Raw genomic sequence first — 288,358 nt, forward strand, 5'->3', positions numbered from 1 at the left:
CTGATGCGAGATCATCTGGTAGGTCATTCCACAAACGAATCGCTCGTGGAAGGGCCGAAAGGTTGAAAGCGTCGGTATCACCGTACATGCGTGATAAGCTAAAGTTGTTATTTAGTTGGCGTGAAGTTCGATGAGCTAGATTAAGGTGAACAGATGGCATCATGCTGGTGTGGATGAGTTTGTGGAAAAGTGATAAAAGGGAAATGTCACGACGAATTTTTAGTGGCTCGAGTGCAAGGCCTTCTTTAATCTGTGTTATGCTAGATGGGTAGCTGTAATTACGCGTAATGAATCGACTGGCTCTGTTCTGGATAGATTCTAACTTGTTAATTAGGAATTTTTGGTGCGGTGACCAAATGGAGGGGGCGAACTCGAGTTGCGGACGGATTAAAGCAAGATACGCGAGTTTACGTACATCGGAAGGAGAATTGTATAAATTACGGCGTAGAAAACCTAATGATTTTGATGCGTTGGCACGGATAGAAGTGATATGTGTGGACCAGGAACCTTTGTTTCTCAGCATTGAAAGTAGATATTAAGGGAAATTACTGATGCATTATAAACTGCAAAGTTCAATCAACCACTTTATATGGATTTCATAGATTATGAAAGCGCACTTGATTTTGCAGAGATGCCGGCATTATGAAGTTATAGAGTAATGAAGGAGTACAGGAGGCATACGTGAACATCTTGTGAAATATCTACAAATATCCCACCGGATACCTTAATTCTTCACAAGAGTGGGAAAATACCTATCAAGAAAGGGATACGGCAAGGAAAAACAATCTATTAAATGTTATTCACTGCATACTTAGAAAAAGTATTCAAGCTATTAGATTGGGGTATTTCAACAACCACTGATTTGCAGATGACATTGTGCTCTTCAACAACACTGCGATCAAATTGCAACAAATGATTGAAGACTTGAACGGAGAAAGTGTAAGAATAGGGATATGATCATTATGCAGGAGACAAAGGTAATATTCAGTAGCCTGGCAAGGGAACATGAATTCATGATCTACAGCAAGCCTCTACATGTGGTCTGTACAGGAGCATGTTTATATCGGTCAATTACTCACAGGGAACACTGATCATGAGAATAAAATTTACAGAAGAATAAAAATGTGTTAGACTGCATACGACAGGCATTACCAATCGCTGCCTGGGAGCTTGCCACTGCAAGGGAAAAAAAGTCGATAATAATTGCACTATACCGCTGCTAACATATGGGGCAGAAACTAGGAGGTTGACAAAGAATGACGAGAACAAGCCAAGGACCACACAAAGAGCAATGAAACGAAAAATGTTAGGCATAACGTTTGGGGACAGGGAGAGAGCGGTGCAGACTAGAGAGCGAACGGGGATACCCGATATTTTAGTTGACAATAAAAGAAAAAAAATAGAGCTGGGCAGGTCACGTAATGCGTAGGATAAGCAACCGGTGAACCATTATGGCTACAGAATGGGTGACAAAACAAGGGAAGCGCAGTCGAGGACGGCCAAAAATTAGGTGGGGTGATGAAATTAGGAAATTTGCAGGTGCAAATTAGAATCAACAAGCGCAAGATAGAGGAATTTGGAGATCGCTGGGAGAGGCCTTCATCCCATGGACATAAAAATAGGCTGATGATTCTTCTACGGCTGATGATGAATCTAAGCATAAGATGCAACATCGAGGCATCAGGTTCATTTTGCGATAGAGAATTCACTTTCTTGAAAACGGAGAGTCGTGTTTCATAAGTAGTTTCCTAATCAATATAGAGCTTTACTATGACTTTTCAAATTTTTTGGCCATCCTTTATGTCGAAACGCCGTTCGTCGGTCATGTTTTCGGAATGATGGCTCCATTTTAACGCTACAAAGATAGATGCAGCGTGTGTGTGCGTGTGGTATTTGGACTGTTTGATGGAGCTGTTATCACTTTGAAAATCCAGTGTGTAGCCAGACGTTGTGATTCTGACCACGCATTTGACATGCGTTGGTTAGATACAAGGCGTGAAGCATGGTTGCCCGGGACAGCACCACGTACACGAGCTTCAAATGGTACTTGTGGTCGTACTCGTACACAGCGTCCTAGCATGTGATCCCCTGATATTTATGAATCGTGGTTGGGTTTGCCTGCACGAGCGGAAACTGCGCCCTATGGCAGAAAACATGAGTGGCAATCACTCTGCTGGTAACGGTCCGCTGTCGGATGAGTACCCAATTCAGGTGACGCGAGTATATTGCTCGGGCGATTGTGCTGCGCCTTGGCCTGCGCCGACGATGCCAACGGCCAGCGACAGAAGCTGCAGCCAATCATACAGCTGAGTTGCTACCGTCGCGCTCTATGTACTCGAGCGTGCCCATGCTGCCGATAGAGCGTGAGCTCTCTTGGTGAAGACCCTACAGGAGACAAAACTTGAAAGAGAAAGTAAATCAGCGTAAAGTAGAAACTTTTAACAATTAGTCAACATATTCACTTGACAGAAACTATTAACGCCAGCGATGCTGCTTGCGGGTGGAGTATTCTTCCTCGTTTAGCTCCAGCAGCCGCTTGCTGCAATGGCCAGTTCGTGGTGGTACGACGGTTGCTTTCAAACCCTCTTACGTTCCCTCGGCAGATGAGGTCGTTGCTTTAACTATTCGACCATGGACTCCTTAATGACAAAGTTGACGGGTAAACGATTTGAGAAATACGTAGAGAGACAAATACGGCAGAACTCATCTCACAAAGACAATCGATGGTAATGTAATTAGCATTGGAGCTTACCAAGGTCGCCCGTTATCAAGAATGGCGGCATGACGGCGACTCTATGATGCCGATGCAGTTGCCACAATGGAATGACGAAGAAGAAATGACATTCATGAAACGACAAAGGCGATCTGATGACGGCGGTCAGACGGCAATCAGATGACGATTATAAATTGATGATGACAGTATAACGACGACTGCTTGACGGCGAAGACGGTATGACAAGGAATGCACGACAGTGACTGATGATGAAGCGATGACAATGATGGCATGACAACGACCGCATTATCCCAATTGAATGACTACCACCACGGTAGAATGAGCAAGAAGGGATGACGGCGATGGATCGATGACAGCGCTAAGACGACGACGGCACGACGATAACAAAATAATGTTTCTGGACTGATGACGATGGTAGAACTGCGTCATAACGACGGGATGTTCCACAAAACAGTCCACGTAGCCCAACTCGCCACCGTTCACACAGAACGTTGAAGGCGTGCTCGCAGAATGAGATGATCACACTGGCGCGTACGCCGAACGCATTCTAATTCGACAATGCAGTGGGACTTTCGGGTAGTTTAGCCTCTTGATCGCGCAGAACAGTGGCGGTGGCATTGCACATTTTCAAAAATGACAGGCAATGTGCACCTTTCCAAACTGTCCACATTCTAAACGATCTGTTCTTTGTGAGGAGGCTCGGGCAGTGGTACTGGAACGTCTGGAAGGAACAAAGCAGACCCACCTGCGAGTTCATACAGATGGGTCGGTCAGCGGAGATGCAATAGTTGCAGTGGCGTACCAAATATTTCTCGAGTGCGGGGGGGGGGGGGGGGCAAACCGCAAACCACCTGCTCCCCGCCTCTCTGTCTCTTCCTATATATATATATATATATATATATATATATATTATAATTGTGAATTACTATAACATTATGTGATAGAGCCCGGAAAAGGCATCTGTTCTTTTTATATGGCCTATTCATCAATCCCACATGGTGTACCATGAGGGCCCGAGAAATTATTTTAATCTGAATTTATTTCTTGGAACTATACAAAATTTCAAGATGATGCAGGCACTAAGACAATGATTGCTTCACAGAGGTCCCTGATCCTGCACTGTAGCAGCAGCGCGGCGCGCAATAATAAAAAGGCACATTTGCTACAAACAATTTTACTAATTAGACAAAGAATTCTACTTGGTGTTGAAGTATTCAGCAGGAATGTATCGCTAGTTAACGTAGTAGTATTGTTGAGGTCATACGCAACAAAATACAATAGACATAAATTACTTGCAATATTGCAAAAAAAGAGACAGCAGATGTGTGCGACCGTGGATAATTACTACCCCATTTGCAGCGAAGTTGTTTCTTTCAAGCAGTTGCAATAAAAGTTTCAGTTTCCTGTAATTATATCGCATGCTTGAAAACGTTGCTCGTACATGACTGTTCCGTTTGAAACTATGCCCACGTGTAATGTTTTGGAGCTCTTCGTGTTGGGATAAATTTTTAAAAAGCCAGTAATTCATCAACACAGATGTTTCTTCGCCAGAACATTTACCACAGTGTGCCAGGGTAGCGGTCTCAATTATGTCCCGCTTGTTAGACACGCTCATAACGCTTTAAAGCACTTGCATAGGGAATTTAGTGATTACTTATCTATCTTAAGCTTTACCTACACATCACTCATTACCTGGTCCTTGCAGTTACCAAAGATAAAGAAGCTGCTTTTTTTTAGTTCAGTGAGAACACCAGACGAGCCTAATATATTACACAAGAAAAAGAAGAGAGTTCAAGAATGATTCGTAACTCTTCTGAATTAGCAACTAACGTTAGAACTTCGCGACACATTGCACTTAAAATGCTGCTAATTCCTTCAAAGTATAAAATTTCTGAAACGCAGAGTTTTCCTGGGACATTGGGAAATCTGGGTGAAGATTTGCCGTGGTTGAACGCGGTTAAACCAAGTTAAACCACACTGCTCAGCGCGGTCAGCAACTACCGCATCTGCAATGGCACCAGAATACAACACAGTGACGCTGCTCGGCGCGGCAGCAGCAGCGAGCGAATTCACCTTCATGCTGCGTCTCGCTTCAACGCGAACTAAGCGTCGAAAGCACAGCGCATACGAAGGTACCAGCACTTGGCGCACTTTGTACACATCGCAGATCGCTTTCAAGGGATACGGGCGCCCAAGCGGTGTACGCAGCCGCCGCCGGTAGTGGTAGTCCCAGTTTGACCTTTGCTGAGCTTGAAGGTCAGATTTCCGGAACCGGGCGTTTTCTGGGTTTGTACCTGGAGTAGTAGAGCCATCGCTCCAATAACCGTAGTGTGATATTTTCAAATGCTTGTTTGCGAGGTTTCAAAACTGTGTTTGATCCACACGCATTACCATCGTACACAAACTTGGCGTATTGTTTCCCTTATGTTCGCAAAAGTAGACCTCAGTTGTAATTATGCCAGTGCAGCAGTATAAGTTTAACACCGCTCCTAAAACACACTAATAATGCTATAGACCACTTGCATACGTAATTTACTCTAAAAGGCGCATTTAACCTACTCATTTCAAACATCCCCTACACATTACCCATACCATGCCCTTAGCTTTCCCCAGATATAAACAATATGCTTTGTTTAGCTCACCGAGGACACCGGAGAAACCAATTACAAATCTCATATGATGCACAAGAAGCACATGGAAAAATAAAGGTTATTAATTATCTGCAGTAATTTCTTTAAAGCAGGAACGTGAATGTTTAGCAACGCATCTCACTCGAAATTCAACATAATCTGACAAAATGTTAAGTTCTTATAACGTGCAGTTGTTTTATGAATCTGGAAAGCATTTACATTTGTGGCAGTATGGCACCCTGGAATGCTTGAATGAGTAGCTTTCGACAAACGTTCTAATGAACCAACCCAGAATAAACATTTATCGTTCTTCACTCAGAACATCGCTTCATACTTCGAAGAAATATAAGCAATGTTCCTCGCATAGTTTGCCGAGGATACCGGGAAAAAACACCTAAATGCCGTGCATAACGCACAAAAATTGCGAGATGATCGAAGAAAACGAGCGCTCGCCAACCGAAAAACAAAAAGAAAAACGAGAATGTTCTCGGCGTTTTTGCACCCAATACGGGTGCCTTGTTCACAATGAACGAGGTACATGACGGTCTTTATTATATATATGCCGAATGACGTAATGCGTTTGCGTATAGCTCAGGGGGAGTCTCCGTGTACGGTCAATTGTGTGTGCCGTTGATAGTTGTAAAATGAATCAAGGAACAAGCTGGATGGTAAGTTATTCTCCTTTTCGATGACGAAAGTCGATATCCAATCAATACCGTGTCCTGTTTTTTCGTGATGCTCTGGCAGTGCGTTTCACACAGTCTGCCACTTCGTCACATTATTGTGGCGCTGTTGTAGCCTTCCTTCCAAGTTCCCAGTTTCGCCTATATATTTCGCATTCCGCTTTTATATGCTCCACTGCTGTCGCACGAAAACTTGAGCTGAAGACTTCCTCGACAATGGCTATCCCGACGAGCTCATAATGACGGAAAAAAAGGCGTGCTGCTAACCCTCCTGCCAGAGCAAGGACAACAAGGAAGTAGGCTTCACTTCCTTAGGCACGATGGGTGAGCGAGTCATTTCAAGGATTTTCAAAGGTTAAGAAGTGCGAATCTGCCTCATATCTACAAGCAAATAACGCAGCAACTCGTCATAGTCAAAGGCCATCTTAAAAAGAAATTACCCTGGCATCGTTCTACAAAAATTCGTGCCAAGACTGCCAGGCGTGCTGTAAGGCGGAACTGGGAACTAAAAACAAGCCCACAACAGCACCGCAAGGATGTAGCCGAAGGGTACACGGTGTCAAGCGCACTGGCGGAGTATCGCGAAAAAACACAGTATTTATTTGCAATTGGCTTCCGTCACCGAAAAAAAGAAATCAAATTTTAAACTGACGACTTTCAAAAGTGGGGGGGGGGGGGGGGGCAGACGGCATCGTTTGCCCCCCCCCCTCCCCCCCCCGGTGGATACGCCTATGAATCGTCGTGCTGCTGTATTTTTAATTTTTGGATTCCGTCTCTTAGCTGCAACTGGACTGGCCTGTTAGACAGCCTAGTTTCATCGATGGTCGCAGATGGAACCGCTATAAATACTGTATTGGGGCAACTGGAGAGATGTCACCCCAAAATGTGGTGATTCTCGCCAACTGAAAGTGTGCATTTCTTTATCATTTCTGACGGCATTTCTGTCGTCAAATGAATTACGTAGACAAACTCTAGAGCTTCTCATAAGGCTCATTCACAAGATATTTACAGCCAAATTTTAGAGAGTACCTTCATGTGTCGGCCTTTCTGGAAACTATAATGTTGATTCTATCTCAAGTGCAGTGCTATCCAGCCCCCAAAAGCGAATGTACCTGAAAATTCACAACCAGCAAAGCTAGTGGCGCTGTCGCCAGTGAAGATTTAGTCGTAGAAAGCACTCTGCCGGCTCTACTTACCTGAGTGACTGAATAACGGGGCTGCGTGTACGGCGAGTAGTGTTGCAAAGAAAGAAACGCAGTATGCCGATGACCTGCGTCGCGGTGGGATTCACCAAAATACAAAAAAAGGCTTAAGTTTTTATAGGATTCCTGCTTATGAAAAACACCGCAAGAAATGGAGCAACGCGGTGAAACGTCAAGGCTCCGTTTCCATACCGCATCTTTGGTTATGCACAAAACATTTCGTCACATGGTGTTCTATATTACAACTGGTAGTTTGGTTTACACTGTAAACGAAAATACTCCCACATGAGAGTTTTAACAAGGTGATGTGCCCTATATACTCCCATACTTGAATATTTACTCCGATGTATGGGAGCAATACAGCGGCATTCCCTCGTTTCACTCCGCTCGCTACATGCCGGAGGATATAGGCGACATTGCGTCATTTTACTCCGCCTTCAAAATCTTGTTCTCTGTGCAAACTCCGCACAGGGGGTCTTAAATAAACACCCCCGCCAGAACAGGTTGGTCCCGTGGTGCTTCCCGTAAGCCTGTGCGTCTCGCCAGCGACCAGCCGCGTTCGGCGGAGTCGGCGGTGCTCATGGGTGACGGTTTGTTTGCATTTGTGAAGTGACGTTCCGTGCCAGCGTTTCGCCGATTTTCTTTCCTATATTTCCTTCGAGAAAGTGTTACAGGCATGCCTGAAACTCACTGTATCTCATCTTCATGTATGTTAGCTGAGATTACTTTGCTGGCTACGATGCATACAACGGCAACGTTTTCAAGTGTGGGAAAAGGCTTAGGTGAGACAACGAAGCTGCCTGCTGACTCGTGATGTCGGCTCAAGTTTCTGGCTGTGCTCTCGTGTTGCGTGACCGGGACTTGTGTTATTTAGTGCGTGAAATACGACTTTTATTTCTTTTTGAGTATATGCTGACCACGTCCGGTGTATGTTTGAAAGTTCCGCGTAGCAATGACATCACCAGCCACTGTTGGAGCGACAACGTTTGTGATAGCCGCACATGAATGCCACATTCCGACTTGGTTGTGGTGCTGTGTTGCCTGTAAGACCGTAGTGCAAGCAACTCTTTTTATGAATGTGTGTACGGATATCCTCGCCCAAGAAATACGGTAGGACGTAAGTACGTACTGTGAATAAAGCTTCTTACTGAGCGATGGGAACCGAATTGTCATCGCGTAGTTCAGTTTTCACCGCGTCGTTGCTTAGGATATTGCATTAACCTTGTAGGCATAAATGATATATGTTTTCAATATTATAGTACCCAGTGTTTTCCCCCTATATTTTTCAACATTATTTTTTGTGCTTTGTAATCCGTTTAGTATACACGTATTAGTACTGCCTGCCGACTGCCCAGCCTGCACACAAGCAATGTTGCTTATGCGGGCTGGATCTGTAACTAGGATGTGAATGGATGTAATAAATATATTATTATTATTATTATTATTATTATTATTATTATTATTATTATTATTATTATTATTATTATTATTATTATTATTATATCATGCTCCATCCAAGATACTGATTTAGGAGCATACCTGCTGGCTCCGAGCGTGAGGATTCGTTTGCCAGATCGGCGATATAACTCCGTTTCACAACCGCGAGACATTGCTTGGACGCTGAGCGAGTAGTGCGGTCAAAAAAAATCAATTACTACGCAATTTTCGGTATTACGTGGGCTGCTACGGGTCATGCTCACGCCTAATAAATTGTTGTCACGCCACCATGCCTTCGCACGAAGCTAGTTTTTTCATGAAGCACGCGCACTTAAATTTTTCTTCCTTACTGTAACGAACGCACTCTGTCATGGCCGCGAACGCCGGCAGTGTGCGAAGTCGCTTCAGCGCTCACAGAAGGGTATGCTAATCTTGAAAAATTATGCCATTTACGTTGTTTTCTCACTATTCTGAATTAATAGTTTCGTGTTGATTCAGGTTTCACGTTCCTTTCAAAGAGGCAGGTCTGAAGGTGAAGGTGCAGGTGAACGCAGCATGAAGGTGAATTGAAGGTGAATGCTCGACGCCATGCTACCACACGAACCTGACGACATTGACACGGATGCCGATGCGTTTACGCAACGTGCAGAAGAAGCCAGGCAGCTCGAACGCGTGCGAATACACCAGCAGCAAGCATACGATGCAGGTCGCTATAATGCCCATCATAGGCCTGTAACTTATGAAACCGATGAAAGAGTATGGGTCTGGACGCCTATACGAAAACGGGGACTATCCGAGAAGCTTCTGAGGCGATATTTCGGACCCTATAAAGTGCTGCGTCGGCTAAGTGACGTCACTTACGAGGTCGTTTCAGATAGCCCTCACTGCACAAGGCGCTGCCAACACCGTTCTGAACTTGTGCACGTAGTGCGCATGAAGCCCTACGTCATCGAGTGACTGTACGAGCGACTTTCATTTTCACCAAGCGAACTTTATTGTCTAGCATCGAGGCGATGCTCTTTTGGAGAGAGAGAGCAAATGACGCGTACTCTATCTGTAGACGTTTAAACGACGATGACATTATCTGCATTAACTGAGTCTGAGTAGTAGGACAGGGTATTCGAAGACGAAGAAGATGTCTTTGTGCTGGTGATTCTGAAGCTGCTCCGCCGTCTTGTTCAACGTGTGGTCTCTTGTTCGCGTTGACCCGTGACAATATATATATATATATATATATATATATATATATATATATATATAAAGAGAGAGAGGGGGAGGAGGTGGTTTGCGGTTTGCCCCTCCCTACTCGAGAAATAGTTGGTACGCCACTGCACGCAAAGTGCCTCGAGCAGCCAGTCGCGCGGCAATATTGCGTGCATTCGCGAGCTTGTTTCCCGCTCAGTCATCTTCCGCTATCAAAACACGTGCGCATTCCGGGCCACTCATTTGATAAAATCACCGCAACAATTCTTCAATCTGGTTTTCATTCCCACCACAAAAGAGAGCTTCGAGAATCCTATTTAATTCATAAATTTAAAGCGGTTACTTGTGGAATCAATGAAAGTGCTGGTAAACTTTCCTTTCTACCCGTTTATTTTGGTAACACCTTGCAAGTTTCGTGGCCCCTTATTTTTTCACATATACTTATATTCCAATCACGTTTGGTCTCGTTGATGTCAAAAGGTGTGCACCTGCAATTTTAGTAGTTATTCATGCCTACTTTTCTGTTCGTATTTCGACATTGGATTGTGCGGCTGAAACGTGTGTATAAAGTCGTGTTACAGCAGTCTTTCTTTTTTTTTCACTACGTTCTCTTGTTCTTTGAACTATATATATACATATACAGTTCGCAACGGCTACACAACACATATTTATTGGCATGTTTATGAAGTGATCAGCATATTTGCATAGCATTCATTCGAAATTCTCTTGCTGTTAATTACTTAACGTTGTCATGTAATCTTTCATTTATATTATATTTTACTTTTTTTCCCACAATCATAGACTTTGCATTAAAAATGCCTGCCTGCAAACACAAAGAATACCACGTGTGCAAAGAATGCAATGGATTTCAGTTCGTTCAACTCAGAGGTTAGTGGAGCTCACAGTGCAGGAGTCCTACGGCCAGGTGAGGGTATAATGACCGTCTTTGTGGTCAAATACTGTCCTGACAGCAGCGACCCCTCGCATGCTTTTTGTTAATTTAGTTTTCAAAATGCCATTGTATGGACGCGCAACTTTGTACCCCTTTATAGCCCCACTCTATATGCCCGTCGTTTTCGATGACCTTGAGATTAGTCATTGTACGTGGTGACATTCATAACAACATTAAACCTGTGCGCGCCTATGGTCATGCTGCTACCCAAGTTTTACGATCGAGCTTGTGTTCAAGGCTTTGTTGTAGTCACTATTTTTTTATTTTTTAATAATGCCACTCTGTGTACGCGCAAGTTTCCATTCACGTGCTTGTATTCCTTTCTTTACTTTGTATTTTGTATTTTTATTTTTTTTTGTAAGAGTCAAACTCTTACGGAGTAAATGTACAAATGGAGCTCTGCGTGCTTGCAATTCCACTCGTGATGAAGGCAGGAGCCCGGCCAAAACGTCAGTAAAGTCCCGTTTTATGCTTTTCCTACGTGCTTCTATTTTTGTAACTGTATATATATATATACAGCGTTGGAAGCAAAATTTTACGTCGGAACAGCAAAATTTACCGTGGTTGCATGCGGTTAAACCCAGTTTGTCGAGGAATTGTATGGTTTTGCTTGCGTTGGGAAATGTCACAGACGCTGCTCGGTGCCGTCAGCAACTATCGCATCTACAATTGCACCACGAGACTATATATGTGTATAATATAAATCAGCTGTACTTTTGGTAAGCCCTAGCAGCTTTATTTCATCTTTGTGGAGCGTAATGGAGACGAAGCAACTATCGCATTGTGACCTCGCATATCATACACTGTGCATCTGTACGTAGACAAGCAGATTACAATTATCCAGATGGGCACAATTTAACATCACACGGGGCGTGCATTACATTCGAGATCTCTTCTGGTAGTTCATTGAAGCATGTCGCAAACTGAAGTCGGATCCGTGAGACTTAAGAGGCAGCGCTCTGTTGTTTCTGGCACGCAACCGTGAAACGAGGTAAGCGAAATTTCCAACATGAACATCCGGCGAAACGTCATGCAGAACTGAGTCTGCAAGAGCAATAAACGGCATGACGAAAAAAAAGAGGCAAAGGCTGTACCTTGTGTATTGGTACATTCTTCGCCTGACAGTGATGAGAATCTTACTGGCCATGGCTGAAGTGCCGTATGACGATGAATCAGCGCGGGACACAGCAAGGCTCGGTCTGCCTTCTAAGGCAGACCGATGGTAAAAAGGTAAAATCTATCTATTACTATCTACGGTAAAAAAAACTATCGATAGAGCTATCGATAGTGATTTTGACAGTATATCGACGCCTATCGATAGTATGAGATGAACCGCGCGAACTCATTGCAGCATAGACTTGGTTCCCCGAGCGCGTGTTATATGGTGGTAGTGGTGGCAACTATGACAGTACTCTCTATTATCGCAGTCTACTCGTCACCGAGCTCTGCAGATGTACCCTACGTATCGTTGCTGGATAAGAGAGAGAGAGAGAGAAATAGAAGAGAGGAAAGGCAGGGAGGTTAACCCGACGCACGTCCGGTTTGCTACCCTACACTGGGGAAAGGGGGTATAGGGATGAAAAGAGAGAGAAAGAAATAGAGAGAGCACAGTTTCGCGCACAAAGAAACTTCGCACGAAGTCTACAGACGGTCGCCAAGACCTGTCGACTTGAGATACTGCAACAAGGCTTTCGTGGCTTTCTGTGCCATCGACGCATACGGCCATGGTCCAAGGATCTTCATTTCAGAAAATGGTCGAGAGTCCAGCCGGTTCAATGCTGTCCGGAGAGCTTCACGCTCGACGTCGAACTGGGGACAGAGACATATGAGACATGTTCAATTGTATCTGTAGTTCCACAAGAGTCGCACATGGGCGTATCTCCAATTCCAATGCGGAATGAGTAGGCCTCTGTAAATGCCACCCCGAGCCAGAGGCGGCACAAGACTGTCGCCTCAGAGCGGGAAATGTTTGATGGCACTTGTAGCTTCGAGGATGGGTCAATTTTGTGGAGATGGCACTTCGGGAGGTTAAGAGAATACCAATATTTGTATGTCGTAGCTTTAGCCACGATATGAAGTTTTCCTGCAGCGTCGGTCCTGGATAAGGGGATTGGGACTGGTCGGCCTTCCAGATGAGCAGACCGGGCGGCTTCGTCGGCGAGGTCATTACCAGCAATGCTGGTATGTCCCGGTAGCCACTGAAATATAATTTCATGCCCTTTAGCGATAGCTTGATGGTGGTCTTCTCTTATCTCATATGCCAGCTGCTCATGAGATGATTGATGTGTGGCGTTTAATGGCGCAAGGGCCAGCTATGGCCAAAGAGCGCCATGACAAATGGTAATGAATTCTTTATGTATTATGAACGAAGTGAATAAATTGAGTTATAAGTGTAAAAGTAATGTGGCTGTAAAGAGGCCTAAGAACGGGTCGCTGTAAACTGCGTAAAATATAATGACAATGATTCATGATAAAGTAAAAGGTGCATGAAAGTTTCACTACGATAAAGCCTCCACAGGGCTCTTGAACTAGAGAGCTCGGAGGTATGTTCTATACAGGCTAATGTCACTGCAGCTACAGCCTCGAAGGCGAGGCTCTGCTACACATGACCCGGCCAAATAATTTCTAGGACATTAACTTCATCTAAAAAGCTAAAAACTGTTTTCAAGTTAAAAAGCGGTTCGTTGCTTAGAAAGAATACTGGATGAAGTGGAATATGCTGGAGATATGCAAAACGAAAGTACTTTTTACGCTCCCTTTCTATTTCCCTGCACTGAATAAGGACATGGAGAACTGTAAGCCTGTCGCCACACCTTCGACATGACGGAGGATCACTTCCAGTCAGTAGGTAAGAGTGGGTGCCGAAGGTCTGACCTATTCTTAATCGACAAAGGAGCACTTCTTTGTATCGTGCTGTTTTCTCCGATATCCAGTGCCCTAATTTAGGTTTGATTAAGTGCAGTTTATTGGATAACTGGGTATCCCACTGTTTCTGCCAGTTCTTCTTCAGCTTATGCCGCAAGTATGGTTTAATGTCTGTGGTTGGGATGGGTATGCTTATATCAGTGTCGCTAAAAGCTACTCAGGTAGCGCTCTCGTCAGCATCTTCGTTACCTTTTATGCCACTGTGTCCAGGTACCCAGCATAGGATGATGACTTGTTTCCCTATATAAGCTGAGCATAGCAATGCAAAGAGTTCGTTAAAGACAGTGTTTTTATGTTTTCGTAAGCTCATTAGGGCTCGGACTACGCTCAATGAGTCCGTGAATACAATAGCCCTAGTGAGATTCGTTTGCATTATGTGTTTTACTGCAGAAAGGATCGCGTATGCTTCGGCCGTAAAAATACTGGTATATGGATTAAGTGTACCGGATAGTGAAAACGATGGTCCTAGAGCTGCGTAAGCAACACCAGCAGGAGACTTCGAAGCGTCTGTATAAAATTCAGCACAGGAGTACTTCTCCTGAAGCTCAAGGAGATGTGAATGTATATGTGCCTCAGGTGCTCGTTTTGATATTCCTACGAAAGAGATGTCACATTCGATAGTCTGCCACTCCCAAGGCGGTGGAAGCCGAGTTGGGGCCATTAGGACATTCTCTAGAAGGGGGACGTCTGTTTCTTCTGATAGTGCTTCTAGCCGGAGAGACAGAGGAGGCCTAGTGTTTGGGCGGTTACGGAACAGCCTGGCCGTCGACAAATCACGAATAGGTGAATGGCATGGATGATGTACATCTGATTTCACCTTCAGGGCGTATGAAAGACTTAAATAGGTCCTTTGGTGATGTAGAGACCATTCGTTGGATTCAACGTACAGGCTTTCCACAGGACTAGTCCTGAACGCACCTGTAGCAAGACGGATACCCAAGTGGTGGACGGAATCTAGCATCTTCAGAGCACTAGGCGAAGCAGAGTTATAGACAATGGCTCCATAATCAAGTCGTGGGCGTATGAGACTTTTGTACAAGTTCAAGAGGCACTTTCTGTCACTTCCCCAAGATGTGCGGGACAAGAGCTTGAGCAGATTCATTGTCTTCAGGCACATTGCTTTCAGATATTTCAAATGTGGGACAAAAGTTAATTTTGAGTCTAAAATGAGGCCTAAAAATTTATGTTCATGGCTAACGGATAGCCGTTCTCCATTGAGCTCAATAACGGGATCCGGTATTACACCTCTCTTCTTCGAGAAGAGGATGCACGTGCTTTTTTGGGGGTTTAGTTTAAAACCGTTTTTGTCCGCCCACTTAGTCAATTTATTCAAACCAAGCTGTACTTGTCGCTCACATATACTAAGATTACACGATTTGTAACCTATTTGGATGTCATCCACATATACAGAATAAAACATTGTCCGTGGTATGATAGTATGGAGCGAGTTCATTTTTACAACAAATAGAGTACAGCTTAGCACTCCACCCTGTGGTACGCCAGTCTCCTGAGTAAATTGACGAGACAGGACATTACCAATCCGAACACGGAATGTGCGGTTAGAGAGATAACTTTGAATTACGTTCAGCAAGTTTCCTCGGACGCCCATTCCCGCCAGATCACGAAGTATTCCGAAACGCCAAGTGGTATCATATGCTTTCTCCATATCTAAAAATACCGATAAGAAAAACTGCTTGTGCACAAAGGCGTCACGGATATTTGTTTCGATGCGGACAAGGTGATCAGTTGTGGATCTATGTTCCCTGAAGCCGCACTGCAAGGGATCTAGTGTTTTGTTGCTTTCAAGAAAATGGATCAGGCGCCGGTTAGTCATTTTCTCAAAAAGTTTGCATAGGCAACTTGTTAGAGCTATGGGCCTATAACTGCTGACCGAAGTCGGGTCCTTGCCCTCTTTGAGAATAGGAATTATTATTGCCTCCTTCCAGGCGGACGGAATATAGCTGGCAGCGAATATGGCGTTGAATAGTGATAGGAGTGTTTTGTGTGCTTTGGGGTGTAAGTGTTTGATCATCTCGTAAACTATTCGATCGTTTCCAGGGGCCGATTTATTACAGCAATTTAGTGCAGCCTGGAATTTCGCCATGTTAAAGGGACGGTTGTAAGACTCATTTCTTTTTTCTTTGCGATCCAGAGGCAGCCGCTCCGCTTGTTGCTGGTATCTCAGGAATGTATCTGAGTAATGGGATGAACTAGAAATGTACTCAAAATGTTCCCCTAGAGAATCAGCTTGGTCCTCAAGAGTGTCTCCTTGTGTATTCACTAATGGTAGAGGATGAGTGTCACGACCTTTTATCTTATTTACCCTGTTCCAGGCTTTTCGTTCATCTGTATAAGAATTTATGCTAGAGATGTATCTCTGCCAGCTTTCCCTTTTGGCACGGCGGCGAGTTCTTCGACCTTCCGACTTTATTTTCTTGAACCTTATCAAATTCTCGGTAAAACTCCAGGCCTTATTTTGATTTCTGCGAGCTTCCTTGCACTCCTCATTCCACCAGGGAACACGTCGTTTGGAGGGCGATCCATTCGATTCAGGGATACATAGTGATGCCGCATCAACAATAAACGCAGTCAAATATGCCACTGCGTCATCGATAGGAAGTATAGAGATGTCTTCCCAGTTCATACGCGTGAGTTCTTTATAGCGCTTCCAGTCGGCTGACTCGAGTTTCCAATGGGGGACACGTGGAGAGCAGTCATCAGCTTTTGTTAATTTTATGACAATCGGAAAATGGTCGCTCCCATATGGATTCTTAATAACGTTCCACTCTAGATACGGCAAGAGTGTACTAGAAGTCATGCTTAAATCGATTGATGATAATGTTTTGTTTGCCACGCTATAAAATGTTGGCTCTTTTTTATTTAGTAAGCATGCATCTGTAGAGAGGAGGAAGTTTTCTACTAAGCGCCCTCTAGCATCACAGCGACAATCTCCCCAAAGGGTGTTGTGCGCATTAAAATCGCCCACGACAATATAAGGCTCGGGCAGTTCATAGATAAAAGTGTGAAATTCTGTTTTTGACAGGTGGTAGTTCGGGGGATGTATAAAGAGGCAGTTGTGACCATCTTATTAAAGAGTACTGTATGGACAGCAACTGCCTCTAGAGGCGTTTTAAGCTGTATTTGCCGGCAAGCAACACCTTTATCTACTACTATGGCCACACCGCCCGACGAGGCAAGGGCGTCGTTGCGGTCTTTTCGGTAAATGGCATACTGCCGGAGAAAGTTCGTGTGTGAAGGATTGAGATGTGTTTCTTGGACACACAGCACCCTTGGATTGTACTTATGTAGGAGTTCCTTAATGTCATCTAGATTGTGGAGTAAACCCCTAGCATTCCACTGTAGAATCTGTGTATCCATTTTATGTGTGTTTTGTGCTGTGTGTCTAAGAAAGATACATTAGGCTAGCTCACGAGGCCTTTCCAGGCCCCATGATGGGGGTTTTGCCTTTCTTCGCGACGCGCTCGAGGGAGCTGCGCCGTTCTTTGGGCGTCTGAGACGCCGGTGGTTTGCTTGTATCCATCACCTCGTCTGAGGCGGTGGATAGTGCCCGCTGAGCGGACACGTTCGCGGGAGTTTCGGGCCTATCTGCACGGGCAGTGGCCCTGGGTCCGGCAGACCCGCGGGTCTGCTGGCCCTCCTTGGCAGGGGGCGGAGCAGCACTGGCTGCTCCAGCCGGGGGCGTAACCGCTGTCACACTCCGTGTGACTTGGGCAGCCGCCGAATGATGTGACGTTGCCCCCCGGCGCGCCACATCGGTGTAGGACGGACTAGACTGATTGTGCATAGAGAAGCGTTTGCGTGCCTCTTGGAAGGATAGATTAAACTTGATTTTGAGTTCAATGATTTGTTTTTCATTTTTCCAAGAGGGGCATGAACAAGAGTAAGCGGGGTGATCTCCGTCACAGTTAGCACAGTGGGTGGTGAAAGTACAGGTGTCAGATAAGTGCTCATTGGATGCACATTTTGCACAAGTTGTGCGCCCTCGGCAGGTTTGCGAACCATGCCCGAAACGCTGACACTTGAAGCATCGGCGCGGATTCGGGATGTATGGCCTTACACGGAGTTTGCAGTATCCAGTTTCGATTGAGTCTGGTAGGTTACTTGTTCCAAAGGTAATGATTATGTGTTTTGTTGGGATTTGCTTATCGTCGCGCCTGATGGTTATTCTTTGAACTTTTACTACATTCTGGTCTTGCCACCCCTCAAGTAGCTCACTCTCACTAAGATCGAGTAGGTCATCTTCAGAGACGACACCGAGGACAGTGTTCAAGGATCTGTGTGGGCCTACTGATACAGGAATATCTCCAAATGCCACAAGCTTCGAGAGTTTGTCATACTGTGGTTTGTCACGGACTTCGAGAAGAACGTCGCCGCTTCCCATCTTTGTTACTTTATAGCCTGGGCCAATTGCTTCGGTGAGAGATTTTGCTACAAGAAATGGCGAGATCATTCGGACTGTCCTAGTTTCATGTTGGCTGTGTACAACGTGGTACTTCGGAAAAGACTGTTGCGGTTTCATAAAAAAATTGAAAGTTTCATCGGTGCGCCCCCTTTTCAGGGAGCGATCAAGTAGCGGGGGAAAAGTGGTTGCCATGTAAAAATGAAAAATTCGGCGGCGATGGTAGCCACCCACCGCCGAGCCCAACAAGGGGACGCTACAAGGTTGGAATACCTGTAGACGCCAGCCATGCATCGCCGCTATAACCTAATATAAATACCCAAGGTTGGATAGCTACACCAGTTTAACCCTTGCCGCCCAGAAATTCGGAAGTCAGGAGAAGTGACTAGAAGACAGGAAAGATGGAAAAGTGAAAGAGAAAGACAAAAGACTGAAGAGGGGGACAGGAAAAGGCGACTGCCGATTTCCTCCAGGTGGGTCAGTCTGGAGGTGCCGTCTATGTGAAGCAGAGGCCGAAGAGGTGTGTTGCCTCCGCCGGGGGGCCTTAAAGGTCCGAACACCCAGCATCGGCTCAACCCCCAGGATCCCCCTTTCCCCAGACACGGCTAAGCCGCGCACGGCTACACGCGGGAGGGTCCCACCCTCATGTGTTCGGGTCCGTGGTGTCGCAACACACCAAACGCCTGCTTACGCAGACGCCCCTGCGGGGAGCTGCTCATGAGTCCTGTGATAAATGGCAAAATGCAGACTCTGAAGTACTGCCTTAGAATCACAAAATATGACCCATTTCTGAGGTGTCTCTTGCAGAAGGTATTGTACAGCAGCACGCAGGACAGCAAGCTCTGCCGCTGTTGATGTTGTCACGTGTGACAGTTTGAACTTGAGTGTGGTTTTCGTAGCCGGAATGACAACGGCACCTGAAGAACTGGTAGATGAGGCGGAACCATCGGTGTTGCTGGATAAAGTGTTAGTGGCGCAAATGACCTTGTGCTGGCAACAGCGACCCGAGACGCACCGTTTGGCGCGCCTGCTTCTGAGCTGAATTCGAGTTTAATTATTCCTTCAGCACGTATGCTTGCTTGGATTCAAGGCCAGTGCTTGAACTCAATCGAAGCTGCATATACAGGGTGTTTCAGAGAACACTCTGCCCATTTGTTCCGCAGCACAACCCTACAGCACTCTAAACAAGTCTGCTCCCGAATGTACATACATTCGGGAGCAGACGGACCGCCATGGGAGCGGCCCAGACACCACTTTATTTCCGTGCTCACGTTGGTTTCGACGGGAATTCAGGGCGCAGGCTCCTTTCCCAAGCGTATCACCCCTGAAGGAAGCCGAACGCCAGGCCGGGGTACGCTTGTACCCTTTTGAACCAGTGGGTGCTCGGCGGCGGTGGGAATCGAACCCACAGCCTCCTGCAGCCGAGGCGGGCGTTCTACCACTAGGCCACGGCTGCGGTCATACATACATACATACATACATACATACATACATACATACACACATACACATACATACATACATACATACATACATACATTCATACGTATGTGCATACATACACACACACACACATACATACATACATACATGCAAGGACTACCGATGGTACTATCGATAGTAACACCGACTGCACTATTGATGGTAACACTATCGAAAGTTTCAAAAAATCTATCGATACTATCGATAGTCAATTTACCGATAGATTGGCATCACTATCACTAGGCCACCTTGAGCGCTCAGTCACAACAGCTCTCGCCATATAAACCATCGATTCATTCCGCGCCTTGTCGTCCCTGATCGCCTGCATCTACCCGTGCCAATTGTCAGCACGCGGCGGCCCCAGCATCAAACCTGTACTCAGCCCGTGAGCCTCCTCCTCATATCAAAGGCAGCTGCGCGACCACTGTTTCGAAGGAATTCACTAGGCCAAACGCAAGCGTTTCCGGCTATTCTACGGCCCACCGCTCTCCTTTTTTGGACGTTCTCGCAAGGTATCCGTTTTCCGTTCGTGAGCACCGGCTCCAGTGGGCGCAAATTTCACTCTCGCAAACACGGCGACGTCACAAGCAAAACCTTCGCGATGCCTTCAGCGACCACCTCAACCCTGATGCTGTTGCTATTCGAGATTTCGCCGCAAGCAGCAGCACGCGAGCCTTCCGATGTTCTGTGCTCGCACCTTCCGCAGATGCATGGCCTACCGAAGTTTTGCAGGGGCAGCTCTGCCATCTGATTTCTTAACCTCGAGAATCACTTCTACGCCAACAACGTGAGTGATCAACACTTTCGCTATCTCCACGCGAGTTGCGAGCGACCAGACGGTCTTCTTTCGGAGCTCCGACTTCTACCAGGCGCGGGCATCTACGAGAACCTGCGGCAAGTCATGATTTCGCACTACGGCATCACTTTCGCTGAACCTCGCTCACAACCTACGCGGCCGGTACTTAATCGTACATCTATCTCGTATTGCGTGACCCCGATACTACCAACGGCGGCAGCACCTGCTTTCCTAGCCCCTCCGACTAAAGCCCTGCCAAATTGCGCAACAAATGATCACACTGACAACGCCATCTTGAGACCAAGGTATTTTGCACCTAATGGGCCATGCACCTTTTACACGTATTTTAAACGCACATCGCACGAGGAGGGGGGCCCTGTAGCAGCGCGACTATCACCTCCAGAGCCGGTGAAGAAGAAGACGGATCACGGACATGTAGCGAGAGAGGAAGAACACGCTAGTGCACTCGGAACTGAGCGGCCGCGGCTTCTGCCGCTCGCGAGATGCCGCGGCACCATGGACGACCAGTTTAAATAAACCATGGCCACGGTGGCTACCTCTTCGCGCCACCTCCCACAATTTAGTTGATGTTTGCTAGAGCATTATTCTTGCTATCTACGAAACTGAAAGTTAGAGAATATCATGAAAGGCTTACAGACTGACACCTTCTATATGCTCCTGGCAAAAGAAAAAAACTCTGAAACATTTGACTTGACCTTGCGCCAGAGCTACGATGAGCTCTGCCGAGCTGTTCCGTCGGACGACATGCTTTCGACCCTAAGCGACAGTTTCAGTGCTGCTGCCGTCAAATCCACGTTCCTCGACCAATCAAACAAATAGTTCGAGAGGACGTTGCGTGCCAACTATCACTTCTGCCTTTCACCCAAGCGATGAAGTCGTCTTTGCCTCCCAAACGCCGACGACAGGCACGCACTGCCGCGCGCTCATCAGCCACCTTCGACGCCTGTACCGCTCTTGTATGTTGTCATCGTCGTCAGGCAAAGACCTCCACTGGCTGTTGCGCACAACAGAAGCGGCTTCCGTGCGTTGCCTCCTGCAGCTGCAAATTACACGCACAGCGGCGTATTCTGCGCACCTTCACAGCCTATACGCTCGGCTCAGTACTATATAGCCCATCCTGGGCCCTCGTTCTCAATACCTGGCGTAACCAACACAACCGGCCCATCTGCTTCGCGTGGGGCTTAGTTGGCCACGCGCCACAGCTCTGCCACTGATGGGCTTGGTACCCTCCCAACTCTGCTAGACCACAAGGCAACGCTTCTTATCCTCATCCCGCTATGCTCTACCAGTTCCGCATTTCACTTACTAGACTCCTGTTCCCTGAAGCTTCAACAACTCGTCGGTCACCATCTGGTGACCGACGAGCGATCATTGAGTTGGCACGGGAGGAGCATTTGGAGCACCATGGCTCATGCAGCGCACCTTTCCAATTCGCAGGTGTGTAAAAACGTTCTTGCTGCTGCTGCTGTGTCAATGCACAGCGTATTCAGCGCATGACACTTCGCAACAACTGCTACTATCAAGCAAGGCCAGAGTCTACCCGGAGACCGGCAACTAACTCCACATCGACTCACTACAACTACTGCGCCCAGCCTTCTGTGCACCATCATCGTAAACTGTGTCGTCAGATCGCAATGGCAACTTAAGCGGCAGTCCGAGCGTCAGCCCATTTATTTGGTACGGGAGCAGCATTTGGAGCACCATGGCTCATACAGCGCACCTTTCCACTTCCCAGGTGTGTAAAAACGTTCCGCTTTATGCTAGGAAAAGTGACGACCCATTTTTGCTATTGCTCCCGTGGCAACAAGTGCTCTGTGAAATTGTCGGCGATTGTCTCTCTATGGCATTGCAGTTATCGCGTTCAGGTGACGTGCAAACTAATCCGAGTCCTACTACCCGTACTGCACAATCATAACTTGAGCTGCAGAATTTGCCCTCCAATCCTTCTGAGCACTTGCAAGTTCTTTTTCGGCTCTTATAATACCTCCAGGCTCGATCTGTACAATCTGCTAAGGGTCAGGACAAGTTGGTTAACGACGTTGAGGCTATTAAGTTTGGTCAAAGGATCATCGAGACCAAAAGCGAATGCATCCAAAGCAGATTAGACAACCTTGAAGAAAAATTAAATGTTTTAGATCATCTCGATGAGAAATAACTGGCTTTCAGGCGTTGTCAGAAGCTCAAACAACTTGGCTTGACTCTTTATTACTGCGCTTTGACGAACTTGAGGACAGATGGCGACGCAATAACCTCATTTCTTACGGCATCCGTGACTCTCGAGAATCATGGGAAGACTCCGAATCATGCACGAGAGGCACTAAGCGACGTAATTCACAGCCTGCCTGACACAGCAATCGAACGCGCTCATCGCAATGCTAACTACACGCCCAGTAAGTGTCGCCCAATCGTAGTTAAATTGACCAGCACGCAAACAAAAGTCAAAGTACATTGTGCGCGCGCAAAGCTGAAATAAAAGGATAATTGTATTTCGGAAGATTTTTCGCGTGCCACCCACCATGTCACCAGAAAACTAATTGAGTACACTAAAAGCTAGGTCCAACCATGCTTTCTCCAGTTAACGTACACAAAACTAATAATGAATAAAAAACTGTTTGTCTATAATCCGAAAACAGACACCATCAACGAGCATATGCCGTATGAACCACGATATAGCGGCCAGCATGTAAATTCCGAGCACGTGTCCAGTTAGGAAAACGTGAGGGGAAGTGGACAAGAATCATGCGTCGTATCTGTGTTCTTTACTAATATTCGAAGCATCATAAATAAGCGTGCTCCCTTAGCATCTGCCTTAGATACTTGTAATGCCGACATTTTTGTGCTTACTCAAACGTGGCTACATTCACATATCCAAGATAACAAAATTTTTCAAACTGCGCGCCATATTTCACTGTGTCGTTGTGACCGAACAATGCGTCAGGGAGGCGGCGTGCCCTTAGCCATTTTTAGAAATTTCCCATCTCAGTGTATTCACGTCAATACTGACCTGGAAACGGTTTGGGCCACCATTGAATTATACTCCAGAAGATAATCCCCACCCCCGCTTATTCATCTAATTTCGTAAATGAGGTGCATGATATCATCAACATTGTGACATCTTGTCATCCTACATTACCTTTATTTCTGCTTGGCGATTTTAATCTACTGAATATAATATGGACCACTGAACCTACAAATTACACCATTTTTCGCTTTTAGCCAATAAGTTCTTAGACATGTGGTCTGTCTTTTCACTTTCGCAACTTGACACTCAACCCACGCCAACTGCCCAATCCGTTGCAAAGACACTCGACCTTGTATTCACATCGCGGCCTGACCTAGTTTCCGACATCCCGTATTTACCCGGCTTGTGCGACCATTCGGTACTTTGGTTTGACATAAATATCTTGCGACCAAAAACCGGTTAAAAAGTAAAATATTTTCGAAACTACGCGAAAGGAAATTTTGAAGCCATCGACGCTGAATTATCTGCTTTTCTAGACGTGTTTTTAAATAACTTCGACAACCGTAGCGTTCAGACCAACTGGAATATGTTTGCTGCAAAATTGCTGAAGTAACACACATTACATCCCATTGCGCACCCTCGCATGCAATCAAAACGGCCCATGGTATAACATCTGTCTCAAGCGCCTGTCTAATAAAAAAAGACGTCTGCACAAATCAGTCAAACGTTCATCTAGCATAACCCGGTGGACCGAATACATACTGGCGGCCGATGAGTATGTAGCCGCACTTAAACAAGCGAAGGATCAATGCTTAAAACCGACACCAAAAAATTCTGGCACGTCATTAAACCCAAGGCTGATGGCATCATAACCTTGATTGACAGCATTGGCAATATTATTCCAACTACCGAATGTGCGTCCGTACCTAATGATGTTTTTATGCGCAACTTTTCATCAACCACAGACACTGCTCTTCGTCCACGCACTACCACGATTACCAAGAAATGTTTCCCATAATCATTGAACCAGCAGGCGTTGTATCAATTATCTCATCTTTAAAACTATCTTTGGCTCCAGGACACGATTTAATCAACGCTAAATTTTTCAAAAGCACCAGCTGTTACTCTTCCATTTTTCTAGCAATGATATTCCAATAGTCTCTAGACAAGTGTTCTTTGACTGCTGAATGGAAGGTCGGGAAAGTGCACCCACTCCATGAGTCAGGTGACAAGCATTCTCCATATAACTACCACCCTATCTCCCTCACTTTCATTCCATGTAGGATGCTGGAACATATACTTGCCTCTAATCTTGGTAGCTTTTTTGAAGCTAATTCATTTTTTTCACCGTCTCAATATGGCTTCCGCAAGACATATTCATGTGAAACACAACCAGTTTTAATTATGCATAAGCTAAACGTCATCCTTTACTTCTCCTCAACTGCACACTGTATACTTTTGGACTTTTCGAAAGCGTTTGACAAAGTATGCCTTAAACTTGTAATATTTAAGCTACATCGAATTAACATTGATTCCATGCTGCTTACATGGCTTGAGTGCTTTCTTTCTTACCGTTTTGTTTGTCTTTGCTAATCACTCAAGCTCGCAGTCAAGCAGAGTACAGTCCGGCGTACCTCAAGGGTCGGCACTTAGTCCTCTTTTTTTCCTAATTTACGTAAATAATCTACCCGGTTGTTTCCTCTAACATTCTGTTATTCGCAGATGTTTGTGTAATCTTCCGGGAAATAATATGCGACACTGACATATCTTCTCTTCAATCCGACCTTAACACTCTTTCCACTTGGTGCCAATCATGGTCAATGGAATTAAATATCCAAAAATATAAACTTATGCCTGTGTCCAGAACATCTAACCAGCTTCCTTCTTACTACGTTAATAATCTCCCTTTAGACCCTGTTTCTTCCTACACAAATGCCTTGGTATCCATATTGCTAGCAACCTCTCGTGGTTCATGCACGCTTGTTACGTAATTAAAAACGCTAACCACATGATGGGATACCTAAAACGCAGTAGTAGTAGTAGTAGAAAACTTTATTTGATGTTTTGTAACAAAGTCCCAGAGGGTGGAGCCCTCAATCCCGGGCCCCATTTGCTGCTGCTATCCGGCTGGCCCGGTCGATCAGGTATCGCTGGTCGTCGAAGGCTGTGCTGGAAAGAGCGGCTTCCCACTGGGATGGGGAGGGGTTGGGTATTCTAGGTAAGCCGGGTGGTTTGGAGCATTCCCACGTAGAATGGTAGAGGTTTGGGTGACCACCACAGAAAGGGCATTTGTCGGGGTACTGGCTAGGGTAAAAAGTGTGGCGGAGAGCAACGCTGGGGAACGTATTGGTTTGGAGCTGGCGCCAGCGGCTGCATCGGCACGGTTTAGCTTCACGTGTGGTGGAGGGAATGTTCTACGGGTAGTCTGTAGTGTTGTAGTATATGCGTGTATGTAAGTGGTATCGTTTCCACTTTGTCTGGGTTGGACTGGTCTTCCACTGGTGCCTGGAGGGTTAGGCCTCGGGCTGTCGCATGAACGCGCTCATTGCCAGGGAGAGAGGCATGCCCAGGTGTCCAGACTGGGTGAACTAGTGGAATATTTTGCTTCTTGTGTAGAATTTTATGAGCGATCAGTGAAATCCGTCCTTGTGCGTAGTTTCGACATGGTTGCTGGGAATCTGTAAGAATATGTATGATCTTATCTGGGGGTTGAGCGCTGATGGCGAGGGCTATGGCACATTCTTCCGCTTCCGTGCAGTTGTCAGTGCGTATTGTGGCTGATAATACTGCTTCGCCCCTCCAGTCGGCCACCGCTACCACTTTGGCTGTAATGTCGGGGTAGCACGCGGCGTCTGTATAGAAGGTGTCGAGGTCGTTGCCGTATGCTCGGTGCAGTGCCATTGCACGTGCACTGCGCCTGCCTTTATAGTGTTCGGGGTGCATATTCCGAGGTATGGGGCCACTGTAATGTTTTCTTTGATGTTTGGGGCGATTGACAGGGGCTCTAGTGGGGCAAACTCTGACACTTTGATGGTGGGTAACGTAATTGTCTGAGTACGTGCCTTCCTGTGGATGTACGTTTCAGTCGTTCGATCTGACCGACTTTCTGGGCTTCGATTAATTCGGCCATGGTGTTATGCAAACCAAGCTGTAACAGTCTGGCTGGTAAGATGTAGATAGGAAGACCTGTCGCTGTTTTCACCGCTGTTCGTATGAGTGTGTCTAGCTGGTTTGTTTGGTTTTGGGTGAGTCAGTGGTAAGGCGCGTGATATAGGTAATGCGGCTTATGATTAAATCGTGTATGATGCACATGACGTCGGATTCCTTTAGGCCATGGCTGCGGTTCGTGACTCGCCGGATCAAGTGCGCTATCTCATTAATCTGTTTCTTCAGTAGCGTCAGGGAATATGTCGCTTTCGCATTGGCTTGAACGTGGAGTCCTAGTAAGCGTAAGTTAACCTTATTTACAGGTTTACCCTCGATAGTCACCGTGATGTCAGGCGGTAGGTGATGTTTCCTTTGGAGTTTTTTTAGTATAAGCAGTTCTGGCTTTTGAGCTGCACACAGTCCCCCTGCTCGCGCATATTTCTGGGTGACATCGGCTGCTTCTTGTAGTGCGTCCTGTATTTCACCATCTCAGCCACTGGTGGCCCAGATGGTGATATCATCAGCATAAAGCGCATGCCTATAATTCCCGGTATGGCATCTAATAGTGCAGGTAGTCTGCTCATAGCTATGTGAAATAGCACGGGGGAAAGCACTGACTCTTGTGGCGTGCCTTTTCCCGCAAGAGGGATGGAGTCTGAACCTATATTTTCTATACCTATAGTCGCAGTGCGATCTTTAAGAAACGCCCGGACATAATTGTATAGTCGTCGGCCACACTTCTTTCACTAAGGCACCGTCTTCCCTAAAATAATGCCATAAAAGTCACTAGTCCGCTCAAAGCTTGAGTATGCCGCAGCAGTTTGGGATCCCTTTCAGAAAAACCTATTTCACTCATTAGAAATGGTACAAAATAACTGCGCTCGTTTCTTTTTTCTAATTATAACCGAACTGCCGCCACTTCTCTAATGAAATTAAACCTTGGCTTGCCATCTTTAGCCTCCCACCGTAAAGGCCTTAGACGTTTAGTTTTTCATAAGATATTTCATCACCCTTCCCTTCGCGATGAACTGATCTCCCCTCCTCAATACATTTCATCAAGGTTAGACCACAATAACGAAGTCGGAATTTCATTATGCCATACTGATGTCATGTCTCATTCATTCCTTCCCCGTACATCTTCTGAGTGGAATCGCTTCCCCCTCTCAACCGCTACTGTTGTTGAACACCAGCACTTCATGGCAGTATTGGATAACATTGTATTTCATTGTACAGGAGCATTTCATTCATGCTTTTGTACTTCCAATTGTATTATTGTATTGTAATAATGTAACACTGTATCACTGCACTGCATTCATCGTATCACATTTGATTAGCCAGCACTACAAGAACACTTAGGTAACAATGTATAACTGAGAGCCATCTATTTCTGTACACTAACCACTTTTCTGCACTGTACTTTTTTTCTGTATTTGAAGCCGCTCCTCGGGACCTAAAATAAAGTTCATTGCCTGCCTGCCTGCCTGCCTGCCTGATGTAACCACTCCCCTCTTTAATGTCCCTGGCCCTGAGAGTACAAGAAATAAATCTCTCCTTCAACGTTCACTGTCCCACATTATCGCTCACCCTTCAGCCGTGTAGGAGGAAAACTAAAAGGCGCAGTTCCGGAGGCAAGAACTGCGATTTCATTGAACCGCTCACGGCCTTGTTTGCACCTTCCATGTCGCTATATAAAACAGTTTATACTAGATTAAGTTCGTTGTTCTTCCCCGCCGCTCTTATGCCGTCATTCTAGGCTGGGGATTCCTCTCGTCTCATCACGCAGTTATCGGCTGTGCCCGTGCAGAACATGTGCTGTCTCCGTGCTGCGGCAGTCATTCTGCAGATTTGCCTGCATCTTCTGCTCGGGGGTTCGTCGCCACCGATACGAAATCTCACTTTTCTCTTCCGCCCTTTCGCCCGTTTCCTATGCTGCATTCGACAATTCCACAGTTCTCTTCACGCCGTCTAAACTCCCTGCACGCCGTCTTCCCTTCTTGCTTCCTTTTGTCCTTCTTCACATTCGTCATGTTTGCAGCACACTTTCCGTTTAGAATATGTGTTCGTGCCATCAAATTTACACCATTGAGAGTGCCTTGGTTCTGCTCAGGAACTTGACACGAGTTCTGTCTACAATGTGCCTGACGACTCCGCTCCTGTTCAGGTGGACGCAATCACGCCATGCCTCTTCCTGTTGCTGCTTCTGAACCAGTATGTGACAGAATGTTTGTTCGGTGTATTGATGGCAACTTCACTTCGAGTCAGCGAGCGCAGATCGCCGACCTTCTTAACCGATATCGTGCTTCTTTTGACCTCCAACAAGAGTGTTTAGGACGTAAGTTCACAGTCATATATCCCATCGACAACGGCAGCTATAGCGCCGCTGCGCCAGCGTCCGTACTTTGTGTCCGCGACGGACAGCCGCGTCATCGAAGACCACGTAGGAGACATATTTCAACGCGCTGTGATACAGCCTTCCTACAGTCCCTGGGCATCTTTATTAATGCTATTCAAAAAGAAAGATGACAAAATTCTTTTTATGCGGTATATCGACGGTTAAAGACGAAGGATGTTTGTATCGACGATGCACTGGACTACCTCTAAGGCGCTGAATCCTTTCCGTTCTTAGACTTATGATCTGGTTATTACAGCGAAGCTTTATATGACTTGTTTCCACCGGATCATGGTCCGTAGACTAAAATTCCGAAGATGTAGTGCAATACCGGGCCGACCCGCGGGGGAGACGAAACAGGCTTCAAGCAGTCTGTCGACTTGCAAAACAAGTGTAACATGTTGGGTCCAAATGCAACCTGTATCAAATATTAAGATGATATGAACAGATACTACACATTGACTCGCGTCGGCCATGTCTACGTTGGCACCATGCACGTGTTGGCGTCGCCATCCCGCGTATTCATGCCAGTGGATACCAATCTGAGTGTCTTTTGTCTCCTGACGTCATGCTCTACGTTGGCTGCTTTCCTCAGTTCTGCTCTGACTGTGAAATGGGCAGGCTGTGTGTTGTACGGTCTGAAGAACAGCGTGTGCACCAAGAACGACGACGTGAACAGAAAAGAAAATGGCTGCGGTGGCGGCGGCGGAAGGAGACCACAGACAATGAACGGGCCGCGAACGCCAAGCGTAAGCGCGCTGCCCGCCAGGACCAGGAGACGAAAAGAAATGCGAACCGTTCACGTGGCCCCAATCCTCCAAACTTGGAACTTTTCATCGGATCAACGGTCAATCACCATATACACAGCTTCGCTGGTCAACCACCTTCACGGAGTGGAATCGCACTCATTTTTTTTTGTCGAGCCCCGATGCCTAAGCCATATCGTCCTAAAACGACATGCGTCACGCGAGAGCGCATATATGAATTTACTGTCAGGTCCTTGGCCTGTGTAATGTGTCTGCCACATCTGAAATAAGTGATAACATCCTCTCTGGCGTCAAATGGCAGGCGTGCCTTTTTTATCTCGATGAAATTATCGTCTTTGCCCAGGCCTCTCTTTCTCACCTGCTCTGACTCGAACGCGTCCTCACTTACCTCGGCGACCCAGGACTCCAGCCCAAGTTAAAGAAGTGGCGCTTCACGGCCCAGCAGCTAGTAATGAGAGAAAATTAATAAAAGAAATGAAATCCTTCGTCATGTTGTTTCTTAAGATGGTGTGCTCCCAGATTCGACCAAATTCCAAGCCGTCGCCGAGTTCCCAAGTTCCAAGCGCACTAACAAAATGCACACGAATGCCACTAGCGTCGGGATTGTCGCTTTTCTTACGCAAACAAAGGCTGCTTTCGATAAGCACGTCGTTGCTTTTGCCAGCTGCGCACTCAGGAAAGCGGATGCCAACTATCGCGTTACAGAAAAAGTATGCCTGGCTATCATTTGGCCAATAACCAAAGTCCGTCCTTACCTCTGCGACCGCCCATTTTACGTCATAACTGACTACCATGCCGCTCTGCAGGTTATCTTCCTTGAAATATCCTTCAGGGTTTCTCGCTAGATGGGCACTACGCCTCGCAGAGTAGAATATTCGAATCATGTACCACTCTGGCCGTAAACGTTCGGACGCGGATGTCCTGTCTCGCTCTCTTGCGTCAGGCCAGCCTAATTTAATGACTGGGCACGGCGGAGCGGGAATGAACATGTGGTCTTATAGGCCATTCTTCTGCCTTGTGCAGGTGCTTGTTTTGGGACTTGCCCGACCGGCGAAGCAGGACGAGAGCTTCACTGGACTGACCGATCATCAGATTCTTCAAAACACTACCACGCACCGCAATCTACAGCTGTGTCAACGACGTCGCAGTTCTCGGTGTCTCACCTTCCTGTGGTCATATCTTCACTGACTCATGGCGTTCCAACAGCGCCGTCGTCCCTTCACGTGACTTCACCGCATCGGGCTATACAGCAATAGCTTGAGGCATTCAACTACAGTGGGCACGGCGGATCGGGAATAAGCATGTGTTCTAATGGGCCATTCTTCTGCCTTCTGCAGGTTAGGGCGTACTACAGCTTCTTAAAGAGCGATTGTCGTTCTCTTTTGGTCTTGCCGTGCCCACAGCACTGTGTCTCAATGGCTTATCATGTGTACTGTATGTGCTTGCGTCTCTTGTGCGGAGACATTGAGTTAAATACCGGCCCTGACACAGATGACTCTAGACTCTAGTACTCGTTAATTGCGGGGAAAGATACTTTTGGATCAGAATAAGTTAGCCGAGGATGTAGCAGCGCTCCGCAGTCAACAAATAAACATGGAAAAACGTGTTGTGGGCTGTGATGCTTGTTTCTCAAAAGTATAACCGCACGCGTGGACAGCCTTGAACGCACGGTAAAATCCTTGGAGGCCAAGACTACTGATTCGCAGGACAGGAGTAGACGTTCAAATTTAGTGGTCTTCAGTGTATCAGAGGATAAAGACGATACAGAGTCGCTGCTGCGCCGCACAGCTTTAACTGACATTTTCCCACTAGGCTTGAAATCACATGCAAGTCAGTTGGTAGAATTCATCGCCTTGGTAGGCTTGATAAATCACGACCAGTTATCTTGTACTTTCAACGTTACGAAGAAAAACAGCAAATTATGAAGAATGCTTACAAATTGAAGAGTACCAGTACATTTGTACAAAATGACTACACGCGAAACGCGCTCAGGAAGCGTAAACTTCTGTGGGAGAGTACTTCAGAAGAAAGACAGCAAAAAAGGAAAGTCGCTTTAATCCACGAGGAACATCGTATAGATGACAGCCTCTTTATTTCGACTGACACGGAAAACTCTAGAGTAAAAATTGGAAAGTACAACAACCCTAAGAAAGACTGACTTCACACCCTCGGTAATAAAGAACTATGTATTATAAATATCAATGCCCGTAGCATTGTCAACAAATCTGATCAACTCGAGGCTCTTATTATGGGCTTCAGTCCGCATATAGTTACGTTAACAGAAACCTGGCTAGACAGTGGAATCAATGATGAAGACGTATTCCAGCCTTGTTCTCGTGTTTTTCGTTGCGATAGATCAACGAGAGGAGGCGGGGTGGCTGTGCTGGTAAAGAAAAAGATCCCAACCCCTCTTTTGCGCCAGGCTGACGATATAGAAACTATTAGCATGAAGGTTTTCTGGCTGGGGACAATATTTCCTGTTATTTGCCGTTTACCGAGCGCCCGGCTCACCATCAGAATTTCTGAGTGATTTGCGTACGCGCATCACGTCATATATTTTAATTAGGTGACTAATAGGAGACTCGTAGGATACTAATAGGAGACTTTAATCTTCCAGGAGTTAACTGGAAACATGTTTCTTTTAGTACAGAACTTGCTCCCCATGTCAGCTATATGCGTGATATAATCCTATGGCACAATTTACAAGAAGTTGTTAAATTTACCCATGCGCGTGCATGATTCTTCGTCATCGGTACTTGATCTTGTGTTTACGAGTAAAACAATTGAAACGTTTTCAGTGTCGGTTGAACGCGGCATATTTGATAATGAAATGGTGTGCTTTTCATGTTGTTTGGAAAAATGCAATCCGAGTAAAACAAAAAGTGTTTTAGTGAAGGGCTTTTCGCGTGCCAAGGATGAAACTATTTTAGATTATCTAGATGCTCACCTCAGCAGCTTTCAAGAAAGCAATGTTACAGAACTTTGTGAACTGTTCAAGGAACTTTGCACATACTGTATTCAAAATTTTGTACCAAGCAAAACAAAGAAAACGGAGAAAGTTAATTCTTGCGTGACGCGAGCAGTCACTCACTTGAAAAGAAAAATAAAACGCTGGAGGTGAAAGAACGCCCGTTGAATAAAAATACAAAACACGCAAGCTACTTTCAGCTCCTCTATTGCATGGGCATGCCAAATGCAGGTACTTTAATCATATCTTGCCCAATTTTAATCTCGTAGCGCCGCAAACATTTTGGGCATCCCTCAGTAAAAAAAAAAAGAAACCAGTGGAACAAATAGTGGATGGTGGCTTTGTTACCGTCAAAAAGCAAAGTATTGCGGAGCATTTCAACGCATACTTCGACAGTGTCTAACAAATGACCCTGCGCTTCCTGCTTCTGCAATGACCGGTGCAAACTCGGAGCTTGTATCTGTACCGGGCGTAGTTTCCATGCTCCTTAACTTGAAAACCAAACCTACCCCTGTTCCCGACAACATACCGAACGTTTATTTGCATGGATACGCAGAAATGATGTCCCTGTTTCTTGTTATTATTTTTCGAGCATCATTATCCACAGCATGCGTTCCTACTGACTGACAAATTGCACGTGTAGTGCCAGTGCCGAAGAAGGGTGACCTAACGCTTATAAGTAACTATCACCCAATATTGCTAACGTCATCCCGTACAAAAATGTCTGTAGATTTACCATTGACGTATTGTTGGGTAATTTTTTAATCAACGGACCTTCAACAAAATTTCAAAACTCATTGAGCTCGCTCAACAGTTGCACAATGACATTACCATTGATAGGTTCTCAATGAATAATTTATTGGGTAATTTGTGTTGATTTTCGTAGTTTTTTTGTTGTGTAGCAGTTGAGTCCAGCATGTGCATGTCATGTTGTTTGGACAAATGCAATCCGAGTAAAACAAAAACTGTTTTAGTGAAGAACTTTTCGCGTGCCAAGGATGAAGTTATTTTAGATTATCTAGATGCTCACCGCAGCAGCTTTCAAGGAAGCAATGTTACAGAACTTTGGGACCTGTTCAAGAAACTTTGCACATGCTGTATTCAAAATTTTGTACCAAGCAAAACAAAGAAAGCGGTGAATATTAATTCTTGAGTGACGGGAGAAGTCATTCACTTGAAAAGAAAAATGAAACGTTGGAGGCGAAAGAACGCTCATAGAACAAAAATACAAAACACGCAAGCTACGTTGAGCTCGTCTATTGGGCATGCTAAATGGAGGTACTTTAATCATATGTTGCTAATTTTATTCGCATAGCGCCACAAACATTTTGGGCATTCCTCAGTAAAAAAAAGAAGCCAGTGGAACAAATAGTGGATGGTGGCTTTGTTACCGCCGAAAAGCAAAGTATTGCGGAATATTTCAACGCATACTTCCACAGTGTCTTTACCAATACAAATGACCCTGCGCTTCCTACTTCTGCAATGACCGGTGCAAACTCGGAGCTTTTATCTGTACCGGGCGTACTTTCCATGCTCCTTAACTTGAAAACCAAACCTACCCCTGTTCCCGACAACATACCGAACGTTTATTTGCGTGGATACGCAAAAATGATGTCCCTGTTTCTTGTTATTATTTTTCGTGCATCATTATCCACAGGAAACCTTCCTACTGACTGGCAAACTGCACGTGTAGTGCCATTGGCCAAGAAGGGTGACTTAACATTGATAAGTAACTATCACCCAATATCGCTAACATCATCGCGTGCTGTAAGATGCTAGAACACATCATAGCTAACTTCATTACTAAATTTTTACATGATAACAATGTTCTTTCACCTTCGCAGCATGGTTTTCGAAAAGGGTTTTCCGCTCTCACGCTATTAATATCGATTATCCATCTTTTTGCGAATATTTTATAGGAATCCGGCCAGGTAGATATAATATTTTTAGGCTTCAGGAAAGCATTTGACCTTGTTCCGCACTCGAAATTGATTGAAAATCTTCGATTACTTAATTACTTTCCTTGTTTCGTTATTATTTGGGCTTCAACGTACCTCACGAACCTAAAACAGTTTGTAAGTATTGACACTTACCATTCCCATTAACTCCCAGTTACCTCAGGTGTCCCTCAGGGTCGCATTCTAGGGCCTTTATTGTTTTTATATATAATATCATTACCAGCCGAATCACTGAACACGTTCAAATAAAGTTATTCGCTGATGATTGTGTGCTGCTTGGCCGCGGCGATGTGATAATCCTGAACAATAACCTTCAACAACTTCTTTCTTGGTGCAGTCACTGGAATATAGAACTAAATGCTAACAAGTCAGTGTACATGAACATAACAAAAGATAGATAGTCTATTTTTTCCTTAGGCACTATCGTCTGAACTGCTAACCAAGGTGAGGTTAGCGGTTAGCGGGGACAAATATCTTGGCGTCACAAAGCAATAAGCGTAAACTGGAACACTCACATTACTAATGTATGGTACTCGGCCTTTCGTAAACTTTGTCTAAAACAAACGCCCACCGAAACTAAACTTTTATCCTACACATCACTAATAAGACCAAAACTTGAGTATGCATGTCTAGTATGGTACCCTTACACGAAAACTAACATTGATGCATTAAAAAAATTCAGTGTAAAGCAATCCGGTTTATTTTCTTAAAGTACCGCATGACTGATTCCCCGACAGCACTATTAAAACAACATGGTATCGAAACACTGGAAATGAGAAGAAAAATGTTGCAGTTAAAATTTCTTTCTCTCCTAAAAAGAACCTACTTTTCCTCACTCCCGAGCTTTAGGTAACGCGAATGGTGGCACGCCGAACACGGCCTCATCACGCTGACTCTTTAACTCCCTATAATGCCAAAACTAACGTCTTTAAATATTAGAATATTATTTTTTTCCACGCACCATTACGGATTGGAACAATTTACCTCAGTGGCTACAAATCAGTATTGATTCTATTCGCCATCTGAATTATTGAAATCATTGCTCTCTTTTGAATTGATTGCCTAAGTTGATTTCTGCGTTATTGTTCTTTTACTTCGCTTAAACTACATTTATGACTTATTTCTACATATTGTTACGAAGTGCGAAGAAATGTTTTTATTTACAGGAGACTGACGATGATGGTAGTACTGCAGTCCGGCCTCGAAAGCTCTTAGTTCTCTTCGTCTTTCCTTCTTTCTGTCGTACCTGCCTTTCGTATCTCCGTTACATTCCCCCGCAAGCACGCGAAGCCCGTGGGGTGAGTCAGGATAAACAAGCAGGGTAGAAGGGCTTCAGGTGAGCAGTGTGAGTCAGCTGCTTTCTGCTCGATCGCCGACCATTGCACTTGAGGCGAACTACTACGTAGTGAGTTCGCTCAGGCGGTCCACAACGAGAAACGGCACAATCCACGCTTGCGTTGCGGTGTCCAAAAAAGGACCAAGTCATCTTTTTCGAACGATACTTGCACGTGACAGTCGCAGTATCGCTCTTTCGAACGACATTACGAAGCCAGAGTACGAAGACGAGCTATTCGACGGGCTTCATCGGCGAGACACAAGGTCTTCGATGCAGAATCGTCATTGGGCAGAACGAAGGATACGACAGTGTCCAGAGGGCTTCGAGGTAACCTTGCATACAGGAGATACAATGGCCTATAGTTCATGCTTTCGTGTTTCGCCGTGTTGTATGCGTAAAGGCTGTTTCACATGGCGCGATTGGGGCGGAAAAAAATTGTTCTGCCGCGCACGTCACAGAGCGATTTACGCTGAAAGCTTTCACATGCGTCTGTGACAGCGCGATTTCCGTCGCAGCGACGCCGAAGGTGGCCCCCTGCAAACGAAGCATCTAAGCCTGCATCGCTAAATAAAAACAACGTAGAGACTACCCATATATTAAAAATTTCTTATTATTATTTGAAAATACAATGAGTAAACTATTTTTTAATGTTTAAAAGCGTTGAGACTTTACGATCGCTTGGTGCAATTGCGGCGAGTGAAGCGCTGCACAACACCGCAAGAATGAGCGTGCGGCTAGAGAGGCGTCGGTGGGGTGGTTTCGTTTAGTACTCCGTTGTTGCGGTAATATATCGAATCCACAACTCTTCTCCTGGAGAAGTATATGCTTCTGCAGAAGAAGCCACCATTGAGTGTGCAAGCACGTGGCACAATTTTTAGCGATAAAGATGTTCGCGACCGTGACGATAAAGTGGGTACGTGCCGTATGTTGAAGGCGGCGTCTGCTCCTGACCTGGATAGCACACAGCTTCTCTTCTTAAACGAATTGTGTGAGCTCGAGAAAACAAAAATTGTTCATGAAGCTCGACCTTGAGCCACAGGCGCTGATGGGTACGCTCTTTTAAAACATAATTGAAGCTGGTGCGCGACATTGCTCCGCTGAGCTTCCAACACGTGGTAAAACAGGAAAGCACCTATTTCGACAGCGCTTGCTGTTACGTCACGTCGCTCCGCCCACATCGCGCCGATCGTTGCGACTCAGCGACGGAACTACCAACATGTTGGAATCCGGTGGCGGAGAGCCTGCGACGTCGCGGCGGTCGCTGAGCGACGGAATTCGCTATGTCACTGTTTGAAAATCGCGCCATGTGAAACAGCCTTAAGTAATGAAAAGCAGCACGTGGTCCCAGTTCTTATGATTGGAGGAGACGTACATGGCAAGCATGTTGGTCAGCGTTCTGTTTGTCCTTTCAACGAGGCCATTGGTCTGTCGATGATACGGCGTGTAATGACGGAACTATGAAGTACACAAACGAAGAAACTCTGGAACGGCATCAGCAGTCAACTTGAGATCACAATCGCTGATGATGACACGTGGTGGGCCATGACGAAGGGCCACGGAACGCAGCAGGAAGACCGCCACGCAAGCAGTTGTGGAAGAGGTTATGGCTGCAGTTTCTGCATACCGTGTAAGATGGTGCACGCAGACAATTATATAACGGTTCCTACTTTTAGATAATAGGAATGGATCCAAAAGGTGAATGCCTACTTGTTCGAACCGCGTACTGGGCGGTGTTAACGGCCGAAGGGGCCCCGGGGTTGCGGTGGTCGATTGCTTGTGACGTTGGCACGTTTCACAACTAGCGACATAGCGCTTGGTTGTTTCGTACATTTTTGGCCAGTAAAAACGCTCCTAAGTGCGGTGTAGCGTTCGAACGAAGCCTAAATAGCCGGATGCCGCATCGTCATAAATGGCGCGTAGAACGTCGGAGCAGAGACTCTCGGGGACAACAAGCAGAAAACGCGCTCCATGCCAGGAGTAATTAGTGTTGTCGAACAACTTATCACGGACTGTAAAGCAACCGCTGCCTTGAGAAGTATGGGCGGCGACAAATAGCGGATCGAGGGTAAGATCATTCCGTTGTTCTCGCTGAAAGTATGCCGCATCAGGGAACGTGCGAGTAACAGCAGCGAGACAGTAGTCAAATTTCTCAACATCGCAGTCAGTGGTCGCAAGAGGAATCCGAGAGAGGCCGTCTGCGTCAACGTGACAACGGCCACTCTTGTACGACACCACGAAGTCTTATTCATGAAGGCGCAGCGCCCAACGTGCGAGGCGACCAGAGCGATCACGAAAACCGACCAGCCAGCATAAAGAATGATGGTCGATGATAATCTTGAATGGTCGGCCGTAAAAATAACAGCGAAACTTCTGTATGGCGAGAACAGCTGCCAGGCATTCCTGTTCCGTAACCACATAATTGCGTTCAGATTTTCTCAGGTAACGGCTGGCATATGCGACATGGTCTGCGCCATTGTGACGTTGTACAAGCACTGCTCCTATCCTGATTCCACTAGCATCAGTGTGAACTTCAGTCGGGCAAGATGGATTGACGTGACGCAAGAGGGGTGCTCACTTTAATATAAACTTCAGTTGAGAGAATGATGCGTCACACTCTGGTGTCCAATTGAAGGCCGCGTCTGTCGCGAAATACTTCTCAACGGGTAAACGATGTCGGCAAATCGGGAGAAAAAACGACGAAAATACGAACTTAGGCCAAGAATGAGCAAAGTTCTCGTGCTGACTGCGGTGGCTTGAAACAGCTGATCGCTTCAATCTGACGAGGATCGGCTATGACGCCATCCTTGTCGACTAAGTGTCCCAGGACCAGTGTTTGACGTTCGCCAAACCGACATTTTTTTAGTTTCGGACCAGTCCAGCTCTTTCGATGCAGTCGAGAACAAGGCTGACGCGTTCGTTATGTTCTTCAAACGTGCGGCCAAAGATTACAACATCATCGAGGCAACAAATGCATATCTCCCACTTGAAACCACGTAGTACTGTGTCCATGAATCTTTCGAAGGCCGCAGGAGCATTGCAAAGACCGAAAGGCATAACATTAAGTTCGAATAGGCCGTAAGGTGTCACGAAAGCGGTCTTTTCCTTCTCGTCAGGGTCCATTAGTATTTGCCAATACCCCAATCGCTAATCTAGTGTTGAGAAATAAGATGCAGCGTGTAAGCAATCAATGACGTCATCAATTCGCGGTAACGGATACACATCCTTCTTCGTCACTGCGTTCAGACGTCTGAATGCATGCAAAATCTCCAGGAGCCAACTATACGACTCTTGAATGACACCTTTGTTCATCATCTTGAATAAACCTGATTTAGTTGTTTCTTCAAATTTTTCTTCGTATTTATGATTGTGGGGGTTCATGGAAGAGGTTTCTATGGTCGTTTGTTTCCTGACAGCTCGGTTTACCACTGAATACTTGCACTCCGTGTTGCGTAAAAGGTCATACATTGATTTACTGTCCATGCTATTTCCGCCTCCATTTCACCGATCACTTCATATTTAATGGCCAGGCCACAACGTACTAAAGTGTGTTCGTAAAATGTATACTTACCTTTGCTGCAAAACATTCTATTATAAACTTTACAGTGAAGCTTTACCGGTAAAAACATGACTACAGAAGGAGGGTATCTTTGTGTCTTCTGTTAATTGTCGTTTTTGTGATGTGCCAGAGACAATTGAACATTTTTATTGGCTGCACAGACGCCATTATATTTTGGGATACCCTCCAATGGACTCTAAAGAAAGAATTTGAAATCTGCAAAAAAAAAAGAAAATATCCCAAGGAAAATAAGGAAACATCTCTCAATACCCCCAATCCTCAGAAACATGTACCCGGGGTTTCACGAAGATAGAAGAATTGCAAGAGCGAGAGCTCTCCACAAAAAATTCAGTAGTGCCAGGGACGAGGTCTATGTGGACACGGCGGAGTACACAAATAGACAGAGTATGTCGATAGTTGCTACGAGTCTAGAGGGAGACACCAGAGGAGGCTGCCTTAGCACTGGCAATAGCCTCCACGGAGGCCTACATCATTGTCAGCGACTCCAAGACCGCCGTCAAGAACTATGCTAAAGGAAGAATCTCACCGGAAGCGTTAAGAATTTTAGCTAACTTTCATGAAGATCGAGATGTTCACGAAATAGCGCACAACGTTGCTCGACAACGGACGGGCCTAGCAGGTGACACGCAAATACTGAGAACGGAGAGAGATCACCAAGAGATCACTTTACCGAGATCACCAAACACTATAAAATGGGAAGGGCCCGTTTCCCCCGGCACACTCCCCGCTAAGAAGACGGCAAGCGACGGCATGGCGCTTGTTACAAACAGAAACATATCCGAACCCGGTGGCCTACCACCGTTACTATCCAGAACTTTACACCGATAGATGCAGATTCTGTCAAGAAAGGGCGCACTCACAACACATGGTTTGGGCTTGGCCTGGGGCACCCGCACAGAATAAAACACAGAAGACCAGAGAGCACTGGGAGACCGCGCTGCTCAGCCTTGCACCGGAAGATCAACTTAAGGCGATCCAGCAGGCCGAACATGCCGCCACAGGCCAAGAGGCCGTCATCTAGGTACAGAGGCCTACGTCTCACAAATCTGCTGTACTAAAATAAAGTTTATCCCTCCTCCTCCTCAACCTCCATACAGCGCGATACCTGCTACCGCCCTCTGATGACAATGTGCCTTTCGACATGCGTTTTCTCATTGGAATGCACTGCTTCTGGAAGGCGCGAATGATTAACCGCAAAGCCGAACCGGTTATACCTACAAGGGTAAATTTCATCCAGATGGTACCACCCTTTTAAAGAGAAACAGTGCCTCTTCTGTTTTTCGGTGTGACTCATTGTGCCCACCATTCTATGACTATGCACAATTGGTGTTTTATTGGATTACAGGTTAATATGATAAATACCATGAAAGAAAAAAAAACGACAGTGACTGAATCGGTTAGCGTGGTGGTCTCGTAACCCGGATGTCGGTGATTCCAATCAGCAGCCCGACGAGCGATTTTTATTGTCGCGAGGCTTGCGTTTTTTCACAGATACACCTTCTCTTATACAAATCGCCTCCCCTCCTCGCGCCCAGCGCGGCCCCTCATTGGTCGCCTCCTCCCCTAGCACGCCTCTCCTCCTGTGCTGGTCACGTGACATGCGTGACGCCGCCGGACAGACGGCGAAGGTTCGACTGAGAACAGCTTCGCTGTTAAAATTAGGTTGTACCCCATAATAAATACATCAACCCGGAACCAATATCCATGTCAATAGATTGCAGAGTTTAGGCCCCCTAATGAAAGACTCCAAGTGCAGCACTACACAAATTGAAATTGCTGTCCATAATTTGCCTTTCGGACGAAACTGTCGCTTTTATATCTTAGTGATGGCTACGTGAATATCTACTATACTTCGAAGTGCTTATTCGTTAAATCTACAAAGCTGATACGGAGTCAACCAAGGCAATGTGATTATTTTTGAGGATAGCGTCTCTAGCATGTTTAGACAAACTGATTTCATCAGACAATGTATTCTAGTGATGATGGTGTTCGCGTTGGCGAAGTAAAACGACCGGAAGACTCTCAGTTCGTCCGGCCTCTGCAGTGCTTTTATTCTTACTTTCTCCTTGCAGATGATGATTCCTGTCACCTGGTGCAGCTTATAAGCGGAAGGCTTACTAAAACGTTACAAAAGAATATCCGAGGACACCAAAGCTCTTCTTGATTTGTGAATGCGAGATCTTTAATGTTCATTTGAGCGCCACTGAGCGGTCGTTCGGGTTATAAACTCCTCGCGGGCAAGCGAGCATGTTGAGACGCTTGGCCGACGCCTAGATAGCACAGGGCCGGTGCAATTCGATCCGTGACGTCGAGTTACCTTGCCCCACTGCCATAGAATCTAATGCGACGTTCCTGACTAAGCCGCGCTGATTTTGACGTCACTGCTTTCGTCACGCCAGGCTTAACAATGGAAATTTTGATCCAAAAAGCATAATGTTATAAAGCAGACTGCACAGGCCTGCTATGTAGGAGGCGCTGGTTTAGCCCAGTGGGTGCGACACTCGGCTTCTGAGCGTGGGAGTGCAGTTTCGATACTCATTACCGCCGGCGTTTTTCCTCTCGAACTTATTCTGTATTTATACATTAATTTCTTTATAGCAAGAACCAAAGCGAATTTCGCGCAACACCTGGCGCGCCAGCAGGTGTACCCTTTCGCCCGCTCCGCACCTTCAAGGCAAGCACGTAACGTGGTGTCTCAGCCAATGGGAATTTAGATGCCGTTTCCCTCCAACAGATGCCGCCTTTTTTGCTCAACGGGCCATGTCATGCTATCGCATAAAAAAACAGCTTCTCACCACAGGGACCGTAGTATATAAATTTGCGGTGGATGAAGAAGCCACTGGACAAAATAGGCTAGGAATGTGTCAGGGAGGCTTTGGAATGAGTACCTACACCCACTCCATCACTGATTTTAATTAAAATGTTCATCTCTTGTTTTAGAGCATGGTGTTAGTTTTTACAGCGATAGCTTTCTTTGTAAAGGCAAAGGCAGTGCTACAATACGAAGGCAATGCGAAGGCAGAAGTCAGCTTCGTTGTCGACATGGATGCGTCAACACTGGCCGAATTTTCGAGCGTTTTTAGATGCTGTGGTGCTTTAGGGAAACCTCCTATCTCACATTCTTCTCTCCCTGTGGCGACTTTAGGAGAGGGCTCTGACATCGCTACTGGTGTGCTGGTTAACGGCTGTGTTCTCTACGGAAATGCGCAATGAAACGAACGCTACTGAATGTCATCAGTACAACAAATATTGGCTTCAAGCGAGACATATGTTTCACTAAGCGATGACCGTTCCGGAAGTGTTGAGCAATACGTTTATAATGACAATCGTCATGAATGGTACCGGCGCAATTTCCCACAATTTCGCGTTATCCCCTACGTGTAACGATAACTTCCCCGAAGGTGTAGCTTGACACAGGTTTCTGTCTGGGCCATGTGCGAGGACACACTTCCCAAAAGTGGCAGTAGTATCTGCATTGCCACTGCGTAGAACGCCATTGAACTCGCACCGGCTTTTATTTCACAATAAGTGCTGTTCATTAGTGAGTGTCACCCATATAAGGAAAACTAGTGCCGCACATAAATTGGAGCACAAAAATAAACCGCTCTATTTTCGAGGGCTATTATTGACCTATTTCTTACAAAATGTGAGTCTATGTTGAAGCATTTCCAATATTCATTCTACTATCCTGGTGGCCCCTTCGTCATCCAACCACAGAGTTGCCTAAAGACAACGATTTGTAGATGTTGCGGTGTCAGAGAACGCAGAGACTACACAGAAAAGTAGCTAGCCTGTGTTAACTGCACAGACTAGAGCAAGCATTTACTGCCGAGTCCGCCACAGAAATACACAAGGGTAGTGCTAGGGCATCTAGTAATGAACTGCTCCTCTAGCACAATTATGTACACTGCGGTCCGTTTTTCGGCGCAATTGTTTGTAGGTCCCTTTTACTGCGTAAGCTGTTATGGGCTCATTCCAATATGCGTTTCTGTTGGCGATGGTGTCTGCCGTCGCCGCCGTCGGTGTCCGTCGCAGCTACCACGACGAATAACAAAAAAAAAAAGAATACGCGCTTGGCGCCGGTATCGAACCTGGGCGCGCTGCGTGGGAGACAGCTACTCTACCATTGATCCACGTCAGCGCTTGCTAGCTTGCAGCGCAAACTGCCGCGATACACGCGGCCTAGCGCGTGAGGCGGCACGCGCCGCGTAGCGTAGATACATGTACACTTTGCACTGCAGTTGCGTATTATTGAACGCCATGTCACCGTTGAATAGGTAGCAGTACAAGCTAGATACAGAAGGTTTCCTAAAGAAAAAGAAGGTTAAGGTGATGTACGACAAAAATGCTAGAACCAAAATTGTTTACAGTATAGGTGATTAAATCATGCAGTCTAGGTGTCTATTTGTCATTGCCCTTTTTATAGAGAATGTCAATAGGCCATCATCATCATCATCGTCATCAGCAGCAGCAGCAGCTGATGCCTCGTATCGTGCCACTCACCACGCGATGTAAGATGCACGCCGCGTAGCGTCGATACATGCACACTTGGCATTGTAGTTGCCTATTTTTACACCAGATGGCACGATATGTAGCAGTTCCATAGGTAGCGCCGTAAATAGAGAAGTATTGAGGGAGAAAAATAAGATTGAGGAGATGCATACAAAAATTCTAGAATGAACAACATGTATTGCACGCCTGATTAAATCAAACTGGCTTGACTGACTGTCAATGCCCCGTTTCAACGGGGATGCCAATAAATCATCACCAACAACATCGTATCGTGTCACTTGTGCATGATGATGACGATGATTTATTGGCATCCCCTTTGAAATGGGGCGGCGACTAATAGTCACCTAGCCTGCTTGATTTAATCAGGTATACTATATATTTTCTTTAACATTTTTGTATACCTCTCAGTGTTTTTCTTTTTCAGAAATTTACCTTGTACCGCTGCCTATGAATTTAAGAGATCAGGTCGTATCCATCTTTTCCCTGCTTTTTTTCCACCAGTACTTTAATCGTCTCTTGCTGATCTCTACGGCTGATCTGTTTAGGTTTGCTTCCACTTTAAACCCAAGTGCTTCTGGGAGTTGGACGTTACCTACGGTTCTCGCTGGGTAGATTCCGTCGCATTCCATCAGGATGTGCTGAGTGGTTTCTGGATCTTTACTGCAGCATACACATGTCTCATCTAGTTCCGAATATTTGTTCCGATATGTTTTCGTCCTTGGGCAACCGGCTCGAGCCTCAAATAGCAAGGCACTGCAGGGATGTGACATGTGCGCCGCGTAGTGTCGATACCTGTGTTTACTCTTCGGTACACGTTATGGCGCCTCCTCGCAAGCTAGGAACTGCTGCTAAAGAGACAAGTCGTAGAGCTACGCTTTTCAGAGTGCAGACAGCAGTGCAGAGGGCAGCACAAGCCACAGCTCGCTGTCGACGCCGGGCGAACAGTTCTGTTCGTTCTCCGACGCAGAGAGGCTTCGCCGCGAAGACATTCTAGTGCGTGCTGCCGAAAATGAAGCTCCGATGGAGCCACTCCTCCAGCTTACGCTGTGACTGCTTCGTGCACCACGTAGATCCTGGGTTGAAAAATTGACCATCCGGCGTTATGGCACCAAAATTCATGGTGCCACAATTGATGGTCGCGCCCACGACCATTGTAGGGAGTCGAACCGACGACCTTTGGTTGGATCAAAATTCAATGGCACCAAAATTGATGGGGCCACCACTGATGGTTACATCATTACGACGTTTGGTGTTAATTAAGGTGAAGTTAATTATATATAATTCAGCCACACGAATCCGCAACCTTTGGTGGGAGTCGAACACTCGACCTTTGGTGGCAGTTAGAACCATTGGTGTTAATTAGGGCGATAATAATTAAGGCATAGGTAATTGAGATATAGTTCAATAAGGCACTGGAACCCACGACCTTTGTCGGGAGAAAACTAGTAATAGCATAGCCTCCTATATATTCTATTCCTGCCGGATTATCGGCGATCCCATTGATAGCGGCCGTCGTCGGAACTATGGCCGTGGCGCCACTTACGTAGGGTTGTCGCGTGCGAGCTTTTTACGTTTTTGGTGCTCATAGGGGACAAAAAATACGTGAAAGTAAATAAAAATTGTGTAAATACTTATATATCTCAGTGTTGTAATAATATAGCAATATAAAGCGGTCGTCGTCAAAACTTGGGATGGGGGCGCCACTTACGTAGGGGTCTAAGGTGCGCTTTTTGAAAGTTTTTGAAAGTAAACTTCGCATTTTCGACGATATCGCTGCAAGAGAAAAACCTAGGGAAAGCAGCGAAACATTCATAGCGACGTTTCCAATTCTGCGGCTTCCAAAAAAGAAATCGTCTGCTACCACCTCAACCGCCGATTTAAACCTTTATTATGACAAGAATGTGAACAACTTTCGTCGTCTGCTACTGCTATCGTGCGGCAGTTGCGACATCCCCGTGACGAGGTTTGCCGCTCCCTTCAGTATGCTGACTCTTACCCTACGTAGGTGGCGCCGCCATGGACGACGGCCTTTTCGCGCTCATCCGGCAGGCATAGATTATATAGGAGGCTATGGTAATAGGAAATAAAGCATTCGAATGAGAATGTAAGGGATTTATGGAAGGTCTCGTGACCGCGCAGGTTTTCGCCTTCATTATGTTTAGCGTATGATAAAGTGACTGTCAACTTTGTCGCGTTCTTACACGTCTCCTGAAAGGGGATTCCTGTTGAGGGACCTTCATGGACTGATGATTTCACCGTGAAATACTTTAAAAAAGAAGCAAAGGCAAAGAAGTGATCAGTTATGAGCATCATATCAGAGCATGACAAAATATGCTTGTACTTCTTCAGTAATTCTTAAACTTCCAATCGCACTTTTTTATAACAATCTAGCTGGTCGGTAGTGCGACCTTTTTTGTGACACAATGCTCAATCTGCCAAGTGGGACGACAAGCGAATTAGTTTATGGCAAGCCAGATACGTTATATGGTGGTGGTATAAGAGGACACGAATCATTCCAGAGAATGCTGCGCCAACAGTAAGTGTTGGCAATTCAGTCAGGATTTTTCGCACAGTTGACACGCCGTATTTTTTGAGTGCCTTCCGCTTCATGTACACTCAACCATGCTGTAAACCAATATTTTGGATACAGGCAGTCAAAATGAACATGTTACCCCAGTGAAAATTCTCGTATGAACAACCATGTTTATTAAGTGCCTTTGCGCATAATGTGAGATTATATGCCTGGTAGCAAGAGATTCCAATGATGCCTCATATGCCTTCACATACGCTTCTTCGCTCCGATGTCATCGCTGATCTGGCGAAGCTGGTTGATGTTAAGTTGCCTGACCTCTTTCATTGACATCGATATCCCGCACTCTCGCTCGATTGTTTGCTTCACCTCGACGGCCATAAGGGAGTCCATGCCCATCTCCCCGAAAGCAATATCCGTGTTCAGAGTTGACGCATTTTTCCCACCTGCAATGTCAGTGGAAAAAGGGGGTTGCTTACGCCATGGAATACAGGTTCTAGCTACCGCTATTCCGAAAATTTGGCGAATACTCCTGTTTTGTGTCTGTAACGTTTCGGAACAATGAAATTGTTTTGCTATCGCAACATTTGTTGGACCGGCGCTCTATATCTAGCACTGCCGGCGAACCTATCGGAAATTACAGTTTGTGCGTATTGTAGCCTACCGTATTGCTACTTTTAGTATCGATGCTCGTTTTGGAACGCGCTTATGCGGCATTCTGTCTTCTCCCTAGTGCATCATACGGTTGTCACTGTGGACGTACGTTGATATTTCTATAGCAAGGTGTTAAACGATGGCCAATACAACATGATTTAGTATCTATAGAAAACAACAATGCAAGCCGGCCCATAGCGATGATACTAACAGCACCTTTGTTAGATGCAGAGGCGTACCAATTATTTCTCGAGTGGGGGGGCGAACCGCAGATCTCTCTCTGTCTCTCCATATATATATATTCTACAAATGATGATGATGATATTTGGTGTTTTGTGGCGCAAGGGCCAAATGTGGCCAAAGAGCTACAAGACAAAGAATGGTATGTGTGCCATGTTCAGTGAGTTTCGATGATAGGATGCTATGTGGCTGTAAAGGGGCCTAAGAACATATCGCGGTATATGAGCGTAGAACATACATCGAATATAATTATGACAGTGACGTGTGGAGTGATCTGGGGGTCGTGAATGTATGAGAAGTGATCATGGTGCTAAAATTTAAGGCTATAAAAGTAGCACGACGCCTACCGAAGGCCTTTGTGGTCAAAGACTACGAGGCACGTGCTTTCTTTAATAAAATACTGCAGCAGCGGCCTCTCCAGCGAGGCCGTGCTACAAGTCACCTGGATATATAACACGAAAGTTCTGTATATCTTTTAAAAACGCGATGATGGATTGGTATTTAAAAATAGGTTCGTTGCCCAATAACATACAAGGATGTAATGGGAGATTTTGCCGTGATGGTAATGGAAAATGTCTTTTCCTCTGAGGCTCCAGTTCAGGGCACTGCAAAAGGACATGAAGTACACTGAGTGGCTCGCCACATTCATCACAGACAGGGGGATCGCTACCGGACAATAAGTATGCGTGTGTACTGTATGTGTGTCCTATCCTGAGTCTGCAAAGTGTAACCTGTGTGCGGCGTGTCTTTGATTCTGGTGGCCACTGAGCGAGATGAGGCTTGATAGTGTGTAATTTATTGCCCGTTTCTCTGTCCCACAGACGTTGCCAGTAGGCCCTGACCTTTTTCTTAATAAAGGGTTTTAGGTCCATTACAGGGACGGCTATGGGTGAAGTGGCAGCGTCTGTATGAATTGATGTGGCTAGCTTGTCGGCCAACTCATTCCCTTCGATCTCGCGGTGCCCTGGCACCCAGCAGAGCACAATTTGGTGCTTGGATTCATACGCGGTGCAAATGATGGAATAAAGAGTTGTAATTACGGGGTTTCTGTGCCTACTTGAAGTGTTTAAACATTTCAACACGCTCAAAGAGTCAGTGTAAATGACTGCCTTGCGTATGTCTAGCTGTTTGATGTGTTTAACCGCCACCAGGATGGCGTAGGCCTCCGCTGTAAAGATGGTTGTGTTTGGGTGCAGAACTCCCGCAGTAGAAAAGGACGGACCGACCGCCGCGTAAGACACGCCGGCGTGTGACTTTGAAGCGTCAGTAAAATATTCTGGACAAGAGTATTTGTGCTGCAATTCGAGGAAGTGCATACGAATATGTGCGACCGGCGCATGCTTTGTGACCTCAATGAAGGACAGATCACAGTCAATCAGCTGCCACTGCCATGGCGGCAGCTCCACAGGAGGGGGCATGACATCGTGCTCATGGAGCGACACATCCATTTCTTCGGCAAGACTTCTTACTCGCAGTGCGTAGGGCATTCTCACGGAAGGGCGGTTCAGAAAGGTTTGGGCACTGGACAGATCATTTATACTTGTGTAGGCAGGGTGCGAATTGTTTGAGTTCACTTTTAGGAAATATACAAAGGATAAGTAAGTTCTCTGTAGATGTAGCGACCATTCATTTGATTCGGCATAAAGGCTTTCTACGGGGCTTGTTCTGAACGCACCCGTAGAGAGGAGGATACCCAGATGGTGGACAGGGTCTAACATCTTCAAGGCGCTCGGCGTCGCAGAGTGATATATGATGGAACCGTAGTCTATACGTGATCGAATGAGGCTCTTATATAGATTCAATAGACATCTTTTGTCACTACCCCACGTAGTGCGAGACAACACTTTCAGGATGCTCATTGTCTTCAGGCACTTGTTTCTTAAATACTTTAGATGTGGGATAAACGTTAACTTCGCGTCCAGAATTAGGCCTAGGAATTTGTGTTCAGTTTTTACAGGTAGACCCTCACCCTGTATCTCGATGGTGGGATCAGGGTGCAGACCTCTCTTCCTGGAGAAGAGGACGCATGTGGACTTTTGTGGTTTAAGCCGAAAACCATTCTCGTCTGCCCACTTATACAGTTTGTTCAGTCCAAGCTGAACCTGCCGCTCACAGATTGCAAGGTTACATGACGTGAAGCCTATCTGTACATCGTCGACATATACTGAATAAAATAGGTTGCGTGGGATGTACAGACGCAGAGAGTTCATTTTTATGATAAAAAGGGTGCAACTAAGCACACCACCCTGTGGTACTCCAGTTTCCTGCACATATGGTCTTGATAGGGCATTACCCACACGAACACGGAATCTGCGGTTGGACAGATAACTTTCAATGATATTCAGCATAATGCCACGTATTCCAAAGTGTGCGAGGTCTCTTAGTATTCCGAATCGCCACGTGGTGTCGTATGCTTTTTCCATATCAAGGAAAACAGACAGGAAGAATTGCTTGTGGACAAAAGCCTCACGAATCTGAGCTTCTAGGCGTATCAGATGGTCAGTGGTGGATCGGCCGTCGCGGAATCCACACTGGTATGGGTCAAGCAGCTTGTTTGATTCTAGGAAATGTATCAGACGGCGGTTTATCATCTTCTCAAAGACTTTGCAGATGCAGCTTGTTAGAGCTATGGGCCGATAACTCGATACGGACGATGGATCCTTGCCCTGCTTCAGGATAGGGATTACTATGGCCTCTTTCCAGGCAGAGGGGATCTCGCCGGAGGTGCATATAGAGTTGTACAGGCAGAGAAGGGTTTTCTTTGTTTCAGAGGACAGGTTTTTCAACATTTCGTAGAGTATGCGGTCAGAGCCTGGGGCAGATTGTTTGCAACAGGTGAGTGATGCTTGCAGCTCTGCTAGGGAGAAAGGTAGGTTATATGGCTCGTTCCCAGTGCTCTTTCGGTCTAGTTTTTGTTTTTCTATTGCTGCTTTGTATTTTGTGAATGCTGGAGAATAGTGTGCTGAACTGGACACATGTTCAAAATGTGCACCCAAATGGTTCGCCTGGTCCTCCAGGCTATCTCCCTGCGTATGTACCAGGGGAGGCGGATGTGTTTGTCGTCCTCTTACTCTATTGACCCTGTTCCAAACCTTGGCCTCATCCGTGTATGAATTTATGCTTGATAAGAATGTTTGCCAGCTGTCTCTCCTGGCTTGTCTGCGCGTTCTCCTACCTTGGGATTTGATTTTCTTGAAATTGACGAGGTTTTCAGCAGTAGGAGAATCGCGAAGCTGCCTCCATGCTTTGTTCTGCTGCCTACGTGCGTTCCGGCATTGTTCATTCCACCACGGAACACGGCGTTTGCTAGAAAGTCCACTTGTTTGGGGAATACACTTAAGAGCTGCATCAATTATGAAATTAGTAAGATATTCGACGGCACCGTCAATTCCGAGCAATGAAATGTCAGCCCACGAGAGCGTACTGGTAAGTGTATGGAATTTCTTCCAGTCCGCTGCATCGACCTTCCACTGGGGGGCGTGTGGTGGAGATTCGTATTGTCTTTGTGTTCTCAGCAGTATTGGGAAATGGTCGCTCCCATAAGGGTTTTTTATAACTTCCCACTCAAGTTCAGGTAGTATGGATGGAGAAGCTATGCTCATATCTATGGAGGAAAAGGTTTTATTTGCGAGAGAATAATATGTGGCTGCTTTTTTATTTAGCAGACATGCACCGGATGAGAAAAGAAAGTCCTCAATTAGACGGCCTCGTGCATCAATGCGAGAGTCGCCCCACAGACCGCTGTGCGCATTGAAATCGCCAAGAACAAGATAAGGTTCTGGCAATTCGTCTATAAATGACTGAAATTCATGTTTGTGTAGTTGGTAATGTGGGGGTATGTAAAGCGAGCAAATGGTGATGAGTCTGTTTAAGAGAACAAGTCGAACTGCCACTGCTTCGAGGGGCGTTTGTAGCCGCAAACGTTGACATGCTATGCTTTTGTGGATTACGATGGCAACACCGCCTGATGATGCGAGGGCATCATCACGATCTTTACGAAACGTAACATACTGTCGGAGAAAGTTTGTATGTGTCGATTTTAAGTGAGTTTCCTGTACATACAGCACTTTTGGGTTGTGTTCGTGGAGAAGTTCTTGGACATCGTCGAGGTTTCTAAGAAGACCTCTGACGTTCCATTGTATGATTTGTGTATCCATAATGAAAGTAAATTGGTGCTGTGTGTACTAGAAAAGGAAATATTGCTTTAGATTACAGAGCCCTTTCCGGGCCCTGTAACGCGGGATTTGTCTTTTCTGAAGCGGTCGAGGGAGCCTCGCCACTCCTTAGGCGCTTGGTGCGCCGTCGGGATGGGTGTAGTGTCCATTGCCTCATGTGGGGCGCCGGACACGCGCTCTTGCGAGCGAGAAATTTCGCGAGAAAGTCTCGCCGCGAAGGACGAGACCTTTGCGCCCACCAGCCCGGAGGTTGATGGGGCTGTCTTTGGGCCTGAGCTGCGCCGGCTGTTGCCAGCGGCAGCAGGGGCCGGAGAGGGTGAGGCAGCCTTGACTGCATCCACCGTGGGTGCTGCTGGCGGTCCTGCCGGTTCGCTACGCGAAGAGCAGGATGCCGCTGTGGACTGTTGTGGTGCCGGTAACCCAAGGGTAACCGGGCTTGTTTGCTGGTTGGGTGGGGTAGGCTTAGCGCCTTCCACCCAGGGGGCAGGGGCCACAAGCGGCAGCTCGCTGTGTGCGGGCTGGGCAGGTGGCAGTGGCCGCTGCGACGCTGCCCCCCGACGCGCCGCATCAGCATAAGATGTGTTGTGGAAAAGTGAGCACCTCTTACGGGCTTCCTTGAAAGAAATATTTTCTTTTACTTTTAGGGTGATTATGTCCTTTTCTTTTTTCCAGTTTGGACAGGAACGTGAGTAGGATGCGTGGTCACCACTGCAGTTCACACAGTGAGGAGTGCCAGTACAGTTGTCGGAGGAGTGGCCCTGTACTCCACACCTTGCACAAGTTATTTGACCACGACAGCTCTGTGAGCCATGGCCAAATCTTTGGCATTGGAAGCACCGTCTAGGGTTAGGGACATATGGTCGAACAGTTAACTTAATGTATCCTGTTTCGATGGTTTCAGGCAGAACGCTAGATCCAAATGTGAGGACAAGATGTTTGGTGGGGATTTCTTTGTTGTCCCGTCTGATGATGATACGTTTTACATTGGTGACATTTTATCTTTCCACCCTTCCAGGAGTTCTGCTTCTGATAATTCTAGGAGGTCTGCTTCTGATACGACTCCACGTGAGCTATTCATTGATCGGTGTGGTGATACAGAAATTGGTATGTTGCCGAAAGTCACAAGGTTGCCGAGTTTCTCGTACTGTTGTTTCTGAGGGACCTCAAGAAGAAGGTCTCCGCTAGCCATTTTGATCACTTTGTAACCTGAGCCTAAAGCTTCCGTCAAAGATTTCGCAACTATGAATGGAGAAATGGATCTGGCCGGTTTTGAAGCATTTTCGCTGTGTACAACATGGTATTTCGGATAGATTTCTTTTGGTCGGTTGAAATACAGGCTAAGTTCATCGGTGCGTCCCCTCTTTAGAGGGTGACGATCAAGTAGGCGGGGAAATGCTGGTGTTCCCATAACGGTTTGTTTTATTTCGGCGGCAATGGCGGCCACCCACCACGGAGCCCAACTAGGGGACGCTGCAGTGCTTAACGCGTAAGGCTGCAGGCGCCAACCGTACATTGTCACTATAACCTAATATATTATACCCAAGGGAGGGCACATACACAAGGTTAACCCAAGCCGCCTATGAATATTAGGAAGTGACAGAAGAGAAGAGACGATAGGATAGTTAAAGAAAGAAGACAGGAAAGCAAAAGGTTAGAGAGGGGGATAGGAAAAGCCGACCACCGATTTCCCCCGGGTGGGTCAGTCCGGGGGTGCCGTCTACGTGAAGCCGAGGCCAAAGGGGTGTGTTGCCTCCGCCAAGGGGCCATAAAGGTCCAAGCACTCAGCATTGGCTCAACCCCCAGGATCCTCTTTTCCCCGGACACGGCTAAGCCGCGCACGATTAGACGCGGGAGGGTCCAACCCTCGTGTGCTCGGGTACGTGGTGTCGCAACACACCAAACGCCTGCTGACGCAGACGCCCCTGCGGGGGTATATTCTACAAAGGCTTGCAATGAACCTACAAAGAAAAAAAAAACATTTATCGTTCGTCGCTCGGAATATTGTTTCGTACTTCGAATAAATATTAACACCGTGTCCAGCATAGTTTACTGAGGATACCGGGATTAACAACTAAATGCCGTGTATAAGGCATAAAAACTGGGGGAAAGCGAGTATTCAGTAGCGGTTTTTCGAGTATGTAAGCAACCACCTCAGTTCAAAATTTCGGAACACATCACAATAAGGTGGTCTTCATTTCTTCAAAATATAAAATATCTGCTGTTCTTGCTTCTGCAGGGAAACAAGTAGTAGGGTAGCCCTTATTCAAAAACCGCCTGAAAATGACATCGATAAAAACAGAAGTGATACAGGCCTTTAGAAAAAAATCAGTTAATTGTTCTATTGGCACGGAAATGGCTCTGCACGTTCGACCGGGGTCACTTTCAGGAACATACCACCTCGCAGACCCTCATGTAATTTCCCGTTCTGGGACCTTTGAGGTATCATAAAATCCTAATCTGTTAAAATAATAATTTAGCGCATTAGGATTTTATATGCAAGTTCATTTATTAATGATACCTCAAAGGTCCCAGAACGGGACATTACATGAGGGTCTGCGAGGTGGTATGTTCGTGAAAGTGACCTCGTTCGAACGTGCAGAGCTATTTCAGTGTCATTTTCGTTCTAAACCAGAATATGCTAGTGTTATCTATGACAACCACCAGGTTAATATGATTAATTCCCTTGAATGGTGCATTGTTTCTGACTACTCCTATAATACAAGTGTCTCAGCCTGAAAATCCCGGTTGTGTCTTCTCTCGATCACCTCCCGCCGCAAAAGTGCTCGTATTTTTTTAATTTTTAGGTTCTTTCATTCGCTGCCCACAGATAACCAAATCATGATTCTCCCACCATACGCATCCCAATGCTGTGTATCTGCCACGCGCCCACTTCACCACGTATCAGCGTGCTTTTTTTCTGCACACAGCCCGAGAATGGAATACCCTTCCTTCTGACATCGCCCTCATCACCGACATGTCCCGTTTCAAAACTGATATTGAAGGCCATCTTTCAAGTCACGCCACCTAACCCGTCTCGTAATTTTTCTACGTGCCCACCCCTCATGTTGTGTCCCGTTCTGAGACTTTGAGGTATCATAAATAAATAAATAAATAAATAAATAAATAAATAAATAAATAAATAAATAAATAAATAAACGATAAGTCGTGATTACACAAAGAAATTCGACAGTTACACCTGTAAGTGGTTTGATTAGATTTTTGATGGTGATAAGATATATATTTATACTGCAACGCTACGTAGACTTTTTTGGGACGGAGATTCAATGGTTCCAGCATTTGATAATCCAATCATTTCATGCAGTAAGTTACACCCATCATTGGGAAATACTTTATCCGGACCTCTCCCCTCGCCCGAAGGTGAAATATATCAAGCCCATTGTTTTGTTTTTTCAAGTATAGTTAGGCGGTAATTTGTAACTGCGGGAACTGTCCAGCGCCAGGACTTCTGCGCAATGCAAGCGTGTATGGCGAATCTCGCGCGTCGCCCGCTACAGCGCGTCACGAGGAGGCACATTACTCGCTACCCAAACCGGGGATACGTAGTAAAGAAAAGCATTATTGACGTGGTGACTCTATTAAGCAATAACATTTAGCTTCAGCTGTAGTTTTGTTGGACTTGCCAGTGTGTAGCCGAAAGTGCCCACTTTCAAAAGTGGGGGAAGGGGGCAAATGGCAAGCTTTGCCCCCCCCCCCCCACTTTTGACAGTGGGGGGGGGGGGGCAAGTGCCCCCCCTGCCCCTCCCCGGTAGATACGCCTATGGTCAGATGGAATGACGCCGCTACTATAATTCGGCCTTTTATTTTGCACGTCGTTGCAGGGTCTGTGTCTACTGACCCTCATCGATAGTTCTAGAACTACATTGGAAACGCTTGATAGAAAAGAGACTATTAGGCTTTGCTCAAGATCTCTCCCGTCACGAATGGCAATCTGATATATGCGACGCATCGAGAATGACCCGAACAGCCTTAATTACAGTCGGAAGCACAAGAACGCCGACAAGTAAAGCGAAAAAATGCAATCTGGATACATGTGCAATACGGCGCCCTGGCATTATTAGGCTTAGTTCAATTTTTATGCCCTACCTTAAAATTTTTCCGGGAATCAAAGCACATATTTGTGAACTCTTTTTTTTTTGTCCACTTTGTGCTTGTGTGCTACAGCTTATCTTTCTGCTGATTGCGACATTACGACATCCATCTGCTATTGCTGCGTTATTAGCTGGCGGAAACACGACTGAATTCTGTGTGGCTGCCTAGATATAGTAATAATCCAAGCGTACAGCAAGTTGCCTTACCGATGATGTGCAAGACAGAATCGACGATGTCGTGCTTTTTGTTTCCAATCTCTTCGCAGAACTTATCAGCCTTTACGCAGCTGCAAACCACGGGATGGCTCTGGTTTAAAAATTGGTCCATTGCAGTCATGCACGAAGTGATTCGCTGTGGCACCGTGCCATTGCACGATCGCGTCATCACCCATCATCTCGCGGAACACGCCGACATCAGCGATGGCGCCCCATTGGATGGCCAGACCTGCAGCGTCAGAATGGTTTAAACTTATAGCTAGGATAAACAATAAATGGCACATTTGAAAAATATATCTTGTGATATAAATAATGACACAAAGGTACAAGTAGGACAAATCACTTAATATGTTCAATCGCCCTGGAGCAATAAAATAAATGGAGGAAGTGGGTAAAATTTACATTCACCATATGGTTTTATTTGAAACGGAGTATTATGTATAGCCACCCCAGATTCAGTTCATCCTCACATAAAGACTTCATTACTAGGATAAATCAAGTTCAGTAAAGATACCGCTTTCCCAAAAGAAGTAGAGGATAGCGATTACCTGTTCATGCGGGAAGGACCCAGCTACTGCATGTTCTTTTCCTATTCTTCTTCTGCTTCGTCCACAATAAGACTTGTAAGATTACCCTGATGTGCCGCCACAAGAAAGCATTGTTCGAGACCTCAGATCCGCACGGGTAGCAACAATTATGTCACTTAGTATTCTTAGAACGTTCTCTACACCTGTGTCGTCTCATGGACAAAACATCGGAGCCGCCACCAAGCTAAAACGCAGGAGCCTTGACGAAGGATATCACAGCGGCTTCTCAAAAGTTTGTTTATTCGTGATACCCACAACCGGTCGTGTTCCTCCACTGCAGTATCGCATGCTCTTGACTCTGAATTGCACACACAGTGGTCATTTCTCGTGACTGAACGTCGTATGTGAGCCCCGTACAAACTTCCAATGGGGAAAGCCTCCAAGAAAGATAACATGGGTAGCCCATGGGGTAGCTCAACATAAAAAAGACACCAAGGGCAACATAGGGGAAATAACTTGTACTTACCAACTGAAATACATGAATGATAAATTATTGGAAATGAAAATGGATGAAAAAAATTACTCCATCTCCCGCTAAAGGAACCATGTGTGGATGCGCAGCAGCGGCGAGATGGTTAGCTTGAGCGGGAGATGGTTTCGCGGCAGCGGCCCGAGCGCTCATCTCGGCGCTGCACAGGAGAGAGAATGAGGTGCGCGCGCTCCGTCATTTTCATACCACGGAACTACCGTGGCGCCCCAGCGGAGTATGCAGCTGTCGCACCACCTGTCGTGCGCGCCGCTCCGGATTCCTAGAGGAGATAAAGGGGGGGGGAGCGTACGAGAGGAGAGAGAGGGGAAGGGGACGCGCATGCGCTGTGGGGTGTGGCAAGCGGGCGCCGCTCCGTACAGTAGATGATTCCTAGAGGAGAGAAAGGGGAGTGTAGGATAGGAGAGAGAGGGGGAGGGGACGCGCATGCGCTGTGGGGGTGTGGGACGCCGCGGAACGCAGGACGGACAAATCCCCCGCCATAAGATGCTTCGCATCTAAAACAACTGGCCGCCGTTGGGGCACGATCCCACGTCTTCGCATTACGCGTGCGATGCTATTACCATTGACCTACCACGGCGCCGTTTCCCCATCCACTTTATGGGGTATTTATGTTTTACTACTAGAATTAACCCTGCGAGTGTTAGCCAGCACCACCACTCACAAACATTGGGGGCGGATGTGGAACATCCTTTTCTGCAGTAGGCGTTACGAGTCCGTGATCCCTTTGGGTAAAGGCAAATGGTAAATAAACCCACATATGCTACCTGAAGGCATCCATGTTGCCGAATTCGAGACCCCTGCTATGTAACAAACAAGAAGGAACGGAACCGCGGGGCCCGATTTTATTAATCATCTAGCTCGCGCTCCCCGGTAGCCAGACCTGCCTTTCAATTAGCCTCTTGCAACGTAACGCCCAAGCCAGCTTGAAGACCAACGCCGCCATTTTAAGTGTTCGAGGTGCTGTGGTTCTGTTAATCCTGAAACTTCGCAGCCGGACGCTACCAACAGCTTTCACCTTGACCAATCCTGGCCCATCGCACGCTGCTCCTGTACCAACCACAATCCTCTGTGCTGGTATGCCTCGACAACGCGACCCACCTATATTTAGCGGCACCGTCGACCAGGACGTAGAGGATTGAATCGTGGAGTACGAACGAGTGAGCTTTTGTAACAAATGGGATGACCACGCCGAGATCACGAACGTTCACTTTTACATCACTAATGTTGCCGTCCTCTGGTACAAAATCCATGAAAACAAAATCACGAACTAATCTTCACGGCAGCCGTCAAGGAGGTCTTCGGTCGTCGGCTTAGCGCGGAAGAGCGCTTGCGCAGTCTAGTCCAGCGCAGGGACTTTTACAAGCTACAACGAAGATGTTCTCTTCATTTGCAAGCGCGTCGACCCATCTCTCACCTAAGGGGAAAAAATAACGCCCATCATGAAAGGAGTCGGTGAAGATGCATTTCAGACGCTTGTTGCTAGGAACCCCCAGACGGTCACCGATGTGATACAAATCTGCCAGACTTGCAACTAGCTCCGAAAGCAGCGTGCCTCGACGCGCCGTGCTGCTCAAGATACAACAGACCTTTCCAACCTTGCTTCGACGGCGCTACTGATCACACCGTTTCACTGCTGCACTTAAAGCAGTTCATCCGCGGGAAACTTGCACGTCTACTTTCCCTTATCGCCCACTCACCTGAGCCAGTGACATCATCTTAGGAACCACATCTTCGTCACGTCATTAAGACGCAAGTCACCCAGGTACTACCAGCTGCCTCATCGCTGTTGCCTGTCACCACACCACTAACTTATGCTGCCGTTCTTGCCAGACCTCAGGCCCCATCTCTTTCTCGCGCCTACGGGGCCACCGGGTCCTTCTACACGTCGCCACCACACTCACGCACGGTGCCCCATCCTTCTTCGCCCACCGGACCGTCTATTGTTAGTCCGTGGCGTACTTTTGATAACCGATCCATATGCTTCGCATGTAGTCTTGCGGGACATATAGCCCACGACTGTCGCCGTCGCAACTTCTGCTCTCAAGGCGGTGTGGCTTCCCCAACCCATCAAGCTGCTCAGCATTCGCAACGAGTGTCTTCTCCTGTCGCCGACTCGTTTTCTACATGCCACCCCTTTGACTCACGCTAGTTGTACTCTCCCCGTTGCCGATATATCTCCCCGATGCTTCGCCGACCTAGACACGCACGACAGGAAAACTGACAGCCGCAGTTCCCGTAGCAAGAAATGCACCGTCGTCGAAATCTCTAAGACCTCATTTTTGATCTATTAGTAGATGGTGTCGCCGTATGTGCACTTGTCGACACGAGAGCTGTCGTTCGTGCAATTAGCGAAAAACTGTGCCGCGATCTGAGAAAAGTCACCACCCCGCTTACCGATGTTTCCCTGCGCACGGCGACCTCGCATCACATCAAGCCTACCGCTTGGTGAACCGCCCGTGCAATTATTCAAAATGTTGTGCATGCCGTTAAGTTTGTCGTCCATCCCCGATCATCCTACGACGTAATCCTAGGATGGGATTTTCTTTCCACACATCGAGCTCTCGTGAACTGCACTCGTGCCGAACTCACACTGTCGACACCGTGCCTGACCTCGACGACCGCACTCCGCCTAAAGTGTTTGCCGCGGCTGACGTCCACATCGTCTCTTTGTCCGCCATTCTGGTGTCTGTGTTTTCGCCTGTCGTCACTGACTCACCCGTTTTGTTTTCGCCATTTTCAGCTTCTGCTCGTCGCCGAAACTTCCTCCTCCCGTTCGCGGTCATCAACTTCTGCAATGGTTCGGCGGCAATCTACGTGTGCAATGCATCTGCATGTCCGTCTCTCCAGATACGCGGCGCATGTCTGGGGAACTTCGACACTTTTGACTACAGGCTGCAATGCTTGGAGGTAAGGGAACAGTACTTATTTGTGCCATCGCTCCTGCCGGTGACACCGATGATCTTGTCGACATATTCTTCAATGCCGTTAATTCCGATCTCACACCTGCGCAGCACAAGGAGCTCGTGCAACTCCTGCAGCATTTTGGAGCCTCCTTCGACCAAAACCAGCCTTCCCTAGGTCGAACGTCAGCAGTTGTTCATCGCATCCATGCCGGTCAAAAGCACCATTGCGCCAGCGCCCATACCATGTGTCGAGTGCAGGACGCCGTGTCATCGATCAACAGGTAGACGATATGTTGAAACGTGGAATACTCCAGTCCTCCAGCAGTCCCTGGACCCCTACAGTTGGGCTGGTGAATAAAAAGAACGGATCCATCAGGTTCTGCGCGGATTACCGACGTTTTAATCGAATAACGCCCATGGATGTCTACCCTGTACCACGCATCGACAATGCCCTGGACTGCCTTCAGGGAGCAGATTTTTTTCTTTATTAGATCTGCGCTCGGGATACTGGAAGGTACCAATGACGGAAGCCGATCGCGAAAGATCGGTTTTTGTGACGCCGGACGGCCTCTATGAGTCATGCCTTTCGGCCTCTACAACGCGCACGCTATTTTCGAGCGCATGATGTACACCATCCTGCGAGGTCTCAAGTGAAATATTTGCCTTTGTTACTTAGACGACATTGTGGTCTTTTCCACCGATTTTGCGTCCAATCTAACCCGCCTCGAGCAAGCATTCGCGTGCCTCTCAGCCACAGGACTGCAACTGAACTTGAATAAATGCCACTTCGCCACTCGAAAGCTTACGATTCTAGGCATGTTGTTTCGAAGGACGGTATTCTCCCCGACCCTGCCTAACTTACAGTCGTTTCAGCGTTTTGCAGAACAAGTGCCATGAAAGAGCTTCGCAGCTTTATTGGCCTATGTTCTTATTTCCGACGCTTTATCCGCAATTTCGATATATGATCATCGCCCCTTTGATCAAGCTCCTCGCTGGCAGTAATAAGCTTTCGGCATGGTCTCCTGCTTGCTACGACACTTTCAATGAATTGCGCCGTCTCCTTACGTCGCGTCCTATACTGCGACACTTCGACCCCTCTGCACCCACTGAGATCCGCATAGACGCCAGCGGTGTCAGCTTAGGCGCCATTATTTCTCAATGGAACAATGGGTTTGAAGAGTATGTCGTTGCCTTTGCAAGCCGAACTGTTAACAAAGCTGGAGGCAACTATTCTGTCACTGAAAAAGAATGCCTTGTCATTATTGGGGCAAAAGAAAAATTTTGTCCTTACGTGTACGGGCGCCCATTTGGCGTAGTGACCGACCACCATGCCCTGTGATGGTTGTCGTCACGGAAAGATCCAAGTGATCGCCGCGCCCGATGGGCATTACGCCTCCAAGAATACGACATTCCGCGTCGTGTATCACTCTAGTTGGAAAGATTCGGACGCAGACGCCCTCTCCCGTTCGCCACTGTCGCCCGACCCTGTCTGCTTCACAAATACCTGCGATACCGCTGCTCTCCGCCGGCTCTGACATGCCATCTGCCGTGGGTTGCAAGGACCCGTAGGTTGCATCCATTCGAGACTTTCTGTCTGTTCGGACTCCTGGTCCAACTTATCGGACGCTCCATTGGCAAGCTGAGCACTTCACCACTCGGGAAGATGTGCTGTACCGCTGGAATTGTACCACCGGCGGCCGTAAGTGACTCATCATTATTCTGCGCAACCTGCGCTCCGAAATCTTCTCCCCTTTCAACGACAACCCACAATGTGGCCAGCAAGTTTCCTGAAGACGTATTCTCGTATTCGGTACTACTGGCGTGGCATATACCGTTTTGATGGACAGTTTGTTCGGTCATGTTCCACGTGCTGCAGCGATGCAAGGCTCCTTCTCAATACGCCGCTGCCACCTTATTACCTATGCCATGCCCCGCCCGACCGTTTGACCACGCCGGCATCGACATCTCCTTTCCCCTTCCAAGCGCATCATACGGTAGCCGTTGGATTAACGCTGCAGTCCATCACCTCACACTGTGTGCCGAAACTTCAGCTCCTCCGTCGTCTACAGCAAAAGACGTCGCCACTTTCATTCTCCACAATCTCGTCCTTCGTCATAGAGCTCCTCGTGATTTGCTGAGTGACCATGGCCGTGTGTTCCTCTCCGACGTCATCGGTAGCATTTCTTCGTGAATGTCGCGTCGTTCACGGCACCACGAGCGCCTATCATCCACACACGGGATGACAGAACGTTTTAACTGCACCCTAGGCGACGTGCGCGCTATGTACGTCTCGTCAGACCACAACAAATGGGACCAAGTGCTAACTTTTGTTACGTTCGCTTACAAACCCGTCATTCAAATCACCACTGTATTATCGCCTTTCTTTGCCCTTCACGGACGCGAACCTTCTTGCAACCGACCCGACGCATCAGAATCCACAGCTCTAATTCAAGCAGCTACATACGCTGAAGAATGCCACCAACTTGAACGTTCATTCACATCATAAGACCAGTGGCGCCAGAAGCAACACCACGATGCATCCGCTACAACTACGTGCTATGCCCCTGGCTCGCTAGTCTGACTGTGTGTCCTGTCCACTACTCCCGGCCTTTCAAGGAAGCTGGTCTCTAAGAACCATGGTCCATATCATGTGCTTAACCAAACATCTCCGGTGAACTACCTCATCGAGCCGTTAGAACCGTCTTCTGACCATTATCGTCGAGGCCAAGAAGTTGTCCACCTGTCCTGACTCAAGCAGTGCTACGATACCCCTGTGTTTTCTTGCCCCTAGGTCGCCAGTATGGCTCCTTATTCTGTCGGGAGTAACTGTACTGAAGCCGAATGACAGGCGCTTCGATGCCTGGGAAAAGAAGACGGCGATGATTGGTGCTTGCTGTTGACGCTATAGCTCGCGCTCGCCGGTAGACAGACCGGCCTTTCAAATAGCTTTCTGCCACGCAATGCCCAGGCCTGCTTGAACACCAACGCCCCCATTTTAATATTGTGACGTCAGAGTAAGGACGGACATTTAGTGAGCCCGAGAGACGACACGGCAAAGAAGGGCGGCGTCCAAAACCGGCATGAACAGCCTTCGGCACAGTCCATGCTGATGATGCGCACGCGCGATGAAGATGAAGGGCACACGCGTGATGATAATAATGTACAGATGATGGAGAAGTGCACTATATATATATATATATATATATATATATATATATATATATATATATATATATATATGCGTACGTACGGTAGCCAATGTGATACTTACCAGGAAGTCCGCGGGCAGACCGGCGTTCGCAGATGCGTTCCATTGCGGAGTTGGCATAGCCGTAGTTAGTTTGCCCAACATTACCGTGACCCGAGGAAAGGGATGAAAAGACAACGAAATGGTCTAGCTCCGGGCACAGTTGACGAGAGAGCTCATCCATGTTCTGAGTGCCATTAATCTTGATTTTGAAAACGGTCTCAAAGTTTTCGGCTGTCTGGCTCTCGAGAAGTCCATCGCGAAGCACCTGCAATTAGACAAAACCAATATTGAAGCTGGTAGGGACAAAACAGGAAACTGCCTTTTAATATCGCTTCCTATCAACGAATTTTTCTTTTCTTTAGCCATTACAAAGCGAGAATGACAGCACGGTTAGGATAGAATAACGTCTACTCGCAGGTGCAGATGCTGTATGAGGGCGTATATAACATTTTGTTTTTGTGTCTTTTAATACTAATAGAAACATTTCAAAATGCACATGGCTGCATATGGAGAACATGACAAAAGTGGGGCTATGCATCTTAGTTGCATTCTGGAATTAGATTTCCCATTTTACGACGTAGTTATTATTGAGAATAAATCGGCGAAGCCACTGAAAATTATATGGCAAAAGTGCAATACTCGTAACATCGCCGCTTATGTCCAAGGAATCAAAAGTTGTAGCATGTGAGAGCCCAGTGTGGATGAGGAGGTTAACGTGAGTGAAATATCTGAAATATCGAAGCGACGTATCATATAGCGGCACGTAATGTGGTGAGCAAAATACGTAGAACCGACCAGATGGAAAGCAGGTATAGATACTGTCTTAACCCTTTCCCTGCAAAGCTTTGTTTCGACTGTTACGTAGCCAGCGCCGGGTCTTATTTGCTTATTTGTATTTTTCACATGCCGGACCAGTAGATATTTGATCTTATAGTACGTACAAGGCTGTATTTGTCGCCGTTTTCTCGCATTTAGGTATTTGTGAGTACTCCATGAATTCTTTGCTCTGTCACAGTCGAGACGGACAGACATGCCATGCACTGCCCTTCCAATACTCAGTCCTGGCCGGTTTTTTTTTTTTTTTTGATAGGGAAACATTTTATGCTACACTGAAACTGGTTCTGGATAGTCTCTTTCTTCCCATTCATAATTCATCAAGGATTCATAAATATCTCGGCTTGTCAAAGTGCGGATAGATCTTACACCCTTGTTCACCATGGCTGCCCTGCAGTGAGAGAGCGACAGTGCACTGAAACATTCGCTCCACCTGCAGCAAGAAATTTACCTACAAGGTATTTGTGGGTATAGAAGACATCTTCACCGATGCCACAACCGGCACACATTGTTAGTTTTGTCACTAGCTGCTTCTGGATAAGCAGGGAGTGCGCTGAAAACACAATCGAGTATAGTCAGGAGTGGCAGTGAAAGGGTTAATGCGATTAGCATTCTTTGTCTACTTCAGGCAGTTTCGAGACAGTCTTTCAGTCACTGGGTAGGCGTGAGAGGACGGACGGATGAACGGATGGTCGGTAGGTGACTGACTGAGCGACTGACTGACTGACAGTCTGTTTGTCCTCTTAGTCTACCCAGTGTCCGAAGTTGTCTACTAGCTGCGGGCCACTATGTATGTGCCCATCGTCGTTATACCGTCGGGGTCGTTCCCGCTTCTCATTTAATTGTTACTTTAAATTCGAGTATACTCATTTGAAAACAAGACGAGTATACTCGGAAGTGGCAGTCGAAGGGTTAATGCGTTTTGCATTATTTGCCTACTTCAGGCACTTTAGAGTCAGTCAGTCAGTCCAGCGCTATAGAGGAGGCATTGGTCAGTCAGTCACTGACTCCTTCTGCGACGCTTCTTGTTTGAGACACTTACTACAGCAACGTTGAAGATACCTCCCACGGGTCCCATAGTTGTAGCTTCCAGGATAACTTTTCGTGCTCCATCTTCTGTAGACGCGTCTGCCTTACTCACAAGGACATTGACTCCAGACTGTTCCCACCTATGCAGACAAATACGCTGATATCCTGTGCACACTCCGGATCGCGTGGTAAGCACCAACTTTCGACATCCGCGGTTCACCATCCACTCGGCAAGTTCCAAGCCAAAGCCGCCCAATCCTCCGACAATTATATATGACTTGTGCATGTAGAACCAGGTGCGGGCCGTGACTTCGACAGTAAGTGGAGATGGTGGCAACCTCTTCCGAGGAGTTTCCTCTTCACGGATCTGCGAAGATTCCATAGTGAGTTATATTAAAGCAAAGATATTAGTAATATTCTGAAATATTGATTGCGGGGAGCGCCACTAAACCTCAGTAAATTGAGAGAACGAAAGAAAACGGGCTGCACTACTAACTATACTTGAATAGTAAATGTTTCACGGCTTATACATGCCACAATAGCCACCCTACAATGCTCGCCTGCGCCACATACTTAGACATAACTACTGGTGCAAATAATGCGAGAGAAAGTACAAATAAAGAAAACCGTTCTCTTATCCCGAGCAGCGTGATTTTCCTAACAAGAAGGTAATTGCATATGACACACAAAAAATATAAGGCTGGCTCACAGAACAATAACACATATTAAATTTATCCTGAAAGCCTTCACTGCCAGGGGTTTACAGAGGCGCTGTGCTTGTAGGTAAGCTGTGTGTCCTTGATGACGCAGGACACGGGGCGCCAGAGCTGTTTCTCCGGCTTCTGTTCCTGTCCTCGTCCTAAGTTGCGTTGTCCGCCAATGATCTTGAGTGACCGTTCAATGCAAATAGCGACACTTTTACCGATATCATTTTGATAACAGCTAAAGACCTATTTGGGCATGCGAACGTGGGTGAAAAAGTTTCTTGCTTTTCATTGAAATAAAACATTCACTTGTGAATACAGTTATCATGATATTTCCTTCCTTGGCTTTCATTTGTAACGTGCTCTTGGTTTAAAAAATTGTCACTTGATGATGCTGTAACCCAACAGACCTCAAAGCATGCCTCTAACGACGGTACACCTATAGGAGTCCCCAGTCAGAGATGTGTTAACTAAAACATGAATATAGCAGGTCTTTCGTTCACAACACGAAGGAAAGCCACTGCTGAAAACTAGTCAAACAACCGAGGTTCATTATTTGATTATTGAAAAGCTTTGGTGGCACTCAAGTTAAGGTACTACGTGGCAGATTACATCCAGATAATTGTGATTTAGCTTTATGCCCAATAATTAGGTTCCCTTACAATATGAAATTAAAATCACAATAACATACTTATGCTGAGAAATTTGATATGAGAGAAAAGCTTTAGTGGGATACGGATAAAACTATCTGTACCAACATGTAACCGCAAATGTCCCGTGTTCTATATATAGTAGCCCATGTGAATCGCGTAACTGTAAAATAAAATAGGAAATGACTTGACACCAGTATTTCATATGGCCACCGAGCTAATACTCAAGACTTACAGTTATGATAATGTTGCGCAAGTTAAGCGATACGGTGTTTCTGAGTGATGAACGCAACAGTTATCTCGTGGTTTCACTGTGTAAATTGCTGTACACATCTTCGCCTACATTTTGGCGATTACTACAACTAAACATGAACTCCGCAGACGAGGGCCTTCGCCTAAGTCGTCACACAGTCAGCGCACTGGCGTTTTGGAAAGGCAAAAATGACAGCGAAACTCTACGTCGGTGATGTGGGTGAACGGGTCCAGACAGTCATATTGACGCTTACTGCCGCTTAATGCGATGACACAGGCTGCTGCTGCCGCGGCCATGTTCACGAGTTCAACTCGAGGGGGGTTTCGCGATGTACGACTTTGGCACGAATTCGCCTGTCAATCAAAACCATAGGTCACGCTCCGCGCGAGGCATGTAACTCTTGTGCGTGCCCACCACGGCTGGAACACGCCCAACTTATTTTTCGGCAACACTGACGTGGTGCGGAACTGAGAGGCATTAACAATCTTGACCGGCGAAATAAAACACGCACTGTCATCGGTAATGTACTGAGCACCACTATCAAAAAAAAGCGTCGACTTTCGCTGGCTAATGCATATATCTTCTTGGGCTGTGATGGCCCCACAACACGGTTAATTGCTTGCATTGTGGCGACGTAGCGCACAGCAAATAATTGTCGGCACGTCACCGTAGCTGCTTGCAAGGCGTCGATGCGCCGTGGTGGACGACGATCCTGAGCCGTGCGTAGTGTTTTCCAACGACAACGTATCGCAGCTGTAACTTGAGATTGCTGCTCTGTCACCAGTGATGTATCGGCGCCGCAGTGTCGCGAACACGATCAGCGGTCAGCGCAAACACACCCAGTGCTATGGCATTTCTTCATCCCAAGCACGGCACACAAAACATCTGAAACAACTTCCTGCGTTCGAAGTCTAATTTCCTAACTGCACATAAGAGCCCTCACCCACCAAAATGTGATTGCTGCGCTGTCGTTACGATATCCATCTGCAATCGCTGTTGGCTCAGCAGCAGAGGCAATCGGCAAGCACATTGGAGTGAACAACCCACTTAAATTCTGCGTACATGCGCACGGAGGCAAGTTCACTGGGCAAGCGGTGATAAGCGAGGAATTGTGTCACTGGTCAGCACGCTCTTTTTCGCAATGCATCGCGGAGACTTCTCGCACGCAGATAAAAGGGCGCATTTTCACTATGCGGCGTCACTACGGAGCCTAGAATACCGCACAGTAATTTTGCAGCGCCAGCCGTTGCTCCCGTCTCTATGGCTAGAGTGTCGTTTCAGTTGGTAAAGCGGCGGCCTTAAAAAGCGGCGGCCTCAGTGAAAGCACCTGCGGTGTACAGCCGTGCCGCAGCTCTGCGATGCCTTTCCCTAATAGACAAGGAATGGACAGATCATGGTCGTGACTGACTTTATGCGTCATTCTCGCATCGACTTTATCGAGAATGGTATTGCAGCGCCTCTAGCGACTGCTCACCGCATGAACTCCCTCGTGCGTGCGACCCTCTAGAATGTATCCGCTTGTAAGCTTTCGCCTCAGTGTCGCCTCTCGCGGCATAAAAGTGCAAAATTTAATAATTCACTCGATGTTCGTTTGTCATCACAAATTTATAGCATTCAAAACGACAAACCGATACCTTAAGAAATAAAATGTGTGTTATTTTATGTGTTATGTTTCAAAGTATTCTATTGAGGGAAAGTGTAGGTGCAAGAATGCACTGCATTTGCCCTGTTCGCATTCGACGAAGGATATAAGGATAAACCCCGAAAGAGGAGGCACGCCCTTGAAGTGCCCGAGAAAGACGTGGCAAGCGGCTCACGGCAAGTGTGCAGATAGACAGCGGGACAGTGATGGTATTGCTAAATTGCGATATCAATACGCTGCGCTGGCGCGTTTTGTTGCGCAGTCCGCTGTGCTTGAAGCGCGGAAGCACTGTGCCGCGCGTGGCGCCCTCATGTTGTCATACGCGGCTTTATCTCGACATTTCTGTTTGCCTGCTGTTATTGCACATTTCTTGCTATCTCCATTCACTGACTGCCATCGAACAAATTCGGGTAAAACTCGTGCGAACGGGAAACTCGGCGCATCCTGCATAGCACCCCAGGTTTCGAAATCATTACACTTGAATTCAAGCCTCGACTTTATGAAGGCGCTCACGGGTTCTCGTCATTACGAAGCGGTGCAGCTACAACAAGCAAAGCTGTACTCGAATCAATCAAAGGAAGTTGCCGCAGTTAATGCTCTTCGGTCAAACTGCGAAGAGCCCGCAGAGCACGTGATACGGTCAGTCAAACAGCAAGGCAAGACATCATTAAAGCTACCCTCGCAATACAAGCTGCTGCACACAAAAAATCCGCCTTCTTTCCTCCCTATGGAACTGGATGTACAGAGAAGCTCGTGCAGACAATGGACAAGTACCACGACCCAACTTAAGCTAGACGAGGTTAGACAAGCACCACCACCGTACAAGCGACGTACGTTACGCGTGCACGCACGTATGCGAAAGTGCAGCATACGTCGTTCTTCTAGACCATACTTTACTGAACTGAATTAATGTTTCAAAGTAAATTGCGTGAGAAAATACGTAACTTACACGCAAGCTGAGGATAGGATCATAGAGCTTCTCACTTAACACCTAGAGGGTAGACTGGCGCCACCGTCTGTGCGAGTTTCTTAAAGGGCGCCGTGCCCTCATGGGTATGACGGGATATGTGTCGGCGAGGCTTGTGTTGGCTGGTGTTGAACGAGGCTTCGTCTAAAACGTGGATATGGCTACACAAATAATGCGATCTTAAAGTAAAATTTACATAGAAGGTTTTCATAATCTCATATTACATCTCTCAATAAAGTTTACTCACCTACAATGCAGAATCAAGCGAAGAAAAAGAACAGACGACACGTTGTTCCAAAGCGAGCGATAATCTTGTCGTCTGCCCTTCAACTTTAGCGGCCAGCTGATATTTTTTACGTTTCATATAATTTTACATCCAATAGTAAGTCCTCAAAATTAAACAAAAGTTATGTCTGTGTAATAATGAAGCTAAAGCAGTTTTCTTACGTGCTGCTTTAGCAGGAACTGAATCATTGTGACAAACAAAACGGTGCTAGCCAGGCGCGTCTTCAAGGCGTTCTGGCTCTCCAAGAACGATGCCAATCCAAAGTCACAATATACCGGAATTCCCAGTGGATACCACACCGCATCTAGCACCAGTTTTCCCTCTAGGTAATACAGTGAGAAACTCTACGGATAGGATAGCTTCTGATTGCTGTTCGAAATACGATAAAATAAAATCTGTTACGTGGAAACTGAAAAACACAGCCTTTTTCCAGCTGCCGTTCAAGCTCTGTCTGAGTGGCCAGGGCCGCTGGGTGGCGGTATGGTTAGCACAGCATACACCTCATTCTTGTAGGCCCGCCGCCTAGTGCAAGTGCGTTATTTAAGTAATTGAATTTCTCAAAGTAAAATGCGTCCGAAGATTTGTAAGGTACGACTTCCACACAACCTGCACACATGATATAAGCGGATTGTGATTCGAATATACGAGAAAACATAATTCTGTTGCGAGGCAACTCAAACACAAACCCATTTGCCAGCTGCCATTCTTTAGGTGAGCACGCCAGGAAAAATCCCGATTAACTAGAGGCTAACAGCATTGCTATAAAAAGAAAACCTGCGGCTGGTATGGACTGAATCGCCACAGTAGAGTTCACTGTCCTGTCAAAGAGGCGTCCAGCAAATGCTGCGAGAAGAAAGATCGTTTCTCCGCAGTCTGCAGAGCAATTCCAACGATAGAGAGCGTCGAAGAGCAGCTAGGATTTCTTGCTACTGCAAGGTCATTCGACACTCAAGTTAGAAGTATCCTTGAAGGTCGAATAAAGCGTTAAGTTCAAGGCAGACATCCGGGCTGACGAGACCGTTTTCCCAGAGCCCATATTCCGAGCGATCGTTCAGAACATTTGCTTAAGGTCGACACAGTGCCGTCTGTACGTTACTGACGGACGACCACTGAAGATACTCAGAGTAGCCCGAATGAACTTTTCATGGCACTGTCGTCAAAACCTCGAGAATATCTACGTCCTGCTGAGGTTACGCACAAGTCTTCTCGGCAAACCAGCGTCAACCACCTTGGCCTGTTCCTCAACCTGGCTTGACTGACTGACAAAGTCAACGTTGAACACGACTTCCCCGACGTGTTGCAGTCTCGGAAAGCTTCAGAGCGAGTGCAATATAAACTTGCGGCCGGACACGACTTCATTTGCTCTGATATCACCTCGCTTTGTTCCACTGCCTCTCTTCGACAGGACAAAGGTGAAACTAGAGTACAAGGAGAACATTGGTGTCATCACGCAAGCCACAGAGCCAACGAAGTGGTGTGCGCCGATCGTAGTCTTTCCATAGCCCTCGGGAGGACTCAGGGTATGCGTCGACTTCAAGGAACTCAAAAAAATTCGTCCTTCGAGAGTGACACCTCTTCCCAGCAGTAGAATACACACTAAGCATGCTACAAAACGCATCTTGGTTCTTGAAGATAGACGAGAACTCAGGATTTCCGCAAATCCCGCTTTCTGAACGAAGCGATATTCTAACCACCTTCATCAAGCCGCTTGGTCGGTTCTGCTTCAACCCGCCAGCATTCGTAACCAGCTACGCGTCAGAACACTTCCAGATTTATGCCTGACATCTTACAGGGTATCGATGGAATAACCTGCCATATAGACAACATCCTCATCTGCGGCTTCACCAGACAACAGCATGACCAACAGCTTCGAGCTACTATCGAACGCGTCAGAATGGGACGGTGACACTCAACTTAGACAAGTGCAAGTTTGTAGTGCCCAGAATAGCGACTTCAGGTCACATATTAGACAACAACAAATTATATTCTGACGAAAGGAAGCTAGAAGCAATCAAGTTGATGCTGAGACCAAACTCAAATACAGGGCTCCAGCGTCTCATCGGTAATGCCATCTGCTTCGGTCGGTTTGTGCCAAACATGGCCAAACACCTGCACCCCTAACAAGTATGTTATGTATAAAACAAGATTTTATCTGCGATGAACAAGCCTATGCCGACGAAAAAACTTCAACGGCGATTACGATATTCCAAAATGCGAAATTTGAGGAAGTTTCGTTGCCACCTGATTGCGCCGATCCGACGCACTATCACACAAGAAGCAGCAGATACGTAATCCATCCGGCCAATCAATTCAATCCTAAAGTAGTAGGACTACCGACTCTTTCCGAAGAATTGAGGATATACGACCTACGCCGTCTTTTTCCACGGCGGACCTGCTAACTCTCACAACAACTTGAAGTGCATAACGCTCACGCGCCACTGGCTTTGCACTCGTAACACAGTCTGTCCAACAGTTCGCCCGAATACCATGATTTTGTCCAGAAAATGGTACAGCAGGCACCTAATATTATCATACAGCTAGTCTCGCTTGTCTTACCTTCACATCATTACAGTGCTGATATCCTGGGACGGAATTCACTAAACTGCACTGTTCGTACGCAATTTCTTAGCCAAAAACTCCTTACACTAAGATAAGGGTGCAACCTAAATGGCAGCGCATTTAACTTATGGCGTCGTATGAGACCGAGGAGGAAAGAAAGCTCGGGTAACGACAAGAAATGAAAGAAGTGCGGTGAACCGATAGCATGATCGCACAACATGCATATGTAGTCGAGGCTATATCCTTACGGCAAATCACTGCACAAGACTATTCGACAGCTTCCTTTTCCGGGAGTCTGCTACAGCGCCGACAAGCTCAACCGCGCTCGCCCGTTCACCGCAGCACCGTCAAAAAAATTGTCGTAAAAGCGTTACGCATTCTGCTCACATTTCTATGTCGCCGCCATACACAACTGGCTACGTGCGCAGCAAGACAAACTCAACGCCCTTATTCGAAAGGTTGTGAAACGAGCCCTCGGCCTCCCTATCACCAGTTCCAGATATAAACTTCTCAAACTCGGCATGCACAACACGCGAGAAGAGATCGCCGAGGCTCAGGATCGAACGCAGATGATCTCACGACCACCAAGGCGGTTTCGAAGCCAGATTCTGCGCGAGCTCGGCTTTTTCTCCTCGATGACCAGGGATCCCCCAGATTTGACGTCGGTCCCCCGCGAGATCCGAGACCACATCACGATAGCTCCCACTCAGCGAAATATGCATCCCGACCTAAACAGAGGCAGGCGCCTTGCGCGAGCGACCGCCCTTCTCAGGCGCATAGACATGAAAACGCACGATGTCTCGTTCGTGGACGCCGCTGCCTATCGCAACAACCGAGCCTTCACCGCAGTCGCGGTCTCATCCTCGCGGCGGATCCTAAACTCCGCCACGATCCTCACTCGAGAGCCCGAAGTAGCGGAGCAAGTAGCCATAGCCATAGCTGTGCTCGAGAGCAAACGGCCAGTCATCTACAGCGACTCCAGACCGGCCATCAAAGATTTCGAACGTGGCGTCGTCTCGGACCAGGCGTTACGCATCCTCCGCAGCACGGATCAGAGTACCCTCAAGCACCACACCGTCATCTGGTTCCCCGCCCATCTCGGCCGGGTGCCGGGTGCCCTGCCAAACCTCAGCGAGATCGCCTACGACGCAGCGCTTGCGCTTACTGACCGCGCCGTCCCAGGATAACCCCACCTCACCGAGATAGAGACCAACCGGGATGCACCCATTACCTGCAACGAAATCCCAAAACACTTCTACCTTGGAAATCGCCTCTTTCCGCCCCTACACCCCAAACAGACCGCAGGCGCTAACCCTACGCTTATTACAAACAGACACGTACCCAATCCCCACCAAATTCCACGTTCTCCATCCTGACGCGTACCCCAGCGACATGTGCCCCTCGTGCGGATACATGGCGACACTCGCCCACATGCTCTGGGAGTGTAGAAACACTCCTCCCGACTCTACCTCGGACAAGTGGGAGAAGTCCCTCAGAAGCTCGCTTCTTGCCGACCAGCAATGGGCCGTCCAGCAGGCCCACGAAGCGGCCACCATGTCGGTCCCTACGTGGGAGACGCCCGCTACGCCCTAAGGGCGTGCTGCAGGACCTAATTAAAGTTTTTCCAGTTCAGTCCAGTCTGCGAGAGACAGGACTGCTGGACACACGGCGACATATTTGGCGCAGAAAGAGAACCTCAGTCGGAGAAGTCGGCGGCCAGGTCTGCCAGGCTACCACCACCACCACCACGATGTTAGATAGCTACTAAATGTGCTTATTTCGATACTAATTAAGGAATTAAAGAACAAAAGTTCCTTAATGCATAGTTAGTATGGCCTCAAGGCAAAGGGCCCACCACCTGTACGTTCTTCGGTATGGTACGTGATCGCACTGCACACTGTTGCAGGCGCGGTTCTATGGCGCGCATAAGCTCATTGTCCGCTCCCTCGCCAGCCCGTACCGTCTAAGGGGCTGCTACCGGGCCATAATATGGTATTTATAAATGAGCACCTATGCCCGACGCTCAAGAGACTTCTAGGCCAAACTGTTGCACGTAAGAAAGAGGCAAAATGGAAATACGCCTGGACCAAAGGCGGAAAAATCTTTGCGCGTAAAACTGACACATCGCGAGTACGGCGCATCACTTGCGTCAGTGACATTGACAAAATAGCATAAACACTTTCCTGCGGCTTTGTTTCGCGCATCCAAGTTGAAATCGGCAGATATGGCGGGGAAATTCCTAACTCCGGTAGATGTATGCACGTTACACAAAACAATGAAGTCTAGCTTAACTTTTATTCATCTAAACGCACAGTCGGCGCGGAACAAAGAAGACCACTTGCATAATTTATTTTCACGTTTTAGCTTCACATATGATGTGGTTATGATTCTGAAACCTGGCACCAAAATGATTATGAAGTACTTAAGGTTGCTAGTTACACCACACATTTCTTAAACCGAGCAGTGAAAAAAGGGGGCGGTGTATTACTCATGGCCAAGAATTCGTTGAAACTGAATATCGTTGCTGACTACTCTGAAATGACTGACGATTTTGACATCCTAACGGTATCAAACGGTGACAATGTTTTCTCTGTTTTATATCGTCCCCCAAATGGTAATACAGCGGCATTCCTTGCATTCCCGGATAAATTTATTAGCTGGGCAAACGAAACTGGATCAAAGCTAGTTATAGGTGGTGATATGAATATAAACTTACTACAGGCGTCACCGACACAGCGTGATTTCCTAATGGTGCTCGAGTCAAATGCTTGCACTAACGCTATTAATGAGCCCACTCGTGTCCAAAACAACACTGCGACGTTACTCGACCTCTTCGTCACAAACAACCCCACATCCAGTTTGCTTTCGGGCATAATTGGCGTACTCATCAGTGATCACCTCCCAATCTTTCTTATCATTGACCAACATAAACCATGTCGCTTATCCGATAAAGAAGAACCAATCTCATTTCAAGATATCAATCCGATTTCACTAGAACAATTTCGAAGCGATGTACTGAACATAGACTGGTCGGATATATACAATGAGATTGATCCTGGTTTAGCCTATAACTCCTTTTTACATCTGTTTCAATCCACTGACATCAAACATTCCCGAATAAAACTGATAACACGCAACAGAAAAGTATACGAAAACCATGGATTACAAAGAGCCTTCTATCCCAAATAAAACAAAAAGATAGACTGTATGGAAAATTTTTGCAAACGAGAGACGCAAATGACTTCATAAATTTTAAATCTTTTAGAAACAAATTGACGCATACGCTCAGAGAGGCTAAAAAGAATTATATGCACAATGTATTTAATCCACAGATAATGAAACGTAACGACATCGCCTGGCAAAGCCTAATTGGCGTGCTAGGGAGAGTAAACCGTAATGCGCAACAGTCTCATGAAATAAATTTAAATGGCACACCAATATTAGGTTCTTCATTACCGAATTCGTTTAATGATTACTTCACTTCTCCTATAAACAGCCCTCATCATCCTGCTAGCTTAGACCATCTTAGATCTAATAATCCTGTCAGTGCATTTCTAACACCTACCAGTGCTCAGGAGATGTATAACGCATTCATAACTTTTCGGAACAGTAGAAGCACTGATGTTGATGGCTTGCAAATTCGCCCTGCTAAATATGCCATAGATATTATCTCCCCGGTATTAGAGCATGTCTTTAACCTCGCATTTTTAAATGTTACATTTCCAAAAGCCTGCAAGTAGCGAAAGTTACTGTTATTTTTAAAGGCGGTGATAAGAATCTATTATCCAATTACAGACCTATATCGATCTTACCGGTCTTTTCTAAATGTATTGAAAAATTGATTAACGTTAGAATGCTTTCGTTTTGTGAAAAACATCACATCCTTACCGACGATCAATTTGGCTTCACGAAAGGACGTTCAACGGAACAGGCACTCTTAACCCAAAAAGAATTTATACTTAACGCATTTGAACAAAAGTTATTAACACTAGGGGTGTTCATAGACTTTTCCAAGGCCTTCGATCTTATTAACTATGAAACACTAATAGGAAAACTCGAAACCTATGGCTTTAAAGGTGTCTTTTTAAGTAGAATAAAGAGCTATCTGGGAGTAGAGCACTGCACGGGCTCGGGCTTACCCGAAAGCCCGGGCCGGGCCGGGTAGAACAGTTTTTTCACGGGCTCGGGCCGAGCTCGGGCACGGCGTGTGCTTTCTGACCCGGGTACCGGGCCGGGCTCGGTTTTTTTTTTACGCGGGCCCGGGCCGCGCTCGGGATTTCTGGTGGTGTGCATGTAACGTGCAGCGAGTTATTCTCGGGCGTCTCAACTCTGAAAAAAATGTGGTTGATCCCTCTTATATAGGAAGTCGGTATAGAACACGAAAGTGAAACGTGTCTTCACAGAAGTAGTGTAATGTTTATTGCACATTGATATATAATGTATATTGGTGTTTTGTGGCTAAAGCGCCCTTAGGCGTTGATGCACCCACGCTGACGCCTGGTGGCACGTCTCCTCCATCACGACTACCAACGTCGATGACCATGAGCAACCGTCGTGCATATGGAAGCTGCACTACGCTGCACACGCTAGCACAACGCGAAAGACGAAGCACGTAACTGACACACTAATACAACGCGCAAGACAAAGCACGTAACTGAATCGTCACCGAGTCAAATCAGCGCGTACAGCGCGTCGTAATTGCAGCCTCCGCGATCAACTTCAGAAACATTTTCAGAGCTAATTGCGGAGGCCACGCTCCGCTGTGTTGAGTACGGTGAACGCCACCTAGGTGGCGTTGGTAGTGCTTCTTGAAGCCAGCGTCCCTTCGAATGCTGGCATCGAGGCGTCGTAGTGCTGAGACCACCGAAGCGTTCACTGTCGGTGCGCGTTAGTGTCATAATGCAGTACTTCTCTTTTCTGCTCGTAGGCGGCGGAAACATTATTTTTCGGTCTCGGGCCGGGTTCGGGTCGGTTTCGAGTCGGGCTCGGGCCTAAGGTAAAGGGGTGGCGGGCCGGGCCGGACGGGTAACGTAAATTATTTCCGGGCCCGGGCCAGGCCCGGGTCTCGCCTTAAAAGTTTTGATCGGGCGGGCCGCCCGAGCCCGAGCTCGTGCAGCCCGTGCTGCACGGGCTGCAGCACGGGCTGCACGTGTAGTGCTCTAATCTGGAGTACCGATGTCAAGTGGTTCTAATAGGAAATCATACATCACATCTTAAATTAGTAACAAGTGGTGTGCCTCAGGGGAGCATTCTTGGTCCGCTATTATTTAATATTTATATTAACGACATAACAAACATTACTTCAGCGACTAAATATATTATTTATGCTGACGATACCGCCTTATTATTTAGGTCTGTTTGCTGTAGTAAACTGGTGACTTGCGCAAATTCAGCATTAAATAAGCTTATTACATGGTGTCAAGTAAACTCATTAACCATTAACACAAACAAAACGAAAGCCATTGTATTTCAACCTAAAAATTCTAGGGCTAATATTACTGAGCGTACATTTATTGGAAAATCAACTGTGGATGTAACCTCTTCAGTTAAATGCCTTGGCGTCATTTTTGATGAACACTTAAACTGGAATAAACATGTCGATTTGCTCAGCGGTAAACTTGCAGGTGTAGTGGGTGCCCTTGCAAAGGTACGCTCTTTTCTGCCGACTTCCGTCAAATTATTAGTGTGTAACTCTCTCTTTTTTTCACACCTTAAATACTGTCACCTTGTCTGGGGAAACACAACAGGGTCAAACATTACTAACTTTCTCTAGTACAGAAAAAAAGCTGTGCGTGCTATTAGCAACTCGGCTTATGACGCACACACTGAGCCCCTTTTTAAGAAACAGTTTGTCCTGCAAACTTGCTATTCAATGAACTGCTCTTGCAATGGTACCTCACAGAAAGAAAGCAAGGGAGTCACTTTATTGAGCACCTATCTAGCTTACGCAAGAACATTAAAAAATACAACACTCGTCATAATGCGACCTGGTTCATACCTCCGCACACGCAAAAATTATGGAACACAGCTACTCTCCCACTCATTACCGTCCTTGTTAAATTCACTTGGTTTCGGATTACTTACTTCATTACTTACAACTCTGCAACAACGATGATTTTCCCTGTATTACATTGCTTGAACCACACTTTTTTAATTGTGTATATTTAGACTTCTCTCCTGCCACTGTACAATGCTATCTAACAATGTCTGATTGCTGTTGCTAATTATAATTATTGTTTTTTTCTTTGCATTTACACAATTTTGAAAGGGGCGCAGACCCCTGTCAAGCCGAATTGATTTTGGCTTTTTGTCTGTGCCGCCTACATCATGTATTGGATGTGAAATAAATTTGATTTGATTTGATTTGATTTGATCGATGACGCTGGCCAAGCGATGACGAAAAGCGCGCTCCCTTCGTATAGGATCGCTGTCGAGGGCACGGAGAGCTATTAAAGTTGCCCTAAAAAAGAAATGCAGAAAGAAGCCGTGCGTATTAATACTACCAAATTACGTCAGAAAAATTCACTACGTAACATCCACACCTGCAAGCTTCCCTGCCTATCAACACTTTTACATCGTATCAGCGTTCATCGCTTCTTCTTAGCTTCTCCTCAGCTGATAAAACACGATGATGCCTAGCTCCAGGTCAAGAGTTTGTTCTTGTCAGTTCTGGCGACCGCATTCCGACAGAGGCGAAATGCAAAAAGGGGCGTACAAATCAATTTTGGAGACCGGTAATGAGTCATAGGTTCGCGATGTCAGGGCCTTTAACTACACTGTCTGCGCTAGCCCAAGTGGCCCCTCATAGAAGTCAGGCTAACCAGTCAACATCACCACGATGCTCAGCGCCAACGTTGCCATAAATTTACCAGCCTCATAAGAGGGCACGCTCAAGTGCACGTCAGAATACTGCACAGCACCGTAATCGAAGCACGTAGTGGTTCCACATTCTAGCTGGTTTCGGATCAAATCGGTTCAACTCGTCGATCTTGCGACACTAACGCAGTTTGTTCAGAGCAGTCACTGCACATATAGTACGATGCCAAAGTGCTATGGTATGTGCCGCTTGGGCGGTATCTAAGCGGCGCCCGACGGCCTTCTGTAAACATGCGAACGCGGCTTCGCAGTACGAAGCGAAATACGGCTCAAGAGCAACAGTCCGAGAAAATTTCGCACGAATTTTGTATGTTCTAAAACGTCATCAGCATACTTTTATGTCCTCTGCAGGGAAAAGGCCTCTCCCAGCGATCTCTAATTACCACAGACCTGCACTAGCTTATTTCAAGTTATGACTGCAAATTTCCTGTTTTTTGTTACCACACCTAATTTTCCGCTGTCCTCGACTGCGCTTCATTTCCCCTAGTACCCACTCTGTACTTCTAATAGACCACCGATTATCTGCCCTATAAATTAAGCGGCCTGCCGAGCTCCGATTTCCCCCTTAATTTCAAGTAACACTACCGCCGTTTGCTCTCTGATCCACAGCGCTCTCTTCCGATCTCTTAGCGTTATATAGGCATAACATTTTCGGTTTCATCGCTTCTTTGAGCGGTCCTTAAGTTATTCTCACGCTTCATTGTTAACCTCAATGTTTCTGCCCCATATGATAGTATACTGTAAGAATGGAACGATTGTACGCTTTTCTTTTCAAAGACACCGGTGAGGTCCCGGTCACGATTTGGTAATGCCGGCCATATGCACTCCAACCCATTTTCATTCTAATGTAAATTTCCGTCTCATGATCAGGGTTCACTATGAGTAATTGACCAATATAATCTTACTCATTACATACTCTCTAGACTGACTGCCGATCATGGATTCTTGTTCGCTTGGCAGGTTATTCAACATTACCTTTGTTAACCTACTCTTACACGTGTTCGGTTAAGGTCCTCAATCAATTGTTGCAATGTGTCCTCAGCGTTGCTGTACAGGACAGTGTCATCAGCAAGCTGAAGGTTGTTGACATATTCGCCGTTGATTATTGTGCTGGATCCTCCCTAGTCTAATAGCTTGAATACTTCTAAGCATTCAATTAATATAACTGGAGCATATTGTGTCTCCTTGCCTGACCAATTTCTCGATGAGTATTTTTCCACTTCTCTTGCGGCTAATTAGAACACGTGAAGTTACAACTATTACTGAGGCAGAGTCGAAGCCTTAGAAGTGGTGGATACGTGTGTTGTGTGATGGCAAATATGGAAGTTACGCATAAATGAAATAATTATTGAGATATCAGCAGTATGCCGCAAGCACCCCGTCCTTTATGTAAAGTTCGTTCAGTCCTTCAGTACGAACTCTACGATATGCACTTACACCGCTAATTACATAGAAATGTCGTAGCTTTGTCCAAACGCAATGAATTGTGTGATCGAACTGTGCGCCGACGGGAGAGCTCAGAGGGCAGCATAATTCGAGCGACGTCAATGCTGATCTTGCTGGTACGGCGCATTTCAGTGACAGCGCTAAGCGTCACATTGTTCACTTCACAATACCGGGCCACTGTGACCGGCTTTAACGCGCTGTCATGTTGACCTGACTACTGCGCAGCAGGTGCGAAGCATCGTAAGACTGTTGCTGGCTGGCCGAACATTCTTGCGCTGGATTCACAAACGCCTATGAAGGGTTTCTTAGGTAAGAGTAAATGAGAGGAGGAAACTATAGAAAGAACATCGCACAAAGCGACTGAAAGACGTGAGTTACGTCATTTCAACCAGGACAGATGTTAGTCTGGGGTTTGGAGTAAGCATCTCCGGCCAATCATAGGAAGGTGATGGCTGTCGTCTGCTGTCGCATTAAAAAAAATTTTTGCTGTCTGCTTTTACCGTTGGCGGTTGCCTGTACTGGCTTTATGTATGCAAAACAAAAACATAGCGGTGCCTTTATGAGCGCTATGCTGCGTTTGTTTTTACCAATAACGACGTGTCTCCAGTTATACGCCTCAGTGGTTAGAAAAATAAATGTGCATGTGTGCGGGTGCGCGCGTGTGTGTGTTTCTGTGTGTGTTTGGACGCATGCGACGAATATTCGCTTCGTTCGTGAGATGCATTTTATTTCACATCACCACAATGGTGGTACGTCATTTTATGCGCCATTTATTTTTTAATATTTCATCGTAGTGACTTCCCGCGTCATATCATAGACAGAATTGCCATCCGTCGTACGCATACGTTGGTTCACACCGTAGGCCACATAATGAGCAACACCGTGGGCACAGACGCTACGTCGCTTCAACTTTGCGCTGAATTAAAACTATGAGCTATATTATAGGCATAGAACAGATGACAACGAATTGTGCAGCAGTACCAAGTTTTGATAACTAAAAGCGTTTAGGCGTTTTTTCATTGTTTCATCTCGGATAGAGAATTATAGCCTCAAAGCATTGGAAAAAATAATTATCCGCAGCTCTATGACCAAGAGAAAGCTCAAACTAGCAAAAAATACGATAGAATTGGGCTCTAAACACATCAGTGACCAACTTGACTGTTGTCAGAGACGGACACTGCACTTACGTTTGCTAACACCCAATAGAGTGTCATGACGAGTATGAAAATTAAGGCTACTGCGCGCATACAGAAACACAGCCTATCAGACGTTAGGCAGAAGTTCGCCGCACAGCATTAGTGATATTGCCTTCCACAGCAGGGCACGCTCAATACATTTATGCACTGAAACAGCTCAATGCACTTGGAGAGGACAAATCAGAGTGCGCCACAAAGATGTAAGCACGTGCCATACTCGGCTATCAGTTGTGGCTTCTGTACACTCAGGCGAAACAGCGCGTTTCAACGCTTACCTGCATCAGCTCGAGCGGCGAAGATAGACATAATGATGTTCGTAAGAGTGCTACACCCCTATCGTAGAGATCTCTTCTTAAATCGTCGTCTGCGACGGTTGTTTAGGTTTTGTGAATCGACTTACGCTTACTATTGGCGGAAGTACTGCAGTTCGCCCCTGTGCTACCCCTACATAGATGCATTTTTTCGACTACAGCGCTTGTCATTGCAGCGGCGGGCATCGCAAGCTTGCTGATCTTACGAACAGTGTTAACTTTGTGAATACGTTGTTCCGTGGGATTTTTATTACGCCAATATTTGTTGGTAAGTTCGCTTAGTGAATTCCGCGCCTGATGAGCAATAACGCTGCTTTTTAAGACACCGTTTCTGAACCATCTTCCTTGAATCCTGTCTTTGAATTCCATGGTGGGAATAGCATAGACAACTAAACACTTCTTAAACACCATTTTTCCCATTTACAGAGACGCTACGACAGCACACGTGTCCGATGCACCTTAAACGTCGCCTATAAAACTGCTCACCTCGAGTACAATTTTGCCTATGTGTTTCCCAGAAGCCATAAACCGGAATGCCTCTTCGGCTTGTTCCTTCGGGTACTGGATGACATCAAGCGGTTGCACGGCGCCCGAGGCAATGCCGCTGCGCAGTAGTTCCGCTACGCAGCGCCATTCTGCTACGGCGAAAGCGTCGTCTCTGAGTAGAAGCTCCAACAAGATTCCGTGGAACGTCACGCCTTTCAAAAACACAGACATTCCTAATGGGGAGTCCTTGGACAAATCAAACTTGCCGATCTCGAGGAAGCGGCCGTTGATCGCCAGGCAGCGCACACTGGCTTGGAGTTTTTCCTCAGCCAAGGAGTTGATGACAAGATCTACACCTGGTGAGGAGAAGCAGAGTGTGCTTGTGGCCGATGAATTCAAACGCATAATTTAACGTGACGATGACAACTACACTAAACTAGGATAATAGTACTTCATATTATTTTTTGTGTCATAAGTGACCAATACAAAGTGCAATACAGTCTAATTATTTCTGTATATTCTATCATATATGGACTGTCTAGCAATGTCCTGACTGCTTCATGTTGTGCCTTATTGCTGTATTTGCCGCTGCTCTTCTGAATTCACAATGTATGGCGGTGTCAATTCGTGAACTAGCCAATGCAACCTGTACGCAACAATCTATTTCTCAGGTGCCAAACACCGAGGGGAAATAAGTGCCAGGTATCTACAAGTAGAGAATGAAGTAGAGGGCATGCCTTTTCACTTAACATCAGCCATAAGGCAGAGAGACGACACAGTCGCACGGCGCGACGATAAAAATATAAGTCCTAGAACACCGTCAAATGAGCGTGCTTCACTTGAAAATTGGCCGGATCTTAGCGCTGACATTATGACGCTGGCATTATAAAAAATAAAACCAGAATTCCGCGATTCCTTTGGCTCGAAACTCCTTTAGTACGACGCAGCAGGGTGTCAAAGCGGACGCCGTCATCTTCGCAAGTGCAGCGTCTTTGTGGTGCACAGATCTCCCTCCTCGTTCGATGCAGTATTACTGCTTGTTAGAGCTTAAGAAATACGCACAGACGCGACCACTTTTATTGTAAGGAGGCAGAACCGGTGCAGATGACCGAGCTCCAAAGTTGTTTAAGCGCAGTGGTTGGGCGTCCAACTGCCTACTGCACATTGCAAGAATTCAAATCCTAGTCACACTAGTCAGCAATATTTTGTCTCCGCCCTACGGTGACGAATCAAGGATGAAAAAGAGGCCCGACGAAACACATTGATCTCAGCGTGACCTACCTCTTCCCGCTGCGCTGGCCTTGCTTATTAATTTGTTATTAGGAGTGGAGTTTCTCGCTGGATTCTGCCTATCGCATTGCTTCATTTATATAGATTGCCATGAGATACGGGCTCCTTTATCCTAAATGAGCCCGTTTCAAAATTGTTTCTAAGCACACCGACTTTTGCAACATGGGTTCGCTGCACACCACACTACAAAGTAAACAACGGACGAAAGAGAATAATTTAAAAAAATCGTCACGCAACGATTTTATTACACCGAATGAAGTCCTCCTAGATATCATCGCAATGAAGTCACCCCTTACCTTTTCCTTTAGTTTCTCGTAGAACGTGCTCTTCGAAGGAGATATCACGTGAGTTAGCGACGTTCCTATAGTCGAGCTGCGGAAAGCGACGCATGAGAAATCGCCGCTTTTCCTCAGAACCTAAGTAATAGAAGCCAGAAGAAACAGTGATTGTACTGCGGCAAATCTTACGCAGAGAAATATTCTGTAAAATTCAGCATGGGGGCTATTCTGTAAGAGTCCACCTAGTGGACTGTGCACTTCGGCGGTCGCCATTGGATGGGGCTTCTCGAGCGCGAAGGTGCCAGCCAGTCTCCTTCGCGCTCGTGAAGCGGCAGCCAATGGTGACAGCCGAAATGGACAGTCCACTAGGTGGACTCTTACAGAATACCCCCCCCCCCCAGGACGAAATAATATACTTATAAATGTTTGATTGCGCTATCACCGATTCGATAACGACGAGAGTGTGGCGTTCCAGCGCTTCACTTTTTGATGCTTAAAGGGACACTAAAGCAAACCAATAAATCAACTTACACTGATAAAATGATTCTTCGAAAACCCTGCTGTAGTTAATTGCACTGCAATAGGTTAATTATTAAAGAGAAAATGAAGCTCAATGTAATCTTTCTTTAATTTCGCGCGTAAGCCCCAACGTCAGCACTTCAGTGTGACATCAAGACTTCTAAGGTAATCTTTCGTATTTGGGCCACGTTGGCTGAATAAAAGTTCTCGAAACTTGCCATAATAGGTCTTGGGCTCCTTCAGAACACAATGTAGTCAATTTTGCTGCTAAAGAATTAACTGGGACCTAGAAGACGCTGTCAAAATTCATGACGTCACGGTGAGCTTGTGTGGGAACTGCAAGGTGGCTTCGCCACTCGCCTCTGTGTTTTTCGTTTGTTTCTGGCTTACCAAGCGCCGTCTCGCGGAAATAGTGGTGTGTAACAGTACTGACACAGAAGAAATCATTTTTCCATTTAGTGTCCCTTTAAGCTCTAGCCGCGTTAGAATGTATTAAATGTTGTTGGAGCACTGCCAGCTCATTACGGGAACTGTGGACAATGGTATCATCGTGAAGCAAAGGGACACCAGATGACGAGAGAAAGACGAGTGATCGTATATCCGCTGTTTCTTTACTCCGCGCTACCGTTTTCTGCAGTAAACCCGATGCGACAAATAGCCCATTCCGCTACCCTTCTACATTTACGGGTTCATTATACCAGATGTTATACTGAGCGTCAAATACGGTCGGTAACGATAGAGAAGCGGTAGGGGTTGTGCTGAATTAAGATGCGTGAAACTTCTTCATTTGCCAGGACCTTTGCATATCAGAGGTGCTGTTTGATAAAAATTGGCATAACAGAACAAAGCGTGCGCCGTAATATTTCCGAAGAATTTTTGTTCCTAAAATTCTGGTCAGTACTCTCTAATTCCTAGAACCTTATAGCTTATAGCGGCACAATTCTACTCGGAACTTTCTCTGTACAACATATGTTGCACCAGACAGGAAGATGTTCTATTTCGTTTATGTATAGCCAGTTCTGGTGATGTCTCCCGAGCAACGCGCGAGCGACAATTACTTCCCGTAAAGGTCGAGCTAATATTCGCAGCTGCACCTCAAGTTAGGAAGCAGTCGTCCTAAACATACATTGAAGCAGGTGATTTATTATGCTTTGATGAGGACAGTGAAGTATTTCGCACCGTCACTAACACGGCTAGTGTATGCGGTATAAGTGGAGACGTGTCACATCGCAGACAAGCTCAAGCATTGCTAGATGACATGGTATTTTTCATTACGCCGTCTCAAACCGACACCTCCCTAAATTAGAAAATTTGCCCAAACTTACCAACAGTAGTGAAGACGGTGCATCCCATGGAGAGCGCAATGGAGATGCTAGCTTGACCAACACCTCCGCTGCCCGAATGAACGAGAAGCGACTGTCCCGGTTGCATGTTCCCACGCACCAGGAGGGCGTAGTATGCAGTAGAGTATGCCACCGGAACGGTGGCGGCCTCCTTGAGGCTCCATGTTTCGGGCACCTCCAACAGGAAAGCAGGGTTCACGGCCACGACAGTTCCGATGCCTCGGGCGGGCACCAAGCCCATGACGCGACGTCCTTGCGGGTCACGGCCCGAGAACTCCATACCCAGGGGACAGTCAAAGCTGGCGAGCGCACCTACAGAATGACGAAGGTGAACGCGTTATAAAGCGCGTGTGTTCACATGAAGCCACCATACGGTTTCGAGCGAATTTAGGAGGCACTGGAATTCGTCCAGTTACCGCGGCAATGACAGAATGAGCGAACCTCGAATTGACGCTTCTTACCTCCATCATCTCATATTCTTTCAATGTATTCTTCTGCAAGTGTTTTGACCAATCTGTTTAAATGCACAGCTCGTAGGTGTTCCTTGGTTAGTGTTACATGTAGACAGAAGAAGTCACATGTAGACCGAAGAAGTCTGCCACATGCAGACAAGAAACGGCCGAGACCCGAGCTCACAGCGAACACCAATGCAAGTGATTTATTGCTCCATCCCCGAACTCCCCAGCCCTGCTCTCCACTCCGCCATCTGCTCGCAGCAGTAGGTGGCGGTAGTAGCAGGTGGCGCTACAGCTAGTGCAGCACAACACTATCACTTGTCACACTCCTCTCCCTTTAGTTCTTGTCATGGAGAATGCAGGTTCACAGGGCCGTCTTGTCCGGGCACTTCTTCTCAGTGCACCCGGGCTTCCTCCCGATGGAACGACTGGTGCTGGCAGCTCAGTTCTGTTGTGGTGCTGACTTGGTGGCTGTTCTGACTCAGTAGCAGCTCCTACAGGCTCCACAGGCGCGGTTGTTTGTTGCTCAGCTGGCTGATCTCGAGGCACAGTGTTTGTAGGTGGTGGCGGCTGTGCGAGGTTGGGACGAATGTGGTCCCCATGTCTGTGCCATACAGTTTCATCTTGTAATACAACCTCAGCTGATGCGCAGCTCGTAGGACTGCTAACAGAAGCAGGTACCCAGGTGGACCTGATCGGAAATTCCTGGCGAACACTGGGGCACCCGGGTCCATTATTGGCGCAATGCGGCAACCCTTGTCCGCATGCAGTTTTTGCCTTATCTGCTTCAATTGAACAGACGATCGAAGACTTGGGTGCATGACATCCAAGGGCATCTTGATTCTTCTTCCCATGAGCAACTCGCACGGCGCACAGCCTGTTGCATCATGAGGCGTTGAGCGGTAGTGGAAGAGCACCCTGGCCATTTGTGTCCTGAATTCACCCGGTGTGCTTTTCTTCAGTTTATCTTTGATGGTCTGTACTACGCGCCCTGCAGACCCGTTAGAAGGAGGCTAATATGGAGGCACCATCATGCAACGGATGCCATTCCTGTTCAAGAAATCAGCATACTGGCTGCTGGTGAATGCTGGCCCATTATCGGAAACAATGATGTCTGGCAGACCATGTTGAGAAAAGACTGTCCTGAACACAGAGATTGTGGCCTCTGCAGATGGTGACGGAACAGGGTGAACTTCTACCCACTTGGAAAAAGCATCCACCATCACGAGGAAGTAGTGTCCCCTAATGGACCTGCAAAATCAACATGGATCCTGGAACAGGGTTTGTCAGGAAATGGCCATGGCATAACTAGTATCCGCTGTGCAGACTTCTGGTACGCTTGGCAAACAGGGCAGCTCCGAACCTGGTTCGTCAGGTCATTGTAGATACCAGGCCACCACACATGGGACCTAGCAATCATCTTTGATTTCTCAATTCCAGGGTGACCAGCGTGCAAACGCTTAAGTACTGGGATTGCAGGGACTTATGAACGAGGACACGGGCTCCCCACAAGAGGCATCCTTCATGCAGACTAAGTTCATTGGTCCTCGTAGCAAAGGGCCCCAGTCTCCACCTTTCGGAATATGACTCCCGTTCAGCACAGCCTCAGCCACTTCTGACAGTATGGGATCCCTTGCCGTGGCGCTTCTAACGACAGCAGGTGACAGGACATCAGGGTACGCTTGTTCTAACATGAAGACATTGGCAGGCGTACAGTCGTAAACCTCAGTTGCAGGAAGAGGTAGCCGGCTGAGTCCATCAGCATGGCCTAGACGAGCTTGAATTGATAACTTGTTAGTGTAAGTGCCCACCTGAGGACTCTCGGTGATGCCTCGCTTCGCACACCTCGACTTGAACCAAAAAGTCCTAACAATGGCTGGTGGTCTGTTACAGCAGTGAACGGCCTTCCCCACAGGTATTGATGAAATTTGCAGACACCAAAAACCAAAGCAAGACCTTCCTTGTCAGTCTGACTATAGTTCCGCTCAGCGACAAGCATAGTACGTGAAGCAAAAGCTAGAGGTATTTCGGTTCCATCTGCTTCGGTCTGTGCCAAGACCGCATCCACACCATACGGTGACGCATCGCAAGTGAGCACAAGTGGTTTCTCAGGACAGTAGTGGGCCAGAACAGGTGCATTTGACAAGAGCCGTTTACTTGTGATGAATGCTTTCTGTTGCTCTTTTCCCCAGCTTCACTTTCCACTTCAAGAAGCAGCTGATGCAAGGGATGCAGTCTTGTTGAGATGTTTGGCAAAAACCGTCTGTAGAAATTAAGCAGGCCAAGATAGCTTTGAAGCTCCTTCACATTCTGTGGCTCTGTTGATGATGGCCTCTACCTTCTTGGGGTCGGGCTTTAGACCTTGCTTGCGTATAATGTGGCTCAGGTATTCCACTTCGAAAGCGAGGAACGCACACTTCTCCAGCTTCAACCTGAGGCCCACTTCCCGAAGTTTCTGTATACCAATCGTCAGATTCTGCAAATGGTCCTTGTCTTCGATGCCTGTAGTAACAATGTCATCAAAGTACACAGCTCTTTTCGGAACACCAGGAAGCAGGTTTTCCATCTCTCGCTGAAAGATAGCAGGTGCAGCAGAAACGCCAAATGGTAAGCGTGTATACTGGAAGAGACCCATGGGTGTGTTGATGGTCACATATTCACGGCTTTCTGCATCCAGAGGTACCTGCTGGTAGGCGTCTCACAGATCTAGTTTTGTAAACTTCTGACCTCCCGACATGGCTGCCCACAGCTCTTCAGCACGCTAAAGCACTTGATTAATTATTTCTTTCCTGTCGCCAGCGATAGGCTCCTCTCTTTGACGGCGATTATCCCAGAGGCCTATCGCTTTGCTACCACAGTTGATTTAGTATGTGACTCTTCGACCTAGGCAGACGCACGTTGCTAGTTCGTGCGCAAACTTCCACACTAACCGCGGAGCTTCGAATAATGGGTATTGCTATATCCAATAACTTGGCAAGAACATATCCCAAAAGCCTGGCCGTGTCATTCAGGTTCGCCGAGGGTGAAGGTGTAACAAGGGCACTATATCCTACGGATTGAAGAAAGAAACCGCCTTAGATCTTACTAGACGCAGATTGTGGCATAAAAGCTAACGGCAAGCGTAATTCTATCCTTAATACGTTTTCCCATTCATCTTCTCCCTGACCCCGTCCAAAAAAAAAGTTTAAGCTTCATTTAGCAACGAAATACTTGTGCCCTAAACATAAAATTATTTATGCTAATTGTACTACAATTTCCTGATATCAAATTTACGTAACTGCAGACGCAAGCATCGAGCGGTGACCCGCAGCATTGAGCAGCCAAATTAAACATTCTTCTCATCAAAAAAAGGACATTTTAGCTTGCTTGGGTAGCAAAGAAATTACTGCAAAACCCATCACACAATAACAGTCGACGGTGTGTTAGCTTTAAAACAAAAGTAACCAAGTGTTACACGTTTGTAAAACGTGAAGGCGAAAGCCAATCTGTTTAAATACGCCGCTCGTAGGAGTTCCTTGGTTAGAGCTATCGCTTCAATGTTACGCACAAAATTACATTCTTTGTAACCTTTTATTCTTACTAGCAGAACAGTCTCACCGTGGTGTGATGGTGCTGCTGTAAATTGCACTGTTTATCTTCTGCTACGACCAATAAAAATGCGATGAAAAGCTTCTAACCTTACAAATGTTTCATCTAACAGCGTTTGCGTAATGTATGATATTGTTTCGCAGAGAGAGATTGTACGATGCTTAGCCTAGTCCTTTCTTGGCTGAATCGCAAGGCAGATTTGGACGGTAATAATTTTGCCTAGAGTTTGGGAGGTGCCAAATGTTTTTTTTTTCTTAACGAATGACTTACAGGTTGAGCTGTGGAAGAAACTACGACGAATGCGCAAGCAGTGGCACGAGGGGCAGTATGAGAACGCTGGCATGATCAGCGGCATCGGAGGCAGCTGTGGAAGAAGACGACGATGATGAACACGCGAGCAGAGGCACGAGCGTGCCTCTGTGACCACGTGACGTGTGCAATCAGGAACGCACTACAGACACCTTTAGTAAGCCACAACCGTGGAGCAGCCTGGCTTCAGGGTAGCGTGCTCGTCTCGCACTGCGAAGGCCCGGATTCAATTCCCGCCCAGAGCGACATATACAAAGCTTCCTTTCAAAAGCAACTAAATTACTTTGTTTAAAGGAACCTCCCTGAGAAATGTGACGTCAGTGCGAGCATTTTTAGACGTGTTTGTACTCTGCGGCGTCGGCCATTTTTTCGCCATGGCACAGTTTCGCCAATGGTCACTGCAAGGTCACAGCCAAGGGCACCGCCAACATAGACATCTAAGGCTTTCGCCTTAATAACGCGAAGCCTGTGCACGGCCTCCTTAAGGCATGGCGCACCGCCGCGTGCGAATGCTGAGAAATGTGTCATGTGTCAGCCGAGCTCCTCTCTGGCGGTTCCTTCTGGACAACCTGCGTCCTCTAGTGGCCCTGCCTAGAAGAGTCAGCGCGTGCACTCGCAGACCTGAAGCGTTTCGCGCTGGTGTCCTGCGAAAGCTAAGAATTATTCCCACACTTGCCGCCCACTCAGTAGCACATACCCAGTGCATTCATGGCGCAGCTCGGTAAAGCGCTCAGGTGAAAGGCCTTGTTTGAAAAGCGGCACATAACCAGTACATTTGTGCCACAGCTAATGTGTTCGGTTTCTGTCCTTGAGAAACCCTTGGGACGTTGGTTCGATTCCGCGCAGCATCGACAAATTTACGGGATATTTTTTTTGTTATTGTAGAGCGGCAGATTCCTAGTGTCCTACGTAGTTGCCCAAGTTGGCGTCAAATATGTTCATTGAAAAGAGGCGCGCACCTTCTGGCACATACGCAGTCACCCAAGTCGGTGTGAAAGTTTTTGAAGAGAGGCACGTATGTACACATCAATTCCCACATAATCAGCGACCCAACAACAGCGCTTCAACAATGCCGACCGATGTGCTACCCATTCGACCGCGGACTATCCAGTGACAAAGATTATTATTATTATTATTATTATTATTATTATTATTATTATTATTATTACTATTCTGCATAGGTGGAAAAACTTTTAGACTCGAGCAAATATGCATAGCTATATATACGTAGCCCACAAAAAAATGTCGCAGTTTCACCTGAAAGGCGAAGCATCAATTGCGATATCAAATTTGTAGAGAGCTATACGGAGTAATGATATTAGCTTTATCAGCTGTATAAACTTGGACATGCAGCAGCACCGGCAACACGCAGAACTGTTGTCGACGCCGTCGGCGTTTTGCCCGCGTTCGCTCAAAATGCGTGCGGCGTTGGTGACTGTTGCCGGAGCCTCTGATATAAATAGGCACTTGGTGCCGCAGCTAAACGTCGCCTCCCCCCCCCCCTCCCCCACGGCCTCTCGAGCGTCGGAAGAAGGCGCGTTTGCTCTACATATATGGTGATTGTAAAGGAGGAAAAGACGCCTACTTCTGCAGCCCTTAAGCGAGCACGGCGCAGAACACGCGTTTGTTCTCCGCCGTGCGTTCACTCCCCGTGAAAGCGCGTGCCCCTCGCGCCCTTTCACTCGCACATACAGCGTTCGGCGCGCGATTGGCGCTGAGCCGTGCTCCCTCAAGGGCTGCAGAAGATAGCGCCAACCTTTCCCTTTCCCTCAAGAACCACTTACCACCGCGGCGACGATTTCATCTCCAAATGACGTCATACGGAACCTCACGGCGACGGCGACGACGACGGCGACGCCGACGGCAGAAACCTGCTTTTGAGTGTCCATATAATTGCTATCGCAATAAAATAACTTCAGTACCCTAAGAATGCTAACGTATAATAGCTCTCTTGATATGTTTTATTGCGTGACCATTTTTAGTCTACTTCACGCACTTTCCACTGGCCTAGCCATGTGGGTATGCATCTATGTATGTATGTATGTATGTATGTATGTATGTATGTATGTATGTATGTATGTATGTATGTATGTATGTATTTATGTATGTATGTATGTATGTATGCACTTATGTGTGTATTTGTGTCTAACCGCTTTCACGCTTACCTACCTGGGTCACTGGCTAGTCTATGGTCGAATGGGAAGCGCATCGTTCTGGTGCGCTGAGCAAACAGGGATTGAAACAAACCGTCGGATCAACTTGGGACACTGATAGTGAAGCAATGTGTATACATGTACCACTCTTCAACGAACCTCTTCCCGCCGATATAAGTCACTGCAGATGCGGTACTGGGTAGGTACCGCTGTTCTATGAAACTCTGTGACGCCAAATTCACTGGGTATGCGCCGTTGCTCTGTTCTAGTCTTAAATGAAGCCTCTTTGATGCCAACTTGAGTCATTTCGTACGTGGCAGAAGGTGTGTGCCGCTCTTCAATGTCGTTTACATGGCCAAATGGTTCGCCAACGATATATTGCCGCGATTGTTTTATACGCAGAGCAAATCATTCTCCGCGGCAGCTCCGAGTAGCCAATGCTAGAATGATCGTTGGCCAGCCATCTTTGATTCTGTTCGTAATGGGGCAGTCTGGGGCTATTAACAAAAAAACATTGTTCAGGATAATAATGCAGCTCTAGTGCGCACACGTCATTTTGAGGTGGTGAGTTTTTGCGGTTTTGTAACGTCCCATGACAGACAGGTGAAGTATACATACCCCGAAAATTGTTTTACCAATCGTGGAGCACTAGAGGTAGAAATGTGATAGAAACAGAATAGGTGGACGCTTGTGATGATGTGAATAGTGGCCTGCGGCGGTGACAAGACCAAGTGCCTGAAATAGCAGCTTGGAATGATGATTGTGTTGCGGAAACAAGAAGATGATGATAATGTAAGAAGACCACGTCCCACGGACAAAGAGCGCGCAGAGCGTGAGAGTGAGCGGAAGTCTAGAACGGCAGCTCGCAGAACAGGCGGTTCAAGGCTCGGATACTGGGGACCGGGTGTCCTGCTACAGTGCGGACCTGGGTGGAGATCCCGCTCGTGGCTGGGCTCCCCTGCATACCAGCGGCCTGCTGTTATAGCGGCAGCGACATGGTGCAGTGCATCAATCAATGCAGTGCAAAATCCTGCTGGGAACCGGGGCGCCTGAGCTACTTGCTTGCTGACCGAGCAGATAACTGGCGACCGGGTGTCCTTCTACCGTGCGAACCTGGTCTTAGATCCCGCTCGTGGCTCTGCTCTCCTGCGCACCAGCGGCCTGCTATCATAGCGGCCTGGTGCAGTGCTTCCTGCGGGGCACCGGGGGGCCCTGAGCTGCCTCCCTTACAAAAATGAGTTTAGACTGTCTGTAGAATGTCTAAAGACTTCTTGTAGACAACTTTGCCTTTCTATAGATTTGTTCTTTTGTTGATAAATAACCTATAGACTGTCTATAGACAAAAGTTGATAAGATTTTATTTCTTTTTATCTAATCACATGCCATAGACAGACTATAGAAAAAATTCGATACGATGTTTGTTTCTTCTTCTCTACTTCTTCTCTATAGACTATCTATACAAAAAAGTCGATAGAATCTCTATTTATTCTTGTTCATTCATGGTCTATAGACAAAAGTTAAGATTTTATTTCTTTTTGTCTACTTCCATTCTATAGTCAGTCTACAGAAAGAAGTCGATAAGTTGATTGTTTATTTTTGTCTACTTCCACTCTATAGCATATCTATAACAAAAGTCGATACAGTCTCTATTTATTCTTGTCCATTCATTGTCCATAGACTGTCTATAGACAAAAGTTCGTAAGATTTTTATTTCTTTTTGTCTTCTCCCATTCTACAGTCGGTCTAGAAAAAAGTCGATAAGATGTTTGTTTATTTTTCTCTACTTCCTCTCTATAGACAACCTATAGAAAAAAAGTCGATACGATCTCTATTATTCTTGTCCATTCATTGTCTATAGACTGTCTATAGACAAAAGTTATAAGATGTTTATTTCTTTTTGTCTACTTTTATTTTATTGTCGGTCTACAGAAATAAGTCGATAAGTTGTTCGTTTCTTATTGTGATCTTCCGCTCTATAGACTACGTATAGACCAAAGTCGATACCGTGTCTATTTATTCTTGTTCATTCTGTGTCTAAGGACAGTCTATAGGCGGCAGTCCATAAGGTGATTATTTTTGTATACGCCCGGTTTATAGATTTTCTATAGAAGAAAGTTGATAAGGTGTCTACTTCTTTTATCTATTCCCCGTCTATAAATTTAGTCTTCACAAAAGTCGTTAAATCGTGTTTTTTTTCTATATTAGCTGTCTATACGCCGTTTATATGCAAAAGTTTTTCTGTTTGCTATTGCTTTAGCCGAGTGCCAGTTTATAGAATGTCTACAGAGAAAAGCAATAAAGGTCACCATGACATCTCTGTCATTGAATTACGCAGTCCTTAATTATTATTTTACGAGATAATTAGGTGTTTAAGAGTCTGATCGCCGAGTTTCACCCAGTATTGCACTGGTTTTTAACATGTAACCTCTGGGCCCGGCACCCTAGTTAGTCGGGAATGCATCCCCGCCAATAATTTTCCACGGAGGCGGAATATATACTTCTATGTGATTGAAATTATTTTTAATGGTTTCCAATATCCCCCCCCCCCCGATGAAGGCTATAGGGTGGGACATCACCAAAGATCATGTTAACTCGAGCGAACAGACCGTATACCGATTGCGGTAAGCTGTGAGATGAACTAAAGGACAGCCGATATTGTCAAAGTCTTATTGCTTCAGGTTTACTTGCCGTCTAAAGAAAAAAGTCGTTAAACTTGGCCCAACCCGTGTACGCTGCAACCAAGCGGAGGTACAGGCGGATAATACGGAGCTTCGTTTGATATAAGCCACTGGGATTGTGTATACTGCTGACATTTCTATAAAGCCTTTTTGTAGAGTTTATCATAGACATGGTGTATATACTTCCGCATTTGTTCACCACATTATATGACCTCCGTAGTCTATCTCGGCAATCCCAAGACAGTCTTTACAGTTGTTTTTCATAGCGTTACTTTTGCGGCAGTAAAATAAAGAAAGCAAAACGCCGATCCAATCATGTAAATAGAGGTTATGAATGCCAGTTTTAGCGAGAGGCGGATTACAAACGGGCATCATGCTAACAGCACAGAGACTTGTAATGTGTATAGCTGACAATGCATAATTTGCTAGTGTGCGATGAACCGATGTCGCGTTTGCGGTATGCGCCTTATGTGTCGTCTGATTCTCAGATACTCTTTGTGTTCTTCCCATATCTAGGCTGCATCACTAACATCCGGTGGTTTTCCGCAGACTGATATACCGCGCTATAAATTCATTAAAGCTTCTCGTTCACTTACAATGTGCGCCAGATAATCTGAGCCCACCCAGTCCTTTCCAGGCGCTATATGCCTGTGCTGCCGAGCATATGCGTACATCATTAGTGTATTGATTGCTTTGACATATCACCGGAACAGACAAATGTGCCCTAACATGTGCGCAGGTATCCCATTTGGCGGTACGTTGGAAGCTATGCTACAAATGCACTGCATTACTCATCGTCGTTGGCCATAATGTTAGCGCCTGACGTGCGTGCTAATGGTTTTTACAAACACTGCGTTCATCCAAGTGTGCGCTCCTGCTCCATGCGGTAGCCCACAGCGTTTGTAATACAGCGCGCCAAGGCATTTCCTTCTTCCATGGAAAGAACTGAAAAATGGAAGCTAAAGCAACCGGTTTCGCGCGCATGGAACGCAGAGAGACAGAGAGCGACAATAAAAAAAAAAAAGGGGGGGCAAAGGCGCTCGGATTTCTCGGAGCACGCATGCCGTCGTCGGCCTGGCGCCTGCGCATGCGCAGCGGCAGCAACGGCGGCGCCATCTTTCCGCGTCGATTTGAATTCTCAACGGCTGCGCCAGGCAAGTCAACGCTTGTTGCTGCTGGTGAGCTGCCTGCACCTTGCAATGGTGTCTGTGTATTCGTCTCGACTTTGTGGCATCACACGTTAACTACACTGAACGGTAAGTTTTAGCGAAGATGTTTTCCGTCACTAGCTCATGACTAGGTGAGCATATTTCCTAGCGCGAACGGCTGCATGTAGGCGACCCGGGCGTAGTGCCGATTTGTCGTTTGGTTTGTAAACGAGCTCGGGCTCTCGATTCTACTATAGGGAATGTTTAACGGCAAGCGATCGCTCGCGCTTGTTCATTTTACCGTCCTTGTCAATGTGCGTGAAAAAGGAAATACACCATGTTTAACATGGATACTGAGCAGAAATAAGCACGGATTGTGTGTGTTAAGCGGCGTACTGTGGGCAGGTCTCATTTTGTGGCACTCGATCGGCGGCCATAGACGCTGCGCTGCCTAATAAAACTCATCTGAAGCGCTTTATGTATATACCTAAAAATTGTGCTAGAGTGACGAATTGTATAAAAGAGACGTACAGTTGAATAAATGATAGGGTACTCAGATGAAAGGCCGTGTTTGCGGGGCATGCATCAGCAGCGTGTGCTGCCGTTTTCATAAGTCAAAAGTAGGAGTACTTATGGGGCTCCTGGCAACCAGTATAAATACATATAACCGCAAATGCTTTCTGAGCCCGAAACTCGCGATAAGCTCAACTAATCGGAGCTTCGCAACCTAACCGAAAGAATCGGAGAACAATAAATTAGTGGCTCGGGGAAGCACCCTTTACACGTTTGAAATTGAAGCAATTGGGTTTGAGGAGAGTTTGAAGATTTTTTGTGCTGTGCTCGTGTTGCCATGAATTACGAACTTGGCCAAGCCCTTGTCAGCTTTATTAAACAAGTGCTTCAATTCAGCTGAATCTGATAGTGCATTTCATGTGACTGACGTGTTATTCGTTATAATTAAATTATGTGCTGGCAGTAATTTGGCAAGCATTAAACCACAATAATTTTATTGCCCCTAAACTGCGGGTGTCATAGACTGCCAGGGAATTTCCATGAAAACAGCCAGGGAAAGCTTGGAAAAACATCAGGGAAATTGAAAATTTCAACATAGGTATGGTGTTTTGTTATTTCCATTCAATGTGTCCTGAGATTCGCTGTCTTAAGCATAATTTTGAAGCATTTCACCTCCCCGCCCTCCCAAAAAAATATTACAAATTGGTACCATTTTCTGAAAAAGAAATGAAAGTGAAGCATGCTGACATGGCATTTCTTACTCAATCTTTTTGCATTACCTAAGTGTCCTGAACCCCAAAACTCTAGAGAAAATACTTAGGTTATAGAGCGCCTTCAATTATTTACTGTGATAGCATTCATTGTAATGACAATTTCAGTTTTGTTTCCCAGAGGATGCATATGTGTCGTGCCACAACACAGAAAGTGCTCACGGGGTATTTCTTGTGCTCATGTGGTATACCTAACTTGCAACCGTGTCAGCATTCCAGAAAGATATGATTATCTATAGGAAACTAAGTGACCATATCGACACAATCAATCCATCTGCCTTGTATTTAAGTTATGGCCAATGATGTATCAGTTAAGAGTACGAGAAAGACATTTAAATGTGTATTAAGGAAAATAAATTACAATCTTTGGCATGATACGTTCAATACTCCAGTCACTCTTCTGAGCATATCATTCCGCGCGGGTATATTTAATTACCAGCCAAAAATGTAAGCAGTCCAACTGGGTAGCCTAGTTTCAGTAATTAATATTATATATTTTTATTTTTTTATTTATTTTATTTCATACTGCAGACCAAGAATTGGTCCAAGCAGGACAGGTACAAGCGGTAGGATAAACGTACAAACACAAAAGATAACATAGGAAAATATTACGCAATATGGAAACATCACATCAATTAATAGTACGTATCACCAATTAACAGTACGTAACATGGAAAAAAATAACGCAAATGGAAATGCCAATTAACAGTACGTATCAAGGCTCTAAGTAGCAGAAAATTGGCTAAGATCAGTTAGACGGTTCCATTCTAACACAGTACGCGGGAAAAAGGAAAACTTAAACGCGTTAGTTTTAGCAAAGTACGGGGTTAAAGAATGAGCTTGGTGATGTCGTGTGTGTCTAGTGGACAGAGGAGATAAATATGCATGTGGGTCAAGGGCTAACTTATGATTAAGAAGTAGGTAAAGAAAGTTGAGGCGGTTCTTTTTTCGTCGTTGTTCAAGTTTTTCAATGTTGTTAGCAGCCATGAGTTCAGACGGTGAGTCTGTACTTTTAAATTTAGAATAAACAAACCTAACTGCCTTTCTTTGTACAGCTTCAAGTTTTTTAATGTTAGATTTAGTGAAGGGGTCCCATACAACACAAGAGTATTCTAGTTTAGGTCTTATATAGGTAAAGTAACCGAGAAGTTTAATGTTAGAAGGAGAATTTCTAAGCTTATGCTTTAGAAAACATAACTTACGAAAGGCGGCAGAACATATGTTATCTATGTGTAGGTTCCAAGATAGGTCATTAGTTATTGTTAAGCCGAGATATTTGTAGCTGGTTACCTGTTGCAGTGATGATGAGCCAAGGTTATACGTAAAGTCAAGAGGTGTTTTTGTACGAGTTACACAAAGATAAACAGTTTTTTGTACGTTTAGAGCCATACCATGTTCATTACACCAGTTTAATATGTTATTAAGACTAAAATTCAAATTGTGTTGATCATTAGTACAAGTAACTTGACGAAAAAGCACACAATCATCCGCGAACAGTCTGATTTGAGTTCCTGGTAGTACTACGTTAACAATGTCATTTACATAAAGTAAAAACAACAATGGCCCCAGAACACTGCCCTGGGGCACGCCTGATGTTACAGGAAGAAAGCTCGAATTGTTCCCATCTACTGAAACAAACTGGGCACGTTCCGTCAAGTAGTCTTCAATCCATGCTATAAATATATCTGGCAGATTAATGTCCTTAAGTTTCGTAATTAGTTTGTGATGAATAACTTTGTCAAATGCTTTACTGAAATCGAGGAATATGACGTCCATTTGACCATTCTTATCCAGAGCTTTTGCAAATGAATGAACCACTGTGACTAACTGAGTTACGGTTGAATAACCCTTTCTGAAGCCATGCTGAAAGTTAGTTAGTATAGAGTTTTGTTCGAGGAATTCCGCAATGCGTTTAGATATTACATGTTCAAGCATTTTAGAAATTGGTGATGTTAATGAGATAGGACGGTAATTTTCTAAGAGTAAATGGTTGCCTTTCTTAAAGATGGGAACAACACGAGCCCTCTTCCAATCACTAGGTAGTTTTGCAGTTAACAGTGAACATCGAAACAGCACAATGACAAAGTGAGCAATAATTTCTGCATAGCGGCGAAGAAATACATTAGGTATGTTGTCTGGACCACAATATGATTTTGTGTTCAAGTTCAAAATCATTGAAACGACACCAGAGTATGATATGAATTCAACGTCAGTGCGTTGAAACACTCTTGGATGAGACGTAGTGAGACTTGTCTTAGCAAAGACACTATGAAAGAAGGTGTTAAAATGCTCTGCTATGACTTTCAGATCTGTAACTGTTTTTCCGTTAATTAAGATCTGTGATACCTGCCTCTTGCCGTCGCTTAGGAAGTTCCAGAACTTAGTAGGGTCATTTTTTAGAAAGTTTGGTAGGGTTGTTTTGAAGTAAAAAGCCTTTGATTCGCGTAAAGTGCGTGCCAAATTTATTTTAAGCTCATGAATAACAGCGGATCGTGGGTTACTCTTTTTCAGTCGTTTCAATTTGCGTTTTAGATGGATAATTGGTCGTGTAATCCAGGGTGTGTTTTTAGCAATCTTTTTACATTTTGTCGGTACGAAAGTGTTTATGCAGTGATGGCACATTTCAGTAAATCGGCTCCATAGCGCATCAACATCACCGTCATGCTCAATAAAATCAGTGTAACAACTTTCCATGTATTCCACAATAGAGGCATCGTTAGATCTTGAATAATCCTTGAAGCTTCGTACGGTTGCACGTTTGGGAGTGGCACAGTTGATTAGAGGAATAGTAACACTTACAAGATGATGATCGGACAGGCCTTTTTCAATTAAAACAGTATATTCATAAAAATCACGGCTTAGAAACACTAGGTCCAATATTGCACGAGACGAACCTTGTTCACGAGTAGGCTGTTTGACCACTTGAACTAGGTCATGAGTAAGCATGATGTCAAACATGGAGTTAGCATTTTTGTTCGATTTGCGGCTTGCCCGAACGAGTTCCCAATCAACATTTGGTAAGTTAAAATCACCTATAAGAAATAGTTTTTTATTCTGAAATTGTATCATGTGTTCTTGCAATTTTAGCAAATATTCAGGCGCAGCGTCTGGTGGCCTGTAGCATGCATATAGCACAAAGCAGTGATCCCAACAAGTTATTTTAATGCACAAACACTCAAGCTCAGTGACATCTGCTAAAACAATCGCTTGTATTGACGGCTTGATAAGAATAGCAACACCTCCACCCTTACTTGTCCGGTCCTTACGAAAGACACTGTAACTCGGCGGAAAAACTAAATCATCACTTATTTCATTTCGTAACCACGTTTCAGTGATTACTGTAATGTGTGGGTCGTATTCGAGTAGTGTAGCCTCAATAGAATCCTTTTTATTTAGAATGCTTCCTGCGTTTATATTTAAGATTCTTAAGTTCTTATCCGTACGTTTCGTTGCATTGTGGGTATTACGAGTAACTTTATGAGATGGATGTACATGTTTAGAGGAAGTGGAAGGGTTTATATTATCTCCCTGGTATCTAAACTTTTGCTTTGATTCTGCGCGTGGCGTCTGGTTATCGGGCGGTTCGTGCCCGTATTGCCGTACAGAGGTACAGAGGTTCGTGCCCGTATTGCCGTATATAGAGGTCATTTGGGTTAATTAGGTACATTAATGTGTCATATGGCCCTGTCATAAAATGTAACATACTGTTGCTGGCGCCAGCAGCAATTTTAACAGTTTAATTGTTCATCATACGGTAGAGTGAAACATTATGCGATGGTACTGTTTTGTATTGACAAGCAGCCATTAGGCATAGTTAAACCGTATTAAGGATTGACTTAAGTCGTTTGAGCGAATATATTATGCTGCTTAATGAACGTACAAAGAATACACATTTGTTATTTGTGCCTCACATTGTTGTATCTACATAATTGCAGCATGCACCTGCAGCACCTTCGGAACGGCTGACACGAAGGTCAAGGCCAGCCTGGCAACCATGCTTGCCAAGGGGAAGCAGCTGTAAATATGTAAATATTCTCATTTGATGATATCATAAGACACGCATTTTAATAAATTAATGTAATATATCGTTCAACAAAAACAGTTATTTCAATATCGGTGCACTTGTTTTCTTTTTTGTACTGCATGAGTCTGCACTAGTGGAATTGCTTCAGATAGCTGTTTCTGGAACATATGAGAGTACAGCCGGTTCAGGATCATTGTTAATGTATTAACATGAATGCATAAATGCAGATGGGAAGCAACAGGTTCTCATGCATAATATACGTTCAAAATTTTGTTGCCGCCATTTGTAAACAAAAATTTTAAATAACTTGTAGATGGTAGATTTCATTCAAACGAATGCATTGCATGCCACTAAACTTTCTTCAATGTGCAATTACACAAATGCTCAGGCAGCTTTACATAATGATTCACGGCTGCATACATTTTAGATTTTTGACTGCTTCCATCTACATGCATGCATTTCTATGTACAGTTCCCTATGTATGTTCCCATATGCATACTGGATAGAATAAATTTTTATGCACATTTCCAATAAACTGCTTATTAGCAAACCCCAGCATTGCCTGCCGAAACATAGTTGGGAAAATGTGGTGTATTATCTAGTATATATGGTGTCCCAGTAATTTTAGCCAAGCTGGTCAATGAAAATGAAAGGTTACAAAACAACACGATGCAAGATATATGATCATAAAAAGACCTACAGGTCAGACCTCTGAATTCAAGGCCGAATGCATGCCATAGGTGTTAAAATCGGATCTTATTGCACCGTCTTTCCTTAATATTTTTCATTGAACAGCTTCACTAAATTTAAGTTAGCTGGGACACCCTGTAAAATTGTAAGGCTGAAGTCTATAGATTAGCTATTGACTGATCTACAGGAACTCTCTGCAGGCAGACTGTACCACATTCTACAAAAAGTGTAAGGCCATAAGTCCATAGACAGAATATAGCCTGGTCTATAGGAATAGTTTATAGTCTATAGACATTTCATAGACTTATGTCTACAAAAGTAAAACTATATAAGTCTATAGACTTGTGTCTATTGACACTCTGCAGACATTTGTCCACAAAAGTGAATTTTCATTGATCTATAGACCGTCTATAGTCAGTCTATAGAATCAGAAATTTTTAGACAAGTCTACAAAAAGTGTATGGCCGTAAGTCTATAGACTAGTCTGTAGGAATAGTCTATATATAGTCGATAGACATTTTATACACTTACGTATACAAAATAGAACTTAATAAACCTATAGAATTTGGTCTATAGACATTCTACAGACATTTGTCTACAAAAGTGAAATTTTATTGATCTATAGACAGTGTATAGTAAGTCTATAGACTCAGACATTTTGTAGACTAGTCTACAATTAGTGTATGGCCAAAAGTCCATAGACTGTCTGTAGACTAGTCTAAAGAAACGTCTAGATAGCAACACAGCAATGTCATACGAAGTAAGGTGAGCGGCTTTGGTAGCAACAACACGCAGAACTGTTGTCGACGCCATCGGCGTTTTGCCCGCGTTAGCTCAAAATGCGTGCGGCGTTGGTGACTGTTGCTGGAGCCTCTGATATAAATAGGCACTTGGTGCCGCAGCTAAACGTCGCCTCCCTTCCCTCCCCCTCCCCCACGGCCTCTCGCGCGTCCGAAGAAGGCGCGTTTGCTCTACATATATGGTGATTGTAAAGGAGAAAAGAGATGCCTACTTCTGCAGCCCTTAAGCGAGCACGGCGCAGAACGCGCGTTTGTTCTCCGCCGTGCGTTCACTCCCCGTGAAAGACGCGCCCCTCGCGCCCTTTCACTCGCACATACAGCGTTCGGCGCGCGGCGACGATTTCATCTCCAAATGACGTCATACGGAACCTCACGGCGACGGCGACGGCGACGGCGACGGCGACGCCGACGGCAGAAATCTGCTTTTGAGTGTCCATATAATTGCTATCGCAATAAAAGTCTGTTGACTTCATAGACAAATGTCTATACACTTTATATAGACTTTCTACAAAAATTTTTGGAAGGGCTGTCTGCCGAACGAGCCCGACGTTCCTGCGGCCGAGGCATTACAGGCCAGGCATTACTGGCCAGTTACAGAAGTGACCTGGTGCTCAACCGGCGTGCTGTTTTCCCCTGCTTCCACGCCGCAACAAGGTGCGGCGTGGTGATGACGGCGTAGGACGTGGCCGTCGCAACACCACACCAGCTGAGCTGGTGCCAGACTACGCAGCGACGCAGCCACAACGACCACCGTCACGGGCACCATACCGACGACGCACATCGGCGAGTCGTGTTGCATTAGTACTAGGTACATCGCTATAGACGGGCAGGCGTCTTCAGAACTCGTATTATAGTCCGCGTGCATGTAAAACATTCTGTACCGTTTTAACCTGTCTGTATATAGTCTGTGCTGCATGTAAAAAGTATTCTGTCTGCCGTGTCATTATTAAAAGGATACTGGGCGCAAAAGAAACACGAAGTCGTTTCCATCACAACGTTATTGCACCCCTTATCTCTAAATATAAGGAGTAGATCTAGGCAATGTGCGCACTTACCAGGCACTGCATCAGGTGAGAGTCTCCCAGTCGCGAGCATGACGTCACGAAAATTGAGAGGAGCGTAGTAGACGGTGCACAACACCTCGTCGGCGGAGCCGGAGGCCGAAGTGTAGCCTAGTGGAGAGACGTACCACTGCAGGCTTGACAAATCACCACGTGCCTGAATGCTGAGGTAGGCAAACTCTGTGGTAGTCTTCTTGGCACAGTCTAGGTGACAAGCAGTAAGAAGCGTAAACAATTATTTTATATGCACCCACGCATTTGCCTTCGCGGCATCTTCATAAAAGACAGCGAAGCCCTCTATGCTAAACTTGAATATTTCATAAATATATTTTATATGTAGCAGTCACACTGACTTTCTTCTTTTGGGCTGTAGCTGCGTTGGCAAGCGTATATTTTCAGTTTCGGGCGAAAGCTAAAACACTGCACCAGGGGGAGGTGCATACGTTGGTTTCGCATCACCTTTTCATCACACACCTTGTCAAACAGCCGCAGACTCACGCCAACAGCGAGTCGTTTGCAGCTTTATAGAACTCATTTCTGTATGTCACGCCTCCATCACATCAGTAAATACCTTCATCTCTTCCTTACGCACAGTGAAGTACCTGAGCATTGAAACTACTTCAATTACATTTTGAGATTTCGTGCAGCTTCCCGTTTATAGTAAGTCCTCACTGATTGCCTCTTGAAGCCTCAATAACAAAAAAGCTCTGTGCGAGACTTTTTACATGATGCTAGGGCTTCGTCGCAGCAGCATCTGTAAGCGAACGCGAAGGATCCGCCTTAGTTTACGACCCCGCCCACTTCCACTCTTGAGCTAAGGCATCGCAGCTTTACTGATTCCACCTTGACAGCAGCTATTTTCCATTCACGCCAGCGTCACCGTGAGCGAATACCTGCGTGTTCTTTCCACCAGCCTGAATTCTTAACTGCTGCACCGTGAGTAACATCAGTGCAACGACATGAGAGGAGATGCATGCGCGCTATTAGCTGCCGTACCTTGTGCAACTGTTGCTTAATTAAGACGAGCTTAATGCTCACGCTCGCTTGAGCATTCGTGAGCGTTTTCATCCCATAATCGTTATCACGCGAAAACCTGACTGCTAGTTCTCTCAACCAGAGTGATAGCCTCACATCAGCGTCAACACACGAAATCACGTCCGTGTCACATACTTACCGAGGTACCGAAACAGCAACCCTGTTTGGTGTATCATAACAGCATAGTGCTGTAATTGTGATTGAAAAGTACTCGCGGCTTTCACAGAAAAGATTACGGTAGAAAGGATCTCACAATAACTGTCGACGGTAATGCGATGATCATTCAAGCAATGCAGCTACATACCGTATTCCTGAAGTCACGCTTATTTGACATATATAGTGGTCATTCTGAGACTTTGTTGCCTCGGCTCTATGGCGACAAGCTCCGATATCGTCCCACTTTGCTGTGACACTGGCTTGCCATTGTCGCTCATGAACATGGCGGCATGATGACGACAGTATGACGCCAACGCAGTGACGTCGATGGAATGAGAAAGGTGGTTTAATGAAGACGGCATAACAGACAATCAAATATCGAATCCTAAATAATGACGATAGTGTAGCAACGACACAGTGGCGATGACGATACGATGAGTTTATGAGCACAGTGGCGTGACAGAGGTGGTATGACGACAACCAGATAAAGCTGGAATGGCGACAATTGCACGACCATGACAACTTGACTACAATGGTATGACAACGGCGGCATGATAGTGATTGTCTAACGACGATGCAATGCCGACGAGGGCATGAAAACGGCGGCATAATCATGATGGAATGGTGAAAGCATGATTACCATACAATCACGAAAAAGGAGTGAGAATTGACCACCGAAGGCGGTATGACATCGACAGCGTGACGGCAAGGGGATGACGACGAATGTTTCACGGCGATGGCTGACGGCGAAGGTGTGAGGAGAGTCGAATGACGAGGTTGTAAAACGGGAAATGAAACGACCATAATGGCATCACGATGGAGATACTATAACGAATGAACGGAGCCATTATGACGACGAGGGCGTGACATTGCTTGCATGATGAAAGTCGTCTGACAATGCTATAATGACGATGATGCAACGACCACGACGGCATCGCGACCACAAGTGGCCCAATTTATTAGAAAACTACGGCCACTGGGCCGAGGTAGTAGACGGGACGACGACGGCATGACTACAGTCATATTACTAAGTTGGAATTACGAAGATGAAAAAACCACGACGCGTCACGAGCCCCCCCACCCCCCGAGGTAGACAAGGGTAGACAACTCCGGTTGCTGAGTCGGTCTACGGTGCTATATAGATAGACAGACAGACAGACAGACAGATAGATAGATAGATAGATAGATAGATAGATAGATAGATAGATAGATAGATAGATTCAAGTCGGCTGAAGTAAGGAAAGACTGCTAATCGCAATAATGAATTGCGTGGCGGGTTGCCTGCCATCTGCGATGAGACACCGATGCATCATATAATGGCAATGGGTCGGTCACGTTTACTGCTTTGCCTAGTAAATTTGTAAATGTCTCCGAGAAATAATTTGCGTTGTGGGTTCCTTTAGAGACAGTAAAATTATCGTTTACAAAGGATTACTGTTGGGCGAATTGATGGGAAGATAGGCAATTATAGAGGGTTTTTGCAGGAAAAATTACAGCCTAAATTTGTTGACAACTTGGTTTCTCTTCTTTTATTGTCCTATAAGTACTGCTGACACTTTGTGTCTCAAGGTAGTAGCAAACATTCACTATCACTTCTGAGGCTCATATTTTCTCGTTACTATCCTTCCTTGCACTTTTTCGACAATATACGAGCTCTTTTCGTTTCGTTGTAGTCACCTCAACCGACTGATGTGCTAAAATGCTGACGACCAGCCCGCCTATCGCTTTAGTGTGTGGAGCTTAAAACGAATCATTGCCTCAGGGCCAACTTCGATTTGTTTATTCAAGTAAATTCATGTCTATACTCTGTCCCTGTTCTGTTTTTATGTCAGCTTTCCAGCTTTGTGACACCCCTGCAATGATTTAAATTTCCGACTGACTCACATGGCCTCCTGGACTGCGGAGCCCTGTATGTGTCTGGCGTGACACCATGTGAGAGAACGGGTCTTCTACTGGTCACAGACTACCCCAAATGGATCGAAAGCGCAGTTTGTTCTTGGGACAGTTAAACTAGGATATTGAAGTCATATCCAGCGCTTATGCATAAAAAAGATATCACTTACTAGATGAAAACACTAAAGGCGGAAACAACCGCGAGAAAAAAAATTGGGGCGAGACAATTAAGACAGCTTAGGTGTGGGAACGGGAAAGCATTTTACTACCTTTGGTGAAATGTGCTTTTCGTTCCTTGTCCGCCCAAGCTTTCGCCTGCGTTCTAACTGTGCCTCGGTAAAGCCAGATCAAAACGCGCCAAGCAACTCAACGCGCTTGCTTGATGACAAATAAAATTCATACCTCGAAGGAGCGTACGACGGCGTTCAACTGGACATTAGGCTTTATATTTTACACATTCATTTTATACACATATGATGTGGCGCCACCTTCTCCCCATTGGCTGCGGCGTCACGTGTCCAATGACGCATGCACTAGGCCACACCTTTAGTCACTCAGATGGCTGCGACGTGCCATGTGCGATGACGCACGCACTAGGCACACCTTTAGTCACCCAAAGCAGTGGAGCCACCGTGCCATTGGGAAAGCATGCTCGTCTTGCACCCCAAAGCCCGGGTTTCTCAGTGACATACCTTACTTTTGTTTTTCAGTGACATACCTTACTTTGCGCAGAGGAACCTCCCTGGAAAATTTGACGCCAGACCGAGCATTTTTTCACGTGTATTGATCTCTGCGGCGTCGGCCAGTTTTGATACCATCATTCCGTCACGCCACAGACTCTAATAGATGGGGCATATGGGGCATGTAATGCTTTCACATTAAAAACTGAGTGTGTAGCTACGTAAGTTTTACGGCATTAAATGTGTCGCTGTACACGATCAGAGCGGAAAACCCGTAATTACGTCTATAAGCTTTCATTTCATCGCCGTTGGATTGTAGTTATACAGCCGTGTGGCCATTTTGTGCCTTCGAATAATTTCATGTTCAAATGATAATCGTATATACTTCAAAGTTCTAGAAGTTACACAACGTTTTAGCACCTAAAGTGGCACGAAAAAATTGTTAACGTAAAAAAAAAAACTCAAGACAAGCGATTCTTTTCGATCCTTTCGTGTGATTGTGATGTTAATTCAATCAAGAAGTATGTCTAGTGCACTAGCCAGAACGTTTACTGTGGCTTTTGTGTTTTCATATACTAAAGGTACGTTCACTATTACTACAAAAATGTTAGCTACAGACACTTACGTAGCAGTGTGTCGCTGTATCTAAAGGATCCCCATTGTCCGTCGCGGTAGACGTTCATGACCAGGTCTTTCTCTAAGATATCAAGATGGGCTGGGTTGTCGAGGGCAAATTCAGCATATTTTGATTCGCTCAAGCTTGCATCAAATAGGCACCTGGAAAAAGATTGACACCATAATAATTAGCCACGAGCTCCCCCTGTACGTTTCATGGATAATACTGCTCGTCATCGCAGTGTACACAACATGATTTGATACTCCTTTTTGACGTTCATATCGTGCGCGGAAACAAGGGTTTTGACGCAGACGCTAACATTGCAATGTGTTTCTTTGTTGCAGTCCTGGCCTTTTTTGCCATGCTTGCCGCTGATTCGCCGTCAAGCCTAAAAGCGCCCAGTACGTTTTATTGCGATAGCAATTATATGGACACTCAAAAGCAGATTTCTGCCGTCGGCGTCGCCGTCGCCGTTGCCGTCGCCGTCACCGTCGCCGTCGCCGTCGCCATGGCCGTGAGGTTCCGTATGACGTCATTTGGAGATGAAATCGTCGCCGCGCGCCGAACGCTGTATGTGCGAGTGAAAGGGCGCGAGGGCCGCGTCTTTCACGGGGAGTGAACGCACGGCGGAGAACAAACGCGCGTTCTGCGCCGTGCTCGCTTAAGGGCTGCAGAAGTAGGCGTCTCTTTTCTCCTTTACAATCACCATATATGTAGAGCAAACGTGCCTTCTTCAGACGACCGAGAGGCCGTGGGGGAGGGGGAGGGAAGGGAGGCGACGTTTAGCTGCGGCAACAGTCACCAAATGCAAGGAGGAAGATCTCCTCTTCCCCGGCCGACACCACCTTTCTGCACTTCGAGGCGTCGTGGAGTTCCTTGACTCGTCAGGGCTCTCCGCACGCCTCTAAGGACATTTCTACAAGCGGGAAGGCCTCACGGCCTCCCACCCCACCCCGGGCCTGACCGGCCTGGCACAACACCCCTGCAGACTCTGCAGCACACCAAGGCCTTCCATCTCGGCCTGATACGTGCCGCCTATGCCTGCCGGTTTTGCTTCGCCCAGCCATGGCGACTCCACTCTATCCCTTCTTTCGCTCCCACTTACCCCTCCCCGTTGGCGCTGAGCCGTGCTCCCTCAAGGGCTGCAGAAGATAGCGCCAACCTTTCCCTTTCCCTCAAGAACCACTTATCATCATCAACAGTCACCAACGCCGCACGCATTTTGAGCTAACGCGGGCAAAACGCCGATGGCGTCGACAACAGTTCTGCGTATTGCCGATGCTGCTGCATGTCCAAGTTTATACAGCTGATAAAGCTAATATCATTACTCCGTATAGCTCTCTACAAGTTTGCTATCGCAATTGATGCTTCGCCTTTCAGGTGAAACTGCGACAACTTTTTTACTTCCACGGTGCGCCGTCTGTAGACTGTCGGGTGCACGTGTGGCTGTCGCGTCAATGCTTTTGGCATTTTGCAGTATACTTGTTTTTAACAGCGGAGCTATTTAACCCGGGCGTGAGCTGTTCCGCGAGCCGCAAAACCTCGCCGAGCTATGACGTCACTGCGTTGCCTAGCAACCCCATACCAGCTGTGCGATGGCTTCGCAAGACTCTGCGCCTAGACACTGCGCGCAGCGCGTCTGCTCCGCCTGCCATAAACGTGCCGTGTAGCGGGTGTCAAGGCGGGGTTGCTAGTGTGTGGGCGGTAGTAGCTGCCATGGGGAGACCGAGTAAGAACAGCACTACCGAGGAAGAGGCCACTTCCCGGGAATCACGCCGCTTGGCCAAGCAAGAATACAATCGCCGGTGTCGAGCTGATCTTGCACAGAGAGCCGAGGAAGCCTTAGCCAAGCGACGGCGCCGGGTCGAAGCTCGCCTCGCTTCTCCTAGCTCCGGAAACGCTCCTCCGCCACCGCGCCAGCGATGGCGTCACTGCGCGTTGCATAGTGCAGCTTGCAACACCGACACCGCGTTCCACCGCGTCGCAATGCCGACACCGCGTTCCAGCAGATCCGCTCCGTCAACGCGATCGCCTAGTTACGGTGGCTAGAAGGGGGAGGTGGGAGCAACGCAGCTGTCGGAGAGCGCGGCGCGTGTTGCAGTGATTCATGATGCCGAGTGGTGGCACGCGCGTCGACACTAAGATGCCTCCGCTATAGTTTGGCTGCTGCCGGAGCTAGCGAGTGCGCTCGGTTTGCATGCTTCTGTTCAGTTCTTTTAGCTCCACGGCTCATTTCTGTTTGCATTCACGCTGTGCAGTTGTACCTCCTTGTGGTGACAATACTTTTACACGTTACCATGCCGTAAGAAGCCATGGCAAGTCGCATGAAGCGACAGACGCACTGTTTTGCGCCGGGTGCACAACCGGCTATGTTTCTGCTAGAAAAGCAGAAGAAAAAAAAACATCCATTTTCTCGGTGCCTGATGACCATGAGGCACTTAAGGCGTGGCAGCGGCCCGGGCCCCGTGCATATAAGGCCTTAAAGAGGACTTGGAAGATTTGCGAGCTGCACTTCGAACCCCAGTTGAATCATCTACACTGTGTCCCAACTATCATGCAACAACATTTAAAAATATCCTAATGCCCCGTAGCTGGACAGAACCAAGGCTATGTTGTTTGCCGTCGCTTGTAGACACTCCAATTATTTTTGCATTGCGCTTAATTACATAATTGGTCTTAATTAATCAACTTCTCGAATATTACAATTAGATTAAAAGTGTCAATGTCAAAATTGTAGAACTTAATAAACTACCGATACAACTTTCTTTTGCTCAATACGTGCTACATAAAAGTGTTTTTCTGAGCATGAAAGAAGCCAGCGAATACACGCAAAGTGCCTCGAGCGGCCAGTCGCGCGGCAATTTTGCGTGTATTCGCGGGCTTCTTTCACGCTTGGAAAAACACTTATGTAGCACGTATTGAGCTACAGAAAGCTGTATCGGTAGTTTTTCAAGTTGCTCTACAATTTTCCCATTGACACTTTTCATATAATTATAACATTTAAGAAGTTGATTAATTAATGAAGACTAATTATGTAATTAGGCGGAATGCAAAAATAACCTGAGTATCTACAAGCGATGGCAAACAACATTGTATTGTTTCTGTACAGCTACGGGGCATTTGCATATTTTTAAATCTTGTTGCATCATAGTTGGGACACCCTGTATAATGGATCATATAATCAAGTGCTGTATGTCGTCCTTTTAAGTATTCTTCATGGCCCCGCCATTCTAGTTCATCAGCGACTAAAATAAGTTTGTTTACTTAACTCCTATGTGGAATGATTTCTAAAGCATCATATATTGGTATTAACCAATTTGACGAGCAGGATGCAGTGCGTCGCAGTAATATGACCTAAGGAGCTCGATCTTCACTGCGAGCCTAGAAATTGGTGCAGCTTTTTTTACCCAGACCAATAGCATAATGTAATCTTCTTCGCATTAGCTGAAATCATTTTTTATTTTTTCACTCCCGACGATTCGGGAAAGCACGTAGAACGCGTGCGACCGAGACCAGCGAAAAATATTTTTGACAGCCGTGACGTGCCCGAATCTACGTAATGCACTTTTAACACTTAACGGTTCATCAGAGAATAGCTGCTATTCATTTATTGTCTCCTCTACTAAGAAGGCACGATATGCATTAGCTTAACGCTAGTTATGTCAAATATGCGCCCGCTAATTGCGAACAAAAACGCCCGCTTCGAAACCCGCGGCACCAACCGCCGTGCCTCCGCGCCCGAGGAGCGATCTTGCTGTCGACTGCAGCGCCGCCACTGCTGTCATGATTGCCTGCAACACTCCGCCGCCGCCGCCGTTGCTCTCACCTCCCCCTTCTAGTCACCGTAGCCTAGTAATCACTTACGCAGCTTCGCCCAGCCATGTTATTGCTTCGCGCCGCAATTCTTGATTTGCTTAGTCATGACAACACTTTATGAATCTTGGCTATGACGTCAAACTGATTATAAAGTTCATGTCGCCATGACGGCGACACACTTAACTCTCGTAGACTTCACACTGAATAAATCTAACATGGCACGGCCGAAGAAGTACAACACTCCCGAAGAAGCCGCTCAGCTGGAAGCTCGTCGTACCGCCAGCCGAGAACTAATGCGGTGATTGCGTACTAATCCGGAGTATCACGCCGAAGCCGCTGGTGTTAAACACGCCAAGGCTAGTAAAACCTGGAAAAAGCTAGGTCGATCACCAGCTCCGCTGTTTACTCCAGTCTTGCACCGCTAGTGCAAGCTGCCCACTTTTTTTGATACTAGGAACGCTTTGAGTTCCAGAATAGATGCTGCTTTAGCAGAGCGCACTTGTAGGAGCAGTGTATACTTGGAATAGTGATATTGCACTTTAAGCGAACGCTCGCGTGTGTTCAGCAGACCCACGGAAAATTTACGTTCCCAACAAATGGTTCCTTTCCGCGAATCGTGTCATACCATAAGACACCTTGTTTATATAGACCATTTACCGCGAGCAGTCTCCGCACCGTGCACCAGGGGCCACCAGCCGCGCGCCACCTTTGAACGCCTTGTGAGTCTGGAGCAACAGGCATCAGCCGCCACCGGCCATCCAGCAACGTTCCGCCGAGAGGACGGAGATCACTTGTACAATTTATTTGTAATGTGGAAGAGCAGAAGGAAGACGTGCTCTTTCGTGAAGTGCAAAAACTGCGTCAGATATTTGAAGGTGCGGGGTGAGACTATGTGTGAGCATCACCTGCCTACGCTGCAGAAAGGGTTCCCGCGTATACGACCGTTCGTCATGTACACCTTTCTTCACGGCGAGGACGCCAGGCTCCACTGCTAGCGCTAAATAGCTAATTGCTGACAATGACTTCCACGCTAACACCGCCAGCAGTGACAACACAGCGTTACCGCCACCACTCGCACAAAATATCACGGTATGTTAACTTCGATAAGCATGCAACTCAGCTCCAACGTCCCCCCATGCAAGCGCGACTGACTTACTCGAGCACCTTCACTTTCCACACCAACGAAGTAAAACACGCACTAATTGGTGGTCACCTTGAGTTTCCTTTCTGCACCCCGAGTCAGACAGCAGGCGAGCGATCGCTTAGCCATTTGAAACATTATTGTCATGTCTACGCGAATACATTTTTTTTCTGCGCTGTAAGTAATCTAAAACCTTTGCAAGGTGAAGTTAACTGTACTGGCAACAATATTTACGCGTTTGGAACCAACCACCGTTGTTGGATCACGTCGCAAAGGGGCATATCATGCGCTCGCATACACGCACGTTACCAAACCAAGTGGTTGCACATACAGTTAACAACGACAGCAGGCGCACGGCCGTAATAGCTTTAGGAATCTGCTGCTGTGAAGACTACAATATAACGGGAAGAGCAAACATCAGCCTGCTACAATCATCGCCTTCAGACTGTAGGCTCGCACAAAATAGGATTGCAACGCAGACGGTACAAATAAATGGAAGGTTTACTTAGACTGCCGTCTGCATCGTTCAATGCAGTTCTGTATCGCCTACCCACTTACTGAGTGTGGTGGTGGCCGAAATAGCACCAGCCTGTGCCATGCGTCCGGCCGTCGCGGTCTTTGTAAATAAGCCAGCAAATGCGGATCAGAAGGTGCTCAATGACGGGCGTTGTAACGTGATCAAATATGAAGGCGCCCTTGGGTATCGTGCTGCAAAAGGTGTATGAGTCAACACTTGCTCGCACTAGAGTGGCCTTTCGGTTAATGATCTGTTGCTCTTGTCCAGGTGAATTGACAACTTCAAATAGCCATTAGCTAGCTGCTTCTAGTGCTTATCAGCTAGTTTATTTTCGCTCTGATTGTCGTTCTGCACAATATGAAGTGACTTGGTTAAAGTAGTTACTATTTTCTCACTGGCCATTGCAGTGGCGGTAACGACTAATCGATGTGTTATGGTGCATCCTTTATGAGGCACCTTTCACAGCAAGGCATACAGTTTCATTATTGTAAACTACGGCGCGACAGAAACAATATCAGTGAATCAAGTTTCTATGTGTTATTTCATTCACGCAGCAAGTTGTGCTCACACTCGTGGACAAACTGACAATTCATACAATCGACTCAAGAAATAAATTTTGTTTCCTACTTTGTTCCACCAGAATTACATTTTTTTTCGCTTTTAATACATATAATACAAAAACAAAGCTGTAGCCGCCTCTTTCTGAGGCATACCTGATGTGTTTTCCACCGGTTTCGAGACGGACACAGTTCGTTAGGCCCACGACACCACTGATTCCGTGGTCTTCCCCTAGAAGCCATAGATTGTGTCCGGCGGGCTTGCACTCGAACTCCAAGGCTTGCGAAGACAGCGGCTGGACCCAGTCGTACTTATTATTGCTGACTCTGATAACCTGCATGTTTGCTACTTCAGCCATGGTCTTTTTTCTTAGCAGCAGCAATGTAGCAACGTTATTTGACTTGAGTCCCACCACACAAAACCCATGGCGGCTGAACAATGATTGCACCATTTCGGTCGTGTACGCAGTCAGCTGAACTTTTCCACATGACGACAGCAAGCGCTCCGCCTCAGTAATGGTAGTACGCGTGAGGAGAAGGACAAATTCTTGATTTTTACACTGCATTGAGAGCTTCTCCGCCAGTGTTTCGAGTCTGTACAAGCCCCAAGTGGGCAGACAGCTCACAATCAAGTTACCTTCGGGCAGTCCGTTATTTGCATCAGATAAGGGATCCCATATGACTATCCTGGTTCCTTCGGGAGCTTGCTTCGGTCTCACAAAGTCGGAAGACTGGTAAGCAACAGTATAGTCGATATTCAGCAATGAATTGCTAATGGGCAGTAGGGATGACACACGAGGAGCCAAGAGGCAGTGGCCTTCTCCAACCACAATCTCGACAATGTGGATCTCTTTTACGCCGGTATTCTCAACCACCACATCAAGAAGGTGCCTGAGAGGGTTCTCTTCAAGAAGGTTAGTGATAAGGATGTCACGTTCCAGCTGCCCCTGGTATGTAGCCACGGCAGATTGGATAACAAAGTCAAGTGACTTGGTTGAAGTAGTAACCTCTTTCTGAATGGCGGCGAGAGCGTGTAATAACCCGTGGTTTTCGGCGGTCTCCATGAGGTAGCGGTGCTGCGTTTGCTGAAGAACCTCATTACTGTTTCTGGTTGTGCTGGTGATTTTAAGGTCGCTGCTGCTGCCATTTATTAAGCACTGAGCAATGTAATTGCAGTCGTCAACATATTCTTGAATGCAAGCTTCCCTTTTCTGGCTATCAGCCTCGTTGTCCATATACGGCACAAATGTGTGCGCATTCAGGAGAGGCGCTTGCTCTTCGATGCGTTGAGGAGCAACATTAGACTTGAGTCCTAGCACAGCAATTCCTCCAGAACGAAAAATATTGTAGAAGGGGTCGTAGAGAACATCAAGACCTGGAGACAAGAAAGAAAGGGATGCGGAAAGCACAAATGCAAATGCTGCCTTTTGGGGCAGTGTCACTGGGAGAAGCATACACTCAGTAAAATATCTCGCTAAAGCCCAAAACAACGTCTCCAGCAGGGTGCTAAGCGAGGAGATCCCGAAATTATCACGGCGGAGCCGACCCATCATTCGGAATCGATTTCAGCATAAACTCGCTTGAAGTAAGCTGCTGTGCTTTACAAATATTCTCTATAGGTCTGTCGCAAGCGGAGCCTAACGATGGCTCTTTGGGGACGTTATTTCTTGGCTTGACTAAAGAATTTATACAGAAAAGTAATTTTGGGATGGCCGAAATGTCTCTAAAATGACCACGGTATGTACGCTTTTTATTCGCCTCTCAAGAATTCTTGAGATATTGTATTGTCGAAGTCGAAATAGCTTTTGGATGTCGTTAAGAGGTGAGTAGATTATCAAGATGAGAAAGCAAGTGCGGCGAGACAGTAAGTTGGCAGCCAATCCCAAGACTCTCGCCCATTTTTGCGTAGTTTCATCTAGCGGATGATCCATTGGAATGTTATGAGCCACCGGCGAGAGTGCTGATAGATCTGTCAAACTGTCATTTTGACTTTCTCGACTTTTTTTGCTTATCAAGAAATTTCGATGGAGATAGGAAGTTCTTTGGTGCAAGGGATTTTCACACTCAGTACAAACAGCTCCTAATGAACTTACTATGTAAATTTATTTCACAATACATGTATACACAAGTCTAACGAATAATTCGATTGCCTATCCGAACACTCACCGCCATCTTTGACTTCCTTAGCGACTTCAGAATGAATGTTAGGGTCAATGCGGCACGACTGGATCTTCATGGGCAGCCTGCAATTTCGCTTTGCATTGTGAAGAAGGGTTATCTGGAGCATAGTGTCAAGGAATGTTACCCAGTTGCCATGCCACTGAAGCTTTCCGTGTGGTTCTGAAACAGGTCAACGAAAGAGACAAAAGTGTCCAAAAAGCCTGTGCCCAGCAGCGGTGCACTCGATTAGCCATAACAACGATATAGCTGCGGTACACACGATTACTGATCTTGTCTTGCCCGTCTTTTGTCAGGTATGTTACGGCTTTTTTCAAGTCATTTAATTTTGAGGACTGAGAAGAAAAACCACAACTAGTTGCATGTCACTTCAATCGCAAGGAAAGGTAATTCAATAACGCAAAGAGACATCTTGCATTTGTATAAAGCGAGCATTGATTATAAAATAAGCAGAAGAAATGCTTAGGTTTCTAGGGCATTGTATTGGAGTTATGAGTTATCTCCCGTTAAATCCACACGGAGGTAGCCAGCTATGAAATAAACATTTATATGTTACGCAAATTAAATAAAACATGTGGTTATCTTTCATTATTGGGACCATTGTAAGTTTCACTCTGTAATTTCAATGTTCTTGCACACAAATAAGATCACGGGTCCTAAGGAAGCGGCGATAATTTAGGGATTGGGCGGTGGTGCAGCGGTGAGCTCATGCGGGAGAGTGCTTTCATTCGGCTTAACAATTCTGTTGAATAAATGGCAAGCGATTTTCCAAATGGTGACCTATACTTCAGCGGGAAGTAATTCCTCATTGTGGGATATCGAATTAAACAGGACAGCGATGATTCAAGCAGAAGGAGCATTAACTGCTCAGCTTGACCTATACTTCTACCGTCACTATGTTAGCGTATTCATTGTATATATCGCCTCCTTTTTATAGATACTCTGACGGAACGTGTACCTTAAAAAGTCGTTCTCATTTATATCATAGAGTATTCTATACGCTGTAACCTTCGTTTTCAATAACTTTATAAATTGTTTTCACTTTACAATTGTCGCCAGTAGCCTGCACCTCTCTCGGGAAACTTGTTGCAGTTACGTACTGGCATTCAAGGTAGGCCTTTTTCTTCTGTAGAATGCTTAGACGGAATGTTGGAAACAGCTGCCAAGCAATTACACGCGTTGACATTGGTAACATCTCGTCACAACCTTGTTATTTATGGTCATTTTTAGCTTGATTCGAATTTATGTTTAGAGGCTTCATCTATCATACTACCATTTCAATAAATAACGTTTAAGCTTGGTCGCTCTGAAATAAGGACAATTAACACAAGCTTGCTTCTTTCGCACGATATATGCGCCCTTATTGTATGGGCCCGAACTAGCAAATTGCTCAGGGCCCAGATGCTTTTGTCACCCATTTTTGTACGCATCGCTCGCAAAATAAATTGAATTGAATTGAAAAAAAAACCTCACACAAGGGGAATATCTTTCCTATGCGCAACATTTTTTCAGACTTGATTGCAATGCAGAAGCTGTAGGCAGATATCGAAAGAGGACTCAAAATGTACTACACTGCTCTGGAGCATGTTCCTAATGAAAGAGGAGGTGTTAGCCAGAGAAGACCATTACTAGGCACAAAAATTTCATTAACATACCTAAAGTACAAGTTTAAAAGGTAAGCATTAAGGACGGAGAGCAATTTATTAGATTATAAAGATAGTAAAGTAACGGCGTATAACGGCACAAACTCTGAAAAAAGGTGTGCAAAGATAAAAAGAGGAAGAAAAAACACAGTCGAGCAGTACATTCTATGCACAGGCACTGTGCGATCCTTCAAAACCATTCAAACATATTTCATGAGGCTGCTATCCACCGACTTGACCTGAGGGAGCCTTCGGCTCCCCCTGGCCAGTTTCTCAGGACCAATAAAAGTTCTTGTCACTGTCACTGCTATACGCCTTTAAATCAAACAGAAATATTTTATTCAGAACAGATGAACGAAATAAGCCTGTGCTTGAATGACGCCAAAGCGAATACATTTTCCACCGAAGGGAATGCCGCTTAAGTATTCAATGGCGAAAAAGTTTCTGTGCGGGAAAAAGGTGCATCTGGTGACAAATACCACCACGCGAATTGTGGCACTATAAAGAGTGATCCAGACAAGATGCTATCTCTGGCATTTCTGAATATTCCATTAGGCTCATGTATTTCGCTTGACCCTGCCTAATAACCAATGAGACAAAGCTGTTTCAGTGTGTAATAAGCCCACGCTAGTTATGAAGCAGTGAACCACTGAGGAGATGGTAAGAGCAGTCACAGTATTCGCATAAACACTTCAGTCATAGAATATAATCGCTTGAGAAGGGTATCAGAGCTGCAATAGTGTATCCCGGCGTGACTCATCTGAAAGCGGTTCAAGCCGGTAAGATGATCCTTTGAGGATACTGCTGTGGGTCCTCATAAATAAAACAAAGTGATTAAATGTTGATTTCAGTCAGTCACTAGGCATGTTTTCATGAAAAGCGTCGGATTCCTAGCTCTAAGCGCAGGCATTAATGAAAAGTACTTGGCTCGAACATTACGCGAAAGGATCAAGTATTCTTGAGCCGTATAAAGTTTGCTGCATGCTTGCTCGTCTCTGACACACCTTAATAGGGCAGTGTCAGAAAATGTACCCCCCCCCCCCCCAACGCTATGAGACTACGCCTCCGGGAGAAGTTGCCGTCTGTGTGCCCGACTTGGTAGGTACAATATGCCTAATTTCGCGGAGTCGTTGCCTTGAAGTTGCTGATATTACTGCGTGGCCTATTAACCCATTGTATAACCAACTAACCTGCTTTTCGCGGATATGGACAGACGGAGAGATGAAGCGGGCATGCACCACCTTCGCGTCGCGGATAGCGGCTCCGGTCTAGAGTGAGGCCGAGCATTTGCTGTTTCATTGCGTTGTAAGTATGCCTCGATGTAAGTACAGAGAAGTCCTGGTATCTCTGGTGGCAAACTAAGGCCCGTTATCTACAGTAGCACCGAGCGGCCGGAAGAGAGGTCACCGTCTTCGCACGAAATGAAGAGCGGAGCTGATGAACTTCTTTTTCCTTACTATCTCTAAATAAACGCGGCAGGTCAAGTAAATCGCTAAATATGTGGTGCCCTTGAAAAGTTGTCGCAGTTTCACCTGAAAGGCGAAGCATCAATTGCGATAGCAAATTGGTAGAGAGCTATACGGAGTAATGATATTAGCTTTATCAGCTGTATAAACTTGGACATGCAGCAGCACCGGCAACACGCAGAACTGTTGTCGACGCCGTCGGCGTTTTGCCCGCGTTCGCTCAAAATGCGTGCGGCGTTGGTGACTGTTGCCGGAGCCTCTGATATCTAGTAGTAGCGATTTTATTGAAGAAGAAAAATGACGCTTATTTCTGCTGCCCAATAGGGAGCACGGCGCAGCGTCAGGGGAAGGGGAAAAAGGAGATAAAGATGTTGAAAGGAAGGGAAGAGAAGGAGAAGCAGCAAGAGTCTCATCCGATCATGGAGGAGGCTGGTGATGATGAAGTGAGGCTGCTGTAGCCCACGTATCCAGGAAGACGCAGGTTGGCTGTAGCAGCGTACACCTCCTGCAGAACAAGCACATCGTACTGGCTCCGCAATTGGTGCATGGAGAGGTCTGCCTGCCGCCGCCGCAACGAGTTTGCGTTCCACTGGATCACGCTCGGGCGGCGGCGGCAATGTCCTGCTGCAGGCGGGAGGGGACTAGCCATGTCGACTACTAGGTGGGGGCACGCCACCTGCCTTGAGGCAGATAGAACGCAGCTGTTGGTTGTCTGTAGGCAGCAGGTCGGCGATCGCCCTGAGGAGGAGTCGCAGGTTCTTGTTCTCCTCATCGCTGGTGGACTGAGGAGCCTCCTTCGGGGACGGCCCTAGCTTGATGCTGCCCCACTTCTTTGCGCCTGCCTGTGGTACACGCTGCTGCAAGCGGGGTTGGGGGTGGTTTGTAGAGGTCGTGGCCTCCTTGTCAGGAGCATCGAGTGCTGCAGCGTAGGTTTTGCCTCCTGTCGGTGTAACACGTGGCGGTCCAGAAGCAGCTGCTGCTGAGCTGGTGGTGGGGGTAGCCCGTAGGACCGCCTGGGCCTCGCGATGTGACATGTGTGTGGGAGCTGACGCCTTTATCGTGGCCAGGCGCCGTTCTCTCTGCCATAGCGGGCAGTTAGGCGAGTCGGCTGGATGTGGTCCTCCACAATGCAGGCATCTGACCCGGCTCGAACAGCACGATTGCGTCTGGTGTGGGCCTCCGCACCGCAGGCACCGTACCGGTCTCTGGCAGGTTGCTGTGGCGTGCCCGTAGCACCCGCAATGCTGCAGAGGGCGAGGCTGGGAGGGCCGCACCTCGAAGGGCATGCTGAAGAGGTAGATCCTTGCGGGGGGGGGGGGGGTTAGGGGCAGCAAAACGCAGCACCAGGGTGGTGCCCTGTCGCTTAGCCGCGACCACCCGTACCTTCGACGATACGGCAGCCAGCAGGTCCTCATCGGCGTAGTTGCCATGTACGCCTTGCACCACGCCGCTGCTCTGGGTGCGGTCGGCCGGAAGGCGCGCGGTCACGGGCATCCCGGCGATCTCTGACGTGGCCAGCAGGTGCTCCGTCCATTCCGGCGATGCCGCGTCCGCAGCCACAATGTTCTTCGTGTTCACGCGTGCCTCCTTTACTCCAGGCAGCGCGGAGAGCGCCTGCGCGATGGCGAGGCGGGAGGTACGGGGAAAGGCGGCACCGTTGTGTGCTGGACGAAAGAGCACTGTGCAGGCTGTCAGTGGCGAGGTGGGCACAGAAGTTGTGGGAACCCCGGCAGTAGCAACGGGATCCACGGCAGGAGGTGCAGTAGGCGCAGGTGAACTGCAGGGAGCCGTAGGTCGTGCGGCAGGAGGGACGGCAGGCTCGGTCCCGGGAGAAGGAACGCTGATCCCGGCTAAGCCCGGTGGCAACGCAGAACACTGGCGGCGTTTCTGCGCCTTTGACAGAACCTGCTGAAACTCGCCCTCGGTGGTAATGCCACTAGCCGGGGTGAAGTGGCGATCGTCTTCACCTGAGACACGTGGCGGCAATTTAGTCGTCGATGCAATGTGTGGCGCAGTCCCGACTGCTTGCAGCTTGCGCGAGGCACCCTCATCATCACTACCGAGCTCGCTGGGATGCGAACGCTTACGTGTAGTAGTGGTGTCCATATCTTCGAGGTTTGCGTCTATCGGCAGTGGGACGTACTGCGGTTCGACGGGAGACGCGCCCGGCAACCCCGTAACAGCGACGAAATCCCCTGCAAGCAGTACATCCGAAGAGCTCGTGGGGGTTGTCGGGGGCGCAACGGCTGTATCGAGGGTGCCGGTCGATGGTGTCTGCCGAGCCGCCGCAGTGGCCAGGGAGGCAGCAGCGGCGGTAGCGGAGCAGGAGGATCCCGAAGTAGGCAGGTTTCCGGCGATCTTGTGCAGCTGCTTGGCCGGTTCGTTCGTCAAAAGAGGCGGCGTCGCGAACATCCCCGTTTCGGAGGTGGTCGTTGAGTAGGCAGTAGATGTCGGCCGTTCGCTAATGGCCCGGCAGAGGCGTTGCGCCTGCTCGTGGTGCAACCGCACTGCCTCAGCGCTGGCGATGAGCTGCCACAGAGATCGTGGGCAGGCGACGCTCACCGCGCGTTTGCGCGACGAGCTGCGTACGAGGGAACGCCGCGGGTGGTCGGTCGGCTGCGCCGGTGAAGCTGGGGACGCCCCTGCCATCTTAGCCGCGAAAAACTGCTGCGCTATACAAGCGCGCAGATGGCAAGAACTAAGTCCAGCTCGTGGATAGCAAAAGGCGAAGAGGAAATCGGCGGAGGCGACGTCGTTGACCGGGCGAGCAGGCAGCGAGTACGACGGTCAGGCGAACGGGCTCGGCGAAGTCCACTCACAGTTGAAAGAACGCATCAGCAGTAGAAAGAGGGGAGCGTTGCATGAGACGCCACAGCGTCTCCCGCAGACGCGAAAGCTCCGAAAGACACGCCCGATCTCCTCCAAGGCTCGAGCGAAACTCATCCTCTGATATCTATAGGCACATGGTGCCGCAGCTAAACGTCGCCTCCCTTCCCTCCCCCTCTCCCCCCCTCCCCCACGGCCTCTCGCGCATCGGAAGAAGGCGCGTTTGCTCTACATATATGGTGATTGTAAAGGAGGAAAGAGACGCCTACTTCTGCAGCCCTTAAGGGAGCACGGCGCAGAACGCGCGTTTGTTCTCCGCCGTGCGTTCACTCCCCGTGAAAGCGCGCCGCGCCCTTCACTCGCACATACAGTGGTCGGCGCGCGGCGACGATTTCATCTCCATTGACGTCATACGGAACCTCACGGCGACGGCGACGGCAGAAATCTGCTTTTGAGTGTCCATATAATTGCTATCGCAATAAAACGTGGTCTGTGTCGCCGTTCTCAGCACAGTGACGTGAAGTGAAGCAACGTTCAGTACCCAGAGGGTTTAATTTGCGAGATGCCTAATGTACGTCGGAGAAGCCTAATGTACGTAGCCATTTTTATGTTCCAACTTGGTATAAGTGGCCAAAAACTAGCGTAAAGAAATGTTCGCACCGTGAGTTGAGCAATAGCTGCTCCTGTCAGGCTGTTCTCTTTCCGAAGCAAAAGTCTGAGTGAGTAATTTTATTCTGGCTCTATGTTCAGTTCGCACATACGCGGTGTCACAGTTCAAGCGTTGTTTCTCTACCCGCAACTTGTTTGAACCGCAGGTGTTCCTATCATTGAGCCACATGTATACATCTAAGAGCTGCAACCTAGCTTGCTCTGCCAGCTTATGCGTGAAATCAAGCCCTTTATTTGCACACGTAAATATATTTACGACGTATTCTCGAGTAACTATCGTGACGCCTGTTTATGCAAACAAAGTAATGGTGAACACACTTCAAAGAGTTGCAATCACCCGTTGCTTCTGTCACTTCTATGTTTCCTTCGCTGCTCTTAGATCTGTTTCTAGCTGTCGGGCATCCTGCAGTTGCTAAGGAGATCAAAGCAACGTCAATGTGGTTTTTGTCTCTCTCAGTGAGACAAAAAAATCTAGCTGGAAGTGCCATACAGGCTGTATGAAAGAAAGCAACGTCGTTGTCTGCGGTTTTCTTTGTCTTGCTTTTTAACACATGCGTGTTCGTTCGTTTTTCAGGCAAGCTAGTGATTTCTTCATGCTGTAGTCAAACATTATATCAGGAAGAAATGCGAGAAAGAAACTGTGAAGTTAGGGCTGTGTGTCGTCTGACTTCATTAGTTCTTTTGATCTTTAGTCTAACATGCTTGGCGCGTAAACACAAAGTATGTATAGTTAGTTTGTTGCCCAAAAATTGTCAGCCACACATTATGGCTGACAGATTTAAGGCTGACACATTTAGAGCTGCAATGCTCACTTTGCATGCTAGCCTTGATAATGCCCTGGAAGAGACCGCTGTATTCGTAACCTCGCAGTCGGAACTCCTTGTATATGTCGTCGGTGTCCAGGTCGTGGGCCACGTCACTGCTTTGAGTAGTCGGCGCCTGCGTGTCAGCCATGAACTCGTTCTTACTGGCCATGCGAATGCGACCACTGGCCGCCAACGTTCCAGCTTCAGAGATCTCGAACTCTCCCGATGCGCGCATAATGTTGACCAGGAACTTCACGCTACCTAAAAAAAATATGTCAGAAATTAGAGAACTTCACTAAATATATTACGTATGGGGTCGTGTCCAGTTAGGCGAAATTTTGTTTTTGTTTTTTTTGTTTACCTCTTTTTTTTCAATGTCGTGCCACTCCAGGAGCGGTAAGAAAACGAACTTTCTGACATAGCTCCAGTTCCATATAGTCCCATAATAAACAGTACGGCTGCGTGCGCTCGACTTCTAATAACGAGCAAAAAGTATTCTATAAAAATTATTAGAACGATAGAGGAAAATATCCTATACACGACTACTTTAACCCCTTTTACAGCGAAATTGTATATGACTCAGATCCTGGAATTTATTCGTCTGCATCGACAGAACAGTCCACGGAAAACTATTCCACGAATTGAAGCGAAAAGTGCCTTTCTTCATTACGAATTACGCATGCAAGACAAGCCCCAGTATTCGTTACAATAAAAAACGCACACAAGTGTCGCGTTCGAACAATGTGACGCACGTAGCGTTCGTTGCATGCGTTTCGCGATCAAGATGACGGTTACGTAAGCTGCAGTTGCCGGGAAGCGGTAACTGAAGCATACGAAGCAGGCAGTGACGCCACTACACTTTCATATGTAAAAGAAGAAACCGCCCAGCAACTGATTTTATTTCTGTTGTTATCGCTCTATGGGAACGCCACGCATAGTTAGGATTCCCAAACAGCAGCGTGAACCCTATGAGCGGTGACGGCAACAGCAACGTCAATATGCACAACGGCGTCGTGTTCAGGCTAGGCATGACGCAGCGGTTCGTGCCAAAGCAAGCCACGCACGGTAAGGACACCTTTTACACTGCGCCGTTTAGTTAGGTACAGTTAATTTGTTTGTCTTGCTTACATTCATTTCACGCAGTGCATTGCTCATTCGTTAAAGGCTAGGTTACTTTGGTCTATCGGATCAGGTGATACCACAGCTTCGCTGGCCAACCAACTTCACTGCGTGGATTGGAGCCAAATTTTTTCCCTTTCCAAGCATTACTTTCTCCCCTGGTTATCAATTTTTGCGTCGTCGGAAAGTCTTCGCCCGTGTTATACGAGCATACTTATCGCAAAAACTTCACAGCCTTTTTTTTTTTGTTTTGAAAGCACGAATGCACACTAACTTACCGATTTTCGGCAGAATCACGGCTCGGTGGAAGGTCACATCTTCTATGACCACTGGAACCTCCTCAAACGACTTGCCACTGCGTTTCGTGAAGGACTTCCAAGCCATCACTATGTACCCAGAGGCTGGATAAATAGCACGCCCTTGAATTCTATGTCCAGCCAAGTAGCCATCTCGTGCATGGTTTCCCACTTCAACTTCCACAACGTCCTCGGACAGCTGCGCATTAGACACGCCACAACTTCAGTTGTTCCTAACGATAGCAAGACGTTAGATTAGTGTCAACAATTGTGCTGCTTTTCAACGTGATTTTTAAATACTCTGTGTTTCAATGTCGTAGTGAAAACACTAGGCTGTTTTATGGCCAGACTGCCAGTGTAACCGTTTGAGTGTTAAGTTCTATTTGCAAGCTATAGGGTTGTTAATGAAAAAGAAGAATGCAAAGCACTCTGTACGCACCTAGTTCATGTGCTAGTCACACAGGACACCTACCGCAACACAAGCTTTTTGTTGGGGGTAGTCTATTTACTAGGTGATTTCCTCCATTCTGGTAAATTTGCTTATTGCTTGAACATTACGGCACCTCTTGCCGATTATATTTACATACGCTGGTACATATCTACGACATATTTATTATCTACGACAATATTGTGGTATTTATTCAGCTGTATGAATATACAAAGATGACATGACACAATTTCAATATTAGGCTAACAAGCGCATTTTGCACTTCTGCTAAGTGTCCTAGTAAACAATTGAGGCTTTAATCGTGTTCTGTTTCAGTGAACCCTTCTACCTCTCCATGGCGCACAGAACGTAGGCGCAAACTAAGAGCGCGGTACAGGAGGAGAACTTCATTTGGTGCAACATGCCGTGAAACATGCCTTAAAAGTAACCTTAATGCATTTTTTTTAACACGAAGGTGTTTTATGCCGGGGTCCACCAAGACTTCACTGACGTATTTCCGTCACGGAAATACGTCATACGGAAATACGGAATGACGTTCTTGCAATGTACACGAACATAATACAAAGAAAGAAACCAGAAGAAAAAGTTCCACAAACATGCAAAATTTGGAAATCGAACCCACGACCTCTCGGTCCGCGACGATAGATCGCCGAGCGTTTAACCCATTGCGCCACAAACGCATTTGCAGAGAGCTACACAGACGCGCCTTATATATCTAACACTCCTCCGTGTACCCGCGCTCTTGCTCGGGGCGGTGCCGCCGCCTACGAGCAGAAAAGAGAAGTACTGCATTATGACACTAACGCGCACCGACACTGAACGCTTCGGTGGTCTCAGCACTACGACGCCTCGATGCCAGCATTCGAAGGGACGCTGGCACCAAGAAGCACTACCAACGCCACCTAGGTGGCGTTCACCGTACTCAGCACAGCGGAGCGTGGCCTCCGCAATTAGCTCTGAAAATGTTTCTGAAGTTGATCGCGGAGACTGCAATTACGACGCGCTGTACGCGCTGATTTGACTCGGTGACGATTCAGTTACGTGCTTTGTCTTGCGCGTTGTATTAGTGTGTCAGTTACGTGCTTCGTCTTTCGCGTTGTGCTAGCGTGTGCAGCGTAGTGCAGCTTCCATATGCACGACGGTTGCTCATGGTCATCGACGTTGGTAGTCGTGATGGAGGAGACGTGCCACCAGGCGTCAGCGTGGGTGCATCAACGCCTAAGGGCGCTTTAGCCACAAAACACCAATAGACATTATATATCAATGTGCAATAAACATTACACTACTTCTGTGAAGACACGTTTCACTTTCGTGTTCTATACCGATTCCTATATAAGAGGGATCAACCACATTTTTTCTTTTTGTACAGCTGTTCACTGAAACGAGCTGTCGAATATGCCATCATTTACAAACGCCGTAGCATTTGAAAGCACTTGTAGGTATTGGTGAATTGGAGAGCTTATAATCAGCGAAATGGGGTTTTCGTTCCACTTCAGCAAACAAGCTCAAGTCCGTTCAATCCGACAAACTTCAAAATATTGAAGCGCAAACAGGCACACACACAGAAAACGGAGATAGTGTTTTCTTTGTCTCGGCACACTTCAACACTATGAATATACGAGTACACCAAACTAGTAAACTCTCAACCATTAAAAAAAATATTAACAGCCACAGCTACACATGATGCGAGGAGCCAGTTGCGCTTGATGACGTCAGCAGCTGTGAATGCCCGAGTCTTACCACTCTACCAAGGCTGCTAACATGTCTACCAGAAAAAAAAAACTAGAGCGATAGCTCTACTACTCCAGGTAGAAACCCAGAAGACGCCTGGTTCCGTAAATCTGACCTTCAAGCTCAGCAGAAGCCAAATTGAGATTTTACCTGCCTAACGCGTTTTCGAGACGCGCGCACCTCGGGGCGACAGTGAACAATTAATAAAATAATTAAAAAAGGTCATAGGGCCTTTATATACTGATATAAGACGGCTTATATTACCCTTGAAGAAATGTCTTCCCAGCGATGTATTTGTGTTTAAAAGTGAAGCCGAGTTTAAGGGGATCGGTGTAAGCTTGCCCTTTGTAAGCTGGCTTTCCCACATTTTCTGTAGGGTTGCTCGTATTCGAGTTTTACTTTTTTTTATTCGGGGGGCAAAATCCGGGGGCCATTTTTGAAGCTGATAATCGGGGAGCAATCGGGTTTTAAATGCAACCGGGTTTTAAAAATAACACTCAAGTATCACTGAAGCGGGTTCGGACACGGGTATTAAGTGAAGGAAACACTAAAGGATGATGGTAGAAGTCATAGTCATGAGCATGACTCCGCAGAAATGACAATGACTCAGCGAAAAATGGTTAACAGTCAAAAACCACTGGAATGGGTGCGGATTTAAATGACAGGCCGTGACATAAATGTCATGACATGCGTGTCATGTAGGTCATGAAACAGCCGCCTACATCTTGGTGCTCTCATGGTCGTTTCGTTAACTTTGTAGGCTCCCTGCACACTGCTTCGCATAACATCGATTCCCACAGAGCATCGGATATGCCGGCTTTTCTTGCGGAACCATTCCAATTTCGGGACTTTTCGGGTTAAATTTACATTGGTTTTAGTGTTTCCTTCACTTAGTGCCAACGTCTGAGTCTATTTCAGTAGTACTTGAGTGTTAATCTTTTATCGGCGAAGCTGTTTAAGCCAGCCGTAATTTGTGGGTCGTGGTGCGTATCAAGAAAATATGAAGTGTAGTGGGGAAGAGAGTCCGCAGCCATTGAGAGAGGAGGACGAAGTCCAGCAGCCTGGAGAGCGCGAGACAGCGACCGACGCTCTTGAGACAAGGCTGTTGCGTAGCCCTAACTGCTGTATAAATAAACCCCCTCACAGTTTGGTGGAAAGGTGCCGGGTATCGATCCCAGTCTCCCAACCTGGAACTACGAAGCCGTACCTTACCTCCAGCGTCAGCGATGGCGGAAGAAACCACCACGCAAGGCTCCTCTCAGACTCAAGCCACCGTCTGTCCCGGCGTGCTGCCTCAGCGTCACCCACCGATATTCAGCGGGACTGATGATCAAGATGTCGAGGACTGGCTGACAACTTATCAGAGGGTAAGCGCAGTCAACAAATGGGACGATGCGACTAGGCTGACCAATGTAATCTTTTACTTGACCGGCGTCGCCAGTCTCTGGTTCCGGAACCACGAAGCGGAGATTAATAACTGGGCCTCGTTCAAAACAAAGTTTTCGGAAATCTTCGGCCGCCCCGCGGTACGCAAACTCCGCGCAGAACAGCGACTTCGTGAACGTGCTCAACAACCCGGTGAGAACTTCACCAGCTATATTGAAGACGTCGTCGACTTGTGTAAGCGTTTAAACCCGTCGATGCACGAGTCGGACAAGATCAAGCAAATCCTCAAAGGAATAGCTGATGACGCATTTCAAATGCTATTGGCAAAAGACCCACAAACCGTCGCCGATGTCGTCAGCTTGTGCCAGAGTTTCGACGAATTGCGCAAGCAACGCGCCCAAACTCGCCGCCCTCTGGAACAGAACGACTCGATCGCGGCGTTGACTTTGGGCGACCAGAATGCACTGTTGCTTCAGATCAAGCAGTTTGTACGTGAGGAGGTCGCCCGACAGCTTTCCATTTATCGAGCACGCCCGAGCCCGCCCAGGCTCAACATCTGGCCCCAGTCATACGCCAAGTTATACAAGGAGAAGTCACTGACGCTTTGCCTTTCGCTCGTCCGCCACCTCCGGAGCCTGCGCCCTTGTCGTATGCGCAAGTCGTCGCTGCCGGGCCGCCTCGTCAACCGACCTATTCTTCCGCGTCGGCACCCGTTCGGCCCCCACCAGTTCCGTTCAGCCGACCAGTCCCCACAAATCCATGGCGCACTGCGGACAATCGCCCTATCTGTTATTCTTGCGGCTATGCAGGACATGTCGCACGCTTCTGTCGCCGTCGCCCTCCTGTTCCAATAGATGTCATGCGACCGTCTGCTTACGATCCTGGGCGCTTTGACGGCACAGCGCGGCTACAACAATCCTCTTCGCCCGAGCGCATGCCCTCAGCTACCCGCCGATCTCCATCCCCCCGACGTCGCTCTCTGTCACCTATGCGCCGTCGACCCTGCCCTTCTGACGCGGAAAACTAAACGTCGTAGTTCCCGAGGCACGAACTGCGTCGTCGTCGAAAAGTTCAAGTCCTCGAATTTCTCCAGCGAACCTCATTGACGTTATTGTGGATGGCTTTCGTACCCTTGCGCTTGTGGACACTGGTGCTGCCGTTTCAGTGATTGATGTAAAACTTTGCCACTTGCTTCGGAAGGTTACGACGACGTCAAGGGGATTATCCCTCCGTACCGCCAGCGCACACCATATTCAGCCGTTAGCCGCCTGCACAGCCCGCGTCATAATTCAAGATGTTGTTTATCCCATTGAGTTTCTTGTGCTACCAGCCTGTTCGCATGATGTCATCCTCGGTTGGGATTTTCTTTCTCGCCATCATGCTGTTATTGACTGTGCTCGTGCCGAGGTGGCGTTCTCACCGTTGTGTTCCGCGTCGTCTGCACCTACAATGAAAAAGTTGTTTGTCGCCGAGGATACGACCATACCACCCAGTAGTGCAGTCCTTGTCCCCGTGTCCTGTGCCACTGTTCGTGAGTCTACAGTTCTCTTTACACCCTCCGAGACCATTCAACACCGCAGGAATCTCACGTTGCCTTTTGCCGTTCTCGACATGACCTACGGCGCCACATCCTTATTTGTTATGAATCCGTTGCCGGTTCCCTCAACCTTACTCCGTGGAGAGTGTATCGGCACAATTCAGGCGTTCGACGTATCGTCCATCTTCTGCCTTGACGACATGGACAACTTGCAGCTTAGTGCCCTGACACCTGCTGCTAGTACGCCTGATCGAGCACCTTTAAGTATGTTCGGCTCCGCCATCGACGATGAACTTGCAGAGGTACACCGCGAGAAACTTCTTGCACTCCTCCACCAGTTTCGAGGCTCGTTTGATTGCCAGAAGACGTCATTAGGCCGCACGCATACTGTTCTCCATCCGATTGACACCGGCTCACAAGCGCCTCTGCGCCAGCGCCCTTACCGCGTATCCCCTGCTGAGCGTCATGTGATCGCCGAACAAGTTGACGACATGCTTAAGCGTGGCATCATTCAGCCGTCCTGCAGCCCCTGGTCGTCGCCTGTTGTTCTTGTCAAGAAAAAAGACGGCTCAATCCGCTTCTGCGTCGACTACCGCCGATTGAACAAAGTTACTCGAAAAGATGTGTATCCCCTGCCACGCATCGATGATGCCCTGGACTGCTTGTAGGGAGCCGAATTCTTTTCATCACTAGACTTACGGTCCGGTTACTGGCAGGTCCCTATGGCACCATCCGTTCGCCCGAAAACTGCCTTCGTAACTCCCGATGGGCTGTACGAATTCAATGTTATGCCCTTCGGCCTATGTAATGCCCCAGCCACATTCGAAAGGATGATGGACAGTGTCTTGCGTGGGTTGAAATGGAGGACGTGCCTGTGCTACCTGGATGACGTCGTCGTTTTCTCCCCTGATTTCGACAGTCATCTCCGTCGGCTTCACGAGGTACTGAGCTGTTTGACGCGCGCAGGCCTTCAGCTTACCATCAAGAAGTGCCAATTCGGCGCTCGCAAACTCACCATCCTTGGCCACGTAGTCTCTAAGGACGGCGTCCTTCCCGATCCGCAGAAACTTCGTGCTGTTGCTGAATTCCCGAAGCCTACCACCGTGAAAGCGCTTCGCAGCTTCCTTGGTCTATGCTCCTACTTTCGCCGCTTTGTGCAGAACTTCGCTTCTATAATAGCACCACTGACGAAGCTGCTCAGCGGCGATAGCTGTCTGTCTGGTTGGTCGCCGGCGTGTGATGAGGCTTTCGCAACACTACGTCGTCTCTTGACTTCACCGCCCATCCTACGTCACTTCGACCCTACCGCTCCGACCGAGGTACACACGGATGCTAGTGCGATCGGCCTTGGCGCTGTCCTCGCCCAACGTAAGCCGGGTTTCTCTGAGTACGTTGTTGCCTATGCGAGTCGTGCCCTTACCAAGGCAGAGTCCAAGTACTCGGTTACCGAGAAGGAATGTTTGGCAATTGTTTGGGCGTTGCAGAAATTCCGCCCATACTTGTATGGCCATTCGTTTGATGTCGTCACCGATCATCATTCGCTCTGTTGGCTGGCTTCACTGAAGGATCCGTCAGGTCGACTTGGACGCTGGGCGCTTCGTCTACAAGAATTCGATATTCGCGTCATTTACCGCTCAGGACGCAAGCACGCCGACGCTGACGCACTTTCCCGCTCGCCCCTGCCTTGTGCCGTCGTGCCTCTTTCCCTTTCCGCGACTTCCTGTGCTAACATCGATATCACATACATGCCTTCAGAACAGCGCAAGGATCCCTGGATCGCCTCACTGATCGACGTTCTCTCTATGCCTTCTACGACACCAGCCCCACAGCTCTCTCGTGCCCTTCGTCGCCAAGTACCTCATTATGCGCTCCGGGACGCCATGTTGTACCGCCGCAACTACCAGCCCGATGGTCGAAAGTGGCTTCTTGTTATACCTCGCCATTTGCGCTCCGACCTGTGCACGCACTTTCACGCAGACCCACAAAACGCGCATGCTGGCGTTTTGAAAACGTATGATAGACTGCGCCAGCGATTCTACTGGCGTGGAGTGTACACATACGTCCGCAAGTACATTCGTTCCTGCATTGAGTGTCAACGCCGGAAAACAACTTGTCACACGCCTGGCCCATTACAACCTTTGCCGTGTCCCGCTCGCCCGTTTGATAGGATCGGCATCGACCTGTACGGACCCCTTCCTTCCACCCCTGCGGGCAATCGGTGGATTATTGTGGCCGTCGACCATCTCACTCGATATGCCGAAACCGCCGCTCTTCCAACAGCTTCAGCTCGTGATGTTGCCTTATTCATGTTGCGCAGCTTCGTTCTTCGCCACGGTGCGCCACGCGAGCTGCTTAGCGACCGAGGGCGTGTGTTTCTTTCTCAAGTCGTCCAAGAGCTTCTTAGTGAGTGCAATATCATTCATCGCATCACTACAAGTTATCATCCGCAGACTAATGGCTTGACGGAACGCTTTAACCGAACACTCGGTGATATGCTCTCCATGTACATAGCCTCCGACCATTCTAATTGGGACTTGGTGCTTCCGTTTGTGACATATGCCTACAACACAGCCACGCAAGCCACCACTGGATTTTCACCTTTCTTTTTACTATACGGACGTGAGCCATCTTCCACACTGGATACTATACTTCCATACCGCCCGGATGCATCCGAATACCGCCCACCCTCAGAACTTGCTCAATGCGCCGAAGAGTGCCGCCAACTCGCACGCTCATTTACATCAGTGACACAAGGTCTTCAAAAAGAGCGCCTTGACTCGGCTGAACCTACCCCTACCTTCCCTGTTGGCTCGTTCGTGTGGCTTTCAATTCCATGCCCCACCCCTGGTCTCTCCCGCAAGTTTGCAGCGAAATATCACGGTCCCTACCGGATCGTTGAACGCACATCGCCGGTGAACTACGTCGTCGAGCCTGTGACACCTCCCACCGACAGACGCTGCCGCGGTCGTGAAACAGTCCACGTGAGCCGCTTAAAGCCCTACTACGACCCTCTGGTGCTTGCCTCACCTTGAGTCGCCAGGATGGCTCCTCTTCGCCGCCGGGGCCAATGTAGTGGGGAAGAGAGTCCGCAGCCATTGAGAGAGGAGGACGAAGTCCAGCAGCCCGGAGAGCGCGAGACAGCGACCGACGCTCTTGAGACAAGGCTGTTGCGTAGCCCTAACTGCTGTATAAATAAACCCCCTCACAGAAGAAATAAAAGATAATAAACTTCTTCTTGCCGAGGCGCTTTTCGAGCCCGCGTACCCGCGGTCCCAAGGCGAGCGTCGTAACCACTAGGCTATAAAGCCACGCTTGCAGAACATGCAAGCGTGGCTGCGAACCATGTGATTGCATTCGAGCGTCATCTTCTTCATCCCCAGCTGCAGCGTTCGCATGCTCGTGCTCTGCGAGGTGAAGAGGTTTTGCGCGCTATGAGAGCGAGAGAGAGAGAGAGATACAGATAGAAACCCAGTCACAGAGCGCGTCTGCTGGAACACGTTGTCGGCATTGCAACGCGGTGTCGGTGTTGCAAGCACCGCTATGCGACGCGCAGTGACGGCCGTAAGTGCGAGACGCGCGACAACAAATTATCATCATCATGAGTAATAATATGAAAAGTTCGCGCGCACTTCTGGAAAATGCTGGGCTACGATAGCCCAGCTTCGCTGTTTCAAGCGTTTCGCGGCCGAGTGCATGGTTAAGCATTCTTTTTTCGCTTAGTCTTTGCCATTTTTGCTGAGTCATGCTCATGACTATGACATCTACCATCATCCTGTAGCGTTTCCTTCACTTAGTACCCACGTTCGAACCCATTCACTAGTTTTTGAGTCTTTTTTTTTTCGCTGAGTCATTGTCATTTTTCCTGAGTCATGCTCATGACTATAACATCCACCATCATCCTTTAGTGTTTCCTTCACTTAGCACCCACGTCTGAGCCCATTTCAGTGGTACTTGAGCATTCAGCCTTTTTCGCTGGGTCATTGTTTTGACCTACATGACACTTATGTCATGACCTATCATTAATGTTCATCATGCACTCTTCTCATACTGTGCCAATTTTGGTACACACCAAGTCAATGAAACTACCATGAGACGTAGGCGGCTAGATAGATAGAGAGGTAGATAGATAAATGGATAGATACATAGCACTGTCAAAGTGGCAAATGTTCACCAAGAAATGCTTCGCACTTAAAATGCGATGAGAACGGGGCCCGATAACGCAACCACGTTATTGTGACTCCTCAGTGACAGAAGGCGTGTATTTCTGTCCCAAGTCATTGACCCGTCCTTGCCGAGCCCCGCGTCATCCAACGCACATCTGCCATGAACCATCCCCGAACCAATGAATTAACCGAGCGCCTCAGTGGAACTCTTCGCAACAAGCTCACTACATAAGTGGTGTCCCAGCACTCCCACAGGGACCTGTTTATTTATTTTGTAACACGTGCTCACAATACCGCGAAGCATGGGAACGCTGCTGCTTAACCTTCTTTTCGTTGCATACACGACAAGTCTAGTGGCCGCTGGATGAAGTAGTGTCATGCCAGCCCAATGTCTTCCAATGGCGGACCATGACATAAGTCACTAAGTAGGCTGAAGAATTCCGCCAAATTGCCATACTTTCACGAAAGAAGGTCATGCTCACCATTAAAATCGACACGACAATGACCTAATCACAATCACATTCCGTATCGGCTCCCTCGTTTTGTTGTAGGATGCACCTCACGTTCTCGATCTTCCGTCTAAGCTTTTGCTTCAGTATCACGGACACTACAACATCGTCGCCCGTACATTTCCCGTAAGCTGCGTGGTCGAAGCCCTGCCGCCGTCTGAGGACCCGCTGCATGGCGGTCGCGGGAACGCGCATAACAGGCGTTTGAAACCGCTTATGATCCCGTTGTTCTGTCGTCAACGTGATTTGAATGGATGGCTACTCTTCTCTCACTTAGGTTCTCTCAATATTCACTCAGAGAGCCCAAGCGTCGGTGTTGCTGATTGGCTCCTGAGGTGAGTATGATGAAGACACAAATCTCAGTGTTGCTGCCTTCCTCGAGCTTGCGCTAGGCTCGTGCAGGTCAGCACTGGCGCCGCCACTTGTAGTATTAGACAGCGCTGCTGTATCAACAAAATCAAAATGGAATCATACTGCGAGAAGGTAATGTGCGAATAATTTACATGCGGCGCGGAAATATACTTACATGGTCTCTAAGAGCTGCATTTTGACCATCGCCATACCTGTCCTGTAAGAATTCAGTGTCTTTTCATCTAATTGTCATGGGCGAAAACGTGTTAGCAGTTCCTGAGTAACGGTACTAACAATAAAACACTTGATACAAGAGTAAAATCAGGGCATTTGGCGCGTTACCGGCCTCTTGGCGCAGATATGATTCAGTATATGAAGGGAGATGATGTTTCACCTGAGCAAATGCGGCGAAATCATTCCACTTGGTGACGGTCCATGTTTCAGAGTGGTCCCAGCTAACGAGGTGCCCGATGCTCGGAGTTCCACGTGGTACGGGCAGCGGTACAGGCGGGTAGAGTGGTGACAAATCGAATTGCACGCCTAGCAAGTGTAACTGTCCCAAGGAATTCAGGAAGTACGTGTGATTGTCACCCTTGCGCTGCATCAAGCCGAGGCAGCGAGCGTCAGGGCCAATGGCACGTCGCAAGATAGCCTGCACGTAATTGAGAATGGGGAATGTAACGTGGGTGGATGAAAAATATACGACAATTTGCAGATGCTAAGCAGGGAGTCGCGCAGTTGTATATACCACACTTCACTGTACTTTTTAATGTATCGTCAAGCTCAAATACTGCTACAGGCAAAGGATAAGAGAGAGCGATGTGATGCACAGCTGTGTTTGTTGAACTTCATTCCATGTACAATCCCGCGGAACTTTTAGATTCTTAATAAAACTTGTTGTTGGGCTAGTTGGTACATGCTTCGTACAGCGAAAAGACGCAACACACCAAGGCAAAGACAGGCGAAAGGAAACAGCTCTTTCCTTTCGCCTGTCTTTTCCTTGTTGTGTTGCGTCTTTTCGTTGTATGGACTTTTAGATGTTTATTATAGTGCCCTGAATGAAACCACGACCAACAGGAAACGTTGCTAACATGCGTTTTATTACAGCAACCCAGCTGCCTTAAAGATCACTGGTGGTTTTCAACCACCCTGATCTACGCACAACCGCCACTACAGCCCTTGTTCCAGTACTTCGTCGCAAGAAACGCGCTTGGTTCATTTGCTTGCAGTGCAAAAATGGCTATATACAATTAAACAAAGCACACAGGAAATGCGCTAACTAATATTGACGCGTACTCTATCTAGACGTTTAAACGACGATGGCAGTATGTGCTTTAACTGACTCCGAGTAGTAGGACAGGCTAATTCGAAGACGAAGAAGATGTCTTTGTGCTGGTGATTCTCAAGCTGTCCCGCCGTCTTGTTCAAAGTGTTGCCTCTTGTTCGCGTTGACTCGTGACAATATTTTGAAGATAACACAAGGTATCAAAATGTTACTCTGTCCACGTATGAAATTATTGTACTTTCAAGCAAATCAATCGCGAACTGTAGAAAGAAAATTTAGCGAACTCACAACGAACTATCGAAACGATTCTTGCTATGGAACAGCTGCACATTCGCTAGTGCCTACAAATGTTTTGTTGCTTCCTTACTGCATATGTGCGCTCAAAGGGAAATGTGTTGCTATATGACCAACAATCGATCGACGGATGTGATGAAGGCGATTTTTCAAGCTGCCGTGGAGTCGCACCTGTTCAGTAATGCAATACCCTGCCTTTGCAGTGTTAATTTTTGCACACGAAATTATGCATGAGACACGGTGATCGGTAACGCTGGAGCCTAACAATTTTCGGTCCTTCACACGACAATGACGCTCACCCGGTGCTGGCTTGCCATCCACTGACACGCTGCACAAACTTTTTCAAGTCTTTCATGCGGGCAGGAAATGAACCCCACACGAATTCTCAGCTGATCAGCTGATCGGCGGTCGATCGTAGAAAAAGACCTAGCAAAAGGGTCTAGGAGATCGATGCTGACCCGAAATAATGGTTCAGAATGGACACCCATAGGGTGTAGGCGTCCAGCAGGTAATACAGCAGGTCATTTGGGGCGCTGACAGAGTGCACAGGCAGCAACGTAGCGGCGCACGGAGCAGTACAAGCCGGGCCAGTAAAAGCGGCGTCGTACGCGGGCGTAGGTACGGGAGACACCGAGGTGGCCGGTGCTGGGCGCGTCATGTAGCTGCTCAAGAACTCCCCAAGTTTAGGGTAGCCAACCGGGCACGTCCTTGGTTAACCTCCCTACCTTTCCCTCTTCGTTTCTCTCTCTTTCTGTCCGAAGATGTCGAGGTAAAACGAGCAAAAGTTCCGGGCTTTCAGGGGGAAAATTGCGTAGGTACAGAAGGCCGTCGCGGAGTACGAATGCACTGATAGCGGGTTCGGGATGCACTAAACCTAACCGATCGACGAGGAGACGTAGCGAGTCATCACGGCATTGTTCATTACGAAAGTCACGCAAGTCTGAAATGGCTAAGACGCAAGCATTCATTTCGTGGGCATCATGGTCTGGACTGCCGACCGGGTGACGGGAGCGACAGTCGACGGGCTTCTGTAAACAGCCTGATTTGTACAGAACAGTAAAAGCGTATTCATGTAGCCGCAGCGCCCACCAACCCAGTCGTTCAGTCGGGGTTTTCAGCGATGATAGCCAGCAGAGGGCATGGTGATCAGTTATAACGAAAAATGGGGGTCAAATATGTAAAGGTGTAACTTGGCCACTGCCCAAACCAACGCCAGGCCACTCGCCTTCCGTGATAAAAAAACTTCCGCTCTGTTGTCGAGAGAAGGCGACTTGCTTGTGCAATTACGTGCTGGGCGTTGTTCCGCAGTAGAACTAGATTAGCTGTTATTCCATGGCCGCTGGTGTCTGCGTGAATTTCAGTAGCCGCGCATGGGTCGTAGTGAACCAGCAAAGGTGGAGCCGTTAGCAAGCCGACGAGTACGGCGAAGGTTTCGGCTTGCGCAGGACCCCATGAGAAGTAAACATATTTTTTGAGTAGGTTAGTGAGCGGGCGAGCGGTGTCGGCAAGGTTCTTGATGAAGCGATGAAAATAGAAGCATAGTGCAACAAAACTTCTGACATCTGCTGTGGAAGACGGTAAGGGAAACTTTGGGCAAGCGGGAATCTTGTCAGGGTCGGCTTGAATTCCTGCGGCACTGACAAGGTGGCCGAGAACAGTAATTTGGCGACGTTCAAAGTGGCACTTAGACGAGTTGAGTTGCAGGCCGACATGTCGGAGAACTGCTAGAATGGCCGATAGGCGCGTAAGGTGACTCGCAAATGTGGGCGAAAAAACTATCACGTCATCTAAACAACATAGACAAGTAGACCATTTATAGCCGCGAAGTAGAGCGTCTATCATGCGCTCGAAGGTTGCCGGGGCATTACAAAGGTCGAGTGGCATAACCTTGAATTTATAAAGCCCATCCTGTGTTACGAAAGCGGTCTTTTTGCGGTTCATGTCACCTACAGAGATTTGCCAATGCCCAGAACGAAGGTATATGACGTGAAGTACTTGGCTCCATGTAGACAGCCCAAGACATCATCAATACGTGGCAGCGGGTAGACGTCTTAGCACGTGAGATTATTCAGATGTCAGTAATGGACGCAAAAGTGCCAGTTGCCATCCTTCTTCTTAACAAGGACAACTAGGGAAGCCCACAGACAAGACGAATGTTCGATGACGCCTTTAGTCAGCATTAGGTTCATGGACGTCGTGTTGTATAACTCGACGTTCTGCATGTGAAACGCGGTACGCACGTCGGGGTATGGGATTGGCGTCTCCGGTATAGGTACGGTGAGTGACCACTGATGTCTGGCCTAACGGACGACCATCAAAATAAAAATTTCGCGATAAGCCCCCGGCTGCGTAGGTAGACGTCAGTTGCGATCATCTTGCTTAGTTCGTCTGGTGCAGCTTTGGACTGATCGAACTTGCCTGCAGATGATGGTGGACCTTCTGCGTCTAATACGGAGATCTCGCAATCACCGATAGGCGAGATATCGGCCAGCGAGATGCCTCTCGGGATAACCTGCGCGCAGTAGTTAAAGTTGAGGAGAGGGAGTGTGGTCCGATTGGCAGCAACAGTGAGTAGGGTGTGCAGAATGGCGACGTTCCCTTCAAGCATTAGGTGAGGTCGTGGACACTACACATAGACGCAGCCAGGAACAGGCGGAAATGAGGTCACAGAAACGAACTTGGTGGCTTGCGGTGGCAGGCGGATGTCATCGAGGGAACATAAGCGCGGTTGGGTTCTTTGTGGGATGTCACAGCTCTGGGTCAGTTGAAGCTGAATCACGCTGGACGCGCAGTCAAAGAGGGTGCAATGAGATGCTAACAAGTCCAATCCTAGTCAAATGTCGTGATGGCACTGTTCTAAAACTGCAAACAATAAATTGGTAAGGTGCCTTGCGATGCTGGCGCGAGCAGTGCACATTCCGAGCACGGTGGGTGTTCCTCCATCGGCAACGTGGAGTGTTCGGGATGCGGCAACTGTGAGGACTTTGTTCAGACGGCGGCGCAATGTGGCACTCACCAAAGAAAGTTGCGCACCAGTGTCGATCAACGCCGGAATGTTTACGCCGTCGACTGTAACACCAATTAGGTTTTGTCGGGTCGGTAAAGTGAGTAGTTGATTTTTAGGTCGAGTTGTCAGTGCAGCATCGCCTCCGGGAGCTGCAGCATTGGGACGGTTAGGATCGTCACGTTGCAAGGCGTATGACGCGAGGAAGATGGAGGAGACGGTGCGTGATTATGAAACACACGACAAATATATTGGACGGAATATAGACACGAAAGAACAGCTTCAACTAGATCCGCACATGCATGATAGTTCAAAAGCAGGAAAAAACTATGCCGTCTCATGAGGTTGCTGTTGAAGTCTGGAGGATGGTGAGACTTTTTGAGCTGGAACACTCGCAGGTAGAGTTATGACTGACGTGGCAAAGTAGAAGCAGCAGCACGGAGCAGGAAACGGTGGGCGGCCCACAGCTCGGTAGACGGCAGCAGGCCACTCCTAGGTATCATGCCGGGCAATTCGACCCGAGGGATTTTCTGTCCCGAAGATGGATGCCTGGCCAAGCGAGCCTCCCGCGTAGATGTGGGTTTCGTAGGCTTGTGGGCCTAGTCGTGCCGGCGTTCGAATGATTCCTGTGCGCGAGCCCCTTTAGTTCCGCTGCCCGCGCCTCGCTTGTCTTTTCCTCCTCTTGTTGAGGTCAGCCGCACTGTCCTCTGCTCTTGTTTCTCTCATTTTGTGAGTAATTCTTCACAAGCGGTTAGTTTCCGGGGAAGAGTGTCGGAGGTTCATTAGGAACGGCAGGCGACGAGCTGGTGGCGAACGGGACTTCTGACGGCGGAATGACTGTTCGGAATTGCTCCATGCAACAGTATCGTCGGCGTTAGGCGGTTGCTGGTAAAGTGGAGGCTCGAACGGCGTGGGATCAGTCCGGAATGGTAATAACCATAGGTCAGTAATGGAAGTGAGGATCTGACTCGGTTTCGGCAACGGTGGGCAATGTGACCGATTCGACGGCATGCAAAGCAGATCGGTTGATCATCTGCAGTTCGCCACTCGGCCGTGTTTCGATAGCCTAGAGGGATCCGCAGGCTAGGCGAAGAATAAGGTTCATCAGAGAATCATGAGGGTGCAATAGAACAGACAGAATGAACTCCGAGATTTTGGGAGTTCTTCACGGACTATTGCGTGGACAAGTGGTACCGCCGGCAAGCTGTTGGGATCACTGAGGCGTTGAAAAAGTGTGGCAGATGACATTGCTTCAATTTTGAGCCGAACAATTCGTGTCACATCTTCCGAAGTCGATGGTCGCTACATTCTGCTGTACTCGCATGAGGAAGTCGCTGCTGTGTTCGGCAAGCGGCGGGGCTTTGCCTGCTCAAAGTGTTCGCACTCCTTGATAATATCACCGACTGTCGCATAATTCTTAAACATTAGCAGATTGAAAGCATGGTCAGCGATGCCCTTGAAAACATGCCCAACCTTGTCGACTCGCACATGTCACTATGTGCCTTGTGGCAGAGAGCAAGTACGTCCTGGGTATAAGCGACGTGGGATTCCGTGGGAGTTTGCGCACGAGTCGCTAGGTCTTTCTTAGCGGCGTTCTTCCTTCCGAGTGGACCCCAAACAAGTCCTTCGGCTTCTGTTTACACGTTTCCCTGTCCCTAAGCTCCACTTCGTGGTTTTCAAACCACACCCTCGCTGTACCTTGCACGTAGAACGTCAAGTTCAGCAACATTATGGTCGCATCTGAACTGTTATGGGTACCCACACGCTCATAAATGGTGATCCAATCTTCCACGTCGACGTTATCGGTTCCGCAGAGCGTACCTGGATCTTTCGGATACGCCAGGCCAATGGTTGGAGTTGTCGCCGCTGGCGCAGGTCCCGCCTCCTCCGTCATGACGTGGCGACGACCGCTGCGGAGCTCCATGGTCTCTTGGGAATACTCAGCACCTCCACCAAAACGCCACGGGGCAGAAATAGTCAAGCGAAGGTGTATTTACACGTATTTACAAATTGCAGCAACGCTGGATATACAAGATGGCTGTCCGAACCAGCCGCGCGCTATCCTTGCCAAATCGTCTTCTTTGTTCATGCACACCCCATGCCCCACTGCTCTGTAACAGTATTTATTTTTAAAAAACATCATAATCCTGACAGCGTAATGAGCACATAAACAAAAGAGAGAGAGAGAGAGAGAGCGAAATAGTAGAAAGGAAAGGCAGGGAGGTTAACCAGACGCACGTCTGGCTTGTTACCCTGCACTGGGGGAAGGGGGTATACGGATGAAGACGTAAGCAAAAAAAAAAATGCTTTTCCGATGGTTGTGTCTTGCTGCGAAATGAAGCCATATCAAAACATGTCGTTGGATTTTATGTTTTATGGTTCATTGAACAGTTAATTATGTAGTAAGTGTGGAAAGTATACTTGAGAATATTTCCTTACAAAAATAGTTATGCTTGTTGCCCTATAATGTAAATGCGAGAAAGTGGATTCTGAGATAATCAACAAAATTGACTTAAAGCCCCTGGAGCAATAACAAAAAACAATCAGGAGAGCCAAAATTCACCAAATTTGTAGCTTAACTTTGCCTATGAGGCGCCTCACATTTATTTTCCATCTTGTTTTCAAGCAAAGTATTGTAAAGGAGGCCTTCACATTGAGCGGCCGGTGAATTGTAAGGCAACTTTTTACTGTGGAAAGCCAATATTCGATTCTAACAAGTTTCATAATATCATGTGTGCCTGTCTTGATATTGCTGAGTCGACATAGATTGTCAGATACTGCAAAATTAAGAGGCTTAATTAAGCGCCAATTCGTACTATTGAATCATTCATTCAGGACGAGACAACGTTTGACACAGTGCAAGCTCTTGGTTGTTCCCTTCCAGAGGAGAACTTGATTCCTGAATACTGCAGCCTCCCTCCAGAAAAATTACGAAGCTTCATGTCACTTTCTGACTCGATGCCGCCACCGGGTCCTTCAGATCCTCGCCTTTGCACTCAGATCATTCTGAAGGTAGCTGTATAAACGAGAAAACTACGGCGTACATACACAACGAGAAAAGTAATTCGCTATAATATTTAAAGAAAAAAAACCCAGAAGAATGTAAACAACGTCTTTTGAAATTGGTGTATCCTTCATATCAGAGTTATGCTTGTCACAGACGGAAACATAGTCAAAATGTTTACGAGCCCTTATTACTTCTTCTAGCGTATCAAAAATGCTACAAGTTAGCAGCACTTTTATATTACACAAGATACCGATACCCACACTTTCGGTTTCACAGACACTGGGTGGTGTTACAGGTTTGTATATATGCTTCGAATGAGGGAGCAATGAACATACATTTTAAGCACATTGTTCTGCAAAGAATCACCTAATTATTCAGGCAAAAAACACAGGGACTCCCCCCATGGCCTCTACTACACGTCTCCTTAAGATGGGTGTCCACAACAAGTGGCAAGAGCTCAAAGAAGCGCTCAAGCACAGCCAACTGGAATGACTCAAAGTCACGCCCACCGGGAGATCAGTACTCCGACACTAGAACTACAGCGAGGCGTACGTCGCAGACACGGACAAGTAAGGACGAATTCCACCAGACGTTCGAGAGTCCCTGTGCATCACGCCCGTTCCGCGCAACATGCATCCCATATACCACAAGAGTAGAAGGCAAGCTAGAGCCGACGCCATTAAACGAAGATTCAAGCAAGGCCCGGACGCCCGCTACACTGATGCGGCCAAGTATCGGCATCCAAACGCGTACGGTCTCAGCGTCGTAGACTTCCGAGGCTGCGAGTTAGCATCGGCAACCATCAAGGCGCGCCACCCGGAAACGGCGGAAGAAGCTGCAATCGCTCTCGCCGCCACCACATGCACATACGCAGCAGTCATTCTCACCGAATTTCAGGCTGCCAGTACAAGCTTCTCAAGGGGCCGCATCTCGGCTGATGCACTCAAGATATCAAAACAACGAAGCACTCCGCTCCCATACACCTGCGTTACGTGGGTTCCCGGACAAGATGGACTAGAGAGGAACAAAGCGGCTTACGCCGCTGCCCGCGAGCACGTCAGCCGGGCTGACGTGCCGAGCATGCCGCTGACATGCTCTCCGGCCCGCGGTGGAAGAGGCGGAGGCCGTACCCAACAACTATTCGGCGATATTACAACACTACAGGCTCGAGCGCCAGGTGTACCCTCCACCGATCCCAAAACTCGGCAGAGAAGAAAGGGTGATCCTCAGGCGCCTACAAACCAACACGTAGACTCATGGTACGATAATGCACCGCCTCTACCCGACGCTCCACGGCTACATCTGCCCACTCTGCAACGTTCCCGAAAAGCCTGGCATACATGCTCCTGGAATGCGCGTGACATGAAGACAGCGAAATGCAACCGGAAACGGATGCGAACCGAGCACCACAAGCAAAGACCACCTAGTCGAAACGTGGGAGGCCTAGCTCGCCCTCGGAGGCCTGGAAGACCAACAACAACTTGTCGCCAGGGACAAGGCCAAGAGGGCAGTGAAAGCCACAGGGTTCCTGGACTAAAGACTTTCCCACCTCAGGATGATACCGGGCCTCGCTCGGGACACTGTTTCATCAATAAACGTTCCTTTTTCTCTCTCTCTCTCTCTCTCGATCCCTGGGGAAAAATGCATTTTGAATTTGGCTTGATACCTTAACATAATACACACCGAATCTTTACCTTAAAAACAACAAAAAAGAAATAAGTCTGATTGAAATATTCGCCACTTCCCGCAGCTACAAATAGTAGGCGGTGAAACTCCTGCATTGTGAAATGGCGTGGCTACATGAGCAACGACTGTACCGCATATCTTATATTCCTTAAAGTGCAGGCACCTTAAATAAAGAAGCCGCAGTGTGTCGCAAAATGACGAGACCTGGTTAGGGCACAGAAGTACTTTAGGCACGATTAGTCTAGATTGCGGAAAAATAGCTACTCGCTATAAAACGCCAGAAGTCCGTTTTATATTGCATAGCTGTGTTTTCCGACTAGGCGGGTGTAGGTGGGCACTTCGCAAGTCAGTAGCCAAGCCGCAGACGCAATAGAATATCTTACTGGTTTGTGTTGACAGTTGTCCAAGCTGTTGTGACGCTACTCTCGTGAAATCAGGATGGTTATTCGTAAGGGACAGTGAATTTTCTTAACAAATTGTTGCCTCATAAAAAGACGAAATAGTTCAAAAGGACACTCACGTAGAAAGCACTACCATACACTAGTTGTTCAGTGCTCTTACGGTTCCATGAGGAGAAATGAGTATTTCAAAAATCACACCGAAATTGATCCCAAATCTTCTTTCGAAGATCATCACAGGGGGCGAAAGGTGGCGCTGTGTGCATCATCCTAAAACGACATAGTTTTTCAGCCAAATAACGAAGAATGTTCCACCAAGACCGAAAGAATGCGACAAGTGGGCTCGTGTGACCACGATTGTCATCTTTCCTTTTTGCTTCTGCGTTTGTGCAATTGTACAGCGAACATTCTTGCCTGCTCGACACACTGTCGATCGGAAAATTTACTTTGATATGTTTAGGCGATTTAGAGAGAATGCAAAAGTGAATTACACCATATTGTAGACTGCGGGCGATTGTTTTCTCCATCACGAAACCATCCCAGCCGACGCTGCTTCATCTATCACGTCATATTGAGCCGCTCAAGGACTGGCGGCATTCCGCACCCACCCTATTCCTTGGACTAACCTTCATGTGGTTTTTACTTTGTAGCTAAATAAGAATTTTTTTCATTGGAAGGGGATTCCCTACTGTGCACGAGATGATGACTGCTTCGCAGAGATCACTCAACAGTATTAAACTTTAAAAGGTCCACAGGTGCGTCCAACACTCGACGAAAAGGTTGGCCAAGTGCATTGACTCAGTTTACCGTTATTAAAATGCAACTAAGTGCTGCCTTTATTGTTAAAAGTATTTTTTCCGAAGCGAATTTGTTTTTGAAGGGGTGGATGGGGAGGGCGGGGGTTTTCTCTAGTATGGACCCTGGCAGAGGAATATGCCTCCCCGCGATGTACAACTATTTCTGTATTGCATTAACTGGTTGCCTGATTACCATAGTGCCCAAAAACCTCGTTGGATCACCTAATCTGCGTTCCTCGAGTGTGTTTCTCTTCTCGCAGCCTACTATATTTCTCTAATATGCCACCGGCTATTTGATGCATGCTTTACGTGACCCATTTAGCTCCACATCATCCATTTATTCTCAGCTAGATTATCACCCGCGTTAGCTTTCTTACAAATACTGATGTGTTCCTTTACCCCACTGCCATGCCTATAATATTTCGTTCCTTCCTTTGTTGCGCGGTCCTTGGTCCAAGAATCATAAAAAGTTCGTTGTTGTTTGCAAGCGTTTTCCGTAGTCTCCCATTTTCTGCTACATAAGTGAGAAGTGTTCCTGGGAAATGATTGTAAACGGCATTTTATTAAACGAAGAAACGGGTGTTTTACCTGAAGGAGGCAGTGTGGCGCTACCTCCACGAATATGGCGTCCTGTGGTACATGCTGGAGCGCTTCGAAGAACAGCACAGGCGATGCAAAGTTGTTGACGTGGTATTCCGCCGAGCACACTTGAGCGAGAGGTTCATGCCAGCGGTGCGGCGGCAGTGAGGAGCTCAGCCAGCGCTCGCTACGGGGCTTTGGTTCCGTAACAACCTATGTGAGATCCACAAACTGTTAAGGGATCCACGAATAAAGTGTCATTGGCACTCTCGTATCATTTTATTACCTCTGAAAGACTCACATTTGTGAAATATGATATTAATATGGGGAGTCATCAACTCTAGCGGCAGCAATTTCGATACAAAAGTTTAAATTGGTGCTTTTTATTATATTGGACGAAAGGGATTCTAGATGCATAAGGGCCTTCGAGTGTGATCTGGACCCTTTTTTGTTTTGGTAAAATTTACTGGCCTACTACATGAACCATGGTGATTTGAACTGTGGTATTCTAAGGAAATACTACGCCAAAGAATATGACCAGCGTACCAATTATTGCGTCACCTCGACCGCATAATTAGTGTTACACATTTTAGAGGGTCAGTTCTTGTTTCATTGAAGCCGCATGTGTAGAATGTGCGCCGAAATTTCTTGTCAGCCACATATTTCAATGAATATTAGGTAGACTTGGGGGGAAGTGTAAAACCTAATCTGAGTGCGTCAATCTATGCCTATTCTCTAACGCCGACTTGCGATTTCTTTTCATGTCACTGAATGGATTCAGCAATTTTTCGAAAGCAGTAGACTTTTCTCACTGCCGGGAAAAAATGTATACAACACTGTAATTTACGCCACTGTATTCATCATCACTGAAATTTAAAACTCAGGCTTCGTTGATTTAGGATTTTGAGCCTTACCTTAGTGGTTGTCCGTATTATGATGCGCCGCATGGATGCAGATCGTTTGTGTTGTTATCACTATCTAACGATTTAGAGACTATTTCAAATGTTAATTGCGGTGACGCGATTCCTACACACCTGAATTTGATGCGATGTCGCATATTCTATTGAAAAAGACTAGCGAATTTTCAAAGCTGCAGTTTCCTTATTTTATCTATCTCTAAGAGCTCGTGTTGTCTTGACCCGTATGGAGGAAAATATATGCAGGTCCGACGCACATGTGCCAATCTATGTGAAGCGAAGCTTAAGAGCTTAAATAAATGTTTTACAACTTTTTGTTGACTTTACAACATTTTGTTTACTTTCATCCTATGCAAATTGTAGTCACGGGACTGTAATTATAACTAATCGTAATAATCAATCACGGCACCTAAATATTCTTTTTAATTATGTTGAATATTTGTCTTGATTCATAGTTCTAGTAATATCCGCCTCTTAGAATAATTCAGCTCAACGACATGCATTATGCTTTCTGTCAGAGGCAATTTTTAAGAATTACGACAAGCCTACAAATAACCACCCCGTATATTATCCCATTCTGCCTAACCGAAGCTGTTACTTTGTGGCATTAAATAGTGCGAATGTGTATGCTCAAAATGACTCGTTAAAATGGAGTCACGGACTACGCAACCGAAAACGCGCAATGCGAAGGCTGCAAACGGTGAGACATGTGGGGCGCGCAAACAGCTATCAAACACGGCAGTTGCACAACAGGCCAGGACACATATACCACACACGAATACCAGGTGGGAAATGGGGCCAGCTGTGACATGTAAAAAGGAGAGGGAGCAACTCGAGTAAGCAGTGAGGCTCGCGGACTTCGCAGCTCATTAGAGTGGCTCACTTTCCTTTTCACACACACCTCTTCCATGAGACTCGCCACTGCCGAAGTTTCTGGTTCTCTAAGCGAGACTTCAGGCTGCATGCAGAGCGACAGCAAGTGAGACAACATTGCATGAAGCATAGCATACTGCTGTCGACGGTCACCTCCATTATGTCGTACATGGCGCCAGCATTGTTTATTGTACGTTCTTGCAGACTCCATATCATGGATGTAATGTCCAATCTCCATATCAAGGATGTAACACCCATGACTTTGGAAAATACCTTCATGCTTAGTGTGCACAAAGATGCAGGCACATCAGTTCAAATTGCATTATTTTGTTTCCATGTGATAACAAAGACTTCAGCAGACGTCTGTGTCACATGCAAACATGTCCAAACTGTGCAAACGTTGGCTGCAGTGACATTCCATGTCAGACCAATGTTGAAAGCGCGTGTAAGTAGTGTTTTAAAGGGACCATCACCAGGTCTGGCCATTCTGAGCTCACAAGCGCAGTGCACACAATGCGCGCTAACGATCGTGTCTGCTAAATATTACATGGCTACTCACCGCGAAAAGAGCTGAAATTTGAAAAAAAAATGTGATTTGCCCTTCTCTTCGTGGGCGCCGCGCTCCCAGCCTATCGCAAGTGCGCAACGTACATCGCCGTGTTGTGACGTCACTCTCAGTGGCAAGTTACTTCGAGAATTATTCAAAACAACATCAGTTATTTGTTTATTCTTCTGCTTCAATAGAGGCAATAAAGTTTGGAGCAATAAATATAATATACAAAGCGAACGTTTGCGTGTTTTTGTTTTACTTCCTACCATAGCAAGAGAAATGTTCTATTTCCGTTTCGTTTGATTGTTCCCACAACGCGCCATCTCGCGCGCAGACAACGAAACTGTCATTTTCTACCATGTCCCAGCGCGCGATCATGCTCCGTGATCCGCATGTGTCTGGCTGAGCGTTCGTGTGTTACTTACATATACCTCTAGCTAGGTGTTCTCGTGCACAGCGCACAAAATTGTGGTCTGCCCGAAACGAGACAAACGCAACAGCTCGTTACGTGACGGAAACGCTCCGCGCAGCAAGAAAAATGAGGGGAGAAGAACAAGAAACAAAGGCGGTGCCCATTCACGCATCCTCCAGCTCTGGTATGGGACAACGCAAGGAAGGAAGTTCGCTAGACGGGGCAAGTGCAGAGATGTTGGTGGTGACGCTAGCCTGATGAAATCATGGGTTCGCTGCACTGAAATAATTCTGTCACGGCTATTATTAAACCAATTTGAGAAATTCTTGCAGTAAAACGCTCCCAAGAGAGTACATAACAACTTCAAGCATATAACCTAAATTTGCTATGTGGCGTAGCGAGGTGCCCTTTAAGGGTCCACGCTGTAGGAAAACGCGCATGGGCTGGCAGCGTGATAAGGTTTGCTTCCGTCAAAAGCATTTTAGAAAGTATAAAATTAACGAATAAACTAGACAGAGGAGCAAACCAAGGTTTTCAAGCACCCATGTATTTTCGGGCTAACGCCATTGCAATCATCGCCAGAGCACAAAACAATAACTTATGACGTGAGAGCATTTATCTGTGTTACCCTCAGCCTGTTCAACCCGTCGGTAAAAATAGGTGAATGAAATATTGAAATCGTTAATGGTAAAAAAGGTTCAAGGGAATCTCGTTAATCTATAGCGGTATAATCTTGTGTCCTATCACCAAAGGTTAAGAAAAAAAGCCGGCAGAACCCACGCCCTGTGACAATCGATGTTATGCGACGCAGTGTGAGGGGAGCCTACCAAGTTATCGAAACGACCATGATAGCATCAAGATGTAGGCGGCTGTTTCATGACCTACAGGATACGCATGTCTTGACATTCATGTCATGACCTATCATTTCATGACTATCATGTCTTGACATCATGTCATGTCCTAACCTATTTCAGTAATTTTTGAGTGGTGATCGTTTTTCGCTGAGTCGTCATTTTAGGCAGCTCTTTCATGAGCTTTATGACACGCATATCATGACATTCATGGCATATCCTATTTATGTTCGTCATGCACTCTTGTCATACTATGCCAATCTTGGTACCTACCAAGTTAATGAAACGACTATGGGAGCAACGAGACGTAGGCGGGTGTTTCATGACCTACATGATACACATGTCATGATATTCATGTCATGACCCATCAATTATGTTCGTCATACACTCTTGCTATACTATGCGAATTTTGGTATCTTCCAAGTTGAAACGACCATGAGAGCACCAAGACGTAGGCGGCTAGATAGATAGATACTGCCAAGTTGGCAATTGTTCGCCAAGAAATTCCTCTCATTTAAAACTGTGGCTCCAAGCCACTCGAGCGGTTGGAAAGCCAAGCTGTAAACGACACCCACAACGATTACCCATTGTGACGTCACTTGAATACACACAAGCGGCTCTACAATGTGTGAAACCAGAGACACGTGAAATGTACTTAACCACACCCTTTATTACTTCACGACGACATTATATTCACGCTGTTCTTCGGGCGTCTTTACTTTCCGTGGTCTACCCATGGTAGCCTGGAATGAACTGAATATTTTGCTAGACCGTGGAGACGGCACTACGTGACTTCTATGCTGTTGGGTACTTTTCCACTCGGAGTAGCTTACGCAACCGTAATCGTTACCAGGAAAAACACGTGAGAGAAGGAACGTGCTTCGCATCATTCGCAGACGTCATTAGCGTACATTATTCGATTTGCACTTGGCACGAGGGTTTTGAATGACGTGAACCCCTTTTGAAGCAGCTGCAAACCTAATCTTTACCGGAACGCGGCAGAGGAGGGCGTTCCCATTGTTCACACGCGCCTTATCATCCATCATGTGGTTTTGATGCTTGTTTTCTGGTTTTTCTTTTGGAAACGAATGCTGAGTTGTATGCTGTATGCCTGATTTCAAAGGAGATACGCTGTTTACATTCAATTGTTAGCCTGGCGTTTTTTGCTTACGCCAAAGACACGAAAGCTTTCTTGGATGGTAGAGGTATACAGCTTCGCTATAAAAAGAAAGCAAAATAGTAGAACTGGCTGGTAATTTTTTGCACGAAATCTGCGTGCCATTATATGCAAAAATACAATACAGAAGAAATGTATAGACGCACACCCACAGTCTCATGTACAGTCTGTTTCACACTTAGGGGAAATCTCGGAGCGCATTGCATCGCGATGCGGCGAGCGCTGGAGTCGGGTGCCGGGAGTTGCTCGCGCAGGCGCAGACGGTCGAGGCGCGTTATGTTGAACCGCGTCGACTGCTACGGCGGCGCGCGCGGGCCATATTGTCGAGAAGCGTGCTACTGTCAAGGACAGTTCATCGTTACTGCGGGCACTGAGCCGATAATGTCAACTAAACGTTGTGCGCACATTTTTGTGTCTCCTTCTTGTCGCTGCGTATTACGGTAGCACACACAGTGAAGAAATAGGCGCACACGCACTCAGTATCTCGGCCTTTCGAAAGAACAAACGAAGCGTGCTGTCAAAAGAACTGTGTAGAAACCCATTTTTGCCAATCAAGGCTCAGAGGTTGGCGTCGCACAACATTTAGCTAACATTATCGGCTCAGTGCCCTTGACAAGTAGCACGCTTCCCGACGATGCGGCCAGCGCACACCACCGTAGCAGTCGACGAGGTTCAAGATAACGCGCCTCGACCGTCTGCGCCTGCGCGAGTTACTTCCGGCACCCGACTCCAGCGCTCGCCGCATCGCGATGCAATGTACTCCGAGATTTTCCCTAAGTGTGAAACAGACTGTACAGATTACATACATCATACGTAAACGAAAGCCGCAGAAACATGCCCAAAACTACAAAAAAAAAAGAATGCAAACGCTGAAAATAGTTGAAAAATTATGCGCGAACGACAGACAAACCTAAGCAATTGGTTGATATTATTGCGCGGCAAACAGGAAAGAACACGTGGAAAGAATATTGAAAGCACTGTTGGGAAAGGAAGATTAAGCTGAGTTCAGAAGGATTTACCTTTTTCAGGGCTTCTAGAAGGGCAGGTCTGACACCGTGCACGTGTTTGCTGTGGTAGGCTACGTTCTCGGTGTTCACCATTCTAGTGAAAACATTTTCAGCCCTAAGCGTTTCAACCAAATCCGCAACAGCGTCGGCTGGTCCAGATACGGTAACAGAGTCCTTTGAGTTGTGGCAAGCAGGCTCCACGCCATCTCGGCAGCGTCTTGTCGCTTCCTCCCATGTTAAGCCTAACAAAACAGCAAAAAAAAAGAAACATTGGGTTTCATTTACTATACGGTTTTTCTTGATACAGAGGCAACTTTTCAACGGCGCATTGCGTTCCTCCCTGGAGACAGCTGTGCAGATCTTCGCACTACCGGCTAAGCTCGTAAAACGGATGTTACAGGCCCTTTATGCCACTGTACATCATTGTACAGTGTTTCTCTTGAACACCAGATCACATAGGAAAAGCTATAACCTGCAGGTGGTTAGGTCTCTGCAAAGTACTACTTTAACGGAACTACATGCGCAGTTGCTGGTGAAAGTTGTGGATGCGTTGAAGGGCACCTGAGTCACTCTCGCGGTTCACTTGAAGCAGTCCTGAAAAGTATTGATAGGATCCAGACGCTGTCTGCCTTCTCTCTGCTGACAGGAAGCTTCGGCGAAAGTCGACTGATACGAGCACAGCTGGCAGCCTGGTGAATCCTCCTTGTTGAACCGTGAAATTGTTGGCGAAGTCGACATTGGATGAAACCTCGGTGAAGTCGATGTACAGTCCCAATCTTTTTGAGGGTCAACACGGGAACGCGTGGCCTTCTGAGCTCACAGCGCGGTTCAGCGGCAGCAACGAGAAGCATTGCTCATGCGCAGTGTGTCCGGCGTGCGCAAGTTCTCCCGTCGCGCGCATTGCATCACGCAAGCAAGTGCGTGTCGTCTGCTGCGCGCGTACCGCAAAAAGGTAGCCGTACGGTTCGGGATTGGTGACGATGTTAAACTTATCATTACGCTCCCCACGATGCATCAATAAACTTGAAAATATATGTAATGTTTTGTGGGCGTTCTCAAGATCATTGCTGATCTGTAGCCAGGCCACGCATGCTCATGACACTTGTGGGCGTATTTAAAAATCGGCTTCCGTCTTTGAGGAGCGTATATATATTCTTGCACATTACCGCATCTGTCAGAGCAGCAACTGAATTTCAGCATGGCCCGCGTTCCCAAAGAATAGAGGTGGAAAATCGTAAAATATTCGCTCAAGGGATATTCACAGCGTTCCATCGGTGCTGTCGTGCACAGGCCGCTAAAGACCGTCGACAGGATTATTCAGGCATTCAGCAAGGAAGGCCGACTCTGTGATGCCCCACACAGGCGTCGACCAAAGGCAACGACGGAGGATGAAGACACGCTTATGGTAGCTGCTGTCGTCGAGAACCCGTTCCAGTCCGCGAGGAAAGTGCGGGAGCAGCTAGATGTGAACGCTTCCCTTGCTACGGTCCGGCGACGCCTCCGAAGTGCTGGACTGCGAAATTCTGTAGCGGCACGGAAGCCAGTCGTCACTGCTCCGAACAAGAAGTCACGTCTCCAGTTTTCTGAAGCACACGCCTCATGGGTGGCAGATGACTGGGGCCTAGTGATCTTCTCGGATGAGTCGACTTTTACAACTCGCCAAGACCAACGGATGCGAGTTTGGCGAACCAGAGGCACACGGTAAGAAACGTTTCTCAATGCACGTTTGATTTTGCAAAGGATGGTCAAAAATACGATCTCCATGCAGTTACGAGCCAGCCAATGTGCAGGGAGTCACCGCGAGTGGCCGAAACTGCGTGAACGTGTGGGGCGCGGTGTCAAGGCATGGTCTCGGGCCTCTGTATCCCCTAGAAGGTGCCCTTACATCCCAGCGATACTGCACAGAAATTTTAGACAATGTGTTGCTGCCCTACGCCCACAGCGTCTTTCCCGATGCCGACTTTATGTTTCAACATGACCTGGCGCCGGTTCACACGGCAAAAGTTGTCAAGGAACATATAGAAAATCGCAGAATCAACATGCTTTCCTGGCCGGCCAAAGGCGCTGACATGAACATCTGCGAAAATATATTGGCGTACATCAAAGCAGCCATGGTGCAAAAACATGTCCGCCCGACGACTGGGGACGAGCTGTGGCCAGCCGTTCGACAAGAATGGGAGGACCTTCGAGCGCATCATGACTTTGTGCCAGCGCTGTACGCGTCACTGCCCTCTAGGATGGGAGCAATCTTTTCCGCAAAGGGTTGTATGACAAAATACTAACATCATCCAAGAGAAAATTATTCCTGCTTGCTAATACTACTTCTAAACGGATCAATCTTTTGTTGAGCTTGCACCAAATAACAGTTCGGATGTTTGTGTTCCCTTGCCTATTCGTTGTACGATAAAAACACAGCAGAAGGAAAACTAAACAAAGTGAAAAGTAGAAGTAATTACAATAACGCCAAGCATAAGAAGCACAGCATTCTGAATTAAAACCATCAAAATCGTGGTTTCTGTCATAATTTGGTTTCTATTGAGGGGAAAATACTGCTATCAGACAAATGACGTAATGCGCACGGAAGGAGCCTACCTTCTCCGCGCAGATATGGTGGCTGCCGTCTGACGGCGCTGGTGATATAGAAAGCCATGCGCTCCCGTGTTCACCCTCAAAAAGATTGCGACTGTACGCGATGACCGCGATTTAGGCGCAGATACAGTGCGGCATTTCGAGCGCGCTAGGGAGCGGCCGGTGAAGTCGGGTACGTCACTGATGTGCATTCTCATTATAAGTTCTAGCCATGAACGGCCACTTTGCTCTAGTGCATTGCATATCGCAAGCTTACGCTGTTTCATTTCTTAATTTATATCACGGCTACACAGAATCGCACAACGATGCTTGAACGATTTTCCGAGTGTGAATAAAAACAGCGATAAGCTTGAAATGGAACATTTTCCGCTGCAGTTCCTATTTTCTTCTGATCGAGGGGTAACACGTGGGCTAACGCTTTTATTTTTTATACTTGGATGAACGGCTAGACCGGACGAAAGAAATTGTGCGGGCAGTACTCAAAACGCACTTGAGTCGGCTTTGAGTGCTGCCCGATCGATCCGTGTTCACGTTATTCACGCCCTGCACAAGGAACATTAATGTTAGCGAAGCATTAAGCCTGTATACTTATCTTTTAAACTAAAATAACAAATTTCCTTTGCGCTTTGAGTTTTACTCACTCTATTATGAACGAAAATTTAGGGGAGGCAGAGGAATGCCAAGCCACCGGCGCCGCTAAGCTGGGACCGCTGACCGCGGCGCCATCTATCGGCTCTCAGAAGAGATACTCGGTGCTCCTGCGCGCTGCCGCACATACTCTGGACGCTTGCGCGCGCGCACTGGCCACACCTAAATTTTCTTACACCATGGTTCGTGCTCTCTTGCAGGTCCGCTGGCCGCGCGGAGACATTTGTCAAATCGTTGAGCAGAACCCGCTGAGAAGTGTGCCGTGTTTAGGAAGCGTTTTTTCTGCCGCGTTTACCTTGCAAGCTTCTATTCATTCTTTAAAACACTGGGACATCGCTCGTACACACTAGCGCCAAGCAATTATTATGAGAAATATTTATATAGCAAACAGTCGTTAACTAGCCATATTCGCTGTTAAAATGTTAAATTTTGTCCTTTTGTGAAAGCGGTCACTTTGGAATTCCTAACTTGTGGTGAAGTTTAGGTCCACAGTTCAAATTGTGGAGGCTAGCATAGAGAAAACTTCCTGACACCATCATTCGTTAACTTTGTTCGTGTGTTGTGAAGTGAATCAAATAAAGCTGGCCGTAATCTCGGCCAGCCGAAACTCAACAAAAGTAAAAGTTGAACGTTTTAACAACGGAGCTGTTCTTAGTCGAGCATGCGCCGTCGATGACCGTGCCGTCACGCAGGAACAGAGCCCGAGTGCTCAGGTGACCTACTCGGCGGGAGGAGAAGACCAAACAGTCGTCGCGAGCGCCGGGGGGGGGGGGGGGGGGAGGAGAAGAGGCGCCAGGGTATAATAGCAGGTGTTTGCGCCGCGCGCTCTTCGCACGATGGACGGAGAGGCAGGGAGAGCTGGCACGAGATCGGCAGCGACGTGCCATCTGCGGTTGTGATCGGAGGGACCACCGTGCATTGTGCATTCAAGTTGTCTCGACGCAGCGACGACGAAGGCTTGAGTGACAGCGAAATGAACACGAGCCACGTAGTGAAAGTTGTCGAAACAGCGGAGATGTGATCGTTCCTTCGGTCTAAAACGAAGACAACCTCAGCGAATAAAAGAAACATAAGCGACAATCGCAGAAATAGAACGTCCACAGCTCCGCTGCTTCGACAGATTTCAATTCGTGGAACGCGCTGCATTTTTTTTTTGTTCACACATGTCGTAATGGAAAAAGACTGACCTTCACACAGTGCGAATGTGTCAATCTGCAGAAGCACTTTTCATTCACAACTGAAATTGGTACATAGTAAGCGAACCTAGATTTCAAAAGATCCAAGCCAATGCGAAAATTATTAACTATCACGAGCAGTTCACGCGGAACTTGACGCGATTCGACTTCAGATATCGCTGAGCGAGGGGCAAAGGCAAGGGGAACCAAGCTCGACGAATGCATGAAGTCAACCAGTTCTAACCAGAGCTAAAAAAAGACAACTAAACAGAAAGATGAATAGCTTTTCGCTCTCTCAAATTTCGTTATTTCTAAGAACTTGTCAATGACGGAGCGCGAACATCCACATCTACTTTACTTCGTTCCATCAGGTCTTACGATGCCCGGCAACCGCTAGGAGCGTGCGTGTCCCTGGAAACTCAAACTAGCACTCGCCTGCCGGAGTTGGCCAGGATGGCCGAAAATGTGTGCCATGTATAGATCGGCGCGTTGACTGCCCCCTAGCAATGCGTCAATCAGCTGTAGCCGCCGCGCATGCGCACAAGTGCACTAGGCGCGAGAGCTTTTTCGTTTCGCGGAAGCGGAAGCTCAGCGCAATCTCTTGAGTACCCCCGAACTGTAGGTCAGCAAGCTGCCGGCCACCCAAGCAAGTGTGCGATGCACTCTGGTCTAGCGTGTCCGGCGTGAAATAGGACACGTTTCATTCCCGCGCTGGCCACGCCGAAGCAGAGCGAAAGCCGCCAGTGACGCTAGCTTCGCGGTGACGCTAGACCTTGCTCGGTGCGCTAGACAGTAGAGTGTCCGCTTTGCGTCTGCAGACGACGGAAAAGAAATGCTGAAATATATTATCTTGAAAGAAAATTGACTTTATAAATAAGCTGCGCGTGGCGCGCTCCCGTTACGCCGAACTATATCCACGCCTTTACAGTAACAATGATGGAATTCATTCTGTTACATCTTCAGAGTTCATCGTGAAAATGTGCAACGAACAAAACATAACACAACACGGAAAAGAAGTAATTGGAAGTCCCATGGTCGAATTTGCTGAGCTTCACAGTTGCCAGGCATTCGCACATTACCGACAGAAGGGAGCACCGTCATGTTGGTATGGTTGCGTAATCATCGGCGACACATAAAAGGCTACATTGCAGTTTGATTCTGGAGGAAGGTCGGCCCGGAACCCATGAAAAACCGTACTTCCGCATAAAATTCATCCGTAAAAGGAGTTCTTTCCACCGCTAAGGCAAAATAACGAATTTCGCGTCGTAACAAAAGCTGTCGTCGACATGAATCTAGCGGAATATGTTACTGTTGCCGTAAGTAGCTGACCTCCCGCCGCTCTTATATGGGGCCCAGCTCACAGAGTTTTAATTTCTTAGGACAGTTTGCGCTTTCACAACGTATTATAGCGAAGTCCTCGTGAGTGTCTATTGTTCTTTGACGTCCGTCAATCAAAGCCTTAGAGTTCGCGATAATGATTGTTTCGACTTTCGGATACGCCGATGTCCTTTCTCTCAGGCACGGCGATGTCACGGGTTGCAACCTACACCCAAAAATGGCTGCTGTTTTCTCGACGTGCCTTAGCTGACCTGCACCCCCCCCTACCACCCCTCACTATCTCGACGACAGTGGGTCTCTACGGCGATAATCTGGGCATAGGTGTGGTTCAACTGGCACGGCGCGCTAGAATATTCCGTATAACGGATGGCCGGATTGTCACGTCAATGTTGTAAGGACAGCTTTTGAAACTAGCGCTTGGTGAACTTCGTCGAGAGTCTTGATAGGCAACATGCAAATGCAGTCAAATATCGTGAACGTCGTCGGATTCCCAGCAACTTAAGTATACAGTTGTCGGTGGCCTGCTGTTCGCCACATGTCCGTGTTACGAACCAGAGGTCGTCTGACACGTACCTCTTGCGACTTAGCTGCAGACTGGTTGGCGGTGATGTCGGTTGGCGTCCCACATGGGGCCTGCGGCGCGTAACTGCATAGAGCGTTGGACTGGTAGTAACTTGAGACATTGAAAGGTTTGCCTGCATCTCTTGTTGTCCAACTTAGCCAACAGAACCTACAACAGGTTCGTGCGGAGATAACGGAAGGTTTATAATTACTTCACGGACGACCTCTGGGATGACTTCACTCAATGACCTCTCATTGATGACATGAGCAGCGGCGCTGTGCGACTGCGGGCGTCTGCCGCTCGTGCTGGCGGCACCAGTCGGTTTCCTCAAAGGCATCGCAGTGCAAAGCGTGTGGCAAAGCGAAGATGGTGAATGATCCCCTACAAAAGACCGACGTTTTGATTTCGATGCTGAAATTCAAGAGAAGTAAAGTCGGAGCTAATTTCCGGCAATCCGTGACTGAAGCCTCGTGTGAAGAGGTGGGTGTGGACCTACGATAGGTGTACTGCTCTGAGCAGCAGTTCGGATCATCATGGGGCAGATTGACGCATCATCTATCAGTGACACATTGAAACAAATTAAACCGAAGAAAACATCATGCCGATACACACACAATAAGAATAATAAATAATATTTATTGAAAGGACCACGAAAAAACTTATCTTTGGAGTGCAGACGTGCAAACGTCGTTTTCAGCCGAAGCGTGATGAGTCCTGGGCGTGCCACTCTTTTGTAGCGTTCAACAGTAGCTTTAAAACTTGTGAATATCATTCCTCGCCTTATAGCGTTGGCTACGGTCTACAATTAGTGTGCAAATATTGCGCTAAAACACATTGCTTACATTAAATAACCATTGTAGTAGCACAACTTCTAGGCTAAACAGCCTGAATCCAGCAGGCGAAGGGTACGCAAAGAAATGATATAATGTTAAAAGAGCCACCACAGTACGTGCACGCTACGATATAGCCACAACCCGCGGTCTTACTCGGAAATTTAACTTTACTGCCACAGGCAGAAAACTGGCCGCTAGAAATAAAAAGAAACTGCGTTTCGAATAGCACGTGCGGCTGCTACTACCCCCGTACACCCTTGCAATATTTACCAATATCACGCGAGCGTCGACCAGACGGCGTGTCAGCGGCCTTGTAGCGGCGAGAGACTGTGGGATTGGCAACATTAAGTGCGGTCGTGCAAGGCGAATTCTAGTTGTAATGTATTCTGCTGCATTGTTGGCTTCGGGAGTGCGCCTCACGTCTACAAGACCACTAATACGCCGTGCGGTCGACGCTCGCGTGATATAGTTAAAAAATTGCAAGGGTCTACATATTAGTCAGTTATAATGGCAATATTGAAATCGCATAGCAGCATAGAAATCTACAAACGAATAGCAAGGATGATACAAGAAGAAAATATGCTCAGTAGGCGTTCAGCATGGTGAATAATTGAAAGTTGTTATTGTGCCTACCTACCTAAAGGCGACTATTTCTCACGTCATTGCGTTTAGGGACAAATAAAGTAGCTCTTCAAAGGTCTGAAGCCTTTGTTTATCTCACACTAGCCTCTTTCAATTGAATAAATGCCTTCTTTCTTTCAAATCGTAACATCCAGTGCACCAGACGTGGAATAAAGAAATTGAATTCTTAGATTAAAAGAAATGCATGATAGTCGTACGGATAAAAAACTATGAGCTTACCCACTGCTGCCATGGCTCCTTTGGGGAGGTCGCTGAGATCTACGCAACGTCCCCGCCAGTAGGCGCACATAACGGCCTGTTCAGCTGTGAAGCAACCGTCAGCGTAAGCACAGCCTATCTCGCCCATGGAATGGCCGACTATGCCATCTGGCCGAATGCCTATGGCAAAGAGCACATCTACGAGTGCCACCTGTCGCAAAACATGAATACAGGCGTGAGTCAACAGGCCATTGTCAGTATTATGTGGCTAGCAACAATGACAATATGTTGGCGTAGTCGCAACGCACCTCCCGAACTCTGACAACTTGAACTACCGGCTTCTAAGCAGCCGAGTCCCTGCATAGTAGTCCAATTACTCTCGCAATGACTAAAGTAGTATAGCTTAGTCGTGGAAATGTACTACAGAAAAATATGTCTACCGAATATGATCAAGTCAAATAGTGAGAAACCTGCGTATAAGATTTTAATAAAGCCAATGAGATCGCTCGGTCTTATTGAATACCGAGTATACGTTTTTTTTCGTTCGCAGTATTAAACTGCTTCATGTGTGCGAAATGCTATGCTTCTGTCCAGCAATTTTTGCGGGGATACATTATGGCGGATTACTGACAGACGTGCTGTAAAGCTGAAGGTCGCACGGCCTTTCAGGAATGGCATAATTTACTTTCGTTTCCCTTATAAACATTGCGTGAAAGTGCGTTATCGTCATTGTGGGGCACATATTGGCAGAGCACATTAGCAGCAAAGTGCAAAACCGAGTCAAATTGTCAACTTCATGCCAATGCAATAGACATATTTGTTCGCTTAACACGCGTATTGAACCAATGGTCAGAAAAATATGCTATCATAGTACCTGAACTGCGATTATCGATGCGAAAAGAGCCGCCATAGTCTCTTCCTCCTTCTGGGAAGTCACCAAGTCGATGAGGTCAATGCCAAACTGTCTGAGGACCTGGTGCGATTGATTGATAGAGCGTGCAAAAACGTCAAAGTCCATCATCTCTCGCGCCATGCCTCGCCACTGGCATCCCATTCCACTGAAAACAAACCACAGGGGCCGCTTTTTCGAAGGAGCGTCCTCGGCTGCCTTCAATACTTCTTTCTCAGAGCCGTCCTCGGGAACCAAGACGTAGCCTCGAAAAGGAACGCGCCCCACATCTGGCTGGGCTACGAGGTTCAGGAGAGCGTACGCGGAGTCTGGGTACGGTCCCTCGGCCTCGACGCAGTCCATCGCCCGCTGCAATCATAGCCGAAATAATTGACGGCAGACATTAAGTTGCCAATAGCTGGAAATTTTAACACCAAGAAATGCAGCCACATGTGTGAGCAGCATGCCGCACATAGCGATTTGCACTAAAAGAGTACATGATTTCCTGGGGTGAGAGCACTGATTGAAGTTTTATTTCACTCTACTCAATGTTGTACGTGTCATAAAGAGAAGTTTAGCCAGAAGTTTCATATGGTATGAAACATCAAGAATTCTCAAAGCATGCGTGTTTTTGTACGTCAACGAAATGTATTGCAGTTATCGTTTATTCTTGATTAAGACGTAGCAATATATTTTAATTTTAAAAATAGCTGTCGGAATCTATAAGGCATAGTAAAGCACTAAAGTATTTACATCTTATTTTGCCTACGCTATTTTTAGTGGACTGCTGTAAGCACACGAGCACACACCGATTCACGCAACCTATTGCACAAAAAACAGCCCTTCACTTTGTACCACATAAAACTCTTCGTCACCTTGTGCCCGGTCATAAATATATGCAAGTTTTATATTTATATTTAGGACATAAGCTGCCATTTAGTAAAGCTCGAATTTCGCATCACCACAATAATCTGCCATGTGATTTCGAAGAAAGAATAAAGAAAGGAGATTAAAATGTTCACCAGCGGACCAAACGAACAAAAGTTAGAATGCACAATGAATATACGCGACCTGCGCATGGAATAAGCATTTAGGAAAACAGAAGAACAAGCACGTCGACAAAGATGGCAACTGGTCACCACTCTCTGCACACATTCGGAGAGGCAGAGAGCATCCACCGGAGACAATTGCTTTTCATAAGTGTTGCCATCTGTGCAGAAACTTCCACTGACTGCTCAAAGTTTCCGAATCTAACAGCAATAACAACTGAAATGCAACAATGTCCGACTTCAACACATGCCTATGGAGCGGCTCATAATGCCGCATTTTGCTGAGGGAAAAAAATCTAACAGTACCAAAGTAGTTAGCTGAAAATTTGCCGATTTATTGGGCAACCTTATGCCAGGAACAACAAGCAACACTAAAAGATCAACAATAGCGGCAAGCAGAGCCATCTGTCATAATTAACTAGTCATCATTGAAGTACAAGTGACAAAATGTGCGGTCTTCGTCGGTCTTGCCACAAAGCCGACAGCAGAGATTACGGTACGTCCGACTGGTTGGACAGTGCACTGAAACTCTTTCTTCCGTTCTTGCCAGGTTCGTGCAAACTTTGTACCGAATTTTTTTGTTCTCCGGCGCACCCGCTGCTGCGCATGTACCTTTTTGTGTTCCGTTGAACGCACAAGGTATTTGTGGCCCTAATTGTTTGTGAGAGGTGCACTCCAGTTCTCCATGGACAACAAAGACGCCTGCTGTACCTGTGCAAAGGCTACTGCGCCGGAAGCGTCAAGTATCGTTAGTTACGAATGTCTACCTACATAATTTTCATAATGGTAAATGTAGTGCAGGTAGTGCAGCGATTTCCGCGTCCAACTGAGTTGAACAGGCAGAAAGCTAGACAACCTGAACTCTGTTGACAGGGCACTGCAGATTATTGCAGTTCTTGTTAACCTGCTCTCTGACAAATATGACGTAGCCTTCAGCACGCAGAGGCAACATGCCGAGGAAATACACGCCCTAAAACACGCATAGCTAGAATTCAGACGAAACATTGTGACCATTTTCTGCCTCTGCTTCATCAAGAAATAGCCTTAGCTTGACTTTAAGATTACACAGCAGTTCTGTAATTCTGAATGAAACTCTCATGACTAGGCCAACGAGAGCATGTGTGCTCTGGGTACTCTTAGATTGACTGAACGTGGCAATGCCTCAATTCGAAGATTACCGTCAATACCAAGTAAGATCCCAGGTGTTATAATTCGCTTCAAGGATGAAGAAACACGGGAAATCTGGTTTGAGGGGTAATAAAGAACTGAGAGACGCAAAAGAGGATCGTTCGTTCTTGAACATCTTACGACGTGAAGCACAGCTTTGCTATAAGCTGCTGGAGAGTGGACCAGAACGTTAGGCTTTCATTTTGTGTGGCATAGGAAGTGGCAGGATCCGGGTTCAGATGAAAACTGACACGCCCGTTATACACGTAATGTCGATCAAAGATATTCGTAGAATTGGCACATAGGCAGATTATGCCTACCAAGACTGTAAGTGAAAGCTCACTTCGCAATAGATATCAAGTACTGCTAGCCTGAACCACTTGTCACTGGCGAGGAATTTGACCCTAAAGCGTTGAAATGTTTTTATGTGAACTTTTATTTCGCTGCCAATACGGAACCTGAGCACGACCACTTGTTCTCGCATTTCTACTTTGACTTTAATTTTGTCATATTCACAGAAACTTGGCATACTCATAATTTAACGGTTATAAACTTGCCCTCATACTATGCATTTGATTTATATAGGACCGCAAGACATGGTAAGTGAAATATCACTGTCATTAGGCAAACTATTTTTCGGAGTTTATTGATAATTTTATGCAATTACCATTATTTTCGAAGTCCTAACCACTAAAAGAGGCATTTAATTGCTATCAACATATGCCCGACTACCTGAGGGACATTGTGCTTCCTTTTCTACATATTAGAGAACCTTGCTTTGCTGTGTTACCTCTAATCATGTGGTGCCGCGAGAGGATTTCAATGTTGACATACTTACATACCTAGCGAACTCCCATTCCATGCGGCCTGTTGCGTGTTATGGGCTTACCGACGTCCTAAATCAACCCATTCGAATTGGGTTAGTTCAAAATTCAAACTGATCTTCAAACCACTAGATTAGAAGCTGCCCTTTCCTTCTTTGACATGCCGCGATCTATGTTAATAAATCGGCAATATTCGCCTCTGTCTAGTCCCTGAAGAGACGACATATTTCTTTGAAGTTAGATGCACCGAACAATACCTTACCTCAAGCGACTCCCTGCTTCTTCCAGCCAAAAGAACAAGTCTAGGCAGCTCCGGCTTTTCGCGCGGAATGTCGTCCACGTGTGGCCCTGGTTTCGCTTCGAGAATAACATGCGCATTGGCGCCGCCAAAGCCAAATGAGTTGACGCCAACCAAGCCACCTGGAAAGGCTGTCGGCTTATCAACGACTTCAAGGCTGCCGTCAAACAACGATGGAATCTTGGGGTTTGGCTTGCTGAAGTGTAGGTTGCCGGCAATAGTGCCCGTTTCCATAGCCAAAATAACTTTGGCCAGAGAACAAATTCCTGCAAGTGGAATGATGTAAAAACTGGAGTTCCTCGTACGGGACTGTATATACATGAGTGTAAAAGAAACAAACAGCACAATTGCGTCTACGGACAATTGGCCGAAGCAAACTTAAGGAAACAATTGAATCAAAATAAAAATTTTGTATTTTCTCGCCCATCCACCCCACACCTTCACCAAATAATGTTGCATTTAGCTTATGTACAAGCCTATTTACAATGTACGCGTATTTACACGTAGGCTAACGGTTGCCAAGATGGCGACGACATACCAATCGAGAACAGTGCAGTTACATTGTGGCGGCTGTGCCGTATCAATATTACTGGAGTAATTATAGGGCAAACACTAGTTATAGTTATGGCCATTCTCATGTTTTGTAACAAGAAACACTTTACCAATGAAGGAGAAAATCAAATCAATTAATTTTTAAGAAAACAGCAGCTGAGTCCAATGACCTAGCTTTTTGTTAGGTCGCTGCGCATCCACCTCCTTAGCCCTGAGCAGCGCTGGCTAGTATTGCAATGGCTAAACTTGTATACAAATGCTTGAAAAAGTGTACTGGAGGATGGCTGCCATAGTCGCGAAGAAGGCGCGATGTGGAATTCGTGGCTATCGATGGTTTATCGTTTCGTCTACTTTCACCTCTGTTTATCCTTCTTATTTGTTCATTTGAATTAAAAGTAAAATTTATTTACACAATACGTGCGCCAGCTTTGCCTATATTTTTATATGGTCGTGAATAATAAAGAACCAAGCCCTTCTGATCCCCTTCAGCCTAAAAGTGAGATATACGAGATCTGTTAGAGAGAGAGAGAGAGAGAATAAACTTTATTGTACGAAGAGTGGTTGGTGTGGTTATTCTCGGGTGGAGCCCTCTTGTAGAGCCCCACTGGCCGCGGCGGCTCGCCGGGCCTGGTCCAGGGTCGCCAGTTGGCTTCCCAGTGCCAGCTCGGAAAGTCGTGCCTCCCAAGACCACGTTGTGAGTGTCTGAGGCGAGGCTTTTCTTTTATTTTCTTTTTAATGCCTCACCACAACTTTTGTCTGTGATGAGCTCACCAGCCTGGATACTGCCTCGGCTGGGCGTTCCGTACACTGGTATGTAATGTGTGTCAGTGTGGCTGTGTGGTCGTTGCACCAGGGGCATACACTGGTTGTGTGTACCTCTGGAAACATTGCGTGCAACCTTGATATGTGCGGGTAAGTGTTGGTTTGAAGGCGGCGCCAGTCCCTGGCTTGTTGGCTGCTTAACTTTGGATGCGGAGGAGCGTACTTTCGTCTGGCCAGGCGTTGGTCCTCCAAAATCTGCCTGCTCGTGATGGGATCTTCATGGTGGTTTGTGAGGGGCCTCGAAGAGTCTTCTGTGGCTCGGCCAGCAAGTCCGCGAGCTACACAGTCGGCCTCCTCGTTGCCTTCGAGGTCCTGTATGCCCTGGGCACCAGACGATCCCATGGTCCTCAGTGCAGCGTGGGGCCCAGGATATCGGTGACGCACCTGGGAAGTGTGCCTCTAATATATAACCGACAGGCGGCCTGTGAATCCGTCAGGATATATGCGGAGCGACCTCTTCGTTCTGCTTCTTTGATTGCGAGGGCTATGGCTGCTGCCTCTGCGGTGGCGCTTGATCTGGTGCGTATAGATGCGCAGGCCACCACTTTCTTTTGGTTAGCTACTGCCGTTGCGTATGCCGGTTTTCTGGGGCCTTGTGGTGTTGTGGAGTAAAGGCTAGCGTCGGTGAAATAGGTATCAGGATCGTTCCTTCTCTGGAGGAGTTTTCGTGCTCGTGCTTGCCGGCGCTTTTGGTTGTACAGCGGATGCATGTTTTTGGCGACCGGTTCCACGATGATGCGAGCCCGTAGATGCATCGGTACGATGACTGTGTCGTCTCCGCAGTATTGGGGGGGGGGGGAGTGGGTATTCCAGTCTTTGCAGTAGTTTTCTGCCCTGGTGTGTGGTGTTGAGTCGTTCTCTTTGTGCGATTAGCGTTGCGGCTGCCAGTTCTTCATATGTGTTATTTATGCCTATCGACATGAGCCTGTCTGTGCTCGTGCAATTCGGAAGTTGGAGTGCAGCTTTGTATGCGATTCTTATGAGCTTGTCGATGTTTTCTATTTCGGTCTTGCGTGTAGCTTGGAAGGGCAGAGCGAAGGTGATTCGGGTGAGGACGAAAGCCTGTACGAGGCGTAATGTCTCACCTTCTGTCATCTCATCTTTACTTCTTGCTATTCTAGCTATGAGGGTTGTAATACTTTTTACGGTGTGTTTGAGTTTGTCTATTGCCGTCTTTACGCTGTTATTTTCTTGTATGTGCATGCCCAGGATTCGTGCTACCGTGGTTCTGTTGATGCATTGTCCGGCAATCGTCAGGTGAAGTGGGGGTGCACGGTTGTTAGAAAAGTATCCGACCCTATTTTTTTGCGAACACCTGACGAATATAAAACAAGCGCGCTTGCATCAGCCGACCTTGAACCTTCGTGCGCATGCGTGATTTTTTTCTCGCCTGCCGATGGCGTCAGTCGCTGGGACGCTGCGTTTGAGTGAGGTAGTGCGCAGTGCTCTCGTCGGTGTTTTTATTGCAAGGAAAATGACGGAGCGACTGGAGGAGCGCTACAACTTCAAATTTTGCCAGAAACTGGGCGACAGCCAAGTGGAAACCACTCGGAAGATTCAGACGGCTTTCGGTGACGATGCTATGAGCAGCACAAAGGTTAAGGAGTGGTACAACCGGTTTAAAGACGGCCGCACATCGGTAGACACCGGAGCGAGCCACGCTCAGATCGGCCATCAAAATGCCGGAAAGACCAGTCATTGCCGAAGTGAACACTGCAGCGATGCGGGACCATCGTGTGACTATCCGAGGAATTGCGGAAGAGGTGGGCATCAGCACTTTTTCTGCACATTCCATTATGACCGATGATTTGGCCATGAAGAATGCGGCGAAATTCGTACCGAAGCTGCTCACGGTGGAGCAAAAGCAACTTCGTGTTGAAGTCTCACAGGACATGCTGGATTGCCAACAGTGACCCCGACTTCACAAACGCCATAATCACTGGTGACGAGCCTTGGATGTACGGGTACGACCCGGAAACCAAGTCCCAGTCGTCACAATGGAAGCATTCCACATCACCAAGACCAACGAAGGCCCGCCAAGCGCGCAGCAATGTCAAAGTGATGCTGACTGCTTTCTTTGACTTTCGCGGTGTGCTACACCACGAGTACGCACCACAGGGTGAGACAATCACCAAAGAGTCTACGGGGATGTCCTCCCTAGCCTACGTGATGCTGTGCGGTGCAAGAGGCCGGAGTTGTGGTCAACAGGAAATTGGCGCATCCATCACGACAATGCTCCTGCACATTCCTCGCACTTGTTTCAGGATTTTTTGGCGAAACACCAGACTCATGTAGTTCAACAAGCTCCTTACTCTCCTGATATGGTCCCCTGCGACTTCTGGCTGTTTCCCAAAATCAAGAGGCCATTGAAAGGAGCGCGATTTCAGACAAGAGATGACATTATGGCTGCAACGACAGCTCAGCTAAACTCCATTCCGAAAGAGGCCTTCTCGGAATGTTTCGAACAATGACAGCACCACTGGGAGAAATGTGTAGAGTCCCAAGGAGACTACTTTGACGGTGATTAGGTTTCCAACGCTCCAGTTATGCCAGTTTTATTTTATTCGGCCAAAGTTCGGATACTTTTCTAACAGACCTCGTATTTCAAGCACTCATTGTGATAAATGTGTAAAAGATGTATCGCTTTTAGACTTCATTCAGATCTGTAATCTAGATTTTGGTGAAATAAGGTTTTGCCTCCTTATAAACAGTACCAGATTGGCGTTAAAAAATTGTCTTCGTCTTTATGCCCACCTGTTTCAGACAATGATATTGATATTCGCTGTAAGGTTTGCAGTAAAACGTTAACTGTAAACTGCAGATACAATTCTTGTATATATTTGTTTTACTCCTCTGTCTGAAAATGTATACTGCCCTTAAAATGTACACGCTCTTCTAAGCTACCCAGCTGCCAGAGCCTTCAATTCTTGATGACCTGCGCATCTACACAAGGTATATATATGCTCAGTTAATCGTGTAACTTTAAATAAACCTTTTTCTAACGTTTTACGAAGAAACATTTCATAGAATTCAGGTATTCGACGCCAACGTTTACGAATATCCTCCTCCATTACAAATGTTACTTTCCACAAACACTTCAGAGCAAGCTTTTAAAGGCATGTGCAATTAATTATATGGTCCATTTCGTTTGTCAGGTTGATTACTTGCGCACGAAAATATTTTATTGCACACGGACTTACTAGAAAGCGAAATTATGGGGGTCAGTAAACGAAACACAAATTTCAAATAGTAAGTACTGTATAGGACGTCGACCGTGTAATGAGCACGAAACTATAATTCGCATCCTCAAAAAATATACTCAAGAACCGTTTATCTCCTCACCAGAGGCGGCTTCGGCGTGGCCAATATTGCTCTTCACAGATCCTATCTTGAGCGGTTCAGCTCGTTCTGATCCGCAGAAAAAACTGCTCATGGCAGCCAATTCCACAGGGTCGCCGACTGTAGTTCCAGTACCGTGAGCTTCAAGGTACAGCACCCGGCGCGGATCAACCTTGGCTTCAGCGTAGACTTCCCGTAAAAGCTTTTCCTGTACCTTTGTCGATGGCACCGAGATACCTAAAAGATGACAGATGCCGCAGTTACTCTGCCGATCTATGAGCCGTAATTATTTCCGCGATGTTAACTTATTTCAAAAAGCTTGAGGTGAATTCCGCGGTAAATAAAACACGAAATTGGACTTACCTATGTAACCAAACGTAGCGGCACAATGGGCGCGTCCAGAACTTAATGCTATTTATGTTATATTCGCCGCAACCAGACCTCAAGTCACCATAAAAAATAGAGTCATGGTAGCGTACATACGGCATCTACTGTAGCAAAATTGCAACTGCTCTTTCGCAACTCTTTTCTAGCGGTGGAGTAGAGGGTCATAGAGCATTTTCAGCACAATAGAATGTGTAAATGCTCTCTGAATATATGGCAATAGCTCTGCGATAGGCCGTGGGCGTAAATTAGATTCATTGCAAAGAAGCCATATAGCGATACTGTGGCACAAATTGTGCACTAAAATTTCAATGCATATGCACTGTGCTCTGTCTGGTTCCCCAACTGCGTTTACACCACAGAAATGGACTCGCTCATGGGGTCACGGTAAAAAATTCCTGGCAACCGAGGAGAAAGACATCCTTCGAGCAACGCACAGTCGTCGTCAGTTTTGTTAATCCTCTGCTTTCGGCTGCACATTTAGCTCAGGCACACACAGAAAGATTCCCAGTTCCTTGGGCGTTTGGTTAATTTCAAAACTAAAGTAAAGCCACTATCTATGTTACTCGTTTTGATATCTGGCACCAGCGCTGAGCGAAGCGAAAGAAAAAGAAAGGAGCGGGGTGCCATCGGAGCCAAGGCTCCCGGGCATGCGTGAGTGTTAGGCAAAGTACCGTGTAATCACATGATCGCTCCTGTCCAATGCCTAGGTTTGGGGCCTTCCCATCATGCGTGATATTGTACACCACTGCTCGTTTTCTCTGTCGGAATAGAACTACTCTTTGTTACAGCGCCTACCATAGCAGTTAATAACATAGCACGTAATGGTATTTGGATTGCTCAGCAAAACACGGACACCAGAAGAAACGAAGACGAAGACAAGCGCTCGTGTCTGTGTATTGCTGCGCTATCCAAATACCATTAAATGATGTCCGACAAACAAGCCCACATCGCCACCCTCGTCCTTATAGCGCCCGTGCATTGAAATCGGCATCCGCAAGGGGCCGGTATGTTGCTATGCTGGGCAGGCTTGCAGGCGTAAACGATGAAATGCGGTGCAGACAAGGCAGTGGGTGGACAATGGCGCTAGTTTCGGTATTGGCAATAAAGCGTCGCCATGACACTGGCAGGCAAAGGAAAATTCAGTAACTTTCGTATATATGGCTGTATCTTTTCAACCTACATAGCAATAAAGTGAAGTGATGCAATTATGTGTAGAAATAAAATGTGTCGTCGACAATTTTCCTCTTCCGCGTCCTATATATTTATTTACTCGCTTCATTTGTTGCGCCAACTGGCGACGCTTTCGCTCTTATCGATTCGGCTACCATGTTCTGATGGCACTTTCCTCACCTCTGCACACGTGCACACCTTGACCTTCTACTGTGCGCTGCAACATTTTGTTACTGTAGCAATGTGTGAAACACAGAACAAAGGCTACAAGACGTTCTGCACGGCTCTATGGCGGGCGAACACGCGAAGGGGCAGCAGGGCCACTTTTTTGCGCTTCCAAGAGAATCGAACGTCAGCACGCTTTTTATGCAGTCGTTATGTAGCGAATACCAGCTAACTTTATCGACACGGCTATAAGACAAAGGCAAGGGTCTTCCGTACGCAGTAAATTTTGCCTGTGGTGTGCGAATACATTGAAGCTAGCTACCTATCGACAGCAGCTCCTGTGTCGGATGAGTGCTCGCTAAATAGCTAACGCAAATTGCGTCTCGTTGTAACTTGCCGACCGCTGTTTGCTCTATGGTGCTGCTGATTGCTGTTTGCTCTATGGAATAAAAAATTGATTATTTACCTTTGTTTAAGATGTTTGAATGTTTGCTGCACGGATGACGGCGTTAAGTTAAGAGAACATTGTTTACCTGTTCTTGGTTACACATTGACAGTCGCCTAGAGCTTCACAAGGTGGTCAAACTACTTGAAGCAGCGATGCGCTGGTGCAGAGGGCACAGCAAGCGCTGTTTTCTTCGCGTTGTCTGCTTCGACGCCAGGCGCATTTTACGTTACAAAGCAGAATGTTGTGTGTCGTCTGCTTTTCTGTCCTGCTTTATCAAATATTCATCGGCGATTTAAAGCTAAACATTTCGACAGAATTACCTGTCTGGTTGGGAAAATTGATTAAGACTTAGAGATTGACTCCAACCAAAAGGGGACGCATTCCCGCGACTAAAGGGCGCCCAGCATCGGTCAATCCAGCCGACCAGCGACGCCGAAGACCCCCCCCCCCCACCACCTATGTTGTCTGTCTGGAACAGGTGCCCTGCCAAGTGTCTCCGCACCTTACGCTCTCTCCCCCTTCCTCTCCTTTGTTACGACGGACCTTTTAAAAGCGGCACACCGCCACCTCCGAAGAATACCCCCTGAAGAAGGATGCCGAATTGGTTCCGAAACGTTGGGCTAGTAAATTTCCCTTTTGGTTGCAGTCAATCTCTAAGTCTTAATCAATTTTCCCAACCACACAGGTAATTCTGTCGAAATGTTTAGCTTCAAGTCTATACGTGCAGACTTCGGACAAGAGGCAGTGCAACTTGCAAAGTACTATATCAAAGCCCTGAAAAGCATCTCCACCTTCAAGACCCACTTAGACTTCACCCGGAAATGCAAAGACCAAAACATCGTTCGACGAAGTCTCCAGTTACGCCAACCTATCAACACAGCGGAAGGCCGGGACATCATCAACAAGGCTCAGCAAAGACTCCCCCCCCCCCCCCCCCTGTCCCTCGTCAACGCATTCCCGCGACTAAAGGGCGCCCAGCATCGGTCAACCCAGCCGACCAGCGACGCCGAAGCCCCCCCCCCCCCTCCCCACCCTACCCCCCACCACCTATTTTGTCTGTCTAGAACAGGTGCCCTGCCAAGTGTCTCCCCACCTTACGCTCTCTACCCCTTCCTCTCCTTTGTTACGACGGACCTTTTAAAAGCGGCACACCGCCACCTCCGAAGATTACTCCCTGAAGAAGGAGCCGAATTGGTTGCGAAACGTCGGGCTAGTAAATTTACCTTTTGGTTGGAGTCAATCTCTGAGTCTTAATCGGCGATTTACCACTGTTAAATGAGAACGAAGCGGACGAGCTGATTTTGTTGAGAGCGAGCAAAGTTACCTTCGTGTGGAGTCGCGCTGCGGCGCAATGCGTACGAAGGCGTCTACGTCGGAGCTTAGCGAGCCACGCATTCAGTTGTTCCCTCATAGTATTGTTCTACTTGCGCAAAAAAAATTCTTCTATACAGTAGGAAATGCTCATAGACCGTTGACAAGTGACTTCCAACTTTTCGAAGATCGTCTTCCTGTAATAGGCGTTCTGCAGAACTAGGAAGACAAGGAGTGTACAAAAAGATTGAACAAACTAATCTGTCAGTGCTTTATTGACAAGTGAATGTGAAATTCATGGATCAAGATAATTTATCTGTCAGAAACCGATCAGTGTTTTTTTAGACAGCTGTTGAGAAAGAAGCATTACAAAACCCGTTGCTTCAATATACAGGGTGTCCCAGCTATCACGCAGCACGATTTAAAAAAGGAGGAACGGCGTTACGCGAATTAAACCTAGTGCGTATTGTTTCCAGTACTGTGGAGTATCCGCCAATAATTTTTTCGATACTGACATTTAATTAGGTAATTGTAAATAATTACCTAACTCGAGAAGTACTGTCCTAATTATCAAACTGTCAATGAGAAAATTGTAGAGCAACATGAAAAACTCCCGATAAAGCTTTCTGTTGCTCTATACATGCTACATAAAGTATTTTCCTGAACGTGAAGGAAGCCCGCGAATACACGCAGAATTGCCGCGCGACTGACGCACGAGGTCGCGGGATCGAATCGATGTTCGAAGTTCAACTGGAACGCGTTCCTTTCGCAATAAAGAAACTTGTAACGGGAACTCATTTCAAGATTGGGAAACAACCAGGAACGAGCTTTCGTTCCTGTATTAGTGGAACGTGTACAAGACGGATTAGCGCGTCTCGTCTGAATCGCACCTCGTCGTCGGCGCCTGCACATAGTGGAAAAATAGCTGCACCCTTGCGGTTACCAATTTCAATGCATGAGAGCCATGAGCAGTTTTCCTCTAGAGCTGGTTATTGAACTCGATGGCGGCTGCCACATTTTTCGCCCAGTTTTTCCTCTGGAGTCAGTATATTAACTCTATGGTGCCCACTTATTCTGCAGCCCCGTAGTTCCGCTGGTTACGTGAAGGGGTGTAGGATAAGTGCGTGCGCTGCATGCGATTTCAGATGTGCCTTCACGACTTTCTCGGATGACGAAGGCAACCAAGCATTGATACGACAAGGGTGGTGTTACTGGATCATTATAGGGAGCTCGTGAAGAACTGCTGAGTTTTTTGTGAGTTACCCATCGTGGAGGTTTGACGGTAGCAATACCGAACAGCGACAATTTGAAGAAACCGAGCAGAGATGGCGATTTTTTCACTGAAGTAACAGTTTTTAATGTTTTCTTTAAATTGCGGCTGAAGATAGATGAAAACACGCTAGGTGTTTGTCTCTATTAGATGCCTGTCGTTTATTGCACCAGTTCGTGTTGAATTGTGATATGGTCGTCAGACAAGGCTGCCCTATGGCGTCACGTTAGCCTGACCGCCGCTCATCGCTCGCTAGGCCTTTTCCGATTTGCTTCGAAGATGTAGCTCAACGTAGCAAGAACGAACCACAGACGCTCACAAGCTGTCATCTTTTGTGGCAGTCGTTGCCCCAAGCATATATCCACAATAATTTCTCACACACAAAAAAACAATGCAATAATATCATATTCGTGGTGCAGTCGACTGCATGCGATGCGGCAGAGAATGGCCCAGTCACTTCACCGTCAGCAGCCACCCACTGCAGCTGAGCTTTGTTTATTGAATTCGCTGTGGTCATTACTTATCGCACAAAACGTTATTTTATTTATTATTACATTTCAATTATAAAATCACTGACATGTATCCTGCTTTCTTTTGTGATAACATAAAGTTTTGCCAAGATTTCCTGTTCCGATTCTTCGTTCTCAAATGTGGGATGGGAAAATGGACATTTTGTCAGTTACGACCTTCTTTCAGGTTCTTGGCCAGTGGTGCGCCATCAACCGTTGTCTTTTTGTGAGGACCACGTGCAAATTTAAGCGAATTTTTTCTATAAGCCTTTTTAGTTTCTCCTGGCTGAATTAGTTGGTAAGCTTGCACTGGGCGTTCGTTATTCACTTCACGTACTACATCAGCGCTACTAGAATTTGGACCGAGTTCAATAAAATAGGCAGGGGTTTCGATGTGCGCTTGTTTTTATTAATGACATGTTACGTTTAAGTGATTTGGCTAATGATTGTGTGTTTCTACGGTTTTTCAGCGTTGCCAATGCTTTCTGCAGGATTTGTGAGCTTGGTGCAACTTCGTCCCTGCTCATAAAATTATGGTCCCTAAAAGCTCTTTTCAAAAATTGTAAGTGCAGTAATGTCCAATTTTGAAGGATATTACTTATGCCTGCATATGTGGCAGTCCTCATTGCCGACTCCCAGTGTATATCCGGCTATGTATGTCAAGAAGTCGAAAGACATGCTTACATCCGTGAGATTTTCAACTAGCTGAGGCTTGCATTTTAGGCTTTCGATGTACACTATTACTTAGTGAAAAGGATATCTAAAACGTTGTGGCGTAACAGCACTTGCATTTGCTGGACACCATTTCCAAATGCTGAATGGAGTCTGGGAATGCTATGACTGGAAAAATACATGCGCAAGGAATGTTCGTTTTCGAGAAAGGGTAGAATGCCTGATCGCATTTTTCAGAATTAATAGAACAAAAACATTTTTATGTTTTGTTGACAAATATGCAGAAATCCGTGTTTTTTGGAAAGCAAGCGATTAGACGTCTCTTGCGAACACGCACCTTCATAAGCACTTTAGTGAACGCGCACCTCTATGCTAAAGGAATGTTTTTGGGCTGAGTTCTCTCACCTTCTTTCTTGTATCCATCAGCGTTGACTTTGATACCGATGATTCGTGAGTAGATTCGACGAGCTTGCTTGGCGCGTTGAATAAAAAAGGCGCCCACAGTTTCGCTTCGGGTGTAGCCATTCGCTGCATTAAAATAGAATCCGCACTTTAGAACATGTGGTGTCTCAATATCAAGATTATGTGGCCAATAATCGTGGCACGTGGTGGCACGCCTAAAGCCCATGAAAAAAACTCTTAATTTCGCCCGACAGCGAAGGATCGATTGCGATAGCAAATTAGCCGAGAGCCTTAAGAAGTAAGGATAGTACTTTTATCGGCCGTATCGACTTCTAAACATTCGCTTTCGAAATTAACAAGCATAGTGTCAGCGCGGTCAGCGTAACACATCACACTCGTAACACATCAACACATCACACTCGATGAATGCGGACACTCGCGGTCTAAACGCGGGCGTGAGAAAGCGCGGCGGCAGCAGCGAGCGAAGATAACTTAGTGCTGTTGCCTACCGCTTCAACGCAAACTGAGCGCCTAGAACACAGAGCACGCACAAAGCTACAAGCCACCGACGCACCTAGAGTATGCCTCCGATGCAGATCGCTCTCCAAATACGGCCGCGCGCAGCCGCCGCATACGCAGTTGCAGCCGGAGCAGAACGATCCCCCCGCCCCATACCCCTAGTACCTCGCGCACGGCGAAAGACAGCGCACTTGTTGCCTGGTTTCCTCCCTTTCGCGCGGGCGAGATGAACCCGCGATCGTCGGGTCCCCTCGCACGCTTTCACTCGCACGTACAGCGTAGGGCACGCGGCGACGGTGTTATCGCCCTTGAACTTTATACGGAAGCTGATGGCGACAACGATGGCGGCGACGATGCGACGAGGATGCGACGATGACGGCAACGGCAGAAATTAGCCTGGAGTGTCCACTTAATTGCTATCGCAATAATAAACTAAACCAGCGCCAACTTCCTCCTAGACGACACTGCCTCCTAACAGCTGCAGCAGTGTCATCTAGGATATCTATAGGGAAACTCCGGCTGCAAGTGGTAGCGATACCTGCGCGTTCTGCGGGGAAATCAGCACCTTACCGCTGTTGCACAGATGTTTGCACCCACTAGAACAGCATGATGGCATTGCGAAACGGGCAGAACTACCCGGCAAACAGCATGAAGCGAGGCCCAGCAAACGCCGTGCACCAATCGACAGTACGACATTGACAGATCACGGCCGCGCTGGAACACTAAAGCGCTAGCATTCCATAGCAGCCGTGGACACACATGTGTACATTCAAGATGGCGCTTGCTAGAGTTTCTGAAGACATAGTGTTTCAGGCGAGAAAAGACGCGACTTCTAAGCGTCTCTAATTTATCCAGCCTCGCACTCCCAGCCCAACAGCGCTGCCCTCAGGAGCGTCTGCGCTTTGCGCGTCTGCTTGGTGGTGGTAGTGAAAACATTTATTGGTTGGTGAGCCTTATGATTAAAGCCCACTGATGGGTCGGCTGGATATCGCGTAGGGTGGCCTGGAGCTTGTGGCTGTCAGCGACTCTTGGAACCCAGCCCACCATCTACTTTGTAACGCTGGGCAAAATTTGCACTCTTGTTGAGGGCTGCTTACTTGTATGCCGGTGTACGCGTATCGACGTAAACGTTCAATTAAGGCGCTGCCATTTCCAGTACTCCCCTAATGTACAGAAAAACTATTAACCGCGGCATGGGTAACAACTGTGTCAACTGTCAGTTACAATACAGTTTATGAAGGCATACGTCTAAACACACCGTGAGCATTTTATCTCATTGACAGACAGTATAGCCCACATTCTTACGCGTTCATAAAAGACGGAAATCCCTCCACACACCTCTTCGTATATTACTTTGGTGCTTTAGCAGCAATTACTCTCACTTGTTTTCCATTAGTCGGGCTGCTAGCACTAGGCCGCTCCTAACCGGAGTGTCCTGACAGGCCGTAGATGGAGGATCGTGCAAGGCGATCTCTCCGGGCAGGGGGACATGCCCCGTGGGCTTCGCACTATAATTCACTGGACTAGCACCAATGAAACGGACAGGAGAGGAGGTGGCGGAACACATCAGAGAATGGTTCTACTTTAGTTAATTTTTCAGGGGCTTTAGGTGCGACAGTTGAACAAACTTTTTCCAAATAGTAAAGGATCCTGACCAGTGGAGTGACCGAATTTTATTTTCGCCGTTGTGAAAGTACCCTCCGAACTCTTCTAGAACGCCACATGAAACAGCTGGAATGTGTTCTAAATTAATTTTTTTATTCTTGAAATTACATTGTAATTATTAAGGTCGTGCCTGTACAAAACTGCCGACGAGCAGACGTCTTAAAAATATTGGCCTGTGTTCTAAACTTATATTTGGTGCTTACTACGTACAAATAGAGCGCCGAATTTACCATCTTGAACGAAACAACTTTTTCTTGTCTAACTAATGCAGTTTTCGGAAAAGCTACTGTTGCGAAGCACATTTACCCTGTCGCAACAATATTTGCTGTTCCGTTCGAGACGTTAACATCCGAATTTGTCAAGTAGTCGCTTCGCTCCGAATATAAGCAATAACTAGAGTTATTACATCCTACAATGAAAATGCCAGATGGCACTTGTTAGCTATTCTGAATAAGGGCACCTCGTCTTAAGGCAGTGTAGTAATTCGTATTTATCACATTAAGAAAAGAAATTAAATATGTGGGCAATGTCACCATCGTTGCATCGCTTTAATGTTTTTGTTGCTACGTCTATAGAAATTATTTGACCGAAAGATTTTCTACCCACTGGTGAGCATTTACGTTTGAATTCTTCTACTAGCAACGGCAAGAACCATCTGAAAAGTCTGAACTTTAACTACTCGCCAGATTTTACCATTTTCGGCAGATTGGAAAGTCTGGAAAAAATAAAACTTTGACTGCAGGTATCGTCGAAGCTCACCTCCAGTGCTCTTAGCACTTAAATAAAACGACTCAAGATTTCTGCTGTGGTCGATTCGGCAACATAATTTTTAAATGACAGCAGCAGTGACTATACAAAACCTTTTCTCGGGTTGTCTAATTTGCCGATCCGACGTCTAGGCTGTTTAACGATTTCTCAGACAATGGTAGACGCTCATGAGTGCGTGTTATTTTGAGAATTATGTTCTACAAACATCAAGTGCAACATTATTTTTCCCACTGTGAGTTACCCATCAGCGTTTGGATAGCGTATGTACAAATTATTATGAGCAATCCTTACCGTCATGTGGGGTTTTCACTCACACATTATCAGACGCAGTCGATAACAGACCGACCTTGGACCGAAACTTGACTAGCTGTCTAAACTCCTGCATTCTTAACGCCGCCTGTGAAATTTCCTTTATTCATCTCTGTACAATATTGTGCAGCACTGTGCCTTACCTGAACAAAACATGTGGAGGCTCCAGCGCCAGTTGAACGCACACTAGTCCACTTAGCTTGCACAGAAACGCTAATCGAACGCAATAATCAAGTAGGAGGAGGTTTCTGCAAGATCACTGACCAGACAGCATGCTCTGCACAGCACCCATTGCTTAATAATGAATACATTCTAGGGTTTTACATGCCAAAAACATTATATGATTATGAGGCACGCCGTAGTGGGAAACTCGGGGTCAATTTTGACCACCTGGAGTTCTTTAACGCGCACCCAATACACGGAACAAGGGTGTTCTTGCATTTAGCCCCCATCAAAATGCGGCCGCCACGGCCGGGATTCGATAAGGCAACCTCGGGAATGGCAGCGCATCACCAAACCCATTACGCCACCACGGCGGGTCAATCATTGCATCGCGAGCCTAAAGAATTCAGGAAAGGACAAATCAAGTACCTGCTACAGTGAGGCAGTGAGTAAAACCAAATCCTTTCTGTACAATACGAATTCACCCGTATTGACATGTGCGACGCTACTGCTTTCTCGCATAGCTTAGACATCGCTATGGCTAGTATTGGCGCCAAGAAATCTTCATAATAATTTGTTGTGTTCTGACTTACAAAAGTTGCAAACTATGAAGCAGGTGCATAGATAATATATTCGAGATTTTTTTAAAGTACTTATACTAACAAAAGTAAATTATTACTTGCAAATGTATTGCTTAAGGTGATTTTTTGAAGTTTCACATCAGAATTCTGAAAAACTATCTGAACAATTATTACGGTTTTTAATCCATTCAAAGCACCAATGATCATGCTGTAATTTATGTACCGTGGTATGCGTAGAAAATGACCACGTTTCGAGCAGTAACAAAAAGTTAAAACTATTTGCAGTCGTTAGGTATACTATTCCTGTGTTCTATTATACTCTAGTGTGTCACAAAACAACTTTTCAGTTGTTCCTTATTTACATGGTCCTCATCTGACCAGAACTTCAGTTGTGAACAGCTGTAAATCAATTCTTCATTATATTGACACGCGTGCACTGTTATTTCCAAGGGAACTCTATTCACCGGCTAACAACGCTTACAAAGTTAATGCTCGGAGTGAGCCCCGCCTTCATGTATCGGAGCTATATCGAGCGTTGTCGCCCATTCTATGGCGGACAAATCTTGTCTAAGCAGCTTGCGTGCGCGCCGCGAACAGTGTACAGTCTGGAACTTACGCGATCACCAGCGATTACGCTGGGGTATTCGATGATTCATGTATAAATAGCTGAAGGTCTTCACCTGCGGATCACATTTCGACGATCGTCAACTGCGCGCAACGCTGATCATTGCGCATTGTGTGTTGTTTGCGTTGCGGGACACGAGTTCGCCCAATGAAGAGTTAAATTGCTAAAGTGGAGTAAGACTTTGGTACAAAATAACGGTTTTCTGATTTGACATTCTTTTCATAGCACATGATAGCTTTCGAATAATGTATATCACTTCGGTAAGCGCGACTTTTGGAAAATTTAATCATTCTGTTTCAGTGTCGCGTCGACCAAAAGTTTGCACGCACCATGTTTAGTCTCGAGTTTTTGCGAAGTTTTCATCACATGAAAACCAACTGCGTTCACATAAGATTTGGTTTCGGCTACGCTATTTTATTTTTCTATGTAGCGCGTCTTAGTAGTCATTAAGGAGCTCTTCGCACCTCCCCTGGGCTCCTATTTTATTTGTTTGTGGTAACGCACCCTCTTCCGAGAGTAGACTCTTCAAAGGCATATTCCATACATGTAAAGTCATGCCGATGGGGAGAACGCAAACATTGACACAAAAGACGGAAGCATAATGGCAAAAGCTACAATGCAAGCTTACTAAGCACGTAAGGGTAAATCTTGGACACTTGTGTGTTTCTTTGTGCACGCTATCGATGGATTAGTGACGGATAGAGAAACCGAAAGACGACCCAAAATGGCAGAGCTTCAAGGACAACAGAAATAAGGAGAAAAGCTACAAATGCTGGCCACGAAAAAGACTAATGCTCGGATGTTACAATAAATCAAACAGTTTTCCACGCTCTACTTGCAATTTTCTCAGAAGGCAATCTGAGGACACTTTCGCACCTTTTTGTAAAAAGAAATTCACCGACGATTACGATACACCCTAATGCGAAATTTCAGCGCAGCTCTATAGGTGTTTTCAATTCGCGATATATTGGCTGGCGTGGAAAATCTGTCTCTTGCGGCGCGTTTGAAATGCAGCGAAGTGGAGCGCGACTGCCTCGCTAATCGAGAGACCGCGAGAGGCAGCGCACAGGTGGCGCGTGGGCGCGATTCACAGCAGCTACCGCAGACAAACCCCCACTCATGCAGCGCTTTGGTGAACGGACGACGCGCGCTACTCTGGCGCCATCTCGTAGCCATCGTCGGCGTAGAGTCCGTTTTTGGCGGCACTACGCTTTTCTTCTCACGCTTTCGCCATACCCTCCTCCTCTGCTTTCCTCCTTGTGCTCTCTTCGGCATCGCCGTCTCTCAACTCCTGCTGCGCTCCGCATTCGCTCTTTCAACCTTCGCTGTGAACATTTCGCTCGGTTACGAGGGACGATGCCGACGACCGCCGCAGGAGCGGGCGCCTAGGAGATGCGCTCTAAACATCTGCGGAGTGTGTGCGAACTAAATTTGGGGAGTGATGGAATCAGTGGGAGCCTCGTACAACTTTCGAACTAGAACGAATATCTTCAAGCTACAATGATAATCATGAGATATTGGCAGTTGCGCTAAGAGAAGATACAGTGTAGTTTGGCATAACATTTTTGGGTTATAGATCTAGTTGGAATCAGCTAGCGCAAGACAGGGTAAATGGCGATCGCAGGGAGAGGCCATCGTCCTGCAGTAGACATAAATATAGGCTGATGATAATGATGATGTTGATGATGATAGATCTAGTGGAAATTATGTAGCACATCATTGTGTTTCTCTTTGCTACGTTCGAGAGCTCGTCGAAAAATATTGTTGAAACAATAAGCACATTTGCCAAATACCAACGAGATTAACAATTGAAAGACGCCTTTTAAAAGATTTTGAGGTTCATAAACAGCCCAACTATAACTGATTTCATATGAATAATTTAAAAAGGACAAGTACATTATTGGCTACCCTGCTTGAAGTTCTACCATACCGCCTTTCAAGGCATCACCCCACTTTAGCTAGTGTTTTTGGCGGTTTTATTCTCCACCATCACGACAACCTAACAATACAAAGCAATCCTTAATTATGTCGCCCAATGTAATTCACGCTACCTTTATATTTTGCATTCTGTAAAAAATAGAAAGTCGTCGGTTTTCAATGACGTACTCACAGGCCGTCTAGGTTGAATATTTTTTCTAGATTTCATTCAGAAATGGCGCTATTGAAGTACCCGTACTTTTCATAGACTTTTCCAAAACGTATGACCGAGTCACGCATTGTTTCGCAATTGCCTAATTATCTCCACTCAAAAAAGATTATTTCACGCTGCCGTGGTTTCGTTAGTTCCTGTGTTTATGTCAGAAACTTATCCTAGTAAATACCTTTCCCTGCAATTATTGCGATGCCATATCTGGTAGCCATTCCTGGAACTTCTTTTAAATGGGAATTCTGGAAAGCCCCTGTTATGATGAATGCCGACGTAATGCGAATAGCATTGCAGCGATGTAGCGAAACACCGTATTGCTGCCGCCAAAACCCGTCTGGTATAAGTCGTGTATTAGCAGGTGGAGCTCCTATCTCGCGCTTCGATATTGATGATGATGGTTTATTGGCATCCCGTTTGAAACGCGGCCGTCACAAATGGTCACCTAACCTGCTTCGAGTTATTCAGGTATGCTATACGTTCTGTTCATTCTAGCATCTTTGTATGCATCTCCTTAACCTCCTTTCTCCTCCTTAAAACTTATTTAGTTAGGTTGTACCATTACCTACGCGTCTAATGGTTTCGGTCGTATCAATCTCTTCCCTACTTGTTTTCACCAATACTATAAACATCTCGTGCTTATCTCGACAGCTGACCAGTTGATGCTTTCGTCCAATTATTATCTCAAGGTGTACGCTACCTAGGCTCTCACTGGGTGAATCCCTTCGCATTCCATTCGGATGTGCTGAGTGGTCTCTGGATATTTGATGCAGCGTACACATGCCTCATCTTTGTTGGGAATATTCGCTCCAGTATGTTTTTTTTTGTTTTTAGGCAACCAGCTCGAGCCTCAAATAGCAAGGTACTTCCATTTGTGTTATCGTACAGATATTCCCTTCTCAATTTGTTCTTCCCATTCTTGCAAATCTCCGTGGACTTTTATTGCGATAGCAATTATATGGACACTCAAAAGCAGATTTCTGCCGTCGCCGTCGCCGTGAGGTTCCGTATGACGTCAACGGAGATGAAATCGTCGCCGCGCGCCGAACGCTGTATGTGCGAGTGAAAGGGCGCGAGGGACGCGCGCTTTCAAGGGGAATGAACGCACGGCGGAGAACAAACGCGCGTTCTGCGCTGTGCTCCTTTAAGGGCTGCAGAAGTAGGCGTCTCTTTCCTCCTCTACAATCACCATATATGTAGAGCAAACGTGCCTTCTTCCGACGCACGAAAGGCCGTGGGGGGGGGGGGGGGGGGAGGGGGAGGGAAGGGAGGCGACGTTTAGCTGCGGCACCAAGTGCCTATTTATATCAGAGGCTCCGGCCACAGTCACCAACGCCGCACGCATTTTGAGCGAACGCGGGCAAAACGCCGACGGCGTCGATAACAGTTCTGCGTGTTGCCGGTGCTGCTGCATGTCCAAGTTTATACAGCTGATAAAGCTGCTATCATTACTCCGTATAGCTCTCTTCAAATTTGCTATCGCAATTGATGCTTCGCCCTTCAGGTGAAACTGCGACAACATTTTTTGCGCTTCCATTGTTTGCATCCAATTCGCTCTCTCTTCTTCCCTCAGTTTCTTTCTGATGACTCACGGTTGCCTATTTACACTTTTATTTACCCTGTAATTAAAAGCTCGCGAACATCTAGCTGTCTTCCTAAATTATGTGACCACGCTTTTCAAGTACAGATCATTCTGCACTTCAGCCGCCCAATAATTTTGATCCATGTTCGTGAATCTTTCTTCAAAACTAATTTTTATTCGGTGCTTCTTTGACTTGAAAAGAGGCCCAACCCATGTCACCCTGCACTATACTTTATTTATGGTTTTACCGTGGGTTCCCAAAACCAATCGGCACACCAATGTCTGGTTAGCTTAAAGCCCCGACAAGATATCCGATTGTAAGCACATAATGACATTTTATAACGTTACCGCTGGAACCATTACAAATTTCCGCATTCCACGCACTAGCTCATACTTATTGTGGCCCCAAATTGCTCTATGTTTCATTATTGCTGCAGTACACTTCCCCTTCATTTTCAGGTTATTTTGGTGCGCGCTTGAGGAAGTGTTTCCTTCGTTTATGTATAGGCCGAGGTATTTATACAGCTTGACTATGGGTATGACTTGCTGTTAAATTGACACAACGTTATTACTCGTCGCTTCAATAATGGTCATAATTGCCGATTTTTCTGTGCCAAGCTTAAGGCCTACATTTGTCGCGGCCTAGTCACAGATATTCTCAAGTGTCTGTAAATGCCTTGTATTGTCCGCTAGCACCACTATGTCGTCCACATACAAAAGTTCGAGGACTTTCTGTTGCACCATTTGTCCATTACGCACGTAGGACAAGTCAAACCTTAATTCTCTGTTTTCCTGTCGTCCTTCTATGCCCTATAACGCAAAGCGTGAACAACAATGAAGACGGAGAGCATCCTTGCTTCAGTCCTTGGTGAATTCCCACCACTTCATTACCTTTTCGACCTTCCCATGCAACTTGTACTCGGTTATCTGTATACATCTCCCCTCATCAGCTACATGAAATCGTCATCTACGCCTTCGTCCGTGAGAATGTTCTATAGCAATCCCCTGTCTACGTTGTCGTAGGCTCCCTTAATATCTCGAAATACTATCCCTAAAGGTCCAGTGTGAGGAAATGAGATCTCTATGAATTCAATTAGTACAAACACATTATCCTCGAGGCGTCTGCCTGGTTTGATCCTATGCTGTAGTTCTCCCGGTACATCACTTTTCCCTACCCACTTCGAGGGTTCTAATTTTGTGGCTTCCATTGCCATTCTTATCCCCCTAAGACCCTTTGTACATTACATTGCAAATTGTTTTCAATATATTTTGAAAATTAACTCGGGAGCCATTGCACAAGACATTCATCCTGGATATGAAGTCCAACGTATGTAGAAGTGGTTTCTTCATACTCTTCTCATCCGCTTTCGAGAAATTTCACACTAAATGATCTAAAATTGTGTGTTTTCAGAGCTGTCGAAAAACAAACGCTGAAGTTGTGCTTCGAATTCCTGAAGATTACGTGCAAATCGGGGATGCAGCAGCAACATACCAATATAGTACACCTAGTTCCATCTTAATACTTTCGTGTAGGGTATGAAATGCAGTTTTTACCATGGCAAACATAAGGAGATGGTAACTTCTTTCATGTACATAGATATCTAGCTTTTGGCATCTAACCATGGTATATAACTAAGAAAATTCGTTTCGCGTTAGTAACATACCGGTGTATAATATTAAGTAGTTTGAAAAGCAACTGTCTCATATCTGTATTCGGGTCTCAGGAGGATATATATCAGCGGCGTTATGGTAACCGGCCTGTACGAGTTCGTATTATCGTTATCACCTTTGCCCTTGTAGATGAGGTTCATCTTGCTTCGAGGCCATGCAACCGGAAATTTCTTGGTTCTAATCACTTGTTCTATGACAACAGTCAGCAGTACCTAGCTATTTAGGCCGCTGTTTTTGATTAGCTGTATTGGGATTTCAGCGTGTAACCTATGATACAAAAATACGACATTATTTTGGATATCTAATGAAAGAAAACGGGCACCGCATGTTCTCAGGTGTGACCGCTGATAGCAAGTATTAAGAATTCAAAATACTTATTAGATGTGTAAAATTAAGTGAATTTGGCTTAAATGTCACTGTCAGAACGTGAAGTGTAAACCTTCGCTAACCCCCGGCATCCTAAATGCAATAAATTAGAAAGACAACACACTTGAGAAACCAAAGCGAGAGTCACGCAACGTTAGTTTAGAAAAGATGCATAAGGAATATACGAAACGACTGAGAAACTTGGAATTCCTAAGCGAAATTATTTTGACACAAGAATCAAGCGAGCACTGGGTGACGTCAATGCAAAATGAAAAGCAATATACACTGCACTAAACACGCGCATTCGAAAAGGCATCGGGGGTATCTTTGTTAATGGCACAATAAAAAGTGTCAGTTCAGTAAATTCTGAAAGCTTCAATAGTTACTTTGGAACAATGAATTTTAATGTGACCACAGCCCATGTATATAATCCACTATCACGCTCGGCGTCAACCAGTACTCCTCGTTCTTTCTTTGCTGAACCTACTGACCCGAAGAGGCCCATCATTAGCCATGTGGTTTTCTAGTACCATGTACTGCATGAATAATTTTGGAGGTCATATTATTGTGTTATTGCATCGCAGGTGGCACATTATATAACTACTCGTAAACACTGGATAAGTGCTGTCAAGGACTTCGTTTAATAAACTTATCCACATAAATACCAGACTGATTTATACTAATTTTTCAAGGGAAATTCCCAACAATTTTTTTTACCTCTGGTAGCCCTCATTACGTGCGGTACGCATAAGAGAATGTAGCGTGAGTGCTTGAAACGCTCTGTGGTATTCGTGACTGTTAGGTTGCAATATTAATATGGCGGTGACTCTCACCGACATACAAGACACAACGTCACACAATCACAAGCATGCCAGGCTCCATGTTTTGAAATGGAAGGTTAAACCCCACAGAAAAGCATCAGTATTTGTCCTAGTGGCACAAGGTGCAATTGATATGAAGGTAACTTGTGAATATCAAGGAGGGGAGCGTACCATGGGCGTCAAAGGGCTTGCACATCCCGTCCGGTGAGAGCATGCCGAAACGGATGAAGCTTAGCGTTGTAGAAGGCTTGAGGGCAATCATACTTCCACCCACAATGGCTGCCTCGCACTGCCCGGAACGTATCGCCAGCACGGCGTGGTTTAGGGCCGATAATGTCGCTGAGCACGCTGTGTCAATCGTGATGCTCGGGCCTAAAAACATTGTCCAGAAAAATAATGCGAGAGATGACCGCCGGATTTGGTACTTATGTCCATTGGATATATGAACAGCTCAAATCTGCTGCTGCATCCAATTCCCAGTAGAAACAACAGCCCTAATGTATGCCTTGAATATACATGCATTCAGTAGCACTGAAAAGCGGTCATGCCTTGAGCACGTACATACATCATGTACTGGCACAGCATGTACGTCCTGTGAACGAAGGCACTTTCAAACTTTCTGAGAGACACTGATCTCAATAAAATTCTGTAACTATTCTGTATTCCGTATATTGTCGAGCGTTCTGTGTTTTTACGTTTATTACGAGTATAATTTCAGTTCGTAATAGTTATTTGCTAGGAATTCTAGCCACCATGTTTGGCTTGCAGCGAGGCAAAGATTTTCTGGGTTTAAAATAGTTCCTATCACAGTTAGAAACACGTATCTGTGGGTCGTGGGCCATTGCCTATAGATGCCTGCCACCTGAGCGAAAAACCAGCTGTTAAATACTTTGCTCCGCTCCACTGATGTCTGTCGCGAGCGCCACATGAGGCTGGCAGAACCAGTGGGCGCTACCTCGCGTTCTTTCCGAAATCATCACGCCTGCACATTTATCTCGAAGGCCATTACCCTCAATCATATTTGAGGGAATGTTTTCTGGAATTACAGGCGACCGCTATTCTAGGTTTTCTTCTTGTAGCGCAAAAGCACACAGACATGGAAGAAGAACGGAGACACACAAAGGCGCAAGTGTGTGTTAGCGCCTGTGTGTGTCTGTTCTTCTACGTCCGTGTGTTTTTTGCGCTACAAGAATAAAATCTGTAAACACGTTACATCAACAAGCCCAAATGTCTACACTGATGGACGCTCTTCTAGAGCCAGACAACCAACCTTTAAAAAAAGACGAAAGCTTGCACTATGCCACGCAAAGCTCCAGACAAAGCGAAACTGTCCGATTGATATCGAGCGGCTAGCCTCCAACGCGTTCGGCGTCGCAAGCAACAGCGTTCTTGGAACTGTGCCAACCTTGGTTAGCCTGCCTGACTTTGTGGAATGCCAGGAATGCTGCTGCTTGGCGACGCCGAACGCGTTGGCGACATTTCGCGTGACTATACTCGCGGACAACTTTCTGTGGAAATGAAGGGAAAGCTACGGGCGCGTGGCTGCTGCACATGTGTTACCGCGCCAAGTAGTCCGGCAGCGATTGACAGTGCTTTTGGTTGCGCGGAGCCAAAGAGTTTTTTTTATTTAGAAACTCTATGCGCGGAGCAGACGCTGAATCGACGCAGCTTCCACGTGCGACGGTTTCGCGTTTGCCCAGAAGCGGAAGGGAAAAGCTGCAAAATAAGTAAACGTTTACACTCGGTGGTGCATTCTGTCATATTTAACTGTTGCTAATAAGGTGTTTATGCTTTTTCTTCCCCAGCCTAAACTAACGTGGATTAAAATGCGAGACTCTCTTCAGAAGCGCTCTCACTTGGATGCGCTTTGGCTCCGTAGCTTTCCCTTCATTGCCACAGAAAGTTGTCCGAGAGTATAGCACTGGAAGAGACCGCGTGCGAATACGCCGCGCCGCCCTATTGGTTGCCATGGCTACGGTTTCTTGATACGAACCACAAATTACGACTGGCTTAAGCAGCTTTCCCTGTTAAAAGTTCACCCAAAGTATTATGAGAAACTTAGTTTCACCACGGTACCAACCACCTAAACACCGTCCGCAGGGCCACCAGCCGTCAGTACTGCCCGCCGTCCCTGATGATAACATCGGTCATGAACACCACGTCGCGACGTTTATTTACAACTGAGGTCAGGCCCATTGCGCTGGGAGCTTGAGCCCATTCTCTGGCATCTACTACAGGAGGCAATTTATGAGGCGCTCGAACGTCGCAGACCACTTCAGTTGCTACTGAAGACGCTTTTTAAAGCTTTACTAAGGACGTCGAGCCGAGTTTCGCCGTCGCCAGCAATTTGACCTTCATTTGACCGCAGCTGTGCCGTAGAATGGCAACGCATCACGTGACTCGATGCGCCGAGCTCCACCGCCCCCGACTTGGCGCATGCGCTCTCCTCAGCTAGGTCGCCGCCTGACCACGTGACTCGTCGCGCGCCTGGCTAAAGCCCCATCCCCCCCCCCCCCCAACACACATACATTCAGCGCTTTTACCGGCGTCTCTTGCCGTGGCGTCGTCGGTGACGGCGGCGAGATCTGTTGTGCCTTGAGCACGGCGTCTCGCCTTGCGCCTCCCTCAGCATCGACGCTGAGCGACGCCGGGTGACGAGCGCCAGAAAACGCAGGGAAAACGCTGAATGTACGATGGCCTAGCACCGCGCTCGCCTAGCCAGTGTGAGCTTGGTCATGGATGCGAGCGAAGCCGGCCCGTCTTCTGTGAGCGTTGCGTGAGAGCGGGAGGCTTTAAGCCGTCGTCGGCAATCGGCGTCTGACCACCCGCGGATATCGACCGGCGAGCTTATTCACTGGAGAGGGTGCGGAATGCCAAGCGCCCGAAGCTAGTGTCGGAGACTGAGAAAGATGAAGCCGTTCGGTTCGCTTAAACGCCGGAAGTGGGGCCACAACGTTCGTTAAGCTAATAAAAGGTTAACCAAGTGAAACGAAGATTTAACCAGGCTAAAGCAAGCTTTCGCTTAGCATATCCAGGGTTAGCTAAGCTAAGCCGCATCTATTTGAGACGTCAGACAAGAAACTAGCTTGGCTAGCAGCGCCATGAGCTTAATTTTATCTTTGCTGCTCAATAAACAATAAACACTTATGTGTCGACTACTTCTTTCGTGACCTTGGATGCGAAGCTGTGCTCCACACTAATGCGCGAGATGTTGCGCATTGTCTTGCGCGTCATCGCGTGTGTGTGAGTGAAAGCGTATTCTTCATTTGTGTGTTGTTAAATCAGCATAGTGCGAGTACCGGGCAACCTCAGATCCGCCTCGGCTGAACTCGCTTGCGCGCTTACCATGGAAATCCAGTGAGTAAGAGATGCGGTTGGACAACATGGCTAGGTTGCTTCCAGCTAAACCGTAGCCGTCAATATTGTCTGTGTTGATGGCGAACGATTCGTCAGAATCGCAGGAGTCACAGCCGATGAAGACTCCCACGTTGCGACCCCGCATCGTCGCTGGGTCATAACCGGCATCCACGATGGCCTCGTATGAGATCTCCAGCAGAAGTCGCATCTGTGGGTCCATCAGGTGCGCCTGTTTCTGGTTCACGCCAAAGAAACGGGCGTCGAACCGGGAAAGGTCTCGAATTGTGCCCATTCTTCCTGGCAAGCCCAGCAGTCCTGTAATTGAAGCGGTTATGAAATTTAGTGGCGCATAAGTGTTTCATATGCATTTTATTCAGGTGCATTTGATTCAGTAGAGACACCACCAATCATAGAGGCATCACGTAATCAAGGAGTACAGGAGGCATACGTGAATATCTTGGCAAATATCTATATGGATTGCACAGCTACCTTGGTTCTCCACAAGAAAAGTAGAAAAATACCTATCAAGAAAGGGGTCAGGCAAAGAGACACAATCTCCCCAATGCTATTCACCACATGCTTAGAAGTATTCAAGCTCTTAGACTGGGAAGGCTTAGGAGTCAGGATCAACGGAAAGTATCTCAGCAACCTTCGGTTTCCAGATGACATTGTCCTATTCAGCAACAATGGGGACGAATTAAAGCAAATGATTCACAACTTGAATCGAGAAAGTGTAGGATTGGGGCTGAAGATTAATATGCAGAAAACAAGATATTGTTCAATAGCCAGGCAAGGGAACAAGAATTTAATATCGCCAGTGAGCCTCAAGAGTCTATAAAGGAGTATGTCTATCTAGGTCATTTACTCACAGGGAACCCTGATCATGAGAAAGAAATTTACAGAAGAATGAAATTGTGTTGGAGTGTATACGGCAGGCATTACCAAATCCTGACTGGGAGGTTACCACTGCCGTTGAAAAGAAAAGTGTAAAATCATTGCATTCTACCAGTGCTAACATATATGGGGCAGAAACTTGGAGGTTAACAAAAACCTCGAGAACAAGTTAAGGACCGCATAAAGTGCGATGGAACGAGAAATGTTAGGCCTAACGTTAAGACACAGGAAGAGAGCTGTGTGGATCAGAGAACAAACGGGGATAGCCGATATCCTAGTTGACATTAAGCGGAAAAAATGGAGCTGGGCAGGCCATGTAATGTGTAGGATGGATAACCGGCGGACAATTAGAGTTGCAGAATGGATACCAATAGAAGGGAAGCGCAGTCGAGGACGCCAGAAAACTAGGTGGGGTGATGAAGTTAGGAAATTTGCAGGCGCAAGTTGGAATCAGCTAGTGCAAGACAGGGTTAATTGGAGATCACAGGGAGAGGCCTTCGTCTTGCAGTGGACATAAATAGAGGCTGCTGCTACTGCTGATGATGTGTTTCATGTAGGTGAACCGTACTATAATGGCACGTTGTTAGTTGTCGACATTAGGCAGTATCAGTGTAGCGCTGAGGCCATGAACATAAACTCACGCAACATGGCTACAGCCCCGCTACCCGGCTGTTCTCGAAAACGATTACGGCAGAATTTTCCGCACTGCCAGCGCACGAATAAAACGAGATGCCATGGCGCCATCTCGTACGTACGAATCAAAGGGCTTTCGCGGAAACGGTGGCATCAATGGGAAGGCCTAGCAGCGTCAAAGTGGACAGTCAATACAATGAATAGCGACGAAGCATTACTGATAACACGTCTTCAAGAAGATATTCGACAAACCCAAAGTTAATGCTACCAATCCTTCTCGCTCTCGCGATAAAGAGCAAATCGCAATGACGAATTCAAATTAAAGCGGGTGGCGTAGGTGTGGTGACTAGAATGGTTGGTGGGAGCATCGCTGCGGGTAGTACGTGCCGCTCAGTATAGCAGCAATTCATGACGTCAAGAGATGGCGCTGGTTCCGATTCTTAGACTCTTAGATGCCTGCTTTCAGCTAAAACCGCAATTGCTGGTTGTTACGACGCGGAGTCTCCTGTTTTCTCGGCATTTTCCGTCGTGTCAGATTGTTTTGAACAACTTCAATGTACCCTCAAGACAGAAGCGATAAAGCGATTAAGAAATAGACTCGGCACGGTCGCTTGCAGCAAACATAGCACTGGTGCAACAAACAGACTTAAAATGTTCTTTGCGCTCACAAGGCTACATTTCCTTGTAAAAGGAGAAAACGAGACGAGGAAACGTAGACGGGAAAGAATGCGTTACTTGAAGCTTGGTCGTGTGACATAATATGCTCTGACCTGGTGATTTGTTTTCTTGTTTTCTTGTTTTGTTTTCACGTCTCATGTTTCCTGAGCGTTAGAACAGGTCTATGAAACTGAGTTGCTAATACATCATGCTATGTGTTTCTATCTTTTCCTGGATGCAAGAATAATAAAAAATTTCACGTACCCTGTCACCAACCAGCGTTCGTTGATATGCACAAGCCGTATAGATGTGGGCAAGGCTTTCGATTGATTTTCGTTAGTGCGCGAACTTCCTTTCGGACAGACGTTCATCATTCGGCGTTACACCAACGTTTTGAATGGATTAATGTAGCTAAGGAAGGAAAATTGTTGAGTAAATTATGCACGTGGGGCCAGCCCATCAGCACAAGGAGGATGAAGTGAATAGCTCTACGTAAAATATGAGTCGGCCGTCAAGAATCGTGGGCACGCGCGTTCGAACGCCGCAGGTCTTGGCGATTCTGTGGTTCCGGCCACCGTTCTACCTCTTGTCTCGTATCCGAAAGGGGATTGGCCACATTTTAACTGCTCGTAGGACGTTGTTTCTTCTATAGGTTTTTTTTTTCTTTTCCAGGGACCGTGAATGCCGGTCTCCGGTCCCGGCCAGGGCTCGCCCTGGTCGGCTAGCCGTCCCACTGAGTCGGTGCCCCTGGAGTGTTTTCTTCGGAACGGAGTCAGTACCTTGCCCGTGGCGCTCGTTCCCACGGATGGTGGTTCCATTCGGCTAACCGAATCAGAAAGGTTCCAGGAGGAGCTGCGCGGTATTACCGAGCACTTCGTTGACATCTCGGAGGTGAGGCGTTTTGGCAAGACAGGCATTTTATGTAAGTCTTCTAATGTTCAGTGCCTTAATGATTTGCTTAACTGCACGAGATTCACTAGCATCGCGGTTCGTGCTTTCGTCCCTCCTCATCTCGCATGCGTGAAAGGCATTGTTCGCGGGGTTCCTACCGATATTACTCCTGAGGCCCTTTTGAAGATGCTCTCTCCGGCTGGTGTTGTTTCTGTTTATAGATGCAATAGGTCGGTGGGTGATAACCGAGTCCCAACTGAGAGCGTCATCGTCTCGTTCGCCGGTTTAACGCGCCCGTCTGAAGTGAAGGCTTGGCCGTATTTGTTCCGCGTGGAGACATTGTCACCTAGGCCATTGCAGTGCCGAAACTGCTGGAGATTTGGCCACAGTGCTAATGCATGTAGATCTTCAGTGCGATGCTGTAATTGCGGCGGCTCTCACTCTACATCAGCCTGCGACGAAGATGCACCTAGGTGTTGCTTGTGCGATGGATCTCATAGTGCTACAGATAGTAACTGCCCTGCGCGAGGCCATGAGATTCAGGTGCTTGAGATCGCGGAGAAACGTCATTGTTCCCGTGCGGAAGCAATATCAGCAATAAAGGAGCGCGATGTTGGTTACGCGGCAGCTGCTTTCCGTCAGTCAACATCCCTAGAAGCCACAGTTTCGGCCGCTGTAGCCGCAGCCATTGACAAGGCAATGCCAATAGTTATGGAGCGACTGTTTAATACTTTTGCCGAAGGTATAACTGAGATGCTAACTGCCAAATTTAATAGCCTCCTCCAATCGCACTCTGCTGCTGCTGACCCAACCCAATGTAGTACTCCCGCGCGCCATTCAAATGAATCGAACTTTGAAAATCAGGCAGAGGTTGAGTCCGATACCTCAGTTTGTTCTCCGGTCTCAGCAACTGCGGGACCTAGCCACCCATTTGGACACATGAGGCTTGGGACCATCAGCAATAGACGCAAGGGTTCCCCACTTTCTCCCACGGATACTCCTAAATCTAAGCCTAAAAAAGGAAAGAACAATGATCACCACGAGCAGGATGCGTTGCGTTCTGCCGTGGAGTCATCCATTCTAGGATCGTCATAGCATCAGTAAAGGTTCTCCAATGGAATTGCCGCTCTATATCCTCAGGTTACGTTGACCTTCTTTATTTAGTACACAAAATAATACCAGATGTTATTTTACTTCAGGAATCATGGCTTTCGTCACATCAAAGATTTACTATTAATAATTTTCGAACATTTCGTTTAGATCGTCCAGGTAGGGGCGGTGGGCTGCTAATACTAGTTTCATCAAAAATGTATCATAAGGTAACTGTAACTTTTGAACATGTGTGTTCAGACTGCGAAATTTTAGGATTAGATTTTTTGCTGCCAGGTTGCTCTGTGTTTACAGTGGTTAATACGTACTTCCCGAACGGAGTCAAGAACACTGATCACCTGGACTCACTGTTCCGAAACTGTTCAAATGCAACGCTCCTGGCAGGAGATTTTAATTCGCATCATACTTCTTGGGGAATTAAAACGGATGGTTGTGGAAAGAGGTTGTGGAATTGGGTGCATGACAACAATTTTCAATGTCACAATTCAGGACAAATTACCTTTCTACGTGGACGATTCTCTTCTGCATTAGATCTGACTTTCTCCTCTGCTAACATGTCTATTTCATCTTGGGACACCTTTGACAATGGAACAAGTAGCGATCACTTACCCATCACTTTTGAAATTATGCTTTCACGTCAGGCTCCTATTATACGACAAAGACGACTCATTAATTATACAACTTATAAATCAACTATAAATGCAGGCTTATCAGCGTTGAGTACTTATGATGAACAACGGAGGGCTGACTCTGTCGTATCGCTTTTAAACTCTTCTATTCAGCCTGCTGAGTTTACGGTTAGGTCTTGCAGCTCGCCGTCGAAGTCATCATGGTGGAACGATGCTTGCACACGGGATTATAGGCGAAGAAAAGCAGCGTGGAAAAGTCTCCATCATAATCATTCACCGAAAAATTGGATGGACTATAAGTTCTATGCAGCTCTATTTAAACGAACTGTGGCGAAAGCTAAAGATGAACAAAAAAATGCAATACGTACGTCTTTGTCAAAACGAGAAAGAAGATCGGCACTTTTCAGGTTCTTACGCAACAAAAAAGATGTTCAACAGTCCGTATGGTCATTTTCTGCTGTTCTATCCCCCAAGGAAGCGGCGGATTCACTAAATAATATCGCGAAAGGGCTTGAAGCACGCTTTTCTTCGCTGTGTCCCAGACCGAGGAGGTTCAAAATTTCTACATCTGAATTTGTAGAAGTTACCATGACAGAATTATCCGATGTCATCTTATCTGCCCATCAATCGGCTCCTGGACCGGACCGTATCACCATTACTACTGATTAAATTATTGTTTGACTCTTTCCCAGATGAGCTCTTAAATATAGTTAACTGTTCACTACAATATACATGGATTCCGACCTCTTGGAAAATTGCAAAAATTGTGCTTTTGCTTAAAAAAGAAAACCTCGGATATATCTTGGACAACATTCGGCCAATTGCACTTACATCGAATCTAGTCAAAATTGTAGAAAAAGTAATTCATGTCCGGCTCCTTGAATTTACTTCTTCTCGTGGTATTCTGTGCTCGAGACAAATAGGATTTAGGCCTCATTGTTCCATTTGGTCTGCTCACGTTGATTTAGAAAGCCGCATTCGACTCGCAGGACAATCAGGAGATATATCGGCATTGGTAACTTTAGATATTGCAAAAGCATATGATAGTGTCGAACATGCAATTTTAATTTCTCGCTTAGTTAGCTGTTCTGTTCCAGACTATTTAGTAGCCTGGATACAAGAGTTCCTTTTAGATAGAGAATTTTTTTGTTTCAAGGATGGGGTGACATCGGATACGTATAATCAGACGAGAGGCGTACCACAGGGATCAGTTCTTTCGCCAGTTTTGTTCAATATTTTGTTATCTTCTGTGCCAATCCATCAGGATGTACAACTCTATCTCTATGCTGATGACATTGCATTTTTCTCATCAGCAAGGGATATTAATACGTTATACCAAATTTTGCAATCTTATTTGTCTGAACTCGAGTCCTGGCTGGACGGCCTGTCTTTTTCGCTTAACATAAAGAAATGCGCTCTACTGGTGTTTCCATTGTCAAATCCTGTCTCTATTTCTCTTCATTATCGTAATCAGCCGATTCCGCAAGTTCCAACTTTGAAGTACTTAGGGTTCACTTATGATGGTAAGCTAAACTGGCAGCAGCAAATAGAAGCAAATGCTAATAAAGGAGAACGTGCAATGGCATTGTTGCGCCGGTTCAGCAATAAAAACACAGCGATGCATAGATCTACGTTGCTGATGATTTATAAGCTTTACGTCCGCCCCATCCTAGAATTTGGTTGTGTTCTTTTTTCAGGATGTGCAGCATACAAGCTAAGACCTTTAATTCTACTGGAAAGGCAAGCGCTGCGTCTCTGCCTCGGGCTGCCAAGTTTTGTGGCTAATAATGTTCTTTATCTGGAGTCTGGAATTATTCCGCTTGATTCCAGATTTAAGCAACTTACTGTCCTGACTTTCCTGAAGCTTTATGATACACCCCTTTCCAATTTGCAACCCGTTTTCATCAATTCACCAGAATCATTTTTCAGAACAGGATGGCGGCGTTACCGACAGCCACAAGTTATTTTTGTTCAATCGCTGTTATCTAAACTTCAAGTTAGCCTTCCGCGCCTGATTTCTCCAAAATCTAATTCATTCAAGATAAAACTAACTTTTGATGATATTTTTCCAAAACACGCAAAACTTCTTCCTGCGCGCATACTTGAAGGTCTCCTTCAAGACCATCTTAGTCAATTTCCGTCTCATTTGGTTATTTCTACGGACGCATCACAAAATTTAGAGAAGGCTGGTGTTGGCATCTTTTCGAATCAACTCAACTGGTCTTTTGCTCTCCGTCTCGCTGATTACACTCCAATATTTCTTGCAGAATTTCTGGCAGTTATTCTTGCCATCCGAAAATTGGGTCCACGTAATTCTAAGGTAATAGTTGTTACAGATGCGCTTTCGGTCTGTACACATTTAACTTCCAATAATCAGTCACACCTACTGAGTATATTTTCGACTCTTGCCCCAGAAAATTTATCCGAAGTCCGCTTTGTCTGGGTCCCCGGACATAGTGGAATCTTTTTAAATGAATCAGCTGACTCGCTCGCTTCGACATCACTAAATGGTCCGGTCATAAATATTCTTCCTGATTTCTCTTTTATAACAGGAGCTAGATTTAAACGCCTTTTATTGCTGAGTTGCCATGACTCGTCCATACTTTCTTCAGACGATTTTCAACATTTAAAATTTCGGTGGAACACGAGCAAGTGCCTTTCACGCCAATGTGAGGTGACGCTGTCAACTTTTCGCTGCAGAGTTCCCCGCCTAAATTTTTATCTTCATAGATCCGGTTTATCAATCACTGATCTCTGCTCGTTTTGTAATCAACCGGAGACTATTGACCATTTCTTTCTTTCTTGCCACCGCTTCTCCTCCCTCCGTAGAATGTTTCTGTTATTTCCAAGCAGTAATCTGGGTTTGTCACTTACAACGCCAAACATTTTGTCTTTTGGGGCCTGTCAATTAGGCACAAGTCAGGGCTCTATGATCACTGCTGTTCACAAATTTATTGAAGCATCCGGAAGGTTACGCTGCTAGGGCACCGACCGTGGGACATGTTACCTTGTTATTTTTGTAGTTAGTTTTCTCTTAATTTTTATTAAGTTAATTTCAGTATAGGACATCTTAAAATCTGTGTTAAGGAGTTACCAAAATCTTCATTTTGATTATTCACCCTTACCATTTTGTTCGTTGTTAGGTGCATGTTTTATTTTATCCAGTGTGGCCAATCCCCCTCGTGGGTACGAGCCATGTTTTGAGGCAACAACAACAACAACAACATATGAGTGTCAATGGAAGGTGCACCCATGCGCAAATTAAAAAAAACAAGAAAACAGATTGAGAAGTTCGGAAAGTATTTCTTTAGACAGCGTGAAAATAGATTCACAGCATCCCAATACTCCTCGCTGATTTTCCTCTACACTTTATTGGCTCTCTGTACACCATTATAAGTAAAAAAGTCACAGGACTGCGCGGCACACGCAGCACAGTCACAGCGTAAGCTGGTGGAGCGGCTCAAGAGTAGCTCCAACTTGGGCACCACGCACAACAGCGTCTTCTCGGCGGTCTGTTCGCCTCGTTTTGACGAGAGCGATCTGAACTGTGCACCCGGCGTCGACAGCGAGCTGCGTCCTGTAATGCTCTCTGCACAGCAGTCTGCTGAGCCCGATCAAGCCTTAGAACAACTTACATGTCGGGCGCGCCGCCTTTGCAGGCACCTTAACTAGATGGCGCCACCATACTGGCGGAGGCTCGGCAGCTCGGGAGCGCGTTGATTGCGCACCTCGTCTGAATCGCATATCGTCGTCTGCGCCTGATGACGCCGCGTTTGCAGGCATCTTACCTAGATGGCGCCACCATACTGGCGGAGGCTCGAGTCGTCTCCCCCTGCGTGCTTGCCTCATATAGGGGTATTTTCCGCGCCCTGATAGCAAGCGCTTGCGTGGCTCAGTGGTAGAGTATCCGGCTCCCACGCAGCGGGCGCGGTTTGATCTCGGCGGGAATCGCGTACTTTTTTCGCGTTTCCGCCGATAGCGGTTGCACGGCCGCCGGCGGCAGCATCATCGCGATCCGAAACGGCTATTGGAATGAGCCCATAACAGCTTACGCTGTAAAAAATAAATAAATCAGTTATGGATGTCTGTCTTCTGGTCTTGGAAGTACCTGCTATAAATCCTTTATTGTTACGCGTCCCTAATGGAAAGTAATCGCAATTCTTCTCCTGAACAAAATCGTTGCTCGCTAATTCTGCCTGTTCGTTACGGCACTTCATTGCGCGTAGTTTGTGCAAAACCCATGACCGCATTACAGCGTTTAATGAATCGCTCTGTCATTCCATTTCATTTCTCTGTGTTACTGAAACGTGGCTAGGCTCTTGTGATGGCAGTCTGTATGGTTTTCGCTCGTACAATTCAGAATATTGCCACCGTGATCCAGGTCGCTACGGCGGCTCGGCTATATTTATTTCGTCTAAAATTAAGTAGAACCGTAGGTTTAACTTGTCTTTATATGCTTTGAACTGTGAATCTGTCGGGGTTAAGGCTCACTTTTCTCTTCCAGCAATCTGAATAATTTGACCATTGCATGCATTAAGCGTTCCCCATCTTCATCTATACCAGATTTTCTACATATCTCACCGGAATACTCAATATAATCTTTACTGAAAACAAGAAAGTTATACTGCTTGGTGATATCAATATTATTTATTGGATATTCATAACTACAGGACAACAGTATATAGTGATTGCTTTCTTGGTTTCGGCCTCGAGTCACTAATTTCATCCCCTACTCGATTTTCACCCAATGGAACTGGTACTCCATTGGCTGCGTTTTAAGCAATATCACACCAACGCCTAGCGCAGGAGTCATTGGTGTGCTTATCACTGATCATCTTCCCGTATCCGTAACTTTCGCCGCAAAACTACATCTCTATAACACGTGTCATTTTACTGCTAGCTTAAATCAGGACAACTTTATCAATACAATTTATGGCACTGACTGGAGTTCCATTGGCAACTTGAGTGATCCTGAAAAAGCACTAGAGACTTTCTGCTCCTTGTTTCTTAAAGCAGTGTATGAAAACATTAAAACTGTCAAATGAAAGAAAATATTTAAATTGCCCCATAATTCCTGGTTAACCAAGGTTTGTTAACTAGCATGCGAAAGAAACATAATCTCTACAGGAAAAATAAAAAATAGCCATACAATGTGGGTCTAAAACATAGGTAGAAAAGATATAGTAATATGTTTAATAACCTTCTAAACAATCAAAACGACGTTATTATGAAAAAGAATTTTGTAAGACAAAAAATAACCCCAAGAAAAATGAAAACTTTTCAATTACTTTTTAAATAGGCCACAGGTTAGTAGAATAATTGATAAAATAAGTTATTAGCAACAAATATTCACTGAGGCATCCGGCATTGCTAACTAATTTTGTGATTACTTCTATGAGATGTACAATAGGGAGTTTGTCTACAGCGGAAAACAGCAAACGCAAGTATTTAGTGTTAGCGTTAACGTTTCGTGCTGCAAACTGCGCATGCGCAGAACGTAAATGTAGCCAGAACTCTTACGTGCGTACTCAATTTTCGGAATATAGCGTTTAAAGCTAACGCACGCAAGGGGATTCCGTACGTAGCGCAAGATGGCGGCGCCTGTTGAAGAGAGAGCCGTCCACTTCGGATCTATCCAGTCGTCGGCCTGCACTGTTCGGCTCAATTGCTCCCTACTAATGCTCGTGTTTGCTTTAGACTTGTGTGATGATGTTTTGACAGCAGCGTAGAGCTGACAAATGGACGTTGTTTTCGATATACGTTCTCGATTAGCGGCGGAGTAGGCTTAATGAGAGGGTTTGCTCATGTTTGCTCATGTTTGCTGTATCCGCCTCGAGATGGCATCCAAATGTATCTGCGTTAGCGTTAGCGTATTGCTCCGTTCCGCTATTCTAAAACACTACCTTGTACCGCGCAGTGCAGCGTTTCTTTGCGTTAGAGTTGCGTCGCACGCTAACGTTAACGTAAGCGTTTTCCGCTGTACTAAAGCTCCCTAATAACAGACCCATAGCTCCAACGTATCCTCTTTCCCGTTGCAACCATTCATTTTTTTCTCTCTTTCCTGTCAACCCTGATGAAGTGTGTTCTATAATCCTAATAAATCTAAAAAACTCTAGCGCCAGGCTCGCTGCAGCTGTTTGACTTTGGGACCTTAGCCTGTATACTACTATTAACCAACTATGTATCTTGAATGAATAATAAACTGAAACTGAAGTTGTGTTTCCATTTATACATGCCATATAAATGTTGCTTCACTTTCAAGCGGAACAGTGATGAGCGCCGGCCTTTATTCCGCGTTCGCCCAGCCCGCCGCGTGATTAGGCCGATCTGAGTACCAACAGCAGCGGCGCCGCAGCTGGCATGATTTGCTGCTACGCTCCGCGGTCGTCAATTCTCCCACTTTCCCTTGTACCTACCAAAGCGTAGGCGCCGCCATGTCATTACGCTTGCAACGTAAGCTTACCGTGTTACCGTACGTACATCCGCGATGAAAAGTATGTGGACAAAGGGTTCTGAAAAAAGCCTGAATTTCCTCGATTGCTTGGAATGTCACCTGCAACTAAAGACTGCGGTTCAGAATTCCCATTGAAAATATTACAGTTCATTTTTCAGTTTCATTTCATTGGTTTGCGTTACCAATACGCGTATTCTTCACTGCGCTCTGATCTGGTACACTTTGCACAGATTTTTATTGCCAACAAAAAGAATTTGCAAACGCTATATACTGAAGCTAATATTGTGCATGAGTGGCCAAAGATTGCGTAGAGAAAACTGGCATAAGTCATCAGCAGATTGATCCATTATTAAAATGTTCCGGTCGAATAATGCATCATTCCTGTATAGGTGCCCACTGATGACATAGCTAACCATTCTGATTCCATGAACTCGGAGTGTATGCAAACGACACTCTAGTGCAAGTACTGCATATGCAACCAGGCAGACGTACCCCTAGGCCAACGAGCCTCATCATCCGTGATGAAGTCGACATTCCCATACAGCTTCTCCTTGAACTCGACCAGGTGGTCAGCTTGTGGAAAGCGTGCCGAGAAACCGGTGATCACAATGTCGTCGTCTTTCATGGCTACCTGGAAACACAAGTTCAAGTTTATTGGTTGGTGCTGCATGTACAAAAAAACGGGCTTGCATTTTACATATATACACCATCAGGAGGTCTCAGAGTAATAAACTGCGAGAGGGAGCTCTTATCATTAGTTGGCACATAAGGGTATTATGGCAGCAAGAACTAACAGGGCGAAAGAAAAAGCGTTAGAAATACAATTTGTAGGGGACAAGTTACAACAAAAAGAAAACAATTATATATGCGTTAGAACACCGCCATACAATCACAATAAATACATTTTAACATGAATGTCTACTAAAATAAAGCAACAATATCGTTTTTTTACATAATAAAAACAGACTGGACATTTCAGATAAAACTTATGTCTGAATGTGAGTCTTTATTTCAGACATGAATCGGCATATACATGGCTGAGAAGACAGGAACAAAATAGAGTGATCACATACAGATGCTCTTGAGCTGAAAAATATATATTGAAGGTCGGGTATCGACGTTATGCGAACCATTTTCAGGTCCTTGATAATCGAGCATCTTTTCTGGTTCTGCAAAGCGCTAATCATACGGGCGAATGTGTTGGCGCAAGGTGAGCAATAGCGTTTGTGAAGACGTCAGCAAGGCAACGACGATGCTGACGACGCTAGTATGGCGGTGATGGCATGATGACTAATTTGGTGTTGATTTGTTGTATTGCAGCGAAGGAGCATCACGGTTTCGCGCGACGCTGGTCACAAGATGTATCTCATTGTCATCAGGTGCATGTGCTGCGTTGAAAAGGAAAGGCGAAGACGACGACGACGAAAGCCATAAATCGTCGGCAACGGCAATAAAATCATCGCCGCACGCCGTACGCTGACTGAAAACGTACCAGGGTGAGCAGGCAATGACGGCTCAATATAGCGAACGAGATGGAGGAAGGCAGGCCAGAAGCGCGCGGTCTCCTTTCGCGCGCGAGGCACGGGGGCGAGGCGACGGAGAGAGGTAGGCAGGGGGAGGGTGCCTTTTGCTCCGTCGGCTGCTGCTTACAGCGCGACCGCGCGGGCGCCGTATCGTGAAAGCGATCTGCTATGTGGGCGAAGTGCGCACCCGCACGCTGCGCTTTCCTTCGTATGCGCTTTGCTTTTGACGTTTAGTTCGCGTTGAAGCGGGACGAGAGACCGCGTGCAGGTCAATTTTCCCGCTGCTGCTGGCGCGCTTTCTCACTCCGGCATTTTCAAAGCGAGTTCCCGCGGTCATCGAGCGAAATGAGTTCATGTTTACCTGTGCGCACGTGACACCGTGCTTGTCTATTTAGTTAGGAAGCGGATGTTTACAACTTTATACAGACCATTCAACTACTATCCATGTTTTCTATAGCTCTCTACTAAATTACTGTCGCAATCGATGCGTCGCATTTCGGGCGAAACTTCCGACTTTTTTTCTGCCAGAACTAACCCTGGGAGTTATGTCAGTGCCACCACTGACAAATCTGGGGGGCGGATATAAACAACCTTTCTGCCGCAAGTGTCTCGAGTACGTGATCTTTCTGTAAATATATATATATATATATATATATATATATATAAACTACACGTATATAAACAGGTGAACTTAAATCGACTTAAAACATACATAAAGTGAAACATTCGTTACGTCCCGGGCTCATAAACCACTGTGTGTGTATATCAAGTGCGGTTTTCGAAGTACAAATATTAGTATTCAAGAGCAGCATGCTTTATTACGCCTTATCTGCCTTAATGGGCCCAAATTTCATAGCTGTCTCTACTTTTATAATTGCAGAAAGCAATAAGTTTCTGCGGACACACATAATCGTTACTCATTGCAGCGTTAACACCTTCGGTGATCCATCGCAGCAGTTCATCAGAGAACTAAGGAAGCTAGCACATCCATGGGCACGTTGGCAGACTCCTTCATAAGTGATCAAATTGCTTTCGGAACAAATAACGGCAAAGTGCGGGAGAAGCTGCTGCGCGATAACAAGTTGAAGTTGACGAAAGCAGAACAAGTATGCAAGGCAGCTGACTTGTCTGCCGTCTAAAACAAACTCGGGGTACGAGAAGGTCATCTTGACGCACTTATGATAGCGGGCCTCGAACCGCTCGCAGCACCGGACTACGACGCCATAATCCTAGATAGGCGCGTCGACGAGGCCAGGGCGGGGTCAAGTAACAGTGGTGACCCAGCTGTGTTCAAGTGCCGTAGGTGTGGGCAAAGGCATGCAGCTTGGAACTGCCCAGCATTTGGATGCAGCTGTCGGCCATAAGGGGGCAGAAATCATTTTGTCGTTCGCTGCAACAGCAGTGAGCAAGTTGCGAAAATCAAAAGCTGCCAGGAAAACTTCAGTGAGTGAGTAAAACAACTTTATTGAGACCAGGGGATTGAAGCCTCGGCCTATGCAGCGCCAGGGGTGGTAGAGAGACCCTTTCTCCCGGCCGCCTCTCGAGCTCGCTGGATGGCCCATAGTTGATCTTGCAGATCTGAGCTGATCAGCGTGGCTTTCCACCGCGCCCCAAGCTGTTCTGGGGAGACTGCATTTTTACCTTGAACATGTGCGACATCCCATAGAATGTGTTCTAGGGTGACGTGTTCTGTCCTACATAATTTGCACAAGTAATCTGGGTATAGTTCGGGGTAGATGCGATGTAGGTGCACCGGGTGGGGGAATGTTCTACTTTGAAGTCGCCTCCAGTCAACCACCTGAGATCAGTCTAATTTGAAGCTAGGAGGTGGGAATATGCACCTCGAATTTTGGTAGAAGCATATGATGTCACAGAATCTGAACATTCTGTCCCTCTCCTTCAAGGCCTCCCCTCCCGTTCCTTCGGGGGAAGCTTCTTCGCGAGCGCGGTTAATGAGACCTCGCGCGACGCAGTGGGCTTCCTCGTTGAGGTAGGGAGTGGGGGACTCACAGGAGGTGTGGGCTGCAACCAAATGATGTATCTGTCTTCGAATTCCTTTGATGATATGAAATGTGCTTTAGCGGTCTCGGGCGATATTCTTCCTCGCGCATAGTTTCTGATGGCCGACTGCGAGTCGCTGATGACGTATCTACATTTGGGGGAAATTAAGGCCTGAGCGATAGCTACTTATGCAATTTCACTGTTATTAGAGCGTATCGAGCACGCGCGTATGTACTCGTGGTTGGAGTTTATTACTACGGCGACGTAGGATTCGTGAGTCTGGTATTCCACTGCGTCCACGAACAACGCCTCCTTGTCTCTACCGAAGGCATTGAGTAGAGCTTTAGCTCTGCTTTCCCTCCTTCCCTGATCAAGTTCGGGGTGCATGTTTTTGGGCAGAATGAGGACCTGGATGTTTTCCCTGATTACCTTGAGAACCGACACTTTACATCCTTGTTGATTGTGATAGCTTATCCCTAATTTACTGAGGATACTCCTTCTCGTGCGAGAACCGGCTAGTCTCTCCAACTGAGCAATCTGTTGAGCCTTGATCAGCTCCTCTAAAGTTTGGGTACACCCAGTTGAAGTAGTCGCTCGGTGCTGGTGGTATCTGGAAGGCCGGGAGCTTGCTTGAACGCCTTTCGTATGAGTGCGCTGATCCTAGCTTTTTTGGCTGAATAACAATTGAGGTACGCCGCCACGTATATAATGTGACTTATGGCGGAGGAATATATAAGTCTGACGACGTTAGCTTCTTTCATTCCCTGGTGTTTGTTCGTGACACTCTTGATTAGCCTTATTGTGTTGGTGACTTTAGTTACTAGCCTCTTGACGGTTTCTCCGTTAGTGACCCTGCATTCGATGATGAGTCCTAGGATTCTGATCTGTTCCACTATGGGGATAGTCCTCCCGTTTTTGGAGCGAATTTGGATTTATTCGTAGGCTCGGTTCCGGTTGTAACCCTTGGGTGGTCTGCCTTTGAGCGTGGGTCGATAGAGGAGGAGTTTGGATTTAGGCCACTCGAGGCCAGTACCTTCGAGATACTCCTCGAACGTGTCGACGGCCTCCTGGAGTCTCCGCTCTATCTTTCCGTGGCTACCTTCAGACGCCCATATGGTGATATCATCTGAATATAAGGAGTGATTGATTCAGTGTACATAGTTAGCCGTTGCGGGAGTCCTATTATGGCGAGCCGTCAGCGTCTCGACGACGACGACGATGTTGCGCCTCGGCTGCTCCACACGTTCAAGCTGAGCGCGAAAGTAGAACGGCGACAAAACGGCAAGAAGGGCGGCAAGAGCAACAGCGTCTGTGATAGTGCATAAATAAATGTGGGCAACCAAACGCCATCACGTCTTCCCAAAAGTGGTGACTCTGGACTTCCGACGCCAACGCGCCACCTGCTTGTTCCTTCGCCAACGCACCGAGTGTCCACGGTAAACACCTTCAGCCTCGTTCATTCCGGCTCATCATTGACACCCCCCCCCCCCCAACAGCGACGTGACACCAAATCCTACGGTACCGGAACCTGTCGTCGCTACTCTCAAGCTACCGGAGTTTTGGCAGTCGGACTCAGAACTCTGGTTTCTGAGTGTCGAGCCTCTCTTCCGACATCGAGTAACATCGCAAACAGCAAGGTACGACTACATCATCGGTGCTTTACCACCTGCGGTGATCGCCATCGTAAGGGACATTCTGCGCTCTTCGCCCCCTGACACACCCTACGAAACTCTTAAAACAGAGCTTATACGCCGGACAACCGAGTCGGAACAGCGCAGGCTGCAGCAGCTACTCACAGCGGAGGAGCTCGTTGACCGAAAGCCCACGAAGCTTCTGCGTCGCATGCGGCATCTGATTGTGGACTAGTCTGCTGCATTGGACGCATCCATTCTACGCGAGCTCTTCCTACAGCGACTGCCACAGCAGGTGCGGATGATCTTGAGCGTGTCCTCCACAGAAACCCTCGACTCACTGGCACAGATGACCGACAAAATTATGGATGTCGGCACCCCGGCCATATCTGGAATCGAGAGAGGACGTGACTTTTCCCTCTTTGCGCCGGTCCGCGACGACCGCTTGGACCGTCTCCTTCAAGCTAACGAGGAGCTCAACCGCAAAGTGGACCAGCTGGCCGCTGAACTCAGCTCGCTCAAAGCAGACCTCCGAGGCAGTGCGTCACGACAGCGACACCAAAGCTGCGACAGATCACCAAGTCTGCCTCGCAGCGTCTGCTGGTACCATCGCCGATACGGAGCACGCGCTCGTCAGTGCAATCAGCCATGCCAGTTTGCGGGAAACGCACGGGCCACGCGCTGATGGCGGCCAGTGTTTCAGGCCCGACATACAGCCGCCTATTCCACGTCACTGATCGCGTCACGAAAGTCCGGTACCTCATCGAAACAGGTGCCGAAGTGTGCATCGTTCCTCCTACGCTGGAGGACCGCCGACGACGTCAGACCACGCCGCCTGTCACTGCTGTCAATGGTTCAACCATAAGGACCTTCGGACACAGGTCCGTTACGCTTGACATTGACTTGAGACGCACATTTAGATGGGTTTTCTTAGTCGCTGACGTGCGTGTACCAATCATCGGTGCAGATTTTCTTTGGCATTTTAAGCTTGTGGTAAACCTACGACATATCCGTCTCCTGGATTCAGAGACCCACCTAACAGTTCAAGGCATGACATCAAGTTTACCACCTTTGCGTCTCGTGCAAGCTCATGCCACAGTCTCTCCGCCATGGTCTACACTTCTGGAGGAATTTTCTTATCTCTTCCGTGCTCCATCTCTTGAAGACCCGGTACGCCACCATGTCACTCACCACACTGTGACAGTAGGAGCGCCGGTGTTTGCACGTGCTTGTCGTCTCGCTCCTGACCGTTACAAGATCGCAAGGCAAGAATTCAAGCATATGCTTGAGCTCGGATACGTCCGCCCCTCTTCTAGTGCCTGGTCATCACCGCTACACATGGTCCCCAAGTCATCAGGTGACTGGAGACCGTGCGGTGACTATGGCGCCCTCAACAAAGTGACGGTACCGGACCGCTACCCGATACCACACATCCAGGACTTCACGGCATTGCTCCACGGTTGCACCGTATTCAGCAAGATCGACTTAGTGAAGGCATACCACCAAATACCTGTCGAGCCTTCCGACGTACCGAAGACTGCCATAATAACACCTTTTGGCATGTTTGAATACATACGTATGCCGTTTGGTCTACAAAACTCTGCACAAACCTTTCAACAGTTCGTGGACCAGGTTCTTCGTGGTTTGACGTGCTTCTTCGCGTACATCGACGACATCCTCGTCTTCAGCACCTCAGAAGCGGATCACTAACTTCACCTGCGTCAGCTTTTCACGCGGCTCCGCAAGTACGGACTAGTCGTCAACGGACCGAAGAGCGAGTTCGGAGTTTCTTCACTGGACTTCCTTGCCCATCGCGTGGATTCCCGTGGGATCTCTCCACCAGCCGCGCACGTGGAAGCTATATTACAGTTTCCACGACCAACAACTACGAAGAAACTGCGTGAATTCCACGGGCTTGCCAACTATTACCGGCGGTTATTCACCACTGCGCTGCTATCTTCCAACCGCTCCATGCACTTCTGTCCGGTCAAACGAAGCCCAACGCTTCCATCTCCTGGACAGGCCACGCCGAGACAGCTTTCAGTTTCATCAAGGAAGCGCTCGCCAACGCAACACTCCTCGCGCACCCAGAGTGCGACGCCAGTACGTCACTCACCGTGGATGCCTCGGACGTCGCCATTGGAGCAGTCCTGCAGCAGTTGGTCGATGGAGTTTGGCTGCCGATCGCTTTCTTCTCCCGGAAGCTCTCACAGACCGAGCGCCGTTACAGCACATTCAGTCGCGAACTGCTGGCGGCCTATTTGGCTGTCAAGCATTTTCGCCACTTCCTCGAAGGTCGGCAATTCCATATCCTCACCGACCACAAGCCACTCACGTGTCTTTCGACCGCTACCAACTCTTCCCACACTCCACGTGAGATCCGCCTACTTGCCTATATATCAGAGTTTACCAGCGACATCCGACACATCAGTGGCAAAGACAATCCTGTTGCTGACGCTCCATCAAGAATAGAAATCAACGCAACGGTGGATGAGCGCCCGCCAGTCGATTTTGCAGCCATGGCTACTGCACAACGCGAGGGCAGCGAACTTCAAGTTCTACGACTCCAAGAGAACTCCCTCAAGTTCGAAGATGTCCAACTTCCAGGCTGCGCAATTCCACTCATTGTGACACCTCTACCGGACGTCCTCGTCCGTATGTTCCAGCGCCATTTCGCCGCAGCATCTTCAATGCCTTGCATTCCTTGTCGCACCCCGGCATACGTGCGACTCAACGCCTCGTCACAGAGCGCGATCTATGGCCACGAATGAACATCGACGTCCGTCGCTGGACACGTGCTTGCCTCAAATGCCAACAAACCAAAGTCCAGCGTAACACAGTGAGCCCACTGGGTACCTTTACGCCTCCAGACTCATGGTTCAGTCACGTGCACCTGAACCGCGCAGGCCCTTTGCCCGCATCGAACAACAGCCGGTATATGTTAACGTGCGTTGACCAGTTCATGCGGTGGCCTGATGCACTACCGCTCACCGACATCACGGCAGAGTCAGTTGCCCGCGGACTCATCACCGTGTGGATAAAGCCGTTACGGAGTTCCCAAAACCATCACAACAGATAGAGGTCGTCAATTTGACTCCGCGCTCTTCCGAACTTTGTCCCGGATGTTTGGTGTCAACCACATCAAGACGACGGCCTACCACCCGATGTCGAACGGCATGGTTGAGCGATTTCACCGCCAGCTCAAAGCCTCGCTCATGGCCTCACCATCACTGATACCCTAGACGGAGCGACTACCACTCGTCCTCCTCGCCCTTCGCAGCACGATACGTACGGATGCGTCCTGCTGCTCAGCTGAGCTCATTTTTGGCACGATCTTAAGGCTTCCTGTACAGTTTTTCGAGGCGTCACCGATACCACCACTGGACTTTGCCGATTATGCCAGCCGCCTCGGGAATGCCATGAGAGACGTGTCTCCTATTCTGCCGCGTCAACACTCACGCCCATCTTTAACCAGTCGTGCTCTCCGCGATTGTACACACGTATTCGTACGTCACGATGCAGTCAGACCACAACTGCACCCGCCTTACGACGGGCCCTTTAAAGTCGTCAAGCGTTGCCCGAAGCATTTCGTCCTGCTTCTTAATAGGACGCGAAGAGTGTCTTCGTTGACCGCATTAAGCCGGCCTTCCTCGACACCGACGCCGTTCCTGAAGACGACAGGCCATCCACAAACACTAGACGAACGCGCTTCGCAACAGCAGAACCTACCAATTGCTCATAGAGATCGTTCCTTCGCACACTGGCTACTTCGCTAGAGGAGGGCCCTACGGCGAGCCGTCAGCGTCTCGACGACGACGACGATGTTGCGCCTCGGCTGCTCCGCACGTTCGAGCTGAGCGCGAGAGTAGAACGGCGACAAGACGGCAAGAACGGCGGCAAGAGCTACAGCGTCTGTGATAGTGCATAAATAAATGTGGGCAACCAAACGGCATCACGTCTCCCCACACTATCATTAATAGATTCAAAAGCACGGGCGACATGACTGAACTGAGCGGGGTGCCAGCGCTACCCTTGTGTCTCTCCTCAGATCTGAGTTCTCGCACTACAAGGGATGCGGTTCTGTCCGTTAGGAAGTCCTTGACATAATTATATGCTCTCGATCCTAAGCTTAATTGGCTTATCTGATTTAATATAGCTGCATATGCTGCTTTGTCAAAAGCTTTTTTTGAGGTCTTGTTTTATTGTCTAGGATCTGCTGTTTGATTTACAACACGGCGTCCTGTGTGAATAGCTGGGCGCCCCAGCATGGAGTCTTGGTAATTTTCGTTCTTCTGAAGATAGATAATGATTCTATAGAAGAAAGCGTGTTCCATCAGCTTTCCAGTGCAGGACGTGAGTGAAATTGGACGTAAGTTCGATAGATCGGGTGGTTTTCCGCGCTTTGGGATAAGGATTACATTAGCATCTTTACGTAGTGCTGGGATGGCGCCTTTATATATTGCGTGAAGTTCTCTATTGCTTGACCGTCTAGGTTCCGGAGAGTTCTGTTGGTGATCCCGTCCGGTTCCGGTGCGGATTTGATATTGAGCTTGTGTAGCGCTGCCCTAATTTCAGCTAGGGTGAACTCCTCGTCTAGGAGCTCATTTGTGCCTTCGGTATATTGCCCGTGCTCTGTGACGGGGTTTATGGGGATATATATGTTGCTAGCCTCGGTGATAAAATGCTCCTCGCTGCCTTTGTATACTCGTGCACCAGCTTACGCAAGGTTTGCGTGTTCCGATTTGGTGTTATCTGGGCCGAGCAGGTGTTTGAGCATGCGCCATGTCTGGCATGCGTACATTTGCCCATCCAGAGCATTGCAAACTTCGTTCAATTGTTGCTTGCTTAGCTGCTGACAATATTCATCAGTCTGCTCGTTGAGCTTGGCTATAGGCTTGTGCAAGCTCCTATTGTGCCTCTGCCCCCACCATCTGTTCTGTAGTGATTGTTTGGCCTCGCACATGTGCGCGAGACGGCTATAAATCTTCTCTATGGGGGGATCTGATGTGATCGTTTGCGTAGCCTCGCTGACGTCTTGAATAACGTCTTTGATCCATTGCGCAATATTCTGGATGGAAGCTTGTTTTTGGCGTCTCTGACTTTGAGAAACTTATCCCAGTCCGTCCATCTAACCTGCCGTCTATTGAGTTTGTCGTCCACCACCTCTTCAATATTGATTTCTACTTTACGATAATCGCTCCCCAAATCTTCAAATGTGTTTTTCCATTTGGCAGTCCCGGCGTTATGAAGTAATGTTAGATCTAGGGTTGTGTTCCTAGCAAGACCAATCCATATACGCGTGGGGGAGTCGGGGTCGGTGATGAGAGTTAAATCGGTTTCTTGAATATCCTGCCATAGCGTTTTGCCTTTGGCTCTTGTGTATCCGTATCCCCATGCGCTGTGTGGAGTATTAAAGTCTCCTCCAATGACGAGAAGGTTGGGTCCCGCTATTACTACTGCCTTCTTAAACAGAGAAAGGAAGCGTTGTCGTATGTGCGCAGGATTGCTACACAAATTTAAGATAAACGTGCTCGGAAGTATTTTTCTTCTAGGGGGAAGCTCTACGAGTATGTGCTCTATTTCTGTAATCTGGGTGTCGTGGCGGATTGCTACGATTCCCTTCCTTACCAGGGTGGTTAGTGTTCTATTATCCCCGGTCGTGGGGCCGATCGCCTTATATCCCGATAGCTTAGCTAAACCGTGCGTTTCCTGCAGAATTAGAACATGTGGTTTGGTTTTGCTCCTAAGGTGTTGTTGTAGAACTGCTCCCTTCCCTTCATAGCTGCAACAATTCCACTGCCAAATAATTAAATCTTTTTCCTGTGCTTCCCTATTTTGATTTCGGTATTAGGTGCTTTTTTCCTGTACGTCCCTATTTTTACTTGGGTATTGAGGAGGGAGGGGGATGGAAGGAGGCAGGTCTCATGACATTAGCTGGGACAGCCGTCGATATGGTGCCCTGCGGTAATTGTGAATTGCCCACGGTGCTGATCACCAGGCTGTTGGCTGGAGGCGCCAGAGATGCCCTAGGGTTGAGACTGGCTACGTTAGCCTCGAGTTTATCTAGTCTATTCCTAATCATGGAGATTGCAAGCGAGAGGTTGTTGGTTGCATCTGCCTGTTCTTTAACTGCCTTCTGTATTTCGGACAATGTTGGATTCAGGTTTGAATTTTTCGACGCGGTTTTGTCACTAGACACCTGAGCTTTTCTTTTCAGTGGCGGAGGGGTGCTGTCCTCTTCCATTCCATTATCTGGGATTTCCACGGGTGTCTCCAGGCCCGCGGAACGTGTTTGACAGGCAGTTCTTTCAGTACAGCTTTTAAGGCTCTGAATTTCCCTAGTGACTTGCGATATTAATTCTCTAACCTGATGGTTTTCTTTTTTGATCTTGGCAATTTGATTGAGATCGTGTGCAGTCTCCCCCGAAGACCCGGGGCGCGTTCCTTTAACCGCGTCTGACCTACGTTTAACCGCGTCTGAGTGGCGGATCAATCGATGGCCCTTGCCGCGCCTTGGTCAGGACCGGGATCTGGAGCGGAATGGAGTCCGGCCTCCTCTCAGTTTCGGTCTGGTAGAGTGGGAGGTGCGACCCCTTGACATCGTGCGGGATCCAGATCGGGATCTGGGCCCAGGCGTTGCCCTCCTCCTGGATCTGGACCTCCCGCAATCGGTCGGCGAGATGCTCCTCCTGTTGTTGATGCTGCATTTGTCGGAGCCATTGGCATTGCTTGACGATGTAGGGTTTTTTGAACTTGGCTTGACAGGCTTTGCCGGCCGTGGGATGATCCATGCCGCATAGCTGACATCTTGGCTGACACTTGTGGTCCTGACTTGGGTTGGGCGTTCCACATCCCGCACATAGTTTGTCGTTTGCCCTCAGGCACACATCGCTCCTGTGTACAAGTCTGTTGCACTGTTTGCAAAAGTCCATTTGCTTTCTGTATAGAGAACATTGCGTAAGCACTCCTCTGTATAGGACGTATGACGGAACTTTGTAGCCGTCGAAAACTTCAACATCCTAGACATATCGGTCAATAAGATTATGCACCAACAAGGCTGGGCAGTCGAAGCACAAGTGGCGAACAGGGTGCCCGAACCCAAGGTGAACATGGGCACTTGAACTAAAGGTGAACACGGGCGCTCAAGCCAGCCTTCTACCGCACTGCATGTACCAAAGCCTACAACCGAGGATGCAGCTGAATTCTAGCACTTCCGTGCTGCGTTAGTACGGCGGTGGGATCTTCAAACACCTTGGACTTGTGACGACAAAGGCCACAATATGCGACAGCTCAGCTGACATCGCCTTTTTCATTGTAAAAAAGGGATGCCAAACTATTGTAGGGCTCCACGCCAGTGAGACACTGTGGCTTTTCAAACGATCTGCCAACGCTGTAAGGGCAAGCGACCGCGAACAAGTGATGAAAGAGTTTTCTCAAGTTTTCAAGGGCACGGGGTTCCTTCTGCGCCCGCACAAAATGGAGCTACGTGAAGTGCCGTCCCCGTCGTTCAACCCGATGTATGCCTCTCTCCTTGCAAAACTGACAACGGGAACTCGACCGAATGTTAAAGGCAGGCATCATCACAAGAACAGAGAAACCAACAGACTGAGTGAGTCCACTAGTCATTGTAAGAAAAAAGAATGACGAACTGACGGTGTGCATGGAGCCCGGGAAAATCAATGAATGCTTGAAGCGCGAACACTACAAGATGTCCCGACGAGAAGACATCGAGGCAGAAATCGTGGGAACGAAAATTCTTTCTTGCCTTGATGCTAAGTCGGGCTTCCATCAGATACCGCTGGATGACGAGACTTCCAGAGTATGCACATAGACTACTCCTTCGGACGGTGTCGGTTTCTGAGACTGCCATTCGGGATCGCGTCGGCCTCTGAAGTCTTCTAAAAGACCACGAGTCAAATATTTGATGCAATACCAGGAGTGCGCGTTTATGTAAATGATATTCTGATATGGGCTCACAGAAGGAAAGAACACGATAAAAGGCTGAGGACTGTCTTGGAAGCAGTACGCATTTCTGGCCCTACTTTGAACGCGGCAAAATGAGATAGGGGTGACCAAAATTTCGTTCTTGGGTTGACCAAAATTTCGTTCTAGGGTGACGTAATCTCCGAAGAGATCATACAGCCAAATCCCGCCACTGTGAGCTCCATGCATGACATGCCAGCACCCACCGACAAGCTAGTAGTACAGCGAATGATAAGCGTTGCCAATTGCTGTGGAAAGTGTCTGCCAGCGCTGGCTGTAAAAACTCAACTCATGCGCCAGCTGATAAAGAAAGACAAGGTTTTTGAGTGGAGTCATGATCAATCTAGGGAATGGAATGAGCTATGCAAGTGCATCCGCATGCAGCCTATGTTGGCAATTTTCCACCCCAGAAAAGAGACCAAAATGACCCCGGACGCTTCCCCTTATGGCACAGGATCCGCTCTAATGCAGGGATACCAGGAATCATGGAAAGCTCTCGCTTACACTTCGAGGGTGCTGACCGACACACAGGAAGGATACTCGCAGATTGAAAAAGAAGAAATGGCTGTGGTGTTCGGTTGCGAAAGATTCCATCACCCTAGCGTACGGACCTAATGTAATTCTCGAAGCCGACCACCGTCCTCTAATAGCGATCACGCAGAAGGCCATTGGTGAAAAGTCACAGCGACTACAGCGTTTTCCTCTTCGGCTGCTGAAATATAATTTTCAACTACAGTTTATTCCAGGGAAACTGCTAGTGCTGGCGAACATGCTGTCACAGGCTCCAGTCAGCAGACTGGACCGAGACAAAGACAACGATGACGTGGAAGTGCATGTCGTTAGAATCGTTTCGTCACTCGTTAGCGAAGCAAGTCAAGCCCGGTTGTCTCAAGATACGAACAATACCAGTTAATTGAAGTGCGTCATCGAATTCATAAGGAAAAACAAGCCGTTGGGGAAAAGCTTAAGACCTCCTCAAAGGAACTATTTTTGGTAAACGGTATATTATTCAAAGCGTACAAGCCATTGATACCAACAAATATGCGTCCGGAGATACTACGCAGAATACACGCGGACACATGGGGATTAACTGGATTAACATGTGTAGATCACGAGCATGACTGGTCGTTTTCTGGCCAGACATGAATACGAACATTGGCAATCTCGTGAGCACGTGCGCAGTTTTCAAAAAATACTCCTACAAGCAACATAGCGAGCCTATCATGATACGCCCTGTCCCTGAGCACGCGTGGTGCGGAGTAGGTTTCGACCTGTTTGAGTATGCCGGGAGCTTCTACCTCAGGGCATACGATGCGCTGTCAAACTTTCAGAAGTATAATTGCTGCGCGACACATAACCTGCTACAGTCATTAACAAACTAAGCGCAATGTTCCCAACGTATGGCATCCCCACTGACGGAGGGCCTCAATTCACGAGCCGAGAATTTTCATACCTTGCCTGAAACTATGACTTTAAGCATACAATTTCAAGCCCTAGATTTCCCCGTTCAAACAGACGGGAAGAAAAGAGTGTAAAAGTCGTGAAAAGAATTATAAAAAAAGTCCCTTGGTAAACGGTTGGTCACCAGGAGAGCTGTTTCAAAGTGAACGACTGTGCACGCCAATACCGCACTTCAAGGAAACAACACGCCAGGCTGTGCAAAAACATCAGCAGACTGTGCCAACGAGGGCACATCTCCCACCTTTGCAGAAGGGGCAAGTCATGCGCATTCAAGGCGACACATGGGCAACGAAGGCGAAGGCTGTCAACAGGATGCGGCAGAGGTCTTATGTGGTAACTGCAGATAAGGGCAAAGTTATAGGGAGCAACCGCCGGCATTTGCTTGTAGCGAAATAACTACTCCAGAGTTTTGCGGAAGATACGTTGGATGAGGAATCGGACGACGAGGAACCAGTTCGACGTGAACCACCAACAGGCAACCAGACCACGTGAAGCCATGCGCTTAGATCCACCTGAAATAGAAAGCCTGCGGAGCGGTTAGGCCGGGGCGAGACTTTCGTCCTGGCCCCATGCCTTCTGTGCCCCATGCATTGTGTCCTCGCAATGCTGGTCGAACCACCATGTTACCTATTTTTGTTTTGTTTTCCACTCCTTCAAAGGCAGGAAAATGTATCGATATGTAATCTAGACTGGTCGGGGTATGCGCAATGCCGGTACATATAACCGCACACATTCTGTACGATTCTCTTTTGCTATCTTTCCCTTTAAACTGCTAAATACGAGGCCTGAATACACCAACGTATCTTTTGCTTCCTCGGAGCTGGCCAGTTCGTATCTTACCTAGATACTCAACGAAACGTGGTGTCACAAGTGGCTACGCGCACCATACGCTACCAATGAAGTGCATCTCCGCCTGCAACAGAACTGGCATCGAACTCCTGAAGCCAGCAAAGCAGCGGCGGCTAGTGGGCGACATAGGAAAGAACTGGCACCTGTTCAAACGGAAGCTTGAACTGTTTGTAAGTGCATACGCCACATGGAAGAATGCTTCCAGGACCCGCAAAGCGATCGTGGTGTATTGGTGTGAGCAAGCGACTGCTGTGTTTGAAGACAGAGGCTCGATTACACCATCGGTCACGTATCATTTTCTTTTTTCATATATAGGACGGCGATTCAGGAACTTACCGAACTCCCACAAATTGGGAAGAATGCGGGACCAAGAATGGTTCGAATTGAAAAATCTCCATAGACAGCTAATGAAATTCTTTGGCAAAAAGCAAACAGACAGTTGAGACGTTCGAGATTATGGCACAACGAAAGTACAAAAATGTAACATTTTTGTCGCGAGCAGCGGTTGATGGTCGTCTCGCGCATTTGTCACCGAAGCTTTCCATATTGATAAATTTCCTAAAAGATGCGTGAACACACCTCCAATGGCTTCGGATAGCCGAACGATTGCTTTCTTTCACCTATATGCCCATAAATAATTATATTTGAAGTTCTCTTTTGAATTTTGCCTAATGAGTGTCGGTCGCCTTTTATCCATTTTTCTTGACCTTTGAAAGTCGTCACGTGCTTGCGCTAATACTTTATGGTCCATGATCTTCTGTGTCCTTACAATTGATTCTTCAATAAAAAAAATGTCTTAGTAGGCAGCGTTGGCGTCTGCAAACATTTCGTCTAACCACATAGCATTCCTTTCAACACTTTGCGCTCGTACTGTGGTTCCATCGTTAGACTCACTTTGAATTTATAAGGCTTGAGAAAAAAATACCCATACTCGGAAAACGAATATTACTAATTCATGCAACAAGTTGTTGAAATTACTTAAAGAAACATTTAGTACCCAATGAAACACGAACGTAGGAGCTTGTCCAGCGCTGACAGACAGACATGAACTTTATTTGGTCCCGAGGAACTACGTGGCGACCCCCTGTGGGATATCCGTAGTAGTCGCTGGCCGCGTCCACGTAGGCGCAGGAAGACCGTGGTCCTCCGCCCTTTCGCAGGCCCTCTGGACAGCCTGGAGTAGGACTGAGAGTACGCTGCTTTTAAGGGCTTTGTCCCAGTCCGCTTCTTTGCTTAACGGTGCGTTACATAACGCAGGGCATTGCCAGAGCATGTGAGGCAATGTACAGAAATGCACACCACAATCTGGACAGTGTGGTTCTATATTTGGGGCGATGCGACTTAGAAAGCCTCTCGAACGAAAGGACCCCGTTTGGAGCATTCTAAAAGTCGCCGATTGAGACCTGTTCAGCTTAGAATGAGGTAGTGGAAAACTCCTCCGCTCTAACTGGTAGTGAGAAACTATTTCTTTGAAAGTAAGTAATGGGTCGCTGTGCTTAATTTCGTCCGGCCCCCCAAAAGCTTCCATACCGCCGCGGCGGGTAAGAATCTCGCGCACCGGTTATGAGCAAGCTCATTGGGGTTTGGGAGATTTATAAGAATATTCAGACCCATGTGGGCTGGAAACCACGTAATGGAATGAAAACCAGTAACCACCCTATTTCTGAGGATGGCCGCCGCCTCTCGAGAGATGGAAGCCGATGCAAAGGCACGTATGGCCGCACGAGAGTCTGTGTATATATTGGGACGCACAGGGTCCCTCATTGCCAAAGCTATGGCTATCTGTTCTGCTACATCGATGGAGATATGACGGAAAGAAGCCACGTTGATGAGTGTACCGTTCGTATCGACTACTGCAGAAACAAAGTTGCTGGTCTGTCCATATTGGGCCGCATCTACGAATGCTGCCAAGCTAACGCAGTTGCTTGTTTTATTCGAGTATATTGTGTTAGGGAGAAAGCCTTATATGTCTCGTTTTGAGGTGACATTGAAAAAGTGGAGCCAAAAGTAGGACAAAAATCGGTAAAAAATATGTACAAAAAATTGATCGCTCAATAAGATCCTTACGGACCCCATAACATTATATATCAATCCATCCGGAATAGAAATATGAATAAATGATCATGATAGCCAATAATTAATTCTGATAATAGCTATGACAAATTGGAAAAATGGGTCGAAAAACATGGAAAGTGCCCAATAAGCGAGAAATGATGATAGTAATGGGGAATGATGATAATGATAAAAAATGGATATACAGAGAATAGAATGAAGTGAAATAAGAGAGTTTATAGTGAATTAACGGGGTTTAGTTGAGTGATAAAAGTCAAACGAAAGGTAATGATGAGATAGGGTGAGCTAAGATAATGAAGAGTAAATGAGAGTGAATTAACAGGGAATGAAGGTGAATCAAGTTGCGATAGAGTGAATCAAGTGATGAAAATTGGGAATTTGGAGTATAAGACTGAACCAACTGTGATGGAAGTAAAACCGAGATGGGGACAGAGTGAATGAAGGTGAACAAAGCAGTGATAGGGTGAATCAAGAGTGAATCATGTATCAATTAAGAGTGGATTAAGGGGTTATGGAGTGGGGGAGTGACTTGCAAAAAAATTATATAAGATTTGAGTGTCCAAGTGAGAGTGACTCAGCTGAGTTCCGAGTCACGCTTCGACTTTGCTTTAATCATAGGAAGGGTGACTTGCAAGCAAACATGGCTTGCATAAAATGACTGTATATTGTGGTTTCAGAGTGATGATGTCTCAGCAAAAAAGTGCTGAGTGACGGTCCTAGTTTGGGTAATAAAGGGTGACTTGCAAAAATGACTCCATAATTTGGGTTCATAGTGACGATGACTCTGCAAAAATAACGTCTTAGGCGTGGTCCGACTTTGATGAAATGAGGGTAACTTGCAAAAATTGACTTTGAAAAATATGGATTGGGAGCTAAGATGACTCTGTAAAAAGTAATCGTCGTGTTATTGAGTTAGCGGCGCTCGGGCTTTCGCCTTCAAGTCGTCTTTGTTGTAGCATAAGGGACCCCTAGTAATTTTTTGTTTATGTTGTACTTATATTATTTTATGTGCACATTAGCAAATGGTTTGCTGCTTATTTTATTGCTGCAATGAGAGTATATAATTTCATGAACTGTACGCGCTAAGTTCATCTTATAGAAGATGAGGTTTTTCTTGATATATTTAAAGTTACTATCTTGTTCCGTTTTAACATTCGCTTTGTATTGCATTGCTTAACTTTTTCTACACGAGCCATAGTGGCTGAATGCAGGCAAGGACACACAATCTCTCCACGGCTATTCACTGCATGCTTAGAGGATGTATTCAAGCTCTTAGACTGGGAAGGCTTAGGATTGAGGATCAACGGCGAATATCTCAGCTACCTTCGGTTTGCAGATGACATTGTCCTGTTCAGCAACAACGCGGACGTGTTACAATAATGATTGAGGACCTTAACCGAGAAAATGTAAGAGTGCGGTTAACGATTAACATGCAGAAGACAAAGATATTGTTTAGTTGCCTGGCAAGGAAACAAGAATTCAAGATCGCCGGTCACCCTCTAGAGTCGGTAAAGGAGTACGTTTATCTAGGCCAATTACTCACAGGGGACCCTGATCATTAGAAGTAAATTTACAGAAGAATGAAATTGGGTTGAAGTGCATACGGAAACGCTTTTATTTTGTGTCAAATTGCATTACGGGTGAGAGAACAAAAAGCGCATTAATTGGCTTACAACGCCATGCGTGCATGTGGCGATCTCACCGAGCTCGCTTCAAAATAGCACAGACCAACAAGTAGTACATTTTTAAACAATGCGGTTGCTACTTGCAGCTTCAAATAGCTACGTTCTACGGGACACGCAAATAGGCAGAATGCAGAAAAGCGCTGCGCCGCAGATCTGCCATTGTATCTGCTAGAAAACATCTCATCGAACTCGTTGAATGTCGCTTGCGAGATTCCTGTAGAAGCGCGAAAGTCTAATTACCCAACATATTTACCGATCCAGCTGCATAATACCAGCTCTTGCCTCTGGTACAACAGATGCATTTGTGCGACAACACAGGTTCACGGAATACCGTATTCGCGGTGTCATACAGCGTCCATCGTAAGTATACAATATGTATATTGATATATATATATATATATATATATATATATATATATATGTTGCCTTTTTGTGCTTATGTTAATTGCAATAGAATTGAGTGTTGAAACAAATTTTCTTATAGCTTTCGACTGATAAATGTCCTAGCTGCTAGCGGTTGGGTTGTCCATCTGCCGCAGATACTCTGAAGCCGCCTATGATGTCTGCTCTTACACTTTACTTGCAAGAGAGCAGCCAGTGAGAATATTAAAGTTCGACTTTTGATTAGTCACAACAAAACGTCTGTTGACTTTTGAACGACTGTTGAACCTAACGAGACGCTTTTCTTAGCAAGTTGTATAAGCTATAGATGGATTTATACAAGCGTCTGCAAAGTTCCAGCAGGACATTTTACTGAAAACAGATTGAGTAAGTCTGCACTGTATAAGGGCAAAAATCTATAGCTCACAACCAGTAATAGTTTGCCTTTAGCGAACGTTTGAATTCGATCAGCGAGATATGGAGCCTATCGATGGCCACGTACTCAGTAGATATAGTTCGATATCACACTAATTGCTTACGATATAAACGGTGACCACATGGTGTACTTCAGACCAGCCAAATGCGTTATGGATGACAAGGGGCCAACACTGCAAACATTTTGTTTGCGCAGCGGCGGGTCGGCAGCTTATTTACAGAAAGATCGAGAAATACTCACAGCAGTGCTCTTCCAGCGTATTTGTGTTTAGCACCACAGCAATTTCTCGTTTTGATCCATACGGGTATTTCTCGCACTTCACCAAAAAACTGCGTTCTGAGGGAACGTGAAACAAACTTGCCTAGATGGATCCGCTGATCACTCCCAGCATTTGCAATGGAAGCCTTTGCCGGGCTGAGTTTATAGCCCCTAGTGGAATGATCCTTATAGCAGAAATACTCATGCAGCATGCTGTTTTACGGTGTTCCGACAGGGTCCTATAGTAACAGCAGCATGACACGAAGATAAAATACGCGTGCACTTACAGGAAAGAACAGCTGGCAACAACCGCGAATGAAAAAAGCATACGCGAGAAGCCGCTGCCGTCATTGGCCTGTCAAATATAGAATAGTCGCTAAGGGTGACATCACAACTTAGCGTTAGACATGTTTCAAATGTGCCTACGTGAGTTTCTAGTCAACATCTGACAGGGCGAGAGACATTGAAGAAAATTCTGCCTCTGTATCTGCAGAAACGACAATGGCAGGGTACGGTGCGTGAGGCTTGTGGGATGTTTCTTTGCGTTTAAAGAAATTAGTGCTACAGCTTACGAGGCAGGAAAAATCCCATCGTTAATAACAACAAAATGCGCCGCACAACTGAGATTGTAGACAAGAAAAAAGCATTTTTAGTTGACCTATCAAATAACAACTAAATGAGAAATGAAAGGCGAAAGTTTATTTGTCAGCTTCCTCGACCTAGTTAAAATGCCTCCCCCCCCCCCAAAAAAAAAAAAGAAGAAAACGTGATTACGGGGTCAGCGACACGCAGTTACTCAACCAGTAAAATTTGGCAATTAAAAAAAACACTCTGGGTGAAAATTGATGTCATGCAGAGTATTACTTTTTTTAAGTTGCCGAACTTCGTTTTTGAGCAACTGCGTCTCACTGACCCCCAAATCAAGGATATTTTACTGATCATTTCAGCTAAGGCCCCGAAGCTAAAAAATACTTCTGATAAATCTTCTAAACGTTTCTCAAAAACTTAAAAAAGGGAAGTAGGCAACAACACTGCTGATTTATTTCGTTATAAAATCCCCAAAATGCAAAAATTGCTAAAATAACGAAGATTGGAACACTTTAGAGACGCCTAAAAAGTGGTCGCCGATTCCTGGGAAAACATAGAATACCCACACAGGACTCGTAAATATAGTACTGCGATTCATATTGCATGATTATATTTTTAGTTACAAAATTTAGCCCCACACCTATGAATGATCCTTTGATCAGACCTATGTAGACCTGATCAGACCTGATCAGACCTATGTAGTTCCCTCAGACCTATGTATGATCATCCTAATGATGGGTCTCTATTCTAATAATAAAATAAAAACCACACTCATAATAAAATCTTATCTCATTATCTTTGTTGTAGCAAAAAAGAGCGACTCGTAGAATATGATCTATCGTAGAATATCGCTTCCTGAAGCCAGCCTGTTCTCTTGGTTGGCTGAAGTGAAGTGTTGCCCTGATTCTATTGGAAATTATCTTGGTAAATATTTTATACAATACTGAAAGCAAGCTAATGGGTCTGTAATTCTTCGATTCTTTAACATCTCCCTTCTTTTGGATAAGTATAATTTTGGCGTTCTTCCAGCTCTCTAGTACACTTGAAGTTGTGAGGCATTGCGTATAAAGGGCCACAAGCTTTTCAAGCCTGATATCTCCTCCATCTTTGATTAAATCTACTGTTATTCCATCTTCTCCAGCAGCTTTTCCCCTGGTAATGTCTTTCAAGGCCCTTCTAACTTCATCGCTAGTTAAAGAAGGAGCCTCTGTATGCGGTTCATCACTATTTCGAATGAAAGTAGCTTGGCTACTTCTAGAATACGCTATTTTAATAAATTTTGTGTGAACAGCTGTGTTCGGGCAGGCCAGGGAGGTTTACTACGAAGAAAGTTTGATTTAATCAGTAAAATTTAGACAAACGCGCAGTGTTCTCCGAGGTGCAGTGGTCTATACTTACTCTACAGAAAAATATCTCACTTAGCCTTTGTTCAACATCCTGCCCAGCTTCGTTCCTTCCCATCAGAATGTAAGCACGCATATTTCCGCTGATTATATAGCCTTCTTTGCTTCGGCTGCTAATGTACAGTAACTGTACGACTACTTGCAAAAATACATAAGTGCTTTTGAAGGATGGCAGGATGGTATTCGTCTGCGCCTTCATTGTTGAAGAGGTAGTGCTAAACTGACGCGGGGATGAAGAAAGACACAATATGACGGACAACGCGCTTTGCTAACCGTGCGCAATAAAATAAAAAAAATTAAATTGTGGGGTTTTACGTGCCAAAACCACAATCTGATTATGAGGCACGCCCCGTAGTAGGGGACTCCGGAAATTCGGACCACCTGGGGTTCTTTAACGTGTACCTAAATCTAAGTACACAGGTGTTTTCACATTTCGCCCCCAAGTCATATGCAGGAAATGGGGCTGGAAGGAAGCTATAAAAAAAGAATAATTGGATCGAGTTGAGTGCACTGGAATAGTCGCCCAGCGAAATAAAACACACACAAGAATCACAAGACACGACGCAACTATACATTTCCGCTGTAAAAGGAAAAATAAAATATCTGTCACAGTCCGAAAAGTTTAGGAACGGAGGGCTGACGCATTCCGGCCGATTTTTCTTTAATTTGTTTTTATACAATTCGTCCGCACTTTATCTCGCTAAGTGTTCTCGGTGACGGAACAGCACCTACACTTTGTCGAAACTTGGGCGCCACCTGCAGTCGCGACAGTGTGTTGCTAGGTGGGAGTGGGTTGTCGTCCTTATATTGTGCGCATGCTCCGTAAGATGCTTCTTTAGACATCTCATCCGCAGGTTATCCGTCGGGTAGTTTAGCGCTACCCCTTCAATCCTGAACAGCTACAAACTCGGCCACTTTAATATTGGGCCCCTTAATGTTAACATGAGCGTTGTTCATGTCTTTTCTCTATAAGATGCGGGGAATATCCCCCTTTTTAGTATCATGCAGCTGTTCTACACATCGAGAAAGTCAAGTTTCTTTAAGTAATTTATGATGAAAAGCTTAACTAGCGTTTGAATATTGAACACGGTACTATAAAAGCTAACTGTACAAGGGATATATTAAAAAAGAGATCATTTACGGAGGCACGCTAACAATGATTAACCGATCGTCCTATCCATACCGCCATTTCCATATCTTCCCTATACTAGAGTTTGGATGTGTCTTATTCTCCGCCGCATTTGCGTATAAGCTGCGCTGTGTAGGTGTGCTGGAACAGAAAGCGCGGCGCTTATGCCCGGGGCTACATAAGTTTCGAGCAAACGCTGTGCTGTACAAGGAATGATGCCTTCCTTCCCCAAAAATAAGATTTCAGTATAATCGCGTTCAAAGATGTATGACTCTACCGGCTGTTTTTTTTTTTTTTTTTACTGAAACAATGTTTTTTTAAGATTGCCTCTCACAGATAGCCCATTAACCCTTGATCTATATTACTCTATGAGGTTGCCATTACTTCTACGAGAAATCAAAATGCTCGAATAAATAATTAACATAGTTAAGGTAATTAGCTTGGTAAATAATTGCACAGGGGCAGCCAGCCGGTACGTACACTGGCCAACCTCCCAGTCTTTTATTCCCTTTCTCTCTTTCTCTCTCTTGGTAATTATTTTACGGTACATATGTTGATATAAAAAATGTCGCAGTTTCACCCGAAAAGCGAAGTATCAATTGCAATGGCAACTTCGTAGAGAGCTATACGGAGTAAGGATAGTAGTTTTATCAGCTGTATAAACTTCTACATGCAGCAGCACCATCAACGCGCAGAACTGTTGTCGACGCCGTCGCCGTTTTGCCCGCGTTCGCACCGAACGCGCGCGGCGTTTGTGACTGTTGCCAGGGCCTCTGGGGGCGGCTCGGAGGTTTTAGACGAGATCAGAACGGGAAACTCGTCGAGCAGCGTCGGAAGTCTTTACCACCTTCTCGCCTCGCAGTGTTTTGTAGCGTTAGCTACACTGGCCTAGCCAAGCCCGTTTCGCGCGGCACATCAAGAGCCGTGCTGCGCATGCGCAAGGATCAGTGATGTCACACGGCACCGGAGCCACCGGAGCCGGCACCTCTCGCGCACTCCGCCGCCGCCGCGCGCGACTCACCGCCGCCGGTGAGTCGCGTCATTCCAGAGGAGTGACGTCGTAGCCGTGGTAGACGCACTGGCGCCGGCGCGCGCTCTGGGCAGTCGCCGTCTGACACTGCGCTGGAGCCGCTGCGCTTCTGACTGGCGATTGCCAGTGTGGTATAGCCATGGAGAAGGAGAGCGGAACCTTTGCTAACGCTACGTATATCCTGGCACAGCCGAGCTAAGCCACTGCAACTTTTTTTTTATATCAATAAGCATTTGGTGCCACAGCTAACGGCCGCCTCCCCTCCCTCCCGTCCCCTGTTGCGAAAGTCGATGGTCCGTGGGTCCACGAAGGGTTGCATGTATGATGCCGTGCCAGGTGCCAAGAGGAAGAGATATCCAGGGAGATTAGAAAACTGTTTTATATACACTGTACATGGTATATTACAAGATGGGCTCCATGATATTGGAGCCGTCTACGTGCTAACATCTTTGCATGTGGTAGCGTTTACATCTCCGAGCGTTCTCCATGGTCGAGCGTGCTCTACATCGTCAAGCGTGCTCTACATGATCAAGCCTCAAGCGTCTCTCACAACACTCAAGTCCCCTGTTTTATCCCTTTCGTTTCCCTCTTTCACTCGACGAGGGAATACACTGTAGTTCTTTTAGCCAATCAGCATCTTGGATCAGGTGGCCATATCCCGCACGTGATGTGTCGTCGTTTCCCGCCGGGCTCCGCCTCCAATCTTGTTAGGTCGCCCCCGAACACAGGCAGCGGTTGACACCTTGGGAACCGAACGTTGATGTCGTTCCCCCGGGATTGCCAGACACGGGCCCCTTTCAAGATTCGCTTCTCCATAGCGGTCAGTTCGCGGAACCAGGTAGGGCGGTGGCTGTCTCGAAAGGCAGCAGTCGGCGTAGCGTCGTCGTGGTTCGGGCGGCGCTGGTAATTCACGGGAGCGCACCAAGGGGCGACGCTGCCGTTTAGCCACGCATGAGGTAGCCCGGAGACCAACTGCTAATCCCTCAGTCCCAGGTGACAATTCTCGGCCGCGAGAAAGGGCTCCAGGTTGGCGCGTCTGAGTCGGCGCCGGCCTCCTTTGTCCCGAAGGACTGCCAGACACAACAGCACCCCCGCCGCCAGATGATGCATCGGGAGGTCGAGTTGTTCCATGCAGCTCGGCCGGTTTGATGGTTTGATGCCTGCTTCGCTCAAAGCCATGGGGCCGCTGCTTCCAGGAATGATGATCTTCCCGCCAAAGGCCTCTTCATAGGTGGGCTCTGACTGGGCTGCAGAAATGCAAGATGACAAGCTCCAAGGAGCGACCTTTGTCAGCCACACACAATGCTGCAAGCGCCACATCAAGCCACTCTCATCGCCAGACTTTACCAATTCCAAAAATCTGACAACCCCCTATCTAAAGAAAACCCTAAAACACAAGGTGCGCGTCGATCCGGACAAGTACCAAGGAACTTGCGATGATGTGTCTTCGCAAACAGACACCAACTGGGGTTATGTAATAAAGCTAAGTAATTATGAATTAGAGCTTCCACAGATCAGGAAGGCGAAGGGAGAACTGGCCTTCACTAATTCACATTCCGTAACACTTAGCACAAGAGAGCTACATATTCCTTATCTAATTCCGAAATTGCCAAATAAACAGATGGGCAAACTATTTACGACTTACTACAAACTCGCGCAAACAGTAACTTGCGCAACTTGCGCGTGACATGCAAAACTATATGCAACTGACACTTTTTGCAATACAATTCTTTATCTGTCGCCGCGTACACACTCCCCTTTAAATCGTGGGTCTAACCTGAGCCGGAAAGTTAACAACATAACAAAAAAACTGCGGCATTCTTTACGCCTGTCAAACTTTCAAAACTGAACTCAATCTCGGGCAGACAGAATACAAAAGAAGAAAAAATCCTACCCGTCTTCCTGTTTTCTCTGTTTTCGGGCCTCAAACGCACCCCTTTCTTTCAAACGCACTCGAGGGGGTCGCGCATTCCGGGGATTTCGCAAGGCGCCGTCGCGAAGAATGCAAAAGCCACTAATTCGCCTGACACATCCGGTAGCTGTGACTTTAGGACAACCGCCTCCAAGTACGGGGAGGGAGATACATTGACAGACCCGTGCGCGCACTTTCCAGTTATCTGCTCGGCAGACTCCTTTCTTTTCCCCTGCGAGTGATCGGCCATTGTAACAGCCTACAGGACGCTTCCCTTTGTCCCTCTGCCTACTATGCGTTGTACGAGATGCGGTTAGGCGATGTTCACCACGCCTGAATCTTCGCGAAACTCTCCTTTTCGCGATGTGAGTCACGCCGGTCCCTGACCGCAGCAAACGCCTAAGCTTGGGGTTTACCCTCCTTCGCTTTTTCACGCTCTCTGCCTGGACTCTGACCCTAGCGAATTTGCCCCTGTTGCTTTGGCGCTTCGCATGTTTGATTCCAAGCGCCTCGACCGCGTCCGCCGTTCTCGTTTTGCGCCTACGCCTTTTCTGTTTGGCATGCTTCGTAGAGTCTGTAGTTTCGGCACACGCGCTTGAAATTTCGTTACCCTCTCGGGTTTCACAGTGCGACTGCCTTTGTACTAGAGCATAACTAGATTTGATCTTTGAGCATCTTAGCTCGTCATCAAGTCTATCTTCAACGGGCCTAGCTCTACCACTGCCCTCGATTGCATGCAGAATTCCTCGCTGGCCTTCAAAGTCGGCCACGAGTTCTAGGGCGGGAAAACCAGCGCTCTCTTCGGTGACCGCATTCACCTCGTTTCCGGCTACTAACCCGTCTAACTCATCACTGCTTACAGCTGCCTCTGGAATCGTTCCATGGTCCTGTGACCGCTGCTCAATAGGGAATGCGCCTATCAGTCTCTGAGTCTCCTCACATGCTTTCGCCCTGAAAGCTCCCTTGCTGGTGGTGGATTTTCCCGGTTCCCTCAGCATTTGCTCCGACCTATTCGAGAAGCAATGCGTGACCTTGTCTGGCAGGCTGGCCGAAATTGCCGCCGCCGTACACACTTGGCCTAAAGGGCCTTCCGTTTCTGGTGCGGGTGGTCCACCACTCTCTTCGCTTTGTGTGTGTGCCACTTGCATCACACCTTTTCCAAAGCTTTCTACACTAGTCCTCTCAGTGCTAATGTTACCTTCGACAGGCTCGGCTTTTTCACTGTCTTTTGGGCCTTCGAAGTCGGCCTGCCATGATACACCAAAGCGCCTGAACAAAGCCCTCTTAGCCCTGTCGTAGTCGCGCGCTTTCTCCTCGGACAAACAATGCATAAAACACGCGCCGACACTAAACGGGAGAAGTGCTCCTAATCGCTCGGCCCACAAGTCCTGGCTGACACCCTCTTGCTCACACACTCGTTCAAAACCGGCGAGGAAATTAACAATACCCTCGTCTGTCTCGAAAGTGTGGAGCTGGCGTCGCGCTGTCCGCCATCTGAGCATCTGATTTTCCCGTTCGAGTTCTTTCATCCTAAGAGCGTGCCGTTGCGCTGCCTCTTGCTCGCGCCTCTCGCGAATTTCGGCATCGTGCTTGCGCCTTTCTGCTTCTTCACGCTCGCGCCTCTCGCGCTTCTCAACAGCTTCAAGCTCGCGCCTCTTGCACTCCTCTGCCTTTTGGTTTCTTTCCTGAATTGTCTCCCAAGCCTCATCAGCTTCCTCGAACGTCACCTCTTCTACCTTCATGACGTCGAGAACCGCTTCTTTCGTTTTTGCGGAGTCGACCGAAATGCCTAACTCCTCGCAAATTAGAAGGAGGTCCTGCACTCTGAATTTCTCCATAGCGATCTTGTTTGCCTTCAAAATTCACCCTTCCTAAAATTCGCTATTTAAAGAAGGTGAATTTCCCAAAATGGTGCCCGCCAGAAAACACACAGTTACTCTCCTAGCAACTACCTACTTGTACTAGAGAGTTCTGGCGACATGAAGCGCAAACTCCGGCACTAAGCCCGTCCTTATCGCTGCCACTTTGGGAGATTGCAGAATTTCCTCTCTTCGCTTACGAAACAATTTTCCTGGCCTCTCCGGCCTTCTCCCCACTCACTTCCTCATTCTGTGAAAGCTCCAATTGTTGACTTTTGCCTACCGCAGGGACAACCAAAATGCCCATCGGCTCACAACTTTTGAGGAGTTCCTGGATTTCAAACTTATCCGTATTTACAGTGCACCATGTGTTTCTTCCCCACTAGTAATTCAGCCCACGAGACACTGTATTCTTGGTCTGTGAGACAAAATCACTAACAACCTCAAACACCATTAACGACTTAGTCACCTGCGCTAATGAGTCTGGCGAAAAGACAAGCAAACACGTAGCACTCACCACACCGATGTAGCCTACGCAGGCCGATCCCATAAGCTGCCAGCCACTGTTGCGAATGGGGATGTCCGAGGGTCCATCGAAGGGTTGCATGTGTGGTGCCGTGCCAGGTGCCAAGAGGAGGAGTTATCCAGAGAGATTAGAAAATTGTTTTATATGCACTGTACATGGTATATTACAAGATGGGCTCCATGATATTGGAGCCGTCTACGTGCTAACATCTTTGCATGTGGTAGCGTTTACATCTCCGAGCGTTCTCCATGGTCGAGCGTGCTCTACATCGTCAAGCGTGCTCTACATGGTCAAGCCTCAAGCGTCTCTCACAACACTCAAGTCCCCTGTTTTATCCCTTTCGTTTCCCTCTTTCACTCGACGAGGGAATACACTGTAGTTCTTTTAGCCAATCAGCATCTTGGATCAGGTGGCCATATCCCGCACATGATGTGTCGTCGTTTCCCGCCGGGCTCCGCCTCCAATCTTGTTAGGTCGCCCCCGAACACAGGCAGCGGTTGACACCTTGGGAACCGAACGTTGATGTCGTTCCCCCGGGATTGCCAGACACGGGCCCCTTTCAAGATTCGCTTCTCCATAGCGGTCAGTTCGCGGAACCAGGTAGGGCGGTGGCTGTCTCGAAAGGCAGCAGTCGGCGTAGCGTCGTCGTGGTTCGGGCGGCGCTGGTAATTCACGGGAGCGCACCAAGGGGCGACGCTGCCGTTTAGCCACGCATGAGGTAGCCCGGAGACCAACTGCTAATCCCTCAGTCCCAGGTGACAATTCTCGGCCGCGAGAAAGGGCTCCAGGTTGGCGCGTCTGAGTCGGCGCCGGCCTCCTTTGTCCCGAAGGACTGCCAGACACAACACCCCCCACGGCCTTTCGCGTGACGGAAGAAGTCGCGTTTGCTCTCCATATAAGGTGATTATAAAGGAGGAAATAGACGCTTAATTCTGCAGCCCTTCAGGGAGCGCGGCGCAGAACGCGCGTTTGTTCTCCGCCGTGCGTTCGCTCCCCGTGAAAACGCGCGTCCCTCGTAGGGATGGATGGTCGATGAATTATTTTACTAGATTAACGAATAATTGTTCGTCGTTTTAGCCTTTAATGGATTAATTGCTTTCGAAGCAGGATTTTTCATCGATTAATCGAATAATCAAAATTTTTGCCGGGTACTTTCAAAAACACTGAAACGCAGTTATTTATTTTTGTAGGGCCCTGTTTCAATGTTTGATAGGTGGAACCAAATTTGAAACACAAGTGTATAAACGTTCGATAAAGGTAATCTTTACCTTGTTAAAGACTAGTGGCTTTTGACAAGATAAACAATATATGTTATAAAATGGTACTTAGTCCAGAATAAAAAAATTTGGCGGCCCTACCACTCCGTGAAGATAAAGCCGAAACGTGCGGCCCCGGTATTTATCACTGGGTGGATCCCTAGGGTTCATTAAAGTATTTCTCAATTATGAGGTTACACACACGCTCGGCTGCGACGGAGAGAATGTCACTGACGGTATGCCCTCACTTCGCTGCTGTCGCTTGCGTTCGATGTCTCGAATTTGCTCGGCGGCGTTGTCAGCAGCATTCGCCCGCCACTGCCGCTTGCGATTCTTCTAAATGAAATTGCTTCAAAAATTAAATCTGTCCGTCACGTAAGACAATGATTGCCTCATACCCCCTTAAGCAATGGCTCATAGCGCCGTAAACGCGGCCTCCCGATTACGACAACAGAAGAGAAGAAAAGAAGTGAAATTCTACGCTGGAATGATTAGCGGCTACGCAGCCAGCTATGGAAGCAGACGACGACGACGAACGCGGGAGCAGTGGCACGAGCGCATGCTGAGCACGAGCACGAGCGCAGCTCGAAGGGCGCCACCGAGCCAGGCGCGGAAGAAGACGACGTCGCACGAGCCAATGCTGCTGATGATGATTTTGTGTACACAGGCGATTTCGCCTAGCCATATACGATTTAGCCTATAGTAGGATACAAATTTAGAAACAGCAGTTGGCAAAAAAGGTAGAGGGAGCACGCGGGGTTGTGCTACTCCGCCAGCCAATCACAGAAACAAACAAAATCGTCGTCAGGCGAAGTTTTGGCTGATCAACATGGCGTCATACTTGATACGACTGTACTTGTCGTACTTGTACTTTCCACTATAATAGTTAAGTGAAAACGTATAAAATTACGCGTTTATAATTTTATTTCGGGGTTACCGCCTTATTTAAGTAACAGGGAAACTTTTAAGTACTAACTTTTTTCAGCCTCGCGGAGGAACAGTAGCTGGTGCTTATGACGGCGGGGGCGGGGCTTCACTGCAGACTTAAGTTGTATCCACCTATAGACATATAAAGCTTCGCTTTAATCAGGTACATTGCACTACTGAATCTAAGTACAGTACAGTTAAAGAAGAATTAAGAAAAATGGCAAAAGTGAAAGGTGAAGTCCAACTGAAATATGCAAGAAATTGCAATGTACACAGTGGAAAAGATAGTCAGTGGTTTAGGATTTTAAACCACAATCTTTTCATAAGACAGGGGTAATTGGAGATCGCAGGGAGAGGCATTTGTCCTGCAGTGCGCATAAAATATAGGCTTATGATGATGAATACTTTCTACAGAGCGAACGAATGTGAATTGGCTGGCATGTTTGGGTGAAACCGACACCTACCTTGAATGGCACAAAACCAGATCGCTATGTACAATACATGGTATAAGCCAGCGCGCATGCTGTGAAACATTTTTAGTGGACTGGCAGTGGTACTACGATCAAAGACTGGGTTGCTATAGTGTGCCTTAATTTTGTGAGGGCATTTCAAGCCTCCGGCTCCGCGCGGCGTGGTGGCGTGTACGGTTGAAGGCGGGGGGCAGGTTGAGAGGGGAAGCGCTCGGCTCGGCATCACTCTGGACTCAGACAAGACAGTCAACAGTCGCTCCACCCCAGCTGCACAGACATTGCTCGTGGGCCACCATTCCAGTACTATTTGCAAATTCTCGTGCCACTCCTGTCGAACTCCCGAAAACGATTAATCGAACAGGCCTAATCGATTAGGTCGATTAAATGAAAGGTGGACATCGATGACGTATAATCGTTTTGCTGGATACCTTTAATCGAATAATCAATTAATCGTTCATCGATATTTCCAACCCTAGTCTATCGCGCCCTTTCACTCGCACATACAGCGTCCGGCGCGCGGCGACGATTTCATCACCGTTGGCGTCATACGGAACCTGAAGGCTACGGCGACGGCAGAAATCCTCTTTGAGTGTCCATGTAATTGCTATCGCAATAATAATTGTAGCTGGTGAGTTCGCAAAGCGTATCCACTTCGAAACGAATTTTAACTACTGCACCAGTTTCGAGATAATAATTTTCATTGTCTCCGACGAAATGCATTGGCCCCAAAGCCCCTCTCGAACGACAAGCGGTCGTTCGGGAGGAAATAGCGAGTTTCGGCATTCCGTCTCTCTGCTCGGTCCGCGATACGAACACCTACCAGATTTCTCCGGCCGCTCGCTCCCAGACGCAAAGCTTTCCGCCACTCCGCCGCAACCCCGCTGGCTGGCGCACAGCGGATGACAGACCCATCTGTTTTAATTGTTCCGGTATTGGACACATCGCCCGTCATTGCCGTAACCGCTGGTCGTCGTCTCCTCGGTGGTCGTCTCCGAGTCACTACCGCCAAGTACCAGACCATCGCACTTTCTCGCCCTACACGCCGCCTAGGAACATCAACGCCGACAGTGCTCCACCAAGATCCAGCCGCTCGCCGTCTCCGCAAGGCCGTCGGTCCCGTTCGCCTCTCGTTCACCGCTCTTCGTTCCCATCTGCAACCGGTCGCTTCCCTTCGAGAAACTAGGCGGTGCAGCTCCCGGAGGTGAAGCTGCAACTCCGACCCGGCACACAAATCCTCAGTTGACCCTGCCTACACGTGGAAACCTACTGGACATTGAAGTTGCTGGTGTTCCTGTTACATCTCTCGTTGACACAGGAGTGCAGCTTTCAGTTATGAGTGCTGCTCTACGCCGGAGGCTCAAAAAGGTTCTGACGCCCGCCGTACCGTGCACTGTGCGAGTCGCCGATGGGAGTACTTCACCTGTTCTTGGAATGTGCACAACACGTGTGACCATTGCGGGTCATTATAGCGTTGTTTTATTTATCGTCCTTGAGCACTGTCCACGCGACCTAATTCTCGGCCTCGGCTTCCTTTCGAAACACTCTGCCCAACTTGACTGCTCCACAGATGTTGTACAGCTGGATCTGCCGCTTCCTGCCGACGCAGACGCAACAACTTGTGCTTCACCCCGCTTATGTTCTGCTGAGTTTGCGAGGCTGTCTCCACAGACGGCTACAAATGTCCTCTTGACGCCCTGTCCGCCCGTACCTGATGGCGAGTACGTCGTGTCGCCGCTTACTGACCTGGTTTTGTCACGTCATATTGCCCTAGCGAGCACCTTAATCCGGATCCTCGAAGACTGCGCTCAGGTTCCCATCTCAAATTTTGAATTTTCGACGCATGTGCTGCCACACGGTATTGCCATCGCACTTATCACTCCTTTGGAAGAATTGGAGATTTCTTCTTTGGCCTCCGAATCCTTCCTGAGTACCAACGCACCTTTGTCACCCATTCCTTCGTGCTCGACGCCTGCGGACGATGTTTGTAAGATGATCGCCCTGACTTTCCTTCCGAGCAAACAACCGCTCTTCGTCACCTCCTGTCATCTTATCAGGATACCTTTGATTTGGACGACCGTCCACTTGGTCAGACATCTGTTGTCACGCATCGCATCAACACCGGTGACGCCAGCCCCATTCATAGGCGGCCATATCGTGTCTCCGCAACAGAAAGGGCCATCATCCAGAAAGAGGTCGACAAGATGCTGGACAAGGACATCATTAAACCTTCCAGTAGCCCGTGGGCATCACCGGTTGTCTTAGTAAAGAAAAAAGATAACTCGTGGCGCTTCTGCGTTGACTACCGTCACCTCAACAAGATAACAAAGAAGAATGTTTATCCCCTGCCTCGCATTGACGACGCTCTTGACTGCCTTCACGGATCCCAATACTTTTCATCAATTGACCTCCGCTCCGGCTATTGGCAGATTAGCGTCGACGAGATGGACCGCGAGAAAACCGGCATCGTCACACCGGAGGGTCTGTACCAATTTAAAGTCATGCCCTTTGGATTATGCAATGCGCCAGCTACATTCGAGCGCATGATGGACTCTCTCCTGCGCGGCTTCAAGTGGTCTACATGCCTCTGTTACCTCGACGATGTGATTGTGCTTTCGTCGAAATTTGAGAGCCACCTGAGGCGCCTCACGACCATACTCTCCGTGTTTCGCAGGGCTGGCCTTCAGCTAAACTCCTCCAAGTGCCATTTCGGTCGCCGTAAAATTACCATGCTCGGCCATCTCGTAAATGTCGCCGGAATCCAACCTCATTCACAGAAAGTCCACGCCGTGCGAAACTTTCCTCTACCTCGTTCAACAAACGATGTCCGTAGTTTTCTGGGCTTATGCTCTTATTTCCGGCGATTTGTGAAAACATTTGCCGACATCGCTCGCCCTCTCACTGACCTTCTTAAGAAAGATGTCTCTTTCTCTTGGGGACCACTGCAGGAGCAAGCCTTCTCTACCCTTATCGAGTGGCTTACAACTTCCCCGATTCTGTCGCACTTTAACCCTTCTGCGCCCACTGAAGCACGAACTGACGCGAGTGGTTATGGCATCGGCGCTGTCCTCTCTCAACGTCAACACGGCCACGACCGTGTCATCGCTTACGCCAGCCGCCTTCTTTCCACGCCCGAGCGAAATTACTCCATCACTGAGAGGGAATGTCTCGCGCTTATATGGGCGGTCGTGAAATTTCGGCTGTACCTTTTCGGTCGGAGCTTCTGCGTCGTAACCGATCATCACGCCCTCTGCTGGCTCTCCTCTTTGAAGGACCCAACTGGAAAACTTGCACGTTGGGCATTGCGTCTACAAGAATATACATTTTCTATTATGTATAAGTCAGGACGCCTGCATAAAGACGCTGACTGCCTGTCCCGCAATCCCGTGGATCAACCGGACGATACTGATGCAGACGCGGACATCAGTATTCTGTCCTTCTCCGGCTTTCTCCACATTGGCGACGAGCAACGCCAAGATCCTGTTCTTTGAACACTTATGGAATGCCTAAGCTCCTCGCCTAATGACCCGTCTCTGCGGATGTTTACCTTGCGCGATGGAACTTTATACCGTCGTAGTGTTCGTCCTGATGGCCCGGAGCTCCTCCTAGTCGTTCCAAAGCACCTTCGACTGACCGTGCTCCAGCAACTTTACGACGCTCCTACTGCTGTACATCTGGGTATCACTCGTACTTACGACCGCCTGCGGCGCCGCTTCTTCTGGCCCGGCATTTATCGCTGTGCGCCGTTATGTCACTTCTTGCGACCTGCGTCAGCACCGGAAGACGCCTGCTATGCCTCCTGCTGGTTTGCTTCAACCAATTGATATCCCTACAGAGCCCTTCTTCCGTGTGGGCCTCGATCTCCTTGGCCCCTTTTCAATTTCCATGAAAGGAAACAAATGGATTGCTGTATCAGCAGATTATGCCACGAGATATGCCATTACACGAGCGACACCAACCAGCTGCGCTAAAGATGTCGCAGACTTCTTACTATACGACGTCATCCTGCACCACGGCGCCCCTCGCCAGTTACTCACGGATCGCGGCCGCTACTTTCTCTCGAAGGTCGTCGATGACCTACTCCGCTCCTGTTCTACAGAACACCAGCTTGCTACCGCATACCACCCTCAAACGAACGGCCTCACCGAACGACTCAACCGCAAACTAACTGAAATGCTGACCATGTACGTTTCCGACGATCACCGCGACTGGGACGTCGCTTCAACCATACATCACTTTCGCATACAACTCGTCGCGTCACGATACTGCCGGATTCTCCCCATTTTACCTTTTGTATGGCCACGCGACCCCACCTTGCCCTTCGTCGTTGCTACCTTCCGCAGTACAATCATCCAGCACTGGTTACGCTCGCGATGCTATTGCCTTAGCCGCCCAGGCCCGAGAGGTCGCCCGTCATCGCCTCACAGTCTCGCAAGCTTCTCAAAAGCGACGCTACGACCTTCGGCACCGAGACCACCATTTTTCACCTGGTTCCCTTGTCCTTCTCTGGACGCCTTCACGTCGTGTCGGGTTGTCGGAAAAACTACTTTCCCGTTATTCTGGTCCATACCAGATCTTACGACAACTGTCCGACGTGACATGCGAGATCGCCCCAGTCAGTCAGCCTTCAGTGCCTGCCAACGTCACCAGTGATGTTGTTCACGTCACCAGGCTCAAGCCCTATGTCCCCCCATTAAGCGACGCTCTATAACCTGCACCGGGACGGAGCTAACCCCACCGGGAGGGTAGTGTTACGGTGAAGGGAAAGAAGGGACCACTAACGAGAGGAAGACGATGACTCTGGCCGTTGCCTGAACGCCATATACTTCGCTTGTAAATATACATTCTTCTACACTCGTGCGCCTGCTTTCTTCCTGCAACAATATATATATATATATATATATATATATATATATATTGTTACGCACGAAGGAGACCGTTTGTCACCCTTACGGATGAAGGGGACCGTTTATTGTAGGTCGCGAAGGTGAGCGCAAAAGCGGCCAGCTGGTTGATGAACCCAGAGTCGTCCTTTTCCTCTTTTCTAACCCGGGACCGCAAGCACGTTCACCGGTCATCGTTTTCCTCACTAACGCGACCGTGCAACATTCCTCTCGTCGCAGACGAAGCCCGCCGGGTGAGTCAATCTAGTTGTCTTGGCATGAACATTTCAAGCGGGTGACATGGACCACTTGGGTCTTGGCAGCTCTTCTACCACTCGCTGTGAGGCGAGCTACGGTTAAGTGACCGCCGTGAGTCTATTAAGAATAACAAATGGTCCATCGTAGGTGGCGAAAAGTTTTGGTATAACCCGCGTTTCCATACAGGAGTTCACAGCCACACTTAATCACCAGGGTGATAGGTTACCGGACGGTGGCGAATGTCGTAGCGTGCTTTTGATTTGTCCTGCGATGCCAAAGTGCGTAAACGAGCAATAAGACGCGCCTCTTCGGCAAGGCAGAGGGTCTCGGTGACAGTGGGATTTTCGTGACTAGATAAAGGGAAAATAGTGTCGATTGTGTACCAGAGTGGCCGTGCGTACAGCAGGAAGAAAGGGCTATAGCCGGTAGTCTCGTGCCTGGTGGTGTTGAACGCGTATGTGATAAAAGGCAGTATGTCATCCCAGTTCTTGTGGTCGGATAAAACATATATAGATAGCATGTTTACAATTGATCGGTTGGTGCGCTCCGTAAGGCCATTTGTTCGTAGATGGTATGGTGTCGAGTGACGCAAGTGGGTTTAACACAAGCGAAGGAGCTCCTCCACGACATCTGCTGTGAATTGTCACCCACGGTCACTGGTGATCACGCGGGGCGGACCATGTCGCACGATGATATATTGCATCAGGAACGTTGCAACGTCAGTGGCAGTTGCTGAGGGCACGGCCGCCGTCTCACAGTAGCGTGTCAGGTAGTCGACGCAAACAATTATCCACCGATTTCCCTTGGCTGATTTTGGAAAAGGGCCCACGAAGTCAATGCCCACTTGTTGTAAAGGCGTGCTTGGAGGCGGGATCGGCTGCAGGAGACCGGCTGGACCAGTAGATAGACGTTTCTGGCGCTGACACTGCATAGAGCTGGCCACATACGTTTCAACAGACTGTCGCATTCTAGGAAAATAAAATCATTCCTGAAGCCGGTAGAGCGTCCTCGCCGAACCTAAATGGCCAGACGTAGGGTCATCGTGCATAGCACTTCGAATCGCTATGCGGAGGCTCTCCGGCACCACTAGAAGAAAGCGTGCGCCAGTGCCGGAAAAGTTCTCATACAGGAGTCCATCACGTACGCAGAAATCATGTGCTGTAGTAGAGGCGGTCGTAGCGGTGAAGAGCGGTGTTAATTTAGCGTCCTTTCGCTGTTCCGCTTCGAAACAGTCGAAGTCTGGAAAACGCGACGACAGAGAAGCCACAAGGTGATCGAAGTCGTCGGCGTCACAGTCCGCAGTGCTAAGTGGCATACGCGAGAGGCAGTCCGCGTCAGCGTGTCGTCGACCACTATTATGAGAGACGCTGAAGCTGTATTCTTGCAGTCGGAGTGCCCAGCGCGCAAGGCGACCACAAGGGTGACGAAGATTCACAAGCCAACACAATGAGTGGTGGCTTCACAAATATGAAGGGGCGTCCATACAGGTAAGAATTAAACCGCTGAACCGCAAATATTACCGCGAGGCAGGCCGCAGTGTCACGCCGCAGTGGGGGACTCCGGATTAATTGTGACCACCAAGGGATCTTTAACGTGCCTCGAATACACAGGATACGGGCGTTTTCGCATTTCGCACCCATCAATATGCGGCCGCGACGGCCGGGATTTGCTCCCGCGACTACGTGCTTATCAACGTAACAGCACAGCCGCTAGGCCACCGCGGCGGGTTACAAGATTACTACGCATCACCCCGTGCAGTAGCCATTAGCAGACGACGCTAGGAGGTATCCAGAGTAAGTTTAGATCAGCTAGACTCAGCTAGGCGGCTGACTCCGCACAATGTCGCCGCTAATAGTAGAATCACTGTCACTGTGAGGCGACTCCGAGGCATTGAAAGAGCTCGACTCACCCTGTACGGACACCGAGATTATATTCAATCAAGCCGGACTCTCTAGGTGGGAGTCGTTTGGGCGCGCGCAAGACCTCCAAGCGAAGAACGTACGAGCTATCCTGTTCCCCAACGCCTATGCAGCGCTTCGAACCCAGGATAGTAAGCCTGCCTCTGGATATTCCGCGAAACGAACTAGACGAGCAGGCTGTTGGCGCGCATGGGCCGGCGTCCCCAAGCAGAAGTGGAACGAGGAGGCATTTGTGCACATATAAAACTAACACAAAGAACAAAAACGCAAGTGTTCGTTACGTTTTAGCTACAATGGCTTCACCAAGTATTAACCAACTAGCCTCGAAACAAGTTAATTTAAAAGGGGAAAGAGGTACCCTCCCCTATGTCCCACATGCCCGAGCTGTCAGGCATGGCCTCGATGATGACGATAACGATGTGGTGAGCGCTCCATTTGCAATGAGGTAGAGGATTGCGGAAGCAATGTTTACTATTGGCATTGATGGCGTATCTGTATACCTAAGTATGCCACTAATTCACATCCAAAATAAAATTTCGCGTGACTGCTTTTTCTTATTCTGGCGTACCAATCTTCCAGCTGTCTCTGCAATCTTACGCAGACTTGTTTACGCACCTCCAGCTACCCTGGAAACCCAATACCTCGAGCAGGCTAACAACATTCACATTTATCGCTGGGAAAGACTCTGTGACATTCCACCAAAGCGTAATCGATGCTTACCGCGCCGTTATCATGCTTTACGAGTGAATCCTAATCTGAATATTTTCGCCTATCATTTCACTTGTATTGTAGGGTCATTTCTCTTTGAAAAATTACATTTTTTTCTCTAGGGATTTCTGGTGATTTCGTTCGCTTGTCGATATAATTATATTGCAGGCCCCACAGCCATTGTGGTTCTTCAGTGAACAGTTTCTGTACCCCGACTTCCTGAAAGCTAACAAATTTCATTTGCTTGATATTAGCACGAAACTATGAAGAAACTCATACATATGGTAAATCGAGCGCGCCGGAAAGGCGTTGGTTGCTACATTTGCGTATGTCCCTATTAAACGATATTTATTTTCCAGCGACATTATTATGTCGGTCTTTCGTTCTGTTCGTTTGCTTCCATTTTTCAGTGGTTTGGATTTATTTCTATTTAGGGGGAGGCTCGGCCATTTGGTGGCCTATTTTCATCGTGTAATAAAAAGAAAAAGAAATGCGTTGCCGACAGAGTTGACCACATGGTCACCGCGAACTTTTACTGTGGTTGATTGCAACTTTCAAGTTGAAGAAAACTAGTTTCCTTGAATTAACTTCGTACACCTTGCGATTTTCGTAGAAATTGCTTGGCATCTTCGAATGAACGCATATTAGCATAGTACTTGTTGGTTAGTTTACTGATTTCCTTCATCAGTCTCCCATCTTTTGAAACAGTTTACTCTATGAGCATCCCATGCTTCAAAAGCCGCCCAGGTCATCCAACTGTTGTGCTTCATTGGTAGCTTTAAGACAACTTTTAAGACGCTTTAAGTGCTGCGAAGAGCTTTCCAAACTCTGTTTGCTTTGCTAGTCTGTCGTTTCCATTACGCCAACGACTACAGCATCGTAAACATTCTGCCATCATTTACAGACTGTCCCATCGTCCTCAGCTTCACCATCATCTTATGAAAAAAAAATATGTTTGCCCGCCATCACACCACCGGAATTCGTACACATGCCCCTACAGTATTACGCCTTCACAAAATAGACGCGCTAGCCACTCTTCTATAGGGCAGCTTTAACGCTTGCCAATATGCGCACGGTCTTGCACCCCACATGGACCCCTAGAGTGATCGCGCCTCTGCATGGGATTCCGAAGCTACATGTAACTTTGTAGTGCACCGGGACAACGTTGTGTGCATTGCGAAAACAAAAAATTCTTCATTTGACAAATGTGGTAGTGGTGCGAACCTGTTTACTTCGACATATTTACCTCCGTGTTTTCGTTGGCCTCCATCTCCTACATCACAGAATCTAGGCCACTGTCCATGTCATAGAGATGTGCGCTGTGACAGCTTGCTGGTTCCACAGAAAATGAGCTCACAGCAGGAGGGGTCGCTGATGTCGCGCGCTTTTTTTTCTTCATTCACACTCTGTGCTAGTGTTACCGTCACTCCCTGTTACTTTTCTAATTCGCTGTACTTCGGAAATAAAGTTCATTGCCTGCTGCCTGCTGCACTTCAGATTTTTGGCATAGCGCCTAGTTTGCAGGCGTGGGCCAGGGAACCATTGTTCTTTTTTATACACCATGTACCACTTCATGTTTGACGTAACATTGTTTGGCACTATGTTTAATTATTGGCACGTTTCGCTAGCATTTCTATTTGATAACTTGTCGAGGCTGATTTTATCACGTGCCTATATCTTTGATGGAGCAGTGCATCTATGTATTTGTACTCACATGCCTATGGTAGGCATGCGCGAAGTCGAGGTTACATTCGGCTCGATTACATTTAGCATGACTTCCAAAAGCCTAACTGCGACGTAACGTTTTCGATATCCTAGGTTCTTACTCACACTGACTGCCCTAGAACGCGAAAGTAACGATATTCCTTGCTCGGTTTTTACACAGGTAATTATCTCCTTCGAGCGCAGAAGTTCTCTCTATAAAGCATATCATGCGTCCTTATTACTCTTGCCATAGTGGAAATTGTGCTGTCACAGCCCTTCACCTTTCCTAGCTTTGGAGTACTTTAGTTCCTACGCAGCAGTGGAGCATCATGCCGCGGACCTCCCTCGTGAAGGTCATCGCTGCACCTACCACAATTTTTGTGCACCTGTATGAGACACGGTGAATCATTTCAGACTTTTCTTCTCTTTATTTCATTCTATCCACTGCCATTATTCTCTAGGTCCGTATCACATTTATACATGACGCTTTTTGTAGATCTTGTAGGTGCAGCTATTGGTGGTGTCAACTTTCGCAGACAATTAAACATTTATTTCATAAGCGCGACACTCTTTTTAGGAAAGCAAAAGATAGTTCTACTTTTGAGTTCTACGTTTTACTGTACTCCAGTGTTTAATTTACTTGACCGCATTTTGTTCCATTGTGCGGCTTCAAACAATTATTTAGCTGCTTATTTATTTCATGATGTCCCTTGGCTGTTCGAAATACTTATTTTACCTGCATGGTGTTTCATCAAACAATTTCAATTTTTGTAATTGCCTGTGGCAGATTGCACAATTCTAGTTAATGAGCTCGTCTACTCGTACAGGCGGACATTACTTGCACAAGAAATTGAAATCCATAAACGACGAATTACCAATAGTGCACCAATTATGTTTTACCTGATGGCAAATTTTGCAATTTACAAATTCTAGTCGGGAAGTTCGCAAGGCGTATCCACTTCGAACGAATTCTCAGAATGACACCTGTTTCGAGGTATTAATTCCCGAACTTTGTGGATAAATACATTGGCGTTCCAGTTACTTTCGTATTTCAATGCATGAAATGAGGTCTTGTTAAAAAAGTAAGTGGGACGACCGTGCATTTTTACCGCAAGTTTCAGAGCCCAAATCCCGTGAATGGTGTCATCCACGCAATTCTTTTCAATTGGATATGCCTTACACTCTCACCCACTAGAAGTTTTAAATTGCCACAAGTCATACGATAATTAATTATAATGTTAATTAGCGCATTTTTGTTAATTAGTCGAATATGCATTTCAATTCTTAGTGCAAGTAATGTCCGCTTCTTCGAGTAGGCCAGCTCATGAACTAGAATTGCGCCATCTGCCACAAGCAATTTCTAATAATTTTTGAAAGTGCTCTCTGAGACACCCTATATATTAGTGATTAGCTCAATAAAAATGGGATTGTTGTCTGCTGCATTTTATGTGCCCAGAGCAACGCGCCGTCCAAAATTTATGAAATAAGAATTAGTTGTTGCTTAGTGAAAACACAAAGTAATTTCCTCTTCATCAATACTTCTGTAATTAGAGACGACTTACGTATTACCTGGTCCCTAATCTACACCACCAAAGCACTTTCGTGCTTCATCGATTCTTATATTATTTCCGAATGCATTTTTACCGAACAAGTAAATGGGCAGCGGTGATGAAGGAACCGTGGCTTGCACGTGTCTAAAGACGTACCAGAGGGAGGATGTTCCGCACTATGTACAAACAGATAGAAATTGTAAACGGCCAAATCACGTTGTCACGCTCTGGTGACGATGAAGAACCGCAGTGCTGCAACGGCGAGTCAAAAATAGCTTTATTGCGCGAGCTCGTGCCGAGAAAAGCGAGTAACACTCACGCGTAAGGATAGCGTTGAACATGGTCGACCATCGCCAAATCTCATCTGCGTGTGGAGCGCGTCAGCAATTATAGGACTCGTAGAAGATTCCAGCATTATAGCTGGTGCACGCGTGTCTTCCAGAATCTACAACACCTTCGCGTTGCGTATGCAATATGCATAGGTCGGCGCACTCACTCATGAGTGCACTCACACTCACTCGCACTCATTTCAAAGGCGTGAGTGCGAGTGCGAGTGAGTGCCAGTGAGTGTGAGTGCAGGTGAGTGCGAGTGCGAGCGAGTGCCAGTGAGTGTGAGTGCAGGTGAGTGCGAGTGCGAGTGAGTGCCTGTGAGTGTGAGTGAAGGTGAGTGCGAGTGCGAGTGAGTGCCTGTGAGTGTGAGTGCAGGTGAGTGCGAGTGCGAGTGAGTGTGAGTGAAGGTGAGTGCGACTGCGAGTGAGTGCCAGTGAGTGTGAGTGCAGGTGACTGCGAGTGCGAGTGAGTGCCAGTGAGTGCCACTGGAAGTGAGTGCGAGTGCGAGTGAGTGCGCGTGAGTGCCAGTGAGTGGGAGTGCGAGTGAGTGGAAGTGAGTGTGAGTGGAAGTGAGTGCGAGTGCGAGTGAGTGCCCGTGAGTGTGAGTGCAGGTGAGTGCGAGTGAGTGCCAGTGAGTGTGAGTGCAGGTGAGTGCGAGTGCGAGCGAGTGCCAGTGAGTGTGAGTGCAGGTGAGTGCGAGTGCGAGTGAGTGCCTGTGAGTGTGAGTGCAGGTGAGTGCGAGTGCGAGTGAGTGCCTGTGAGTGTGAGTGAAGGTGAGTGCGACTGCGAGTGAGTGCCAGTGAGTGTGAGTGCAGGTGACTGCGAGTGCGAGTGAGTGCCAGTGAGTGCGACTGGAAGTGAGTGCGAGTGCGAGTGAGTGTGAGTGCGCGTGAGTGCCAGTGAGTGGGAGTGCGAGTGAGTGGAAGTGAGTGTGAGTGGAAGTGAGTGTGAGTGTGAGTGAGAGTGAGTGCCAGTGAGTGTGAGTGCGAGGGAGTACCGGTGAGTGGAGGTGAGTGTGAGTTAGTGCCAGTGAGTGTGAGTGAGTGGAGGTGAGTGCCAGTGAGTGTGAGTGGAGGTGAGAGCCAATGAGTGCGAGTAGAAATGAGTGTGAACGTGGTGAGTGCTTGTGAGTGGAGATGAGTGTGAACGTGACTGAGTGCTGAGTGGAGCTGAGTGTGAACGTGACTGAGTGCTGTGAGTTTGAACGGGGTGAGTGCTTCTGGGTGTGTAGAGGTGAGTGTGAACGTGAGTGTGAGTGCAGGTGAGTGTGAAGATGAGTGAGTGGTTGTGAGTGGAAGTGAGTGGGAACGTGGTGAGTGCTTGAACGATAAGCAGAGGTGATATCGGTTCAACTTGCTTGCGGAAAAATGGAGGCACGTTGTGTGTACAAGGTCACTAGCGGTGATGACTTATCGCACTAGCAGATTGTGCACGCCAGGATAGAAACCACTCACTAAGGTCGTAATAATCCAAGGATCAGGCATGAGTGAGACAAGTTATAATGAGATGAGCGGATATATTATATTGCGATAGCCATTAAATGGACACTGCAAGAGACCTTCTGCTGTGGTCGTGGACGTCGTTGTGAGGTTCCGTATAAAGTCCAAACACGGTAAAATCGTCGCAGCGTGCCGGCGGTACGCTGCCTGTGCGAGCGCAAGCTTGCGAAGGCCAGCCGACACTTGCTGCTCAATCTTGCGCGCGCGAGCGAAAAGGCGGGGCGGAAGCGCGCTGCTTCTGTCGCGCGTCAAGCATTGGAAGGGGGGGGGGGGGGGGTCGTCTTGCTCCGGCGGCGGCCGAGTGGGTGTCGTATCTCGAAAGCGATCTGCGACGTGGAAAAAGGGCGCGCGCGCAGGGTTGCCAGATTTGGCTACTTTACGCCAAATTGGCTACTTTAAAAGGCCGCGGCGACAAAAAAAAAATGACGTTGGCTACTTGGATACTTTTTGGCTATTGTTCTGGCACTGGCATAAACAGCTAATATACGCTAAAATGTAGCGCAACTATCACAAAATAAGTGTTCATTCGCACTGCCGGCTGGGGCTCCCTCGGTGTAATGGCTTATGTGTACTCTGTATACTGGAAGAAATTGCGTGCGCCCAAAACACGTCACGGCCGCCATGCTTTTCACATTATTAATGGAACTCATCTAGGTTAGGCAACACTGTAATGTAGCTGGCGGGGTACTAGTTCAGTCTTCCTAGCCGCTATAGTTCTGCGTTGTATGTGTAGTGGGCCTGCTGGCCGCGCGCGGCGTGGTCCATGTGCACCGGTTCAACAAAAGTCGAAACTACAGCTCAGCCATGGGCAAGCACGCCGCTGCACGAAGGACGTTTCGGCAGCAGTGGCTGGAGGACCCAAAGCTAAAAGATAAGAACATTTTCAAAAAGTTAATGGTACTTTGCGGATTAAATTGTAATGCTGTCATGCAGCAACGATACTTTAAACTAAACTTTCTTTGCCTGCACCTTCGGCCCTTCGAGTCCACCCGTGCTGTCGGACTTCCCTCCGAAAACGCTGAGCGGATAGTCTCGCGTAGGCATGATGAAGGGCTGTGTTCCAGCATTTAGGTATAGTCCAAACGTTTTCCATTGTTGGTAGAAGATGAGCGTTGGTGGTGTGTTGCTGACAGGGAATCGCAAGCAAATGAAAACTTCTCACGGTGATGTCTTGTGTCGTCGGATATATATCTAGACGACGAAAAGCGTGGCATTGGTTGGTATCTCGGTTTATACGTTGCTGGATATGCGTAGTTTCTTCATCAATAAGATCAGTAATAATAATAGGGCGAAAAGACACACATGCATAGCCTGAATAATTGTTATACGCTAATCTTGACAATTTAAACCCGTCGTGGTGCTCTAGTGGTTATGTGCTCGTCTGCTGAGCTGAAGGTTGCGCGTTCAATTCCCGCCTCGGAGGTCGCATTTTTCATGGCGGGTAAATGTTAGAGGCCCGTATACTTAGATTTAGGCGTACGTTACTACGACGTCTCTCATAATCGTGTCGTTGCTTTGGGACGTAAACCACAATTATTACTTTACATTTTAAATGTTAACACTGTGTTGAATCTGGGTAGTTTATTTTCCTGCAGACTGGATTGCCCCTGCAGAAAGTGGCCAAGCCTTCGCACGGTGCAAGGTTTTCTCCTGTGAGGTACGGGCACACTACGCGGACCTGACTAAGCATGCCGAAACAAGAAAGCACCGCACAAGAGTGGCACCAAGCGACCAGCACCGGTTGCGAGATGTTCTCGCGCCTGCTCTTGCGTTTGACGAAGAACAAAAAAGATGCGCTCTTAAAATCGCTCTTTTCACCGCTTGCCACATGCCGATAAGATGTGTGGATGAGCTTTCAGATCTACTCAAAGGAGAGCTCAAGTTCGACCTCGTGATGCACCGAACAAAGTGCACAGCACTAATCACTGGAGTGCTGGCACCATATTTCGCCGAATATCTACGGAAGGACATTTCAAAGAAGGCTTATTCGCTGTTGGTCGATGAGTCGACCGACGTTTCAGTCAGAAAACTGGTATGTGTGTCAGTACGGTATTACAGTCCAACTGCGAAAAAAATAACCACTACTTTTCTGCACTTGGTGGAGACTGAAGACGGAAAAGCAGATACCATTTACAATGCAGTACAACGGGCACTCCGTGACAGTGAGCTACATCCAAAACATTGCATTGGACTTGCAACGGATGGCGCAAACGCCATGTGCGGCCGCAATAACTCTCTATGGAAGAAAATGAGGGACGATAACCCTTCGATTACACTTGTGAAGTGTGCGTGTCACTCATTGGACCTGGTTGCTTCTAAAGCGATGGAGGCGATGCCAGCGAGCCTAGAATTTATGATCCACGAAACCCACAATTACTTTGCACACAGCAGCTCACGGCAGGCTGTATACAGGAGTCTATACAGCGACAGCAATACAACGCAGGATAAGAGTGAACCATTAAAGATTCTATCGCCCTCTGCCACAAGGTGGTTAGCGATTGCTGACTGTATCGAGAGAATACTAGCTCAATATGATGTCCTAAAGAAGCACTTTGCGTCTGTTCCTGACAAAGCCTACAGTGTACGCCTCCTTAAAGAAATGTATCATGACGAGAGGAACCGCGAATACCTTCTCTTTTTAGAGCCGCTTCTTACTGACCTCAAGAGAGTGAACAAGCTTTTCCAATGAGAAGATGTAGACCCGCTCGGCGTTTTTGAAGAGCTGCAAAAGCTTTACAAACGTCTTGTGGCAAGGATACTAAAGCCATCTGTGCTACGACATCATGATGAAGTGAGCATCTGCGACATTGACCTAATGAACTTTGAGTCAATCTTCCTAGGCCTAGACGACGTAGATTTTGGTGGCAGCTTCATTGACCACGTCAGCAATATACGCCTCACAACTGAAGAGCAATACTCACTAAAACGACGTTGCTTTGCATTTCTGAAGGCCTGTGCAACTGATCTTCAGAAACGTCTTCCGAATGTTACGTCTTTGGTGCGGAAACTGAGAGCCATTAGTCCGTCATCTGTTTTGGGGCCGAATGCGATGAATGCTTTGAAAATCTTGCCAAAAGACGTATTTGGTTGCCCCGAGCACCGCATTGAGGAGCAAGTACAGCACCTTCGTCAAGTTGAGGATGTGAATGCCGACATGCCAGCAATTGAATTCTGGACCAAAATATACACCTACCGGGATGCATCAGGTGCTAATCCAATGCAAGACATTGCAGACGGCGCAATGAAACTCCTTGTTCTCCCTATATCTAACGCAGAAGCGGAACGAGTGTTTTCTGCTGTGGCTCTCACAAAAAGCGACTTAAGGAATAGAATGTCGCATGAACTTCTCCTCGCGATCATCAGGATCAAATTTGGACTACGTCTGCAAGGTGTTACAAGCTCTACATTTGCAGTACCGCGGGCCATGCTGGCAAAAGTGAACTCGAATATGTACACTTGACTGTCAGTGCAACATTAATAGTCAATTTTCTAGTCTCAATGCTTCCTCCAGGAAGTCACCTGGTCATTTTTTTTGTTCTACTGTGATGTGATAAACATTTCTGTGATATATATTTTTGTATTGTTAAGTGTAAACGCATGGTGAAAATTCAGCTAAACTGAAATCACGTTTGGCTACTTTTCTGGCTCTAAAATAAAATAACGGCTGCCAGTTGGCTACTGTTCTGGCTACTTTGGTCAATTTTGTGGCTCTTTTTCTCTTCAAGGATCTGGCAACCCTGCGCGCACGCGCGCCTCCTCTTCAAAGCGAGAGGCGGCACGAAGGTCAATTCGCTTGCGGCTATAGCTGGCTATAGCAGCGAGTTTCCGCGGTCATCGAGCGAGATGCTTTCACGTTTACCTGTTCGCGCGTGACACCGTGCTTGTCTATTTAGTTAGTAGGCGACTGTGTACAAGTTTGCGCGGCCCATTAAAATACTATCCTTGCTTCGTATAGCTCTCTAATAATTTGCTATCGCAATCGAAGCTTCGCCTTTCGGGCGAAACTGCGACATTTTCTTTAATATACCAGGGAATATGTATGGGCTGGAGCGCTGATGGCAGACATATCCAAATCATGACCGGCAAATTTTGCCATGACTTCCACTGAGTGAAGACGTTTAATACCGTGTGATTTGCTACAGCTTCGCTGGTCATCCGCCTTCAGAGGGTGGAATGGCTCCTCATTTTCTTCCTGCTTCCCTCTTAAACGTACACGTACAGGCTCCTTATATCAACAGACAGAGCGGAAGATGGACTAGCCAAGTTAGCACAGAGTAACGGACACGCACGCCCGCATACATGGATAAAAAGCGAAGATGCAATGATAGATACCGCTTTGTTCTCCCTTTTGTGTTTGTTTCGGCTTTAAGAGGTTGACTAAGTATACGGACAGTCAATCTCTCCGTCTGTTTCCCGCTCTCCTGACTCAATCCGACCGAAGGGGAGCTTAGCGAGCATGGGCGGCAAGCACGCACACGTCTAATGTCAATGACAGAGAGATGGACAGAGAGAGTTTGGGGCTGACGTCAATGTTTATGTCACCGTGAATAAATTCAAACGAAAACGTTAGTCGTGCTAGTTTTGCTCTACTTTGCAGTGTTAATAAACCAGCTCTCTTTAATAATTTAGTCAATGAATCCGTTAATTTGTATTTATTAAAACATGACCTTACTGCCTTCCTCTGCACCCCTTCCATTCTTGCAATGAGTTATATTGTGTACGGAAACCAAACAATATTGGCGTGCTCCAGCACTGTTCGAACAAGCATTTTGTAGGCCAGCAAATTTTAATGATGATGTGTGGTGTTTTATGGCGCAAGGGCCATATATGGCCAAAGAGCGCCATGACAAGTGGTAATGTAATTTATGAGCTGTTATGACGCGGGCAATGAGTTTCTCATGGTAGATGTGACATGGCTGTAAAGGGGCCTAAAAACTGTCGCTGTAAATGGCGTAAAACATATAGGTAGTAAAATAATGATAGTCACTGAAGTGGCGTATGCTGTGAGTTGAAAGGTGGAAGAAGGTTGTGATAACTTAACATGTATTTAAAAATCAAAATGTGATGTTTGACAACGAGTAGCACAACAGCCTCACCAGGTACCTTGAGTACAAGGGGCCCGAGGCATGTGCTATAAACAAAGATTGACATCGCAACAGCGGCCTCTCGCAGGAGGCCGTGCTACGAATTTCTTGGGCAGAATACGTTGAGCGTACGAACATCATTTAAAAAGGCTAAAACGGACTTCATGTCAAATAGCGGTTCTCTGCCTAGAAACAGTGCTAGGTGAAGTGGTATACACTGCCTATATGCTAAAGGGAAGTGTCTTTTCCTCTCGGCTTGTGCTTCGCGACATTCCAGGAAGACATGCTGAACACTGAGGGTGTCCCCACATCTACTACACATTGGAGGGTCACCGCCAGTCAGCAAAAAACTGTGTGTACCATAAGTGTGTCCTATTCTGAGACGACAGAATAGGACATCACTTCGTCTTGAGTTGGTCAGTGATGGCCAATACCCTAAATTTGGCTTAACCACGTGGAGCTTATTAAGAATTTCAGCGTCCCACTGATGTTGCCAGTACGTTCTCAGTTTTTTCCGCAAATATGGCTTTAGGTCAACAAATGGAACAACTATGGACATGTTGCAAGATTTTGTATCTAAGGAAGTTGCCATTCGGTCTGCTAGCACGTTACCTTCAATACCTCTGTGTCCAGGCACCCAGCATAGCGTTACATGTTGGCCAGAGGCATAAATAGTACATAGGAGAGAGAAAAGTTCTGCAATTACTGGATTTTTGTGTTTGCAGCATGACATCAATGTTTTAACGATGCTTAATGAGTCTGTGTATATGACCGCCCTATGTAGTTTTAACTGCTTGATGTGTTTTGCAGCGGACCATACTGCATACGCCTCTGCTGTAAAGATGCTTGTGTGAGGGTGGAGAACATCGGACTCCGAATAGGTTGGGCCGACGGCTGCATAAGATACGCCGGCATGCGATTTAGACGCATCTGTATAATATTCTGGACACGAGTACTTAAATTGTAACTCTAGAAAATGCATACGAATGTGGGCCTCTGGAGCGTGCTTCGTTACTTCCACAAATGACGTGTCGCAGTCAATGATGTGCCACAACCACGGCGGTAACGGCTTAGCAGGAGCCATTAGGCGATTTTCAAGAAACGGAACGTCCATATCTTCGCTGATCCTCTTCACACGGAGCGAGAATGGCTCTCTTGCTGCAGGCTTGTTATGAAAAAGTGTTGCAGAGGTCATATCGTTGATGTTAGGATAACAAGGATGGTCTTTATCAGTGTGTACTTTCAGAAAGTAATTAAAAGTACAATATGATCGTTGTAGATCAAGGGACCATTCGTTCGATTCTACATAGAGGCTTTGAATAGGGCTTGTCCTGAAGGCACCGGTGGCGAGGCGGATACCAAGATGATGCACAGGGTCCAGCATCCTGAGAGCACTGGGGGTAGCAGAGTTATACACTACTGCGCCGTAGTCTAACCGCGATCGTACAAGGCTCCTATAGAGGTTCATGAGGCATTTTCTGTCGCTACCCCATGTTGTGTGTGACAGTATTTTCAGGATGTTCATTGTTTTCAGGCACTTAGCTTTAAGATACTTGATATGAGGAAGGAAGGTTAGTTTTGTGTCGAGTATAATGCCTAAAAATTTGTGTTCAGTGTTGATTGGTATGTGTTGTCCATGCAGCATAATATCTGGATCTTGTATTAGGCCTCTCTTTCTAGAGAAAAGTACACAGGAGCTTTTGAGAGGGTTTAGCCTAAAACCATTTTCATTTGCCCAATTTGACACTTTGTTTAGTCCGAGCTGAACCTGACGCTCGCATATTGCAAGGTTACAAGAGTTAAATCCTATCTGCGCATCATCGACATATACTGAGTAAAACATAGAGGATGGTATGGCTTTGTGAAGGGAATTCATTTTCACAATGAAGAGGGTGCAACTAAGCACGCCCCCTTGTGGCACACCAGTCTCTTGAATGAAACTTCTGGACAGGGCATTGCCCACTCTAACGCGGAATGTGCGGTTAGACAAGTAACTTTCTATCATGTTTAACATGTTGCCGCGTACACCCATTGCAGATAGGTCTCGGAGGATTCCGAATCGCCATGTTTTGTCATAGGCTTTCACCAAGTCGAGAAATACAGAGAGAAAGAATTGTTTGTGTATATAAGCGTCTCTGATGTTTGCCTCAATGCGAATGAGGTGGTCTATTGTTGACCTACCGTCCCTGAAACCACATTGCATCGGGTCAAGTAGACGGTTGCTTTCCAGGAAATATATAAGACGCCGGCTCACCATTTTTTCATATAACTTGCACATACAGCTTGTGAGTGCTATTGGCCTATAGCTGCTGGCTAATGAGGGGTCCTTGCCTTGTTTATAAATTGGGATGATAATGGCTTCTTTCCATGAGGATGGAATATGTCCAGATATCCACATGGTATTATAAAGAGACAGAAGCGTGTTAAGTGTTTCTGAGTGCAGGTTCTTAATCATTTCATATATTATGCGGTCACCACCTGGTGCGGAGTTGGTGCAAGAACTGAGAGAGGCCTTGAGTTCAGCGAGACTAAACGGACTGTTGTAAGGTTCATCTGTTGTGCTTTTTCGTTCGAGGCGTTCCCGCTCTGCGCGTTCCTTGAACTTTAGAAAAGTTGGCCCATAGTGTGATGTACTAGAAATACTTTGAAAATGTTCGCCCAGGAAATCTGCTTGCTCTTTCATGCTGTCGCCTTGAGTGTTTACTAAGGGAAGTGGTTGTGTTTGCCGGCCATTTAATTTGTTCACCCTGTTCCAAACCTTATTCTCATCCTTGTAAGAGTTGATGCTACATATGTATTGTTCCCAACTGTCTCGCTTAGCACGTCGACGTGTTCTCCTGCCCTGTGATTTTGCCTGCTTGAAATTAACGAGATTCTCCGCAGTTGGAGAGTCACGAAGCAGACGCCAAGCCTTATTTTGTTTTTTTCTTGCCTCTCTACATTCGTCGTTCCACCAAGGTATACGACGCTTATTAGCAAGTCCGTTAGTTTGTTTTATGCATTTTTCAGCAGCGTCAATTATAAAACCTGTCAAATATGCCACAGCATCGTCTATATTACAAGAAACTAAAGCATCCCACTCCAAGTACGTAATCTTTTTAAACAGTTCCCAGTTAGACGAGTCGGTTTTCCATCGAGGAACCTGTGGAGGGCAGCTAGCTTGTTTTGTTATATTTAAAACAATAGGGAAGTGGTCACTTCCGTAAGGGTTTTTTATGACCTTCCAGTCAAGGTATGGTATCAGAGTTGGAGAGGCTATGGTTAGGTCTATTCATGAGTATGACTTATGTGTGGCGCTATAGAAGGTGGGTTCTTTTTTATTCAGCAGAACCGCACCAGAACATAAAAGAAAGTCTTCTACAGTACGCCCTCTTGCATCGCAGCGCGAGTCGCTCCAAAGCATATTATGGGCATTCAGGTCACCTGTTATTATGAATGGCTCAGGGAGCTGATTGACAAGCGTATGAAGTTCCGTAATCGCCAAACGATGTTCGGGTGGTACGTACAGTGAACAGACTATCACCAACCTGTCAAACAGTATTGCCCTAACAGCTACTGCCTCTAGATTTGTTTGAAGGTGGAGGTGTTGGCAAGCAACTGACCTCTGAGCTATAATGGCCACGCTGCCAAACGCGGTGTGGCCATCATCGCGATCTTTGCGAAATAATGTATAGTGTGTTAGGAGATTTGTATTAGATGTCTTTAAGTGTGTTTCCTGAACACAGAACAGCCTAGGATGAAATTCTTGTATTATTTCTTTGATGTCGTCTAAGTTGTTTATAATGCCACGGGCATTCCAATGAATAATTTGTACCGCCATCTTGTTGAAGAGAGTGTTCTGTGTTCAGTTGTGTAGTGTCTTAAGTAACAGGACCGTCGTTTGGCCCCGTTATGGGTTTTTTGTTGGTTTTACCGTGCTAGAGAGAGCCACGCCGGTTTTTGGGCACCAATGGTGCCGGTGTTGTGTCCATTGCCTCCTGGGAGGCACTGGATGCCCGCACGTGCGGGCTGCTAGTTCGTCTTTCAGACCTCGCCTGGTGGGGCGTGGTCTTGAGACCCGACGTCCCTGAGGTAGCCGGTCTCTCTGTCTGGGTGGGTGAAGCAGACTTGACTGCAGCCACCGCAGGGGCGGAGGGCGCCACAGCCAACGGCTCGCTATGCGCGAGCCGGGCAGGTGGCGGAGGCCGGTTCGACGCTGCCCCCTGACGCGTCGCCTCGGCATAGGTTGTGCTGTGGAATGGTGAGCACCTTTGACGTGCTTCCTTGAAAGAGATATTCTCACGCACTTTTAGAGTGATAATTTCCTTTTCTTTTTTCCAGTTAGGACAAGATCGGGAGTAAGCTGGATGCTCACCGTCACAGTTTACACAGTGAGGTCTCGCTTCACAGTTATCTGAGGAATGACCTTGGGTTCCACATTTCGCACATGTGAGTTTACCACGGCAGCTTTGCGAGCCGTGGCCAAATCGTTGACATTGGAAACATCTTGTGGGATTAGGTATGTATGGCCTGACAGCTATCTTTGTGTATCCAGTTTCTATGGTTTGTGGCAGATCGCAAGTGGCAAAGGTCAGAATAAGGTGTTTTGTAGGAATTTCTTTATTGTCTCGTTTGATAGTGATACGCTGTACATTGGTTACGTTTTGCTCTTTCCAGCCTTCCAATAGTTCGGTTTCGGACAAGTCGATGAGATCTGCATCAGACACTACACCGCGTGCTGTATTCATAGAATGATGAGGTGAAACGGTGACAGGAATGTCTCCGAATGCCACAAGCTAGTTGAGTTTATTATGCTGCTCTTTATTGCGGATCTCAAGCAGAAGGTCCCTGCTCGCCATTTTGGTGACTTTATAACCTGTGCCAAGGGCGTTAGTCAAGCCTTTCGCAACAAGAAAAGGGGATACGGTTCTAGCTGGCTTTCCAGTTTTTTCACTGTGCACTACTTGGAATCGGGGGAAGATTTCTTTTGGTTTGAAGAGGTTAAGTAGTTCATCGGTGCGTCCCCTCTTGTGAGAGTGACGATCAAGTAAACGGGGAAATGCAGGTGTTCCCATAATTGTTTGGTATATTTCGGCGGCAATGGCGGCCACCCACCACGGAGCCCAACTAGGGGACGCTGCAGCACTTAACGTGTAAGGCTGCAGGCGCCAGCCGTGCATTGCTGCTATAACTCAATATAAGATACCCAAGAGAGGGCACATGCACAAGGTTAACCCAAGCCGCCTGTGAAAATTTGGAAGTGACGGAAGAGAAGAGATGATAGGAGAGCAAAAGAAAGGAGATAGGAAAGCAAAAGGTTGGAGAGGGGGACAGGAAAAGGCGACCACCGATTTCCCCCGAGTGGGTCAGTCCGGGGGTGCCGTCTACGTGAAGCAGAGGTCAAAGAGGTGTGTTGCCTCCGCCGAGGGGCCGTAAAGGTCCAAACGCCCGGCATCGGCTCAACACCCAGGATCCCCTTTTCCCCGGACACGGCTAAGCCGCGCACGGATAGACGCGGGAGGGTCCAACCCCCATGTGCTCGGGTCCGTGGTGTCGCAACACACCAAACGCCTGCTGACGCAGACGCCCCTGCGGGGAGGCCAGCAAATTTTATCTGGGGCCGCAAGACGAAGGTGTCTTCTCAGAAAGAAGAGTCGGTTTAGTGCTCAGCATGTACATTGATTTCCATTTGAGGTTATTTTGTTAACATGGCTTTCCCATCGGAGAGAGTATGTTAAAGTGACACCTAAATGTTTACGCTGAAAAGCACAAGTGAGAGGCGTGTCATTAATAATGTAAGTAAACTCAGATATCTGTTTCTTTCTTACTGTTAGCGTTACAGATTTTTCGCCATTTAGAGTTATCTGCCACTCCTGACACCAAGAAAAGGCAGAATTGTGTGTATGGTGATTATCACTAATTAATTTCGCGGTACGAAATACAATAGTCCGCGAATAGACGGATGTTACCATGTAATCAGGAAGGCAAATCTTTTATGTATATTAAAAATAAAGCTTGGTCCAAAACACTGCCTTGGCGCACTCCCGATGCAACAGGTGCTAAATTGGAAGCTTCGTTATTAATATACACGAATTGTGAGCGCTATAGATCGGCACAGTGACTCATGAGTGCACTCACTCACCCTCGCACTCATTTCAAAGGGGTGAGTGCGAGTGCGTGCCAGTGAATGTGAGTGTAAGTGAGTGCGAGTGCGAGCGAGTGCCAGTGAGTGTGAGTGCAGGTGAGTGCGAGTGAGTGCCAGTGAGTGTGAGTGCAGGTGAGTGCGAGTGAGTGCCAGTGAGTGTGAGTGCAGGTAAGTGCGAGCGAGTGCCAGTGAATGTGAGTGTAAGTGAATGCGAGTGCGAGCGAGTACCAGTGAGTGTGAGTGCAGGTGAGTGCGAGTGGGTGCCAGTGAGTGTGAGTGCAGGTGAGTGCGAGTGAGTGCTAGTGATTGTGAGTGCAGGTGAGTGCGAGTGCGAGTGAGTGCTAGTGAGTGTGAGTGCAGGTGAGTGCGAGTGAGTACCAGTGATTGTGAGTGCAGGTGAGTGCGAGTTCGAGTGAGTGCCAGTGAGCGTGAGTGCAGGTGAGTGCGAGTGAGTGCCAGTGAGTGTGAGTGCAGGTGAGTGCGAGTGCGAGTGAGTACCAGTGAGTGTGAGTGCAGGTGCGTGTGAGTGCGAGTGAGTGCCAGTGAGTGTGAGTGCAGGTGAGTGCGAGTGCGAGTGAGTACCAGTGAGTGTGAGTGCAGGTGAGTGCGAGTGCGAGTGAGTGCCTGTGAGTGTGAGTGGAGATGAGTGCGAGTGCGAGTGAGTGTTTGTGAGTGTGAGTGGAAGTGAGTGCGAGTGCGAGTGAGCGCCAGTGAGTGTGAGTGGAAGTGAGTGCGAGTGAGTGCTGTGAGTTTGAGTGGAGGTGAGTGTTAACGTGAGTGAGTGCGCGGCCTGGAAAAAATTATGGTGAGTGTGTGTGAGTGAGTCTTCTCCCACACTGCCGACCTATGGTAATATGATTTCATTGTTTGGCCGACAACATATACAACGGATAGAATTGGCGACGATATTCGAGAATGCTCCGATTCAAGCAAGCGCGCCTTGCGGCGAGCGATAACTTAACAACGATGACACTGACATCATATATTTAGAAATGGCACAGGTTACGTCAGATGGGCGTGCAAAGTTTAATTCGTTGCGGTTATTTAGGGTTTTATACCAGGGTTATTCTCAAGTTCTTGGGCGTCTTGGAAGAACGAGGACGTGACACTGGCTTTCAATGTGAAGGAAATGGGGTTCAAGAATGCATACTTAACGAAATTACAAGTAATTAAAATTATTACTGCAACTGCTCGACAGAACCACATATGCTGGAAATATTTGTGGATTCTGTAAGGTAGCACAAAGGCTGTGCGTATATTTAGATTGTCAAGTTATATTTTGCTAATATCGCAGCCGTATCTAAAAGAATAATTATCGGAGAACAGGACGTCTGTCACGTACCTCGTAGCGTAGCGCTTTCAGAACGTCTGGTGCTCACGGTAATAGCGTCTACTAAATTGTTTAATCTAACCGTTATAGAATTCCAGAAGTAAGCAGTTAGCTATTTTCAGCCAATCAGACGCTCTTTTGATTAACATCCCTGCTTTCTCCCTTTCATTGCTCCTCTTACTTCACAAGCTATTTTACAAAAATATGATTTCAACAAATACATTAATTTAAATCGAACATAAGCGGAAGTTTGGCTCGGGCGCTCCTATCTACATAGGTGGGAAATCGGGAATCCTTTTTTTGGCAACCGCAGCACCTAATTAGATGAGCTATACCGAACTTGGAAGAAAAAAATCACATGTAGCGATTTCAAACAGCGAATTTTTACAACGAAGCTGTCTATGGCTGGGATCGCGGATTTTATGGCGTCCGCGCGATAAAGCTCTCCCCTAAAACTCTCCGGAATGCGTAAGATGGATAACCGGTGGACTATTAGAGTGACAGAACGTATACCAAGAGAAGGGAAGCGCAGTCGAGGACGGCAGAAAATTAGGTGCGGTCATAGGCGTGCGCAAGGGGGGGGGGGGGGGGGGGGGGGGCTGCGAGGCTGCGACGAGACTGCGAGCCGCGCCTATGCGCTCAACGAGCTCAACAGTTGGTAGCGCTCTCACCCACCAGATGACACTTGGGGCAGCGGTGGTTCGTTTCCAATATATGATGCTTCATAATACAGATGGCACTAATATTGTGTAGCAAGAGTCTTGCTACACAGTAAGTAAGAGTCTTCGGACTCTTTTTTTTTGCGAGTTCTGATTTGCGAGTTTACGTGTGTTAAAAGCACAAGTAAACTCTCTCGTCGGAGACTCATTTGGCCCAAAAGAGAGTTGACGCGTCTCTTCACGGATACTTAGCAAGCAGGACGCACCTACAAGAGTAACACACTCTCTTTTTTTTCTCAGAGTTTAGGAGATGAGTTCTTCAAGTATCACTACAGGTAAGTTGCGGGCACGATAACTGGGAACGTTCTCTGCGTCTTAGAGTATCGTCTACCTATGATAACTTCATGTGACCGCCTGCCTAGCCTGCATCGCCCGGTCGTGGAGCCTCCCGTGTCCGGTTCATGTGAGGGGCTCTAAGTTCGGGTCGTCCTCGCGACAGCTAACAAACCGATGTGAGTTAACGGCAAATGCGATACCACGGTAACTAAACACCTTCCCCGATTTTATGAACTTCCGGAGTATATATATATATATATATATATATATATTTAAATTCATAATATTACAGTTTTATTTTCGTACACGTTGAAACTGTCTCGGTATTCGTTTGTTCCCCCTACACGCGCATAAAACATACCAAAGTCCGACAGAAAAGCGCTGCGAAAAATCTGCGTTTTGAAAGGCGCATTACACGACTTGTTTGCGTCTCCGTTGGTTTTCTTATGCACGGAAACGCAGCGAGCACACGGGTAGATTTTTCGGTTCAGCCCATTGTCGTAAAAGTACGCCCTTTCGAGCGTAGCAGTTGTTTTCATGTCGCTTCGTTAGATTTGAATTGTGGCGTGCACAATCCACGTACGACGACATCACAAGCATCGCGAACGAGAGAATCCCGCGGAATAGTACGCGAAAAAGAAACCATACCATCGACGCGCGACTGCGCCGGCGGTATGGTTTCTTTTTCTGCGGCGGCGGTATGGTTTCTTTTTCGACGGCATAAAACACCGACGCCAAAGTTCCCTCCCTCTAGTGCGCGCAAAAAAAAAAGAACCATAAAAAGACGCGTCGACGCAGCGTCAGGCGCCAACCTGTCTATGGCCAGCCGTTGGCGAAAAACCCCCCTCGCCCCTGGAAAAGGCCCCCACGTCGGGCTTCTAGAGAACTATCGAATGATCTCGAAAGAAATCATCACGTGACGCCGAGTGACGCCTCCACGGATGGAAGGTGCCAGTGAAGTCTAGAACGTTCACTAGCTTCCACTGTACTGAGCGCTGAAGAAGGCACAAGAACCTTCTGGAGGCTCGGCGCGAGGGTATAAAAAGTTGCAGCGGCGGGGAGCACTCAGCCAGTCCATGTGGTGTAAGCCGCGTAGAAGTCAGCCGCGGAGATGGCGAACTACGTTGAAGTGTGAGTCGTTCGGTTGGTCGAAGAAGACGTGTTTGGTGATGGTTGGTGTCAGTAGAACTGGAAGAACCGAGCTGCGACGACTTTGAACAGTGCCTCCTGGAAGAGTGGCATTCGGAACCGACGACGAAGGGAACGGCGATCAGCGCTGGAGTTTGCGTGTTTCCTGGAAGAGAAATATTCGAGTTACTTTACAAGAGTTGCGGACTGGACTCACTTTGTGAATATTCAGGACTTTAAAGGGCCCCTAAACCACCTCAGATATTTTTTGAACATTGCAACACGCGCGTCGAGTTCAGAATGCCGTCACGATCAACGATGCCAAACATTGCAGCGCTACGCGCCGCGGGCGCGCCACAAAACCAAAGAAACAATGCCGTCCTCCTCCCCTCTCCTTTCCGGTAATCCAAGCGGTCAACATGATGTCAGCAGGGGGAATCTGGTGATGTCAACGGCGGAAACGATGTCCATTGGTCGAACAAAAACCTACGACTTCCGGTTTGTCTGCTAGCAGTTACGCGCGCTTCCTGCTCGTCCTCGCCGTGTTGCTTGCTTGTGCGCACTTGCGCATAGGTAATTACAGCCCGCAACGCAAGTGCCAAATCGCTCGTGTTCCGGTACAGTCATGCTTAGCGGTCTCATTTGCTGCGCGAACAGAGTGCGACAGTGTTGGCCTTTGCAGACGTGCGTGCAATACAGGGTCTATAGCGGCACGCTTCGCATAACACGCGCCGGCACCGCAGCGACAGCGGGTAGCCGAGAAGCGCCGAGTTCACGTCCACGTTACCGGCACGCTAACTCGCCGCACGCAGTTTGGCATTCGCGGGCCGCCGTTCGTCAGCGGTTTTGCTCGCGAGCGACTAGATTTCCTTGCCGTACGAAGAGAGGATGAGACCGGGACTCATTTGTGCGGCAGCCTAGCCGCCGGTGATCGCTCGACGGCGCCGATATCGTCGCTAGGCTTTTTCCGGTTTCCTTCAAACATGGAGGAAACTTCCTCCATGCCTTCAAAGCTAAGCGGACGGCGCTTCGAAATGAATTACCGACGCTCACATGCCGCAATATTTTATTATCGTTGTTATCGCTCTTCGCAATAATTGTACACAAAGAAGAAAAATACGCTGATATTAGCGGCGCCGTCGGCTACGATGCGAGCACAGCCGAGCCGGTCGTCTCCCGTCGGTAGCCGTGCACTCAGCTGCAGCCGATGTTTTGGTTGCCGGTGCCAGAGGCGCGCAACTTCGCGGTCGTCGATTGGCCCGTTGATCGTGCAGCGGGCGGGGTGCCGGCCGAACCATAGAGAAAGAAATTCAACAAGAGGGGACACTCGGCAAAAACTGGCAACAGGAAACACGTCACCATACGTCACGCTATACTTTTGACACCGAACGTTAGCTGCCGTGAGCATCGAAAAAAAAAAAAAAGAAAGTGAACTTAAGTTAACAGGCATTGGTTTATTTTTTAAATTCTTTGCTGCGACAACCAGAACGTTTCGCGTATAAATGAACTTAAGCTTTGCGACTTATTTTCCTTGCCTTACCTAGCCACAAGTCATGACGCGCCAGAAACATGCGTCATCCGCCAGACACTCTCCCGAAGTCAGCGAGTGCGGCCGCGCGCGCGCTTGAGCGCTCGCCTGCGGCGACCCGTCTGTCCCCCCCCCTTTTTTTTTTTGAAAGTAGCCTGGTTTCGTGGGCTCCCAGCGTATTCTTGCGTTCTTTCTGCCCTGGGACAAGACACCACTGCACTATTGGACTACGGCAAGGTGAGAAATCTTGTTTCACAGTCTACGACGCAATTAGGCTTACGGCACGGGACCGAGACTTAAGACGCAGTTAGCGAAAAGCTGCTCGGCCGTCCTGGAATTTGAGTAAATGAATCGTGCTGAGACATGTTTCCGACGCTTCCTAGGGGATTATGGTAACTTATTTCGGTTTTTGAGCCACACTGGCCGCACAGGGCGCAGTTAGCGAGAACTAACTCGACCCTGGTGCGTAGTCTAGTGCATCTTGCTAGGAGAAGTTTGTGTAGCTTTCTCTGACGCCAGACATTACTGAAAAGTATTTTCGTTACTTTCTGGGATACTTTTGAGGCACGCTGGCCGCACAGCGCGCTGTGACGCAGTTAGCGATAAGCAGCTCGGCCGTGATGATAAAGTTAGTTCGGCGTGTGATGAATCTATACAGGGACAAGCATAGAGAAAGAAGGACAAGTCTGTGACGTTTTTTGTGGCTCTGCAACAACATATACCTTCTTTCGGTACTCACGCCTGTTGAAAACGCGATGGGCGACTGCCAAGAGTGATAACATGGGGTGTGCTGATGGCGCCGGCAGAACGCGCGAAAGATAACGCCGACGAACATATCAGAAACTTGTAATTCGAAAATTCCGTCTTCTAAAGGACTGAAAAAAGGCATTGCACCGACGCATTTGTCTTCGAGTGCCTGTTGCGTCCGTCTCTATGTATGTAGCGTACCGTCGCGTCGCCCGAGGCCAAGTTTTCGAAACGCGAAGTCGCCCGTGTATTTGTGCTGCCAAAGTGCAGGAAATGCCCGGAAATGGGGGAACGCTTGGAAATCAGATGTTTTCATATTTTATGGTATTGTTTGGGATGAGTCGGATATTTTCTACGCCATGTATGTAAAAGCGAATTTCTTTTGTTTTAATGCCGCCCATTCACCGCTTTCGCACGTTTCGCCTCTACACCCAGTATTGCTATGTCTAAATACCAAAATGACCCATGCTTGTAACATGCTGTTACGTGCTTGTAAATGTAACATGCTTGTAATTTACTTTTTTTCAGCTGGTGCCGTCCGGTGGAGCTTCATACAGGAACTACGGCCTTAGCTGCTGGGGTCACAACGTTGGATGAACGCACAAAAAGCGCGGAACGAGCTTTTATATAGAGCAAAATAAACATTTCCTCATTGCACAAAAGGTCGTGCGTCTACTTTGTGAAATTGCACGTGGCACAGATTCGATGGGACTTTACGAGATCGTTCGCAATCATTTTTACTAAATAATAAACCCATTCTGCACGAAGAGCAAAAAAAAAAAAGAGGAAAAGGGGGGGGGGGGGGCGCAGCCGGTGTGCTAGCTTGCGTTCAAAATACGCGCGCCCGAAACCGGAAGCGATTGACGCCGACCGCTTGGCACGCTGCAGTCAATTCGGCCGCTGGGCCCTATGGGAGTGTCCCCTCTTGTTGAATTCCTTTCTCTATGGCCGAACTGTCGTCTACTTTGGACACCTCTCGCGCGGCAGACTGGAGGCTGTATCGTCGTCCGCATATGTGCCGCTAGCATGGCTAGCGTGGACGTGCCTCAACCCGAAGTAGGCAGTGTTTTGAGAAGCGCGTTGGCGATGACGTATGTCACGTGACATATGGAGCAGCAATCGGCGAGGAGGAGAGACCAGCCGTAGCGAAGGGAAGAGCGAAACGAGCGAGGGCCGTTTTTCGATCATCAAACGCGTGTAACTCCGCTATTACGGCACCATTTCGAAAAATTCTCGTGGCTACGTGTTCATTGTAGACTCGTGCACAACTGCAACACCACAACTAAATTTCGACCTCTGGGTGGTTTAGGGGCCCTTTAAGGGGATATGCCCGTCTTACGTGACGGACAGATTTATGAAGAAAGGTGGTACGCGAGTGTGTGTGCGTACCTACCGTCACGATGACTACCAATCAGCACAATAAATATGCTCGTACCTTCGTTCAAAATTCTCTGTCACCTTTGTGTCGTGCGCTAAACAGCTTTGCTGGTCATCCACCTTCACAGAGTGGAATGGCTCATGAAGTTTTATTTAGGCTGCGAACATTTCGTTCCAAAAATTCATAAAGATTGCGAAATTTCAAGAAACAAGACGTAGTAGTGACGCTGAAGTAAACAGTGGTAAAACTGTGTATGACGAAACTAATTCTTTATTGGGCGAACCTGTGCCCACAAAAGCAAGCTACACTCGAAGCACAACGAAAGCGGCGAACACAGTCGGCGGTCGTCGAAATCTCATCCGCGGTGAAACGCGTCGGCTTTTATACCCGAGTCATCGAAGGTTCCAGATTAATCCCTGATGCCCGCGTGTCTTCCAGAAAGTTCTAGACAATTCGTGTCGGTCACACAATCAGATAACATAAGCGTCGGTGAAAACAGGCAACGAAAAGAAGCATCGATAACGTTCTAGAAACTTCCGATACAGGCTCGTCCTGCACCGAGCGATAACGTTTAACATTTGTTAGCCGGTGGAAAGCGGCCACCGGTGAAAGATAAACATGTATACGTGTCAATACCCTCCCCTTAAAAAGCATCGTCCCCGATGCACGAAAGCGAAAACAAAACCACGCGTACAGAAAGGGACAAAAATAACGAAGAAACAAAGGACCTAAGTTCCTCAGCGGGCGTAGAAAGGCTTAAGACGCACCACGTGGATGACTTCAGGTCGTGCGCGGCGCCGCTGTGATTGCGAAATACCGTCCGGCACGACCGCATAGTCCAGTGCGCCAATACGTCGGATGATCATATATGGTCCGAAATAGCGGCGTACGAGTTTCTCGCTAAGTCCTCGGCGGCGTATCGGAGTCCAGACCCAAACACGGTCTCCGGGCTGGTACTCGACGTAGCGTCGTCGAAGATTGTAGTGTCGGCTGTCGGTTCTCTGCTGGTTCTTGATGCGCAGGCGGGCGAGCTGTCGACTTTCTTCGGCACGCTGCAAATAGGTGGCAACATCGAGATTTTCTTCGTTGGAGACATCCGGTAGCATGGCGTCAAGCGTCGTTGCCGGTTTTCTTCCGTAGACCAGGTTGAACGGCGCCATGTGCGTTGTTTCTTGCATGGCCGTGTTGTATGCGAAGGTCGCGTACGGAAGGATGGCATCCCACGTCTTGTGTTCGACATCGACGTACATTGCCAGCATGTCGGCGATGGTCTTATTTAGGCGCTCGGTGAGGCCATTCGTCTGCGGGTGGTAGGCGGTAGTACGGCGATGGCTTGTCTGGCTGTAGCGCAGGATGGCTTGAGTTAGTTCAGCCGTGAAGGCCGTACCTCTCGGGAAGAAGTTCGTACTCCGGCGGAAGTCCTTTCTGCCTACGGCTAGCTCGCTCGTCCTTGGCGACGTTGGCGTTGTCCTCCGGTTTCGGGCTTGGATCGCGGCTTTGCGGGAGCGTTCGGTGCATGAACGGACTAGCACCTCCACCAGATGTCACGTAGTAGTGACGCTGAAGTAAACAGTGGTAAAACTGAGCATGACGAAACTAATTCTTTATTGGGCGAGCCTGTGCCCACAAAAGCAAGCTACACTCGAAGCACAACGAAAGCGGCGAACACAGTCGGCGGTCGTCGAAATCTCATCTGCGGTGAAACGCGTCGGCTTTTATACCCGAGTCATCGAAGGTTCCAGATTAATCCCTGATGCCCGCGGATCTTCCAGAAAGTTCTAGGCAATTCGCGTCGGTCATACAATCAGATAACATAAGCGTCGGTGAAAACAGGTAACGGAATGAAGCATCAATAACGTTCTAGAAACTTCCGATACAGGCGCGTCCTGCGCCGAGCGATAACGTTTAACATTTGTTAGCCGATGGAAAGCGGCCACCGGTGAAAGATAAACATGTATACGTGTCAGTACAAAACTCTGTATCTCAGCAACTAAAAACGATATCGCAATTCTACAATATAGACATCGCCTAATATTACATCTAAAGAGGAAATGACATATCGTACGTAACCCTGAAATATACCATTACCTTGTGAATATTGCACTTGCAATAACTTTTCAACCATTGTAACAAATTCACATCAGTCGTAAACTCATGCAGTTAATTATCCAGTTGATTATGCTAGAGTCCATTGTTTCATCGCAGCAGCACGATGATCAACAGACAGACACTCGAAATTTCTCTGTGCGCAATCAATGCGTGGTGGCGCGATCGCACAGTGTTTGAGGCACCTGAGATGTAACGCGCTGGTCACCACGTTCATGAGAACTGTAGACAATTTTATCTATCTAACCTAATTACACTTCAAGCAATCATACGAGTAAACTTGGTCAAACATGATCCATAGGTCACTCAACGTGTGCGTAATAATCAGGTGGGGGTTTCGGCCCATAAAAAGGTGGATTTTAATTCAATTGTTACAGCCAGTCTAGACACTTATTGACGGCAGCATATGTTTTTTTAAATCTTTCTCTAGGGAAAGCGAACTCAATTGTAAAATCTGCAAAGTTAACATTAATACGCTTGTAGTTGTCACGCGGTTGTTTATAATGCATCTTATAAAGTATTAAAAATAAATTATCCTGTGTCTCGTATTTATAGTAATAGAAAATATGCGTTGCTCTGCTATCGCGAACACGAGAGACCAGCGGAGTTGGGGAGAGCCTAGTAAAGTAGTGGCAAACCACACACTTAGTTTTCTTACGCTCAGGATTTCTTCGCGATGCACTGCGTAGTATCGCGATGAATTGAACCGGCCACGTTCACGAGCATCCGGATCTTCATTTCATTTCATTTATTATACCTCAAAGGCCCCAGTTGGGGTATTACATGAGGGAAGAGTTTTAATTGCAGTGAAAGAATGATCCCAGTGATGTCTTGAATTGATGTGGATGGGACTTGCGCAGGGCAGTTGTAGGTAGATGGTTCCAGTCTCGTGCTGTCTTAAAAAAATCAGTGAAGATGCGTGGTACATTGTGCCGGGGGAGGGTAAACTGCTCTGCGATGGTTTGTGCGGCTGGATAAGCGATGGACTGGTAAGATAGCTGGAACTTCGAAGGGAGCATTATAAAATGTGTGGTAAAGGCATAGCCTAGATATGCGACGTCGCAATTCAAGGTTGGTGAGGTGACCACGAGCCTTACCCCCGTATTCAGAAATGCAACTTCACTTCAAGTCCGTGCTTGACTTGAATTAAGTGACGCCTATTGTGAACATGCCCTGGACGTTCTTTGCGTTTGCTTGGGCGTGTTCACAATAGGCGTCACTTAATTCAATCAAGCACGGACTTGAAGCGAAGTTGCATTTCTGAATACGGGGGTTAAGCTCGGAAACGCTGGAATGGTAAGAATACACGGAGTAAATAAAACGAGCTGCACGATTTTGTACTGATACCAGAATACTAGATAGGTTAGATTTATGAGAGTCCCAAACAGAGCATGAGCATTCTAACTTAGGGCGAACAAATGTGAGATAAGCTATTAGTTTCACTTTTGGCGAAGCGAGTCTTGGTTCCTACGAAGAAAACCCAAAGTGCGATTCGCGGAGTTACCTATGTCAGCTACGTGAGTAGACCAGGAGAGATTGCTTGAAAATTGTTACGCCAAGATATAAGATTCAGTGGATAATATTGCGGAGTCGAAAATGATATATTGTGCTGGCTGGTAATGTGGCCTGCGGTGGAAAGATATTAGTGAATTTTTCTTTATATTTAAGCACATTAACCATGTGCTACACCAGGACTCGATAAGGTTTAGGTCGTTTTGAAGGGTATTATTATCTGCATTGTTTCTAATGGAACGATATACGACGCAGTCATCTGCAAATAGACGAATGGTAGAAAAGATGTTAGCTGGGAGGTCACTAATATAAATAACAAAAAGTAGGGCTCCAAGTAGAGTGCCTTGTGGCACACCAGAGATTACGGGCGATTGGTTAGATGAGTGGGTATTAGCATAGACAAACTGTTGTCGATTGGTGAGAAAGCTGCGAATCCAATTCAATACACGTGTATTAATGTTTAGTCGAGAAAGTTTTAGGAGTAGCCGTTGATGCAGGACTTTGTCGAATGCTTTTTCGAAGTCTAAGAAGAGAGCATCAACGGGTATGTTTAAGTCAAGGCTGGAAGTAATATCGTTATGAAAGAAAGCTAGTTGGGTGTCACATGAGAGTCCTGCGCGAAAGCCCTGTTGACTGGAATGAAAGAAGATATTGCAGTCTAAGAACCTAACAATGTTTGAGTAGATCACATGTTCCATTAGTTTAGAAAAGATAGTAGTAAGTGAAATAGGGCGATAACTGCTGCACAAAGATGCAGGACCTTTTTTGGGTACTGGAGCAATCTTACCTACTTTCCAGTCCACCGGCACCACTCCTGTTGATAGTGACTGCTAGAAAATATGGCAGAGTATAACACGAGTAGTCGATTTCGTGTTTTTCAGCATTTTCGCGTTGATACCGTCCACGCCGCATGAGGATGAGAGTTTTAATGAGTCGATTAGTCTTGCAATGCTGTTGCCGTTCGGACGAAATTTGATCTCGGCCATCACGGTATGGTCGTGATAAGAAAGGGGAGGTAAATTGTCGATAGGTTCGGCAGTAAACATAGAAGAAAAAAGTTGTTAAGCTGTTCGGCGGCCTCATGATCAGGAATTGGATGGTTTTGTCCGTCGCACAATGCTACGGGTTGGGAGTGATTAGGGTAAATGATGTTCGAGAATTGTTTAGGGTTATTTTGTAACATAGTGGGGAATTTCTGTGAAAAAAAAAGTTTTTCTTTGTTTGCGAGCCTTTCGAACTCTTTTTCTATGGCATAGTAGCCACTGCACGCGCATGCGTCATTGAAGCGTTTTGCGGAACGAAAAAGCCTTTTCTTTTTGTTGTTCAGTCGCTTCAGTGTGACATTGAACCATGGGGATGACTTTTTTTTTGGTTAAGGTAATGTTGGGCACATGCTTAGAGAACACGTCTAGTATTTTGTTTTTGAATACTAACCAGTTGGTCTCGACTGAACGGTTTGAAAAGCCAGTTAGAAAAGAAGTCGCAAATTCTTCAAGCTCATAATTTTAGCAGAACAATTCCCCTTATCGTACAATGCTATTATTTTACTTATCTTTGTGGGATGCGAGAGTTTACAGGAGTAAGATGCATGAATTACTGAATGATCACTGAGCCCTGGTAAAAACGTCATTTTTGATACCCTGTCGGGATCAGAGGCAAGAATAAGATCTAGAATATTAGAACTGTCGCTGTAGCGTGTGGGTTCATTGATGAGTTCCGTTAGTCCAAAAGTTAGGCATGAGTTGATGAAATCGCTGTCGATACCGTTTTTGGAAGCTACCCATGCTAGGTTAGTCCAGGATATTGCCGGAAAATTAAAGTCGCCGAACAGCAGTATCGGAAGATGTCCATAAGATTCGGTTAGAGAGCGAAGGGCCTCGTGGAATTCGGGGACAAAAAGGGGGTCACTACCAGGAGGGCGATAACAAGCTCCAATTATCGTGGGGGTAGGAAGCATTGCAGAGAACGAACATAACTTCCAAACACGAGGTTGTCTTAATTTCGGTGCACTGAAGACTTTTATGACTGCCCATTAATACGCCACCACCACGTTTGTTAGTGTGGTCACGCCGGAAAATATTGAAATCCGGGAAAAAAATGTAGTATCTCAGAGTCGGTTATCGTAGGGTTAAGCCATGTTTCAGTGATTGCGAACAGATCCGATTCTGTTGTGTTAACTAGGTTATGAAGAGCGCCTACTTTAGGGGGAACGCTTCTTATGTTTGTATATAGAAACGAAAATGATTTCCTTCTCGGATTAATACTGCTGGGGCCTATGTGTTTAAAGTGCAAGGAACAACCTTTTCTGCGTTGTGGTCGTAGGTATAGGTGTTGCTGCCAATGATGAGTTTGTCGTGTCGTAGTTTAAAGAATTTCTGTTGAGCCTTGCCGAACACAGGGAGATGCTTTCTTGCTTTAAGTATGTTGGGGGAGTAATCTTCTGAGATTCGATACTAGGAACCCTTGAGTTTATAGGCATTGGATAGAAGTTTCTCTTTAATTTTAAAATGTGCAAATTTAACAATGATTGGTCTGTTTTTGTTTGTTTTGTACTTCCTTAGCCGATGGGCTCTTTCGATATCCAATGAATCAATTGTTACGTTTAGTTCTTCACTGCAAAATTGTAACACTGAGGCTTCAGATTCGGACAATGTTTCACGTTCTTTGTCTGAAAAACAAACAAAAAAATACAAAGTTTGAGCGGCGTGCTCGGTCATCTGAGTCGTCCAATCTTGCTCTGATTGTTACTATATCTTTGGCGTTTTGGTCACAAAGAACTTGGATATCGTCGATTTGTTCTTTTATACCCACTATCGATTTCCAGTCGTTTTCTATTTCAGTTATGAGGTCGTTAATATTTTATTGCGATAGCAATTATATGGACACTCAAAAGCAGATTTCTGCCGTCGGCGTCGCCGTCGCCGTCGCCGTGAGGTTCCGTATGACGTCATTTGGAGAAGAAATCGTCGCCGCGCGCCGAGCGCTCTATGTGCGAGTGAAAGGGCGCGAGGGGCGCGTCTTTCACGGGGAGTGAACGCACGGCGGAGAACAAACGCGCGTTCTGCGCCGTGCTCGCTTAAGGGCTGCAGAAGTAGGCGTCTCTTTTCTCCTTTACAATCACCATATATGTAGAGCAAACGCGCCTTCTTCCGACGCGCGAGAGGCAGTGGGGGAGGGGGAAGGAAGGGAGGCGACGTTTAGCTGCGGCACGAAGTGCCTATTTATATCAAAGGCTCCGGCAACAGTCACCAACGCCGCACGCATTTTGAGCGAACGCGGGCAAAACGCCGATGGCGTCGACAACAGTTCTGCGTGTTGCCGATGCTGCTGCATGTCCAAGTTTATACAGCTGATAAAGCTAATATCATTACTCCGTATAGCTCTCTACAAGCTTGCTATCGTAATTGATGCTTCGCCTTTCAGGCGAAACTGCGACAACTTTTTCATAGCACTGCCATTCTGCGATAGCTTGCGCTGGATGGATTTAAGTTCTTGCAGCATGGAAGTTTGACTAGACTGGATTTCGCAGAGTGCCGTAAATATGTCGCAGGATGTTTGCGTCTCGCTAGAACGGGTGGTGGGACCCGGGTTTAATTAGCTGTCACCTGATAACGCTAACTGTTTGATCACATGCGCAGAAGCAATTGCAACTTAAAAAAAAACACTTTGGGCTTGGCAACACCAGAAGCGCCGCATAACGAGTGCGACGTGCATATAGTGAATAGTGATTATTTATCTGCAAGACGAAAAGGCGTTGCAGGTAACTGGCCGTGACCATAGCTGCGGTGTTTCCAAGCCTATTGATGGTCGCGCTGGGCCTGGAGGGATATATGTATTCCGGTGGCAAGGAGGATGTAATCCGAAGATTAGCAATCGTTGGGGTCACGTGAGGTTGTGGCGATAGTGGGTGTGTTCGTTCGTGCACTGGGCATCGGGGCGGCAAAGTTGAGAGTACGCGTGCTCGTAGATGCTCTAGCTGAGGGAGCGGGTCCGAGCCGTGTTCAGCGCGCGACCGTTCCGGGTACAAGGGTGCCTCCGGGGACTAGCCACGGAGAACGTCGTCGTACTGTAGAGCGCGGGACCATATCAATGCCTGCAAGACGAAAAGGCGTTGCAGGTAAGAGGGCCGGGACCATAGCTGCGGTGTTGCCAAGCCCATTTCTTCGCCTACGCGAACTCTCGGCTTCCCTCAATCTAAACTCGGAATGTTCTTTCCTTTGACGCTTGGTTTCAGATTCCCTAGCTCTCACTTCAGTCTTTCGGAAGCGACGACTGTCCAGTTCTCTGGTCGAAACCTGCCGAGCCGCCGCGAGAGGCATCTGTTGCAGTCACGTACACCGGGCGCGTTCGGCGCGAACGCGGGGAAATGCGGTCGGCGCCGGCAGCAGCTCTCCGCGTCCTACTACCACCTGCCTCACTCCTCCTCTCCGCCTGGAATCCGCTATGCTGCGCGATGCTATTTTTATACTCTGCTTTCACTCTCTCTCAGCTGTCTCTCCTCCCGATCGGCGTAGCTGTGGACGACGGACTGATCATTATAGAGAGGTTCTAACAGCTCCGCTGTAAAAATCGCAGCCATTCCACTCTGAATGTGGGCTACCAGCGGAGCTGTAAATGAACTACACAAAGATGGCTACACGCACCAACACGGCAATCGCGCTAGCGTGTTTAGTCACGTCACGAATGTTCGCAATCACCTATATATCGTTTTCAAACCCCAATCGGTCACACACATGAGAATTGAAGGAAAACATTTTGTCCACGAAGTCTCGGCAGGATCACGCATCCGCACCTCATTAAGTAGCAGCACGGCCGCTACTTTATGTAGCGGCCGTGCTACCAGCCTTTCGCGAGTGATACCTCCGTCGTTGCGTCGCATCAATCGCTTCGCGTTTTGGGGGCCTTTCCGCTCGAGCCCGCAGCTTACGTTGTCTCCTCGGAGCCTCCTCGCTGGTTCGTGCCCTCCGCCGCTCTCGAACATGTCTGCGGTACCGAAGTTGGACCTCGTGAGCAGCTTGTTTGTCTGTACAGAAAGTCTCTCTGTAATTTCGCATACGCAACGTTGTGCTCGTCCAATTTACTGGCGTGGTACCTGCGTCGCTTCGCCACTTTCTCCCGCATTCTCCGTTTCACGACACCCGTATTCACGTTTTGCCCGCCGCTTACGGGGAGCCTCCCGGGCACGATCCTCGCTGCTACTCGCCAACCGTTTTCTAGCTTTCCTCTTGTTACGCCAGGTGTGAGCACATGACATACTGGTTTGCTCTGCCACGGCCGCTGGCCCCGCCTCCATATAGCGGGCGGCGTTATGTAGTATTGGGTGGTTTCTTAGCTTTCTTCTTGATACGCCAGGTGTCAGCACATGCCTTACTAACTTGCTTTGCCTCCTCATAGAGGGCGCGGGAGTTTTGAGGTTAGGACATTGAAAATCCTATGAAAGGGTAGACATGTACAAATCCGCTGTAAAAACAGTTAAATGGTTTCGCCGAATGGCTTTGCTGACTAACGAAAATAAAACAAGTTAGTTCTGCTGTAGTTTTTAAAATTTTATTTAGCAGCAACATATGGTTGCTATCAAAGATAGCAAGTTATCGCTCAGATGTTCCGAGGCACAGCAGCAAGCCGCACCGCGGTCTTGTTGCACGAGGACCTGGGTGCTACTATTTCCTTTTTCTGTTAAGCTTCAGGAGTTCTTTTTACATGAAGTACTCGGCGTTGAGCAGCTGAATTAAGAATGTTCATTTGTGCTAGCGAAGGGCTCGATCAAATATTTACAAGCGGCGAGCTGCGTTGCTAAAACTATTGACAATTATGTGTCTGCTGTCTTGCGCCTAACCAGTCGCAAGTACTGTAAACGTGGCGTTTTTTTCTAATACAATGACCATTAGTCTAGTTGTTTTATGGCCAACTTAGATGGCGAACATCTTGCGAGGGGCCAATTGATGCTTTCAAGCCACAAATACGCAGTTACCTGCAGCATCGTCTCGAAGTGCCAGGTTGGGCGGCCTTGTTCCGCGCGACGAAGTACAGCAACCGCATTTAGCCACTTCAAGTAACCCCAGAATTGACCCATAATTTTGTATTTTGGAGCGGTCTCCTTGAAATATAAATCCACGGAAGACGGTTTCATGTGGTCGTCTTCAGGGAGCGTTAGGTGTCTGCTCCACACTCCGCTAGGTTGTTAGCTTTCTGACGCACTCCGCTCCGCACTCTGAGAGCAGAAGATGCCACGTTGCTCAGTTTCCCGCCGTTCGCAGGCGCATACCATGGCAGAGTGCCAGAAGGTGCTTCCAATGGTTGAAGCGTACGCGATGACGCGTTTGCTCTCCTACCAATGAGGGAGGACAGTTCATTCACAGTGATGCAAACATAGAGTTAATATAGCCATATCTAGAGGAAATCTATCTAAGCGCCCATGCATCGAAATTAGTAACCGCAAGGGTGCCGCCATGTTGCTATTCTGTGCAGGCGCGCAAGCGCAGATAATCCACCCGAGTAACCAGCGTATACTGCGATGAATGTTTTGAAGTCCTGAATGAGCCTCTTATCTAAGCCGTTTCCTTCAGGGTGGTAGGGTGAGGCAAGTCTAGGGGTCATTCCTCTTTCACGGGCCCATTACTGGCATTTCTTACTGCGGAAAGCTGGCCCGTTGTCGGACACCACCACCTTGGTTTTCTTGAACATATTTCGCTCCAGTAACCCGAGAACACAATTTGCATCCTCCTTTTCTGGCTTTACAGCTGGCATGCGTGTGCATTCATCTATGGCAACAAGGAATGCTTGAGTCTTATTGAATCCCCCGCCTCGCTTTTTGGTTTCGGCGAAATCTAGATGAATTACTTCAAATGGAACTTAGGAATGATTAGCGATGACCATTTGATTCCCTCTTGGCCGATACTTGGCCTTGATAATGTGACACTGGCGACAGGTCTGCAAGTAATTCTTGATATATTATTTCACATTTTTCTATGTGAATCGACTATTTACTGCGGAGCTCTTAGTACCTCGCTATTGGAGGCGAGGACTTACGGAGTCGCCATCTATCGGAAGCGCCTCGCTTGCGTAGTATGAGGGATAACGCGGCGCGCACATAGGTTTGGCCTGCGGGCGCTTAATAAAAACAGCATGCGGGGCCCTCCTAGACATTTCTGTCAGTACTATCGAAACGAGAGAAGCTTTTTACTGTCGAAATAATAATCCTGGGCAAACAGAGACTCAATTCCATTAAAGAAGCGGGTCTGGGCGAAAAGTTCTACAAGTACGTCAGCTCCTTTCTTAAAGACAGAAAAGCCACCATTCGCCTAGGAACTCTGGGCTCGAAAACATTTGATCTCGGATCCAGAGGCACCCCGCAAGGGGCAGTCCTCTCCCCGTTCTTATTCAACTTATCCATGAGAGCTCTGTCCCACAACCTGGCCGAAATTGAAGGTCTCGGTCATGCCTTCTACGCCGACGACATTACAGTCTGGTGCGATAGAGGTAGTGACGGGCAAATCGAAGAGAAATTACAAACAGCGATCAGAGTCGTTCAGGATTTTCTCAACAAGGCAGGACTCTCCCTGTCGGCTAAGAAATCGGAACTGCTACTATACCGACCTACAATCGGTGCAAAGAAAGGGAAACCGCCCGATATCTCTATCACCACCGAGAACGGATCCGTTATCCCGGTCGTACAAAGAGTCAGAATCCTCGGCATGTTCCTGGAGGAGGACGGCAGTAATGATTACACCTTAGATCGTATTGCAACCAAAGCTGATTCCATGACAAAGTTAATCACGAGGGTGGCCAACAAACGAGGGGGGTTATCGGAGGAGAATCTTCGGCGACTCTTCCACGCCTTCCTCATAAGCCACATTAACTACATAGCCCTGGCCCACAAGTGGAGTAGAAGGGACAAGGCTAGACTAGAATCAATCATTCGCAAGAGCATAAAAAAGGCACTGGGTCTCCCACAGAACACCAGTACCGAAAGACTCTTGGAGCTAGGCGTCCACAACACCTTTGATGAGATAGTTGAGGCACAACAGGTAGCACAAGTTGCAAGACTGGCTTCACGGAAGCCGGCAGACAGCTACTAGCGTATATCGGTAAAGGTTCCAGCATCCCCAGACAGAGGGAGTGCGCGCTCCCCGTTAAAGTCAGGGAAATGTATTCGGTATCCCAGATACCTAGAAACATGCACCCTGAACACAATTACGGTAGACGTCAGGGCCCTTCTTAACCTAGCGGCTAACATTGAGGACAACGTCGCCTTCGTTGACGCTGCGCAATACGCAGCTTGCAATCACTTTGTTTCGGTGGCTACCTCGCTGCGGGGGGAGCTGCTGACGCCGCTTACACTTACATATACGAACGCCGACAAAGCCGAACAGGTGGCCGTGGCCATCGCCATGGCCACCACGAATCGTTCCACTATCTTCACAGATTCGCGAGCTGCCACCGGAGCATTCATAAAAGGCTCTGTTGAATTTCCCGCGTTCTTCCTACAAGAAAGAAGAGGACAAGGATCGGAGCAGGGAGCGCGTGAGTGCGTTCGAAGGGACTAGCCGGCGTTCTTGGACGTTCTGGGCTGAGGCGGACGCTAATAAACGCTTCTCTGCGTCTAGAGTTTTTTGTCGGCTGTTCCGTGTGCCACGTACTCTAACATTTGGTGCCGAAACCCGGGAGGCAACAGCCGGGAGCTACCGTCACGGGACTTCGCTGGTGGCTACCGACTGGAACCACTGCCACGAACCACGGAGGTATACGGATCAGCGGACCGCCATGGATAAGCTCAAGTTGAAGCGAGCCACAAGGAGGGCCCAAAACACCAGGATCATTCAAGAGGCAAGTGCGCTGCTAGAAAACAATGCCGCGACATTGCGACAGATCGACTGTATTTACGAGCGGCTCAAGAACAATAACGATGAATTGAAGAAGATTAATGATGAATTAGAAAGCCACATAAGTGAAGAGGCATTCGAGGCGGATTACGCAACCGTAATTGAGTATGAGGACAACGCGACCCGCATCTTAGCAGAGCTCCAGAGCAAACGCCGCCAGCAGTCCGAAACCACTTCATTGTCATCGCCAGTCGGTGTTCGCGACATGCCGGTGGCCACAGGGCATTCTGAAAGGCCAGGAGTCAAGTTGCCGAAGCTGGAAATTAATGCTTTCGACGGTGACCTGTGCAAGTGGAACGCGTTCTGGGAGCAATTCGACCAGATCATCAACCAGAATGGAACTCTTACAGCTACTGACAAATTCAACTACCTGAGGTTATTTTTGAAAGGAGACGCGGCGACAGCTATCGCGGGGCGGCCTACCACCGAAGCCTGTTACGTTGACGCATTGGACATGCTAAAAAGACGTTTCGGGGACAAAAAGCGATTCGAGCAGGAGTATTTCTCAAGGCTTCGAAGGCTCACTCCTGTGCGTTCTTCTAATGAAGTAACGAAACTTCGCAAGTTGTACGACCAGGTGCTCATTAACACGCGGGGACTGGAGACGCTTGGCGTGAGCAAGTCGTCTTTCTCGTCGATGCTATGCGACGTTCTGCTCAGGGCACTGCCACGTGACATTGTCGTAGCGTATCACAGATCTTGCGCTACACAAGCTGCAAGTTCCGCCAATGTCAACGTTCAGCAAGCCACGGAGCTAGAGCGTCTGCTGCAGTTCGTTTCTATTGAACTGGGAAGCCTTGAAAAGAGTGACTTTGGGGAGCAAAAAGTATATGACGAGGCGACTCATCCTAGAGACAATAAGAACCGCCAGTTTGACAGTGCGATCCCAACGTCATCAGTGCTTCATAACCAAGCTTCAAAACCACCTCCGGATACGGGCTGCATTTTCTGCAAGTCAACGCAGCATTTGACGGAGTCTTGCCGTACAGACCTATCGCTGTCAGAGAATAAGAAACTTCTCGCCGCCGACATGCGGTGCTTTCGATGCACCATTAAAGGCCACCGTGCAAGGGATTGCAGACGGAGAATTGCGTGCTCAGGCTGCAGAGGTCGTCATGCGTCTAGTATTTGCGACCCAGACAAACTAAACCGAAAGGCCCATGAAGACGTGAAAGGTACGACTGTATGCGCAGCTACCACTAAGAGCAATGAAAGAAGTGACACTTTGACGTTCGTGCTGCTACAGACTTTCCGAGCATGGGCAGTTACAGATTATTCATGCCGTTACATGAGAGGCGTGTTCGACGGAGGAAGTGAACGTACGTTCGTAACAGAAGCTCTTTCAAGGCGGTTAAAGTTGAGGTGTCTTGGCTTTGATACCATAGCAACAAACGCTTTCGCCAGTGTGAGTAGTTGCACACCGAAAAGATTTCGCATCGTTGAGCTTCACCTCCAAAGTCAGCATTCCGACGTTGAAGTTGCATTGAGAGCCATCGAGATACCCCACATTTGCCGAGACATATCAGCCAACACGATGACTCCTTCGTTCGTCACATCATTGAAAGAAACCGGCCACGATATCGCCGATGAACTGATCCACCCGTCTATTGAAAGAGAAAACGGAGTAAGTGTACTAATTGGCTCAGACCAGATGTGGGCGGTGATGACAGGTGAACTCTCCAGACCGGGAAACGAGGAAACACTCATCGCTATGAACTCAAAGCTCGGATGGATATTTCAAGGGAGCACCGAACACTTGTCGTCAAAGCCAGTCAACTCACGGGTCATGGTATGCGTGTTGAAGACGCATGTAGCTGTTGATGACGAGCTAATCCGTTCATTTTGGGAGCTGGAGAGTATCGGTATATCCGATAATGCCAACCAGGCAATTGAGATAAGCTCAACTAGGCAGCACTTCGAGAAAACGATACAGCTACGAGATGGCAGATCTGTTAATTGGCCGTAGGTTGACGACAATACCACAAGGCAACATCGAGGACACCGAGATCTCAACGCGTGCAGAGGCCTTCTGGAGACTTCAGTACAGAAGGCGCCTGACGGAAAACTTCTGGAAACGATGGACCAAAGAATACTTGCTCCAACTTAGATCTGCACACTTCTGTGACACACGGAGCAAGAACAATGTTAAAGAAGGCGACGTTGTACTTGTACATGCGGAAAACCTTCCACGCCAAATGTGGCAACTCGCAAGGGTGATTGAAGTCTACGCAGGAGAAGATGGACACGTTCGCTCTTGCAAGATAAAGCGACAAGACGGCCTCGTGACGACAAGGGCCATCCAAAGACTGTTTCCGCTTGAACTACAGGCATGACCGCACTTCGGGGCCGGGAATGTGTTGAATTTCCCGCGTTCTTCCTACAAGAAAGAAGAGGACAAGGATCGGAGCAGGGAGCGCGTGAGTGCGTTCGAAGGGACTAGCCGGCGTTCTTGGACGTTCTGGGCTGAGGCGGACGCTAATAAACGCTTCTCTGCGTCTAGAGTTTTTTGTCGGCTGTTCCGTGTGCCACGTACTCTAACAGCTCGGTATGCAAGGAAGCCGCTCGGGTTCTCTCTGCTGCATCTTGGACAGGCAAAAAGCACTTAATCTGGTTCCCCGGTCACATGGGCAGCGATGCTCATGAAGCCGTTCCCAACGCCAACGAACTTGCGCACTTCCAGGCGCGAGGTCTCACTCGCCGCGCCGGAAGTGGGCAATCGGAGGCCGGGGGAGGGCAGTGGCAAAGGGACACTCTTCTCACTTTTAATGAGGTCTGCAAGCACTATCAACCGGGGCGTCGGAAGTTTCGGCTTCCCAACCCACACCTAAATAGACCACAGGCAATCACCCTGCGAATGCTGCAGACGGGGACTTATCCGTCTCCATTTATTTGTTCAAAATTTATAGAAGGCATCGATCCGGGCTGTCCGCGCTGCGGACATCCCAGCTTCACTCTTAAACACATGCTCTGGCAGTGCCTAGATTTGCGCGGGGGCTCAGGGTCTCCCTCTTCGGAGGAAGACTGGCTCCCGCTCGTCACCAGCTCCGCCAAGGAAGAGCAGCTCAGGGGGTTCCAGAGAGGCCGCGAGATCGCCGAGAGACTCAACCTCCCGGCTCCATCATGGGTGCGGCCCGCATACGATGTCCCCTAAGGGGGACACTCATCGTCTTCTCAGGACCCAAATAAAAGTTCTTTGTCGGTCTGTCTGGGCAAACAGAAAGTACATAATGGTTTACAGACGCTATCTCTTTACCGCACACGTACAGTGTGCGCCCACTGTGCGCGGTCGCCGCGATCGCATTCCCCGAACCGGCTTCTCGCATGAAATAGGCAATCGCTGAGAGCAAGCTATGCGGAATATTCATCTTATAGTGGGCTGGCTGTATATCCAAATGGAGAATAACAGAACGACGCTTCAGTACAGTTATTGCTCGCGTTCGCAGCGACCGACTGCGCCTCTGCATGCAAGTCTGCGCACACTGTTTCGCGTTCGTGGCGAGCACGTTTTCGCACCGTGCCGTGAGCTGTAGGCCGCAGCATATGTGAGCATTTGACAGTTCACAAGCAATCGTCGTTTCGTGGACGCTATCACAGCTGTTCAAAAGTAGTTTCGTTATAAGTGGCACTTGACGCCTACGGCGACTTGTGATGTGCCGTCGCAATGACAATTTTTTTTCTCAAATTCTTGGACATTTCAATATCATTCTTTCTCAAGTTGCGTCGCACTGTATGTTTATCGGTCTTCTCAACGAGTAATTTCCGCTGCTTCTTTTTCTTATTCCAGTGCATTCATTTTTTGGTGATAACACAAGCATGATCATATACCATGCATGTCTAAAGCGAAGGTTTATGTGGCTAGGCGAAACGAAAAAGCGTCTGTTAGTCGCCTCTCCACAGAAAATTATCATAATCAGCATTACCTCGAGTGTCGTCGTCTTCTTCTTCCACTGCTGGCTCGTTGGCTCAAGCAAACGACGCTGCCGCTGTGTACACGTGATCCCTCATTTCACGTCACACCGACAGTGGCGCCAGCTTTTCCAGTGGTGAAACTCGCCCCCAATAATCATTCCATCATCTGCAGCTTCGCCGAGCTGGGTGAGAGAGCTGAAAGAGAGTGAAAGCAGGGTATAAAAACAGAGAGAGAGAGAGAGAGAGAGAGATATTGTGGTTGTGAAGAAGACGAGGCGCTATTTTCTAAAGCCCTTTAGGGAGCACGACTCAGCGCCTTGGGGAAGGGGCGCGGGAGGTAAAGAAGAAAGAAAAGAGAAAGAAAAGAGCGTGAAGGTCAATCGATTACACAGCCCTTGACCGTCAGGGGTAGCCAGGCGGCGCATTCACAATTTGCACGACAGCCCCTTGTCCTCCAGGAATGTGAGAAGGTGCCTGAAGGCGGAGCCGTGGTGCCGACCGGGAAAGAACAGCTGCGATGGGGAGTTCGTAGGGAGTCCTAGGCGTCGGAATGACGTGTAGAGAGAAGTTCTTTCTTTGGAGAAGGCGGGGCAGAAACAAAAATATATGTTCGATTGTTTACTCCTCTCCGCACGCCGAGCAGAGGGTTGGAGCCAGGCTTTTGCTGTACCTCCGGGAAACCGTCCAGGACCAGCCGATCCGGAGGTGCAGCAGGAGAGACCACTCCTGCCTTGTGCGGCCGCGCTCAGGAAGTGGACGGGGAGGGCGACCGCTTTAGACGCGCCGATCCGGGTGGAGCGCCGTTAGGTGCCGCTGCAACGTGTGCCTTGCGTAGTCTAAGGCAGTCAGGGGCGGATGCCAGGTTTTTTCTGAGGGGGGGGGGGGGTCAGCTTCTGTCAATGATGATGATGATGATAGTAGCCTTTCTTATTTACCGAAATTCACCGTTTCTGCTCACGATAAACCCGCGTTTTATACGGCTAGAGCAACACCTGTAGCCCACCGTGGAGGCTCAGACAGCGTTGCGCTGCTGAGCACGAGATCGCCGGATTCGCGGCGGCCGCATTTCGATGGAGGCGAAATGCAAAAAACGCCCGTGTGCTTGCGTTGTAGTGCACGTTAAAGAACCCCAGGTGGTCAAAATTAATCCGGAGCCTTCCACTACGGCGTGCCTCATAATCAGAACTGGTTTTGGCACGTAAAACCCCAGAAAGAGGAAGAAGACCTGTAGCGAAACCAGATATCGGTTTCTCCGAGCAAGGACGTTACCCAATACAGCCATGTGCTTGGCGGCTGTGCCTGATAATACCGGGTGTTCAAAACTAAGCTTTATGCTTTTCTTAAAATTAGGCACTGGGAGGCACACGAAGACCACCTGTGCAAATAAGTTATGTGGCCAGGGGGGCACAAAGTGAGATGACAATTATCGCTGTGAGCAGCCCAATTAACTAAAATTGAACAATTATTTTTTGTCGACTGCAGTAAGTGGGTATGTTTGTATTGAAAACTTAGAGGCAGTCGTGTTTCTTACTGCAGTCAATAAAAAGGTAAATATTGAATTTTAGTCAGTTCGGCTGCTGACAGCGATAATTATGATCTCACTTTGTGCCCACCTGGCCACATGACTTATTTGCGCAGGTGGTCTTCACGTGCCTCCCAGTGCCTAAGTTTAAGAAAACCATAAAGCTTAATTTTGAACACCTGGTATATCTAGCCTGTATTGTTTCTTAAAATAAAATTTGGGATGATCTGTTGCAGGTTCGTTATAAATGCGTAAGCACGGATCCGTCTTTGGAGTTCTGTTGGGACACCTTGTTTTCTTTAAGGAGATTCTATGTGTTCGGCTGAGACACCTTCGTTTGCTTTGGAGCTCCAACGCGGCAACCACTACGCTGGTTGTTTACGATATGCGAATCACCGCGTATGAAGACTCACGACGCCACCTACAAGAAGAACGATGCGGCGTAGTAGCCGAGAGCGCGAGCCAGCGTCTTCATGTTTTGTTTCCCACGCGACGCCATCCTTTTACACAAGGCGCGCATCTGCTCCCGTTTCTCTAACCACGCGACGCCATCCTAGGCCCGCGCGCTGGCGTTGGCCGTCACGCTCCGCCACTTCGCAGCCGCTGCTCGAGGCTTCGCCCCGCTCCGCAAGAACGCCCACTCAGATAAACGGATCCGGCTGCTTTGAGCCTCCTATGCTTAATGTACGACAATAAAACTGCGAAGTTACAATGAAAAACTTGTAGCGTACTGCGCTCGTATTGGATATTGTCAACGTGTAACTGTGATCACAATGAGTGCTACAGTTTAAAAAAATGTCACAGTTTCGCCCTAAGGGCGAAGCAATGAATGCGATAGCAACACAGCAATGTCATACGAAGTAAGGTGAGCGGCTTTGGTAGCAATATGAATTGTAGTAAACATGAGCTGATTAAGTAAGCAGGTGTGCTGCGGCGTAAGTAGACCGACATGAAGAGAGACTCGATGACCACGAGAAGGCGCGTGTGAAACGGTGGTGTTGATGAGAAGCACTTCCCGTGGGCAGCGCGTGCGAAGGGACACACCTGTAGCGCTGCACTGTCGATCCGGGCAGCATTGCATGTGTAGCGTGCGTTGGAAAATGTGGCCCGACTATTACTAACTGAATGAACAAGCGTGGTGTGAGCGCGCACAAACAAACATGAATAGATCACACTGAATGACTGCAGACAACGACCGTCAAAACTCTGGCAGCAAGCGGATACGCCGCCGCGGCGAAGGTACGTGCGGTCTATCGCTTCAACGGAAACTGAGCGGCGAATGCACGCGGCGCATAAAGGTCAGAGCCGTGTGGAGATAAGAGACGGTGCGAGCGAGCGACGAGCGCGGTTGTTGGCAGAGTGGAAGTGCGCCCCCCCCCCCCCCCCCGCTCCCTCCGGCGCTGGCTTACCGCTTCCTTGCTTGCGCGTGGGAGATTGAGTGCGTTCGCTCTCCGTGATAGCGCGCGTCCCCGCACGCTTCCGCTCGGGCATACGGCACGCAGCGAAGATTTTATCTATAGAGAACCTCACGGCGACGGCGACGGCGACGACGACGGCGACGCCGACGGCAGAAATCCGGTTGAAGTGTCCATATAATTGCTATCGCAATAAAAAAAAAGTTGCCCATGCGTAGTTCTTAGTTTAGCTCTTAGTTGTTATCATTTATACAGGGTTTGTCCGAAAATTATTGTCAGTAATGTCGATTAAAAAGAAACTATTGATCAGATCGGTTTAACACAATAAAATGTTTCAAAATAGGCTCCTCCTGCGTCGTTACATTGCTACTAGCGAGATTTCCAACCATCGAAGGCGTCACTGACAGTAGGCCTCCTTAGGAATGTCCTTTATAGCCTTGGTGCAAGCCTCTTCGACTTTGCCAACTGTCGCGAAATGTTGTCCTTTCATGGGAATTTTCAAGCGCAGAAAGAAGAAGAAGCCTGGGAAAGCCACGTCAGGACTGTAGGGGGGCTGGGGAACCATTGGCATCTTTCAATCGGCCAGGAAGCGGGTCACGAGGAAGGCGGTGCAGGCTGCATGGTGCATTGTCATGGTGAAGTTTCCAATCGCCCCCGATATCAGGCCGGGTGCGATGAATCCTTCGTTGGAGTCGCTTGAGCACTTTTGACCTTTGGCTTGCTAATTCTGGCCTTCTTGGGGCGAGGGGACGCCGAGCTGTGCCACTTGGCACTTAGCCTTTTTGTTTCGGGGTCGTATTCAAACACCCAAGTCTTGTCACCTGTGATGACATTGTGCAAAACGTGGGGGTCACATTCGCACAAGTTCCAAACCTGCTGGCACGTTGCAACTCGGTTCGATTGTTGGTCGTCCATTAACATTTTGCGCGAGATCTTCGCGCACACTTTTCGCATCTGAAAATTATTCGTCAAAATCTTGTGAACGGTACTTTTTGGAATGTTTACTGTCTGTGCCACTAAACGGACACTCAAACGAGGGTCTGAGTACAAAAGATCTCTCGCGGGCGTCACATTTTCGTCGGTGATGGTCGTTGATGGCGGTACAGCGCGGGCTTCATCGCTGACCTCTTCACAACCTTCTAAAAAGACCCTGTGCCCCCGGTAAACTTGACGTTGTGACAAACAATTATCACCAAAAGCTGTCTTTATAATAGGAACCGTTTCCTCTGCAGACTTGCCGAGTTTCACACAAAACTCGATGGCGGTCCGTTGTTCCAACGAGCGCTGCATTACGGCTTGCACGGTAAATGAAAATGAGTTGACGAAAAAATGCCAGGCCTGCGCGGCACACGCAGCACAGTCACAGCGTAAGCTAGAGGAGCGTTTCGACAGTACTACCTAGTAATTTGAGTGAATGCGTCAGGAACGCGCTTGGGACGCCGTCGCGCGTGCAAGCCGACGCGTTCCATCGCCGATGGCTAGCGCCGTTCGGCCCAGCCAAGCGGCGGACAATGCAACTACGGCTGTCACATTCGCTCCCACTGCAACGCGGCCGACGCCGCCTGCTTGGGACTCCGTCGCGCGTGCAAGCCGACGCGTTCCGTCGCCGGCGGCATCATCGCGACCCGAAAAGGCTGTTGGAATGAGCCCAAACAGCTTACGCTGTAAAACCTTGTCCTTACTCTCCAGATGGTCGCAGACGACTGAGCGACCGCGCGTGCGTAAGCTAACTTCCCCCTACACCAATCCCAACTGGTCTTAGCGCGCTGCGACGTATAGTCGCTTCACAATATAATCACTGACATTACTTTTCGGACGAACCCTGTGTATAAACACTTCAGCAAGTGATCTCTTTCATCAAGCAGGTTGGTCGCGGAACCGATGACAGCCAATGAGGCAACCGATGACACCCCAAGGGGCAACTAAGTTGATCAGGCGCGAAGGAACTCGCGCGGACATCGGCGTGCTTGGCAAAAGGGACGTCTCCTCGTTCATTCGACGCCACCGACCGGACGAGTAAGGCACCGCCAGCGCCAAGAGATCGAGGTGTTCATGAGAAAAAATAACTACGGCAACTTCGCAACACCACACCCCGACGGAATACAACTAAGCTTGTGAGCGAGCTAGCTTTACTTCCACATGGCTGATATCACTGCTACTCGCGAAAAATACTTTTGAAGAATGCTGGTAGCCATATTTTTTTGCGACAGGGCCGTCCCCCTGTCAGCGAGGGGCCGATGCGGAAATCTGAGGGGGGGGGGGGTCAGGACATCCGGACATCCCCCCTGGATCCGCGCCTGAAGGCAGTTACGGCGGTGCTGAATGGTACATGAGCATGGTGTGCTTCCTTTGCCAGGGCGACAGCCTCCTCGTTGCCCTGGACGCCGACGTGAGAGGGGAGCCACTGCAGCGACAGCTTCAAGCCACTCGAAACAAGGGCGCGAAGCTTTACCGCCAGCAGGGCCACGCCAACGCCGGCGGTCTCCGGTCGACGAAGAGCCAGGAGCGCCGTTCCCGAGTCGCAGAGGATCAGAGCCGGAGAATCCGGGGGTCCTCAGCCAGCAGGTCTGCAGCCAGATGGAGGCCGGCCACCTCAGCGGCGGTGGAGCTAGCTGCGAAAGGCAGACAACACACTCCCGAGCGCTGGAGGGCGGAGATCACGCAGGAGGCTGTGGTAGATCCGGAGTCTGCATGGACGGAGCCGTCAGTGTAGATGTGCAGATGTCCGTCCAGGCGGTCTTTCAGCAGGAATGCCGACGCCTGGAACAAGGCGCAGGTTGGCGATCGCCTTTTCGTGAGGCCCTCCAGTGTAGTGCACACCTCCAATGGTTGATGGTGCGGAGGTGGTGGCGGGATGGCTAGCGTGTGTGGGCGACCAACAGCGTCCTCGTAGAGCTCACAAAAGCGGCCCATGCGCGACTGAGGTCGGCTCCGCAACCTCGACAGCAGAGCCGTGCTACCGGGAGCGTGATGTAGCCTGTCAACGTGATGGAAGCCACGTTGTAGCAGCAGCAGGGACAGTGGCCAAGCCGTTGCGTCGGCTAGGGTGGCAGCGATGTATCGCGCAGCATAGCGGATGCGAGGTGGAGAGGAGGAGTGAGGCAGGTGGTAGTGGCACGCGTGGAGCTGCTGCCGACGCCAACCGCGTTTACACGCGTTCGTGCCGAATGCGCCCGGTGTCCGTGAGTGCAGCCGATACCTCTGGCGGCGGCTTAGCAGGTTTCGACCAGAGAACTGGACACTCGTCGCTTGCGAAAGGCTGAAGCGACAGATTTCTAATCTTACCATTCTCAATCTGCACTGACATGCCAAAAAATTAAGCATGGCTTTGCGCAAACACCAGAGACCAGTGGAGATGGGGGAAGCCCAGTGAAAGTTAGACTAAGTGTGTGGGTTTCCACTACTTTACTAGGCTTTCTCCAGCATCGCTGGTCTCTGGTGTTTGCGATAGCAGAGCCACGCCTAATTTTTATCTTCCAGTACGTTTTCCAGAATACATAGTGCCCTCCTGACTCTGGACGGTCATCAGACAGCTTCGAAACCCTTCGGCACCAAGATTCCTGGCACGCAGAACTTGCTATCATCACAAGTCAAGTTTTCAGTGCCTTCCGACAAGCTGTAAACGTGTCCATGAGCAGACGTGTTCACTTCTGTGATGTGGAGCCGGGAAAGAGCATCTGCGGCATGGAGCTTATCACCCGGTTGGTGGCTTACATCGAAAGTGAACTCTTGTATTTCACTGTGCCAACGCGCCACCCGGCCTTTAGGCTGGGTTAACCCCAATAGGTAGGTTAAGCTATCAAGCTGGTAAGTCTTCATGGTCTCCTGCCCGTCGGCTCTTCTTCCAAAGTTACTTCAAGCCACATGGTCGGCTGCGCCAAATATAAAGTACGAGTTAAAATACACTCTTGCCTCTTCAGTTCTCTTCTTTGCTGGATCACAACACATAGTCCAGGAATGTGTGCAACATGTAAATGCTTGTTTTTGCATGACATTTTGAATATTTCTAGAGTTACAAAAATGATAAGTAGCAACATAGCGGAGCCCTTGATGTTGTCCCCATTTTTCCCCAGTTTTCCACTAGAGAAAATAACTCAATGGACGCAAGGCTCGGTTCCCGTGAGGACCACCAGATGGTCTTGCCCGTCACGGCCAGAGTGTCATTGATTGTAATGACGGAATTAGATCGCTACCGACTGCCGACAGCCCTTTGGCAGGACAGCAGGCAGCACACCCTGTCTGTACACCTGGTAAGCAGGCGAACGTCAGCGCAAACGCCAGACCACCGACATTGTGCATACAGCAACCAAAGCTCCCGACAGAGGGGAGGGTACAGCGTCAGCTTATCCGGAACAACGAAAAGGCGAGCGCCTACACGAGCCCTCAGATCACGACCAGAACCGATGACAAGTTCGACTTGCCCGAAAAGCTGCCCGAAACCGAAACGCGCAAGCCGTTCAGCCTCGATGAAGTAGATCAAATACAAAGCAGCGAACCGAATCGCCATCCCTCTTTCTCCTCGCACGACCGCCACCGCAACGTGGAGACTGACCATCACCGGCAAAGCAGTGCTCGAAACCGTGGCCCCAAAACCAGTATATGCACAGCGTCAACGACCCAGGCCAGCTCGCTGCCTTTGGCGGTCTTGTTGACGTGTACGGTTTGGCGATCTTCTTGAAGTTGCCTGACTTGTGGTTCACCTTGTAGCCCAACATGGTCAGGAAGTGCTTGAACGAGTTGGCCATGTCGGCGAGGGTAGCGGCAGACGGACCTCGCGCGGCGAGGGCTGCGACGAGGGCTCTGTGGGATCTTTATACGCGAAGAGCCCCTTCGGCGGAAGGCTACCGTAGTCTGGGAACGGCCAGCTTCGCTGCTGAAGTTTTG

The 288,358-nt window shown here is 47.3% G+C and overlaps 1 protein-coding gene and 1 non-coding gene across 2 annotated transcripts; both read right to left on the bottom strand.

Moving 5' to 3' along the window:
* Positions 1-29,276: 29,276 nt before the first annotated feature.
* LOC119446946 (U2 spliceosomal RNA) lies at positions 29,277-29,459 on the bottom strand. Its single transcript, XR_005190858.1, has one exon. It is a non-coding gene; the product is annotated as a U2 spliceosomal RNA (small nuclear RNA).
* A 17,406-nt stretch (positions 29,460-46,865) lies between these two features.
* On the bottom strand, positions 46,866-222,028 carry LOC119445414 (fatty acid synthase-like). Its single transcript, XM_049663271.1, is given in 26 exon segments — positions 46,866-47,077; positions 56,017-56,179; positions 56,181-56,254; positions 63,277-63,520; positions 65,132-65,485; positions 82,495-82,850; positions 84,081-84,200; positions 85,907-86,236; positions 104,108-104,317; positions 108,503-108,654; positions 114,681-115,899; positions 116,691-116,864; positions 124,119-124,373; positions 125,510-125,726; positions 136,047-136,304; positions 146,712-146,915; positions 152,502-152,731; positions 160,496-160,685; positions 161,349-161,732; positions 164,666-164,967; positions 169,418-169,651; positions 175,752-175,874; positions 187,132-187,332; positions 190,306-190,632; positions 202,078-202,216; positions 221,849-222,028. Coding segments are annotated over 25 exon segments (6,651 nt in total). The 5' UTR covers positions 202,211-202,216; positions 221,849-222,028; the 3' UTR covers positions 46,866-46,880.
* Between the last annotated feature and the right edge of the window lie 66,330 nt (positions 222,029-288,358).

Source organism: Dermacentor silvarum, chromosome 3, assembly GCF_013339745.2.
Source record: "Dermacentor silvarum isolate Dsil-2018 chromosome 3, BIME_Dsil_1.4, whole genome shotgun sequence".
NCBI lineage: Eukaryota > Metazoa > Arthropoda > Arachnida > Ixodida > Ixodidae > Dermacentor > Dermacentor silvarum.